This window comes from Engystomops pustulosus, chromosome 11 (assembly GCF_040894005.1).
Source record: "Engystomops pustulosus chromosome 11, aEngPut4.maternal, whole genome shotgun sequence".
In the NCBI taxonomy this organism is placed as follows: Eukaryota; Metazoa; Chordata; class Amphibia; order Anura; family Leptodactylidae; genus Engystomops; species Engystomops pustulosus.
The window spans coordinates 65285451-65573808 of NC_092421.1; the positions used below are offsets into that span (position 1 = coordinate 65285451).

The 288358-nt window shown below is 45.2% G+C and overlaps 4 protein-coding genes and 2 long non-coding RNA genes across 10 annotated transcripts; 2 read left to right on the forward strand and 4 right to left on the reverse strand.

Moving 5' to 3' along the window:
- Nucleotides 1-1868: 1868 nt before the first annotated feature.
- LOC140105576 (uncharacterized) lies at nt 1869-35285 on the reverse strand. Of its 3 annotated transcripts, XR_011850590.1 has the most exons (4): nt 34890-35285; nt 3052-3180; nt 2676-2948; nt 1869-2212 (listed from the first exon to the last, which is right to left on the reverse strand). It is a non-coding gene; the product is annotated as an uncharacterized lncRNA (long non-coding RNA). The 3 variants fall into 3 exon arrangements; XR_011850588.1 differs by lacking the exon at nt 2676-2948; XR_011850589.1 differs by lacking the exons at nt 2676-2948; nt 34890-35285 and adding an exon at nt 6455-6471.
- On the forward strand, nt 10934-16592 carry LOC140105575 (uncharacterized). 2 transcript variants are annotated; one of them, XM_072129560.1, is made up of 11 exons: nt 10934-11040; nt 12093-12188; nt 12337-12438; nt 12575-12652; nt 14503-14598; nt 14747-14848; nt 14985-15077; nt 15337-15417; nt 15551-15745; nt 16079-16139; nt 16356-16592. In XM_072129560.1, exons 1-9 carry the CDS (start codon nt 11023-11025, stop codon nt 15743-15745), a joined length of 861 nt encoding a protein of 286 aa, XP_071985661.1. In that variant the 5' UTR covers nt 10934-11022; the 3' UTR covers nt 16079-16139; nt 16356-16592. The 2 variants fall into 2 exon arrangements, with proteins under 2 accessions (XP_071985661.1, XP_071985662.1); XM_072129561.1 differs by lacking the exon at nt 12337-12438.
- An 89-nt stretch (nt 35286-35374) lies between the features above and the next one.
- TECTB (tectorin beta) lies at nt 35375-49945 on the reverse strand. Its single transcript, XM_072129559.1, has 10 exons — nt 49741-49945; nt 47433-47623; nt 45808-45950; nt 45633-45705; nt 44005-44108; nt 43652-43735; nt 40841-41003; nt 39281-39350; nt 38887-38919; nt 35375-36101 (listed from the first exon to the last, which is right to left on the reverse strand). The coding sequence occupies exons 1-10, from the start codon at nt 49814-49816 to the stop codon at nt 36049-36051; spliced, it is 990 nt and encodes a 329-aa protein (XP_071985660.1). The 5' UTR covers nt 49817-49945; the 3' UTR covers nt 35375-36048.
- Nucleotides 49946-56671: 6726 nt separating this feature from the next.
- Nucleotides 56672-82265, reverse strand: LOC140105962 (EF-hand calcium-binding domain-containing protein 6-like). The gene is made up of 18 exons (XM_072130089.1): nt 81931-82265; nt 80329-80408; nt 77887-77987; nt 77573-77650; nt 77254-77427; nt 73004-73123; nt 72789-72931; nt 72055-72200; nt 70514-70701; nt 70098-70205; nt 69432-69497; nt 66694-66804; nt 66134-66260; nt 64729-64853; nt 62228-62471; nt 58735-58904; nt 58337-58496; nt 56672-58003 (listed from the first exon to the last, which is right to left on the reverse strand). Exons 1-18 carry the CDS (start codon nt 82238-82240, stop codon nt 57788-57790), a joined length of 2667 nt encoding a protein of 888 aa, XP_071986190.1. The 5' UTR covers nt 82241-82265; the 3' UTR covers nt 56672-57787.
- Nucleotides 82266-92220: 9955 nt separating this feature from the next.
- Nucleotides 92221-117809, forward strand: GPAM (glycerol-3-phosphate acyltransferase, mitochondrial). Of its 2 annotated transcripts, none has more exons than XM_072130090.1 (21): nt 92221-92321; nt 95339-95511; nt 99891-100013; nt 100919-100992; nt 102798-102911; nt 103771-103905; nt 105415-105514; nt 105592-105728; nt 105992-106091; nt 106353-106565; nt 106654-106767; nt 107181-107266; nt 107560-107669; nt 108219-108289; nt 108400-108664; nt 109134-109276; nt 109829-109906; nt 110727-110864; nt 111943-112132; nt 112762-112820; nt 113323-117809. In XM_072130090.1, the coding sequence occupies exons 2-21, from the start codon at nt 95410-95412 to the stop codon at nt 113437-113439; spliced, it is 2469 nt and encodes an 822-aa protein (XP_071986191.1). In that variant the 5' UTR covers nt 92221-92321; nt 95339-95409; the 3' UTR covers nt 113440-117809. The 2 variants fall into 2 exon arrangements, with proteins under 2 accessions (XP_071986191.1, XP_071986192.1); XM_072130091.1 differs by lacking the exon at nt 92221-92321 and adding an exon at nt 94687-94792.
- Nucleotides 117810-267088: 149279 nt separating this feature from the next.
- LOC140106683 (uncharacterized) lies at nt 267089-278518 on the reverse strand. Its single transcript, XR_011850836.1, has 4 exons — nt 278360-278518; nt 270778-270957; nt 267795-267936; nt 267089-267486 (listed from the first exon to the last, which is right to left on the reverse strand). It is a non-coding gene; the product is annotated as an uncharacterized lncRNA (long non-coding RNA).
- Between the last annotated feature and the right edge of the window lie 9840 nt (nt 278519-288358).

Here is a 288358-nt window from a genome sequence, read left to right on the forward strand (position 1 = left end):
TGTGCAAATTGTAGCCTCAGTTTCCTGTTCTTAACTGAAAGGAGTGGCACCTGGTGTGGTCTCCTGCTGCTGTAGCCCATCTGCCTCAAAGTTCGACGTACTGTGCATTCAGAGATGCTCTTCTGCCTACCTTGGTTGTAACAGGTGGCGATTTGAGTCACTGTTGCCTTTCTATCAGCTCGAACCAGTCTGCCCATTCTCCTCTGACCTCTGGCATCAACAAGGCATTTCCGCCCACAGAACTGCCGCTCACTTTCTGAAATACTCAGACCAGCCCTTCTGGCACCAACAACCATGCCACGTTCAAAGGCATCAAATCACCTTTCTTCCCCATACTGATGCTCGGTTTGAACTGCAGGAGATTGTCTTGACCATGTCTACATGCCTAAATGCACTGAGTTGCCGCCATGTGATTGACTGATAAGAAATTAAGTGTTAACGAGCAGTTGGACAGGTGTACATAATAAAGTGTCCAGTGAGTGTATAAAGAACAGTCACATATAGAGGGCAGTAACATATAAGGTCCCGTCACATATAGAGCGCAGTAACATATAAGGTCCTGTCACATATACAGTGCAGTAACATATAAGGTCCCGTCACATATAGAGTGCAGTAACATATAAGGTCCCGTCACATATAGAGTGCAGTAACATATAAGGTCCTGTCACATATACAGTGCAGTAACATATAAGGTTCCGTCACATATAGAGTGTGGTAACATTTAAGGTCCCGTCACATATAGAGTGCAGTAACTTATAAGGTACTGTCACATTTAGAATGCAGTAACATATAGGTTACTGCACTCTATATGTGACAAGACCTTATATGTTACTGCACTTTAAAGGGCACCTGTCATCAGGTCTGTGTCACTAGTCCTGTCACTACTAACTGTTGGAGCAGCTCACAAGGATCTTATTACAACCTTTATCTAGTCATTTTATACATGAATCATTGTAAAATAATCTATTCTTTATTATGTAAATGAGGCTGGTCTCATGGTCAGAGGCAGTGATGTCACTCTTGTTCCCCCTCTCCTCTCCTCCCCCTGCTCATGTCTGTGTGTAATGTATAGTAAAGCATTGCTGGTGTCTGTGCTGCATCTCCTGGCATGCTGCATCCTCCTAATACACAGAGACACAGACATCAGCTACACAAGTGTCTGACATGTTCTGCTATAACATGTGAGAGACACAGATATCAGCTACACAAGTGCCTGACATGTGCTGCTACATCATGGCTGCCTGGAGCTGTTGTATCTCTCCTATACACACACAGGCTGCTGGGGGCGCCAGCACCAGGAAGCACATGGAGGAGCCATTACACCATTATACCTCACATCATTACACAGGCTGTCAGTCATGTGTATAGGAGTATCTCATACACACACAGGCTGCAGGGGGCGTGGCCAGCAGCAAGCACATGGAGCAGCCATCACACCATTATACAGGCTGTCAGTCATGCACTGGGGGTGTGGCTGTGCCGCCCACTCATGAATAAGCTGGACAGCTTGAATATGCTAATGACTCATTGGACATCTCATAGGTCATTTGCATACAGCTTTAGGACCTCATTGCTTAAGTTTACAGGCATGTAGAGGGACAATGAAGGGACAGAGGCAATGCTCTCTATGGCATTTTATGAAAATATATTTAGATTAGGGTTACTGCACTCTATATGTGATGGTACCTTACATTTTACTGCACTCTATATGTTACGGGACCTTATAGACTGTGGGCAGGAAACATCATCAAACATTTATAAAAACGAAGGCACTTTAAGATATACAAATCACATATTATTGCATGAATAACCAAACCTTTAAGGCAGACTTTTCCCGAATAAAAGGGAGAAAGACAACATGTTGGGTGATAAAGGCCGCAGCTATTTTAATTTCTCTTAAATCAAATCTTTACAACCGTGAATAAAACAACATAAAGACACATTTAACGTAGTCCTTCTGCCTGAAGCGGACGGCCCGGATCGACTCCCACTCGCCACTGTGAACTTCCAGGTGATGATCTCCCCTTAAACCGCCACTAGGAGCACAGTATACCCCTATACTGAGCTCAGGCCTCCACCCAACAAGAATAACGCTTGTTCCACACCATCCTGAATTCCTGAAAGAAAAATGTCCAGTCCTATGTCATTCAAATGTGCCCCGTCTTGCCGCAAGGGGGACCTGTTGTTACCTTCTAATTCCCTATGCCCGCACCTAGAAATGAAACAAAGACAAGAGAAAATTACTGCAACAAATCCGGACGAATATACTTAGAAAAACAAGAGGAATGCCTGCGCCCTATATGCATTACGTCAGAGTCCGGGAGACTGGCCCTGGCTGCCTCTGTCGCTGCGCCTATGCGAAAGTAGTGAGTTCCATACTCAGAGGGGTTAACCCCCACTGCCACCAAACATTTCTTAAAAACCGAACAAAACTGAAAACGTGTGAGAGGAGACCCATCCTCGTGGACCAGAAATTGATCACCCGGGAATGGAGATTGAACCCATCTATTAGCTAATGAGACCGGGCACATTGAGCAAGAAACAAACCCACACACCTTTACCATACAGGTCAGTCTTAGAGCGACGTATCTTAATTCGAACAGAATCACCTCCGACTATAACATCCCCTTTAAGAATAACCCCAGACCGCGAAGCGGACAAGGGGAGGAGCTCACCTATATGGAACGCTCCAAAGAACGCCAAGCTAAAAGCCAACGAAAATAACAGAGACTCGTGAGGAGAGAAACAGACCACCGAGCACGCACCACCTAGTGAGTGGAGAAGGGAGAAAGAAATAGGACGGCGAGAATCCGGGGGTGCAGCCTCCCTCCTCCAACCCTTGGAGGAACCCAAAATTCTTTGTGACGTCATGCCATCCCAAGAGACGGAAGTGAAAAGCCACACCCGAGAGCCGCTTCTGTGCAACAGACCCAGACACACCAGAAGACCTAAGAGAAGATAAATAAGAATGGGTGACCGCCAATCTAACCGAAGCACAATATTTCACAGGCTTTTCTGCTGACATTGAACACCAAGCTTCCCACGCCTTACCATACTGTCTCCAGGTGGCAGGAGCCACAGAAGATCAAACCAAAGCCATTAGCTGCTGGTCATGTTCCACAGACATGGCGGGCACTCCCGACCCTCCAGGGCCGCTGCAGGGTGTAGATTCCGAAACTCCTGCCAACAGAAGCGAGACAAAGCATCCGCCATTAAATTGCAAAAACCCGGAACATGCTGTGCCCTTACCGAAATGTTGTGCTCCAAACATCTAAAAACGAAATGCCGAAGTATAGACAATACTGGTAAAAAAGAAGAAGTAAGCTTATTCATACAATAAACCACAGCCATATTATCACAAAAGAAACAAATGCACCGGTTAGACAGCTCAGCCCCCCATAAATCAAGGCAAACCACGATGGGAAACAGCTCCAAAAATGTAATGTTACCAATCAAAGAAGAGCCAGCCCAGGCAGCAGGCCAAGCGGACGCACACCACTCAGACCCAAAAATTGCCCCAAAACCACAACTACCCGCAGCATCCGAGAAAAGGGACAACTCGGAATTACTGACTTCAGCTGACAACCAACAAGTACGGCCATTATACTGACTGAGAAACTGCTGTCACACTCGCAAATCGCACTTAAGCTGAGAAGTAACGCGTATATGTTGATCGGGTCTGAATGCCCCCCTGGTTGCCAGGGAAAGACGCCTTGAAAAAAAAACACGTGATCCTGCAAGCAAACATCAGTAAACCAAGAAGAGACTGCATTTGATGCAATGTTACCTTCTTGGCAGAGATAAATCCGACCAACATCGACCTTAGTTTGTCCAACTTATCCAGAGGCAAACGAAAGACCATCTCCACAGAATCCAATTCTACACCCAAAAAATGTAATAGTCGTCTGAGGACCCTCCGTCTTTTCCGCTGACAATGGAACCCCAAACAAGAAACTGAAATGTTTTTTTACAAGAAAGAACAGAACAGACTGGAAGGCGGGCCAATAAACAAAAAATCATCTAAATAATGAATAATGGAATTACAACCTGTCTCATAACGCGTTGACCATTCCAAGAAAGAACTAAACATTTCAAAGTACCTACAAGAAATGGAACACCCCATCGGAAGACAAGTGTCATAATAAAACTAACCATCAACACAACAACCCAGAAGGTGATAACAGTCCGGGTGAATAGGGAGAAGGCGGAACGCAGATTCAATGTCTGACTTAGCCATAAGGGCGCCCTGGCCCGCCTTGCGAAGCAATACAACTGCCCAGTCAAATGATACATACGACACTAGCGATTCCTCATGGGAGATGCCCATGACAGAATAACCTTTTGGAAAAGAAAGATGGTGAATGAGCCTATATTTATCTTGTTCCTTCTTGGGAATAACCCCGAGCGGGGAAACCCTTAAGTTACTAAAAGGAGGGGAACGAAAAGGACCTACTATCCTACCCAAAGAAACTTCCTTACCAATCTTCTCCCTTAACACTTCGGGGAGCTCCCTGGCAGAACACAAATTATCAGAGAATGAACCTTCCCTGGACAACTGAAAGGGAATAAAGAAACCATAACTAAAGCCAAAATGAAGCACCTCCGCATCTTGCCTATTGTGGTACATGGCGAGCCACGGCTCCATCGCGGCCACGCTCAGGCAGGCTGTTTTCCAGAGGACCTGGAACACCGCAATGAGGGGTGAGAGCCCCCACATGACGAGCATTCATGCTTATATTTACAGAGGCTGAAGAATCTACAATGCCATTCATTAAACAACCAACACGCCCCGGGGCGCTTGATGGCCACCATCCCCGAGGCTCCAGCCCCAGACATGGTGGCCACAGACTGAAAGGAAGGCTTTTGTGATACCATCAACCTAAGCCATAGATTAGAAGCTTTTACCCCCCAACCCATATCCGGATTCAGAGATAACCTCCTACGGAAATCCTCATCATACCGCCACCATGCGGAAACCCCATGCCACTTATAGGAAGAATAAACCACATACATATAAGAAAATATCTCCGAACACCGCTAAGGACACCACCGCATAACTCCCCCAAGAACCATAAAGGCCTGAAGTCAATTATTAATCGTCTTAGCTACCTTCAAACCCTTATACTGAGAATGCTCTGACCACACTCTTGTCTCCTTATCAATTGTATGGAGGTCTACTGACACCAATGACCATATATCAACATATCTTCTCCTTAACTTCCCTATCTAAATGAGATCCCAAGGGGATCTGAGTCTTTATGAACGCCCGGGGGAGGGAGGGAGACAGGAGAGGGAGAAAGCAGGCACTGGAGACGGTGCCGCTGAATCAGGGAATTTATTCAACAATTGCTTCAATGACAATAAAATCTCAGACCCCACATTATTCCCTTGCTCTCCAGTAACCCAAGCATTGGTAAACGTAAACTCACCAGCCGCTGCACCAGGAGGAACCGCTGGCGACGCATTCACTGCTGGGACCACCGTAGCTAAAACCAGGCCGCCGCCCCTGGAAGACCTACTGCGGCCCCGCTTTTTGCCGTACACGGCCACGTCTACCAGGCACCGCCGATGCAATCGATGAACCATCCGAGGATGACGGGGAACGCCATCTAGACGACTTGAACCTTCTTGACCGAGACGAGGACTTTGAACCCCTGCTCTCATGTCCATGGTAATACACCGCAGAGCCACGGCATGTGCGCCTGTGGGCATCCCGGACGGGCGAGGATGACGAAGACCTGTTGCCCCTCCCTCCCGCGGCTGGTAATACTGATACTGGCTGACATTCCAGGGGCATAGGAAGTGAAGGAAATGGTATTTTAAAAGGCTCTCCAATCCCAGCTTGGGGAGGGGGAGTAGCCCCTATTAATGATGGCGAGGGAGGAACCGTCACCTGCCCAGGATTAGCCTGTGGTAGTGACTCCTCTGGTAGAGCTACAGCCTGCAAAGGGGCAGATGGGGGCATATCCTGTGACACAGAGGAAGTATCCTCTGAAGAAGAAGAGCTATGATGACCAACCAGGCAGCCCCACGTGGGAGACGCTGGAAGACGCCGCTACAGGAAGGGAGGAGGCGCTTGCTGCACCGAGCAGCTGAAATAATGATTGCCCGGAAGTAGAACTCCTGAGCTGAACAGGGGGCGGGGCTGTAACCCGATGCGCTGACTCCGCCTCCCGGAGTCTGCTCACAGCTGACACTGCTGCTAATGATTCAGGTGCCGCCGACCGCGCACGAACATTCCTCCCACCACCCCGAGTTGCGGGTAAGCCTGTCAGGTGGCCGCGACACCCTACCCGAGCAAAGGCTTAACCCAGCAGCCGTAACTGGTGAGTTCATCCCAGGGGGAGAAAAAACCCTCCAGTACCCTCCTGTTGTATGCGGGCTCTAAAAGCCGCTAACAGTTGGTTGCCCATCACAAATACCTGGCAAGGAACCAGGACACAAACACCCTCACCTATCACTGCTTCAGGCGCGGGAAGAGGCCTAAGGAAAGGGGTGGGGAGTTATAAAAGGGAAGGAGAAGGGGGAGGAGCGGGGGGCGGAGGAGTGCAAGCACCCCCCCTTAACCCCTTACCGACATGTGACGTAATAGTACGTCACATGTCGGGTCCCGGTACATGGAGAGGGCTCGTGGGCCGAGCCCTCTCCATAGCCGGTAAGTCTTTGCTGCATATTCCTATGCCCATCCACATTATCCTTACTTAAGATGGCGGCATCAGTAGCGAGTTGTACTGATGCGCATGCGTGACATGCGCAATAGAGGATCTGCACGCCACTACCTCTTACTGACATGCGCACTAGCGTCTGTAGGACGCGGCTAGCGTTTTGTCTATGAACAACATGGCCAGGAGGAGGTTCCCTTACAGGTGACTTATTACACTATGGGCCACATTTATCACTTTTGTGCGCCTAAGTGTAGTAGTTGCGCCTAAATTCTGGCGCACTGTTTCGCCAGAATTATCACAAGCTACAACCATCTGTGATAAGTATATTTTCTGCCTCTTATTAATCACTTTACTTTAACACAGTTTAGGCGCAATTTTGGCGCAGTTAAGGCGCAATGTTAGATTTGGGCACTTACATCTGATCCTGCTACAAGCTCCTCTCTGCTTCTCCCACAGCTGAGCATGAAGATAACACTCACAGCAGCACCCAGGTGTGTGACACCCAGCACCCAGTGACCTCCTCAGCAGTGGCTTCTCCTGGAGGGGACCCCCCAGTGCTGGTCTCCTGCTGCACCCCTGTAATTCTGCACAATATCCCCCTCAGACACTGTGCAGAATTACATGGGGGACACTTGTTTGTAGTATCTGCAAACTTCTGCAAACTTGTGCAAAGTTCTCTTGCTCTTGCTGTGAGCTCAGGATTCTGTTGAATGTTTTGTAAATAGAAGGTGATGAACTGTAAATAGAGTCTGCAGCTCCTGTCTGCAGTGTATCTAATGTATCTATTATATCAGTGATGGCCAACCTATGACACGCGTGTCAGCGCTGACACGCATAGCCATTTTCAGTGACACGCGGCCGCCGGAGAGTTAAGTTTCATCTTCTGCTCCTACACGGCCAGGTGCAGTAGCCGGGAGGCTGAGAGATTGTCCAGCACATTGTAAGGAAAATCCTTATATACTGCCATACTGTAGTACATGGTAGGATCAATCACACAACCTAGGATTAAAGTACCCTAGAAGTTAAATAATTATACATATTTGTTATTTAAACTATAAATACCACAAAATTATGTTTTTTTTTGTCAAGGTGACACACCACCCGAGTTATGCTGGGTTTTTTGGCAAATTTTGACACACCAAGCTCAAAAGGTTGCACTGATCACTGTATTATATGTTCTGGCTGGCTGAGCTTTGCTGCTAGAAATGAGCTGTTCTGCAAAGGGGCTCAGTGCTTTCTTCTCACATAACGCCACCATCGGGCTGGAGTGTTTTTGCGCCCGTTTTTGCGCCTAAATGAAAACCTTGCAAGTGATGAATATCATTAGGCGCAGCAAAACATCTGGATTGGTAAGATAGATGAGGGAAAGCTGGTTATTTTTGCTGCGTGGCTAGTTTGGCGTTTAATCGCAAAAATGGCACAAAAACGGTGCGCCTGAATGAAAAGGCGCAAAAACAACAGAAAAAAACGAGTGATACATGTGGCCCATCATGTTCAATAAATATGCTGTTTTCTTTAGGGAAATGTTTAAGGGGTTTTCCCATCTGGGCACTTACATTTATTTTAATTCATTTTCCATATGCAAACATTCTGATTGGATGTTATTAAAAAAAACGTTCTTGTGTGAAGATAATTTCTCATAAATGTTGCCATGTTGTCCCTTAGAAACTAGATAGCTTCCTTGGATACGACCACCTCACATTATGGCAGCGGTGGCCAGACATGCGCTACTGAGCCCTGCCTAACCACCTGGATTCAGCGATCCTTACCACAGGGCGGCTGAAGGATATGCAGTAACTGCCGTACATTTCATATACAAAAACTTTTTGTTACTTTGTGAAATCACTCCAGCAGAGGTGGCCGTATCCAAGGACACAGACTAGTTTCTAAGGGACCATATGGCAACATTTATGAGCGATTATCTTCACACAGTTTTTTTTTAATAAGATCTAATTGAAGAAATGTATATATATGGCAGATTAATAAAATTGAATGTAAATGCCAAAACGAGAATACCCCTTTAAGTTTGTGGCAGATCTGTCACATCATGGATCTATATTTGGAGACTTCAGAGATGTAGGTTGGCCCTTCCATGGCAATATCTATAGATGGGCCTTTAGCTTCACTGCCAAAGACTCCTTGTCTAATGATGATGTTTAGTAGAATCTACAGCTTGATCCATGTAAGGCTACATACATGTAATGGGCTGGACACCAGGGGATGTTTTGGGTTCATTGGAGATGGGAGGGGTGAGTCCTCCATAGAGAGGAGGCTACCCAGCTCAGTCACAGTGCCGTGAGAGATGATATACTCAACACACCGTGACCTGGAGTAATAGACCTCAATGGTGGGCGATACCTGGCCCCAAAATGGGCATCCAGATCATGACCACTGCACGTGTGCATTAGGCCTAATAGGACCTATGGGACCCTCTAAGAGCAATAGGGGGGTCACTGTAATAATTCTTGAATAACATATTAGCCCAAAAATTGCTGCTCTGCTGATCGCCTGATTGGATATGGCTGATCACTGGAGGTTTATATGTATGTGTATAGGAATGATGACGTCTCCTCTTCTCCCCCCTCCCTCTCATTACGGTATTATATCTATTACAGATCTGACGGATACTTTGGCCATTAGTCACAGAGATGTCAGGACGTCACAGGTGTGAGGAGGACATGACAGGTCTGTATGGGAAATCCTACAACCATAATCTAGTGACCGTGGCCTGGTGATAATACGGATCTTACACATGATGTAATATAGATGGAGGTTTCACAATCTTTTGTTCAACCAAGAAAGATTCTCTATTAGTCATTTAGATTCTGACATTTAGGATCACTATAAGGATTACATCTGAGCTTGTGACTTCTCCTATAGGGGAAAACCTAAATACCATAGGTGACCGCAGAGAAGGAACTTAAAGCTGCCAGGTCCCAGTAAGAAATCTATAATGTACAGGTCTTCATAAGGGAAAGAAACTGTATATAAACCCCCTAAGGCTCATTGGCCATGGGTGACCTTAAAGGAAATCTACCATCGCGATCAAGCATGAAACCAGGGGCTCTAATTCTTAGATCCAGGCACTGTGACTGTGGTAATCTTCTTATATTTGTTATCTATGGCCTCCTTCCTTCTAAATTCAACTTTTACAATTATGCTAATGAGCCTATAGAACTCTTGGGGTTATTACCAGAGACTCTCCAGCAGTTCCCTCCTGGGGAGGAGACTGGGTAACGGTCTGTGAAGTTACAGCACAGAGGGACACTGGTAATGCCCCCCAGATCGCTTCTGGCTCATCAGCAGAAATATAAAGGTTGATTTTAGAAGGAAGGAGGCCATGGATAACACATATGTGTATGAGTAATTGATCCTGGTTTATCAGGATGGAATTTGATGGAAGATTTAATATTAGGATCTCACTAATTAATTCAGTTTTTCTATGAATTGAACAAAAAGTCCTAAAATATCTTGTGTCACAAATTAGCATCAAAAACTGCAACTCCTCTCATCACATGTCAAATCTGAACAGCAACTAGACAAGTGGACGGGTCTTAAAAAAAAAAAGATCAGTAGAATTCATTTTATAGTAAAATGGCGCCAATTTTTTTGTAACAAATCAACAATTCAGTTATCAAAATTTAGCACATTTTATAACTTTTTTGAATTTTTTTCCCATGTTCGGGGCTGTCTCTCCTTGTCAGAGCTGGTGAATGTGAAGCTGAGATCTTACTATACATAGAGTCTCCCGGTGATATCTATCTATATAGCCATGTATTATAACTGTAGCAGCCAATCACAGCTCAGCTTTCATTCATACAGAGAAGCTAATAAAATGAAAGCAGCGCTGTGATTGGTTAATATGGGTAACACTACTTTACTACAAACAGCTCATGTATAACTCCCTTATGTATAACAATGGGACATAGTTTTGGCATATGTTGGGCTAATTTGGACCTATGGATGTATATGGCAGGTATAAGGTCACCACCTGGACTCTATTATACAAATGTTTTTGGGTTTAAGCAGAAATATTTTTGGCTGTCCTATCAGAAGTTGATATACTGATATATGAGTAACTCCCGGAATAGAAGAGAGGCAAAAGGGTTAAATTTGCCATATTTAATATACATTTATCATGTCTCCATCATTTAATATACAAGATGGTCACTCCCTGTACTGAGTTTCCATGGAATCAGAATCCTCCCCATTCAACTGAGTTCTAAACATGATGTCATGACCCGCTGTGATGTCATCACTGCTATATAACTCCCGCTCTGTACCTATAATTCTCTGAGGGTTGTATAGTAGAGGAGTGGAGAGTGAAGAGGAGATTTTGTTGCTGTTTTACAGACGAATGATGGAAAGATTTTTTGTAAGTAGACTTTATTTATTGACGGATATCAGGATTATTGTAAGTGATGAAATTTAGACATCAGGATATAGACGGACGGATTGTAATGTAGATAAGGGGAATCCTGGGCGGTGTCGTACCGGGGCTACTTAGGTCTACCAGATAACATTATTCTGGAGGACCCTCTTCACATTCAACTAAAAAAAAGACCCTCCAGCTTCCAAATTTAGTTATCTTCTGCTGTATCTTTGTAATCCAGTATAAGGTTGGAGCATGGGCCCACCAGAGGATCCTCCGATCCTCTGGTGGGACAGTCCGACACGGATCCTAGGGAATATCTGCTCTCATTTTTTGGTTTCTGTTCTACATTTGGGACATTATTGATAGCGCTGTGTGTCCAGAGGAGCAGGAAGAAGATTTACCCCTGGACCCCTGTCCCTAGAGCACATATTATACAACGTGGTGAGATCATATCCAGGTCCTGATGTCCCCTCCACCCATTCCTGGTTATACTGGGGTCCTAGATCTGTCATTAGGGTAACATTGAGGTGTCTGGGAGGGTGAGGGGAAGATCTAAACCCAGAATCTACTGTGCAGTAGTTATAATATGTCACCCCCAGACTCATTCTTACACTCCTTTTGCTGATAACAGTTTAAAATTATAAACTTTATGTGAAGAAATTGCAAAAATTGTATAATTTACTCTAAAAGAAAGATGGCGGATGTGTGTACTGGTTACCATAGCAATAGTATCTTTCTCCATTTACCCAGGTTCTAGCGTGATGTCATCACTATCACTGCTGTATACAGCCTGGTATTACCCATAATACTCTGAGAGATAGACTATGTGATATTGAAGATGTTCTAGAGCCGTCTACTACATCTTTACTCATTTCTGGTTATATCAATGTCTTTCCACCAATGTCCTCCTATACTCCACTAGTGCTCTCCACCATCTCCGCTCCTGAAGGTCTATGGTTACTTTGCATGATTCCTTCTGGAGACGTCTCCATCATGTGGAACCACAAATAATTTCACTGACCCGAAATTCTGTTCTTCTCTCTCCCCTATAGGATAAACTTACTGGGCGCACCCGTGTCCAAGTTCTGTCCCGCAGGGCACTGGAGCCGGAGGCTAAACGCACTTGGATCAAATCCTACAAGGACGGGGTAAATAATTCTAGAGACGTCATCAGCCATCACCACATTATACATAACATGTGATATTGGGGTTATCTGGGGTTCACCTCCTCCATGACATCTTATCAATAAGATGTCATTGATCTGAAAGTAATGTTTCTATTTTTATGTCCCACAGCCAGGTCGTTCCCCTGCCTTCTATGATTTGGCAGCTGCTATTCATGATGGACCAGGAGACCTGATGCCGGGGCCACCTGAGCCCTGCTGGATTGATAGATCGGTAAGGAGGCCATTACTATATAGTCATGGACTCACCATGTCCCATAACTGCTGCTGATGCTATTGATGATGATGATGGAGGTAATGATGAATTGAGGGAAAATGATTCTAATTTGACAATTAATATGTATTGACAGGAGTCTTTCCTACCACTGGATCCGGCTCCTGAGTGTAGTGCAGAAACAACGCCGCTAGACCTGGACTGCATCATCACGGTAATGTCTCTTCTCCTCTATGATCCACACACGACTTATAGACAATGGGGCAGATTTACTAATATTCTCTAAAAGAAAGTGCAAGATAAACTGGAGCGTGTTATCAAGTACATGATTTACAAATTTAGATGTAATAGTTACATCTGGTGTCCGCTGTACGTTTCTTAGATCCAGGCACCGTGACTGTGGTAATCTTCTTATATTTGTTATCTATGGCCTCCTTCCTTCTAAATTCAACTTTTAAAATTATGCCAATGAGCCTATAGAACTCTTGGGGTTGTTACCAGAGACTCTCTGTGCTGCAGCTTCACAGACAATTACACTGTCTTCCCCACCTCCTTCTCCCCCAGCACTTCCCTCCTGGATATGTGTATGAGTAATTGATCCTGGTTTATCAGGATGGAATTTGATGGCAGATTTAATATTAGGATCTCACTAATTAATTCAGTTTTTCTATGAATTGAACCAAAAAGTCCTAAAATCTCTTGTGTCACAAATTAGCATCAAAAACTGCAACTCCTCATCACATCTCAAATCTGAACAGCAACTAGACAAGTGGAGGGGTCTTAAAAAAAAAGATCAGTAGAATTCATTTTATAGTAAAATGGCGCCAATTTTTTTGTAACAAATCAACAATTCAGTTATCAAAATTTAGCACATTTTTTTACTTCATTTTCTCCCATGTTCGTGGCTGTCTCTCCTTGTCAGAGCTGGTGAATGTGAAGCTGAGATCTTACTATACATAGTCTCCCGGTGATATCTATCTATATAGCCATGTATTATAACTGTAGCAGCCAATCACAGCTCAGCTTTCATTCATATCAAGCGCTAATAAAATGAAAGCAGCGCTGTGATTGGTTAATATGGGTAACACTACTTTACTATAAACCGCTCATGTATAACTGCCTTATGTATAACAATGGGACATAGTTAGGCATATGTCAGACTAACTTGGACCTATAGATGTATATGGCAGGTATAAGGTCACCACCTGGACACTATTATGCAAATGGCTTTACTGGTGATTAAAAAGTATAAAATACACCTAAAATACACCTAAAATGTCCTAGTAATATAAATGCTAGCTAACGTGGTACCTGTGATGGAGCATGAAAACTTCCAGATGCTAATTGTATCCAGTCCGAATTCCTGTTATTCACCTGAATGGTCCAAAGAGGTTTCTGCATCCAAGAGATTGGTATATAGATGAGGTTCTACAAGTGGTGCACTTTGAATAAGTCAGTAATAATGTGGAGCAGCCCCGGCCAGCTAGACGGTTTCGTTGGAGTGGCGAAGAAAACCGTGACTTTCCAAACGCATCGAGGAGAAGTGTTCATTTGGACGACCCGTAGATTGAGTGACGTCACTCCAACGGAACTGTCTAGCGGGTTGCAGCCACCGGCCGGGGCTGCTCCGCATTATTGCTGACTTATTCACCACTTGTAGAACCTCATCTATATACCAATCTCTTGGATGCAGAAACCTCTTTGGACCATTCAGGTGAATAACAGGAATTTGGACTGGATACAATTAGCATCTGGAAGTTTTCATGCTCCATCACAGGTACCACGTTAGCTAGCACTTATATTACTAGGACAGCGCAGGTGTATTTTATACTTTTTAATCACCATTACTTATTTGAAGGAATAGTGTGGCTACCCCTTCCTCCACCAGCGAAGTCCAACCACACTCCAAATTGTCTACTCTGGCTTTTTTGCGCCATTTGAAATTGTATTGATTTGTCTAAATGTCTTTACTATAGGCCGAAATATTTTTGGCTGTCCTATCAGAAGTTGATATACTGATATATGAGTAACTCCCAGAATTCTGTTCTTCTCTCTCCCCTATAGGATAATCTGACTGGACGCACCTATGTCCAAGTCCTGTCCCGCAGGGCACTGGAGCCGGAGGCTAAACACACTTGGATCAAATCCTACAAGGACGGGGTAAATAATTCTAGAGACGTCATCAGCCATCACCACATTATACATAACATGTGATATTGGGGTTATCTGGGGTTCACCTCCTCCATGACATCTTATCAATAAGATGTCATTGATCTGAAAGTAATGTTTCTATTTTTATGTCCCACAGCCAGGTCGTTCCCCTGCCTCCTATAATTTGGCTGCTGTGACACATGATGGACCAGAAGACCTGATGCCAGAGTCACCTGAGCCCTGCTGGATTGTTAGATCGGTAAGGAGGCCATTACTATATAGTCATGGACTCACCATGTCCCATAACTGCTGCTGATGCTATTGATGATGATGATGGAGGTGATGATGAATTGAGGGAAAATGATCCTAATTTGACAATTAATATGTATTGACAGGAGAATTTCCTACCACTGGATCCGGCTCCTGAGTGTAGTGCAGAAACAACGCCGCTAGACTGGGACAAGATCAGCGAGCACTGCAGCATCACGGTAATGTCTCTTCTCCTCTATGATCCACACACGACTTATAGACAATGGGGCAGATTTACTAATATTCTCTAAAAGAAAGTGCAAGATAAACTGGAGCGTGTTATCAAGTACATGATTTACAAATTTAGTGTGTGGTGTCCGCTGTGTGTACAATTTTTGGTGCTTTTCCATAGTAAATCTGGACCCGTGTTTATAGTTGAATGGAGGATTCATTTGCTTTCTATCGCTCTAAATTTCTGTGTATCCAAATTCTCAACAGGATGAACCAGAAACCCCCGGGGAGAAAAGAAGATCTTCTGGATCCAAATGGAGAAAAAGACTGAGGAGCATCTTCTGCATGGTGAGGAGATCTCAGTCTAGGACATGTATCTCAGCCTGGTGATACATGCCGTGTATCTCAGGATCTCATTCACAAGTGACTGGACTCGTGATACACACATCATCATCAGCTTTCTCTTATGTTTCCTCTGTAGAGCCGGGAATCAGTGAAGGTGACCCCTTTCACACCAGCTCTCAGAAGACCCAGCACAAAGGACTTTGGGTGCCAAGTCACCGAAGAAGATCTCAGCCTTGGGCCAAAAGTCACCGTGATCCATGTGAAACCGATGAAACATTCCTGTATGGTTGACACTTCAACCCAGGTCGATAAGGATGAGATAAGTTCTTAGGTAGGTGGATGCACATCAGTACATTGTGACAAGGACAACATCAAGGAGATCTGAGATTCTGCAGATCGGAGTCTTCAGAACTTGTCCAGTGACTTTGCAAATTCTTTAATTTACTTCTCTTGTCCCGATATCACATATTATTTTACTATTACATGTCTAGAGCTGAGTTGATGCTACTGCTGTTTTCCTCTTAGTTTGGAAAAGTGCATTATGGGAGCTCAAAAAATATAATTACAACATACACTGACTGATTTTTGGCTTTAGCGTTGGATTATATGACCTAATGTGAGACTTTACAATGAAAATAATCCAGAGATTTTTTTTTTTTTGCAGCTTTCATTCACGAAGGATCTTCTTGAATTTAGACCAGGACGTCCTGTAACCTACCAAACCTGTAAGTCCTGACTATACTCTGCCACATAGATGAATCACTTCTCTACCAGTGAACAATGTCCATAAGATATTACAATCTTGGCCGATGTCCATGGGACATCATCACTGCTACGGACATTTAGATATGGATCATTCCAGGATGGGTCCAGTCTTGTAGACATGTAGCAGCCAGTTGATGAGGAATGTATGTAGTGATATATCTTTGTTCTTTCATTAGGCCAATAGACGTGTCCTCCCGCCCCTGGTGTCAGAACTGGACGTCTATGACTATGAAGACCATGAATAATGTTCTGAAGATATGGCAGACGTGAACACCTACACAAACCTTTGTACTCTAGGGTGACACCATGATACCAGCTATGGGCATCACTTGCCATTTCCTGATATCCAGATGTTGGCACAAAGAGTCCTTAGAGTTATATTTCACTGCCAATAAATGTGCAGATTATATGAAGTGTTTTTGTGTTTTTACTTTCTAATTTGTAAAAATAGACCTGAAAGGGCTTGTTCCACCACATACCCCATCCATATTCCAGCGCTTAGTGGATACATATAAGTTGGTGGGCGACCCCTGGGGTGTTATTTACTTCAATGGGGCTGCCAGGGCCACAATCTTTGGCAGCCCTATAGAAGTGATGGGACGGCAGTCATAAATACTGGCATGAAGGGGTATAGACAGGGGATTGGTATCAGTGGTGGGAGTGAAATATCCTAAACAAAGGTCACAATGTACAATATCAACCCTTAGGCCTGATGGACACAAACACACAACTGTGATTCACTCACCGCCCCGTAGCCTTCCATTTGGCACATCCACGGTGCGGTCAGTCATTTCCTATTGACCCGTCCTGTGTGAGGGTGATCATGGTCATGTGCATGAGGCCTTAATCTACAGCATCTCTTAGATTTATCTGGGACTATGAAGAAGAATTTCAGTTCTGTTATTGTGGTTTCTCTCCATCTTTATGCATAACCGGAGATGTAGAGGTGCTGGGCCATGGATTCTGGAACTATAGTGTGAAAACTCACAACCACCTTACATATAGATCTATAATATCCTACAAGACTTTCTGGACAGACATGGACCTTCTCCTCTACACTTGGATTTTGGGACAAGTACATTATGGAGATATATTCCGGGGCTCTTTGTAATACATGTATCATGGAAGTCAGAACCAGTCTTTCCGGCTGTAGACCCGTCACACATTCATCACGGTATCTGCTCCTTATCCTCAGCCCCAGGCCAGACTGGAGAAGTAAATTACAGAGACTTCATAGAGACGTGTCAGGAGAGTGCGGAGTATACAGATTTATAGTATGTTGTGATATCAGGTTTTATATCTCATTACATGAGAGTCATTTGCTGTGTGTGTAGATGACTTATAGGACATGAGGGATTACATGGAGTAATGAAGATGGTGCCCTAACAAAGGAAAAGTTACTAAACTAAGATCCTCTCACCAGTCTATCACTCACTGATGTCCATAGCGCCTGCTACAGGGATTGGTGTGTTACTACTATTATTTTATGAGAGGAACATTATAGGCACATGGAGGGCATTAGAGGATCATCATAGTATGTGGTCAATAGTGGAGTAACAGGACCTCAGTGGACCCCAATGTAAACTTTGGATCGAACCCCTCATATAGCGAAACTCGCTCTGTCACCCCCGTCTTGCACATCACACTTGATACTACAGATTTTAGCTGCACAGACATATGCACATAATACCATACTCATATATCATATATACTACCAGGAGTAACCTCCCTTCATGTGTTGTACAACAGTTCACAAAAAGTAGAATAAATACCTTGAAGCTATTCCCTACACCTGCCAAGAGCAGGTATGGATTAGTGACTTTTTTGTACTTAAATAATAATTCTTTATTTATATACTGCACACAGATTACGAGGCGCTGCAGTGTGCCTGGAGTGTGGGAGGAAACCGGAGAACCTGGAGGAAACCCACACAAACATGGAGAGAACATACAAACTCTTTGCAGATGTTGACCTGGGTGGGACTTGAATCAATGATCCCAGCACTGCAAGGCAGAAGTGCTTACCACTGAGCCACTGCACTGCCCAGTTGCAAATTCGGCATCTGTATTAGAGCGATAACTCAGGGAACACTACTCTCTAATAATCTACAATACTACTACCTAATACAAAACTACTACTCACTATTCTACTACAACACTGCCATTCATTAATATACAACTACTACATGACGCTGCACTGTTGAGTCTGGTCTCTTCGTCTTCTTCTTCTCCTCTTCTCCTTTTCCCGCAAAACCTTTATTGCCTTATATTAAAAAGACTCACACACTCTGCTTTGGATTAAATTGGCCACAGCAGCCTTTTATTAACAATACAACAATAAAAACACAGTCAAACTGCTAAATGATTTAACACCCCACCCCCCCCCCCTCTAATCAAAGAGGAAGTGAGGTCCTTGGAGTTACCAAAATTGAGTAACAGCCATTCTGCACCCCTACTTTTCTCTTTAGCCCAAACCGCCACCTCCGATTCAAGGGCACCATAGAGTGTAGCAATGGCCGTCTCTACTCCTTTTTCCACTCCCCGGGACACCACCCAGCGGGAGCCCAAACCGCCATCCCCCAGGCGGCCCACCAAATTAAATAGATGAATCCTATCCACCAGGTCTCTTTTTTACCTCCTCACTCCACCAACTCCAAGGACCTTGCTCCTCCCTCACCGCCCCCCTTTAGCTGCTATGACAAGTTGACACCCTCCCCAAGTTGAAAATAGGGTGGGTGGGACCTATCTTAGTCTTAAAAGATGTCTGACTGACTTTCCCTAACGGTCCCTACTTACACGCCCCCTAGAAACTCCCGCTCTTCCCTGTTATGCCCCTTGACTGCTAGCCCTCCCCCAGGCTGCGTCATGGCGACCTCCCCTCACTTCGGCGGTCCGGCCTCTTCTATACTACTAGTCACTGATCTACTACACCAATACTACTCACTAACCTACTACAATACATTACATTCGTTGTAGAGCTCTGCCTTTCCAGTTCAGCTCCTGCTGATTCCTCTTCTAAAATATCATCACTCACCAGTCTTCAACGCCACTACTACTCACTGATGTACCACACCACTACTACTCCCTAATCTAATGCAAAACTACAACTCACTAGTCTACAACACTTCAGTTCACTTATCCATGACCAGATCACTACTACTACTATTCTACTACAATACTACTCACTATTCACTAATATACTACAATACTACTTACTAATCTACTACAATACTACTCACTATTCACTAATCTACTACCATACTACTCACTATTCACTAATCTACTACAATACTACTCACCAATCTACTACAATACTACTCACTATTCACTAATCTACTACAATACTACTCACTAATCTACTACAATACTACTCACTAATCTACTACAATACTACTCACTAATCTACTACAGTGCTACTCACTATTCACTAATCTACTACAATAATACTCCACAGGGATTAAGTGTGGATGGCATTATAGCATGTCAGGACATATTAATGGAACATTTATTGGGTGGGTGGCACAATTAGGGGACATACTCACTAATCAACTACAATACTACTCACTATTCACTAATCTACTACAATACTACTCACTATTCACTAATCTACTTCAATACTACTCACTATTCACTAATCTACTACAATACTACTCACTATTCACTAATCTACTACAATACTACTCACTATTCACTAATCTACTACAATACTACTCACTAATCTACTTCAATACTACTCACTATTCACTAATCTACTACAATATTACTCACTATTCACTAATCTACTACAATACTACGCACTATTCACTAATCTACTATAATACTACTCACTATTCACTAATCACTACAATACTACTCACTATTCACTAATCTACTACAATACTACTCACTATTCACTAATCTACTTCAATACTACTCACTATTCACTAATCTACTACAATATTACTCACTATTCACTAATCTACTACAATACTACGCACTATTCACTAATCCACTACAATAATACTCACTATTCACTAATCTACTACAATACTACTCACTAATCTACTACAATAATACTCACTATTCACTAATCTACTACAATAATACTCACTATTCACTAATCTACTACAATACTACTCACTATTCACTAATCTACTACAATACTACTCACTAATCCACTACAATAATACTCACTATTCACTAATCTACTACAATACTACTCACTAATCTACTACAATAATACTCACTATTCACTAATCTACTACAATAATACTCACTATTCACTAATCTACTACAATACTACTCACTATTCACTAATCTACTACAATACTACTCACTAATCTACTACAATAATACTCACTATTCACTAATCTACTACAATACTACTCACTATTCGCTAATCTACTACAATACTACTCACTATTCACTAATCTACTACAATACTACTCACTATTCACTAATCTACTACAATACTACTCACTATTCACTAATCTACTACAATACTACTCACTATTCACTAATCTACTAGAATACTACTCACTATTCACTAATCCACTACAATAATACTCACTATTCACTAATCTACTACAATACTACTCACTAATCTACTACAATAATACTCACTATTCACTAATCTACTACAATAATACTCACTATTCACTAATCTACTACAATACTACTCACTATTCACTAATCTACTACAATACTACTCACTAATCCACTACAATAATACTCACTATTCACTAATCTACTACAATACTACTCACTAATCTACTACAATAATACTCACTATTCACTAATCTACTACAATAATACTCACTATTCACTAATCTACTAAAATACTACTCACTATTCACTAATCTACTACAATACTACTCACTAATCTACTACAATAATACTCACTATTCACTAATCTACTACAATACTACTCACTATTCGCTAATCTACTACAATACTACTCACTATTCACTAATCTACTACAATACTACTCACTATTCACTAATCTACTACAATACTACTCACTATTCACTAATCTACTACAATACTACTCACTATTCACTAATCTACTACAATACTTCTCACAAATAAACAGCAACATCTACTTGTCTATTACCACTTACTACACAGCTACTTTACTATATTTATACTCAGGGGCGTCGCTATGTTAAAAGATCCGGGGCACGAGCCCCGGATCTTTTGGCCGGAGCCCCGAATCAGCAGGTCACTGGTCCCGCTGACCGGGGAGTTTTCCTCACTCATCTCTATCTGTCTCGACAGGACACAGATAGAGATGAGTAGTGGAGTGTCAGCTCCGTGCAACACTACATAGAGCCGGAGATGCGATAATATAACTACATCTCGATGTGATGACGTCACCGCCGATCGTCCTGCACAGAAGACTGAAAGGGTAAGGGAAGACTGCTGAGTATTAGTGTATTTTTCTGGTTTATTATTAGACAGTGTGGGCATAATTATGGACTGGGGGCATTACTGTGCACTGGAACTATTACTTTATAAAGGGGGCATTACTATGGACTGGGGGCATTATTTAATAAAAGGGGCATTGCTGTGGGCTCAGGGCCTTACTCCATAAAGGGGATATTTCTAGGGACATTACTTTACAAAGGGCTTCATTACTGTGCACTGGAACATTACTTTATAGAAGGGGCATTGCTATGGACTGGAGACATTACTTTATAAAGGGGACATTACTTCAGACTGAGGGCATTAATAATTTATAAAGGGGGCATTATTATGCACTGGGGGCATTATTTTATAAAGGGGGCATTATTATGCACTGGGGGCATTATTTTATAAAGGGGGCATTATTATGCACTGGGGGTATTATTTTATAAAGGGGGCATTATTATGCACTGGGGGTATTATTTTATAAAGGGGTCATTATTATGCACTGGGGGCATTATTTTATAAAGGGGGCATTTTATAATGGGAGAATTACTGTGGACTGTGAGCATTACTTTATAAAGGGGGCATTATTTTGGCCTGGAGGCATTACTATATAGAGGGGGCATTACTGTAGACTGTGGATAATAATGTGGGCTGCAGGTAATTACTGTGGGCATTTTTATGTGGACTGTGGGCATTAATCTGGGCTTTACTGTGGCGTGTGGACTTATTTGGTGTGAAGGCACTATTAGGGAGGGGGCTCCTTTCAGTGGACAATGTTAGGATGGGAGCCTCAATTGGGGAAGGGGAATTATTAGGAAGGTGAAACCAATTGTGGAGGGGGTGTTATTTAGTGTAGGGGTCACAGTGAGAGGACATTAGTGGGGTCCACAGGGATTAAGTGTGGATGGCATTATAGCATGTCAGGACATATTAATGGAACATTTATTGGGTGGGTGGCACAATTAGGGGACATTATTAAATGCAAATAACAAAAGAGAGAGGGGTAATATAATGTATGGGACTACTGGGGGGGGGGGGGAGGGGATTGGAAGATAATTCATAAAATGTGAGGACCACAATAAGGGTGTATTATATAGCGTAAGGATCAAAATAAGGACAATATACTGAGTTTAAACCACAATGTGAAGTTTAATGATTGTTGGTCATTACTAGGTGTGGGGGCCATAATCAGGACAGCATTCTGCCACAATATCAGGCTTTATAAAGAATGGGGCCCACACTTGAGGTAGTGCTGGTATTTTAGAGTGCAGGAATGAGGGCTTTTTACCTAAAATGGGGAACATTTTACAGTGTTTTACTAGGAAGCATTATTACTGTGTACTGGTAGTATTTTCAGGGGTACTTAAAAATACCATTAAGTACCCCTGTTGGGGGAGCAGCAGCATGACACTGTTTGGAGATCAACATGTGTGGACATAAGATGTGGACTGCTCAAATAATAAACACGTACTGGCCCCTTTAATACCGCATACCCCAAATATAAATAACCACACAGAAACCATTGCTTAACCATTCTCAATAGTGGGTTGACTTGGGGTCGGCCACAGCTTTATTGAAACCATTGATAATTTAACCATTTCTTTGTTTGAATATATAGACACTTTTAACCATTCCACTTTACATAACACCAGATAACACCCTGTATGCCTGCCATATGTAAGGGCATGTAGGGCAGTGTTACCCCTAAAAAACCGCCACGGAGGAGGTCATGTATCCACAACTACATGACCCTCCGACCCCCAGCCAACCAAAAGCCACACCATATACATTCCAACCTGGTGTCCGAAAGATGGACGCCAACAGGTAACAGCAAACCATCACTGGTGCCCACCAGCTGATGTAATACACCACTTTTCCTCTGGCGCAAACAAATTGCGACACCGAGGTATTGTCACATCCACTATTGCTGCATCGCTAGCCTCGTACCATACTGCCCTTATGATTATGTCCTACCACGCCAACTCGGGGTAGCAGAAGAAAGACGGGAATCGCTCCAGGTCGGACTGGATTAGTGTAATCTGTCACCTAAGGTGAATGTAGCAGATGACGACGCCCCTTAAATGACGACTACTGAATAATGGCCGATTATCGTAAGCTCAAGCTGTTTTTTGCAAGCAGTGCAGGACCCGGAGACCTCACCCACAGATGTTGGTACCATAGAAGCCCAAAGTTCCACCACCCAGACGGATATTCACGCGCTGATCTGCCCAATAGTCACACAAGTGTCCTAGCAATCACATGCTGGAGTGAAAACCTGAAAAAGAGAATGCATTAGCAAAGAAGCAAAATTAAAGTGATATAACCTGCAAACCAATTAGAACGCCAGCACCTTATCCATCCCACCCCTGAAACTAAAAAGATCTCACACACTAGCTGTAAGTGCAGCGCCATTTTTAAGAGAGTGAACAATATTCCTTAGAAGGAGTCCAAATTCACTAAAACCCTTCATAAAACAGCAGCAAATTGTAAACAACTCGCAGGAAACTGATTTGCAGGAGCAAAACCCATGCACACAAACTTAGAAATACAAGGAAACCTCAATTACATGACAAGTCTCACCCCAAAAAATGCCATGAGGCCAGCCCAATACCTTTATCAAGTTACTTCACACAATGTCATCTACATAAAGCCAGGGCCAGGAACAGGCATCAGCCCCTACAACACATCTGTCCGCTATGATCAACAAAAACATCTCTAAAAACCTCAATGGCGCTAATGATCCAAACCCTTCGATGCAGGGAGATTATACCCATTGCGGACATGGAGCCCCTACTAGCAAAAAACCCACCCATCGTCATAACCTGACATACAGAAACCAGAAGGCCCAGGACCACGCTGCTAAAGCGACTCGCACAAATTGGACAACAAGACAGCGCAAGGCATTGTAACTGCTTCCCCCTCTCTTAGGCAAAATACCGTCCTCAAAATAAATTTTCAATACGACTAAAATAGGATTCAGCTGAAGAGGCGACAACCTAAAGACAGAGAAGGAAAGGAAAGAAAATAAGCAGGTAACTTCAATGAGGAGAGTCTCAAGGACCAACAGAAAATTATGAGAGTAACCAGTAACCAGAGAAGAGGACCCCTATCCCACCAGATCCACACCAAAAATATACTAAAACCACTTAACAATGAAATGAAGCCGCCCTCCGATAAACGCGATCTAATAAGACATCATCCAGCTGGCGACCCAATTATTGGACACTTCAGGAACAGATAATAAGCATAAGACAGATTCAGCGTCCGATTTGCCATAAGGGCCCCAGACTCGCCTTGTAAACCCCCTCAACACTCTAACAAGGGAGACATAAGATACCAATACCAGATCCTTCATAATGCTTTTAGGACCCGCACCGGTGAGGGTTTGTGGCTCAACCTGAACTGCTCTACAAATCCTGAGAGCAAACTTCAATAATTATGAAAAAACTGAGAAATACACAAGGAACAAATGAGTCTAAGAGAAACCTGCCCTATGTATGAATTACTCAGCTTTTTTGGGTAACCCACTCTGAAGGCAGGAAGGGGCAGCCACAGGACAAGGACACTGGATGGTGCAATTATTGCCCCAACAGTTGGACTATACACGCCAGACTTACAGGCACCATAAATTAGACAGTGGCCGCTGTACACCATGGAGCAGACCTCCGCACTGCCACCTGAGAAACCCCAAGGTGGAAAAGCAAAAGGAAGATGCCCAACCAAGGGCATAGTGGTAATCGTGGCACAAAGCCACACATTAGTAACCTCATAATACAGAATAATTTACTTCAATTATGTGATCTCATTAATGAATGGCTGGTCCATTGTACCAGTGCTGCCACCTCCTGTGTCCTACTCCTCATAGATTGTAAGCTCTTGTGACTATTGTACCAGCCCCATCATGAACTGCATCACCCCTTCTCCTCACAGACTAAGTTCTTGGGGGGGCAAGCCCTCACTCATTGTATTACGCGGCTACGATATGTCACTGTTATGTCTTATTTTATTTGTAAGGCTACTAAATGAAGTGTAGAAAATACAATCTATGAAGTGTATTAGAAAGACTAAGCTCTTGTGCGCAGGGTCCTTATTCCTATTGGTCCTTCTGACCCTGCAACGTCTTATTTTGTCCACATAGGTAGGTAACGATCTGTAAGACGCTGTGGAATATGACAATGCGCTCTATAAATACGTATTATTGAGAACTTGTATATAGGCGCCATGAGTTGTACAGCGCTATGGAATATGACGGAATATATAACTACAGATTTATTATTAGTACTATTGTCCCAACCAACACCAGGACTTTCCCCTTCTCCTAAATCACATCTCAGCCTGTCAAATCCCCGTGGGAAGGGGAGAAACTGATCAGGACATTTTCCGTGTAATATCGCAACCAAAATCTGGTAAAACGTGAATATAATTATGGCCATAATTTTGAGTGTTTTGATTTAATTAATGACACTGCACTCAGAATGGCGCCGCTTGTAAGCAATCACCAAATCCACAGACAACAAGGACCAAATGTCCAAGTGCTGGTGCTGTAGGATCTAGACCTGGTGTCATCAGTCAGGTGAGCGCTTAAGACAAAGACCCCCAATCCTGCAGCAGAGGAACTCACCCACAGGTGCAGGAGCTACTGGTGCTCTGATCACAGCCGTGTGGACTACGAGAGGCGCTGGAGGTATCGGAACGCCGCATGATGACCTAGAGGAGCTGCTGCGAGATCGGCGGCTATGGAGGCTGAGGGAATGACAGCGGGACGGAGCGCTGCCATCGGATTTTAAAGACCTAGATATGGAAGAGCTGCGCCAATCCCCAGACTGGCATCGCCAGTAGGAGTGGGTTGCAGTGCACTTCCAGGAAAACGCGGGAGGATATAACCGAGTCCCAGGTCATGGGATTGTAAAGACCTGGCGACCTGGATGTGGAAGAGCTGCGCCAATCCCCAGACTGGCATAGCCAGTAGGAGTGGGTTGCAGTACACATCCTAAAATCGTATATAACAGAGCCCCACATCACCAGTTAGCATGGTGCACCCTGGGATGGAGGAAGTTGGGGAGCATAAGCTGCCCATAGAAAGGGGGGGAGCAGGTCTTCATCAGGGACCTCAAATTCTATAGGGTATGATGGGGGTGGGGTGTTACTCATAGCTGTGGCAGGGGGCTAGAGACTCCTAACAGCAGCAGAAGCCCCTGCCCTGGGGCACCACATGTGAGGGAAGGATCCAGCAGCCAGAGTAGGGAGCTGGGGATTCACAACTGCAGCTAAGCCTCTACCCTGCAGCACTGCAAGGGTTAAATATGCTGCTAGAAGCAGAGGGCAGTGAGGGTGGGGGAGGGGCAGTGTGCTGCTCAGGGCACTGTAAGTGAAGGTGCCAGGGCAGGAGATTTACTATAGATAAGCCCTGGCAGGACTATCAGGACCATGTGGTGTGTGCATGTACAGTAGTACAAGCAGCTGCTGGGGATGCACTAGAGCTATTCCCTGTCTGGCAGCACTATGGAGGTGATGTGGTGTGTGCATGTACAGTAGTACAAGCAGCTGCTGGGGATGGGGATGCACTAGAGCTATTCCCTGTATGGCAGCACTATAGGGACCATGTGGTGTGTGCATGTACAGTAGTACAAGCAGCTCCTGGGGCAGGGGACAGGCTCATTACAGAAACTGCCAGACAGCCCTGATGATAGGGGAGAGGTGGCAGGAGACAGTCATACCTGGAGTGACTGAGCAGGCCATGGCTTGTCTCTGCAGGGGAGGTGGTGGGACAATGTCCTGCCTGGTCGCTGCACCACAACTACAGCAGGCAGAGGTGCAGGGGGGCCAGGCAGGAGCAGGGCTGGGGGTGCAGAGCCCGTGTGCTCTGCCAGGAGAGAGGACTCGGCGGTGACTGCCTACCAGAGCCTGGAGCAGGGTTGTAGGAGCCAGTACAGCAGGGGGAAGCAGCAATGGTGGTTTCCATCAGGAGTGACGCAGCCATGCTGAACCCTCGGCCTGCAGACGACGGCGCATCCTCAGACAGCACAGAACACGCAAGAAAACCGATGAAAAAGAGGCTGAGTCTCTGCTACTCAGAGTATTTGAGCATGTGCTCAACTCCTGTACCGCCCACATTACTAGCCACGCCCCCAGCACATCCCTCTGATGAATAAAGATGAGAGAGGGTAGAGCAACCTCCAATTAAAGGGGCCACACTGCTAGCCACCTTTGAGCAGTCATTAGCCCAACGGCTATGCGCCTAGGGGCTATCAAGTGTGACTGCACCCTACATGTGATGGTAGCTAATGTGTGACTGCATCCTACATGTGATGGTAGCTAATGTGTGACTGCACCCTACATGTGATGGTAGCTAATGTGTGACTGCACCCTACATGTGATGGTAGCTAATGTGTGACTGCACCCTATATGTGATGGTAGCTAATGTGTGACTGCACCCTATATGTGATGGTAGCTAATGTGTGACTGCACCCTATATGTGATGGTAGCTAATGTGTGACTGCACCCTACATGTGATGGTAGCTAATGTGTGACTGCACCCTACATGTGATGGTAGCTAATGTGTGACTGCACCCTATATGTGATGGTAGCTAATATGTGACTGCACCCTATATGTGATGGTAGCTAATGTGTGACTGCACCCTATATGTGATGGTAGCTAATGTGTGACTGCACCCTACATGTGATGGTAGCTAATGTGTGACTGCACCCTACATGTGATGGTAGCTAATGTGTGACTGCACCCTACATGTGATGGTAGCTAATGTGTGACTGCACCCTACATGTGATGGCAGCTAATGTGTGACTGCACCCTACATGCGATGGCAGCTAATGTGTGACTGCACCCTACATGCGATGGTAGTTAATATGTGACTGCACCCTATATGTGATGGTAGCTAATATGTGACTGCACCCTATATGTGATGGTAGCTAATATGTGACTGCACCCTATCCCTATATGTGATGGTAGCTAATATGTGACTGCACCCTATATGTGATGGTAGTTAATATGTGACTGCACCCTATATGTGATGGTAGTTAATATGTGACTGCACCCTATATGTGATGGTAGTTAATATGTGACTGCACCCTATATGTGATGGTAGCTAATATGTGACTGCACCCTATATGTGATGGTAGCTAATATGTGACTGCACCCTATATGTGATGGTAGTTAATATGTGACTGCACCCTATATGTGATGGTAGTTAATATGTGACTGCAACCTATATGTGATGGTAGCTAATATGTGACTGCACCCTATATGTGATGGTAGCTAATATGTGTCTGCACCCTATATGTGATGGTAGCTAATATGTGACTGCACCCTATATGTGATGGTAGCTAATATGTGACTGCACCCTACATGTGATGGTAGCTAATATGTGACTGCACCCTATATGTGATGGTAGCTAATATGTGACTGCACCCTATATGTGATGGTAGCTAATATGTGACTGCACCCTATCCCTATATGTGATGGTAGCTAATATGTGACTGCACCCTATATGTGACTCTATGGCCCAGATCTATCAAAACTGTGCAGGGTGCAGCAGATTATTGGACACTGGCGCCCCCTGCACTCAGGGGGGGATAAGACTGCCAAGGGTTCTGGACTGTATGAATGTTACAAGCCTGGAATCCCCTTCTACATCTGGTATTAGGATCAACTTCTTGGAGAATGGGGGATGTGTGGCTTCTGCTTTCATTCTGCAGTTTCAGGACTTTTGGAGCAATTTCAAAGGTCCTGAAATTGTACATGTGTATTGAGAGCAGGAACAGATGTACGAGGATTTTATGTGTGAAAGTCTTATTCAGTATAAAATTTGGTGGGTGGTTTAGGTTGCCATTGGCCCCCTTAGAAGTCTCGGGCCCCTGTGCTACCGCCCAAACCACCTATGTCAGTGATGGCGAACCTTTTAGAGGCTGAGTGCCCAAAATGCAACTCAAACCCAACTTACTTATAGCAAAGTGCCAAGACAAAAATTTACAAAAAACCCACATAGGTGTTTAATATAGGGACTCCTGTAATAAAAAATCCTGGCAGTGTACTGTTGTCCGCTGCTCGCCTAAAACTGTTGTATACTGTTCAGGGGAAGGATTGGGGGCAGAGCTCAGGTGCACCTGCAGCTGATAACCAGCATTATAGAGAGAACTGCCCCATTTTAATATTGATGTATTTTATTTATAGCTATGTCATATGTCACATATAGGGGTCTGCTGACCTTTATATGTGACCCCCAATCCCAGTGGTGTAACAAGACACCAGTGGGCCCTGATAGATAGATAGATAGATAGATAGATAGATAGATAGATAGATAGATATGAGATAGATAGATAGATAGATAGATCATTTTTCTAGATACATAGAGATAGATATGAGAGAGAGATAGATAGATAGATACATAGATAGATAGATACATAGATACATACATAGATAGATACATAGATACATACATAGATAGATATGAGAGAGACAGAGAGACAGATACATAGATAGATAGATAGATACATACATAGATAGATATGAGAGAGACAGATACATAGATACATAGATAGATACATAGATAGATAGATAGATACATACATAGACATACCTCCCAACTTTTGGGCAAGAGAAAGAGGGACACAAAGCCCCTCCCCCTTTTTCTAAACCACGCCCATTGTCCCACCCACAGGTATAGTATAATATCAAACTTGATGGTCCCCACATGGTACAACGCCACTTAATTTGCCCCCCCTTCCTGTGGACCAATATAATATCCCCTAATGCAACTCTGCAACATGTAAAACATATAAACCCCTCTTTAATTTTATTCTCCCTTTACATTTGGTTTTCCACTTTTATTTATCTCCCCAAACTTACACATAATCCTATCTGTACTCCCAACCCTTCCCCTCCTCACATGGTGTGGCCTCCTGTCCTCTATCCTCCTCATTCTGTGGCCTCCTCCTGTAGTCTCCTGTCCTTCAGCCTCCCCCTGTAGTCTCCTGTCCTCCATCCTCCTCCTGTAGTCTCCTGTCCTGCCAGCCTCCTGCTGTAGTCTCCTGGCCTCCAGCCTCCTCCTGTAGTCTCCTGGCCTCCAGCCTCCTCCTGTAGTCTCCTGGCCTCCAGCCTCCTCCTGTAGTCTCCTGTCCTCCATCCTCCTCCTGTAGTCTCCTGTCCTGCCAGCCTCCTGCTGTAGTCTCCTGGCCTCCAGCCTCCTCCTGTAGTCTCCTGGCCTCCAGCCTCCTCCTGTAGTCTCCTGGCCTCCATCCTCCTCCTGTAGTCTCTTGTCCTGCCAGCCTCCTGCTGTAGTCTCCTGGCCTCCAGCCTCCTCCTGAAGTCTCCTGTCCTCTATCCTCCTCATTCTGTGGCCTCCTCCTGTAGTCTCCTGTCCTCCAGCCTCCTCCTGTAGTCTCCTGTCCCCCATCCTCCTCCTGTAGTCTCCTGTCCTCCATCCTCCTCCTGTAGTCTCCTGTCCTGCCAGCCTCCTGCTGTAGTCTCCTGGCCTCCAGCCTCCTCCTATAGTCTCCTGCCTCCAGCCTCCTCCTGTAGTCTCCTGTCCTCCATCCTCCTCCTGTAGTCTCCTGTCCTGCCAGCCTCCTGCTGTAGTCTCCTGTCCTGCCAGCCTCCTCCTGTAGTCTCCTGGCCTCCAGCCTCCTGTCCTCCAGCCTCCTCCTGTATCCCCCTGTCCTCCAGCCTCCTCCTGTATCCCCCTGTCCTCCATCCTCCTCCTGTAGTCTCCTGTCCTCCATCCTCCTCCTGTAGTCTCCTGTCCTGCCAGCCTCCTCCTGTAGTCTCCTGCCTCCAGCCTCCTCCTGTAGTCTCCTGTCCTCCATCCTCCTCCTGTAGTCTCCTGTCCTGCCAGCCTCCTGCTGTAGTCTCCTGTCCTGCCAGCCTCCTCCTGTAGTCTCCTGGCCTCCAGCCTCCTGTCCTCCAGCCTCCTCCTGTATCCCCCTGTCCTCCAGCCTCCTCCTGTATCCCCCTGTCCTCCAGCCTCCTCCTGTATCCCCCTGTCCTCCAGCCTCCTCCTGTAGTCTCCTGTCCTCCAGCCTCCTCCTGTAGTCTCCTGTCCTCCAGCCTCCTCCTGTAGTCTCCTGTCCTCCAGCCTCCTCCTGTAGTCTCCTGTCCTCCAGCCTCCTCCTGTATCCCCCTGTCCTCCAGCCTCCTCCTGTATCCCCCTGTCCTCCAGCCTCCTCCTGTATCCCCCTGTCCTCCATCCTCCTCCTGTATCCCCCTGTCCTCCAGCCTCCTCCTGTAGTCTCCTGTCCTCCAGCCTCCTCCTGTAGTCTCCTGTCCTCCATCCTCCTCCTGTAGTCTCCTGTCCTGCCAGCCTCCTGCTGTAGTCTCCTGTCCTGCCAGCCTCCTCCTGTAGTCTCCTGGCCTCCAGCCTCCTGTCCTCCAGCCTCCTCCTGTATCCCCCTGTCCTCCAGCCTCCTCCTGTATCCCCCTGTCCTCCATCCTCCTCCTGTAGTCTCCTGTCCTCCATCCTCCTCCTGTAGTCTCCTGTCCTGCCAGCCTCCTCCTGTAGTCTCCTGCCTCCAGCCTCCTCCTGTAGTCTCCTGTCCTCCATCCTCCTCCTGTAGTCTCCTGTCCTGCCAGCCTCCTGCTGTAGTCTCCTGTCCTGCCAGCCTCCTCCTGTAGTCTCCTGGCCTCCAGCCTCCTGTCCTCCAGCCTCCTCCTGTATCCCCCTGTCCTCCAGCCTCCTCCTGTATCCCCCTGTCCTCCAGCCTCCTCCTGTATCCCCCTGTCCTCCAGCCTCCTCCTGTAGTCTCCTGTCCTCCAGCCTCCTCCTGTAGTCTCCTGTCCTCCAGCCTCCTCCTGTAGTCTCCTGTCCTCCAGCCTCCTCCTGTAGTCTCCTGTCCTCCAGCCTCCTCCTGTATCCCCCTGTCCTCCAGCCTCCTCCTGTATCCCCCTGTCCTCCAGCCTCCTCCTGTATCCCCCTGTCCTCCATCCTCCTCCTGTATCCCCCTGTCCTCCAGCCTCCTCCTGTAGTCTCCTGTCCTCCAGCCTCCTCCTGTAGTCTCCTGTCCTCCAGCCTCCTCCTGTAGTCTCCTGTCCTCCAGCCTCCTCCTGTAGTCTCCTGTCCTCCAGCCTCCTCCTGTATCCCCCTGTCCTCCAGCCTCCTCCTGTATCCCCCTGTCCTCCAGCCTCCTCCTGTATCCCCCTGTCCTCCATCCTCCTCCTGTATCCCCCTGTCCTCCAGCCTCCTCCTGTAGTCTCCTGTCCTCCAGCCTCCTCCTGTAGTCTCCTGTCCTCCAGCCTCCTCCTGTAGTCTCCTGTCCTCCAGCCTCCTCCTGTAGTCTCCTGTCCTCCAGCCTCCTCCTGTAGTCTAATTTGGAGAAAATCTTGTACATTTTAGCATCACCGTCTTTTCATATGCAGATCTTTTTTATTTTTTCGGCTGACAAATCTGGTTAGGGGCTTATTTTTTGCGAGAAGAGTTGTTCTTTTTAGTGGGCTTATTTTAGAGTGCAGAACATTTTTTTAAAGAATTTTTTTAAAGGTTTTTCATTTTCGGAAAGTATTTTGCTTTTTTTCTCCGGCGTTTACCGTGCGGGTCCAGTAACGATTCTTTTTTATTATACAGATTGTTACGGACGCGGCAATACCAAATATGTGGGGGGGGGGGTTGTGTTTTTGTGTTTTTTATACTTTATTAAGTGTTTTAATGGGAAAGTGACATTTTAGGGGCTTATATTTTTATGTATTTATTTTTTATTTATTCTAATGTGTAGTGTTAAGTGTTTTTACACGTTTTTCCTTTTCCATACTTGAACCAGCGATGCTCTGATTCTCTGATCACTGGTTCAAGTCCAATACACTGCTATACAATACTATTTCATTGTAGAGCAGTGTACAATGTCTGGTGGTGCAGAAGCATGCACAGACAGTTTACGGTCAGACCCGGAAGGGATCTGACTTCCAGGGAGATTGTGCAGCCCCAGGGCACTTGGCAGACCACGGGGCTGCCCAGAAGAGGAACACCCTTACACGCCGTGGTCTTGCTTGACCGCGGCGTGTAAGGGGTTAAACCCTGTGATCGGAGTTGGGAGTCGGAGTTTGCAGGTGTTAGAGCACGTGTCAGCTGTGATTGACAGCTGATAGCCGCTACGTCTGGTGCCAGCTCTGTTTGTGAGCCGGTGCCAGAAGCAGTACGCTATACTACGTCCCGGTGCGCTAAGTATCTAGCCGCAGGGACGTAGTATAATGTCCAGGTGCGCCTAGGGGTTATTAGCTATATATATCCCTCTCGGTGTGGAGAAGGGCAAAATAATCGCAATGTCTGGCGGTTCGCAAGACATTGCGATTATTTCAGGGCTTGTATGTCACAAAGCTGCCATACAAGCCCTGATAGATGTGCCCTGTCACACACTGAGCTGTAACTGTGCATGATGTCTTTGACTGTCCTACCTCATGCTGGTAGATGCTCCTAATAGACGTCTGTAGCTGCTGGAGGGGGGCACATCACATCTCCTGCTATCTCTCTGTGCTGCCTCCCTCCCCCTGCACAGCTATCAGGTGAAGGAGCAGAGGAGTCTCCACATCTATGGCCAGCAGCCGCTCTCCAGGTGACCCCCATGATGATTCCTCAGACACTGCAGCTCACGCAGGGGGAAGAGTTGGGCACGGCTCTGCTGTGCTGTGCCCTGCATAGCTGGCAGCTCAGGCTCAGACTTCAAAGCAGCCGCTCTCCTGGTGAGGACGCTCCCCCCCCCTCCCCCATGATTATTCCTCCTCACACACGGCACGGCTCACACAGGGGGAGGAGGGGCGGCCCGGGGGAGGAGGAGGAGGGGCTGTGCTGGGAGCAGAGCTCGCGTTGTCTCCTCTGCAGTCAGTGTCCCGGGACCAGGAGACGGGACAAAGTCTCCTGGTGCGGGAAAACGCATAACAAAGCGTGACAACCTCTTAACCTCCCGGGGCGGCGGGACAAGGCTAAAAAAACGTGAAAGTCCCGCCGAAACCGGGACGGTTGGGAGGTATGCATAGATAGATATGAGAGAGACAGATACATAGATACATAGATAGATACATAGATAGATAGATAGATAGATAGATAGATAGATAGATAGATACATACATACATAGATAGATATGAGAGAGACAGAGAGACAGATACATAGATAGATAGATAGATAGATAGATACATAGATAGATATGAGAGAGACAGAGAGACAGATACATAGATAGATAGATAGATAGATAGATAGATAGATAGATAGAGAGATAGATATGAGGGTGCTGGAAAGATATAAAAATAGCTGCATGATGTAGTTTATATTTACAGGATAGCAGGGGAGGATGAGCTGATGCTATACTTTATTTATGTCATTTATTACCTTTCTATACTGCAGCAGCTACATGCAGCCCGGGCTCTGGTGATTCCTCTTCCCTCCTCTCCTATTGGCTGGTCGGGTCAGGTGACCAGCCCTCTGTGTGAGTCCCGGCTTTAGCAGGGGGGAAGGCAGGGCAATGACTGCCTTCCTGCTGACATTACTGTGCTCAGGGGTCCCAAAAGAGCACATGGAACAGTGACAGCTGCTGGACCCCTGTATCTAAGGGCCAGATCCTTATGCCCCTGCCCAATTCTATTATGTGGGAGCAGCTGTATCATGCTGCTCTCTTCTCCCCGCAGTGGTTTCTATGGGAACCACAATAACATTCAGCGCTCCCGACAGCCGGAGGTGCGTGCCCACAGGAACAGCTCTGCGTGCCGCATGTGGCACGCGTGCCATAGGTTCGCCATCGCTGACCTATGTTATAATCCGCTAGTGCCTGCACTGCGCGGGAAGTGTGCACCAACATAGAGCGTGTGATACAATTCTGTCTGGTCGCTGTAATGTGGAACGTGGCCCATCTCTGCACTGGAACGCACCGGTATGTGCAGATTTTTTTGGCGCGGTGGACAGAAAACTGGCCTATATGTTACTGGAAGGACTGAAACAGCAGATATTCGGGAGGCTGCGGCCGATAACAAATCTCTTTTATAAATCTCTGTCTCATTTCCTTGCACACTACGGAGAAGCGTTACATCTATGTACAGCGTCATGCACCATTGTGAATAAGCCAGAGATGTGTGGCAGGACGTGGAAAAGCCCAATCACTGTATGATGAATCATATGGAAACTTCTCAGTATCTCTGCTTGCTGTCGGTGAATGGTGGTGAGACTGCAGCCTGTGAGTATGAGCTGTGAGCAGTATTGGACATATACGGGTGTTTCCATTCCCTGACAGCAAGCAAAGATCTTGAAAACCATTATTGTAGAACATAAAGACAGTCACAGAACTTCACGATCAGGATTTAACATTTCCGAAAAGTTGAGTCCAGCTTCTTTGCTACCATTGATTGTAGAACGTCTTCCAGCTTCAGGCTTTGTCCTCTGCTCTGAGGCCGGTCAGAGTCCAATATATATTCCTGAGGGTGTGTGTATGAGCGCAGTGGGCGGAGCCTCACCAATGTATCATGTCCCGGGACGTCACTCTGAGGGGGTCGTAGTCTTAGGTCAGCATCTTGCAGATCCCCATTGTCAGGAGCAGATGGTAGAGAATGGCTGAGGAGGGAAGGGAGCAGAGATCACTGCCGGTATATCAGAGAGATATGTCTATTCTGTTCCTGGGAAAGCTGGGTGACATTCCTCATGGGCATCTCCTAAATACTATATGCGGAGCCTTTAGCTTTAGTGATCCACAAAGAGGGACTATAAATGCCAGGGTTTGGTATGGAAGCCGGGGCTATCATTTATAGGGGTTCAGACTTGTCAACAGTTTAGACTTCATGACCCAAAACTCTAAAAAGTCATGACCCAAAACAAGACCCCTTAAAGTAATCCAGGCCCATATATGAATACACATTTGCTAAAAATACAGATCTGAGACCACACCCCAAAGACCCTCAGCAGTGACCCCCTAAATCAATGTAGACGCAAATGGTGCTCAAAAGACTAAATCTCCTACATAGACAGAACCCAGGTTAGATTTAGACCCCAGACCAGACCTCAGAGTAGATTTAAACCACAAACCACACCCCTGAGTAGATTTAGACCCTACACGAGACCCCAAAGTAGAGTTGGACCCTACACCAGAGCAGACCCCAAAGTACAGTACAGGCAGTCCCCGGGTTACGTACAAGATAGGGTCCGGAGGTTTGTTCTTAAGTTGAATTTGTATGTAAGTTGAAACTGTATATTTTCTCATTGAAGTTCTAGACAAATTTTTTTCTTTTGTCCCAGTGACAATTGGAGTTTCAAAATTTTAGCTGTAATTGGACCAAGGATTATCAATGAAGCTTCATTACAGACACTTTACAGCTGATCATTGCAGTCTGGGACTATATTAAAGCATCCAGAGACCTTCACCAGAGGTCACAGTGGGCAGAGGGGTCTGTCTGTAACTATGAGTCGTCTGTAAGTCGGGTGTCCTTAAGTAGGGGACCGCCTGTAATGGCCAAAAGTTTTGAGAATGATGCAAATGTTGATTTTTACAAAGTCTACTGCATCAGGTTTTATAATGGCAATTTGCATATACTCCAGAATGTTATAATGAATGATCAGCTTAACAGCAATTAAATGCAAAGTCAATATTTGCCTAGAAAATGAACTTTTTCCCACAAAACACATTTCAACTTCATTGCAGGTGCCTTAAAATGAGCAGCTAACATGGTGTCAGTGATTGCTCCAGTAACACAGGTGTGGGTGTGGATGAGGACAGGGCTAGAGATCAGTCTGTCATGATTAAGTAAGAATCACTCCACTGGACACTTCAACAGGATGCTGGTGCTTGGCATCATTGTTTCTCTTCTGTTAACCATGGTTATCTCTAAAGAAACACATGCAGTCATCATTGCACTGCACAAGACTGGCCTAACAGGGAAGAGAATCACAGCTAGAAGATTGCACCTCAGTCACCAATCTATCGCATCATCAAGGAATTCAGAGAGGTTCCATTGTTGCCAAAAAGGCTCCAGGGCGCCCAAGAAGGACCAGCAAGCGCCAGAACTGTCTCTTACAAGTGTTTCAGCTTGGGGATGGGGCTGCCAGCAGTGCAGAGCTTGCTCAGGAATGGCAGTAGGCAGGTGTGAGGCATCTGCACGCACTGTGAGACTGCGGAGACTCTTGGAGCAAGGCCTGGTGTCGAGGAAGGCAGCAAAGAAGCCACTTCTCTCCAGAAAAAACATCAGGGACAGACTGATATCCTGCAGGAGGTACAGGGAGTGGATTGCTGAGGACTGGGGGAAAGTAATTTTCTCTGATGAATCTCCTTTCCGATTGTTTGGAACATCTGGTAACAGCTTGTTGGGAGAAGACAAGGTGAGCGATACCACCAGTCTTGTCTCATGCCACCTGTAAAGCCTCCTGCAACCATTCATGTGTGGGGCGGCTTCTCAGCCAAGGGAATCGGCTCTCTCACAGTCTTACCTAAAAACACATCCATGAATAAAGAATGGGACCAGAATGTCCTCCAAGAGCAACTTCTCTCAACCGTCCAGGAGCAGTTTGGTGATAACAATGCCTTCTCCAGCATGATGGAGCACCTTGCCATAGAGCAAAGGTGATAACTAAATGGCTCGGGGAACAAAACAGAGATTTTGGGTCCATGGCCTGGAAACTCCCCAGATCTTAATCCCATTGAGAACTTGTGGTCAGTCATCAAGAGACGGGCGGACAAACAAAAACCAACAAATTGTGACAAGATGCAGCATTGATTGTGCAGGAATGGACGGCTATCAGTCAGGATTTGGTCCAGAAGGTGATTGAGAGCTGCCAGGGAGAATTGCAGAGGTCCTGAAGAAGAAGGGGCAACACTGCAAATACTGACTTGCTGCAGTAACTCATTGTAACTGCCAATAAAAGCTTCTGTTCCTCATAATATGATTGCACTTGTATCTCTGTAGGTAATAAAAACATCTGACAAACCAGAGGGCAACAGATCATGTGAAAATATTATATTTGTGTCATTCTCAAAACTTTTGGCCATGACTGTAGATTTAGACCCTAAGACCAGACCCCAGACTATATTTAGACCCTAGAGCGAACCCCAAAGTAGATTTAGACCACAGACCAGCCATTGGAGTAGATTTAAACCCCAAACAAGACCCTAAGTATATTTAGACCCATGAATACATCCTGTAATGAATGAAGACTCCAAAGTGACCTTATGGTAAGTCAGACTGTAGACTACATCATAATTTATGGCCCTAAACTAAATACAGATCTTCCAAGCGGAGAGTTCTCCCTAACACTGCCTGGGCTTCATAGTGTGTGGAGCCTGCAGACAGCACCTTGTATCTCAGCTTCCCCTGCTGGGGATATTGGGGTTCAGTGCAGGTGAGATGATTACCTGTGAGGCCAGGATAGCTGAAGACTGCAGAACCTAAAGCGGGAGCAGAGAATGAGAATGTTATATATTATACCTGTATATACACTTGTATAATCTGCAGTGTGTATACTCGGGGCTCAGGTATACAGCTGTACTATGGCTCAGATTGCACAGGATGGGGTTAGATATGACACATGAACTACATGCAGGGGGCAATACATGGCAGCGCACGTTGCAGTACATGTGCCACCATACGGTGCTAGGGGTATCCGTTCTGGTGTGACCACATCCTTAGAACGCGAGATGTTTCTGTCCACACATCACAGTTTTGTTGCAATTTAGCAAAATCTTTGCACAACCCACGAGGCACATGGACTGGAAGGAGTAACATACTCAGGTATCAGGGGATACATACTGCGCAGCATTAACTCCGCCACAAGGACGCCCCCCGTCTGCTCCTTCTGCTGCTTCCGTTTCCCGCAGGTCTGCAGAGAGATGTGAAATTATTGCTGATCATATATATGATTGTAATAATGTTACTCATTCTTCAGATTTGTTATAGTTTATAACTTTATAACATCCAGAAGCCTAGCACATTATAATATCTAGGTGGACTGGCTCCTTGTAACAAGCTAGAGATTAATTATAAAATGCAGAAGCCTAGCACATTATAATATCCGGAGGACCAGCTCATTATAATAACGAGGAGTCGGGGATTTGTAACTATGTGGAGGTCATACCCACATTATAATTAGGTTTTGGTGTGTTTGTGAGTAAAGTTCTTCTAGATGTTTAGACAATATAATAATTAATAATTAAATTATTAAAACCTAGACAATAATACTGTATATTCCGGCGTATAAGACGACCTGGTGTATAAGACGACCCCCCTACTTTCCTGTTTAAAATATAGAGTTTAAGATATATTCGCCGTATAAAAGACTACCCCTTTTCCAACGCATACAAAACACCGGTAAAAATTTAAAAAAAAACAGATTTGAATTTAACATGGTCCTTTTTTTAATTTAAATTCTTATGACATGCAGGTATATAGCAGGAAAACTGCCGCTCATAAACATAAGGCATACAACAACAACATTACCATTACAGCACAGCCCCCAGTAGTATACAGCACAGCCCCCAGTAGTATACAGCACAGCCCCCAGTAGTATACAGCACAGCCCCCAGTAGTATACAGCACTGCCCCCAGTAGTATACAGCACTGCCCCCAGTAGTATACAGCACAGCCCCCAGTAGTATACAGCACAGCCCCCAATAGTATACAGCACAGCCCCCAATAGTATACAGCCCAGCCCAGCATTAAAAAAATAAATAAACTTATATACTCACCCTCCGGTGGCCCCGATGTGCTGCGCTGCTACCCCGATGTCCGCGCGGCTCGTCTTCAGTGTTCCGCGCCGTCTTCTTTCTTCTGCTGGGCGCCATGTTTTTCCCGGCAGGCGCCTAGTATGACACGCCGCTGCTGGGAAAAACATGGCGGCGCCCAGCAGAAGAAAGAAGACGGCGCGGAAGACTGAAGACGAGCCGCGCAGACATCGGGGTCAACGGAGGGTGAGTATGCGCCCCGATGTCTTTTTGAGGCTGCCGGCAGCCATCGCTGTGAAAACACCCACGATCGGTGCTAGCACCGATCGCGGGTGTTACCGGTAAGCCTTTGCTGCAATATGCAGCAAAGACTTACCGGCTATGGAGAAGGCTATGAGCCCTCTCCATGCACCGGGACCCGACCGCCGCCGTGAATACACGGCGGGAGGTCAGGATTACCGGCATATAAAACGACCCCAGAGAAGACAGAAGATTTTTCTGTCTTCAAAAGTCGTCTTATACGCCGGAATATACGGTAAGTAAGAGGTGAGTTATATGCAGGTGAAGAAAATGGCGCCTGTCATCTCCATCATAGAAAATTTCATCATTGTAGATTCTCCCAAATCTACTGACCCCTTCCACCGCTTACCACAGGGCAGGAGAACTTCTCACTGTCACACAGGTAGGTCTCACAGTGCAGCCAGACTTTGGATAATTTTGGAACATTTTGAAAGCGAAAGGCATTGAACTGGAATGTAGCGCGACTGTTCTTCCCATTCTCATGTACAATAATAGTTTCATCAGATGGACAACTGCAGAGAGAAAATATCAGGAGATCGAAAGGAAGAACGTAGGGAGCAGTATTATAGTAGTTCTATTCTTGTACATAGGGGGCAGTATTATAGTAGTTCTATTCTTGTACATAGGGGGCAGTATTATAGTAGTTCTATTCTTGTACATAGGGGGCAGTATTATAGTAGTTCTATTCTTGTACATAGGGGGCAGTATTATAGTAGTTATATTCATGTACATAGGGGACAGTATTATAGTAAATATATTCTTGTACATAGGAGGCAGTATTATAGTAGTTATATTCTTGTACAGGGGCAGTTTTATAGTAGTTATATTCCTGTACATAGGGGACAGTATTATAGTAAATATATTCTTGTACATAGGAGGCAGTATTATAGTAGTTATATTCTTGTACATATGCGGCAGTATTATAGTAGTTATATTCTTGTACATAGGAGGCAGTATTATAGTAGTTATATTCTTGTACATGGGGGCGGTATTATAGTAGTTATATTCTTGTACATGGGGGGCGGTATTATAGTAGTTATATTCTTGTACATGGGGGGCGGTATTATAGTAGTTATATTCTTGTACATGGGGGCAGTATTATAGTAGTTATATTCTTGTACATGGGGGGCAGTATTATAGTAGTTATATTCTTGTACATAGGGGGCAGTATTATAGTAGTTATATTTTTGTACATGGGGGCAGTATTATAGTAGTTATATTCTTGTACAGGGGGCAGTTTTATAGTAGTTATATTCCTGTACATAGGGGACAGTATTATAGTAAATATATTCTTGTACATAGGAGGCAGTATTATAGTAGTTATATTCTTGTACACAGGTGGCAGTATTATAGTAGTTATATTCTTGTACATAGGGGGCAGTATTATAGTAGTTATATCCTTGTACATAGGGGGCAGTATTATAGCAGTTATATTCTTGTACATAGAGGGCAGTATTATAGTAGTTATATTCTTGTACATAGGGGACAGTATTATAGTAGTTATATTCTTGTACATAGGGGACAGTATTATAGTAGTTATATTCCTGTACATAGGGGGCAGTATTAAAGTAGTTATATTCTTGTACATAGTGGGCAGTATTATAGTAGTTATATTCTTGTACATAGTGGGCAGTATTATAGTAGTTATATTCTTGTACATAGGGGACAGTATTATAGTAGTTATATTCCTGTACATAGGGGGCAGTATTAAAGTAGTTATATTCTTGTACATAGTGGGCAGTATTATAGTAGTTATATTCTTGTACATAGGGGCAGTATTATAGTAGTTATATTCCTGTAGATAGGGGGCAGTATTATAGTAGTTATATTCTTGTACATAGGGGGCAGTATTATAGTAGTTATATTCCTGTACATAGGGGGCAGTATTATAGTAGTTATATTCCTGTACATAGGGGGCAGTATTATAGTAGTTATATTCTTGTACTTAGTGGGCAGTATTATAGTAGTTATATTCTTGTACATAGGGGACAGTATTATAGTAGTTATATTCGTGTACATAGGGGGCAGTATTATAGTAGTTATATTCCTGTACATAGGGGGCAGTATTATAGTAGTTATATTCTTGTACATAGGGGGCAGTATTATAGTAGTTATATTCTTGTACATAGGGGGCAGTATTATAGTAGTTATATTCTGGTATATAGGGGGCAGTATTATAGTAGTTATATTCTGGTATATAGGGGGCAGTATTATAGTAGTTATATTATTGTACATAGGGGGCAGTATTATAGTAGTTATATTCTTGTACATAGGGGGCAGTATTATAGTAGTTATATTCTTGTACATAGGGGGCAGTATTATAGTAGTTATATTCCTGTACATAGGGGCAGTATTATAGTAGTTATATTCTTGTACATAGGGGGCAGTATTATAGTAGTTATATTCTTGTACATAGGGGGCAGTATTATAGTAGTTATATTCTGGTATATAGGGGGCAGTATTATAGTAGTTATATTCTGGTATATAGGGGGCAGTATTATAGTAGTTATATTATTGTACATAGGGGGCAGTATTATAGTAGTTATATTCTTGTACATAGGGGGCAGTATTATAGTAGATATATTCTTGTACATAGGGGGCAGTATTATAGTAGTTATATTCTTGTACATAGGGGGCAGTATTATAGTAGTTGTATTCCTGTACATAGGGGGCAGTATTATAGTAGTTATATTCTTGTACATAGGGGCAGTATTATAGTAGTTATATTCTTGTACATAGGGGCAGTATTATAGTAGTTATATTCTTGTACATAGGGGACAGTATTATAGTAGTTATATTCCTGTACATAGGGGCCAGTATTATAGTAGTTATATTCTTGTACATAGGGGGCAGTATTATAGTAGTTATAATCTTGTACATAGAGGGCAGTATTATAGTAGTTATATTCTTGTACACAGGGGGCAGTATTATAGTAGTTATATTCTTGTACATAGGGGGCAGTATTATAGTAGTTATATTCTTGTACATAGGGGGCAGTATTATAGTAGTTATATTCTTGTACATAGGGCCAGTATTATAGAAGTTGTATACTTGCACGTAGGGGGCAGTATTATGCTTGTAGTGACTGATTTGGTTTTCTATATGACTTATTGTGTATCCAGATTACACATATCACAGTTTATAGTAAATTATATCTTACCCCTTACTAATTAGCTGCCACTGTATGTGATAAGCGTAGTCAGGAGAGGGGGTGGCCCAACAGTAGTTCAGGACAACCTTAAACCTGAATAACAGAAATAGGAAAGTTAGTTAGTGCATTGTTATTGTTTTATATAAAATCCTATCAGAATTCTTTGCATTATTGACATTTGCATACCTGAATAACAATGTATATTGTCTGACATACACATCTCCTATAATACCCCAAATAGTGTTGTAATATATCATGGATTTTTAAGACACTGCATATGATTCTAAGTAATTCTGCCAAACTATTCCCAATAGGTAGTGGATCTATGGGTTATTGTGAATTTATACCTCTATAATTTGTACCTGTTGCTAATTCCTTTGGCTTCAACCCCAGCAAATATATCTGATCCGATGTCTGACGTCTCCACCACGAAAGGGGCTTCTTTCTGGGTGGAAAACTTTGCGTTCTTCCCAGGAAAAAAAAAGCCACAAGAAAGCAACAAAAACAACCAACACAAAAACAAATAGAAATCAATGTAATAATCTGCCATGAAGAAGAGAACTGTCGTCTGCAAGCAAATTCAGAAGAAAGTTAGTAACCTTTAAGAGCTTTAATGCCTGTAGAATCCCTGATTATTAGTACAATGTGTGTAATGAGTGTGTAAACCCAAAGCAACTTCAAAGCATCAAACATAAGACACATAAATAGAAAAATGATGCTGGAGAATAGGAAGTTTCTATCTCACCCCAAGTGCTCCATTCCCATCAGTACAGGACAGTAGTGCTCTATAATGTCCTATATAATCTTGCTGATGCTTCTGAGTGATAGAGGAGAGACACAGGAACAGACAGAGGCTGCTGGTGAGAACGGAAAGCTTCTACTTCACCCCAAGTGCTTTATTCCCACTGCTACAAGTCATTACTTCTCTGTAAGGTCTTATAGGATTTTGTTGATGCTTTGGAGTGATAGAGGAGAGAAACAGAGACACTGGAGATAATAGGAAGCTTCTATCTCACCCCAAGTGCTTTATTCCTATCAGTATAGGTCAGTACATCTCTATAATGTTCTATATGCTCCTACTGATGCCTCTGAGTGATAGAGAGATATAGGCCGAGCTAGTGGCTGCTGGCGATAATAGTAAGTTTTTTTTAACATAAGTGATTTATTTCCATCAGTACAGGTTATTGCTCCTCTTTAATGTCCTATTTTATCCTGCTGATGCTTCTAAGTGATAGGAGAGGCACAGTCGGGGGCTGCTGGAGATAACATGATGCTTCTATCTCTTCTATTCTAAGTGAATGCGTCAGTTCCCCACTACTTTCTGTGTGCAGTATATGGGAGACATCATAGCATCCAGTCTCCAGCCTCCAGCTCAGTTACTCCTTATGTGTACACTTTCTTCTTTTGATTTTTCCTTCCCTATTTCTTTCAAACTTACATTTTATCAAACTTCTCTTCTTTGTGACAGATGTTAAACTTGTTTTTTTAGTAACCTTGTCGAGCCCATTTAAAGTAATTAAAGTGGATGTCCAAGACTACTAAAATTTGTATGCTTTCTTCCAAAAACAGCACCTTCCCTGCCCAGAAGTTGTGTGTGATTGTATATAATTGCACCAGGGTCACAATTCCATTAACAGCCATTGGACAGGGGGGTGATGGTTTTGGCTGGAGGAAGAGGAAGTTTTCCCATTGAAACCTTTTCCATGTCTTTTTGTTAGAAGATGTCCTCCAATGATTAACCGCAGGGAACTCAAAAGCAAGTGAAGCAATTTCTTCACAACGCCCCTACTGGAGACATGATGCATTGCACTCTGCTCATTGAAATCAATGGAACGTTGTGGTCCTCTCTCCTGATTTAGGTTTGCCTCTGCTGTGACTAATGTAGGAAGATCCCAATCACCTGCCCTTTCTGTATTCTGCCTTTAAAAATGTAATTTCAAGCATTTGTCACAGGAGGAGGGTGGCGGAGAGGGACGTTTGAAAGACTCACAAAGTAGAAATTGAGGGACAGTGTGCTTTCAAATGATCCCGAGCTCCCGTTCTTCACATGGACTGTGGCTACTCTAGAAGAAGGAAAAAAATATGTAAGACTGAAACATACATGAGTGGAATGCGCCTGGGGGATCGGTACTGGAAATATGGCGGCAGCTGAGGAGCAAGCTTACCTTTGGTCAAAGGCAGCATGGCTGACCAGATAATTGGACTGATAAGTGCAGGTAAAAGTGTAATTCACCGGTTGGCTTTTGACGATCAACGTGCTGTCATTGGAAACTATCGAGTTGTAAAAGTGGTAGATTGGGTTCTTAAACTGGAGAAGAAATGTATAGTCAATTGGGTCTAATAGTTCAGGAGATTAGTATATACTGCATATACAGCCACCACTAGTGGGAGCTCTGGAGATTACGACATATGTGCAGTTTGCCTGTAATGTGTGCAGTGTGCGGCAGAAATGTGTTGCACAGTCTTCATGAATCTGGCACCCCCTGCACTGCTCTGACAGAGTGCACGAACTTTTTTGGTGCACCTTTAACATAGGGTGTGCAACACAATTCTGTTGGACTCTGCATGATAAATGTATTGCACGGTCCAACTGTGAACCAGAACTCCTACACAAATGAGTCTCTGCAAGCAGTATGCACTAAGAATGTATAAAGGTCAGCTCAGGATACTATTACATACAGTATATTCAGCCACCACTAGGAGGAGCTCAGGAGATTACTACATACTGTATATACAGCCACCACTAGGAGGATCTCAGGAGATTACTACATACTGTATATACAGCCACCACTCGGAGGAGCTCAGGGGATTACTACATACATACAGTAGTAGGAGGAGGAGCTCAGGAGATTACTACTTACTGTATGGACAGCCTCCACTAGGAGGAGCTCAGGAGATTACTACATACAGTATATACAGCCACCACTAGGAGGAGCTCAGGAGATTACTACATACAGTATATACAGCCACCACTAGGAGGAGCTCAGGAGATTACTACATAATGTATATACAGCCACCACTAGGAGGAGCTCAGGAGATTACTACATACTGTATATTCGGCCACCACTAGAAGGAGCTCAGGGGATTACTACATACAGTATATACAGGTACCACTAGAAGGAGCTCAGGGGATTACTACATACTGTATATAGAGCTACCATTAGAGGGAATTTAGGCAATTATTTCAAACAGTATATACCCCCACTATTAGTGGGAGCTCTTCACATATACATTATACAGTCACCACTATGTATTAATATGTTGACCTCTACATCATTCTTTGGATTGATGAAGATGCCAATATGGCATAAAACACTTTGCCAAACTAATCATAAAATAATTAACTTTAAAAAATAATAATAAATGTATTTGGACACAACACACTGGTGAATCCTAGCCCCTGTCTATCTCCCACACATACATTTACAAAATCTGTGTAAGCTGCCCAACCCTGAAGGGAAGCAGCAGCAGTATCTTTCACCATTGTATGATGACCAATGCCCCCGGCCACCAGGTAAGTAGCCACGTTCTACTAACAGCACTGGCCTCATCTCTTTTTATTTTTTCTGCACCGAGAGGCAACCCTTTTTTTTTATATATCTTTTGGGGGATGGAAAAAAATAGAATATTTTAATATTGATGAATTGCCATTTTCTTCCAGGACCTTTAGCAGGAGCCCTTGAACGTTTGCATCAAAGTACTAGAATAGTCTAATGTATATTTGAAAAGTATTAAAAAAAATCAATAAATAAACTGTTAAAACTAAAAACTACCGAGGAGCCGCACTTACATCAGACTGTGTCCCACAATAGGATTTGTTCCTTGGAGATAAATCGGGAATGGTGAATTGATAATAACCCGACTCGATAATTCCATTATAACACACCCCGCCCAGAGCCAGCTGGTTGATCTCCCATCCGTATGGACACTCAGGGATTTTAGCCACAATAGATTTCGGGTAACAATGAACAATAATCACATCTGGAAGAAAAAAAAAAAGACTATAATTTCTTTCATATAAAATAAGTTGGTTCATAACATTTGTACTTATTTGTTTAAAATAATGACACAATTTTCATAGAATTATCAATATTATTAACACGTTATAAATGTGTCCTGAATGTAAAACAAAGCACAAAAAAATCTACATTATATATATATTTTAAAAATCATATGGTTTAAAACCTACAAATCTATTAAATTGAATTAAAGGAAACCTACCACTACGGATCTACCTATTAAGGTAGATCCGGTGGTAGGTGCATCTAATGTAAGTAAGGATAGCCCTTTTTAGTGGTAATCCTTTACTCCCCTCTTTATTTGCTAAACTCAGTGTATTATGCAAATTTTCACAAGAGGCTACTGAGGAGTGAAGTAGCCGGAGCTGAGGCTACACGGAGCGGCTACTCCACGCCCCAGTAGCCTCTTTGATCCTCCTGCCCAGACATCTTCAGCTACAAGGAGCTGCACGCACTCGTCCGCAAGCCGGAGTTTTGCGCATGCGCAGAACACAGGCCAGCGGCTGCATGATCTTGGCTCCAAAGCCGGAGCTACTGCGCATGCGCAGAACTTCAGCTCTGCGGGTGAGTGCGCCCAGCTCCTTGTAGCTGCTCGCTGAAGATGTCTGGGTAGGAGGATCAAAGAGGCTACTGTGGCGTGGATTTGCAGCTCTGTGTAGCCTCAGCTCCAGCTATTCCACGCCCCAGTAGCCTCTTTAGAAAATTTGCATATTACCCTGATTAAAAATTAGAAAAGATAGAGGTGAGTAGAGGATAAGCCCTAAAAAGGGCTATCCTTACATACGTTAGATGCACCTACCACCAGATCTACCTTAATAAGTAGATCCATAGTGGTGGGTTTCCTTTAATAATTTGTACAGTAAAATAAAAATCCTGAATATACTAAATAATTTCACTTAAAATAATTTTATAGCAAAAATTGTCCCAGGTTTATTGGTGAACATAGATGCAACATCTCTGGTGTGCATAAGGAATTTAAAAAAAATATATTAGAAATAAAGAGATTTTATTATTCACCCAATGGATGATGCAAATATTTTTCTTCTTCCTCAATGATCACTTTAAACAATGTAAGTGTTTTTACATTTTTCCCCTCTAAAACAGAAATAAATATGAAAGGAGGAGGACTATAAGGATCAGTGGACCTGAACAGCAAGGTTCAGGTCCCCGAATCCGGACTGCAGGAAGAGGGGGGTCTGGCACCGAATGCGGGTGTTAACTCTTTAAATGCCACAGGCAAAGTGATACAAATTCAGTTGTAAAGAAAAACACATGTGAAATAACTTTTGGCTTTGGCCAAAAAATATCATCGAAACAAACTGCGATGTGGGACAAAGGCCTTAAAGGAAATCTACCACTTTAAAAATGCAGATTTAAACCAAGCAAAATGCTAGCTGAGCCCATGATGATGCAGGATGTGATATTCCAATAAATCTTGTGCTTTCTGAATAAAATAACTTTTGAAATTCTGCTAATTACCGTTGGTTGATCCTACCGTTGGTTTGATCAGACTGTTTCTAATTATGCACGCCTACTGCATTTTGTATTTTCTATTCAATCCCTCCCTTCCACAGCTCCCTTCCACATGCGCGCTGGTCACTATTATCACTGTTGGGTAGTATCATGTAGTCGGCTACTTTTCAGTAATGAGCATGCATGCGTGAGTTCCGGAGAACCAGGTGACATCAGCAGCTCTTAGGAAATCTCGCGCATGCGCGCTGGTCACTACTATCGCTCAGCCGGCTGCTGGGTTGTATCAGGTAGTCAGCTGCTTCTCAGTAATGAGAGTGCATGAGCAGTTCCCGAGAACCAGGTGATGTCACCGGCTCTCGGAAGCCGTCGAAGGGGGGGGGGGGGTGAATAGAACGGAGTATGCGTTCATAATTAGAAACAGACTGTAACATGCACTGAAGCGCCCGGCACTAATCTGCATAGTTTAAAAGTTATTTTATTCAGAAAGCACAAGGTTTTTGGCTTATCACTAACAAATCCTGCATTAGCATGGACTCAGCTAGCAGGGGTTTGGTTTAAATCAGCATTTTAAAAGTGGTAGATTCCTTTAAGGGTTTAGTTACTTACCTGCTTTATTGGGAACACACTTTCCAGTGGAGCTTGCAAATAGTATAGGTAACAAAGTGAGAGTGAAAAGCCACATTTCTTCAAGACTGATGTGAAAAAAAACAAACAAAAACACTACAAGACACAGAGAAAAACCAGGCTCAGGGGTCTCACAAGACAAGGACGGACATCACTTCTTGTACCCCTGTAAAAACACTGATGAAAGAAAATGTGTTAAAATTATAGAAGGGACAAAATAATAAAAACGAACAGAGAAACTATTAATATAAAACCCTGTCAAAATGTAATATGCTATAAAATAAAGGACAAAACAATACACAATGGCCATTGATGCCCTGAAACACTAGACATGGCCTTTATACAGTTCTTTATCCATTTATTATTGTTCTGTTTGGTCTTGAATTATAGGGGAATGTGTTGCCCTTGGATATATTTTATAGCGGGGGAGGGTTCTATGAGGTTAAAACAATTGATAAAAATAAATAATAACTACATCAAAAATACAATTTGTAAAAAAAAGTTTCAACCTTAACGCTTACTGTTGTAATAAAAAATAAATGAATAGAAAAATTTTTTTCACTCGATTCTCCATCTTTCCAGTATTAGAACATTGGTTTATTTATGATCCTTTAAAATGATTAAAACTTACAAAACCCATTGCCAAAAATTATTAGAACTTTGAGAAACGACATATTCATTCTCATTATTATTATTGTTATTATTGTTAATAATAAAAATAATTGATTTTATTTTTTTGCAATGATCAATGATAGTTTAGAAGCCAAAGATGGATGTACATTTTTTTAATATTACAAAAAGTGTTTTTCCTATGTACAATTTAGTTGGTAACTAATCATTGTGGATCATATTAAATCATTACAACAATATCATTAAAAAAAGATATATTTAACCTTCCCAACATCTTTTTATACATTTTACTTAAATTTACAAATACTAAAAGAAATTTCAAATTGTAGAAAATGTTCGCAACCCAATTATTTTTAAGTTTTTTCTCCAGTTTTGATTTCTTATGTTTATTTGTTCTTATACATTTAAGAAAACTAAAAGGGACATTTTTCCCCATTATTGAATAATACATTGTATCGTACCTGCTCAGGGTGTTACGGTGCTGGTGTTCATGGCCTTGTGTTCCCACACACTTTCCCTGTGTATCTGAATCCTCTCCTGAACCTTCTGAGCGTCTCTGTCCTGATCTCTCCCCTTTTATACTCTAGAAGGTAAATAGGATCCTTCTTCTCCAGATAAATGTCAGCTGCCAATAATGACCCAGTGTTCATTACTCTGCGTTCCGGCTGAGTAAACTCCTGAGGATCCGATAAATGATGTTCTATATCTCCAGGTTCCTAACATTATGGCTTGAAATTTTTATTGAAGTTAGCATTTTACTTAAGTTTTTTTAATAATATTTGTCATTTTTGTGGGCCACCCTTTTTCTTCCATTCAATTTGATTATAAGGATCTTTGCCGTAAAGATGCAAAAACAGCTGAACGTGACACTTGACATTTTTTAAAAATATGAAAAAAAACCTATTGAAACAATAAAAATTCTAAAACAAAATAAATATTAAATATAATAATTACTTGTGAATAAAACTTTTCAAAATATATACATCACATTAAGTTTAATAAAGTCCCGATTCCCAAATCCCTGTGGATTCCTTGTGATTGCTCCACCTCTATCTCTGTGCAATGCTTCTCCTCCTGTCTTGTTCCATTTCCATGTGCTGACTGTATATGATTTAAAGGGCTAGTACACACCACTATTGATCTTTGCTGACGTGTCCTACTAAGAAATCCCTGAGGAATACTTATTTTATTATAATTCTCTACCAGTGGTGGCAAACCTGTGGCGCGGGTACCAAAGGTGGTACTCAGACCCCTCTCTGTGGGCACCCAGGCCATTTGTCCTGCACAGTGTTCATCAGATTGGAATGCAGGAAGAGTGGGAAGGTGTGGACAGAGCCAAATTACCTTTGGAGGTCATCCTGCTGACCCAACAATTCTTGTTGTACCGAGAGACTCTGAAGAGTAGCTACAATAATAGTGTAACTCCCCCCCCCCCCTTCTCTTAATTGTATTGTTGGCCTCAGGAGGCCAATATGATTGAAAGTTTTTTGAACAGGGAGCAATAAGTTACTGCTTAAATTGCCATGTTGGCATTTTGCGATAAATAAGTGGGTAATGTTTGTTTCAGCATTACTGCTCTATACGCAATATAGAGTTATACAAATTATGCTAATTAGTTTGTGGCATTTTAGAGCAACTCGTTTTTAAGCATTCACTGCCCTATTCCACTACAAGTCCCACCCAGCTGTGCCCCTCCACATTGCATAGAACAGCGACTTGTATCGGAAGACGGCAGTGAATAATTGAAAGACTAGTCATTCTAAGGTGCTACGGTGATGTAACCAGAGCATCCCAGAGCATATTTTTTTTAGAGTTGTAATAATTGAAATCCTAAGGAATATCATTCCTCAACACTTCAGTAAAGTCTTGGGAAACAAGTTATGAACAGCACCTATAGAGAAGCTAAGGGTTCATGAATATTGAGGACGATATGGCACTTTCTATAGGTTTACACAGAGCTAAGGGGAGCTCAGTATAAAAATATTATCATCCTAGAACACCTCATAAAGTCAGTCCATCAGAGTCAGCGGAAACAGTCCTGGGGTATCCAGCCATGGGTCCCATATAGCTTCGAATTTCTTAAGAGCATTTCTTTAGACAAATTTCTCTAATCGAAGAGGCAGATCAACTCTACTCCAGTATTCGGGGATCTGGATTCTTCCAATGAAAGGCTATCAATTTCCTAGCGAGGTATAGTAAACGTAAAACCACCAGCCCGTGACTCTCCAAACTGTGAGATCAGAGACCCAAGATACAGACCAATGGTATTCTAGGTATGTTAGCTGAGAAAATCTTTTCTATAAGGTCAATGACTTCCAGATAATATCTGTGCAATTTTGGCCAATTCCACATTAAGTGGATTAGATCTCTGTTTGTCATATCCCACCTTGGACAAAAGTTGTATAACAAAGTTTTTTGTTTGTTGTTGTTGGCAGGGGCCACAAGGCGGTGGAGGACAGGAGGCCACAAAATAAAAGGGATGAGGGACAGGGGCCACAATATTAGTGGGATGAAGGACAGTGGGCCACAATATAAATGGCTTGGAGGACAGGGGGCCACAGTTTGAGAGGGGGAAGAGGACAGGTGGCCACAATATAAGGGGGATGGAGGACAGAGGGCCACAATATAAAAGGGATGTATGACAGAGGGCCCCAATATGAGGGGGATTCAAGGCAGGGGTCACTATATAAGGGTGACAGAGGACAGGAGGCCACAATATAAAAGAGATGGAGGACACGGAGCCATAATATGAAAGGTTTGAGAACAGGAGGCCACAATATGAGGGGGCCACTATATAACGGTGACAGAGGACAGGAGGCCACAAAATAAAGGGAATGGAGGACAGGGAGCATTTATAAGTCCCTACTATCTTGGCTGTTTCCACTCAACACATGCATGGCTTCAACGGCCAAATGCTCACTGGGAGTGGTGGGGTTGCTGTCAGATGGCTTATCTCCCAGAGATGAAACTGCCCATTCCCTACTTTCCCCCACATATTCCATCAGCTAAGATTTGGAAGGATCGTAGGAAAATCAGAATGGTAAACTGCAGATTGCTTGAAATTGTTTATGGAAATCTATCATCATAATCCATCATGATAAACCTGGGACACTTACTCATAGATCCAGGCACCGTGACTGTGGTAATCTTTAAAAAGCAAGGTTACCAGTGAGACCAAAGATTGGTCTATCTGTGATTTATTATTTCTACGGCCGGGTAAACACCAGCAGCATGAGCCATAGTCCTGGATCGGCGGGGGACGTAGCAAACATGTAAGGCTTCAATGGAAATTTTGCATTATCTCTTGCTGTTGACAGCAACAATTGCTTTTTTAAGATCACTGCTGATGTCTTTCCTCTTTGGCCTTTGGCCTTTTGCTCCAGATTAGCAAACTACCGGAACATCTGTTATTGTAGAGGTGGTCACACTTGCTGATCATCAAGGGGCATTGATTTACAGCATCACTTACCCTTTACATTCCTATGGAGTGATGGACCCACTATACCACCACAAGCGATGACACCGTAAGCCAACACCTGAGAGCGGAATCTAAGAGTCCGCCGCAAAGCAGGTTGGTCTTGCTGTGGCGGGATACCACCCGGTCTCTCCACAAGTGCGAATTGCTCACGGTGGTGGCCAAGGCGAAGTACAGAATTGTAAAGCTGAAGCGTAGACAAGGGCAGGCTTGAGGTACGACACAGGATCGGAGTGCCGTACCTCCAGCCTGCCCTCAACTACGCTTCAGCTTTACGATTCTGTACTTCGCCTTGGCCCTCACCACGAAGGTCACAATAGGAATCACAATCACGCTGGATAAACCACAGGGAAGCTTTCTCTTAGGCATAGAGCGCAAATATCCGGAAGGGGGCGCAGGAAGGGGCCAGATATTTAACAAGGAAGGTGACCGGCCAGTGCCAATCATCGGTGCAATGGCCCTTTTAATGTTTTAAAGCCGGTGACATGGGTCCCAGGGGCACCCGTGACATGGAGGCAGTGAGGATGCACATTTTTCACACATGGCTTTTGCATTTTGGACCAGTTTTAGGTAAATAATGACGGATGGAGAGTGTTTTGCGCTTTTCTTCACCTGAAGGTACCGAATTTAAAGATGTTTTTATTTATGTCCTAGCATGAAAATAGGAGGCTCTATTTGGTTGTATATTTTTATATATATGAACTTAAAGTCACTGTAAAAAATTGCCCAAAATATATCAGTTTACTCCTGCGATACACAAGTGGAGAGATCTGGGAATCTGTGGTCAGTGCGGGTCTAATTGTCTGTAAGTGGCTAATAAATGTAATCTTCCCAGATGATCTCACGGAGGAAAAACACAACATTATTGCCGTGCGTAACCTGATCCGACGTTCAGGACAAATGTATAAAACAGGCAGATGAATCTCGGGGAGTTTGTGTTTCAGCGCAGGCTGTCTATACATGTTACCATCTACATGAGAAAGGCCCAGAAATGGAATTCACTTAGTCCGAGCAGTGAGCGATGGCGAATCTGATAGAGATGCAGGAATGAGGGACGGCTCGCTCTCCCAGGGTAACCGGAGCGCTTATATATTCAGCTCATCCCCGACAGTTATTATGTAACGACTTCTAATTAGATCTTGTGTTTCTTCCTTTAATAAAGAGGAATAAAACTTCCCCGTAAACATTGTATCGCCGGCTGAGCTCAGGGGACAGGGCTTGGATGCAACGTAGGATTTTTGATTGGCCAAATTGGTATCCCATGACTGCGTATCAGTGTCTGTCTGGCCGGCTGGGTTGACCAATAAAGACGTGTATTCTGGGATAACTTTTCTAGGGTATAGTTTCATTCTATAGGTTAAAAATGGCCGCACCAAGTTAATGAGAAGGGGTCTAAGAGATGGTCTGGGTTAGCAGAAGTTCCTTTACACCTGTAGGACCTTTCCTGCCCGACATTTCATATCATTTGTATTTGTGTACTGCTGAATTTCTCCTGTGGAGGCACTGTAGGCACATAAAACATTAGAGGTTGGGTTTTGTCCTATATAACAGGTGATCACTGTCATGTGATGTCACACAGGTGCACAGCTGCTTATATCCCCAGTCATGTGATGTCACACAGGTGCACGGCTTGTTATATCACCAGTCATGTGATCTCACACAGGTGTACAGCTTCTTATATCACCAGTCATATGATGTCACACAGGTGCAAGGCTCGTTATAACCCTGGTCATGTGATTTCACACAGGTGCACTGCTCGTTATATCCCTGGTCATGGTAAGTCACACAGGTGCAGTGCTCATTATATCCCTGGTAATGTGATGTCACACAGGTGCAAGGCTCGTTATATCCCTGGTCATGTGATGTCACACAGGTGCAAGGCTCGTTATATCCCTGTTCATGTGACGTCACACAGGTGCACAGCTCGTAATATCCCTGCACATGTGATGTCACACAGGTGCACGGCTCCTTAAGTTGCTCGTCATGTGATGTTACACAGGTGCACAGCTCTTTATATCACAGAGAATAATCAGAGCTGTGTGATCCGTAATGAGCACCTTTTATTTTTCATTAACCCCTTCCCAGGTCCTGGTGCATGGAGAGGGCTCGCGGGCTGAGCCCTCTTTATAGCCGGTAAGTCCTCGCTGCATATTGCAGCAAAGGCTTACCGGTAACACCTGCGATCGGTGCTCGCGGATGTTTACCTGACGATTGCGGCCGGCAATGGTGCCAGTGACTTCAAAAGATGGCTCCCCGCAACGTCATCATCAGGGAGCGGCGATCCGTCTCCATGGCTACTTCGTTTTAACTCATTCATTACAATGTGCTATCAGCACATTGTAATGAATGGGGAGTAAAATCCCCATATACTGCCATACTGTAGTATGGCAGCATATGATAGGATCGATCAGACAACCTAGGGAGTCTGAAAAATAGTAAAAGTAAAAATAAAAAAAATTACAAAATTAAAAATTCTAATCACCCCCTTTCCCTAGAACTGATATAAATATTAATAACCAGTAAAAATCATAAACACATTAGGTATCGCCGCGTCCAAAAATGCCCAATCTATCAAAATATAATAACAGTTTTCCACTGCATTTTACACCGTAGCGGAAAATAAAAGTCGAAAATGGCACTTTTCTTGCCATTTTGAAAAATATTAAAAAAATCTATAAAAAGTGATCAAAATATCACACAGTCCTATAAATTATCGCAATGAAAACTCCATCAAAAGTGGAAAAAAATGACAATTTCAAAAAAGATTTTTGTACAGTAGGTTTTAATTTTTGTAATTATATGAAGACATTATAAAATCGATACAAATTTATTATCCCCGTGATCGCACCGATCCAAAGAATAAAGTAGAATGTCATTTGGGGCGCTCAGTGAAAGCTGTAAAATTCAAGCCCACAAAAACACGTCGCAAATGCGTTTTTTCACCATTTTCACTGCATTTGAATTTTTCTCCCGCTTCCCAGTACACGGCATGGAATATTAAATACCGTCACTATGAAGTGCAATTTGTTACGCAAAAAAAAAAGACCATAACACAGCTCTTTATGTGGAAAAATAAAAAAGTTATAGATTTTTGAAGGTGGGGAGTGAAAAATGGAAGTGAAAAAACTAAAAAGGGCTAGGTCGTTAAGGCAGGACTGATAGATGAGGGGGTAGGAAGGGGAGATACCGACTGGGTGCACTATGCATTATGTGGTACTATGGTCATCAGCATTACCTCTGTACAAGGCTTTGGTCTCACCTGGAATATGGAGGTTCTGGGCACCAGTCCATCAAGAGAAGACCCCAGAGGAGGAGAGGGGACAACAAAGACCCACATGAATGATAATGGGTATCGAGGGTTCCGTTATGAGGGAAAAAAAAAATAGATTTATTTAGTCTCGAAAAGAGATGATTACGAGGGGACATGATTGATTTATATAAATATATGAATGGTCCACACAAAAAGATAATGGAAAGGTTAAATCAAATCAAAAGGCAAGGGGGCGGTGTCTCCATCAGGAGAAAACAAGGTTTAATCACCCGAGGAGATTTCAGGCTTTTTCACTGTAGGAACTCACAATGTGTGGAAAAGCCATGCTCAGGAGCAGAGCACAGCAGGGACAGCAGAGAGCTTCACAGAGCACAGGGGCACTGTAGATGACAAAGTCGCTTCTTGTGCGGCCTGTGGATGTCACTGTTACAAGTGCACTGTTTATGTCACTGTTGCGGGGGCACTGGGGATGTGGAGCACTGGGGATGTCACTGTTATGGGGGCACTGGGGATGTCTCTGTTGCGGGAACACTGGGGATGTGGGGCACTGGGGATGTCACTGTTATGGGGGCACTGGGGATGTCTCTGTTATGGGGGCACTGGGGATGTCACTTCTACGAAATATCTAGTCTTGTTTCCCATGCTCCTCTTGGTCACTTGCTGTGGTCACTCAGCAGGCTGGAGTAGTTGATCTTCCCGGCCAGGTCCTTGTCGTGGTGAGACATGATGTGATAGATCTCCTCCTCGTCCAGCATGATATTACACAGCCGCACCACAGATCGGAACTCAGGCAGAGTGAGGAGCCCCGAGCCATCCGTGTCCATCTTCTGGCAGGACTGAAGAAGCTTCCGCCACTCTGTGCTGGAGACCTACAGGACAGAACACGACCCAATGTAGTCCACTGGTCAGAGCCATCTATGGCTCTTTAATGGTGGCGGTATTAGTACAGTACAGAAATTGGCTTTTGTGTGTTACTATATGGCAGTATTATATGGACATGGTATGGTATTACACTGGTATGTGAGCATTATATTGCACTATTCTGTTATCCTGTTATAGTGTCACTATGTATACGGGAGGACTGTATGGTCCTGCTATATCAGCATGGTATGGTGGGGTTGTGTGCACTGTATGGCACTACATGATCCATGTCTTCTGGTCAGTATAAGAGAATATTCTCATAGACAGTGCACGCCCGGTACCTTCTGACGTAGTTTACTGGTGATGGCGTTCAGACCTCGATCTACAGACTGCGAGGGCGAAGTCATCCTCTGCTTGGCCTTCACTTCATGTCCGCCACCTCCATGTCTACTCGCCTGCCTTCCAGTCTGATATGGCTGAAGAAACCGCACATAGGAGACCCTGCAAGAACAACCCAGTCACACAGCTCAGAACTCCATCTTATTGCTGACAAGCAGTCTGTATATCCTGTGGGAGAGATAGTCGCAGCCCCGCCGCCTGCCTGTATATCCTGTGTGAGAGGTAGTCACAGCCCCGCCCCCTGCTTGTATATCCTGTGTGAGAGGTAGTCACAGCCCCGCCCCCTGCTTGTATATCCTGTGGGAGAGATAGTCACAGCCCCGCCCCCTGGGGAATGTACCTGTTGTGCCCATCACTAAACTTGGCAGCGATGGTGTCACAATGGTGTTTGGTGAGGTCGGGGCTCAGCTCTTGCAGGAGGTCAAGAAATTCTTCCCTGGTGACGGATCCAGAATTCTTGGGATCTAACTCCTTGAACTGGATCCAAAGGTCATCAAGAAGGAGCATCACCTAGAAGACAAGTAACACTGCAGTATGTGAGTACTATGCGGGTCTATTATATGAGCTCTGTATGGATGATATAGAAGAACTGTATGGTGCAGTTTCACATACTGTATATTTCCTTCTGATCCTCCTTGAGATGGTTCTACTCCTTCATTGGTGTCCAGCTGACTTTAATTAAACTGATTGGACTTGATTATGCAAGGCACACCTGTCTATAGAAGACCTCACAGCTCACAGAGCATGTCAGAGCACATGAGAATCATGAAGTGTACGGAACTGCCAAAAGAGCTCAGAGACAGAACTGTGGCAAGGCACAGATCTGACCAAGGTTAGAAAAGAATTTCTGCAGCAGTCAAGGTTCCTAAGAGCACAGTGGCCTCCATAATCCTTAAATGGAAGAAGTTTTCCTTGACCTGGCCACCAGCCAAACTAAGCAATCGTGGGAGAAGAGCCTTGGTGAGTCTTGGCTTTATTGCAGAGTCTGCAGACAAAAGCCTCTCCTCTGTGCACAATATATGAAAGCCGCATACAGTGTGCATGAAGGAAATTGAAAATTGAAGTTTTTGGAGTTAATTTTAAAGCTGTGGAGAAAACCAGATGCTGCTCATCACCGGCCAAATACAATCCCAACAGTGACACATGGGAGGCAGCATCATTCTATGGGGGCAGGGACTGGACCACTGGGTGTAATGGAAGGAAAGATTAATGCAGCCAACTACAGAGATATCCTGGAGGAAAACCCCTTCCAGATGCTCTGGACCTCAGAACCTTCCAACAAGACAATGACCCTTACCACATAGCAAAAATAACACAGCAGAGGCTTCAGAACATCCCTGTGACAATTCCTGACCGACCCAGCCAGAGCCCGGACCTAAACCCAATGGAGCATCTCTGGAGAGACCTGAAAATGGCCTCCGCCAACGTTCACCATCCAACCTGAGGGACCTGGAGAGGGGTCTGAATACTTTCTGTACCCACTGTAGATGTGTTACATGAGCACTGGATGGTTCTAGTATGTGGGCACAGTATGGCACAATTATTTGATTTTCAATGATGTTTTTTCAATTTTAGGTTAAATCAGCAGCAATGGCCACCGCTCCCGTTACTCTGCCATCTTTCCCCCGTATTAGCGCAGTAACGTTTTTGTCATCAAAGCCAATAGAACCAAACTCGAAACAGTCACCATATGCGATACCGCAATAATACCGCAGCAGGGCTGAAATGTGCATAGTGTGAGCCCAACCTAAGGATATAGGATAAACTGAGCAGAGACCGTGCCCCTCCTGTGCTCCAGGGCTCATTATATAACAGTCGTGCCCGCACCGTCATCTCCAGTTTCTCTTTATAGATTCCACCTTGACCCCTCTCTGCTGAATAAAAGCTTTTTAATGATTACAATCACCCCCCCCCTTCAGAGCGCAGATCCATTATCTGATTGTCAATGTCTTCCTTAACACTGCGCCCATTGTCCACCCGGTGTCCTCCTTTTTACCGATTGTCGCTCGGAGCAGACACATTGTACTGTAAATGGGGGCAAAGTCCCCAAAAGTTTCTCCTTTAATGTAAATCTACATCCCAAGACACTGGGCAGGAGGGGGGGGGCAAAACTTATAATACAATGTATCTGAGGGCAGTGTCTAATGTATGTAATCATAACTTTAGTGTTTCAATTCTCTCCTTCTAATTTACAATCAAGGGTTAAAAAAACCTGGCATCACATACACATCTGATGACATGTTTGTTACAATTGTTGAATAGTCAATTCTCCAGACTGATACATTGTAACAATCTATTAGAGCAGGAGAAAGATTTGAGCTGTGGAAGTAGCTACAGTAGATGAAACTGTAACAAACCCTCAGCACTAGGCTGCAAGCACACAAGGTGTTTATGCATTGCCCTGTGAATCGCAACACAATGGGGCACATTTACTTACCCGGCCCATTCGCGATCCAGCGGCGCGTTCTCTGCACAGGATTCGGGTCCAGCTGGGATTTAAGATGGTAGTTCCTCCGCCGTCCACCAGGTGGCGCTGCAGCGCCGAAAATAATCTTAACGCCCCGGAATGCACCATCCCATAGAAGGTGAAGGTGAGCGCTCCCCAAGCGACACATTTTCGGTTTTTAAATGCGGCGGTTTTTCCGAATACGTCGGGTTTTCGTTCGGCCACGCCCCCCCGATTTCTGTCGCGCGCATGCCGGCCCCGATGCGCCACAATCCGATCGCGTGCGCCAAAAACCCGGGGCAATTCATGTACAAGCGGCGCAAATCGGAAATATTCGGGTAACACGTCGGGAAAACGCGAATCGGGCCCTTAGTAAATGACCCCCAATGTGGCGTTAACGCATGCGTTTTAAAACACATCACAACAGCTGAGAAGAGGAGATTTGCCGAATGACATTGCTGTTAACATTTGCATTGACAACAAAATGCTATGCCAACGCAATAGGGCACCTTTACTTACCCGTCCATGTGCGTTCCCCGATCTGGAATGGACGACCAGAATGCACTGAAGATCGGGACCCTTAGTAAATAGGCCCGAATGTGTTAACACCACGTTAACAAAGCACACACATTAACGCAATGTTAGTGTGTGTTAACATTGGCTGAAAACCGAGCATAACATATTGCAGTAGCAGAACAGCAAGTATAGGAATGAATGTAAATGTCCTTAAACTTTCAGCTTTAGCGCAAAGAAATGTCACGTCTTAAAGGGATTGTACCATGTGTTTTCTAATGACATACACTTCACAGATTTAAGCCGATCGATGGGATCTGAGGTTTCTTATTTCTTGCTTGTTAGAAAAAAAATGCTAAAATCCTTATTAGATTATAGATGGGGCGCTATTAAACCATAGGGGGTCATTTACTAAGGGCCCGAATCACGTTTTTCCAACGCGTTACCCGAATATTTCCGATTTCCCCTGAATTGCCCCGGGATTGTGGCGCACGTGATCAGATTGTGCCGCATCGGCGACGGAAATCAGGGGGTGTGGCCGTAAGAAAACCCGACGGATTCGGAAAAACCGCCAAATTAAAAAAAAAAAAAAAAAAAAAAAAGTGTCGCTTGACACACGCTTACCTGCACCCAGGGTAGGACGGTGAACTTCAGTGAACTCCGACGGAATTCAGCGCAGCAGCGACACCTGGTGGACATCGGGCGCACTACCTTAGTGAATCGTCGAAAGACCTGAATCCTTCACTGAGAACACGCCGCTGGATCGCGACTGGACCAGGTAAGTAAATGTGCCCCAATGTCTATGGAAAAATGTTTCGCACAATCTGTGGTGTAAAGCGGTACTGCAAGCTCAGATGGATCGGTAATTTCTCACCTTTGTCTGGAGGAAGTTCGCAATGATCCTGGTGTCAGAGTTCAGCTTCAGAGAGCGTATTAGGCAGTCCCCATCACCTCTGACCGGAGGAGAGATTTTAGCATTTGGGAAACAAGAAGACTTTGTGGAAAAGCCAAAATGACGGATAAACTGATAGTAGTCAACTGTCTGGTCTTGGTTAAGAATCAGGGTCTTCCAGATTCGCCCTACTTCTTCTCTAGAAATCTCTGGATTGACATCACAACTGCAATGTAAAGGGTTAAAAAATTTATCATTAGCCAAGAAAGCAGTGGAAGCGTCAAAAATAGCAATCCTTAAAGGGATCTGTCAGTAGGTGTGACCCTGTTCACTTTCGTCGGACTGTGCATTTTCGGGGATTGCTCGGCTTGGACAGGTATTTAACAGGTGTCTGCGCTGGGATTGTGTCGCATGCGACCCTTTTTTGGCACAGCTGTGCTGGCCTCCATGTGACGCTAATTGGGGGAGTTGTGCCGTCAGATGATGTGACTGATCGGACTGAGCGCTGGATTTAACTTTCAAATTGTGTCGCAATCCAATGCACTTACATGCACTGGGAAGAAGAAGGTGAACTCCGGCGGACCTGAGCGGGGAAGCGACACATGCAGGATCTTAGAGAATCACGGCAGAGTGCATTATCGTAGGACCATGCACTTTCGGTGAACTTCGGGGATGGGGTAAGTATACGCGTCTCTGGAGAGAAGTGTAATCAGACCTCACACTGCTGTACTCTGTGCTCTCTGCAGTCAGTGTTACATAATGGGGCACATTTACTTACCCGGTCCATTTGCGATCCAGCGGCGGGTTCTCCGACGCTAATTCCGGTTTTCGGGCAATTCACTAAGGTAGTGCGCCCGATATCCACCAGGTGTCGCTGCTGCGCTGAGGTCCATCGGAGTTCACTGAAATTCACCAAGCTAGGCCGGGTGCAGGTAAGTGCGTGTAGAGCGACACATTTTTTTTTAAAAATTCGGCGGTTTTTTCAAATCCGTCGGGTTTTCCGATGGCCACGCCCCCCAATTTCCGTCGCGTGCATGCCGGTGCCGATGCGCCACATTCCGATCCTGTGCGCCAAAAACCCAGGGTAATTCAGCACAAATCGGTAATTTTCGGGCAACCTGACGAAAAAAACGCGATTTGGGCCTTTAGTAAATGACCCCTATTGTGTCTCTGGAATGATTTGTGATGAGACTTTTGTGTCACGGGGTTGTGTACAAGATAGGTAGGTTCTTAAGTTGAATTTGTATGTAAGTTGTATGTAAGAATTGTATATTTTATCATTGTAACCCCAGACAACATTTTTTTTTATCTCTCTGACAATTGGATTTTAAAAATGTTGGGTTGTCATAAGAACCAGGATTAACAAAACAGTTATTAAAGGTGTCTGCAATTACAATTTATTCATTATTTATTGAAGCATGAGGCTAAAGTACAGTAAATTACCACCATCCAGAGGTCCGTTTGTAACTAGGGGTTGTCTGTAAGTGGGGTGTTCTTAAGTAGGAGTCCACCTGTATATTGTTATTAGCAGCAGGAATGTAAAAAAATAATTATATGTCAGGATTGCAGATTCTCCAAATACACTGAATGTGTGTCCTCACACTGCTGGACCTTAGTGCTTAAGAGAGGTTCTTCTGCCCCAGTCTCTGAGTAAAAGTTGGAGCAGGATTCTTGTTGAATACTACAGCAGTCACTTTGAAAAGGCATGGGCTGCGGAGCAGCTCTATGCAGGGAACTAAGACAACAACAGTGCGAGGAAATAGGCATTGCAAATTCATATATCACAGTCCTGCTGCTACTAACCACATCCAAAAAGGTATAATTACACATCTCTACAGGGATCATACATAACACTGGCTTCAGAGAGCATAAAACACAGCCGTGTGAGGACACATCCCCAGTACTATATAAATCCATACATCAAAGTCCTGTTGCTATTAACAACATACGCAAAGGTGTTATTACACATCTCTCCAGGGACAATATCCAACACTGGATGCACAGAACACAGAGCACAGCAGTGTAAGGACATGCCACCAGGGCACTTGGAGAAGCTATGATCCTGGAATATAAATCCATATATCACAGCCCTGCTGCTACTAACAACATACACAAAAGTATGATTACACAACTCTCCAGGGACATTACAGAACACTGGCTGCAGAGAGCACAGAGCACAGCAGTGTGAGGTATGATTACTCATCTCTGCAGGGACAATACATAACACTGGCTGCAGAGATCTCAGAGCACAGCAGTGTGAGGTATGATTTCTCATCTCTGCAGGGACAATACATAACACTGGCTGCAGAAATCTCAGAGCACAGCAGTGTGAGGTATGATTACTCATCTCTGCAGGGACAATACATAACACTGGCTGCAGAGATCTCAGAGCACAGCAGTGTGAGATATGATTACTCATCTCTGCAGGGACAATACATAACACTGGCTACAAAGAGCATCACATTTGCTTCCAGATTCTTTACCGCTTCAGCAGCTGATACAATGACTCTGCAGTCAGTCTCCGCGTGTTGCCGTTGTCCATCTCGGTGAAGTTCCGCTCCAGTGTTTCGTAGTTGTTTTTGACTAGATGTCTGATGATTTCTGTGAGCTGCAAAGTAATGAGAACGTCAAGGGACAGCTCTGCAGATGGTCATGAGGAGACTGTCCTGGGAGATAATCTGCAGGGGTGGAGGAAATGCACATTATTTACACTGAGAGGGTGTTTTTGGGTTCCATAGAAGAAGGAAGAGGTATAGAAATGTCAAAAATAAATTAGTATGAGCTTATCCACAAAAGGTATATTCCTCAATATACATTCTCACAACTGAAGGTTTGTCACAATTGTATTCAGTCCAGATGCTCTCCTTTAGTGAAGGCCCAGCATTGGGGTTAGATAGAACACTATACAAAAGCTGCAGCATGGAGGACACTATACAACAGAACTGGGCAGTGTAGTGGAGAATACAGCAATTGGCCAGCACTTTCAGTAGCAACATTGAGCATATGATACATTACTAGTGCGAAGTAACATCCAATGGAGCAAGATACAATACATATGAGAAGAAGAAGGATGGAAACTAAGGCACTGCAGAGTAGCTAAGAATCCAGCTGTGGTGAGAACCATCCCTTACTAGAAGTAGTAGCACTGCTGATAATACAGCACTGAGGTGAGATATAGTACTTACTAGAAGCAATAACATATGGCACTCTATACTGCAGAAGTGAACAGTATAGCACTGATGTAAGTGTGGTTAACTATAACATTTATGAGAGGGAGAAGCCTGAAGGACATCCCAATTCTGAGCAGTGTAGCTATGAATACAGAATTGGAAAGTAATAAAACACTTACTAGAAACAGCAGCATGGAGCACAGTATAATGTATTTCTGAGCAGTGTAGTTATACACCCAGTATTGGTAAGAGAAAAAATACATACTTGAAGCAGCAGCATGTAGGACATTATAATGTAGTTCTAAGCAGTACAGTTCTGCATCCAGTATTGGCATGAGATAAAATACATAGTAGAAGCAGCAGGATGGGGAATTTTATATTGAAGTTCTGAGCAGCATAGTTATGCGTCCAGTATTGGCATGAAATAAAATACTTAATAGAAGCAGCAGCATGGAGGACAATATAATGAAGTTCTGAGCAGTGTACTTGTGCATCCAGTATTGGGTTGAGATACAACACTTATTAGAAACAACAGCATGGGGGACAATACAATCTAGTTCTGAGCAGTGTAATTCTGCAGCTAGTATGGCTATGAGATAAAATACATACTAGGAGCAGCAGCATGGAGGACATTATACAATAGTATGGGGCAGTATAATTACCTTATTGGATACTATGATTAACCCCTAAAACATGGGACAGGAGAGGCATCACCTACCTGCTCCTTGCTGCTCTCTCTGCGGTGACCTTTGCCGTTGTCACTGCTTTTGTTGGTCAGGTTTGATCTTCGGCTGCAGTCCGTCAGAACCGTCTCTCGCCCGTCCCAGAGACTTAGATTCTCATCACTGCAGACACAAAAATAATTTCACCCCAAGATTTAAGCAGAGCTGCGAAAACTGCAAGACTTCATATACAAGGGGTGTTCACACTATGCGCAGAGAGTGTTCTGCTGTATTGCATTGTGGGTAAAGTGTGAGTTATAGAAGACGCCCAGTATCAGGAACCTATCACAGATTAGCAGAGATGTGTATGCAGCTCTGGATGTAACATTCTATATAAAAAGATACAAGTCCTGAAATACTTTGTGCTGCTGTCTACACTTAGCCATACAATACAATCCCATATGATGAATATGTGACCACTAGAGGGCAGATCCCTGGACCCTCCATCCTCCTCCACAGCCCCCACTAACAATCATCACATTGTATACCGCCACTAATGTCTCACACGTCATACAGTGTTTTCTCTCCCAGCGACAGTGATCAATAATCTCAATACCTGCCATCAAACCGCGACAAAAACTCCAAATATCGAATGTCTCCATGAAGATTCACCGGCAACTTCTCCAGAATATGAGAAAAATCCTCATCTGTCACTTTTAAAGAAAATCTACAGAGCAGAAAAGAGGAGAATTTAAATTTGCAGTAGTATAGTAGTTATATTCTTGTACATAGGGGGCAGTATTATAGTAGTTATATTCTTGTACATAGGGGGCAGTATTATAGTAGTTATATTCTTGTACATAGGGGGCAGTATTATAGTAGTTATATTCTTGTACATAGGGGGCAGTATTATAGTAGTTATATTCCTGTACATAGGGGGCAGTATTATAGTAGTTATATTCCTGTACATAGGGGGCAGTATTATAGTAGTTATATTCCTTTACATAGGGGGCAGTATTATAGTAGTTATATTCCTGTACATAGGGGGCAGTATTATAGTAGTTATATTCTTGTACATAGGGGGCAGTATTATAGTAGTTGTATTCTTGTACATAGGGGGCAGTATTATAGTAGTTATATTCTTGTACATATGGGGGCAGTATTATAGTAGTTATATTCTTGTACATAGGGGGCAGTATTATAGTAGTTGTATTCTTGTACATAGGGGGCAGTATTATAGTAGTTATATTCCTGTACATAGGGGGCAGTATTATAGAAGTTATATTCCTTTACATAGGGGGCAGTATTATAGTAGTTATATTCCTGTACATAGGGGGCAGTATTATAGTAGTTATATTCCTGTACATAGGGGGTTGTCTTATAGTAGTTATATTCCTGTACATAGGGGGTAGTCTTATAGTAGTTATATTCCTGTACATAGGGGCAGTATTATAATAGTTATATTCTTGTACATAGGGGCAGTATTATAGTAGTTATATTCTTGTACATAGGGGGCAGTATTATAGTAGTTATATTCTTGTACATAGGGGGAAGTATTATAGTAGTTATATTCTTGTACATAGGGGGCAGTGTTAAAGTAGTTATATCCCTGTACATAGGAGGCAGTATTATAGTAGTTATATTCTTGTACATAGGGGGCAGTATTATAGTAGTTCTATTCTTGTACATAGGGGGCAGTATTATAGTAGTTATATCCTTGTACATAGGGGGCAGTATTATAGTAGTTATATTCTTGTACATAGGGGCAGTATCATAGTATTTATATCCCTGTACATAGGGGATAGTATTATAGTAGTTATGTTATTGTACATAGGGGGCAGTATTATAGCAGTTATATTCTTGTACATAGGGGGCAGTATTATAGTAGTTATATTCTTGTACATAGGGGGCAGTATTATAGTAGTTATATTCTTGTACATAGGGGGCAGTATTATAGTAGTTATATTCCTGTACATAGGGGGCAGTATTATAGTAGTTATATTCTTGTACATAGGGGGCAGTATTATAGTAGTTATATTCTTGTACATAGGGGGCAGTATTATAGTAGTTCTATTCTTGTACATAGGGGGCAGTATTATAGTAGTTATATTCTTGTACATAGGGGGCAGTATTATAGTAGTTATATTCTTGTACATAGGGGGCAGTATTATAGTAGTTATATTCTTGTACATAGGGGGCAGTATTGTAGTAGTTATATTCTTGTACATAGCGGGCAGTATTATAGTAGTTATATTCTTGTACATAGGGGGCAGTATTATAGTAGTTATATTCTTGTACATAGGGGGCAGTATTATAGTAGTTATATTCTTGTACATAGGGGGCAGTTTTATAGTAGTTCTATTCTTGTACATAGGGGGCAGTATTATAGTAGTTATATTCTTGTACATAGGGGGCAGTATTATAGTAGTTATATTCTTGTACATAGGGGCAGTATTATAGTAGTTCTATTCTTGTACATAGGGGGCAGTATTATAGTAGTTATATCCTTGTACATAGGGGGCAGTATTATAGTAGTAATATCCTTGTACATAGGGGGCAGTATTATAGTAGTTATATTCTTGTACATAGGGGCAGTATTATAGTATTTATATCCCTGTACATAGGGGATAGTATTATAGTAGTTATGTTATTGTACATAGGGGGCAGTATTATAGCAGTTATATTCTTGTACATAGGGGGCAGTATTATAGTAGTTATATTCTTGTACATAGGGGGCAGTATTATAGTAGTTATATTCTTGTACATAGGGGCAGTATTATAGTAGTTATATTCTTGTACATAGGGGGCAGTATTATAGTAGTTATATCCTTGTACATAGGGGGCAGTATTATAGTAGTTATATTCTTGTACATAGGGGCAGTATTATAGTATTTATATCCCTGTACATAGGGGATAGTATTATAGTAGTTATGTTATTGTACATAGGGGGCAGTATTATAGTAGTTCTATTCTTGTACATAGGGGGCAGTATTATAGTAGTTCTATTCTTGTACATAGGGGGCAGTATTATAGTAGTTCTATTCTTGTACATAGGGGGCAGTATTATAGTAGTTATATTCTTGTACATAGGAGGCAGTATTATAGTAGTTATATTCCTGTACATAGGGGGCAGTATTATAGTAGTTATATTCTTGTACATAGGGGGCAGTATTATAGTTGTTCTATTCTTGTACATAGGGGGCAGTATTATAGTAGTTATATTTTTGTACATAGGGGGCAGTATTATAGTAGTTATATTCTTGTACATAGGGGGCAGTATTATAGTAGTTATATTCTAGCGATTCTCATCTCATACATTCCTGTTGGATTTCTATAAGTAGGGATTTCTTTTACCTTTTCTCTAGGATTGCTCTGAAGTCTTGGGGGTTGATGACCTTTAGGTTATTGGTATCTGCTTTCCTATGAATAATCAAGACATGATATGCTTATTTCTTGCAGATTTGGTGGTGATTCACTATATAAATAAAGGTAGTGAAACTGAAGTAAGATCCGGCACTCTTTATTCCAGGATAAAAAGGTTTTAGGTTTATTTTATGGCTTACACCATGATAAAAGGAATCAGCGGTACATAACGTGAGGAATGGCCATTAATCATCAATGAGTGCGGGATCTTTCTGCAGGTTTGCTATCAGTATACAAGGGAAAATCAGACTTTCCTCCCCTCCCCATTACCTGACTATAGTAAATATATATAATATGGATAAATATCTGGAACTGTTCCTACTCTTTTTCCCCAATGTGTTCCAAGTCTACAGATGTTGATGGAGGTTTGAGCTTGTCTGTAGTTGTGTGATGTTACATGCAGCGTTGTGCGCTGTCACACTCTATAGCCATGAAGTCACATAGATGGCGGTATTACAGCATGGGCTAAGAGAGCGATCGCTTCATGACCAGCCCCATTCCCCCACCCCCCACCACGGGCACTGGTAATTTTCCTCTATAATTATTACTATTATAATATGTATTATAGATATATGCATTGTATATTTCTTCTCTCACCTGAATTCAGAAAGGAGGGAGTTAAAGTCAGCGTGGATAAACCGTAGGAGCTTGCTCTCTATCACACTGCTTGTGGACAATGAACTTGGAGATTCCCTCTTTTTAGTCCTGGATGGATCAGAAGATCAGAGAACAAGTTCTAAGACATGTGATCCTACGTCCTACATATTATTCCCTACCAGAGTTGTCAGCCAGCATTTAATGGGTGGATAACCTAGTATAGGGATCCAGAGTGATGATAGTTGCCACATTGGTATCATGGAAGACAGATCTGTGCTACATTTTACTTAATATCAGAAGCTTTTATGTTTATTTCAAAGTTTAAGACAATTCTGTTCAGACACTGAACCAGCAGGGCCTGCAACAATATAAAAGCTTCTGTAAACTATAAAAAAATAAATAGACAATGCCCGTACCCATCAACGAGGACCCGGTACGCTCTGCTGTTCTGACTTCTGCTCTGCACACTCTGCAGGAATTGCAGGTAATTGATGTGAGGTGACGTCTCATCCAGTCCACAGCGGGATAAGAGGTGACCCAGATGATCCTTGCTGAGGTGAAGGTGAAATTTTTCCAGAACTTGAAGGAAGTTCTCAGTGGACACCTATAGTGTAGGATATAGCAATAATAATTCTTTATTTATATAGCGCCTACAGATAACGCAGCGCTGCACAAAGCATGGCAAATTGTTCCCTGTCCCCATGGGGCTCACAATCTAATCACCTACCAGTATGTTGTGGAGTGTGGTAGGAAACTGGAGGACCCAGAGGAAACCCACACAAACACGGAGAGAACATACAAAATCTTTGCAGATGTTGACCTGGGTGGGATTTGAACCCAGAACCCCAGCACTGCAAGGCTGTAGTGCTACCCACTCAGCCACAGTGCTGCCCATGTATGCATATGCCATACGGTGGGTGTGTCCAGTGTATGAGCTGTGGAGGTGCGGCCTGTGCCCAGTGTATGAGTTGTGGATGTGCGGCCTGTGCCCAGTGTATGAGCTGTTGAAGTGCAGCATGTCCCCAGTGTATGAGCTGCAGATGTGCGGCCTGTGCCCAGTGAATGAGCTGTGGATGTGGGGCCTGTGCCCAGTGAATGAGCTGTGGATATGCAGCCTGTGCCCAGTGTATGAGCTGCGGAGGTGCAGCCTGTGCCCAGTGTATGAGCTGCGAATATGCGGCCTGTGCCCAGTGTATGAGCTGTGGAGGTGCGGCATGTGCCCAGTGTATGAGCTGTGGAGGTGAAGCATGTGCCCAGTGTATGAGCTGCGGATATGCGGCCTGTGCCCAGTGTATGAGCTGCGGATGTACGGCATGTGCCCAGTGTATGAGCTGTGGAGGTGAAGCATGTGCCCAGTGTATGAGCTGCGGATATGCGGCCTGTGCCCAGTGTATGAGCTGTGGATGTGTAGCCTGTGCCCAGTGTATGAGCTGTGGAGGTGAAGCATGTGCCCAGTGTATGAGCTGCGGATATGCGGCCTGTGCCCAGTGTATGAGCTGTGGAGGTGCGGCATGTGCCCAGTGTATGAGCTGCGGATGTGCGCCATGTCCCCAGTGTATGAGCTGCGGATGTGCGGCCTGTGCCCAGTGTATGCGCTGCGGATGTACGGCATGTGCCCAGTGTATGAGCTGCGGATGTACGGCATGTGCCCAGTGTATGAGCTGTGGATGTACGGCATGTGCCCAGTGTATGAGCTGTGGATGTACGGCATGTGCCCAGTGTATGAGCTGCGGATGTGCGGCATGTCCCCAGTGTATGAGCTGCGGATGTGCGGCATGTGCCCAGTGTATGAGCTGTGGATGTGCAGCTTTCTTTTATAGACAGATCCTTTAACCCCTGTGCGGGTGGTCATGGCTGCGGCCACTTTGGTTTCCATGCACATTGATTAGTAGAACATGTTCCCTTGATCACCTGCTCGGCCGTGCCATGTGCACTTACTAACTGATCGGAAACTCACCGTACCAGATCCCTGAGGGTCATATACAGAGAACTCCGTCCTCATGGCTCGGACCCCCTCCCTGAACTTCTCCTTCAGCCACTTCTCTATACTCAGGGACAGTTTTCTTTCACTTCCAGTCTTGGTTGCTTTCACATTGGGTTTTTCTAAGTGCAAAAAAATATGTAGTTTAGTTCTTATTCTCTAGTCATGTTTGTAGGCTACAACTTGGAAGCAGACAGGTTCATATAGTCCTGGATGTAGCTCAGTGACTGGACATGCAGTTTTGGTTGTGTTAGGAGAAGAAGACATAACAGAACTCAATGGGGCTCATTTACTAAGGGTCTGCAGACCGCACAAACGTCGGATTTGACGATTACCGATTTGCGCCGCATTTAAAAGGGTATTGTGGCGCATGCGATCGGATTTTGTCGCCGGGTTTCATGCGACACAAATCGCTGGGCGTGCCATCGGACAATCCGACTGATTCGGACTGAGTGCAGGATTTAACATTTAAATTGTGTTGCAAGCCAATCACTCATATGCATTAGGAAGAAGATGTTGAACTCCGGCGGACCTAAGCGGGGAAGCAGCACATTCAGGAAATCGGACGCACAATCTACCTGAATCGCGGCAGAGTTCATCCTTGTCGGACATTCCGGATTGGGGATCGCGCAGGGACCGGGTAAGTAAATGGGCCCCAATGAGTGTATAAGGAGTGAGCAGCTGTCATGTAGTATAGTATAGTAGTATACCGCGTGTCTGCTGGGGGCCCCGGCTGTCCGACACCTTCTGCAGCGCTGATAGGAGGAGGCCTCGCTTCTCTTCTTGTCCTTTTGTACCTAGATGATGTTGCAAGTCATCAAACCTCAGCACAGCAGCTTCATCCTTGACATATCTGTAAAATACATACAAGAAGATGGTAACAGACAACATCCTGGTTCCAGGAGCTTGCACTTTATATACTAACCTTCGCCACAATTTCTTATATTCCTCTTCTGACATCTTTAATCCTAGCTTGGTCAGGACAATGCGGAATTCGGACGCGTTCAGACGATCATTTGGAAACATTTTCAACAGTTCAAAATATCTGTGGATACAATGGGTTAATCAATCATCCGTAATGGAGCGCAGCAATCAGATTCCATTTGTAGCCTGCAGTACCAGTGATAACCACAACTGTTCCATAGACTTTCCATAAACAACAATACAATAGCGCTTGCATCAGATCTATAAATATATATATATTTTTTTTTAACCCCTTAAGGACGCAGCCATTTTGCAGGTTAAGGCTCAGCCCGATTTTTTGGATTCTGACCTGCGTCGCTTTATATGGTTATAACTTTTGAACACTGTTACTTATCAAAACGATTCTGAGATTATTTTTTCCCCACATGTTGTACTTCATTTTAGTGGTAAATTTTGGCTGATAAGTTTTGCGTTTATTTACAAAAAAAAAGAAAATATGATAAATTTTTTGAAAGATTTGCCATTTTCGAAATTCAAAATCATTGCGTTTCCAGGCAGATAGATTTACCACCTAAATAAGTTGCTGAATAACATTTCCCATTTGTCTACTTTACATTTTCATAATTTTTGATATGTCTGGATAATTTATTTTGATGTCACGCGGCTTACAAAAAGAATATCGCTTTTCCGGATTTTCAGAATTGACTATTTTGGGGATAAATACAGTTTGGAATGAAATTTTACATATTTAGCATCAAAACCCCCGTATATAACCAACCCATTTTCAAATCTGCACCCCTCAAGCTATCAGAAACCGCTTTTACGAAGATTGTTAACCCCTTGAGATCTTCATAGTAATTGAATCAAAATGGAGGTGAAATTTAGAATGGTCAAATTGTTCCCTTATACGTTCATTTAGCACTAAAATTTACACATTTCCAAAATATAAAAAGAGAAAACCCACCATACAATTTGTTCTGCAATTTCTCCTGAGTACAAAGACCCCCCACATGTGGCTGTGACTTGTTTTATGGGCGCACAGCGAGACGCAGAAGGGAAGGAGCGCCCTGCAGCTGCCAGGATTTTAGTTTCCTCATTGGCCCCTTTTGAAGGCTATAAAATTATCGCTTTTCCGTTATTTGGGCCATGTGATGCCATTTTTTTTGCGGGATGAGATGCTTTTTCCATTGTTACCATTTTGGGGTTGGTATCACCTATTGTTGAAAATTTAGGAACTTTTTTTGAGGGCAGGAGTAGAAAAGCATCAATTCTGTACTGGATTTTTTACTCTTTTTTTTTTTGGTGTTCACCGTATATCCTAATAGTCATGTTATCTTTATTCTATGGGTTGATACGATTACGGGGATACCAGACATGAATATATTTTCTTACGTTTTACTAAATTTGTCAAACAAAACCCTAATGTGGGGAAAAATCTATCATTTATGTATTGCTGTCTTCCAAGTGGCATAACATTGTTACTTTTTTGGCTACAGAGCTGGTTGATGGCTTGTTTTTTGCGGGACATGTTGTACTTTGCACCAGTATCATGTCGGAGTACACATGGTTTTTTGATCGCATTTTATAGCATTTTTTGTGGGATTGAATAGCTAAAAATCATAATTTTTGGAAGGTTTATAGCAGTTTTTTTTTACGGCATTTATCGTGGGGGTTCAATAATGATTTACTTTTATTCTACGGGTTGTTACGGACGCGGTGATACTATATATGTGGGGTTTGTGTTATGATTTAGACTTTTTTTTTAGTTATATGTCTCTTTATATGTTTTGGGGGTTTTGGGCATTTTTAGTGATTTATTACTTTATTTTTTTATTGAATAACATTTTTTTTTTTACTTTTTCACTTTTATACCATGGGACATGAAGAAGCAATCTTCTGATTGCTTCTTCATGATAATATTCTGCAATACTTATGTATTGCAGAGTATTATCAGTGTCAGCCTATGCACTTGCATAGGGTGGCACTGTGCCAGTAAGATGACGTCACAGACGCCATCTTACTGGCAATTCTTGCAGGTAACTCTGGGGTCCAGATCGGACCCCAGAGTTACTATAGCAACGATCGGCGCACCCCGAAAACGGTTCGGGGGGGGCCGATCGTGGGGGAAAGACCCCCCAGATACATGTTAGATGCCGCGGTCGCGCTGACCGCGGCATTTAACGGGTTAAGCACCCGCGATCGGAGACAACTCCGATCGCGGGTGTTACACTGGGGTGCCGGCTATCAGTCACAGCCGGCACCCCGTCTTTCCCGATGCCGGTTCGGCTCAGATCTTGAGCCAAACCGGCATCAGCTCAGCGTCCGATATATCGGACGCTGAGCGCTAACTCACTGAGCTCAGCGTCCGATATATCGGACGCTGAGCGGGAAGAGGTTAATACTATCACTTTTGGGGGTAGATTTTTTGACTACGCTGTTGTTTGGTATTTTTAATCACAGAAATCTAAAAAGAATTCTTTCTGCATAGTAAACATTTGTGAACGTGGCTTGGAAGTCATGTTTGATGGAAAAGTAGGTGAAGTGAAAGTTTGGTTGAAAGACTGGTTGGTTTGAAGACACATTGGTTGAAAGATGCATTCATGGAAGGCAGGTTCATTAGAAGCCAATTTGGTTGGAAGATGCACTGGTGGAAAGTCACTTGGACCACTATTAGCCATGTTCTTCTACTGCAGTAGAGCCTCAAATATCTTCCTCGGAGCTGAGATAATTGGCTGAAAGTCATGTGGACTGAGAGGTCTGTTGGTTGGAACTAGACAAATAGAAGACATATAGAATATCTGGAAGTCTTGTTGGCTTCAAGAACTGGTTGAACATCAAGTGGGTTGGAAGACATTTAGTTACAAGTCATTCTGGTTGGAAGATGTGCTGGCTTGAAGGCACATACTTGGTTGGAAGTTATGTTTACTGAAGGTCATGTTGACCACTATTAGCCACGTTCTTGAACTGTCAGAGAACCTTCTACTGTCGTTAGAGCCCAAAGACTTACGAGTTGAAAGTTATGTGGACGGAAAGGTGCGTTGGTTGGAAGACACTATGGATCTTTGAGTAAACACCCCTGGTTTATCAACATGGATTTTTTTTGGTAGATTTCCTTTGAAGTAATGTTTGTTGGAAGACATGTTATTTAGAAATTAAATGCTGAATGCTGGTATCCATGTTCTTCATCTGTGGAAGAACTCAATGTCATCTTCAGAGCCCAAATACTTTGTGGTTGACAGTCACCCTGATTATATAACCCTGATTATAACTCACCACGCTCTTCATCTGGAGAACCAGTATTTCAATGGTTGAAATACATGGTCACTTGTCATGCTCGTTAGAAGAAAGGTTGGGTGGAAGACATCTCAGTGTTAATACACATTGGTTGAAAGTTATTTTACTCAAAGTCATGTTGACTGTAACAAGCCATGTCCTTCAGATGTAGAAGAACCTTATGTGTGGCCATCATAGCCCAAGTATTGAAAGGTTGTGTGGACTGAAGGGCATGTTGGTTGGACACATGATTTCATTGGAAGTCAAGATGGTTGAGAAACATGTAGGTTTATAAACAAATTCATTGACAATCCTGTCTAATGAAAGCCATGATGGCTGGGAGCCATACTGGATGGAATACATTTTGTTCAGAAGACATGTTTGTAGTAGTGGAAGTCAGTCCAAGTAAAATCTATGTTTGATGGAAAATGGTTTGAACACAATGGAGCAGATTTACTTACCTGGTCCTCTCGCGATCCAATGGCACGTTCTCAGTGGAGGATTCGGGTCTTCCGGAGATTGACTAAGGTAGTACGCCCGATGTCCACCAGGTGTCACTGCTGCACTGGATTCCGTCGGAGTTCACTGAAGTTACCCTGGGTGCAAGCAACAAGCGCGTTTTTTTTTAAATACGGAGGTTTTTCAGAATCCGTCGGGTTTTCTTACGGCCACGCCCCCCGATTTCCGTCATGTGCGTGCGCCAAATTCCTGGGGGAATTCAAGGAAAATCGGCGCAAATCGGAAATATTTGGGTAAGGCGACGGAAAAACGCGTTTCGGGCCGTTAGTAAGTGACCCCCAACTGTGATTAATTCAACTTGACTTCCAACAAATGTCTCTTAAACATCAAAAAGGGTGACGCCACGTTGCTTGGTGGACACACACTGGTTGGCATTGTTATGGATAGTATGCCCTGTTAACATCCCCACCGAGACTCCCCTACTCCCCCACACACACACACACATGGACCTCTTCTGACCTGTTCCCAGCCATGTTCTTTAGCTGTAGATGGACCTCATGTGCTGTCCTCAGAGCCGCCTTATTCTTCCTCTTCATGGGGTCCAGCCATTCTGGAGGGGAATCATCCTCCTCAAGCTTGAAATGGTCGTAGAAGTTGTCAAATGTAATAATAGGCTTCCCGTCCAGGTGTAATCTGTATAAGAAGATGGGAAATATCACCATTCAATGCCAGGATGGGAAAGGGAAGAATCAGGGTTCTGTCCAGGGTCTGGGGAGGTTGAGTTCTCCACCATGTCACCCAGCTTTCCATGGAGATACAACATGCTGAGTCATCATACCTGCAAAGCAGCTGCTGAAATACCATCTTATGAACATAGCGCCCCAGAAATGTTGTCAGGATGATCAGTAATGCGTCCCTAAAATAGAATGACGTCAGTCAGAAATGGCTGATAACAGAAAGCAATAGACTGCATTCACCAGTCCAACAGGCAATCTCTTTCCTAAATGGAACTAAACACCGACTTATATTTCTCTACACAATGGGGCTTATTTACTAATGGTCCCGCAGCCGCATTTTCATGGTTTTTTCTGACTTTTTGGGGATCACACCGGGGAATGTGTCGCACGCTGAAATGTAAGAGAGAATAAATACCTGCTGACTCTCCCCCTGCCCTCAGGGTCATGTGACAAGAAAAGACGCTTCAGATCGTAGAATCCACCAGAATTTATCTTTTCCAACAGCTGGAACTTCAGCTGAAAGGAAAACACAACATGTAACATCCAAAACTATCAGCAAGTGTAATATCAGGACCACTGCTCATCTATGAGGGACTTACAGTAATAATCTACAGTCATAGAGGAAATGCATCCTGTATTATACTGCAGAGCTGCACTTACTATTCTGCTGGTGCAGTCACTGTTTACATCCATGACATTACTTATCCTGTACTGATCCTGAGTTACATGCTGTAAATCTTTTATTTTATATATAAAAATGAAAAACATAACAATCATAAACATAAATCAAGCCATAACTTCTGGCAAAATAAAACAATAATAATAATAACAAAACAATAATACAAACTAAAAGAGTCTTACGAAAATCTCCTGGCCCAGCCACACACACACACCACACACTCAGCACTAGACTGACTAGGAATAACGTGCAGCGGTCCCGGCCACCCAGGCCTCCATAGGCCCACTCCGCATAGGAGAGACCGGCCAACCCGGGCCAATGGATGGAAGCGCCCACCTGGTTGTACACCTCTGTGTTAAAGGGGCACTGAAGCAGGAAGTGGTCCATGCTCTCCAGCAGGCCACCGCACTCCTCCCGGGGACAACCCCTTTCCTCAGAACTCCTACACTTCAGATTGTCCCTCACACACAGCTTTCCATGGAAGCAGCGCCAAGTCACGTCCCAAAACTTCAAGGGGATCCTGATGGAATTCAATAAACTCAAACCCACCCCCAGATCCCGACTTGGGCAATCCCTGAGGGCCAGAGGCTTCTGGAAACCGGCAAACAGAACCCTCTTGTCAAGGATTTTCCTCGACATGGTCCTGATCTCCCACATTCCCAGACCCCACCGGCGAATCACCTTCAGAACCGGGATAGCGTAAGCCGGAAGATGCACATGCGGTGTGCGGAGATCCTTCACTTGCCCTCCTGTCTCCCATTCCTGGAAGAAAGGCCGAAACCATCCCCTGCAGGAGTATACCCACGGAGGAGCCCTCTCTTTCCAGAGGTTTGCTATATTGATCTTAAGAAAGGTATTCACTAGGAACACCACAGGGTTGACCATACACAACCCTCCTTGTCTCCTCGTGCGGTAAGTAACCTCCCTCTTGATTAGGTTCAGCCTATTCCCCCATAACAGCTGGAAGAACAGACTGTAGACCCGAGTCCAGAGGGGTTCTGGCAACATGCACACACTGCCCAGATATATCAGCAATGGGAGCAGGTAGGTTTTAATCAGATTAACCCTTTCTCTGAGGGTCAAAGACCAACCCTTCCACTGGTCCAACTTCTGAGCGGCGATCTTAAGCCTGCCGTCCCAGTTTTGCATGGGGTAATCCCCCTGGCCAAATTCGATGCCGAGAACTTTGGCAGAGTCCTGGGGCCCTGGAAGAGTGTCCGGGAGATCAAAGCCTGGACCCCCTCTCCCAGCCAGAGACTCTCACACATATCCCTGTTGATCTTGGACCCAGAAGCCTCTGAGTAGCGGTCAACCTCTGACATCACCCATTGCGCCTCCCCTCCCGAAAACGGTGACATCATCGGCATACGCTACCACTCTAAGAGCGGCTTCCGGTGCCGCCCGATCCATCTCGACTCCCACCAACGGCCCACGATCAACCCTCCTAAGGAATGGGTTGATCGCAAACACGTACAGTAGTGGGCTCAGAGGACAACCCTGGCGAACACCAGACCCGACCTCAAAAGAGCGGCCAATCCAACCGTTCACAAGCGGGAAACTCTCTGCCCCTGCATACAAAACTTTCAGCCAATTGACAAACTCCCCCGGCAGGCCATACCTCAGAAGGACAGACCAGAGGTACTCGTGGTTAACCCGATCAAACGCTTTTGCCTGATCCAAGGACAGCAAGTACCCCTTCCAGTTACCAGCCCTGCCCTGCTCCACTGCCTCCCGGACACAAAGCACAGCACTAAATGTACTGCGGCCTGGAACAGAGCAGTGCTGGGTCCCCGAAAGGAGCCGGGGCGCAAACTGCACCAGCCGATTAAACAGCACCTTTGCCAAAACCTTTCTGTCCATATTGAGAAGCGCTATGGGACGCCACTTCTCAACACGAGATCCGTCCTTACCCTTTGACAGGATGATCAGGGCAGACCTCCTCATTGACTTCGGCAGAGCGCCCGAGGAAAGACACTCATTGAATACCTCAGTCAAGAGGGGAACCAAGGCGTCCTTAAAGGTCTCCAGAGCTGCACTCACTATTCTGCTGCTGGTGCGGTCACTGTGTACATACATGACATTACTTATCCTGTACTGATCCTGAGGTACATCCTGTATTATACTCCAGAGCTGCACTCACTATTCTGCTGGTGACACTATAAAAGTGCAATAACTTACCTCCTCGAACTGTGTATCCAGCTGGGCCCCTGGTTTTGCTGTGGATTTTTCGTTTTCTTCTTTTCCATCTGTTTTCCCATCTGTAATTTAGATAATTAGGTGATAGTGAGATCGGCGGCCATTACTCCTGACATTTTGCACTGGACCCTTGGGACGTCAAGTATCACATACTGTGTAGGCTTTTAGTAGGCTTATACATTTATGCTTCTAATTAAAACTACTGCTCTATAATGCCCTGCATGACCCTTCCGATGCTTCTGAGTGATGGAGGAGAGATACATGGACAGACAGAGGCTGCTGGAGATAACAGTAAGTATCTATCTCACCCCAAATGCTTTATTCCCATCAGTACAGGTCATTACTTTCCTGTAATGTTCTATAATAATGTGTATGGGGGACATCATAGCCTCAGTGCAACATTTTTGATACACCTGAAAACTAGAGAGAAAACCGATTGTAAGGAAGTGCTGAGGCCTGGGCTCTGGTGAGGGATACATAGGCCTCTCTCCTATTACAGGAGGGGGCACATTCATCCTCTTGAGCATTGATATTGGGTGGATTTAATGTTTTTTTCACATAAAACTCAGAGCAAATCTACAGGGGCAGCTGATACATTGGGGGTCATTTACTAAGGGCCCGATTCGCGTTTTCCCGACGTGTTACCTGAATATTTCCGATTTGTGCCGATTTTCGCTGAATTGGCCCGGGATTTTGGCGCCCGCGATCGGATTGTGGCACATCGGCGCCGGTGTGCACGCAACGGAAATGGGGGGCGTGGCCGAACGAACACCCGACGGATTCGGAGAAACCGCCGCATTAAAAAAAATGGAGTGCCGCTGGACACGCGCTTACCTTCACCAGGAATAGGATTGTGAACTCCGGCGGACCTCGGCGGACTTCAGCGCAGCAGCGACACCTGGTGGACGTCGGAGTAACTGCCTTAGTGAATCGCTGAAAGACCCGAATCCACCGCAGAGAACGCGCCGCTGGATCGCGAATGGACCGGGTAAGTAAATCTGCCCCATTGTATCCTGTGCATGTGCAGGGGTGGGGCATGACTACTCCCTTTATTGACCTTTAAGTGTCAGGCTCCGCCCCTTCGGGCAATGTATTGATTTTTCCTTTAAAAACTCATCTGCAATTTTCTTATACATTTTATATAATTATATAATATATTTTATATAATGTCCTTTGTGAATATCCAGAGACTTCTTTCCTGTCCAGACCTAATACTTCTCACAGCTGAGGGTTTGCTACTGTTGTATCCAATTTATCTCATCCAGACGGACAGGATTACAGACTGATACCTTGTATCTAACAGTAAGATCAGGAGTGAGAGAGTGAGAGCTGCTAGTTACACTGGATACAATTGTAACAAACCCTCAGCTGTGAGACATCATACACAAAAACACAAAAGCAAATATTTCTAAGTCTATGATCCATTTGTCAGTCTCCTCTCCCCCAACCTTTTTATCTGAAGTACTCATAGAATACCGTAAACAAATTGACATAAGGGTTTAGATACATTTTGATGAACTGAATATTACTATTCACTGACAGCAAGCAGAGATCTTGACAATGGTAAATATGGCCCTCGTTTACCCGTGTTGGCCCAGTGGTCGAGCTTCCTCCAGTCCTCCAGCTCCCCGCTTCGGCAGGTCCTGAGGGTCTTCTGCAGGATGGTCTCCCCCCTCCCCTCAGATGTGGAGTGACCCTGCACTGATAGGCTTTCCGGGTCACCCTGGCGCTGTAGTGGGTGCTGAATCCCTGGCAGAATGGAATGTGCCCCAGAGAGGCCCCGTGCACCCGGCGGAGCCATGAATAACCCGAAACTGTGCCCAGCACCACTGACAGAGGAGAAGACAAGTTTAGGAACTGTCACTATAGACAACAAAGTTACTGCGGAGACCATTCACAGGCCACTCCGGGGACAATGGTCACCATGGAGACAGCGAATATGTATCCTGCAATAAGAGACGATTGTCTGCTGATCAGTAATTACACAACCAATATACAGGAGCACCTAGCCAAAATAAAGGGGGCGCCCATGCAGTATACTGTGGCACCCAACCAAAACACAGGGAGCACCCAGCTTTCTGAAGAGGAGACAAAGTAGAAACTTTCCACCTGTTCCCTCCGTACTGAGGCTCTGCCGGTTTGTCAGTCCTCACTGTAATTCTATTCATCAGGCTGGTGTTATATACAGCTCAGAAGAGAGTATCACACATGATAGGATTATATACACCGCTCAGCAGACAGCTCAGAAGAGAGTAACACACAAGATAGGATTAGATACACAGCTCAGCAGACAGTATCACACATGATAGGATTAGATACATAGCTCAAAAGAGAGTATCACACATGATAGGATTATATACACCGCTCAGCAGACAGCTCAGAAGAGAGTAACACACAAGATAGGATTAGATACACAGCTCAGCAGACAATATCACACAGGATAAGATTAGATACACAGCTCAGTAGACAGTATCACACATGATAGGATTAGATACATAGCTCAGAAGAGAGTATCACACATGATAGGATTAGATACACAGCTCAGAAGAGAGTAACACACAAGATAGGATTAGATACACAGCTCAGCAGACAGTATCACACATGATAGGATTAGATACATAGCTCAGCAGACAGTATCACACATGATAGGATTAGATACACAGCTCAGCAGACAGTATCACACATGATAGGATTAGATACACCGCTCAGCAGACAGTATCACACATGATAGGATTAGATAAACAGCTCAGAAGAGAGTATCACACATGATAGGATTAGATACACAGCTCAGAAGAGAGTATCACACATGATAGGATTAGATACACCGCTCAGCAGACAGTACCACACATGATAGGATTAGATACACAGCTCTGCAGGCAGTATCACACATGATAGGATTAGATACACAGCTCAGAAGAAAGTATCACACAGGATAGGATTAGATACACAGCTCAGAAGAAAGTATCACACAGGGTAGGATTAGATACACAGCTCAGCAGGCAGTATCACACAGGAAATGATTAGATACACAGCTCAGCAGACTGTATCACACATGATAGGATTAGATACACAGCTCAGCAGACAGTATCACACATGATAGGATTAGATACACAGCTCAGCAGACAGTATCACACATGATAGGATTAGATACACAGCTCAGTAGACAGTATCACATATGATATGATTAGATACACTGCTCAGAAGAGAGTTTCACACTTGATAGGATTAGATAAACAGCTCAGAAGAGAGTATCACACATGATAGGATTAGATACACCGCTCAGCAGACAGTACCACACATGATAGGATTAGATACACAGCTCAGAAGAGAGTAACACACAAGATAGGATTAGATACACAGCTCAGCAGACAGTATCACACATGATAGGATTAGATACAAAGCTCAGCAGACAGTATCACACATGATTGGATTAGATACACAGCTCAGCAGACAGTATCACACATGATAGGATTAGATGCACAGCTCAGCAGACAGTATCACACATGATAGGATTAGATACACAGCTCAGCAGGCAGTATCACACATGATAGGATTAAATACACAGCTCAGAAGAGAGTATCATAGATGATAGGATTAGATACACAGCTCAGCAGACAGTATCACACATGATAGGATTAGATACACAGCTCAGTAGACAGTATCACATATGATATGATTAGATACACTGCTCAGAAGAGAGTATCACACTTGATAGGATTAGATAAACAGCTCAGAAGAGAGTATCACACATGATAGGATTAGATACACCGCTCATCAGACAGTATCAAACATGTTAGGATTAGATACACAGCTCAGCAGACAGTATCAAACATGTTAGGATTAGATACACAGTTCTGCAGACAGGATTTTACACAGATTACACTGTCTGCAAAACTGTGTATCTAATCCCAACATGTGTGATAGTCTTCTGAGCTGTGTATCTTGTATCTTGTGTATCACATATGATAGGATTAGATATACAACTCAGCAGACTGTATCACACAGGATAGGATTAGATACACAGCTCGGCAGGCAGTATCACACGGGATAGGATCAGATACACAACTCTGCAGACCGTATCACACATGATAGGATTAGATACAGAGCTCAGCAGACAGTATCACACATGATAGGATTAGATACACAGCTCAGCAGACAGTATCACACATGATAGGATTAGATACACAGCTCAGCAGACAGTATCACACATGATAGGATTAGATACACAGCTCAGCAGACAGTATCACACATGACAGGATGAGATACACAGCTCAGCAGACAGTATCACACATGATAGGATTAGATACACAGCTCAGCAGACAGTATCACACATGATAGGATTAGATACACAGCTCAGCAGACAGTATCACACAGGATAGGATTAGATACACAGCTCAGCAGACAGTATCACACATAATAGGATTAGATACACAGCTCAGCAGACAGTATCACACATGATTGGATTAGATATACAACTCAGCAGACTGTATCACACATGATTGGATTAGATACACAGCGCAGCAGACAGTATCACACAGGAGAGGATTAGATACACAGCTCAGCAGACAGTATCACACATGATAGGATTAGATACACAGCTCAGCAGACAGTATCACACAGGATAGGATTAGATACACAGCTCAGCAGACTGTATCACACAGGATAGGATTAGATACACAGCTCAGCAGACAGTATCACACAGGATAGGATTAGATACACAGCTCAGCATACAGTATCACATATGATAGGATTAGATACACAGCTCATCAGACAGTATCACACATGTTAGGATAAGATACACAGCTCAGCAGTCAGTATCACACAGAATAGGATTAGATACACAGCTCAGCAGACAGTATCACACATGACAGGATTAGATACACAGCTCAGCAGACAGTATCACACAATAGGATTAGATACACAGTCCAGCAGACAGTATCACACGATAGGATTAGATACAGGCTGTATTACACATATATAGATGCATGTGTTGGTTCTGAGGGGGTTAATTTCCGTTTCATGAATTAGAGGCCAATTAAGGCAAATCTTTTGGTCCAATTCGGACAATCGTCCTTTGTCCCCTTTGTCCCCGTACAGAAAGGAGGGAGAGCCTGGGGGGTCCAGGGGGACGGGGCAGCGGGACGCTCTCAGCTGATGTTTCCCCGGTAACATCCATTGGGCAGGCGACCACAATCACTAACAAAGACCCAATAAAAAGCATGGCCTAAATATGGAGAGAGATGGATTAGAGAGGATCAGACGTCTCTGGCACAAAGCTGTGGGAATGCTGACCTACATGTATGGGGACTACAAGCCCCAGCAACTCCCACATCTACTTATATTCTACATTCTTATCCCTTTCCATAAAAGGTGGAAGTGTCAGCAGGGTTGTCACCCAGCTCTCCAAGGATCAGAAAGGCAAGGAAATAAAACTTGGAATAAGGATTAATGGTAAGAGAACAAGGAAGGAAAGATTGTTTAAAAAAATTGGGAGAAAGAAAAGAAGGAGCAAAATGGAAGAAGGACGAAAGTTAAAGAAAAAGTTGTGAGAGATGCAGGAAGAAGAATGGGATAGAAGGTTAAAGACATAAGGAGGGAATGGAGAAAGAAAGGATGAAGGAGGAAGATAACAACACAAGGAGGGAAGATACAAGGTGTGTCAGAAAGAAAGAGGATTGAGAAGGCGAATGAGATGGAACAAGAGAAAAATCATGGATGGAAGGAAAAAGGAAAGAAATAACGTGAATAAGAAATGAAGGAAAGAGAGGAAGGAAAAAAAAGAGAAAAAGTAAAGAAAGAAAATAAAGAGAGGAAAGGGGTAGAAAAATGCAGGGAGCTAAAAATTGGGAGGAAAGAAACATGGGAGCATGGATGAAGGTAGCAGAGAGAAATAACGAAAGAGGAAGGAAAGCAGAAGAGCAGGAGAAAGTGCAGTAGGGAGGAAAGAGGAAGTGTGGGAGGAAGTGCAGGAGGAAGAAGAGTAGAAAGACAGAGGAATAGCAGGATGAAGGAAGAAGAACAGGAAAAAGGAGAAAATGCAGAAGGAAGGGGTCGGGGGAAAGACAGAAGGGATGAACGGCAAGAGGAAGGGCAGGAGGGAGGAGAAAGGCCACAAGATAGGTGCAGGAGGAAAGAAGGGCAATAGGAAGGTGGAAGAGCTGGAGGAAGTGCAGGGGAGAGGAAAACTAGGAGGAAGAGCAGGAGGAAGGAGGACGTGCAGGAGGAAGGAAGAAGTAGTGCAGGATGTATGACGGACAGGAGGAAGAGACAGATGAAGGAAGAAGAGCAAGAAAAAGTGCAGGGCTCATCCTCCTTCTTTAGGACACCTAGGATGTAGATTTTTCCCCAGGATCCATCAGATAATAGTTATAGTTGATTTTCTCCTTTAAAAATAAGAATTATAACAAGTATTTTTTGAGCATCAGTCGCTAATTACTGAGATTCTGTGTCGGTGATTATCTGAAGCTGATCCAACATCGTCCTGATTCTTCACAGTCATTTCTCGCATTGTTATTGTCATTAACATTCCAGAACACAGCATTGCCCTGGGGAGGGCGGGGAATTATATAATAAGGAACGCTCAGGTGACCTCCTCATACAGGGTGACGGGGGGGGGGGGGAGCACAGATTAAATAGCCAAAGTCAAATGCCAAATCTACTTTTAATTCAACTATTGAAAAATGTAATTGAGATTTTCACACATGGAATTTTGGTTGCGTTTTAAGTGTTACAAGTGTAATCAGCTGGGGGAATGTTACACAGCTTTCTACACTTGTAGCAATGAAGAAAACACTTCCAGAATAGCTAAACGCATTGTAACACTTAAAAACGCATCCATTCTGGCGCACTGACTCATGTGATTCGACACACGCATTTTGACGCTTCCAAAATGCCACGTATGGACGCGCCCTCAGGTTATGTCCACACATTCAGTTTTTCTGAGGTCTACTGTAGGTTTACACCAAGGCGGTTATCTATGAGCTGTGTGTATGTGATATATGGTAAATCTGTGTGTTCTCCCTCCACAGATCTGTCCTTCACAGTGTAGATATTAGGGGTAGTAGTCGCTGTCTATGTGTGCCTGAAGAGTGAGAAAGAGCCTGCAGCGTTGTGGGATCACTGGAAGGGAAGGTGAGGTAAGTATGAAGTTATTTGCCATTTTTTTTATAGGGGACTGGCGGCTAAATTCTACAGGGGGCTGGTGGCTGTATACTATAGGGGGCTGGTGGCTGTATACTATAGGGGGCTGGTGGCTGTATACTATAGGGGGCTGGTGGCTGTATACTACAAGGGGCTGGTGGCTGTATACTACAGGGGGCTGGTGGCTGTATACTACAGGGGGCTGGTGGCTGTATACTATAGGGGGCTGGTGGCTGTATACTATAGGGGGCTGGTGGCTGTATACTACAGGGGGCTGGTGGCTGTATACTACAGGGGGCTGGTGGCTGTATACTACAAGGGGCTGGTGGCTGTATACTACAGGGGGCTGGTGGCTGTATACTATAGGGGGCTGGTGGCTGTATACTATAGGGGGCTGGTGGCTGTATACTACAAGAGGCTGGTGGCTGTATACTACAGGGGGCTGTAGGCTAGATACTACAGGGTTCTTGCAGGTTATATACACTACAGGGGTCTTGCAGGCTATATACTACAGGGGTCTTGCAGGCTATATACTACAGGGAGCTGGTGGCTGTATTCTACAGGGGGCTACAGGCTATATACTATAGGGGGGCTGGCTGGCTGTATACTACAGGGGCTGGCTGGCTGTATACTACAGGGGGCTGGTGGCTGTATTCTACAGGGGACTACAGGCTATATACTATAGGGGGCTGGCTGGCTGTATACTACAGGGGCTGGCTGGCTGTATACTACAGGGGGCTGGTGGCTGTATACTACAGGGGGCTGTAGGCTATATACTACAGGGGTCTTACAGACTATATACTACAGGGGGCTGGCAGTCTACATACTACAGGGGGCTGGCAGGCTACATACTACAGGGGGCTGGCAGGCTATATACTTCCAAAAACATTGTTGGAAGGGCCCCCACCAGTTTGCGCCCAGGGGCCCCCACCACCCTTAATCCGGCTCTGCTGTGAGGTAACAGTGTATGATCCGTATGACCGGAAAATGAATATGCTACATGTTAAAGGGGTGTTTCCATTTCAGCAAATAAATGTTATTGTTTGTATAATGAAAAGTCAAACAATTTTCCAATATACTTTCTGTATCAATTCCTGACTGTTTTCTAGATCTCTGCTTGCTGTCCTTCTACAGGAAGCTTCTATGATTACTTCCAGTGGACAGAATCTGCCCATGGTCACACAGGTGCACGGCTCGTTAGTATCAGAGAGTAATCAGAGCCGTGTGATATATAACGAGCCGTGCACCTGTGTGACCATGGTCAGTTTTATGTCCACTAGAAGTAATAATAGAAGATTTCTATAGAATGACAGCAAGCAGAGATCTAGAAAACAATGAGGAATTGCTACAGAAAGTATATTGGAAAAATGTATAATTTTCATCATGCAAACAATAACATTAGTTTGCCGAAATGAGAGTACCCCTTTAAGGATGAACCCTTTGAAATAGAGACATCATACATTCTGCACTCAGTCTCTATCTGTACTGTGGATATTGTAACATTGTCTATGTGGATATAATAGACGTTTGGCTCTTTAGCTTCTGTGGAACAGCTGGTGCCGGTAGTTTATTATAGATGACGGAGGAGCCTTCAGAGACCTGAGCTCAGCACATTCAGGTGATCATTATATGTGGAGAGGGGGGGGGGTCGGCACATTATACCAGATGCCTCTTAATGTGGCTCATCAGCAGTTATGTCCGCGACTCCTACATAACGAGGTGAAAACACGTACACTGAGGGCGGGGCTCAGGGACTTAATCAGATCTCAGTTTTTCTTCTCAGCCTTCGCCCGCCATATGGTGCCACAATGCCAGACAGTGAGAGGGGAGAGCCGTGTACGCTGATGGTGCAGGAGGTGACTGTCCTCACATATAACACCTGTAAGGAAGTGGCTCTAAAGCAAGGCCCGTGTCAGCACTGGCCATACCTGGGAAAGTATGGGGCCCAGGGCTGCTGGGGGGGCCCACATAAGGCTGTCTCTAATGAATCCATAGAGGATGAGGAGATAAGGAGGGCTGTATATAAAATAACCATGAGGGGAATGTTTGGTATGATACTAGGGAATATTTTAGGGAACAGGAGACCTTTTACTTTCTGACTTTTTAATGCTGCCACATGAGTTCAATGCAAAGGGGCCCACTGAGGCTCTGTCGCCCAGTGGCCTACTGAAACCTGGAGCTGACCCTAAAGGGTCATGCTCAGTCCTTGTATAACATAAATGTCTTTAACTTTCTAAGATCCTTTCATTTCCGTTCATTTTCAAATACAGAACATCCAACTAAAAGCCCTACAGTCGCAGGAGGGGGTGGAATATTTTAGTTCACCTTTCCTGATTAATGGATAACTATTCCCAGGATTCGGCAAATCAATGGAATTTTACATGAATTTGTTTTCATCGCTTCTTGTAAACATCTATCTGATCACAAGCTGCCAGACAGACGGGAACCTGAACTTTACATAAGCTTAGAATGCAAAACCTCAATGGTTTGCATCCAGTTACTAAAGTGACAGACACTGGCACACTGTGACGAGCTACAAATATGAGAGAAACACAAGGGCAAGGCCGGGACAAGGCATTTTGGTGCCCTAGCAGACAAGCAAACTCTTACCCTTCCCTGCACTAGAAACAATCTAAGAGGCCAACTGTTATGGTATCATATACCAGCAGGAAGTATAGCAGACCTGAAAATATCCCCTTCTAGCCAAAATAGTGTAATGTGGGTGAGGGTAAATGCGGCGCCCTTGGTGTAATGCAGCTTTAAGCAGGGATTACACGGCGACAAGGGATGTCAACCATAAACTTATAGCTCCTTTATTCCAGAACAAGGCAATGGCCACAACAGTAGGAACAATCAACTGATTCACGAACTTTCCACACCAAAGGTTTATATAAACTTTGGGAGTGGTCAGCCCAGATGTATTATCCAAAAAGCACCTTTGTACAATATAAAAACAACATTACATTTGATTGGTCAAGAAAATAACACTCCTTCTCAGGCAGATAGTAAGCAGCTGCAATACCATTTAGAGACAATGGAGGTCTCGCTGAGTTGATCAGGCTCAAAGATTCCTATTACATCTATGGGGAGTTTAGCTTCGCAACACACCGCGTTGGCAGGGGTGTTGCAGAAATAGCTACCTGCAATGAAAGTGGTAAAAGCATAAATATATACCAGCAGAGAATACACCAAGCACATAGATACCTACAGGGACTATACCGCATATATATACAGTGTCAGTGTTAGGATCACCGCGGGAGATGGTACTAGCCGAAACCTGGGACCAGAGTCTAAGTGGCACCTGGTCTTCACTAGAGCCCGGCGCAAAGCGGGATGGTCTTGCTGCAGCAGGGTGCCACCAGGTCATCCCACAGGTGCAACCAGCCTGCGGTGGCAGCCGAGGTAAAGGTACAGAATCGGAGTCCAGGCTCATGGTCAGGCACAGGCAGGAAGTCAGGGCAGTCAGCAGAGTTGCGGAGGTCAGAGGTCAAGTCCAAGGTCAGCAGAGCAGGGAACAGGAACAACACAGGGAACACACTGGAAGCTTTCTCTATAGCAAAAGAGTGCAAAGATCCGGCAGGGAATCCTGGGAACATCCGGCCTTTAAGGAAACCTGAGAGTGCCAGCGCCAATCAGCAGTGCGCTGGCCCTTTAACTCGAGTGCCGGCACACGTGCGCCCTATGGGGGACACGCGTGGACCAGGCCGGATGGGAGCAGGAGTGTGGAGAGGTGAGTTTGGTGCTGGGGGCAGCGCCACGGAGAGGGGCACAGGTCTTGGATCCTGGGGGAACCCGTGACATACAGTATATATATAATATTTACCAGCAATGAATATACAGTTCACATAAATATATTATACACACATATATAACTGCAATGAATATACAGTACACAAAATTTCCTGCAGATATAAATATGTAACAGCAATTAATGTACTACACACGTAAAAATATATATCAGCAGTGAATAGCCACATAAATATACCAGCAATAAATGTACTGCACACAAGGGCTGCCATCAGGCAGATACAGACATCACTCACTGTTCAAATTAGGGACATATCGGGAATCTTGTCCACAGTTTTCCTCAATAAACAAGTAAGGCCCTATTCACAGCCTAACTTGCTGATTGTTGGGGGTCTCAGTGATGGGATCCCCACAGAGCACTAGAAGGAGGGGTCCAAAGTACCCAGTCAGACATATCGTCGCACCCCGGAGCAGCAGGACGCGCGTGGCCAAGCTTCCCCATTCACCTCTATGGAGCCGACGGAGATTGCTGAGTACCCTTCGGACCCCCCCCCCCCCATTCTCATGGGGGTCTTATCATTGAAACCCCCACCGATCCCAAATTAGCTGAACTTGTTTTGTGGGAAAACTCTGGCTATAATAATATGTACTCCTCAAAATTGATGACTTTGTGCCCCCCACATATACAAATAATAACACCCCACACATATTATGGTATAAACTACAGTATAGTTTCCATATATTACACACCCCTGGCTGCAGAGATCACAGCACACTTTGAGAAGCTGCAATCCTTGAATATAAACTGCATATTCTGCAGTCCGACTGAAACATCAGTTTTAAATATATAGGTATAGTTGAACAAGAGTAATTTCCCTTCAGATGAGATGAGGCTCTTTCCCTCGCACATACAGCAGAGGCTCAGGGTTACTCAGGGTCACTCACACTCAGGGCACTCGCCCTCACTTATCATGGCGGCGGGGACTGTAGGCGGGCGCATGTTGATGACGTCACCAGCGTGCCGGCTGGAGAGGAGCAGGGAGAGGCGTGCACAGGGCGCAGTGCGGGGCTGCGGGAGCCGGAGAAAGGTGAGTCACGTGTCCTCTAACGCTGTACATTGTGTCCCCTCTATACTATGCATTATATACTTCACCTAGCATACACTATGTATCCTATACCTCACCCAGTATACACTATGTATCCTATACCTCACCCAGTATACACTATACATATGCTATGTGCTATACATGACATCGCTGCTCCGTGTATGGAGTATACACTGCATCTCCTGCTCTATACTATGTATCATGTAGAATCTGACAGGTCACTGATACATTTCATCTCCTGCATGTGCCTGACATCCCTGCACCATGTATGGAGCATACTGCATCTCCTGCTCTATACTATGCATCATGTAGAGTCTGATGGGTAGTGGATTGTTACAATGTATCAGTGGGACACAGTCCATGCAGTATTCTCTACATGTGCCGCACATCCCTGCACCATGGATGAAGTATACGTGTACCTCGCTGTTATGTATATGCAGTATACATTGTATCTTCTGCTTTACACAATATATGGAATCTGTTATCTATATGAACTGTTCTGCTTCTGTTTACTGTATATGTGGAGTATACAATATATCATACGTGTCCTGTACCTCTCTGATGCACTGTATTCCCACTCTGTGTACTGTATCTGTTATATGAGGCTGTATACATTGCATCCCCTGCATAATCTAATATCCCCTTAATTAAGACTACATGGAGTCTGTCTACCACTCTGATGGAGCTTAGGGCTGCTCTGAAAACCCAGTACACAACTTTTAAGTGTATATGATATTCTCTGTTCCTAGTGGTATCTCCTTTGCTCCTTCATGTGCCCCTGTATGTAATATACAATGTATCTGCTTTCCACTGTATAATATAGACTTGACACTGATTGTCACTTTATGGACTGTACTACTCTTATACCACTCATGTCCCTGCTGTGCCTAACCCCGCCTAACACCCCAATACATTGTTTCTATACATCATACCCTCTGCTGACCCCCCCCCCCCCTCTTCTTTACTACATGCTGCTTTTATTACTGATGCATTTCATCAGCTACAGATTCATGAGTCCGGGATATATTCTGAACTGTTCCTACCTGACAACTCTGTCCCCATATTGGGAGACTTCCTCAGGTCTTGTACCTTACACGCAGTAAAATATCCTCACCATGTATATAGCACACATTGACCTGCCTGATAATCGTGTACCCATGTATATGGTGTACACTATCCTGCCTGACAACCCTGTCCTCATGGATCTGGTATACACTGTCCTGCCTGACAACCCTGTCCTCATGGATCTGGTATACAATGTCCTGTCTGACAACCCTGTCCTCTTGTATCTGGTATGCAATGTCCTGTCTGACAACCCTGTCCTCTTGTATCTGGTATGCAATGTCCTGTCTGACAACCCTGTCCTCTTGTATCTGGTATGCAATGTCCTGTCTGACAACCCTGTCCTCTTGTATCTGGTATGCAATGTCCTGTCTGACAACACTGTTCTCTTGTATCTTGTATACAATGTCCTGTCTCACAACTCTGTCCTCATGTAAACAGCATACTCTGTCCTGTCTGACACCCCTGTCCTCTTGTATATAGCACACACTGTCCTGTCTGACAACCCTGTCCTCTTGTATATAGCACACACTGTCATTCCTGACACCCCTGTCCTCTTGTATATAGCACACACTGTCCTGTCTGACACCCGTGTCTTCTTGTATATAGCACACACTGTCCTGTCTGACACCCGTGTCATCATGTATTCAGCACAATCTGTCCGCTCTGACAACCCTGTCCTCTTATATCTGGTATACAATGTCCTGTCTGACAGCCCTGTGCTTTTGTATATAGCACATACTGTCTGACAACCCTGTCCTCTTGTATATAGCACACACTGTCCTGTCTGACAACCCTGTCCTCTTGTATACAGCACACACTGTCCTGTCTGACACCCCTGTTTTCTTGTATACAGCACACACTGTACTGCCTGACACCCCTGTCTTCTTGTATACAGCACACACTGTACTGCCTGACCCCCCTGTCTTCTTGTATACAGCACCCACTGTCCTGCCTGACACCCCTGTCCTCTTGTATCTGGTACACACTGTCCTGTCTGACACCCCTATCTTCTTGTATACAGCACACACTATACTGTCTGACACCCCTGTTTTCTTGTATACAGCACACACTGTCATTCCTGACACCCCTGCCCTCTTGTATCTGGTACACACTGTCCTGTGACACCCCTGTTATATGTCAGATCTCTTGTACATTATACAGGGCAGGATGTATTTATAGCCCCTGATAAGCCCCCTCCTCTTGTGACCTTGAAGTGACAGTCCTGCTCTGCTGTCCTCCAGTCGTGATCCTTGTAATGTGCATGAGTTTGTTTAAAGTCGTCAGGACAACACAAAGCAACACAAATATTTGTCAGAATGTTACTTTTTGTATTGATGTTTTTGGATGTTGTGTGTAGTGGCTGGAGGGGTCTGCCGTGTGCGCTACAAGTATTTCCAATCTTATAATATTATTCCTATTTGTGATCCATCTTTACCTTCTAGTTTTAGGATTTCTTTGTTTTGGGATTGAATTTTTATTTTTTCAATGCAGCTTCCAGGACCCTAACAATCCGATACGCTCTGCTCTATATTGCTCCGTTGTACATTTCTAATTATATTTTTATTTCCTGGCATTTATTTATTTAATACTTGTATTTCTGTGACATCCCAGGACATTCTCTGATGGGTGTACAGTCATTTACTCCATTACAAAACTTCAATGTTTTCTGTTTTATAAACCTAGGACGTTTAATGATTTAAAAAAAAAAATCCCTTTTTTATATTTGTGTTTTTTAACTAGATTTTTTAAAATTTGATTCTGATGGGAATTAGAAGTTGTTCTCTTTTTTTTTTTTTTCCCATAAAGATTTATAGTGCAGACCCCAGGACAGCCCTGGACAGTCCCAGCAGGGTCCTCATTCATCTTCTGCTTTGCAGAGTGACAGTTTTTTTTCTCTCTTTTGTAACGTGGTCTCTATTGTTTCCCGGCTGCAGGGGGTGGCGGAGGCGGCGGTGGCTCAGCTGCAGTGACCGCGGCGGTGGAGGCTTCATCCCGGCTGAGTGTGATGGAGGAGGCCGGATATTCCCTGGGTATGGCTGACATCTCCTACCTGCCCAGCTCGGTGGATGCTACGCATGGGAGGCTGAAGACCTGCAGTGAGGAGTGGGTGAGTGACGTCAGCATGGAGGGGTGCTCATCCCGCTGATACTTTGTTGCTGACAGTTTCCTCCATGGGATTGGTCAATGTAATGCTGTGTTGTAAATCTTAATCCATTGGCGTCCGTGTTGTAAATCTTCTCTGTCACGTGACCTCGATGCATTATAGGGTCATGACGGGTGTTTGCTGACGCATGCTGCGGTGTATTTGTAGGTTAATCTCTACGGATTGGGAATAAAGCAAGTACAGTGTTTATGTCTCCTCTTTGTTACAATAGATCAGTAGTGCTGTGCGTTACAATGTATACAGAGCTATCATGCCTGCAATACAGATGCTGCCAGCGAGTAGTGCCATTGGCAGTCAGGTGGTGGTAGTATATATGTGCTGTAGGGCAGTAGTATCTATTGGTTGCCATGTGGTAGTATTATTTATGGGGAGTTGGGCTGGTAGTATTATTTAGAGGCAGTTTGGTGGTGGTATTATATATGGCCGGCAGTGTCTCTTGGCGGTCAGGTGGTAGTAATATTTATGTGCAGTGAGACAGGAGTATTACTTATGGGCCACTGGGGGCGGGAGTATTATATATCGGTAGTCACATGTGATATACATGTTATCAGACACTTAGTATCTTGGTGTCTCTAGGGCGATGTTCACACTGGTGATGGGTTCTGTTCCAGTTGATCCCCTTTGCTATTCGATGGCTAGCCCAGGGTAATGAAAGTGGTTCATTATCCTACCACGCTGAAGGGGGCGCTACTAATGGCTATCAATTGGCACTAATCTGTATGATATACCAGTATTATCCAGGCATTGAATAGAACTTAATTTGCTTACGGTGGCCTCATTGTACATGATCAGACACTGATGTGCAGGATTAACATATAACTTCCACCTGTTGCAGCTATGTGTACTAGTCTTTTACTCTCTGTTATCAGCCATTTCATCCCGGGGAGAAGTGACTGTACAGGAGGGGCATACAATCTATTACTCTCTGTTATCAGCCATTTCATCCTTAAGTGAGGTGACTGCATCCCCTTTGTACAGTCACCTCACCTAAGGATGAAATGGCTGATAACAGAGAGTAATTGATTGTATCCCCCCTGAACAATCACCTTTCCCCGTGAGGAAATGGCTGATCCCCTTCGTACAATCTATTACTCTCTGTTATCAGCCAGTGAGACGCTCTCTGTCTCTATGATCACTGCTTCATGTCACACATTTCCGGAGACACAGGTGTGATACCTGCCGCTCCTCTTATAACTGTGCCACATAATTTACGATTCCTGCCCTTGTTTGTGCTCTGTGTAATTAACATTCTTGATTCTTATGAAACTTGAGGTTATAAAACAGGCTGTAGTTTATCTACAACAATTCTCTTACCACTCACTGTCTGGTCACCATCTATAAAATTATTCATGGATTAACTGAACCTGATCTGTGGGTCTGAACCATGGAGTGTGAATTAGAGACTTTATTACAGCAAGTAAATCTCTACAGACAATAATACTGCCATACTCTGCCCAAATAATACCACTATACGTGTCCCGTGGTAATACTTTCATACAGTGCCTCAATAATACCACTGTACTAAGCTAATAATAATTCCTTTATGTATATAGCGCACAGAGATTACGCAGCGCTGCACAGAACTTGCCAAATCAGTCCCTGTCCCCATGGGGCTCACAGTCTAATCAACCTACCAGTATGTTTTGGAGTGTGGGAGGAAACCGGAGGACCCGGAGGAAACCCATGCAAACACGGAGAGAACATACAAACTCTTTGCAAATGTCGACCCTACAATGCTGCCATACAGTGCCCAAATAATACCAATAAACTTTGCCAAAACTCACTGCTATACACTTCCCATATAATACCTATATCCATAGCCAAAATTATACTGCCATACAGTGCTAAGATAATACCACGATACTTCTGCTTTATGATTTCCAAATAATAATATGATTTAATGTAAAAAAAAAACTCCATGCTTGACCACAAAAACACTGCCATACAGTTGTAGCATAATGGCTCATACACTGCCCTAAATATAGCACCATACTGCTACATTAAAGGAAACCTACCACTTGTAGTGGCAGGTTTCCGATGGCAATACCGAGCACCAGCTCAGGGTGAGCTGGTGCCGGAGCTTATTTTAGTTAGTGTTTTAAACCGCGGTATCGCGGTTTAAAACACTTTTTAAACTTTATAGCCGGCGCAGGCAGGTGCGCGCTCGGCGCTTACCATGCGCGTGGCTCTCCTTCACTTCCTATGTAGCCGCGCGCACGGTAAGCGCCGAGCGCGTACCTGCCTGCGCCGGCTATAAAGTTTAAAAAGTGTTTTAAACCGCGATACCGCGGTTTAAAACACTAACTAAAATAAGCTCCGGCACCAGCTCACCCTGAGCTGGTGCCCGGTATTGCCATCGGAAACCTGCCACTTCAAGTGGTAGGTTTCCTTTAATACTTTCCTACACTCCCTGAATGATGCTATGATTTAGTGCCAGTATTATGGCTCACACCACACCCAAATAAAACCTTCATACTTCCCCCCCAAAATAACACTACCATACAAAAGTCAAACAATGTGTCTGTCCTATCTGCAAATTTACCGCCATACAGAGGCAAAATAATGCTGACACGTGGTCCTATTATTATAGTCTTCAGGACTTCACCCGAGCTGCACCAGTTCTCAGGAATGCCCGGAATGTACCAGACTAATAGCCAATGTCCAAAGCTTCAAACGTGCTCTTACAATCCATTTATTTAGGCAGATCTATTAAACTCCCTATATAAGATGGCGACTGATCGCTGATTCAAGAAGCATTTTTTTTAAAATTAACTTATTTCAGTCACTTATAAAAATAGCTGGATCATTGTTCAAGCTCTTATACCTCTTGTGTCACCCTCTCATAGACTGTAAGCTCTTGTGTCACCCTCTCATAGACTGTAAGCTCTTGTGTCACCCTCTCATAGACTGTAAGCTCTTGTGTCATCCCCTCATCCTCATAGACTGTAAGCTCTTGTGTCACCCCTCATCCTCATAGACTGTAAGCTCCTGTGTCACCCCTCATCCTCATAGACTGTAAGCTCTTGTGTCATGCCCTCATCCTCATAGACTGTAAGCTCTTGTGTCATGCCCTCATCCTCATAGACTGTAAGCTCTTGTGTCATGCCCTCATCCTCATAGACTGTAAGCTCTTGTGTCACCACTCATCCTCATAGACTGTAAGCTCTTGTGTCACCCCCTCATCCTCATAGACTGTAAGCTCTTGTGTCACCCCCTCATCCTCATAGACTGTAAGCTCTTGTGTCAGCCCCTCATCCTCATAGACTGTAAGCTCTTGTGTCACCCCCCTCATCCTCATAGACTGTAAGCTCTTGTGTCACCCCCCTCATCCTCATAGACTGTAAGCTCTTGTGTCACCCCCTCATCCTCATAGACTGTAAGCTCTTGTGTCACCCCCTCATCCTCATAGACTGTAAGCTCTTGTGTCACCCCCTCATCCTCATAGACTGTAAGCTCTTGTATCACCCCCTCATCCTCATAGACTGTAAGCTCTTGTGTCACCACTCATCCTCATAGACTGTAAGCTCTTGTGTCACCCCCTCATCCTCATAGACTGTGAGCTCCTGTGTCACCCCTCACCCTCATAGACTGTAAGCTCTTGTGTCACCCCCTCATCCTCATAGACTGTAAGCTCTTGTGTCACCCCCTCATCCTCATAGACTGTAAGCTCTTGTGTCACCCCCTCATCCTCATAGACTGTAAGCTCTTGTGTCACCCCCTCCTCCTCATAGACTGTGAGCTCCTGTGTCACCCCTCACCCTCATAGACTGTGAGCTCCTGTGTCACCCCTCATCCTCATAGACTGTGAGCTCTAGTGTCACCCCCTCATCCTCATAGACTGTGAGCTCTCGTGAGCAGGACCCTCACTATTGTACCATATGACTGCTATTACTCTGTAATATAGTATCTTACTTGGAAATGTTTCCCCAAAATCTGTAAAGCGCTCTGGATTTTCATGGCACCATATAAATAAAGGTTATTATTATTAGAGGTCATACTGTGCCTAAATAATGCCGCTAGACTTAGTTACGATAATAGGGACATGCGGTGCTCGTATAACAGCAGTGTGCCCTCCGGATGTGCTGACAGTCCTCTGTGCTGCTGTGGGCATAGCAGGGACTTAGGCCAGTCCTCCGACAATGTGTAGTCAGGGGAGCGTAAATCCTCGCTGCCAAGATTTCCAGAGACTAGGCTGATGATACGTGTTCTTATATACAACTTAAGGGTGGCCCTTACTGTCACCCACTATGACCGAGCCCCCACTAGTATCGGATGCAATGAATATACAGAATGCTACATATGATATCGCCTTTATCTTTTAGGGTGTGCGCTTCTCCAGCCCGGCCGTCTTTACATCTTCTACCCTGAAGTGGAAGGAGACATTGCTGAGCCGGAAGCGGCCATTCGTGGGCAGATGCTGCTACGTGTGCATGCCACAGAGCCGGGTAAGAGGTTTAAGAGAGATTGTCTGCGAGGAGAGGGGGGCTAATACCTGCAGAGGGGGCACCAACTGATCCTCTGGGTTTATGTCTTGTCTCTTCATATAATCTTCATCCCATTCATCCTTATATGACTGTTACAATGGTACAAGGATTAGATTGTGACTTCCTAGGTTTCTTGTATGTGACTGCATCTCCAGCAGGAGAATAGTGAGTGCAGCTCTGGAGTATAATACAGGATGTAACTCAGGATCAGTACAGGATAAGTAATGTCATGTATGTACACAGTGACTGCACCAGCAGCAGAATAGTGAGTGCAGCTCTGGAGTATAATACAGGATGTAACTCAGTATCAGTACAGGATAAGTAATGTCATCAAGGGCGTAACTACAGTGGTAGCAGCCATAGCAGCCGCTATGGGGCCCACAGTGTCAGGGGGCCCCAACATCCAACCTGACATACTAAAGAGTAGAGAATGCGCTCCATTATATACATATTATTCTGCACATTATACAGCATAACATGTATATAACATATATGTGATACATGTGTATACATGCTCTATTTGTGTGTATAAATGTGTGATTATAACTTGCATGTGTGAGTATACAAATATGTATATTTCTTTAGTGAGAAGGGGGGCCCCATGCAGAAGCCTGCTATGGGGCCCTGCTTCTCCTAGTTACGCCACTGAATGTCATGTATGTACACAGTGACTGCACCAGCTACAGCAGAATAGTGAGTGCAGCTCTGGAGTATAATACAGGATGTAACTCAGGATCAGTACAGGATAAGTAATGTCATGTATGTACACAGTGACTGCACCAGCTACAGCAGAATAGTGAGTGCAGCTCTGGAGTATCATCCATCATGTATAATCCTCCTGTAATCTCTCTGTTGTTGTCTTGCAGGATAAGTATTATAACCCCAGTATTCCGTCCTTGGGCCTCCGCAATGTTATCTACATCAATGAGACGCACACGCGGTAGGTTCTCACTGCTCTTCCTATGGCGGGGAGAGGAATGACGTATAATATTTTAGTCCTGTCATCTCTTATCTGGAGGATCTGAAGGCTCCGGATCTAGGGCGGCGGCTAGAAATGTAGATAATGGGTTATTGCCGGTCACATGTACAGCTGATTGGGTATCTGATTTCTGGGTTTTTTTTTTCAACACTTTTAGAACTTTTTTTTAAATTTAAACTTGTTTTTGGGAAAGTGAAAACAGGACAAACCAGATCGCTCCTTACACGAGCGCATGTATATAGAACACATAGTCCGACCCAGTTCTAGTGCAGTATTATTGAAGGATTTACATTCCTTATTGTATTTTACTTTTTCTGATTTCTGTTTTTACATCACTATAGATCTCTATACGTTCCTAGCTCACAGCTTAGTCTCTATAGGTTTCTATATATTCCTAGCTCACAGCTTAGTGTCTATAGATCTCTATATGTTCCTAGCTCACAGCTTAGTCTCTATAGATCTCTATATGTTCTCAGGTCACAGCTTAGACTATATAGATCTCTATATGTTCTTAGGTCACAGCTTAGTCTCTATAGATCTCTATACGTTCCTAGCTCACAGCTTAGTCTCTATAGATCTCTATACGTTCCTAGCTCACAGCTTAGTCTCTATAGGTCTCTATATGTTCCTAGCTCACAGCTTAGTCTCTATAGGTCTCTATACGTTCCTAGCTCACAGCTTAGTCTCTATAGATCTCTATACATTCCTTGCTCACAGCTTAGTCTCTATAGATCTCTATATGTTCCACTCTCCTCAGCCTATGACCCCCTCGTACAGTCGCTAACATTCTCTGCTAATATTGACACGTAGTTGTATCCACACTGTACGGTACGGGGTTAATATTTACATTGTATCGAATCACTTCTCTGCGTCTGGAGTTGACATTGTTACCTGATGGGTTTGATCCAAAATTGGTGACTTTATATAAACCTTCCCATATGTAACAATGAAGCTAGTTGTTATGTATATGTAACCCCTGACCCTGGAAGCCCCAGGAAAGTGACATTAGTCCTATGTAAATTGTGTTCAGTTTTAGATTTTTTTTCCCACCATTTCCATTTTTTTTGCTTCTTGTCATTGGACGTCATCTATTGTCCCTCACACAGCTGACCAGCTGGTACAGTGTATCAGTGTAGGTGGGAATTCTTCTTATTATTTAATGTTGCACCATATGGCGGTTTTAGAATAGCTTGGAATGGACGATTTTTCAGTCTGGGGCTTTATCTTGTGTAAAACCGTCCCGGCCCTTCTGTGCAATAAAGGAGCAGACGTGGTGTCAGTGCTGCGGGCGCTCAGTGACTGGCGCTGCGGGTGTGATCATTTACACAAGGCTGACCTGACCTATTACTTGTACATTATATGGCTCATACAGCGGACAAGGACACTGATAACCCCGGCCCCGCCCCTGTGACTGTAATATAGGAAGAGGGGAGGGGCTCCTTTATATATGTGCGTTATTCTACGATTGTGTTCCATTGTCATTACTGTATCTGTTATATGTGACCCAAATATCGAATCCCCCGAGTGTGACCTCACAAGGGGGCCATGATGCATTGGATACGTTGCTACATTGTATTTTCTAAAAAAAATAAAAGTGGAATTTTCCACCTTTTTTTCCTTTTTTGTGTGTTTTCCGAATTTTGCAATGAGTCTGTTATCATCTTTGGGGCAGGTGCGTTATCTGACCAGTAGCGGAGCGCGGCCCTGGGGCGTCCTGTGTGATCAGGGTCGGGGCTCTGACCTCTCTCTCCGCTTTCCCCCCTCAGGCACCGCGGCTGGCTGGCTCGTCGCCTCTGTTACGTGCTGTTTGTCCAAGAGCGAGACGTCAACAAGAACATGTTCTGCAGCAACATGGCCGAGCTGGTGCTGAACCAGAGCAGGTCAGGACACGGGAGCTGGGGAATGTGGTGTGAAGGGTTAATGGGTTCACACAGTGTGTGCAGGCCAGGACATGGTTGCAGTATGAAGGGTAAATCGGGTCACAGTATTGGAGCAGGTTAGGACACAGCGGGGCAGTGTGAAATAGGACAACAGAATCTGTGCAGGTGAGGACAGGGTAGCCGCAGTGTGAAGGGTTAATGACAACGGGTGGCATGTTACGCTGTAAAGGGTTAATGGGGTAACAGAATCTGAGGACATGCCAGGACACCGTTCCGCTATAAAGGGTAAATCGGGTCACCGTATAAAAGCAGGTCTGGACATGGGGTACAGGTCAGTGTGAAGGGTTAACAGGACACAGGGTACAGAGGGAATCTGAGTAGGAGATGATTGGGGATGTGGGGGTGGGGGGGGGGGGGTGGAGTGTGAAGGGTTAAAAGGTTCTCAATCTTTGCAGGTCATGCACCTTGCATTACATTTGACCTGCACTGTCACATTGTGTCACATCAGATCTATTATAATGAGAAGTCCTAAGATGGATCAATAGGAGCCTTGTGGGGGTCCCACACCCAGTAGCACTATCAATTATCTATTCAGTGATAAAGTACCAAGTACAGCGCCATACATTGTACAGTGGCTGTACTTATTACAGCAGTGCAGGCCCATTTATAGTCCTTTGTAGCACTGATGCATTGTAACAAGCCCTCAGCTGTGGGAGCAGCACTAGTATATTGGGTTCTGGTCACTGCTGGTATCACCCAGGTCTTGTGTATATGGTCAGGACGCTGCCTCCTAGGTGACACTTTGGGGGTGCAGTCACCTTTTCAGGGGTCCCTTCTTATGATGTGTGTTATTTTCTAGGGTATTGCAGGCCATTGAGGAGGTGGCTGCCGAGAAAACGGGGGCCGCAGACCCCAAGTCTGTGAACAAGGTGAAGAGAAAAGCCAAGAAGATCCTGCAGGAGATGGTGGCCTCTATATCTCCAGCCATGATCAGGTGTCCATCCAGTCACATCCCAAGAATGGCCTGACCCGGGTATTACAGCACATGCACTGCATTATGGGAGATGTAGATTCCCGCAGAATATTACACTGCACTACATCTCCCACAATGCAGTGCAGCACAGCCTGACAAGTAGGGACACTGACATTTACTGATCTTCATCATTTCCTATAATCCTGCAATTATTGATGCAGGGCAGATCCAGATCTTGTTGTGTGAATCGGGTCAGGGTAGATTTTCTAGCTGGCATTAGTCATGTGACCTGTGCATTCCCATCCTCCAGTTGTCATGTATATGGGTCGGATCAGGGAGGATAATTACTCATTAATGAGGTGTAATCTGCACTCGGTTCCATCCTGATCTGTTGGTTCACATGATGGTACTCAGTCCTTTGCTGCAGGACCAGCCTCCCTTTCCTATTTCCCTTCCTATCTCCTTACCTCGCTCCCTCCCTCCTTCCTTCCTTCCTTCCTTCCTAGTGTCGTGGCTCAGACCTCCCTTTCCTTCCTTCCGCCTTTTTTTCTTTCTTTCTTCCTTCCTTTCTTCCTTAATGGGGCCATATCTCAAACTTCCCCTTTCTTCCTTCTTGCGGCCGTGGCTCGGGCCTCCCCTTCCTTCATTCCTTCCTGGGGCCGTGACTGGGGCTTCCCTTTCCTTCCTTCCTTCTCAGTGTCGTAGCTCAGGCCTCTCCTTCCTTCTTTTCGGATGTCGTGGGTCGGACCTCCTCTTCCTTCTTTCCCGGTGTCCTGGCTCGGACCTCCTCTTCCTTCTTTCCCGGTGTCCTGGCTCGGACCTCCTCTTCCTTCTTTCCCGGTGTCCTGGCTCGGACCTCCCCTTCCTTCTTTCCCGGTGTCCTGGCTCGGGACTCCCCTTCCTTCTTTCCTGGGGCCTTGGCTCGGGCCTCCCCTTCCTTCTTTCCTGGGGCCGTGGCTCGGGCCTCCCCTTCCTTCTTTCCTGGGGCCGTGGCTCGGGCCTCCCCTTCCTTCTTTCCTGGGGCCGTGGCTCGGGCCTCCCCTTCCTTCTTTCCTGGGGCCGTGGCTCGGGCCTCCCCTTCCTTCTTTCCTGGGGCCGTGGCTCGGGCCTCCCCTTACTTCCTCGGGTTTGGTCTCCTGTTCGTTGCTTTCTTGTGTTTGCGCCTCCCCTTCCTTCCTTCCTGGTGCCGCTAATCCTGCAGTTGGGTCTCCAGTTCGTTGCTTTCTTGGGTTTGTGCCTCCTCTTCCTTTCTGATGGTGCCGGTTGGGTCTCCCATCCTCCTCTCTGGTGTGTGTTGGTTCTGGGACCAGTTGAATTTTATATGGGGGTCTCCATACTTGCACCTTTGGTGTCCCCGAATCGGGGCGTATGAGAGTTGTTGGAGCAGTGACTTCTCCCCGGTCAGAGCACATGCACGCTCAGCTGGACTCAGCATTCCCTCTCTCATGTAGCAGTGAGTGCTTTTCTCCTCTGTGCTGCAGCTCCACCCCCCTCCTCCCACTTCTTACATGTGGTCCTTCCTCCTTCCAGACTGACCGGTTGGGTTCTCCTGAAACTCTTCAATGGCTTCTTCTGGAATATCCAGATCCACAAGGGTCAGATGGAGATGGTGAAGAAAGCGGCCACTGAGGTAACTGCGTGTCTCGCGTGACCCTACGGGTCGATTGCTGTTCAGGTGACTGACCCCATGTCTTCTCCTTCCCCCAGATGAAGGCTCCTCTCGTCTTCCTTCCTGTGCACAAGTCTCACATCGATTACCTGCTCCTCACCTTCGTCTTGTTCTGCCATAACATCAAAGCCCCGCACATCGCTGCTGGAAACAACCTCAACATCCCCATATTCAGGTTAGTATCCATTATACAGGGTGTCAGTGTATACTGCAGCCCTGGCATCCTATTCATTACTCCCAGAGCTCGGCCCTAAAGCTGAAGGCTCCAGGAATAGATCTGCTGCAATCATGGTCCTGAATTTAGGTCAGTGTCCTGGTGTAAAACTACGAGGTGACCTCATCCCCTTCATCTGTCTGACTTTGGATGAGTGATATAGGAACTACTCCCCCCAGCGGACACCTCTCGCCCTCATTATTCATCTACTTCTTCTTTGGCAGCACCTTGATTCACCTACTGGGGGGATTCTTCATCCGACGTAAACTGGACGAGACCCCAGATGGCAAGAAGGACGTCCTGTACCGCGCCCTGCTCCACGGAGTATGTACCCCATCATATACTGCACCCAGATTAGATACACAGCTGAACAGACAGTATAAAACTGGATAGTACTAGATACACGGCTCACCTGACAGTATCACACTGGATAGGATTAGATACACAGCTCAGCAGACAGTATTACACTGGAAAGGATTAGATACACATCTTGTAAATTTGCAGCGCCCCCTGCTGGTCTTTACCTTTTAATGTCAGTCTGGCACATGTGCCAGTTGTTAACCCTGTAGTGTCTGTGTCCTGCAGTACATCGAGCAGCTCCTGTGCCGGCACCAGTTCCTGGAGATCTTCCTGGAGGGGACGCGCTCTCGCAGCGGGAAGACATCGTGCGGCAGGGCAGGCCTCCTCTCGGTGGTGGTGGACACCCTCTGCAGCAGCTCCGTCCCCGATGTCCTCATCATTCCGGTGGGAATCTCCTACGACCGTATCATAGAGGGCCATTACAACAGCGAGCAACTGGTAAGTACCACCTGCACCCACCATATACTGGAGACACAGGGGGGCAGCACTGCAGGAAAGTGACCCCAACCTGTCATTACATGTATAGGGGAACCCCAAGAAGGATGAGAGTCTTTGGGGCATCGCTAAGGGGGTCTTCAGAATGCTGAGGAAGAACTATGGATGTGTCCGCATGGACTTCGCACAACCCTTCTCTCTAAAAGTAAGTGAACCCCAAGGGATAAAGACAGTGGCTCACTAGACTGTATCACACATGATGGGATTAGATACAACATCTCAAAAGACAGTATCACACATGATGGGATGAGATATATCACTCGGCAGGCGGTATCGCACAGGATGGGATGAGATACATCACTCGGCAGGCGGTATCGCACAGGATGGGATGAGATACATCACTCGGCAGGCGGTATCGCACAGGATGGGATGAGATACATCACTCGGCAGGCGGTATCGCACAGGATGGGATGAGATACATCACTCGGCAGGCGGTATCGCACAGGATGGGATGAGATACATCACTCGGCAGGCGGTATCGCACAGGATGGGATGAGATACATCACTCGGCAGGCGGTATCGCACAGGATGGGATCTGATTATTCTTTGTTTCTGCAGGAATATCTGGAGAACCAGAGACAGAAGCTGAGCCCGGCGCCCCTGTGCCTGGAGCAAGCGCTGCTGCCTGCCATCCTCTCATCCAGGTGTGGCTTTACACATACCTCCACTATCTCTGCTTGCTGTCAGTGAGTGAGAACAGGCCTGGCTTACATCCAGGATCTATAGCTGTTCCTTTTCTGTAACCTGAACATCGCTCTTCAGCTCCAGGCTGATATTTTGTTACAATGTATCACTGCAGAATTTGTAAACTGAAACCCAGTATCAGTGCAGGAGATACTACATGGTAACAAACTCTCAGCTGTGACAGGTATCGGAGCATTTTTATTCACTGACTGCAAGCATTACTCTGTATTGTGACATGTTTGTAACTTTTCAGACCAATCGATGCTGTGACTGAGAGCGTAGTCAGCGCCGCCCCCGACCTGCGAGTAGACAGCGCCATCCGGAGGCAGATCATCACCAACCTGGCAAATCATGTCCTGTTCAGTAAGTGTAAATATAATGTATTACTCTCTGCTATCAGCCATTTCATCCCAGGGAGAGGAGACTGTACAGGGGGTTACAATCTATTACTCTCTGTTATCAGCCATTTCATCCTGGGGAGAGGAGACTGTACAGGGGGATACAATCTATTACTCTCTGTTATCAGCCATTTCATCCCAGGGAGAGGAGACTGTACAGGGGGATACAATCTATTACTCTCTGTCATCAACCATTTCATCATAGGGAGAGGTGACTGTACAGGGGATACGATCTATTATTCTCTGTTATCAGCCATTTCATCTCCTAATAAAGGCTTATTATATAACTCTCCAGTCTGACAAAATATCTTTCTTTCTATAAGAGCGCCTCCCATGTCCTCAGCTTTTGCCTGGTATTGTAGCTCTGCTTGCCATCAGTGTATGTGCCTTAGCTGTAATGCCATGCACGACCTACTGACATGAGTGGCACTGTTTTCTGAATTCTGAAGGGATCATCTGTAACTTTGGGGATGTTTTTCCCTTTAATGTGACATCTTTGTCTCTTCCCCTTTAGCTGCAGATCAGTGCTGTGCCGTCATGTCTACGCACATAGTCGCCTGCCTGCTGCTGTACCGCTATCGGGAGGTAAGTCCTGCTCGTTGCTTGTCTCTGTAGTCTGCAGATTTGGTTCCGGGGAACTCACCTGTTGGAGCTTTGGTCCTGGAGGTCTCACCTGTGGGGTCCTGTCTCTGCAGGGTGTCAGCCTCTCTGTGCTGGTGGAGGACTTCTTCTCCATGAAGGAGGAGGTCCTGGCCCGGGACTTTGACCTGGGCTTCTCTGGCAGCTGCGAGGACGTGGTCATGCACGCCATCCACCTCCTGGGGAACTCTGTAGTCATCACCCACACAGCCCCCAGCAACGAGTTCTTCATCGCTCCCAACACCAATATCCCCGCTGTATTTGAGCTGAACTTCTACAGCAACGGCGTTCTCCACGTCTACATCACCGAGGCCATCGTGGGTGAGTATTTGATTTTAAGGATGTCAATGCTAATGCGTGTACCAAGCCTCATTTACCTCCGGAGCTGCATTCGCTGTGTGTATTGTCACACCATTATACCAAGCCTCTTTCACCTCCAGAGCTGCGCTCACCTTGTATAATGCCACACCATTATGTAAAGCCTCATTCACCTCCAGTGCTGTGCTCACTGGTCCACATTTATTAAAGCTTGCAAACTGATTGTACCTCCCTGAAAATCCGTCACTGCACATAAACTTGGGCCTTTCTACCCCAATTAACCAAGCATCAGTCCCCTCCAGAGCTGCACTCACTTTGTATACAGTAACATTTTACGGAGCTTCATTTATCTACAGAGCTGCGCTCCTCTTCTATATCACCGGACATTCTAATTTTCTTATAATTGTTCCGACCTTTATGTATATAGCTTTGTGTATGTAGTCACATATTTGTTTGATTTATGATTTTCTAGCCAGCGCGCTGCATGTGGAGCTGAACAGGAGGACGGCGGATGTGACATCAGGACCCTCCGTGGAAACCATCAGCCAGGAGCGTCTCCTCCGCACGGCCGCCGCGCTCTGCTACCTGCTCTCCAATGAAGGAATGATTGCTCTGGTAAGGTGAGAGGTGCCGGAGCCGCATCCTGGTGTCCGGTCACAGGCTCTGGATGTGTTATAGCGCCCCCTGTAGATGGCATTGGGCACAGCAGTGGCATCTCCCCAGTTCACCAGCACTTCAGGGGCCACACAAGATAGACGTCCATTGTCTGATCTGATGGACTTTATTTTTACCAGTCAAAGTATGTTTGTTGGGTGTATACAACAGCCATACATTACCTTTAACTGGCCCTCCACCTAGAAAATCCAAGGATCCAGAGCACAGGACACGATCAGAGTTGCCGTGATGCTCGGCCTGCGTACTGCCCTATAGTGTTTTATACCGTCCCACCACACTAAAGTCTCTGCATGAATAGTATCGCCACAAAGTGCTCATGCAATGCCAATTGTGTATATAGTAATACTGCTACACACTGCTTATTCACACAGGGATGAAATAAACCGCTTCCCACATAAACCACCTTGGTGCTAATGTCCAGTTACCCAGAAGCAGTGGCCCTGCGGCAGAGGGGTCTATGTCCTTGTTCACACAGATGTTTGTGTCTTTCAGCCTTGTCAGATGTTCTATCAAGTGTGTCACGAGGCGGTGCAGCGGCTGGTCACATACGGGGTGCTCCTGGTGGCGGAGGTAAGTGCTGGACACCTGCTGACAGCTTTCATTAATACCATAAAATTTCATAAAATGTACCGCCTTTCCATCACTTTTTATTCAAATTTTTATTGGAGGCAAAAATAGTGGAGATTGGGCGCTATTTTCTGTTACAGGGTTCATCACAGAGAACAATTTGTTTTTATATTTTAATTGATCAGACATTTTGGGACATGTAAAACAGAAGCAGACTGTTCTAAAACTCCTCTGTCAAGGAGCAGAAAGATGATTGGTTGCCCCCCCCTTCCTTTAATGTTCTTCTGTGGGTAATGGTGCCTCTTATACAGCGGGGTCACAAGTCCTGTTTATAGTGGGCATGGGTGAAGTTGTTTGGCTGCTCAGATGCCCATAAACCAGTGTTTCCGTGTTTCTGAACCCAAATTCAAATTTCTGTTTCTGAAATCCGGGTCAAGGTACCCGAACCCGCAATGTACGGCACAGACCCAAATAGTAGGTATCAGATTGGCTCATCACTACTTGTAATACGTGTACTGAATTTATATTACATCATGTCCTGTACTCCGGTCACATCCAGAGCTGTACTTGCTATCTGCTTGCTTCCTGTGACCTGGAGGAAACCAACGGAGAGGATTTATACCCGCATCCACAGCTGGATACTGCTGGGTGGTATAAACACTACATGTACCACAATCCACTACAGCACAGTACGGTCTATATAGGTATAGAAGCCAGCAGAACAGTACATGCAGCTTTGGATGTGACTGGAGTAGAATTCCTGATATGACTGATAACCAGAATGTTGTAAATATCTGCTATAAACTTTGCCTTGCAATCTAAGGAGGACCAGGAGGACGGGAGTCCAAATCTGACGGAATCCACCTGGGACAACAAGATGGCGGAGCACGTGCGCTGGAGGAGCGATGAGGAGGATGAAGACAGCGATTTTGGAGAGGAGCAAAGAGATCGGTACCTGAAGGTGCAGACCTGTTCATGATTTAATAATTGTGTCCCATCTAATCACCATCACCCAATAAGTCAGAGCATCACAAGGGTTCTAGGGCCCCACCACAATGATCAAAGCCTGCCCCCACACACCTACTCACCCCCCTAATGATCAAAGCTTGACCCCACCACCTAATCAAGCCCACACCCACCTAGTCAACCCCCCAAATGGTCAAAGCATGCTCCCACCCACCTAGTCACCACCCTAATGATCAGAGCATGCCTCCACCCACCTAGTTAGCCCCCCTGTTGATCAAAGCATGCCTCCACCCACCTAGTTACCCCCTAATGATCAAATCAAGCCCTTACCCCCCTAATTATTAAAGCCTGCCCCCACCCATCTAGGCACTCCCCTAATGATCAATGCATGCCCCCACCACCTAGTCAAACCTCTAATGATCAGATCAAGCCCACACCCACCTAGTCACCCCGATACCCAAAGCATGCCCCCACCCACCTAGTCACCCCCCCAAATGGTCAATGCATGCTTTCACCCACCTAGTCACCACCCTAATGATCAAAGCCTGCCCACACCCACCTAGTTACCCCCTAATGATCAAAACATGCTCCCACCCACCTAGTCACCCCCCTAATGATCAGAGCATGCCTCCACCCTTCTAGTCACCCCTTAGTAATCAAAGCCTGCCTCCACCCATCTATATACCCCCAATGATCATGGCATTCCCCCACCCACCCACCCAGTCACCATCTTCTATGACTAGTAGGTATTACTAGTAGGTGTTACCTATTGTTACTATATCAGGTGCCCACATCTAGTTACTATCTCTCCCCTGCTAGACACTGCAGGGTTACCTCCTTGCTACAAGGTACACCCCGTTTCTATAACCGTCACACTGATCAGATCCCTCTCTATTTAATAATAATAATTCTTTATTTGTATAGGGCACACAGATTACGCAGCGCTGCACAGAGCTTGCCAAATATATAATGATAATAGCACCCCCCCCATTAGTGGCAGCAGAGATGCCTCATCTGAGTAGTTTCTGATATCCCTAGTGATAACCTATAACCTGTGTATCCGTGTCATATAGGTCAGTCCGGCAGAGGAGCACCGGGGCTTCCTTACCTTCCTGCAGAGGCTTCTGGGACCCATCCTAGAGGCGTACAGCTCAGCCGCCTCCTTCATCCATAACTTCTCCGGACCCGTCACAGAGCGAGAATTCACCCAGAACCTGCACCGATACCTGCTGGCCAGGACCGAGCGGAAGGTCGCCGTCTACAGTAAGTCATTGTGCGGGTTATTAATGTGTCTGCCAGCCTCCATGTTGGCCTGAGCGGACTCAATAATCACATGGAAATTGTTTTGGTTTCTATAATTTCTGGAATGTTCTCCAATGGAATTCAAAGATCTAAAAGAAAATATTGCAAAATGTAAGAGTTGAATGTTGTGGACTGTAGATGGCGCTATAGGCCTGGATATCCTGTATAAAGCTGATCGCTTCCTGTACTGACATCACTGTATGGAGACAGTCAGCAGCCAGGTATAAGGACTGATGTGCAGACCCATGATGCTGTACGGCACAGCGCAAAACTTTAGACTTAATGTTTTCCTGGTTCCTGTGACTGCGGCAGGTGATTTGTGTAGTGACTGCTTGTAGCTGCAGTCCTGGAGGAGAACACTAGGGGGCAGTGTTGGAGCAATTTTTGTGAAGTCTCAGAAGATGCTTCTGGTTCCCGCAGATTATCGCAGCCTAAGTGTCACCCATCCCTCTTTATTGAGGTGACCAGGCCCCCCTTCCCCCATATAAAGGAGGGGAGACATTTGATTAATGTATATTGCTAATTATTTATTATTAATTTAACCCTTTGATCCTGTGACTAATCCTCTTTGTCTTCTGTTTTCCCTACAGCTGAAAGCGCCACCTTGTGCCTCGCGAGAAACGCGGTGAAGACCTTTGTGGATCTTGGGGTCAGTATTTCCTCTTTTTGCCCCTCCCGCTGTAGCAGTATGGGTGGGGATGATACATTGTGGCTTTTGGGGTCAGTATTTCCTCTTCTTGTCCCTCCCCTTTGTAGCATTGTGGGCGGGGATGATGGGTTGTGGGTCTTTGGGTCCGTATTTCCTCTTCTTGCCCCTCCCCCTTGTAGCGTTGTGGGAGGGGATGATACATTTTGGATCTTGGGGTCAGTATTTCCTCTTCTTGCTCCTCCCCCTTGTAGTGTTGTAGGCGGGGATGATACATTGTGGATCTTGGGGTCAGTATTTCCTCTTCTTGCCCCTCCCACTAGCGTTGTGGGCGGGGATGATACATTTTGGATCTTGGGGTCAGTATTTCCTCTTCTTGCCCCTCCCCCTTGTAGCGTTGTAGGCGGGGATGATACATTGTGGGTCTTGGGGTCCGTAAGCGCCTCAGCTCTGCCCCCTGTTGGTCGCAGTCCTGTAATGGGTCGTTATTTTTGCTCTCTTCCAGGTCTTTAAGGTCCATAAAGAAAATCGTAATAACATCTTGGACTTGAGCAGCACTTTCTTACCTCAAGGCAACCGCCACAAACTGCTGGACTTCATCATGGCGTTCATGCTGCTGTAGTGGTGACATCACCAGGGAGGAGGGGGCTGTGATGACATCATGGAGAGCGGGCAGTAGTGACATCACAGGGAGGGGGGAGCCTGTAGTGACATCACCGCGGGGGGCTCTGAGGACTTGCCCTGGTTATACTACAAGCCACCCCTGCAGCGCTGGACATGACACCAGACAAGTGCCTGCTCCGGGGAATCCGTGATCTTCCAGCGCCCGACCGGCTGCGCACAATTTTCTGCTATTGTAGAATTTGGTGTCCCAGAGACTGGAGAGAGGATGAGCCGCCGGACGCACAGCGCATCCTGACAACCAGAGTCTGAAAACCTCCAATTTTTTATTTCTTTTCCCATTTTTGTCATCTTTTGTTGCTGCAGTCTTGGCCTTGACATAGGAGGTAATTGTAATAATTAGAGATCTGTCAGCAGTAATGACCATACAGACTGCAGCCAGTGTTATGTATTGTCCCTGGAGAGATGTGTAATCAGACCTTTGTGTATGTTGTTAGTAGCAGCAGGACTGTGATATATGGATAGTATATAGTATTGTCCTGGGGGCATGTCCTCAGACTGCTGTGCTCTCTACACCCAAAGTTAGGTATTGTCCCTGGAGCTCAGTGCACAGAGATAAGCACCCCTCTCACGTGCACTTGGAGAAGCTATAATCTTGGAATATAAATCCATATATCACAGTCCTGCTGCTACTAACAACATACACAAAGGTCTGATTACACATCTCTCCAGGGACAATACATAGCACTGGCTGCAGTCTGTATGGTCATTACTGCTGACAGGTTCTCTTTCAGCACCACTACTTTCATGAACACTAATAGTACGGTACTTGAGGGATGGTCCATGTGATGCACGGCAGTTCTTCATCTGGATAGAAAAGCGACTTCTAAAAAATATCTTAATTAACCAAAATAACTAGTTGAATATTAAGGCTGATAGTGGAAAAACCCGTTAAAAGAGAAGTCTCCAGAAGGGGGCTCTAGTGATGGCCGCGCACATTCCAGTGTTAGCCGATGGGGGTCCGCGTCCCATGTGGGCAGAAGTCTGAGCTCCGCATTTGAGGTCAATTACAATTGTGGTTTTCAGCCATTTGGATAAATTGTTTCAATCGTTGAATTTTGGAGAAGTGGGCGGAGCATATAATTTGTCTATTAGTTTTGGCCAATTTATACTTTGCAATGTTGCACCTTAGAGTTTCCTAGTTTTATTATGCAGAGATGTCTGACCAGCAGGGGGCGGACAGGATAGTAAGGGGCATGCAACTTTAAAATGTTGTAATCTGTAGTGGTGACCAGCAGGAGGCAGACAGGATCCCTGGGCGGTAAAGGTCATCTCATGTGTAGTGAGCTCCCCCTAGTGGTGAGGGGCAGGGGTGGACAGGATCCTCTGGCACTAAGGGTCATGCACCCCTCCAATGTATCATCTGTAGTGAGCTCCCCCTAGTGGTGAGGGGCAGGGGTGGACAGGATCCTCTGGCAGTAAGGGTCATGCACCCCTCCAATGTATCATCTGTAGTGAGCTCCCCCTAGTGGTGAGAGGCAGGGGGTAGACAGGATCCTCTGGCAGTAAGGGTCATGCACCCCTCCAATGTATCATCTGTAGTGAGCTCCCCCTAGTGGTGAGAGGCAGGGGGTAGACAGGATCCTCTGGCAGTAAGGGTCATGCACCCCTTTGATGTAGTGAGCTCCCCCTAGTGGTGACTCACTGAATGGCACACTGAATGTTATCATGTATCTTAATTCTAGGGAGTTCCCCTGTACATGGTGTAACAGTGAAGAGAGCGCCCCCTGCTGGTCTGTGCAAGATTAACATGAGCAGGAATAGTGAGCGGGGTGTGGTGGTGCGGGGAGGGGGGGGGGCGGTTGCAGTCGTCTAGGTCATTACTGTTGCGTCTCTGGTACTTACCTCTCTCTTATGTCAGAGAGAAATCTAAGGGCTATAATGATGACTTGTTCCCCCTCTGTGGGGCAAAAACTGTAAAAATGTTTTTTTTTTTTGTTTTTTGCTATTTCTAATTTTGTGTTTGTTTTTGTTAATTTGCTGATAGTTCATGTAATACCGCCATTGTGTTACACGGAGGTCACATGGCATCGCAGATGTGCTCTATCCATGTATCTATCCCGCTTCTTCAAGTATGTGATGCCCCGCCCCCTATTATTGCCAAAAACTTCTAAAAGTATCACTTTTGGTTTATATTTGCATGAGCCCCCGTCCAGTAAGGGTCATTTCACAGGAGAATCCTACAGAATATTGGATGGGATTGAGTATTGGAGGGAATTGTCTAAAGGCACACAACCCCAGTGGTCACTTTGGGTACTGCAATGTACCAGGTTATCACCCACTGGACTGCCCTCTATGTGATGACTTGATCAGCAGAGGTAATACTATAAGTATATACTCTCTCCTGGCTGATACTGACTTATATCATATATTATTCTCCGTTCACATCCAAAGCTGCATTCATGTTGTGCAGACATGACATATAGTTTTAAGGAAATCTGTAGGTTTGCTGCATACAACAGGCTTCATCTCCCATGATTCACTAGTATGAACCCATACATTAGAAGGAGCTAGCAGAATTGTGAGTGCAGCTCTGGAGGTGACTGGAGTACAAGACGAGATGGATATCGAGCAGACACACTAGTTTCACTTACCTGATCCTACAACTTGGGACTACAGCTTGATTCCACTTGGTGCATGCTGGGAGTAGTAGTTGCCATCGCAGCTTGCAGACCACCATTAAGGTCGAGCTGAGGGGTCTCTGTACTAAAAAGTCACTACTCAAAGAGCTCTCTCCATTCACAACCAAAGCAGCTTTCAAAAATATTCCCTGACAATAAATGTTCTGGTTTATTGGGTTTTTTTTTTTTTTTTTAGATCTCTGTCTACAGCAAAATTCCAAGTGCACAAACAAGAGACGGGCCATGTTAGACAAGGGGGTGCAGCTTTGGGTGTGACTGGAGTATAGAGCATCAGATAACTCTTAATGCTGCAATTTTGTCATATTTCTGTGTGTTTGTTCCATAACACTTGCAGATTTGGATGGTGGTAGCGTTCTGCCCCTTAACCACTTCATCGCTGTGAAAAAAAATTAACCATTGCTGCTACTTACCTTCAGGTGACTAGACAGAGGTGCTGTAGCATAACCCTAACCCTAGCAATAGTGTAACCTCAGGGCTATGCTGTCAGAGCAACATGTAGTCAGCAAGTTCTGGAGCCCCCCTGATCCTTCATGGGGGAGGGGGGGGGCGATTGACCTGCACAGAGACCTCCTGTAAATTCATTAAACTTTGGTTTCTGTGCTGTCATTAACCATTGACTGTCTGGTTTCCAGCAATACTTGAATTTCTCTGCGCCTTGTTCTAACATATGCAAGATACAACATCTATGGACCTGCATACAATGTATAGAGTGAACAAATGTCAAAAATGTCTATAAAACTTTTTCTTAAAATGCGGTTATTCTTGTCAACCTGAAAAAATTATTAAGAATAATAATTATTTTAGGGTGTGGCTGATAACAGAGAGCAGTAGTTTTGTCAGCAATGTGATACATTGGGCAAGTTCATGTTCATACTAGAGCTATATTTTCTGATACAAAGCTCCAAATCACCTGCATAGGTTTTATACAGCCGCCACTAGGGGGGGCTCCTCATACACAGATGATACAGCTACCACTAGGGGGAGCTCCTCGTATACAGATGATACAGATACCACTAGGGGGAGCTCCTCTTATACAGATGATACAGCCACCACTAGGGGGAGCACACTACAAAGATTATACAGCCACCACAAGGGGGAGCTCACTATATACAGATTATACAGACACCACTAGGGGGAGCTCACTACATACAGATTATACAGACACCACAAGGGGGAGCTCACTACATACAGATTATACAGACACCACAAGGGGGAGCTCACTACATACAGACTATACAGACACCACAAGGGGGAGCTCACTACATACAGATTATACAGACACCACTAGGGGGAGCTCACTACAAAGATTATACAGACACCACAAGGGGGAGCTCACTACATACAGATTATACAGACACCACTAGGGGGATCTCACTACATACAGATTATACAGCCACCACTAGGGGGAGCTCCTCACATACAGATTATACAGCCATCACTAGGGGGAGATCACTACATACAGATTATACTGCCACCACTTGGGGAGCTCACTACATACAGATTATACAGACACCACTAGGGGAGCTGTAATTTCCATATACTTCTTTTGAGATGCAGCACCAAGCACAACCCATGAACAAGGGTGGCGCTGTTTATGGGTAGCCATGTTTTTCCTATCCCAGAACTTTTTATTAATTATCATATAATAAAAACATCTGCAACTTTCTTATATCCTTTTGTCTGCTTCTTCCTCTTTTTGACTAACATTGATGAAAAGCAGTTCTAATCCAGTCTTCCTCACAGAGCAGAGGGTTTGTTACACTGTATCAGTCTAGCTATTGAATGCAGCCACACAACTTTCTCTGTGTATTCTAGAATGGCAGGTCTTAGTGACTGTTTACAGCTGAGTATTTGCTTCTGTGTCATGTCTGTAGATGACCATACACCATCCTGTCTCATCCTGCAGCTTGAGTTGGGATTGGAGCTAATACTGATCCATAGTAAGCTATGAGAGCGGAGCGCTGCTTTATGGATGGTCCTCCGCCCGCAGTGATCCGGTGAAGGTTTCCTAACCTTGAAGCCGCTAATAGCAGGATGTGGAAGTCTCCGGCCAGATTCAATTACACAGAGAGGCTGTCGATAAAGCTTTTAATCATCCGAAGCCGCAGTAATGGATCCACATCAGATCTCCAATGATGTGTCCTAGACTGTATCCACCACTGAGATACCTTAGACTGTATCTAACCAGCTAGGTATCCAAGACTATCCATTACTGAGATGTCCTAATAATAATAATTCCTTTATTTATATAGCGCACACAGGTTCCACAGCGCTGCACAGAGCTTGTGAGATCAGTCCCTGTCCCCAATGGGGCTCACAATCTAATCAACCTACCAGTATGTTTTGGAGTGTGGGAGGAAACTGGAGGACCCGGAGGAAACCCACTCAAACACGGAGAGAACATACAGAATCTTTGCAGATATTGACCCTGGGACTTGAACCCAGGACCCCAGCGCTGCAAGACTGTAATGCTAACCACTAAGCTACCATTTCCTAGCCTGTATCCCACCACTGAGGTGCTGTAGATGCTCCTCTATGTCTTCTGCACCCACTATGACGCGGCCGTGTCACTGGCTGATTACATCATAGCGGGGGAAGTGTGCATAGACATAAGCCGGGGGTAAGTGTTGACTTTACCACTTTTATGGGGTGTCCGCTGAGGACATTTACATATCGGGGGAGCACTGCTGGGGACATTGCATTGGGGGGGGGGGGGGGCTCTGCTAGGGACATTGCATTGAGCGGGATCTGCTGGGGACATTGCATTTGGGGGCTTTGCTGGGGACATTGCATTGAGGGGGCTCTGCTGGGGACATTGCATTAAGGGGGGGGCTCAGCTGGGGACATTGCATTGAGGGGGCTCTGCTAGGGACATTGCATTGAGGGAGCTCTGCTTGGGACATTGCATTGTGGAAGGGGGCTCTGCTGGGGACATTGCATTGTGGAAGGGGGCTCTGCTGGGGACATTGCATTGTGGAGGGGGGCTCTGCTGGGGACATTGCATTTATGGGTGGACGCTGCTGCCTGGCATTTTATTAGCGAGGAGAGGCTGCATTTCCCACCCTTGGCTTATACTCGAGGCTAAGATTTTCAAGTTTTTTTGTGGTAAATTTAGCTACCTCATATAACCTTGCGTATATGTGAGATGTATATTGTTTTTCCTCACAGTGAAAAGGCAAAAGGCAAGGGAACATTATAATTGTGTGGGGGCTCAAGAAAATGGGGTATTATGTCTCCTAACTGAGGGATCGTAGACTGTATCCCATATCCTAGACCAGTGGTGGCGAACCTATGGCACGGGTGCCAGAGGTGGCACTCCAAGCTCTTTCTGTAGGCACCCAGGCCATTGCCCCAGCACACCAGACAGGACTCAAAGAATTTTCTTGCAGTTCCAAGCAACTTAAAAGATGCTGCTTTCAGTGATATTTGAAAGTGATACTTACTTGGGAATGTAGGAAGAGGGAGAATGTGTACACAGGCCCGATTTATCTTTGGAGGACCTCCTACTGGCCCCATGATTCTCTGTGTACAGAGGGACACTGGAAAGAAGCTACAATGATGCACATTTTCCCTCCTTCTTTCTAGTGTGTTGGTGTCCACGGGAGGCCAGTATGAACATTGTTGAAGAACAGGGAGCAATAAGTTACTGCTTTAATTTTTGGCTGGAACCCATGATAAATGAGGAGGGTTTGGGTTTGCAGTTTGAGCACTCGGTCACTAAAAGGTTCGCCATCACTGTCCTAGACCGTGTCCCACCACCGAGGCGTCCTAGACAGTGACCTACCACGAGGTGTCCTAGACCGTGTCCCACCATCGAGGAGCCCTAGACCGTGTCCTACCACCGAGGCGTCCTAGACCGTGTCCCACCACCGATGCGTCCTAGACAGTGTCCTACCACCGAGGTGTCCTAGACCGTGTCCCACCATCGAGGAGCCCTAGACCGTGTCCTACCACCGAGGCGTCCTAGACCGTGTCCCACCACCGAGGCGTCCTAGACCGTGTCCCACCACCGAGGCGTCCTAGACCGTGTCCCACCATCGAGAAGCCCTAGACCGTGTCCTACCACCGAGGCGTCCTAGACCGTGTCCCATCACCAAGGCGTCCTAGACAGTGTCCCACCACCGAGGTGTCCTAGACCGTGTCCCACCACCGAGGAGCCCTAGACCAAGTCCTACCACCGAGGTGTCCTAGACCGTGTCCTACCACCGAGGCGTCCTACACCATATCCCACCACCGAGGCGTCCTAGACCATATCCCACCACCGAGGCGTCCTAGACCGTGTCCCACCACCGAGGCGTCCTAGACCGTGTCCCACCACCGAGGCGTCCTAGACAGTGTCCTAGCACCGAGGCGTCCTAGACCGTGTCCCACCATTGAGGAGCCCTAGACCGTGTCCCACCACCGAGGCGTCCTAGACCGTGTCCCACCACCGAGGCGTCCTAGACAGTGTCCTACCACCGAGGTGTCCTAGACCGTCTCCCACCACCGAGGAGCCCTAGACCGTGTCCTACCACCGAGGTGTCCTAGACCATGTCCCACCACCGAGGAGCCCTAGACCGTGTCCTACCACCGAGGCGTCCTAGACCGTGTCCCACCACCGAGGCGTCCTAGACCGTGTCCCACCACCGAGGCGTCCTAGACCGTGTCCCACCACCGAGGCGTCCTAGACAGTGTCCTACCACCGAGGTGTCCTAGACCGTCTCCCACCACCGAGGAGCCCTAGACCGTGTCCTACCACCGAGGTGTCCTAGACCATGTCCCACCACCGAGGAGCCCTAGACCGTGTCCTACCACCGAGGCGTCCTAGACCGTGTCCCACCACCGAGGCGTCCTAGACCGTGTCCCACCACCGAGGCGTCCTAGACCGTGTCCCACCACCGAGGCGTCCTAGACCGTGTCCCACCACCGAGGCGTCCTAGACCGTGTCCCACCACCGAGGCGTCCTAGACCGTGTCCCACCACCGAGGCGTCCTAGACCGTGTCCTACCACCAAGGCCGCATCCCACTGGCTACAGCTGCCAGGCCACGCTGGGAGTTGTAGTGCTACAATAGTTGAGGCATCTGTACATGTAGAGTGGATGATGTGGCATCATCTCTGTATTCAGCACGCAGTATCAGCGGCGCGGTACAAGAGCCCTCCGTCATCGCGCTCTGACATTGATAAACCTCTTGTAGAGTTGATGATTATTTTCGCGGCTCTCGTCACGCTGCAGGAAACTAAATTATGAAAGTGACCTTTACAATGATGGATAAAAACGTCCTCGAAGCGTAATCAAGAGCCGGGGCCACCACAATAGCGCCATCATCGCGCCGCCTCATTATGACACAGCGCGGAATACGGCTTCATTTATTACGGATGATTCATTGCAATTCATAGAATCCGCTGACAGCCAACGACTGATTCATCACTACGAGAAATGGCCAATGTGGTGGGCGTGGACTTAAAGGGGAGGTACCATTTTATGTAAATGAACCATATTGTCAATTAATGAAATGTTTTGAAGGGTCTTATTATATATTTCATCTCTTAAACGAAACCTATCTAGATCCGATGGTCGGTTGCTGCTATAATTCTCCATCCCCACCCCAGTAGTGTTTTTGTATAAGTTTAACATTCAGTATTTTCATATAAAATCTTCTTTGCTATATGTAAATGAGCAGCAGATACTATTGGGGTGTGGAGTAGCCTTGCCGAGGAGCGGGAGTAAAGCCACGCCCCATAGCTTGTATTGATCCCGCCTACCAGGGCGTCTTCACAGCGGCGCAGCCTTGTCTCTGATATGTGCATGCGCCAGATTCATTGTCTTGTACTGCGCATGCGCATATCTCAGGCTTCGGAACAAGGCTGCAGCGCTGACGGAAGGTAGATCAGTGATGGTAGGTTCCCTTTGCTTTGCTTGTGTGGAGGTACAGACCTGATTCTTGTTACAATTAAATTCGGCTTGAATATAAAACTCATAAAATATATTAGTCTGATACAATCCTGCAGCTAGTACGGGCAATGTATATATTTATAATGATGTTGTTTTAAAAGGGAACATATCAGCAGTGTGAGGTCTGATTGGATATCTCTCCGGGGACAATACATAACACTGGCTACGGAGAGTACAGAGCACAGCAGTGTGAGGTCTGATTACAAATCTCTCCGGGGACAATATATAACACTGGCGACAGAGAGTATAGAGCACAGCAGTGTGAGGTCTGATTACAAATCTCTCCGGGGACAATACATAACACTGGCTACAGAGAGTACAGAGCTCAGCAGTGTGAGGTCTGATTACAAATCTCTCCGGGGACAATATATAACACTGGCGACAGAGAGTACAGAGCACAGCAGTGTGAGGTCTGATTACAAATCTCTCCGGGGACAATACATAACACTGGCTACTGAGAGTACAGAGCACAGCAGTGTGAGGTCTGATTACAAATCTCTCCGGGGACAATATATAACACTGGCTACAGAGAGTACAGAGCTCAGCAGTGTGAGGTCTGATTACAAATCTCCCCATGGACAATATATAACACTGGCTACAGAGAGTACAGAGCTCAGCAGTGTGAGGTCTGATTACAAATCTCTCCGGGGACAATATATAACACTGGCTACAGAGAGTACAGAGCTCAGCAGTGTGAGGTCTGATTACACATCTCTCCGGAGACAATACATAACACTGGCTACAGAGAGTACAGAGCTCAGCAGTGTGAGGTCCGATTACAAATCTCTCCGGGGACAATATATAACACTAGCTACAGAGAGTACAGAGCATAGCAGTGTGAGGTATGATTACACATCTCTCCGGAGACAATATATAACACTGGCTACAGACTGTACAGAGCACAGCAGTGTGAGGTCTGATTACAAATTTCTCCGGGGACAATATACAACACTGGCTGCAGAGAGCACAAAGCACAGCAGTGTGAGGTCTGATTACATGTCTCTCTATTGACAATACATAACACTGGCTGCAGAGAGCACAAAGCACAGCAGTGTGAGGTATGATTACATGTCTCTCTATTGACAATACATAACACTGGCTGCAGTCTGTATGGTCACAGCTGATGATGGGTGTCTTTTTCTCCGCACCTAGAGCTGTATTCCACCCGCCTTGAGGTGACGGTTCATATTTTGGAGGCAGCTCTGGAGGATTTATCTTAGTGCATGAGAAGTGAAGTTATTACATATTTTTGGGGAAAACAAGACCTTGATAAGATGTTACATGTGGATGTGATGTGTTGGTGACGCATGCGGTTATATCGTCGTGTTTGTTCGGGTTTTGTCTCCCAGCGGCGGGCAATGACATGCGATTTGTTAGGAGCCTTACAGCGAGTCGCCAGAGGTGTCCATAGCGAGATGCAGCGTGAGATGAGGCGTCTGATGGAAGACAGGGGACGCACTTGTCTGCTGGGACTGAACGCAATGTCCGCAGCAGAGATTTGCTATGAAGAAGTGGATCAGGTGCTGCCAGGAGGGGGGGGAGACTGACGGGAAACCGAAGCCATGAGGTGATGTAATTACATTATGCGCATCTTCAGCTGTCTCGCATCCATTAATCTGCGCCCTCGATACGATTAGAGCAGGAAGATGCTCTCGCTCCGAGCACATGTCCCACCCTGCAAAACACATTACACATTAGAGGGGAAGCGCTCGCCCGCTGGAGACCATCGTGTCTCTTCCAATCTGCTGCGGACGCCCCGCCATGATTGCTGCTCTGGGACACACATGTCTCAGAGCCGGAGAAGATTCTGGGTCCCTGATGCCAAACCAGTACCAGGGCCCCCAAACTGCTACGACCAGGACCACAACGCTACCCAGTCCCAGCATCCCAGCGAGGGACAAAAAGTCACCAAGATCTATATACATTGTACAGGCCACTAGGGGGCGCAGCAGTGTCCCCGGGCCCCGCTCTCTGAGGGGCCACATAGGAAGAAGCTGCTAGAATATATATGTATAAGGGATTCTGCTACTGGTTGTTCTTTGCTCTTCATTTTCAGTATCTCTGCTTCATGTCTCTGCAGACAGTCAATGTTAGGGGCACCCAGAGGCACAGATCCCATACTTCTCACAGCTAAGGGTTTGTTACTATTGCATCACGTTCAGACAATCCTTTTTGAAGTCAATTCATAACAGACTGCAGCCAGTGTTATTATTATACCTCTCTCCAGGGTCAATACATATCTCACACTGCTGTGATCTGTGCTCTCTGCAGCCAGTGTTATGTATTGTCCCTGGAGAGATGTGTAATTATACCTCACACTGCTGAGCTCTGTGCTCTCTGCAGCCAGTGTTATGTATTGTCCCTGGAGAGATGTGTAATTATACCTCACACTGCTGAGCTCTGTGCTCTCTGCAGCCAGTGTTATGTATTGTCCCTGGAGAGATGTGTAATTATACCTCACACTGCTGTGCTCTGTGCTCTCTGCAGCCAGTGTTATGTATTGTCCCTGAAGAGATGTGTAATCAGACCTTGGTGTATATTGTTAGTAGCAGCAGGACTGTGAAATATGGATATGCTATTTGTAGCATCTGGGGCCACGCCCTAACACTGCTGTGTTCTGTGCATTGGACTGCGGACTGCTCCACTTCCCTCTGATTAATTGCTGTTGCTCCTGCTGCACATAATTAAGTGAGGACACCTTTCCAACAAATTTGGTGAAGCTACAATCCTGGAAAATAAATCTGTATTGCTACTAACAATATGATATACTAACACAGCTCTCTATAGACCTAATAATTGCTGCAAAGAACACAGCCCACAGCAGTGTGAGGACACACAAGTTGCACTTGGAGAAGCTACAATCCTGGAGTATAAATCAATATCTCACAGTCCTGCTGCTACTAACAACATACACAAAGTTCTGATTACACATCTCTCCAGGCACAATACATAAGACTGGTTGCAGAGAGCACAGAGCACAGCAGTGTGAGGACAAGCACTGGGAGAAGCTACAATCCTGGAATATAATTTTATATATCACAGTCCTGCTGTGACTGACAAAAAGGTCTGATCACACATTTCTCCAGGGACAATACATATCACTGGCTACAGTCTGTATTTTCTCGTTTGCTGACAGGTTCCTTTTAAATTGTGGAATTTTAAAATATAATTAGTTTTCAGTATTGATTTTTTTTCTGTTATTTTTAGCTGTACTTCAGCTCGGGCATAAATGAAGTCATTTAGATCCGGGATGAGAAGATAATTAACAAAGATGTGAGATAATGAAGAGACTAAATCCATCCTGAATAAATCTGCGCATGCGCTGTTCACATGTGGCGTTAGACCTACCTGTTGCCCCTGCAGATGTCACGTAGCGCAGGAGCACGCAGGATGTGAAGACCCAGTAGACACTACTATTAAGGAGCTGTAATCCATCCTTATGGTTTGTAATTAGAGATGAGCGAACATGCTCGTCCGAGCTTGATGCTCGGTCGAGCATTAGGGTACTCGAAACTGCTCGTTACTCGGACGAATACTTCGCCCGCTCGAGAAAATGGCAGCTCCCGCCGTTTTGCTTTTTGGCGGCCAGAAACAGAGCCAATCACAAGCCAGGAGACTCTGCACTCCACCCAGCATGACGTGGTACCCTTACACGTCGATAGCAGTGGTTGGCTGGCCAGATCAGGTGACCCTGGGATAGACTAGCCGCTGGCCGCGCTGCTCGGATCATTCTGTCTCTGGATGCCGCTAGGGAGAGAGCTGCTGCTGGTCAGGGAAAGCGTTAGGGTGTTCTATTAGCTTACTGTTAGGCAGGAGTGATTCTCAAAGAACCCAACAGCCCTTCTTAGGGCTACAATAACGTTCTACTTTTTTTATTTTAATTTGCATCTTTTACCATTTTGTGAGGAATTAGCAGGGGGACTTGCGACCGCTGTGTTCTGCGCTTAGTGGCGCACATATCCATAGCAAAGACCGAAGTGGCAAAATTCAGTAGGGGTTGGATTTCTATTAGGCAATAACTCAGTGTCATCTCATCTGGCATAGTAGTGTGCTTCCTTTGATACTTGGCTAGAAAATAGCCATAGGAGAATACAAACAACTTCTTGAAGCCTACAGTAGCGTTCTATATATTTGATTTCTGGTTGATCTGCTGGTGGCTGTAGTTTCTGCAGTGCATGTACTTGCCAATTCTGAGCAATTTGTAGTGAGACTTGCGACCGCTGTGTTCTGCGCTTAGTGGCGCACATATCCATAGCAAAGGCCGAAGTGGCAAAATTCAGTAGGGGTTGGATTTCTATTAGGCAATAACTCAGTGTCATCTCATCTGGCATAGTAGTGTGCTTCCTTTGATACTTGGCTAGAAAATAGCCATAGGAGAATACAAACAGCTTCTTGAAGCCTACAGTAGCGTTCTATATATTTGATTTCTGGTTGATCTGCTGGTGGCTGTAGTTTCTGCAGTGCATGTACTTGCCAATTCTGAGCAATTTGTAGTGAGACTTGCGACCGCTGTGTTCTGCGCTTAGTGGCGCACATATCCATAGCAAAGGCCGAAGTGGCAAAATTCAGTAGGGGTTGGATTTCTATTAGGCAATAACTCAGTGTCATCTCATCTGGCATAGTAGTGTGCTTCCTTTGATACTTGGCTAGAAAATAGCCATAGGAGAATACAAACAGCTTCTTGAAGCCTACAGTAGCGTTCTATATATTTGATTTCTGGTTGATCTGCTGGTGGCTGTAGTTTCTGCAGTGCATGTACTTGCCAATTCTGAGCAATTTGTAGTGAGACTTGCGACCGCTGTGTTCTGCGCTTAGTGGCGCACATATCCATAGCAAAGGCCGAAGTGGCAAAATTCAGTAGGGGTTGGATTTCTATTAGGCAATAACTCAGTGTCATCTCATCTGGCATAGTACTGTGCTTCCTTTGATACTTGGCTAGAAAATAGCCATAGGAGAATACAAACAGCTTCTTGAAGCCTACAGTAGCGTTCTATATATTTGATTTCTGGTTGATCTGCTGGTGGCTGTAGTTTCTGCAGTGCATGTACTTGCCAATTCTGAGCAATTTGTAGTGAGACTTGCGACCGCTGTGTTCTGCGCTTAGTGGCACACATATCCATAGCAAAGGCCGAAGTGGCAAAATTCAGTAGGGGTTGGATTTCTATTAGGCAATAACTCAGTGTCATCTCATCTGGCATAGTAGTGTGCTTCCTTTGATACTTGGCTAGAAAATAGCCATAGGAGAATACAAACAGCTTCTTGAAGCCTACAGTAGCGTTCTATATATTTGATTTCTGGTTGATCTGCTGGTGGCTGTAGTTTCTGCAGTGCATGTACTTGCCAATTCTGAGCAATTTGTAGTGAGACTTGCGACCGCTGTGTTCTGCGCTTAGTGGCGCACATATCCATAGCAAAGGCCGAAGTGGCAAAATTCAGTAGGGGTTGGATTTCTATTAGGCAATAACTCAGTGTCATCTCATCTGGCATAGTAGTGTGCTTCCTTTGATACTTGGCTAGAAAATAGCCATAGCAATAGGATAGGATTGTTTGGTTTTAAAAACTCAAAAAAAAACAAAAAACACAAAAAAAAAAAAAAAACACAAAAAAACACCAAAAAAAACAAAAAGAAGTAAAAAAAAAAAAAAAGTTATAACTCTCATTTTAAAAATGTTTAACCCGAGGGCTAGGGGTAGAGGACGAGGGCGGGGACGTGGGCGTCCAACTACTGCAGGGGTCAGAGGCCGTGGTCCTGGGCGGGGTGAGACACCACCTGCTGATGAGGGAGCAGGGGAACGCCGCAGAGCTACACTCCCTAGGTTCATGTCTGAAGTTACTGGGACTCGTGGTAGAGCACTGTTGAGGCCAGAACAGTGCGAACAGGTGATGTCGTGGATTGCTGACAATGCTTCGAGCAATTTGTCCACCACCAGTCAGTCTTCCACGCAGTCCACCCATGTCACCGAAATCCCCACTCCTCCAGCTCCTGCACCTCAGCCTCCTCCCCCCCAGTCTGCCCCCTCCCAGGAAAATTTGGCATTTGAACCGGCATACTCTGAGGAACTGTTTTCTGGACCCTTCCCACAGTCACAAACCACTTGTCCGGTTGCTGCTGAGCAATTTTCCGATGCCCAGGTTTTCCACCAGTCACAGTCTGTGGGTGATGATGACCTTCTTGACGTAGTGGAAGTGTGTAAAGAGGTGTCCGACGATGAGGAGACACGGTTGTCAGACAGTGGGGAAGTTGTTGTCAGGGCAGGAAGTCCGAGGGGGGAGCAGACTGAGGGATCGGAGGATGATGAGGTGACAGACCCAAGCTGGGTTGAGAGGCCGGGTGAACACAGTGCTTCTGAGACGGAGGAGAGTCCTCGACCTGAACAGGTTGGAAGAGGCAGTGGTGGGGCCAGACGGAGAGGCAGGGCCAGAGCTGGTGCATCAGCGCCACTGTCAACTAGTGAAGCTCCCGTGGTGAGGGCTCTTGCGGCGAGGGCTAGATCTTCAGAAGTGTGGAGGTTCTTTAAGGAAACACCGGATGACCGACGGACTGTGGTGTGCAACATTTGCCAAACCAGGCTCAGCAGGGGTTCCACCACTACTAGCTTAACTACCACCAGTATGCGCAGGCATATGAATGCTAAGCACCCCACTCAGTGGCAACAAGCCCGTTCACCTCCGGCCGTGCACACCACTGCTCCTTCCCCTGTGTCAGCTGCTAGTCAGCCCCCTGCCCAGGACCCTGGCACAAAAACCCCATCGTTGCCTCCACGATCCTCCACAGCATCCACCAGCGTTCAGCTCTCCATACCCCAGACGCTGGAGCGGAAACGCAAATATAGTGCAACCCACCCGCACGCCCAAGCCCTTAATGTGCACATCTCCAGATTGCTTAGCCTGGAGATGCTGCCCTATAGGCTAGTAGAGACCGAGGCCTTTCGCAACCTCATGGCGGCGGCCGCCCCTCGGTATTCGGTCCCCAGCCGCCACTACTTTTCCCGATGTGCCGTCCCAGCCCTGCACCAGCACGTGTCAGACAACATCATCCGTGCCCTGACCAACGCCGTTTCTGACAAGGTCCACCTGACCACGGACACGTGGACGAGTGCTGCCGGGCAGGGCCACTATATATCGCTGACGGCACATTGGGTTAACTTGGTGGAGGCTGGGACCGAGTCTGACCCTGGGGCTGCTCATATACTGCCGACGCCGAGGATTGCGGGGCCTACCTCGGTCCAGGTGTTTCAGGCCTACTATGCCTCCTCCTCCTCCCACCCCTCCTCCACCTCCTCCTCCGAACTACCATCCGTGGGCACGGCGCCATCAGTCGGTAGCTCTAGGCACAGCAGCAGTGCCGTCGCTAAGCGACAGCAGGCGGTGCTCAAACTGCTGAGCCTAGGCGACAAAAGGCACACCGCCCAAGAGCTATTACAGGGCATCACGGCGCAGACTGATCTGTGGCTGGCACCGCTGAACCTCAAGCCGGGAATGGTTGTGTGTGACAACGGCCGTAACCTGGTGGCGGCTCTGCAACTCGGCAGACTGACACATGTGCCATGCCTGGCCCATGTGTTAAATCTGATAGTGCAGCGTTTCCTCAAGACATACCCCAATCTGTCTGATTTGCTCACGAAGGTGCGCCGCATCTGTGCGCATTTCAGGAAGTCCAGCCCAGATGCTGCCACTCTCAGGGCAGCGCAGCGCCGCCTCCAACTGCCCGCTCACCGACTGTTGTGCGACGTGCCCACGAGGTGGAATTCAACACTGACCATGTTATCCAGAGTTTACCAGCAGCGCAGAGCGATTGTAGACTGCCAGATGTCAACTTCCACCAGAACTGGTAGTCAGGTCAGTCAGCTTCCTCAAGTCTACAATGAGGAGTGGACGTGGATGTCTGATATCTGTCAGGTGCTGAGTAACTTTGAGGAGTCAACACAGATGGTCAGTGGCGATGCCGCCATCATCAGCCTCACCATCCCGCTGCTTGGCCTGTTGAAAAACTCTCTGGTCAGCATGAAGTCGGAAGCTTTGCGCTCGTCACAAGAGACGGGGGAAGAATATTCCCTTGTTGATAGCCAAAGCACCCTGAGGTCTGTTTCTCAGCGCATATCGGAGGAGGTGGAGGTGGAGGAGGATGAGGAGGAAGAGGAGGAGAATGTTGGCGAGACACAAGAGGGGACCATTGTTGAGTCCTTCACTGTTCAGCGTGTATGGGCAGAAGAAGAGGAGTTGGAGGAGTTGGAGGAGGAGGAAATGGACAGTCAGGCCAGTGAGGGGAGTGAATTCTTACGCGTTGGTACTCTGGCGCATATGGCAGATTTCATGCTAGGCTGCCTATCCCGTGACCCTCGCGTTCAAAGAATTTATTCCAGCACCGATTACTGGGTGTTCACTCTCCTGGACCCACGGTACAAGCAAAATCTTCCCACTCTCATCCCTGGAGAGGAAAGGAGTGTGAGAATGCATGAATACCAGCAGGCCCTGGTGCACAAGCTGAAACAGTATTTCCCTTCTGACAGCGCTAGCGGCAGAGTGCGTAGTTCTGCGGGACAAGTAGCGAGGGAGAGTAGGCGAGCAGGCAGAGTAGGCAGTCCAGCACTGGCAAGGGTACGCTTTACAAGGCTTTTGCCAGCTTTATGTCACCCCAGCAAGACACTGTCACCTGTCCCCAGTCTCGGCAGAGTAGGGCTGATCTTTACAGAAAGATGGTGAGGGAGTACGTAGCTGACCATACCATCGTCCTAAATGATCACACAGCTCCCTACAACTACTGGGTTTCAAAGCTGGACATGTGGCACGAACTGGCGCTGTACGCCTTGGAGGTTCTTGCCTGCCCTGCCGCTAGCGTCTTGTCCGAGCGGGTTTTCAGTGCAGCTGGTGGCATCATCACCGATAAGCGTACACGCCTGTCGACTGACAGCGCTGACAGGCTGACGCTTATTAAAATGAATAAAGGCTGGATTTCTCAGAATTTCCAATCTCCACCAGGTGAAGGAAGCTCAACCTGAATAATTGATCCACTCCTCCTCCTCCTCCTCATTTTCCTCCTTCTCCTCCTCTTTGTACAGTAAAGCAGAGGAAAATGGCTATTTTTTGACAGGGCCCACTGGCTCTTGCTATAGTACTTCATGCATTTAATTTTTCTGGAGGGCCACCTACCCGGTCCTCTGTTTGAAACAATTTTTGTGAGTGCCACATACAGGCACTCAATCTATTCCATTTTACTGCAGGGCCACCTACCTGCTCCTCTGGTTTGAACAATTTTTGGGACTGCCACATACAGGCACTCAATCTATTCCATTTTACTGGAGGGCCACCTACCTGCTCCTCTGGTTTGAAACATTTTTGGGACTGCCACATACAGGCACTCAATCTATTCCATTTTACTGCAGGGCCACCTACCTGCTCCTCTGGTTTGAACAATTTTTGGGACTGCCACATACAGGCACTCAATCTATTCCATTTTACTGCAGGGCCACCTACCTGCTCCTCTGGTTTGAACAATTTTTGGGACTGCCACATACAGGCACTCAATCTATTCCATTTTACTGGAGGGCCACCTACCTGCTCCTCTGGTTTGAAACATTTTTGGGACTGCCACATACAGGCACTCAATCTATCCCATTTTACTGGAGGGCCACCTACCTGCTCCTCTGGTTTGAAAAATGTTTGGGACTGCCACATACAGGCACTATCCAAATTAAATTGTCTCCATAGCAGCCTCCACACGTTGTCTCCATTGCTACCTCCAAAAGTCGTCCATATAGCTGCCTCCATACATCGTCCCTTTATCAAACGAGGTGTGTCAGGCAGAAATTTGGGTTGTTTTCATGGATTCCACATCAAAGTTGTTAACTTTGTCGCCACCCTGCTGTGTTATCCACAAAATATACTGGCAAACTTTTACCATTTAGGGATATTATTTCAGCGCTTCTTGCGCATCTGTTTACATTCCCCTCACCCGGCATATCCTAAACTTATAAGAACGCTACTACACTTGATCTTATACAAAAGGTTCTTAGAAGTGCTGTTTGGGGAGTAGCCGAGAGACAGGGGCTTGGATTGGCGAAAGCTCGCCTGGCAGCGGAGCGCCAGCTCCATGCGCATCATGCGCTTCTTGCGCATCTGTTTACATTCCCCTCACCCGGCATATCCTAAACTTATAAGAACGCTACTACACTTGATCTTATACAAAAGGTTCTTAGAAGTGCTGTTTGGGGAGTAGCCTAGAGACAGGGGCTTGGATTGGCGAAAGCTCGCCTAGCAGCGGAGCGCCAGCTCCATGCGCATCATGCGCTTCTTGCGCATCTGTTTACATTCCCCTCACCCGCCATATCCCAAACTTATAAGAACGCTACTACACTTAACTTGGTGCAGGCTGGGACCGAGTCTGACCCTGGGGCTGGTCATATACTGCCGACGCAGAGAATTGCGGGGCCTACCTCGGTCCAGGTCTCAAAGGCCTACTATACCTCCTCCCACCCCTCCTCCACCTCCTCCTCCTCCGAATTACCATCCGTGGGCATGGCGCCATCAGTCGGTAGCTCTAGGCACAGCAGCAGTGCCGTCGCTAAGCGACAGCAGGCGGTGCTGAAACTGCTGAGCCTAGGCGATAAAAGGCACACCGCCCAAGAGCTATTACAGGGCATTCCACATCAAAGTTGTTAACTTTGTCGCCACCCTGCTGTGTAATCCCCAAAATATACTTGCAAACTTTTACCATTTAGGGATATTATTTCAGCGCTTCTTGCGCATCTGTTTACATTCCCCTCACCCGCCATATCCTAAACTTATAAGAACGCTACTACACTTGATCTTATACAAAAGGTTCTTAGAAGTGCTGTTTGGGGAGTAGCCTATAGACAGGGGCTTGGATTGGCGAAAGCTTGCCTGGCAGCGGAGCGCCAGCTCCATGCCAAGATCCAACTAACATAGTTTTAACTGCAGCACCTTTAATCTACTACTAGTTCACTGCCTCCATACATGGTCCCCTTATCAAACGAGCTGTGTCAGGCAGAATTTTGGGTTGTTTTCATGGCTTCCATGTTAACTTTGTCGCCACCCTGCTGTGTAATCCACAAAATATACTGGCAAACTTTTATCATGTACCGATATTATTTGAGCGCTTCTTGCTCACCTCCTTTGGTTCCTCTCTGCCACCCATTGGTTTGAAGCCTGAGTCCATTTAGGGTATGTCGCCATGACACTCTCTAGCCTGCCGCTGCTGCCGCTGCCTCTGCATGCCGTCCCCTATAGTGTCAGGGTCAATTATTGGATGTTTTAGATGCTATCTAGCCTCATTCTGTCACTCTGTCATGGCCATGCTGTTGCCCATAATTTTGGCATAATGGTGCGATTATGCAGCCTCAGAGGCATCCATGCATGCTGCCCCTGCTGTTTCCTGTCCATTTCCGTGGTGTTTCCATCCTTTTCTGAGGTTCCCAGGTGTTTGGCCAAGCTTCCCTGTGCAGAGCCTTGGTCCCCTTGAAAAATGCTCGAGTCTCCCATTGACTTCAATGGGGTTCGTTATTCGAGACGAGCACTCGAGCATCGGGAAAAGTTCGTCTCGAATAACGAGTACCCGAGCATTTTAGTTTTCGCTCATCTCTATTTGTAATGCGTATTGTGTCCATGTATGTGCACTGTATATTATGTCCGTGTATATTGTATACATCTGTATGTACTGTATATTGTCTCTGTGTTTGTGTACTGTAGGTGAGTTACTGTTACTGTTAGACACAGTGGGGGTCATTTACTAAGGGCCCGAATTGCTATTTTTCGTCGGTTTTCCGAAAATTACAGATCGGATTGTGGTGCCTGCATGCACATGACGGAAATCGGGGGGCGTGGCCGCCAGAAAACCGATTCAGAAAAATTGCGGAATTTTTAAAAAAAATGTGTCGCTTGACACGCGCTTACCTGCACCAGGAATAGAATAGTGATTTGTGTCGCATGAAAGCCGCTGCAGCTGCGCAAAAATCCGATCACGTGTGCCAAAAACTGCTGTCCGTGTGTGTGCTGTATATTGTGTACATCATAAACCTACTAACTGGTTACACTAACTGGTTGACTTTTCACCCTTTATTTGCCATCCTTTGCCGCCACTATGAGGGGCAATGGTGAAAACCTAAGCCCCCCCCCCAAGCCATCTCCCAAATCTCGGGCTGCCACATATCTCATGCGTTTCAGACACGTTCTGTACCACTTGTAAGAAGCGAAGACGTGCGCCATTGTCCTCGGCTGATTGGCCTGTCCCTCTATACATAGATCTCCGTATTCGTACTTTTTCATGTCAATGAAATCTGAAATGACAACAATTTTCCTGAAATCTGAATTTGTGCGCAGTGCATTAATATAATGGCAGCTATCAGCGGCGCCCGCGATCCCATCGCGTAATCACTAAGACAGTAAGATGAGGGGGCGGACGCCGCAGAATACAATGTCAAACCCAAGTCTGATCCAGCTGAGAAAATGGGGCTAAACACCGTCATTATTGGGTACAATTATTTTAAGAAGGTGGCGATAGTAACAATGGGAATCAGTAAATGTCGTGTTAGCGCATAACACAAGAGCTGGCAAGATCGTCACATGGAAATTACTGTCACTATCTTCTAAGCAAGAAGATTTCAGAGAAGAATTCCTAATATTCGGCACTTGAGAAGGCTAAGACACCAGTGCATCAGCCTGCAGCATTGCACTTCTTCCTGTGGCCACCATTAGGTGGCGATGTGTAGTCAGCTGCAGTTAGGGGCGTAACCAGGAGATGCAGGGCCCCATAGCAGACTTCTAAATGGGGCTCAATTAAAAAAATATACATATTTGTTAACCCGCATACATACAGCATATACGTATACGCATATATACATACATACTGTACCATATGGAGCCATGCATCATATACACACATACAGCAAATACACACATACATGCAATACCATATACAGACATACAGCATATCCACACACATACAGCATATACACACCCAATAATCAATCAATACCCCAGATGTTGGGGCCCCCCACACTGTAGACCCCATAGCAACTGATATGGCTGCTGCCACTGTAGTTACACCCCTGGCTACAGTTGCTCCAATTTATCAAAACTTGTTTCAAAGTCAGATATGAGTACTAGGGGTCAGAGATCAGGGTCAAATTTAGGAGTCAGAGATCAGATTCAGAAGTCAGGTTAAGGTTCAGATCAAGAAGTCAGACATTAGAGTCAGTGGTTAGAGTCAGAGGTCCTATTAAGCTCAAAGTCAGAAGTCAGCCATCAGAGTCAGATTGTTAGGGGTCAGAGGTCAAATTTGAGTTCAAATTTAGAAATCAGCCATCAGAGTCAGATTGTTTGGGGTCAGAGTTAGGTATCAGACTCAGAGGTTAGGTTAGTGTTAAGAGTCATTAGATGTCATGTGTCAGAGTTAGGTATTAGACTCAGAAATTAGGTTAGTGTTCAGAGTCACATTAGGTGGTCAGGAGTCAGAATCAAGGGCCAGGTCAGTAATCAGGCTCAGAAGTCAGCCATCAGAGTCTGATATATGTGTCAAGGGTCAGAGTTAGGTATCAGACTCAGTTTATGATTTAGAAGCATTTAACCTTCTTGAATAATGTATGAGGTCCAAACCACAATGAATAAGCCCCTCCCACATTTTAATTGTTACTCTATGCTATGAGCCTATGAAGATATAAAATTTTGTGTTTCACCTTGTTCCAAAAACGGTGCCATGATACAGAACATTACTGAGCGCAGCACGAGGGCTGCAGAGAATATCAATCGCCCTGACCCAGCATCTATTTGTGATGTAGAATTTGTACATCCTGTACCGATGCAACTGTGACGAAGTCAGAGCAAAACCGAGGCTCAGTGATAACGCCAGAGAGTGGGCAGCACTGAGTCGCCTTATAAGACATGGACTGACCAAACCATCGTCTGTCTGCAGAAGTCACATGATCCTCAAACAGCGAGAAGGAGATTTCACAGAAGATACAATGTGACAGCAGAGATGTAACAGGTTGTGAACTCACTGAGGCACATTTACTTACCCGTCCCGTTGACGCAGCCGATCCGGAATGTCCGATGAGGTTTCGGACCTGCCGCGATTCACTAAGATCGTGCGTCCAATTTCCTGCATGTGTCGCTTCCCCGCTGAGGTTCGCCGGAGTTCACCTTCTTTTTCCTGGTGCATGTGAGTGCTGATCTTGCGACACAATTTGGTTTTTAAATTCCGCGGTTTGTCCGAATCAGTCGGTTGTCCGGCGTCCACACCCCCTGATTGGTGTCGCATGCAAGCCGGCGCCGATGCGCCACAATCAGATCGTGTGCGCCAAAAACCCGGGGCAATTCCGAGCAAATCAGGAAAAATTGCAAAACCCGACGGAAATGCATCCCCACTGTGTCATCTAACCATCTGAATTAGGGTCACTCGTATGGGTTTTATCCCAGCAAACTCCCTGGTGTTCACCCTTTAATCTCTTAATGCGATTTGGAATTAGTTGCAGAGAGATGACCAGGTCGCTACCTCTTGAAGTGGTCCTGGAGATTGCTGGACAGGGGACAAAAGATACCGGTGTGAAGCACCAGGAAACAGAAACATAGCTGAAGAATAGACAAAGGCTAGGAACATGGGAAACAGTCATCAAGGAGGAGTTACAGAAACCTTTGCAGGAACTAGATAGCTTGGAAGTTTTACACCTTCTGGTAAGGGACGGTACAGTATATAATCAGTGGATTGACTGGGGGCGCAACACTGGATGATGGCCCTTTAAGAGGCCGTTAGCCCTGGTTGACTTGAAGGATAGGATGGGAAGGAGTAGAGCCAGGGGCCATACCTGCCAGAGAATACGCCGTACTGAGAGGCAGGGACCACCTGAGCTACACACAGAATCCCTTGTTCCTAACCTGAAATCTAAACTTCAACTTTACATAAGTATCACAACAAGTAGTGATAATGAGGTGAGTTTTACAGCAGGCTGTAAGGCAAGTTATTTGGTGCGGGTGATAAGATGACCTCTAGTGGCCAATGTAAAAACTGCAACATTTCATCAGTTACCTTGTAGAACCAGTGGCAATGTTCATTATTCTTAGAGCGTAACTGGAAAAGTTTCTGTAACTTGCGCAGTGGACGAGGGGTCAGGACTGCAGATCCCTTTGTGTTTCTGTATCTTTGCAGAGAGAGAATCTTGGATTATGACGTCCTTCCATTAATTCTCAGGGAACGTTCTGCCTCGGTGACCTTGCTTTCATCCAAAGGGTCCTGCCGCGAAAAGAACAAAACTTGGAAGACAAAGATGAAGGGTTTTCCTGAATCCATAGCCGCCGGCCTCCTGGAGCAGCCGGAGAGTGTGTGATAGGGGAAGCAGCTGAGATTAGAGAGAATCCTCAGGGGAGAAGAAGACCCCAATATCACAGTGCTGTACCACAGCGCAGGAGCACAATGGAGGGAAGAACACATGTCCATTGTAAGTGGTTCCAGAAGATACATGTTTTCACCGGATTCTGCAAGAAGAAATGCTTAAAGTATATGGAACATTCATCTAAATGCAACTATCATTATGTGTGAGCATACAGACTGCAGCTACTTCTATGGATTGGTCCTGGAGAGATGTGTAATCATACCTCACACTGCTGTGCCCTGTGAGCTCTGCAGCGAGTGCTATTTGTTGTACCTGGAGAGATGTGCAATCATACCTCACACTGCTGTGCTCTGTGATCTCTGCAGCGAGTGCTATGTATTGTGTAATCATACCCCACACTGCTGTGCTCTGTGATCTCTGCAGCCAGTGTTATGTATTGTCCCCGGAAAGATGTGTAATCATACCTCACACTGCTGTGCTCTGTGGTCTCTGCAGCCTACAAAGTACGGAGTGTCTGGTGATAATGCACTGTGCCGCGATTCACTATGATCCTGCGCCCGATTTCCTGCATGTGTTGCTTCCCCGCTCAGGTCCGCCGGAGTTCACCTTCTTCTTCCCGGTGCATGTAAGTGCTTGGGCTTGCGACACAATTTGAAAATTAAATCCCGCGCTCAGTCCGAATCAGTCGGATCGTCCAACGGCCCGCCCCGATTTCTGTCGCATGAAAGCCGGCACAGCTGCGCTACAATTCGATCTCATGCGACACAATCCCTAGTTAAATATCTGTAACAGCTGCGCAATTCCCGAAAACGTTGGAGAATCCGACAAAAGTGCATCTGCGGACCCTTAGCAAATAAGCCCCTTTTATATTTAAAAAAAATAAAAATCCATATATTCTTATGTCCAAATCTTTTTCATTTTCCATCTATGGAGTTTTGCAAAGGCTTGTTTTTTTGTGGAGTGATCTGTATTTTTAGTGTTAATAATAATCATCAGAATCATCATACGGATGAAATCCTGACTGTGTGATAGTGACTGATGTGCTGATGTCAGAGATGCTCCTTCCTGGCCGCCACTACGCCCCCCATCATCTGTGTGAATGATACTTTGTAACAACATTGTCCCAGTGTGAGAAATCTACATAATACAGAGAACAGTGAGATCCGCAGGAATCTGAGAATCTTCTGAGAAGCCCCAAACATCTAACCACATAAATAAACGATTTTCTGGAAATTTGTCAGTGGGGGGAGTGATGATGCGGGTGGCGCCACCGATTTCCCATACTATCACCATGGAAACCGGGTCATCAGAATTCAGTGCAAAATAACAACACGATAAAAAGTGCAAATCTTTATCCAAGTCAGAACTGGCCAAGGATTGGGGGGGGTTACCCAGTGTAGAGTGTCAGCTCTTCCGCCTAATTCAACTCTTCTATCTGATACATATCAGAGTGTCAGCTCTTCTGTCTAATTCTATTACACATTTTGAGTGTCAGCTCTTCCGTCTAATGAATCTCTTCTATCTAATAGATATCAAAGTGTCAGCTCTTCCGTCTAATTCAACTCTGCTATATCATACATATCAGAGTGTCAGCTCTTCTGTCCCATACATGTCAGAGTGTCAGCTCTTGTGTCTTATTCTATTACACATTTAGAGTGTCAGCTCTTCTGTCTAATTCATCTCTCCTATCTAATACTTATCAGAGTGTCAGCTCCTCTGTCCAATACATATCAAAGTGTCAGCTCTTCTGTCTAATTCAACTCTGCTATATAATACATATCAGAGTTTCAGCTCTATCGTTTAATTCTATTACACATTTAGAGTGCCAGCTCTTACGTCTAATGAATCTCTTCTATCTAATATATATCAGAGTGTCAGCTCTTCTGACCCATACATATCAGAGTGTCAGCTCTTGTGTCTAATTCTATTACACATTTTGACTGTCAGCTCTTCTGTCTAATTCATCTCCTCTATCTAATACATATTATAGTGTCAGCTCCTCTGTCCCATACATATCAGAGTGTCTCTTCTGTTTAATTCTGTTACACACATTTTGACTGTCAGCTCTTCTGTCTAATAAATTTCCTCTATCTAATACATATCAGAGTGTCAGTTCCTCTGTCTAATACATATGAGAGTGTCAGATCTTCTGTATAATTATATTACACATTTACACTGTCAGCTCTTCTGTCTAATTCATCTCTTCTATCTAAAGCATATCAGATTGTCAGCTGTTCAGTCCCATACATGTCAGAGTGCCAGCTCTTGTGTCGAATTCTATAAAACATTTAGAGTGTCAGCTCTTCTGTATAATTTATCTCTTCTAATATATCTAATACATATCAGAGTGTCAGCTCTTCTGTGTGATTCATCAATATTAGTGTGATAGTTCGCCTGTTCAGTGCTCATTAGATTCTTAGTTCTGCCTAATACTTTCCTCATAGTAGAGTGTCAGCTCTTCTGTCTAATTCTTATTTCCACATTAGAGTGTTAGCTCTTCTAATTCTTACCACCAACATTTCTGTTTTATAATTTTCTAGAAACTTTAGAGCAGTTCTACTGCCAAGAAAAAAAAAAGTAAAACACTATTATGCCCCCCTCCTTTCTGCTGTCTCTATGTTCTCCTCCACTCAACATGGGCCTAAGACACCAGATACCACTTCTATATCTGCCCTTTATACCTACGTCCCTACTATAACTGCCTCCTATATCTATACCCCTGCCGTATCTGCCCCCTAAAGCCATCCACCCAATATATCTGCCTTCTGTAGCCTTGCCCCAATACCCATTTACCTCCCTTTTTTGGTTCTGTTCTACACTTTGTGACAAGCGACGGGATACTTTGATGGTTTTCCGGTGGACAAAGCATATGTAAGCCCCTTTCTAACTGTTCTGTCATACAGGGGAGTGGGACAGGTGGGGCATCAGCATTCAAATCACCCCTTTTATTAGATTCCCCCAATATATCACTAGTATATACTATGATCCTTACAGTAGGGGTTAAAACCAAGAACTAGCCGGAGGGGCATGTGGAGGCTAACAGTACTGGGGGCTGGGGCGTACAGGGGTAGCAACCATAGCAACTGCTATGGGGCCCACGGTGTCAGGGGGCCCACGGTGTCAGGGGTATTGGATGCTGTATTTGTTATGTGTATATGGTCTGTACATACTGGGGCTCATTTACTAAGGGTCTGAATGCTGCACTTTCGTCGGCTTTCCCAAATATTTCCGTTTTGCGCCAAATTGCCCTGGGTTTTTGGCGCACGTGATCGGATTTTGGCGCATCTGCCGCGGCTTGCACGCGACAGAAATCGGGGGGTGGGCCGCCGGACAACCCAACGGATTCGGACAAACCGCGGAATTTAAAAAAGCAAATGTGTCACAAGATCTAGCACTCACATGCACCGGGAAGAATAAGGTGAACTCCGGCGGACCTCAGCGCAGAAGCGACACATGCAGAAACTCGGAAGATCGACCTTAGTGAATCATGCCAGACCCGAATCCTCGTCAGACAACGCACCGTGGGATCGCGACGGGACCGGGTAAGGAAATCTGCTTCACTGTATGTATATTTTTAAGGGCTAAGTTCGCTCTGGGGCCCGGCTTCTCCTTGTTACCTGACACCCTGATGGTATCATGTCGGATCTGGGTTGTCAGCTGACTCTTAATAGAGACTCCATTTGTGTATTTTCCATAAAATCCAGTTCTGTCCCAAACCCATAAATGTTCCTTCTAAACATCTGTAATCTCTGCAGATTTACAAGCAAAAACAAATAGGATATAAAAGGAAAATATCGGAGAGACTGCGGGGCCCTCGGGGGACCCAATGACAGAGGACAGCGCCCCCGATGACACCACCGCTGCCTTCCACGGGGGAAGATCAGCTCTTCTAACCTGCGCCAATCGCTCATTGATTCCCAATCCCCCGGACACTGATGCGCTGAGGTCACCATCCGCTTCATAGAGTCGATCGATTTGATCTTCTTCAATTGATCACAAAATCTACAGATCAGATGCAGCATTTCGCTTAGTTTGACAATTTTTTTTTTTTTACTAAACTGATTTATTGTCTTTGTGCTGAAAAGTTCTCCAACTTTCTAGTAGACTTTGCGTTTCATGTTCTATCCACGGTCAAGATCACTGCTAGCAGTCAGGTAATAGAAGCAGGTGCTTAGAGTAAGAGCAGAGGCTGCAGACCCAGCTCTACCTATTGTGGAGTAATAGTGAGCGGCCCCAAACCTGGACACGACCAGCGTGGAGATCAGTGTAAGGACTAATGTAGGGACCAGTGAGGCGATTAGTGTGGGGAACAGTTAAAGGACCAGGGTAGAGACCAGATGGAAGATCAAAGTAAAGATCCATGTAGGAACCATTTTTTTTGGGGGGGTGTGGATAGTTAAGGGTTAAGAATGAAGATTAATGTAAGGACCAGTGTAAGAAACAGTAGTAAGAATAGTGTAAGGACCAGTCTGGAGATCAGTGTAGGGACCAGTGTAGGGACCAGTGTGGAGACCAGTTTGAAGTGTGAACATATGTGTAGGGACCAGCCTGGAAATCAAAGGGACCAGTCCAGAGATTAGTGTAGAGATGAAAATGCCATTGTAAGGACAAAAGTGAAGACCATTGTAGGGACCACTGTAGGGACCAGTGTGGGGATCAGTGTCTGGATCAGTGTGGAGACAATTGTAGGAAACAGTGTAGGATTAGTGCGCGGTCCATATGGGGACAAAGGTAAATGATGGCATCCAATAAGGAGATAATTATAAGGAGTATGGAGACCGATGTAGAGACCAAGATCGAAACTAACATGTAGACCAGACCATGTGAGTCTAATCAGAAGGCCAAAGACTGGTAAGCGCCACAAATAACCCTCTCTAACGCCACCCTCCAGACTGGACATATGACTGCAATACACCTAAATAATAGGAAACATTTCATGTATTTATTCTCTGAGCCCCCAACTCCCAATCAGCCGCCTATTTCTTCTCTCCTCACAGGATCTGGCTGCAGGAAGCAAATGTTTTATGAGATCAATTATGTTTCTGATGTTATTAACCAAAGGGAACGTTTTCTCACCAGAAGAGAAAAACAAAGGAACTTTTTCTTCCTGTCTTGTAACTCATCACTTATAAATAATCATCTTTCATTCTTTATCAATGTACTCAACCAAACCTCTAACTTATCAAACAGTCACCCCCCCAAAACAGGTCCCAAATGCAATTTAAAGAGAAAAACGACATCAAGTGTTCAAGAATAAACCTACTAAAAACTGCCCACTATGTACAAGACTATAACTACTAAAAACTGCTCCCTATGTACAGGAATATAACTACTATAATACTGCTCCCTATGTACAGGAATATAACTACTATAATACTGCCCCCTATGTACAGGAATATAACTACTATAATACTGCCACCTATGTACAAGAATATAACTAGTATAATACTGCCCGTATGTACAGGAATATAACTACTATAATATCGCCCCCTATGTACAAGAATATAACTACTATAATACTGCCCCCTATGTACAAGAATATAACTACTATAATACTGCCCCTTATGTACAAGAATATAACTATTATAATACTGCCCCCTATGTACAAGAATATAACTACTATAATACTGCCCCCTATGTACAAGAATATAACTACTATAATATTGCCCCCTATGTACAAGAATATAACTACTATAATACTGCCCCCTATGTACAAGAATATAACTACTATAATACTGCCCCCTATGTACAAGAATATAACTACTATAATACTGCCCCCTATGTACAAGAATATAACTACTATAATACTGCCCCCTATGTACAAGAATATAACTACTAAAAACTGCTCCCTATGTACAAGAATATAACTAGTATAATACTGCCCGTATGTACAGGAATATAACTACTATAATATCGCCCCCTATGTACAAGAATATAACTACTATAATACTGCCCCCTATGTACAAGAATATAACTACTATAATACTGCCCGCTATGTACAAGAATATAACTACTATAATACTGACCCCTATGTACAAGAATATAACTACTATAATACTGCACCCTATGTACAAGAATATAACTACTATAATACTGCCCGCTATGTACAAGAATATAGCTGCTATAATACTGCCCGTATGTACAAGAATATAACTAATATAATACTGCCCCCTATGTACAGGAATATAACTACTATAATACTGCCCCCTATGTACAAGCATATAACTACTATAATACTGCCCCCTATGTACAAGAATATAACTACTATAATACTGCCCCCTATGTACAAGAATATAACTACTATAATACTGCCTCCTATGTACAAGAATATAACTACTATAATACTGCCCCCTATGTACAAGAATATAACTACTATAATACTGCCCCCTATGTACAAGAATATAACTACTATAATACTGCCCCTATGTACACGAATATAACTACTATAATACTGCCCCCTATGTACAGGAATATAACTACTATAATACTGCCTCCTATGTACAGAAATAGAACTACTATAATACTGCTCCCTATTGTTAGGGTTTTTTTATGCAGGGCCCCAACAGCCCTCTTGACTTTTGTAAGGTGAGTCCTAATTAACCCTTTGAGGGAGGATGAGATAGCTGCCGGCAGCGAGCTGACAGAGTAAATGCAAGACACAGTCGGTCTTCCGATGCACTCAAATCAAACTGTTTATTTCAAACAGATACAGCTATATTTTAGCACATAGAAATCAGCATTTGGGGTGTTGATAAGGGAATTAGATTCTATTGGCCATTATGTTTTTGTACCAGCACATTCTGGGAAAAATGACTAGGCCTTGTTTACAGCCATGCTTATCTACACAATGGCTCCTAGAAGCTTCTTCATAACCAAAATAAATAACAAGAATACAGAGGCCCGAAGGACAGTAAGAAATGTCAAGGATATTGTGAAAAGGCAAACAACAGTTTAAATGAGAAAAATAGCCGAATTAAAACATTTAACTCTATAGCTTCTAAAAGGGAAGCATACCCCCCCCCCCCAAGGTGGCCGCTGTATCTAAGATGGCGGAACGTAGTCAAGATGGTGTCCGAAACCAGTGCGACCTCCTTAACAATTCCCCCCTTTGAGCTTTGCTGGCCTGTAACTCCATCCTGAGCAACCTCCTCAAGCTCCAGGTACCCACAGGTAGGCTAAGCCCGTACCTGCTGGACTTGTTACCTCTTCACCAGATCCCCTGGAGGCTGGTCACTCAGGGGTTACAGGCCCGCACACTCAAATCACATCACTGAGTTCCCATAGTCCATAGGTTTGTAAACAGGCAGCATCACCCTCCCCTCCGGGCACTTCTCCTGTTGTGGTTCTTACCACCTGGGACACGGTGGACTTGATGAGGGGGACCACACAACATGCAATAAGTGACAAGAGCAAAATCACAATCCCCAATATCACCCCCACTTACAGGAAACCCTTCCAATCCCCCAACCACAAAGTGAAGGACAAAGTGTCCACCCCAGAGTTTCTTTTGAGTTCCCTGGACAGTCCTTCAATCTCTTCAAGTGCATGGGTAATGGATCCATAGGGGCGATGTCATCCGGGATGTACATGCAACAAGCCACTCCCACCATCTTACAGACTCCTCCCTTCTCAGCAAGGGTCATGTCCAAAGCCATGTGGTTCTGGGAAGCATCTCCGGTATAATTCACAAATCTCTGTTGATTACAATAAAATACAGTTACCCAACCAACATCTTTGCTCATAGCTCTCTGGGGAATAATGATCTGTCATGGGGAATACCTGTCCATATCTGATTGTGGGCCTTGTACTCATCTGGAACCCCCCTTGGTGCTCCCACTGTATCCATATAAACGTTGTCACCTCGGTGCTTCTCTCTCAGACTTTCAGAATCCTTTGGGATTCTCTACCTTTACTTTATGTGTCTGATCAACCTTATCCCTGGGGATCACGAGGAAGGAATGCAGAAGTGTTATCACTGTACACTCACCTTTCCAGCCTCTAGGCCTGACCTGACTCTCCTATCCCCACAAATCCTGTACACATCAGACACTGCTAATACAGGGTTACCTGTGCTGTCAATGTTAAAGAAGGTCATTGTCGTGTTGCACCCACCGTAGGTAAAGTCTCCTACCCTGGGGGCATCCTGGTCACCCCTATAGATACAGTGATAGTCATGGTTGGGGTGTCCCTGAGCATACAGTCATTCAGAAGAGACCAGCTAGCAAGAAGAATAAGTTTGCAATAGAAAGCGTGGAAGCGTGCTGACTTCCCTCTAGCTTCAGACGTGGCACTGGTCAGCAGGACTTGGAAAGGACCGTCGTAGCGAGGCTCCAGACTCTCTCTTTGGTGTCTCTTTACCACCCATCATCTCCAGGCTTCAGGTTATGCATCCTGAGGTCTCTGTCTGCATCTGAAAAAGGAATCAGAAACACTTTGCGGACCTTTTTCAAGGCCTGGCTCAGCTGTGTGGTATGTTCCACCTGGTTTCCTGCCATCAGCTATAGGGTCTGGGGCCTAGTCTGGGTGCACAGTCAAAAAGTACTTCAAAAGGGGACAATCCCATCTTTCTGGTGGGTGTGGTCCTAACTGAATGATGGTCAGCAGGAAAGCACTCGCGCCATGGTTTCCCTGTTACTTCCATGGCCTCCCGGATCTCTAACTTAAGAGTGCTGTTTAAAGTATCTCAAACGCACCACCAACGTGGGAAGAGTAAGGGGTGTGCAGGGTCTGTTCTATACCCAAGAGGGACAAGGCTTCAGGTCTTTACCTGTCCAGTCAAGTTGGTTCTGCGACCGGACTCTATGGTCTCTGGAAGTCCAAACCTGCAGAAAAAATCTCACTCACCAACTTGTTGGCTGCAGCTCTGGCAGTAGCCTTGGTCATGGGAGAAGCTTCTGGCCACCATGGAAAGAGATCAATGCACACAAGCACGTATTCCTATGTGCCACTTTTTGGTATCTGGATAAAATCCATCTGCAGTCTCTGGAAGGGATACAGCAGCTTGGGTGTCACCTTCTGTGGGGTCTTTTCCACCTTACCCGGGTTGTGGCGGGCACAGACTATAAAGGCTTTCACTAGTCTAGTGACAGGGGTAGTAATACCCGGGGCAAACCACTTATGGTTTATGAGCACTAGCATGGCCATTTTGGATGTGTGTGTGTCCGTGAGCTACTTGACTTACTGTCGGGTGCAGGGCTCTGGCCAGGCACACCCTCTCTCCCAGCATCCAGGTCCCATCAGCATCTGGGTTCCAGTTTTCCTCCACACTTCCTTCACTTCCGATGACACTCGGGCCCACCAGGGACTGGAACACCTGGGGATCAAACTTTTAGCTCAGAACTCACCGCTGAGACTTCAGGACAGTCTCTGGGTTCCATCTGTGCAGCTGCCTTCGCCATCCCGTCAGCCACATACCTGCCCTTGGCTTGTGGAGTTACCAGATTGTGTGTGCTTTTACTTTTATTATCCCCACCTCTTGTGGAAGTAAGAGAGCATCCATGAGCTCTTTAACCAGCGTGCCATGCTTAAAGGGGTTCCCTGCAGAGGTGAGGAAATCTCTAGCCTTCCATATGGGTTCATAGTCGTGTTAAGACCCCAGACCTATACCTTGAGTATAGATGTTTGCTCTTTTACCTTCCACCAGCTGTAGCGCTTCCCTGAGTGCCATCACTTCACCTCCTGCGCTGTGGAGGGAGTGGTTCTGCTTGTACTACCTCATGTGCACCACTGACCACTGTATATGCAGTGTAGAACCGTCTGTCTTCTCCTGGAGACCTGGAGCCATCTATGAGAAAAAACTCAACATCTGGGCTAATCACCCTTCTCTCCCCCCCTCTCTGAATCCTGGAAGACTGGCGATAGAACGAAGGATTCAGAGCTGTGCACCTTATCAGTGTGATGGGGCATCAGGAGTGCACACTGGAGTCTGAGCTGTCTGGCCTTTGCTCAGATGCTTGGGCTGTACTTGGGTGAGGACACTGTGCACGGTATGTGGGGTTTGCACAGTAACTGAGTGATCTAGGGTCTAGGATCAGCTCACTGGCCTTGCTGAGCAGATTGCTGGCTGCAGCTACTGACACATGCGGGACTCCCCTCACAACTGAGTGTAACCGGGCCTAATAGTGGGCCACTGGGGAGGCCACCACGTTCATGGGCTAAGACACCTGTGGCCTACATACTCAGTGCAAAATAAAACAAAAGGTCTTATCCAATAGGATGTGCCTAAGGCTGGGGCAGACAGGATTTGCCAGCTTAAGGCTATGAAATGCATCAATTGCCTCCTGACTAAGGGCAAATGGGGAAGAGGCAATTCAGTCAGAAAGAGGCAGCAGACCTTATCCCAGGCCTGCAGGAACTGGCCAGTCCTAGAAACATGTGAAGAGGCTTAGGGCCTCAGGGCAGGGGCACATTCTGGACTGCTAGCTTTCTTTCCTCTGTCAGGTATCTGCCTGTGGCTGAGAAGCAGTGGCCTAGGAAGACCAACTTCTCCTGGCAGTACCGGAGTTTGTCTCTGGGAACTTTGCAACCCTTCTGGAACAGAAAACACATAAGGTCAATAAATGCATCCATATATACAGAATTGGGATCTGTACTGTTAGAAAACACCCAATCAATGGGCTACAGACATGCAAAAATGGGCTACATTAAATAAGAAAAAAACAACATGTGTAAAGTAGCAAATAAATACAAAATATTTATTGAAAAGCTTGGACAAAAGACAAACATCAACAGGACAAAAATATCATAAAATCATTTAAAAAGGAATGCACCCTAGTGCACCCATGCATACAAAATCCACTGGAGCCCGACACCTGATAATGTCGGGTTTAACCAGACCTGGGCCTCACAAAAACCATCCCACTAAAAAGTGAGTGTATGAACCGAGCATGCGTCTGTGGGAAAGAAGATGCGAGCGAAATGGCTGTCAGACAGTCCAGCCCGAGGATGTGTGGGAATAAGAGCACGAAAGTGCATGTGAATCCTCTGCGCTGGAGTGGCTGAAATGCAATAGCAAACCCACTAGACACCGGTCTAAACTGCAATATTTACCAAGGGATGTGAGGTGGAGATGTGGACCCAGGACAAGTCGCCCCACGCGTTCCGCCGCGTATCGCGGCTTCCTCAGGGGTGCCCTGCTGACAGAGTACCCAAACATATATACCTGTGCCAGATGCTGTTAATAGACGGCCGGTGTGTGTCAGGGCTGCGCCAGAATCAGCGTCACCGGAAACGGGGAGGAGCCCACCGCGGCGCGGCGTCACTTCTGCTGACGCGGCTCGCCAACCGCGCACGCGCACCTCCCGTATCCAGGCAACGCCGAGGACGCAGATGGATAAACAATGCATCCAGGCAAGCAACAACAGTAGGTCCTCCGCATACTTAAAAGGAGAAGAACATCCAGTAAGGGGCTAGTCTGCCAGTCCACTCCCTGTAGGGCCGTGGGGTATTGGCTGGGTGAGTTTTACCCCCCCCCCCCCTTGTGGGAATCTACATCAGGTATACTGGAATACTGAACTGGTAAAGGCAAATAGGTCCTGGCAATCTTCATGCAGGGGCACAGAGAGGAAAACATTTGCCAAATCAATAACAGTGAATAATATGTCACTCTCAGGGACTGCTGCCAGTTTGGGCTAGGGACCACTGGGCTTCAGTACACTCATTGGCAGCTTAGAGATCATGGACCATGCTACATGTATCCGGCTGTTCTTTCTGAGTCTTTTCTTGACCAGGAATGGGCTAAAATCATCATCGGACTAGCAGGGGAGAGTTCTACAATGAATGGCGATAACTCTGTTTGGGGGGGCTGTTCTCGCTGACATCCTTGTCCGTAACTACCCCCCCTTGTCTTGCCCTGTGGGGGCTGTCTCCACCACTCACTACAGTAATGTCTCCTCCTCGCAACGCCCACTTTGGTTGGTCGGTTGAGACTTACGGAGATGTTTTCAATCTCACTTCGGCGTGGTCTGTGAAACATTCTCTATTCCCTCTGTACGTCAATGTGTCAGAGTCCCTCCACCACATCTCCAGCCCAGTGTTCTGTGCTACCTATAAAGTTCTGGCCAGACTCCAACGTCTCAATAAAATCCAGGTACACTTGTGTTGATTGTTAATCAAAAAGGAACAAAAGTCAGTCATAGGCTCTGTAATACAGTTGGGGGGCTCATTCTTGCTTAGTCTGTTCATGGGGTACACAGGAGGACATCACATCATACTGTATCCCTGTTCCACAACCAAATAAATTCCTTCAAGTCTTTTTTAGATTGTCAGGGAGAAGTCTAAATGCAGCAATCTACCCCTCCCAAATGTAAATGCTCTCACTAGCCTGTAAACCACGAGATAACAGAACACAGATTCCAAGCAACTCAATATGGAGAAATTCAGTTTTCCGTGAACACCAAGGTCACTATCGTCTCTCTCGTAGATAAGACAGACACAGCATTCAGGCAAAGCCTTAGAAATGTCAGCTCCAACAGCCCCCACTCTTTTGTTAATCCCTTAAATGCCAGAAAGCAGGTACCAGAGACATTGTAACACTTTTTCATAGTAATTTTTCTCTAATTGTCGGAATCAATAAATTTTAATAATACTCAAACAAACAACATCCCTCACTCCAAGACCCCTAGCAGACGTCCGAAAAGGTGAAAAAAATCACCAGCCGGCATTTTTTTCAAACGTCTGGCAGGACGCCACAAGCATGGTCTGTTGTTATTCTACAAAGCCCCACAACAGCTTTTATGGCTGCCAACAGCAATCAACTTTCAGGGACTTGAACGGAATATAACTTAAGATGGCCGCCACTGAAGAATGGTAGGGCGTGTCATCTTCTCTAACCACCAGATACAGGGGTGGAGTCTGAATTACAGGGGCCATTTTTCACTCCAAGGAAAATATAATTAAATCTCTTTTTCTTCAAATTCTTTCCACATCAAAAACTTTGAAATGTCCCTTATCGCCTGTCTCTTTCTTCATTGGGCACTCTGAAGGATTCCTGTCACTCTGTCCTGGTCCGTCCGTCAGTCAGAGGCTCTAAGTGTCTGTTTGCAAGTTTTCTCACTTGTACAATCATCAGATCATCTGACACATCCCAAAACCTTCAAACCTTCAATACTTTTTACTTAAAACCCAAAACTACCTGTCCGATCATGTCAACTTGCACTTTTCCATGAGTCCTACTTAACTCAACAACCTTTTGTCTACTTACATCATGCCAACCTTCTGTCTACCTACATCTCTTTGTCTGCAATGCACTTGGCTCAATTCCAATTCACAACTCATCATAAATGCCTACTACTGCAACACAACCAAACTTGTCCCCACAGACACAGCGAATGCCAACACCTCGATTTACTGACCCCAAAGAAACTAGATACCAGACTTCCACAGAGGACTCTACACCAAGTCAACTCTGACCTGTCACTACTCTTTCACCGACTACACCAAGTCCACTCTCTTACCGACTCTTTACTAAGTCACTACTAGTTCTTACAGTCCCACGAGGCTGTTCAGACTCCCAAAAAAAAAGAAAGCTAAACACACACTTGATCAGAGCGGGTCTCCGCTGCACGTGCACAAATTGAGCTCTATACCTCTATGGGTAACCCTATTGGCACCAGTCAAACAGTACTAGACACTATGATAATCACAACACAATATCTCCCACTCTCCCACTCTAGCATTGCTGACATCTAAGGGTTACTACTTCCCGTCTCACTGCTTCAGCTGAGACGTCACCACAGACTTTCTGACCATCCGTCACTGTCCAGTCACTGTCCAGTGTCTGTCCATCACCTTACAAAGTGGTTCTTTGCCAAAAACTCTGAGCTTAGGTTACAGTGAACAACAGTGGCAAATACATAACACAGAGACAGTCTTACCCGGTCCGTCCAACTAGTGAACCAGAAGTGACATATCAAGGTAGACAAAAAAAACAGCTTACCCTGAGAGCTCTCTGGTCAGTTCTGTTCACCAAGCCGGCGGTGACCCTTCACGGAGGCTGTCTCGGTGTTGTTGTTGCTTACTCCTAAGCCCACCCAGAAAAGGACGCCAAATACTGTTAGGGATTTTTTATGCAGGGCCCCAACAGCTGACAGAGTAAATGCAAGACACAGTCGGTCTTCCGATGCACTCAAATCAAACTGTTTATTTCAAACAGATACAGCTATATTTTAGCACATAGAAATCAGCATTTGGTTTGTTGATAAGGCACTTAGATTCTATTGGCCATTATGTTTTTGTACCAGCACATTCTGGGAAAAAAGACTAGGCCTTGTTTACAGCCATGCTTATCTACACAATGGCTCCTAGAAGCTTCTTCATAACCAAAATAAATAACAAGAATACAGAGGCCCGAAGGACAGTAAGAAATGCCAAGGATATTGTGAAAAGGCAAACAACAGTTGAAATGAGAAAAATAGCTGAATTAAGACATTTAACTCTATAGCTTCTAAAAGGGAAGCATACCCCCCCCCCCCCAAGGTGGCCGCTGTATCTAAGATGGCGGACCGTAGTCAAGATGGCGTCCGAAACCAGTGCGACCTCCTTAACACTATGTACAAGAATATAACTACTATAATACTGCCCCCTATGTACAAGAATATAACTACTATAATACTGCTCCCTATGTACAAGACTATAACTACTATAATACTGTCCCCTATGTACAGGAATATAACTACTATAATACAGCCCCCTATGTACAGGAATATAACTACTATAATTCTGCCCCCCTATGTACAAGAATATAACTACTATAATACTGCCCCCTATGTACATGAATATAACTACTATAATACTGCCCCCCTATGTACAGGAATATGACTACTATAATACTGCCCCCCTATGTACAAGAATATAACTACTATAATACTGCCCCCTATGTACAGGAATATAACTACTATAATACTGCCCCCTATGCACAGGAATATAACTACTATAATACTGCCCCCTATGTACAGGAATATAACTACTATAATACTGCCCCCTATGTACAAGAATATAGCTACTATAATACTGCCCCCTATGTACAAGAATATAACTACTATAATACTGTCCCCTATGTACAAGAATATAACTACTATAATACTGCCCCCTATGTACAAGAATATAACTACTATAATACTGCCCTCTATGTACAAGAATATAACTACTATAATACTGCCCCCTATGTACAGGAATATAACTACTATAATACTGCCCCCTATGTACAAGAATATAACTACTATAATACTTCCCCCTATGTACAAGAATATAACTACTATAATACTGCCCCCTATGTACAGGAATATAACTACTATAATACTGCCCCCTATGTACAAGAATATAACTACTATAATACTTCCCCCTATGTACAAGAATATAACTACTATAATACTGCCCCCTATGTACAAGAATATAACTACTATAATACTGCTCCCTATGTACAGGGATATAACTACAATAATACTGCTCCCTATGTACAAGAATATAACTACTATAATACTGCCCCCTATGTACAAGAATATAACTACAATAATACAGCTCCCTATGTACAGGAATATAACTACTATAATACTGCCCCCTATGTACAAGAATATAACTACTATAATACTGCCCCCTATGTACAAGACTATAACTACTATAATACTGCCCCCTATGTACAAGAATATAACTACTATAATACTGCCCCCTATGTACAAGAATATAACTACTATAATACTGTCCCCTATGTACAGGAATATAAATACTGTAATACTGCCCTCTATGTACAAGAATATAACTACTATAATACTGCCCCCTATGTACAAGAATATAAATACTATAATACTGCCCTCTATGTACAAGAATATAACTACTATAATACTGCCCCCTATGTACAGGAATATAACTACTATAATACTGCCCCCTATGTACAAGAATATAACTACTATAATACTTCCCCCTATGTACAAGAATATAACTACTATAATACTGCCCCCTATGTACAAGAATATAACTACTATAATACTGCCCCCTATGTACAAGAATATAACTACAATAATACTGCTCCCTATGTACAGGAATATAACTACTATAATACTGCCCCCTATGTACAGGAATATAACTACTATAATACTGCCCCCTATGTACAAGAATATAACTACTATAATACTTCCCCCTATGTACAAGAATATAACTACTATAATACTGCCCCCTATGTACAAGAATATAACTACTATAATACTGCCCCCTATGTACAAGAATATAACTACAATAATACTGCTCCCTATGTACAGGAATATAACTACTATAATACTGCCCCCTATGTACAAGAATATAACTACTATAATACTGCCCCCTATGTACAAGACTATAACTACTATAATACTGCCCCCTATGTACAGGAATATAACTACTATAATACTGCTCCCTATGTACAGGAATATAACTACGATAATACTGCCTCCTATGTACAAGACTATAAATACTATAATACTGTCCCCTATGTACAGGAATATAAATACTATAATACTGCCCCCTATGTACAAGAATATAACTACTATAATACTTCCCCCTATGTACAAGAATATAACTACTATAATACTGCCCCCTATGTACAAGACTATAACTACTATAATACTGCCCCCTATGTACAAGAATATAACTACTATAATACTGCCCCCTATGTACAAGAATATAACTACTATAATACTGTCCCCTATGTACAGGAATATAAATACTATAATAATGCCCTCTATGTACAAGAATATAACTACTATAATACTGCCCCCTATGTACAAGAATATAAATACTATAATACTGCCCTCTATGTACAAGAATATAACTACTATAATACTGCCCCCTATGTACAGGAATATAACTACTATAATACTGCCCCCTATGTACAAGAATATAACTACTATAATACTTCCCCCTATGTACAAGAATATAACTACTATAATACTGCCCCCTATGTACAGGAATATAACTACTATAATACTGCCCCCTATGTACAAGAATATAACTACTATAATACTTCCCCCTATGTACAAGAATATAACTACTATAATACTGCCCCCTATGTACAAGAATATAACTACTATAATACTGCCCCCTATGTACAAGAATATAACTACAATAATACTGCTCCCTATGTACAGGAATATAACTACTATAATACTGCCCCCTATGTACAGGAATATAACTACTATAATACTGCCCCCTATGTACAAGAATATAACTACTATAATACTTCCACCTATGTACAAGAATATAACTACTATAATACTGCCCCCTATGTACAAGAATATAACTACTATAATACTGCCCCCTATGTACAAGAATATAACTACAATAATACTGCTCCCTATGTACAGGAAAATAACTACTATAATACTGCCCCCTATGTACAAGAATATAACTACTATAATACTGCCCCCTATGTACAAGACTATAACTACTATAATACTGCCCCCTATGTACAGGAATATAACTACTATAATACTGCTCCCTATGTACAGGAATATAACTACGATAATACTGCCTCCTATGTACAAGACTATAAATACTATAATACTGTCCCCTATGTACAGGAATATAAATACTATAATACTGCCCCCTATGTACAAGAATATAACTACTATAATACTTCCCCCTATGTACAAGAATATAACTACTATAATACTGCCCCCTATGTACAAGAATATAACTACTATAATACTGCCCCCTATGTACAAGAATATAACTACAATAATACTGCTCCCTATGTACAGGAATATAACTACTATAATACTGCCCCCTATGTACAAGAATATAACTACTATAATACTGCCCCCTATGTACAAGACTATAACTACTATAATACTGCCCCCTATGTACAGGAATATAACTACTATAATACTGCTCCCTATGTACAGGAATATAACTACGATAATACTGCCTCCTATGTACAAGACTATAACTACTATAATACTGTCCCCTATGTACAGGAATATAAATACTATAATACTGCCCTCTATGTACAAGAATATAACTACTATAATACTGCCCCCTATGTACAAGAATATAAATACTATAATACTGCCCTCTATGTACAAGAATATAACTACTATAATACTGCCCCCTATGTACAGGAATATAACTACTATAATACTGCCCCCTATGTACAAGAATATAACTACTATAATACTTCCCCCTATGTACAAGAATATAACTACTATAATACTGCCCCCTATGTACAGGAATATAACTACTATAATACTGCCCCCTATGTACAAGAATATAACTACTATAATACTTCCCCCTATGTACAAGAATATAACTACTATAATACTGCCCCCTATGTACAAGAATATAACTACTATAATACTGCCCCCTATGTACAAGAATATAACTACAATAATACTGCTCCCTATGTACAGGAATATAACTACTATAATACTGCCCCCTATGTACAGGAATATAACTAATATAATACTGCCCCCTATGTACAAGAATATAACTACTATAATACTTCCCCCTATGTACAAGAATATAACTACTATAATACTGCCCCCTATGTACAAGAATATAACTACTATAATACTGCCCCCTTTGTACAAGAATATAACTACAATAATACTGCTCCCTATGTACAGGAATATAACTACTAAAATACTGCCCCCTATGTACAAGAATATAACTACTATAATACTGCCCCCTATGTACAAGACTATAACTACTATAATACTGCCCCCTATGTACAGGAATATAACTACTATAATACTGCTCCCTATGTACAGGAATATAACTACGATAATACTGCCTCCTATGTACAAGACTATAACTACTATAATACTGTCCCCTATGTACAGGAATATAAATACTATAATACTGCCCTCTATGTACAAGAATATAACTACTATAATACTGCCCCCTATGTACAAGAATATAAATACTATAATACTGCCCTCTATGTACAAGAATATAACTACTATAATACTGCCCCCTATCTACAGGAATATAACTACTATAATACTGCCCCCTATGTACAAGAATATAACTACTATAATACTTCCCCCTATGTACAAGAATATAACTACTATAATACTGCCCCCTATGTACAGGAATATAATTACTATAATACTGCCCCCTATGTACAAGAATATAACTACTATAATACTTCCCCCTATGTACAAGAATATAACTACTATAATACTGCCCCCTATGTACAAGAATATAACTACTATAATACTGCCCCCTATGTACAAGAATATAACTACAATAATACTGCTCCCTATGTACAGGAATATAACTACTATAATACTGCCCCCTATGTACAAGAATATAACTACTATAATACTGCCCCCTATGTACAAGACTATAACTACTATAATACCGCCCCCTATGTACAGGAATATAACTACTATAATACTGCTCCCTATGTACAGGAATATAACTACGATAATACTGCCTCCTATGTACAAGACTATAACTACTATAATACTGTCCCCTATGTACAGGAATATAAATACTATAATACTGCCCTCTATGTACAAGAATATAACTACTATAATACTGCCCCCTATGTACAAGAATATAAATACTATAATACTGCCCTCTATGTACAAGAATATAACTACTATAATACTGCCCCCTATGTACAGGAATATAACTACTATAATACTGCCCCCTATGTACAAGAATATAACTACTATAATACTTCCCCCTATGTACAAAAATATAACTACTATAATACTGCCCCCTATGTACAAGAATATAACTACTATTCCAGGATTATTACTTCTTTAAGTGCACTTGCAGCAAATCCTCTGCTGTCCTCTGTTTTCTGCATTAAGCTGTTCAACAGCACCTTCATTATGATTTTAGCATCAGCCGTGGTGTCCAATAAGGAATCTTCTACAGACAGGAGGGAAGGCTACAGTCCTGAATTTTGAATCCATATATCACAGTCCTGCTGCTACTAGGAACATACACAATGGTCTGATTACACATCTCTCCAGGGACAGTACATAACACTGTGTATAGAGAGCACAGAGCACAACAGTGTGAGGACATGGCTCCAATTCAATTCTGGAATATAAAACCATACAACACAGTCCTACTTCTAGCAACAACATACACATAGGTGACCTCTTTGATATGTACAATGGATGCAGCCAGTGCTATGCAGGGCCGGCGCTATGGGTAGGCAAAGTGGGCATTTCTCTTCTTTCAAATGAATCTAAAATTGTGTTTCTAGGTGCCAGGGATCCGGAGATATTCAGGTTTAAAGTGAGGATTTCCTGTGCAATTTTTATATATAAAAATCCCTCCCAACGGCATTTTAACAGTTAATTTCTCAGTTTTCCTGACACTTATATCAGTTTAGATTCATATAAAAGAGGAGACTCTCTTCTTTCATAGGAAAAAAGAAGTGAGGTTCTATGTGTCATAGAGCCAGAGATACAGCCCCCTGAATTGTCCCCCCTCCAGATTCTTAGCTATCAGGCTGCAGGGAGAATTTGCTGCACACAGGAGCTGCTGCACCTCACAGATAATGGAAATATTCACTTTATATGTTACCACATTCTGATAAGGCAGTGATGGCAAACCTTTTAGACATCGAGTGCCCAAACTACAACCAAAACCCATGTATTTTTCGCAAAGTGCCAATGCGACAATTTAAGCAGTAATTTATTATTACCTGCTCTTTCGCAGGTTTGAATTGTATAGGCATCTGAGGCCACCAATACAGTAGAAAGAAGGAGAAAAAGTTTGGATTATCATTGTAGCTTCCTTCTAGGGTCCTGGGCTGCAAGAGGTTTTAAGTCCTGTCTGACGAACAATGCCCTTGGGTGATGGCAAGGGTACCCATAGAGATGGCTCTGAGTGCCACCTCTGGCACCCGTGCCATAGGTTCGCCACCACTGTGATAAGGAATAATATCAACTAATATTCATGTTTTTAAACCTCTACTATGCAGAACTATCTAAGAACACACTTTCTCTCTTATTGCCTTTTATTTAGTTTTTTTTCCAGTTTTTTGAGAAAATTGACTGATACAATGAACATTTGATCCTCTTCGCCTAATGTCGCTACATATTAACACCGCGACCCAGAACATGTCCATATAGCTAAATGTAACACGAAAAACACACACATGCTCCTGAATAAAGTTTTTATTTCACACCGTCCTCCATTACTTACACCCATGTTATGACTTTTTTACGAAGCATGAAGGGTTCTGTTATTGTGCGGATAATACAATGGCGACATCTAATTATTATCTCATTAGCTTGGTTTATGGATATATAGTTATTTATTCGGGTTACCATTATGTAAGGAAGCATACAATGATCTGTGTGACGCTCAGTGCAATTTTCTGCAAAAATAGTTTGGTGTCCCCTGTGGATTTACATTCTATTTGCTGTATATTTTGGTGAATATCCACATGTGGGGTCTGTATGATCTCCTCACATCTTACTGTTTTAGGAAAGTATATTTCTTAATATAAGTATCTGGATTTGTAAATATTTTAGAGGAAATTTAGAATTTTCATGCAATTTTTGCATTTTATTGCCATTTACTGCAAAGTTGCATGAAGGTGGTAGTGTTTTAGAATGTAAAAGTTATTCTTGTTTACATGGTGATTTCTGGAAAAATGTGATTTTGACCGAATAGAAGCTTTTTATTTTGTGTGTGATATATTTTTAACCCCTTCCCGACGCGCGGCGGGTCCTGGTGCATGGAGAGGGCTCGCGGGCCTCTGAAAAATAGTAAAAGTAAAAATAAAAAACAGTTAAAAAAAAAAAATTATAATAAAAAAACCCTAAAAATTCTAGTCACCCCCCTTTCCCTAGAACTGATATAAATATAAATAAACAGTAAAAATCATAAACACATTAGGTATCGCCGCGTCCAAAAATGTCCGATCTATCAAAATATAATAACGGTTTTTCACTGTATTTAACCCCGTAATGGAAAATAGCGTCCAAAGTCAAAAATGGCATTTTATTGCCATTTTGAAAAATATAAAAAAATTCATAAATATTGATCAAATGGTCGCACAGTTTTAAAAATTCTAGCAATGAAAATGGCATCAAAATTCGCAAAAAATGACATCACCCACAGCTCCATACACCAAAGTATAAAAAAGTTATTGGCGCCAGAAGATGGCAAAATCCAAAAAAAAATTTTGTACAGGAGGTTTTAATTTTTTTAAATGTATGAAAACATTATAAAACCTATACAAATTTGGTATCCACATGATCTTACCGACCCAAAAAATAAAGTAGACATGTCATTTGGGGCGCACAGTGAAAGCTGTAAAATCCAAGCCCACAAGAAAACATCGCAAATGTGTTTTTTCACCATTTTCACTGCATTTGGAATTTTTTCCTGCTTCCCAATAAACGCCATGGAATATTAAATACCGTCACTATGAAGTGCAATTTGTTACGCAGAAAATAAGCCCTCACACAGCTCTTTATGTGGAAAAATAAAAAAGTTATAGATTTTTGAAGGTGGGGAGTGAAAAATGGAAGTGAAAAAACTAAAAAAGGCCAAGTCGTTAAGGGGTTAAACACATTTGTGGATAACAACCACATATGTCATGGTTTCTGTTTTAGCATTTTTGGGATTGTAAATTCTTGAAGTTGTGTATATATAAATCTGCTCACTTTGTGTAATTATTTTTAAATCCCTATTTGTGCATAAATCTCCACTGCGATGTGAGTTTTATGTAAAAACGTTATCAAGGCATTTTCTGTGCACTTTTTGTTTAATAATTTGTGTTTGTCAAATGTTAATTGCCAAATGCATCGCCTGGTTGTCTGCTTTCTATTCCATAGGTTTTATGGCGTCTTTACTTTTGAATCTGTTTTATTGCTATATTTTGCAGGTTGTGACCGTCTTAAAATTTGTAGCTGAAAAGCAGATATCTAGTTATTTCAGTTTTAGTGATATTATGATGATTTATTTATGTGAACATATATCAATATGGGACATTTGTGAGCTCTGCACATGTCCATCTATTACATTTAGGAGATGTGACGGTAAATATTTTCTGTTTGGAGAATATTTTTTGCCATCAAAGTCAAATTGTAAGTATTTTTTTTATAAAATGTTTCAGTTTGAATCAAAGTTGCACGAAGGCACCTATGTTGCAAAGTTGCATGAAGGCGCCAATTTCGAAAATAGGGAAAGTGTCTGCTTTCAGAAAATATGTGGTGTGCTCTGGTTTACTTTCATTCTTTTTGCTGTAATTTCGATTTTATTTCTAAACGTCCAAATTTTAAAAATTGCTCTGGCCGATAACGCGACAAAATATCCAGAAATGCTGGGCAGTGAAAGGGTTAATACCCCTTGGTTGAATTCCCGGTGAAGATGCTTATCATCGATCTCCTGTTTATATATCTATCTCTCTAGTTATCTATCTCCTATAATCTGACCATTTATATATCTCACTTTTTCTATTTTTCAATCAATTTTCTATTTCTCTTCTACTGTATTTATTCCTCATATCCATCTCTTGTATATATCATCTACTTAATACTTTTGCATCTAGAAATCTCTATCATCTTTCATATTTATCTTCTATCATAATAATTATAATTAACAATTCCTTAATTTATACAGCGCACACAGATTACACAGCGCTGCACAGAGCTGCCAAATCAGTCCCTGTCCCCATGGGGCTCACAGTCTAATCAACCTACCAGTATGTTTTTGGAGTGTGGGAGGAAACTGGAGGAAACCCACACAAACACAGAGAGAACATACAAACTCTTTGCAGATGTTGACCAGCGCTGCAAGGTTGTAGTGCTAACCACTGAGCCACCGTGCTGCCCATCAATCTCTCTATCATCTATATATCTCATATAAAATTCTTCCATATTACATTTTGTTTTACCATTCTAAAGGCAGCCTCTAACTGATTGTGACTAGTCATAAAACAGTTTTATTTTAGGGCCCCACTTAGGTTTGCTCAGGGCCCCACTTTTGTCTAGAACCGGCCCTGGTGCCATGTACTGTCCCACGAGAGATTTGTAATCAGACCTTTGTGTATGCTGTTAGTATCAGCAGGACTATGATATATAGATTTATATCCAGGATTGCAACTTCTCCAAGTGCACTGGGGGCGTGTCCTCTCACTGCTGTGCTCCCTTATTTAATGGCAGACAGCAGCTAACACGCAGTAAACTTTCCTCTCTGTAGACACACACAAGGTGGGAGATTGCTTGGCTGTTAATCTGGATTTTACTTCAGTACATCAGCCCTGGTCCAGTGGCTAGTAGGAGCCCAGTTTGGCTCTGCTGCTAGGGCAGCAATGTGGTGGTCTCCATTGAATTAGCAGTCGTTATGTGTCATTCGCGAACAAGCCGGCACAAAGAGCCGTCTCTCGTTTGCGAACAATGGGGGCCAGCTCCCCTGAGTGAGCTGATGGCTCACTTAACCCCGTCCCTAATAGGCTCACCATGCCCCTTTAACACGATACAATCAGGTTAAAAGTGGAGCAGTGTCCAGTGACTGACTGGCCTGCGGCTCCCTATTATATAATTAATAGGGAGCCGGTCAGGAGCCAGAAGAGCTCCTTAGTGAGCGGGGCCTAATGAGCCAGCTCACTAAGAAGAGCCGGAATTCCCATCACTAAGACGCAGGCTCAGCACACTGAGCAGAAAGACATGAGAAAGAGCTTGAGAGAGACTGACAGCCTTGTAAGGACCTTATACTAATAGGACTTTTGCAGAAGCTTTACTTCAAGGTACGCTCAGAGTTTGTTCAACCAATCACCAGCCTGGATTCTGCAGAGAAGCTAACAAATATTGCAACATTAATATCAACATTAAATATTAACCCTTCAGTAATAGGCAAGTTCTATTACAGGTGTTATTACTCCATTCTGGCAGCAGGTGGCAGCAAAGGATAAAAAATTTTGAGAGCTTAAAGAAGACCTGTCACTCCAAAATAGCCCCCCACCAAATTGGCCCCCCATAACCCTCTCCCTAGCCCCTTTCTCCCCAGCAATTTTTTTTTAAATCTATGGTCAGAAACGTGGTGGGCTGCACTGACAGCCACGAGGGTTTATTGACAGTATATATATTATATATATTCGGCCGGCACTGTCAATAAGCCCTGTGTGGCCGCAGCCGCTGTCAGTGCAACAGCGGCGGTGCGGCCACATTGCGGAGAGCCGGCAGCGATTACGCCAAATGCAGCCCACCAGATATGAGGATCCGACCTCTTATTTTGTTCTGTTTAAACCATGTTTCTGACCATAGATTTAAGAAAAATATTGCTGGGGATAAAGGGGCTAGGGATCGGGTTATGTGGGGCACAATTGAGGGGGCGTTTTTCGGGGTGACTGGTCCTCTTTAAAGAAAACTCTCACCAGATCAATGATTGTAAACCAAGCACACTGACATACTGGTGTGAGCCCCCTAAGGCAGGAACTGCTCTTCTTTTAGCTTCTTATGCCCTGGTTTAAAAAAAAGAAGCTTTTGAAATTATGCAAATGAGCCTAAGGGATTCCAGGCTTCATTAGACTTAATGGAGCATGGAGCCCTTCAGGCTCATTTGCATAACTTTTAAAGCCCATTTTGCTTTAAAAGAAGAGCATAAAAGCTAAAAGAACAGAAGATCCTGCCCAAGGGTGCATGCAGCCGTTTGTCTGTATGTTTGGTTTACAATCCTTGATCTGATCCTTTTAGAATTAAGAGGTAAGATACCTAATGGTAGCATGAGCGTGCCTAACTCCACCAGCTAACCAGGAGGTTAACTAGAGCTAACTCTTAGTAATGACCCGTCTGGCGGGCCATTAAAGATTTATATTCCAGGATTGCAGCTCCTCCAATTGCACTGGGGGGGTGTCCTCACACTGCTGTCCTCTGTTGTCTCTGCAGACAGATTTACATATTGTCCTCACTAGCCCCAAATCAAATAGAGAAGGGGCGGGGGACTGTAGGGGGATTTTATTTAATTTTAATGGATGCAGAAGGAGGCGATTGGCCCCTCTTTTTTGGGCAGTAACTAAAGGAGGTGGGGGGCCGGCTTGCAGAGCCCGCCCCATGGTTTTAAAAGCATTGGGGGCACGTGGGGGGGTCCTCTTTCCTTCTGCCTGGACCAAGTGGCGAGAAGTCAGGACCCTCCTAGCAGTACGCTCTTTTTGCCTACCCTCAAGATGGCATCTTTGGAGGCCCAGGTGCTGGAAAGAGTGGATTCGGAGGGGTATGCATGGCTTGATGCCCTGCTTCAGAAACGCGCGGCTGCATCAGCCCCTCTCCTGCAGCGCGCCCCAGAAGACCACGCATCCGATATGCCGGCCACTACCCTGTCCATCCAGCCCACCCAGTGCTCCTCACCTCACACCACAGAAGAATCTCCGGCTGAAGATGAAGAAGTGATCCCCTGCAGTGTGCCAGCCCTTGGAGAAGAAGAGGAGCAGCTGGATGTCGAGCGCGGGAGGCCCGTGCGAAGAATCCGAGCACCAGACCGTCTCAGCCCAGGATCTCCTCCATCTAGCAGGCGGCGTGGCCCGGCACAGAAGAAGAAGACTGCAACCCCGGCGCAGAGTTCAGCAACAAGGCCGAAGACCTCAAGGGAACAGCGTGGGACGGACCCTGACGCTTCCCCAGGTAAGCGGCGCAGCGTTGCGCCACTTTCCCCGGCCCGCACCCCCCCTTACAACCTCCGGAGGCCTCGGCCTATATTAATCAACCCGCCCCGACCAAACCCACGGCTCCGGCCAGATCCCTGGCCCCGTCCAGGCCCCCGGCGATGATCCCGGCCGGGCCTGAGGCCAGGCGCCATGCCCTGTTCAAGGCCAGGCCTAGGGCCTGGGGTAGGCCTCGGCCTCAATTAATTTGCCGCCCCCGACCATGCCCCCGGCTTTGAACAATCCCCCGCCCCCCGCGATGCTCCCGGCCGGGCCCCAGGCCACGCGGTATGCCGCGGTCGCGGCCAGGCCTGAGGCCTCAGGTAGGCCTCAGGCCTCGGCCTCAATTAATTCATCGCCCCCGACCAGGCCTCCGGCCTGGAGCAATCCCCCACCCCCCGCGATGCTCTCGGCCGGGCACCCGTCCACGCGGTATGCCCCGCCCGCGGCCAGGCCTCGGGTAGGCCTCAGGCCTCGGCCTCAATTAATCCTCCGGCCCCGACCAGGCCTCTGGCCTGGAGCAATCCCCCGCCCCCGGCTATGCTCCCGGTTGTGCCCCAGGCCACGGGCTATGCCCCGGTTCAGGGCCGGCCTGAGGCCTCGGCCTCAATTTATAACCCACCCCCGACCAGGCCCCAGGCCAAATCCCACACCCCAGTCTCTGACAGGCCTCAGGCCTGGAACAGGCCTCAAGCCTCCCCCCCCTCCCCCAGGTGCAGGCCTGAGACCCAGAGCAGGCCTCAGGCCTCCAACAGGCCCCCAGCTTCCCCCCCCTCCCCCAAGGACAGGCCACAAGTTTGCACCCCCCATCCCCCCCCCTTTGCAGGTCCCGGTCTCACACCCCCCCTCTCCCAATCCAAAAGGCCCAACGGCCTACCCACCCGCACGGCTCTCCATCCCTAAGCAGGTCCCCCTCCCCCCAGCTCCCTAACTCATTTCATGCCACCCACCATTATGTTGATGCTACACCTCTCCCGGCTGCAGTTCACAGGGATTCCAGGCGTACATCCCCTAGGGACCGTTACGGCAGCTCCTTTACCCCTCAGAGGCCATACCACAGTCATAGGGGCGATACTGGCTCTGAGCTCTCCTCCGCAGGTCACAGCCGCAGAAGACGTCACCGTTACCGCTATGACGGGTACCAGAGCTCCTCCTCGTCAGGTTCAAGCGGCCACTATGCGGCGCGCTTTCACGATCAGACTCACCATTCCCGGGATGCACATCGCCGGCATGGATCGTCTCGCCACCAGCCCAAGCGTTCCAGTAGAGCTTCTAGCCACCGATCTCCAAGATCATCTATGAACAGACCATCGCCTCCAGCTTTTCTCCAGTCCAACACCCACGACCAGAGGCCTTCAGCAACGGCCTCACTGAAGACAACGGAAGGAGAACGAAGATCTTCACCTGCTGCCTCAGACACTCGACCACCGCAGCTCAACCCATCAGCGCAACCAGCGCAGACGACAGCATCCGGTGAGTTCAGTGGTCTTCCTTCATGGTCGACCATTACCTCTCACAAAGACACAGCAAACATGATCACTTCTGTCAAGTCCTTCCTAGCACAGTTAGAGGGTATCCAGGCTAACCTGGGGGGAGGAGACGCAGGTCAGGTTAGCGCCAATCCAGGGGGAGGGGATGCACCTCAGGTTAGCGCTAATCCAGGGTCAGGGATCACTTTTAAGGACACTATGTTCTGCACAGTTTCCCCCTTAGGTATCTATGTACCGGAGGAGTTAAAAGAAAAAATTAGGAAGGGCGATTATGTGGACATATGGTCCCTGTTAAATGTCGATCATATCACGGTCGACAAAGAACGTTCATTTGAAAAGGGGTCTGACAAAAAACTCAAAGCGTCTAGAACCCTAAACAATTGGCTCCAGGCGTTTTCAATCTTAGGTTATATCATAACCCAAAAATCCCCGGCCACCGCACCTGACCTGTTTGTGTACTTAGACACAATAATCACCGGTTTTAAACTTCACGGGGGATCGGCCTGGTGGCGCTACGATGAAGAATTTCGTCGTAGCCTCCCACTCAACCCTTGCATAGGATGGGCTTCCAGAGCCACTGACGTGTGGCTTCAGCTCATACTAGCGCAGCGCACGCAACGCCCCTTTCTCGGGCCCTCCTCAGGGTCATCGCAACAACTTGCCCCTGCGTCACAAAAACCTACCGGTGCATGCTGGCTCTACAATAAGGGCCACTGCAGATACTACTCCTCGTGCAAATTTAGGCACGCATGTTCTATCTGTGGGGGAAATCATTCAGCCATGCGTTGCTTCAGACGTAACAAAGGTAATACCGCCCCCTCCCAACCCGAGAACGCCGGTGAACGCTCTGTTGCTAGGCCCCTGGCTAAAGCTCTACCCAAAGAGACAGGAAGCAAAGCTTCTTGAGGATGGTTTTCTCTACGGGTTTTACATCCCCCATCAGCCTTCTTCAGCGGTCTTCAAATGCGGCAATTTAATTTCAGTTCGTGAAAATCCCGAGTTAGCATTGGAAAAAGTTCACAAGGAAGTTAATTTAGGTAGGATGGCTGGCCCTTTTTCAGAACCCCCATATCACAATTTACGTATTTCACCCCTTGGCCTCGTACCCAAAAAGGAACCTGGCAAATTTAGACTGATCCATCACCTTTCATTCCCTAAGGGATCATCAGTTAACGACGCTATATCAAAGGAGGATGCAGCGGTCTCGTATGTTTCCTTTGATAGGGCGGTTAGCTTGGTTAGACAGGCTGGCCCAGAAGCCTTACTGGCAAAATCGGATATCGAGTCCGCATTTAGACTGCTCCCAGTACACCCCGATTGTTTCCATCTACTGGGTTGCTGCCTAGAAGAAAAATTCTATTACGATATGTGCCTCCCCATGGGCTGCTCCATTTCGTGCTATTATTTCGAACTTTTTAGCACGTTTTTGGAATGGCTCTTGGGATATGAAACAGGAATTTACTCCACTACGCACTACCTGGACGATTTTTTGTTTGTTGGTCAACGGGACTCCAATACTTGCTCTCTTTTACTCGAGACTTTTACATCCTTGGCTAAGTTTATTGGTGTCCCCTTGTCACCTGACAAAACAGTCGGCCCAGTAACCATTTTGTCTTTCTTGGGTATTGAATTAAATACCTTAGAAATGACGTTCAAATTACCTGAGGAGAAAGTATCCCGTCTCCGTATGGAGATTGAATCAATTGTATGTAAAAAGAAAGCAACCTTGCACCAGTTTCAGGTCCTCCTGGGCCTGCTGAACTTTGCTTGCAAAGTCATACCCATGGGCCGCGCCTTCTCCCGGAGGCTGTCCCTAGCCACAAAAGGCACCCAAAACCCTAATCATTTTATTAGAGTTACCAAACCCCTGAAGGAGGATCTCTCAGTTTGGCAGGTGTTCCTTCAGGATTTTAACGGTTTTGGCATCCTTCAAGAAATAGAGGTTGATAGCCCTTCCCTAGGCCTTTTTGTCTCTTCTTGCCCCTCCCATGGTTTTGCTGCCATCTATGGTAAAAAATGGTGCAAGGGTTCTTGGCCCACAGAATGGTTACAATTAGGAGGTACGAATAACTTAACTCTCCTGCAGCTTTTCCCAGTATTGGTAGCCTTAGATCTTTGGGCCCCTCTCTTGGCAAACAATCGGATTCGTCTGTGGTCTGGCAATAAGGCGGTAGTACAGGCTCTTAACAGCCTTTCCTCACCCTCTTATCCGGTGCTTGCGTTGCTCCGTCACTTAGTCCTTAGATGCCTACAAACGAATATTTGGCTCAGAGCTAGGCATGTCTCTGATGTGGCGAACGACATGGCTAATGCCCTGTCTTGTTCCCAATTGCAGTTATTCAGGGAGCTCCACGGGTCACCAGACGAGGTAGGGACGGATTGCCCGCAGCACTTATGGAAGCTGGTCGGGAACAGCTTGTACAACTGATGAGGAAGTCTTTATCCGAAGCAACGTGGCAAAAATATTCAGCTGCTTGGAACCAGTGGTTAATCTTCTCTGGCGGTACCATACCCGCGGAGAAATCCCTCCTCCTCAATTACACACTTGATTGGCTAGCCTCTTTAAAAAATCAAGGTGCTTCATTTCACAAGGCAAAAGTTAGTTTAGCGGGGTTAGCGTTCATGTTAAATTTGCATGACTGCCCAGATATTACAAAATCATTCCTGTTAAAACAATTGTTAAAAGGATGGAAACGGATGGGGTCAACACAAGATTCCCGTAGACCGGTATCACTTCCCCTGCTAAATCGGATCATCGGGGCTTTGGATGGGATTTGCAGCTCAGCCTTTGAGGCTTCCTTATTCAAAGCGGCTTTCTCCATGTCTTTTTTCGGGGCCCTTCGTATCGGCGAGTTCGTCCCCTTTAGCAGCACTAAACAGGGTGGGTTACTGCAGTCGGACGTTATTCCCTCCCCATCCTCCGTTAAAATACGCATTCGCTACTCCAAAACAGACATATTTGGCAGAGGCACTTGGTTGTACATCTTGCCTTTGGGTTCTGACCCCTGCCCCGTCTTCCATGTAAGGAATTTTGCGCAGCTTCGCCCAGCGGGTTCCAAAAATTTCCTAGTACACGAATCGGGTGCCCCTCTTACACGTTTTCAATTCTATTCTGTTTTCAAAAAAACTCACCCTGTTAGGCCTGGACCCAAAAGAATTCGGAACCCACTCATTCCGCATTGGTGCGGCGACTACCGCCCACTCCTGTGGAATGAGTGCCGATGCCATAAAATCACTCGGCCGTTGGAAATCCGATTGCTTTAAATCCTACATTCGGCCAGATCTCAACCTCTTGTTTTAATTAGCCTTCCTCTTTTCAGGTGCTGTCAGGCATGTTTGGATAGTGGGCCACTCATATATTCATTGGGCTGAGCGGAGAGCTGCGGTGCGGCCATGCGGACGGAACTTAGGCCTATCTAACGCAAAGGTGCACTGGTGCGGCACTCGCGGCATGATGTGGTCCCAGGTCCTGGCTGAGGTAGCTGAGATCAGTAGAAACTGTCAGGAACAGGCGGTCGTCATTTTGCACGCTGGAGGTAATGACCTCGGCCGGGTAAAAGTAGGGGAACTGATCTCCCTTATGAAGCAGGACCTCTCTCGCTTCCCTTCGCTATTTAGGTCAATGTCTTTGGCATGGTCTGAGGTTATACCCCGATGCCACTGGAGAGGAGCCAGGGATCACGAAGGAATTGAAAGGGCTAGGAAAATCCTAAATATTAGGATTTCAAAACATGTAGCTTCTCTAGGAGGAGTGTCTTTTCGGCATAAAGACTTGGAAGGGGACAACCGGCATTTGTTAATTGGGGACGGAGTTCATCTGAATGCTATCGGTATGGATATTTTTTTGTTGGGCCTTCAGGAGTTGGCGGAGAAAGCTATGGCTTTGGCATGTGTGGGGGGTCGCAGCCGGCGTTAATACATTTTTAAAGCGGCTGCTCCTGTGGCGGAGTTTTCACATGCCCGTAGGCAGAAGGAAGGCCCCCACATGACGTCTGCCGTCCAGCAGCCGACATTTCGGGCGAAGGTTTTTTCTACGAAGAATTGTTTTTCTTGTTTTTTCAACTTTTTGCACTTTAAATGTTTTGTTACTTATTAACTAAGGTTTTTTCCAAAAATAAATGCTGTGGCCTACCCACATACCCACAACAATTTAATGGTCCCTGTCATTCAATAAAGATTTGTTTTGGAGGTTGGCAAATCCCCGGGTCAAGAGCATCGGTTTTGATGGTGCTGGTCTACAAGTCCCTACAGTCCTGGAGAGGTGTGTAATAATACTGTTGTTAGTAGCAGCTGGGCTGTGATATTTGGATTTATATTCCAGTAAGAGCTCAGGAGCAGTGCCAGCCTATATATCCACAGCAGGGTGACTGTACAAGGGGGTGCACAGCATGAGTCCCCTGACTGTAAGCTTTGGATTTCCAGTATGGAGACCCTTGTAATGTATGAACCTTGCTCTGGGCACCACCTCCTCAGGGGTATGCCCATTATTATGACCTCTACCCCTCCTATTTGTGGGCACAGACCTGGCCGGTCATACTTGGGAGTTTCTCTAATGCCGGAGCGGCACAGAAGTCATCCTCTTACTGACGCTGACTCTTTCTGACGTGTTTCATCATCAGGGGCGGACTGGCCATTGAACCCACCGGGGGCGTTCCCGGTGGGCCGACAGGTCCGGGGCTGATCTGGGGCCGGTCTGAGGCTGGTCGGGCTGACCGCAGGTGAGGCACCACACTAGCAGGCAGCGCAGCGCTGGTGCTAGGTGGCTGCACTGCTCTAAGGCCGGCCGCTTCACACGTTGCTGCTGTACAGCACAGGATGGTCAGCGGAGTGCGGAGCATGAAGCAGTCCCCACTGGCAGGCACAGACCTCATCCTGAAGGGTGCCCCCGACTGCATAAGGAGGGCGCCCACTGACTGGGGGTGTCCTAGTGTTGCAATTTATTACATGGGATGTTTGCACTTTAAATAGGGGTGGTATTTGCTTCCATTCTCCTCCCTGCTGCTGCTGCTGCTCAGTCCCTCCCATAGCTGAGCCTTTATAGGGCAGGCTCTGGGCCTGCACTTCCTCTTGCCCGCGCCATCTTCAAGCTGTCTGCAGTTGTGGTGAGCGGTATCTGGCTTGTGTTCTGGTACCTTAGGTGGCCAGGTTTGCTAATGGGCGACCCCTTATACTTCTTGAGGTGCTTTGCGCCTGCATATAAAGTGAAGGAGAGTGCTGGCTCTTGCAGCTCCTCTCTCCTTCACTGCCCCTGCTGTCCCTCAGTCACTGATGTCAGTCCACATGTATGGCGCAGCCGCCAGACTGTTTAAGCCCCCCCCCCCCCCACATTAGTGTAATTTTCTGGCCGGCGGTCTGCGCATATGTGGCGACCGCTGGCACATTTAGTCTGCTCCGTGGCCAGCATTGTGGGCGCACCGCAGCACTGCTGCTTCCTTAGAGGAGACCCCATCCACAGGTCCCCCTAGTCCTGATCTGGTGCTTGAGGAGAGGCAAGAGCTCTCAGCACCTTATGTGATGCCTGCTGCTGCACATTTTGGAGTGGAGGCTAGTGCTCCTCCACCTGTACTTCCCAAGCCCCCTGTGGTCCCAGTCCCATAGCCACTACCCCCCCCCCCCCTTCCCCTGGCGCCTCCAGCTCCTGCTAGGTTTAGGCGCCAGCGCAGCAGGTCCTTTTTTCCTCGCCCGCCCGGGATGCACGCAGGCGGCAGCGCTGCGGCGGCTCTGCGGTGCATTTTATTGTAATGGCATGTGTTCCCGCTCCTCTCATCGGGAGAGGAGGTCCAGGTCGTCCGGGTGGCATCCCCCGTCTTCATCAGGCGGTTCCTCAGATGCCGCGGCGATGACTGGTTACCGGAGCCGAGGACGACGTGGGAGCGACCAGAGCCGTTTCTGCCAGGGAGACCAGCCTGGTTCCACCGCCGATAGCATCGGCCAACATCTCGACGCCCGTGGCTCCACCCACAGGTGCTACGGTTTTTGGCGAGTATTGTTTCTCTCCCTAAAAGGCTGGGTGTTACCATGTTATATCTCTCTGCTGTTACCACATCGTGTACTAGTATATCCTCAGCTTCCACATCATGTATGAGAGGATTTTTACCTCAGGAATTACTAATTACCACAGGAGATCATGTCTCCATGTCTCCTCATATATCTGCTCAGCTTCCTTACACATGGTAGCTATGGCTGTGCTTAGTGTGAGCTCATAACCTTACAGGATATGACTGGTTAATGTTTCTGGGGAGCAGCATTACCTGATGTAATGTGCATGCAGGATAGTTATGTAAGAAGCTGCCATGTCTCCTCAGCCATGTCTCCTCAGGAGTACAAGCTATCCTATACCCTGCAGTGGTGCTGTGATATGTGTAAGACTATACATCACACACTATAGATATGGCTGCTTTATGTGGCTGATTAACTTTATTTACTAGTTCAATTTGGACATGAAAGTGTTACTGAGTGCAGACAGATTGTTATGGCTATGGGAGCTTGTATAATGGAGGGTAATTACCCACGTATATACCCCCGGTCACCTCACACACCACATACATGGCTGATATGTGAGCTTATTGCTTGGTACACTCACACTTACCTCACACTCTGGACATGTCCCTTATTGTTCATATCACTGCTTTGTATTGAAGGTAGAGATCTCATTATCACTGATATATGTGCGGAGGTAGTTACCTCATACGCTGTCTTCATACACGGTGCATATATTAAGGGTAGTTACCTCACAGACTGTACATATCACTGATATTATCACTGACATATATGAGGGTGTACTTACCTCACACATTGTACATATCACTGATATATATGAGGGTGTACTTACCTCACACATTGTACATATCACTGATATATATGGGGGTTAGTTACCTCATACACTGTACATATCACTGATAGATATGAGGATGTACTTACCTCATACACTGTACATATCACTGATATATATGAGTAGTTACATAACACACTATCAATCGCTGATGTAGTTTCCTCACGCTGTACATGGCACTGGTATATATGAGGGTGTAGTTTCCTCACGCTGTACATGGCACTGATCTACATGAGGGTGTTCACCTCAGACACTGGACCTCAGACGCTGTATATGTTGCTGTTTTACATGTGGGTACTTACCTCATGTATACTATGTAATGTTACACAGGTTATTTGTACCTTCCAATCACATGTGCACATGGCTACGGTATTACTAGTCCTAATGGCGCTAACATGGTGACAATCACGAGCCTCGGACTGGAGCTTCTTTGGAAGGGGGTAGATATCCTCCATTACTCTGCTTGTTATGGGGAGGTCACATGTATTTTACACTATGTAGAGGGGCTGCCGGGAGAGAGCACATGTAATAGTGCGGCCTCCATCTGTGATAGTGTACGAGTCTATTGTTATCTCATTATTATTATCTCATCTAGTTCTCCTTAATCATGGTGTCCTACACTTTATAGCTATCGTTTGACCATGATAGGTGCAGGTCCCCCACATTCTGTGGTCCAGCATTGACCTGTACAGAGTAAATTGGAGGGGCTGGTTATGGGGAGTTTTTGGTGCTCTGAAAGTAACCTCCATATCGCTACCTTTTGCTATATGTTCACCATATGCCGCATTTAGATGCTTGTTGTATTTGTGCATTTGTACGTGGCTTTGTCTAACTGATTTTTGTAGTTATTGGCGCAAACTGTATGTTGTGCGTAGATATAGATATATAGATGTATATGGCCTTTAGTTGTGTCTTATGTATTAGGGAGTGCCCCTGTATACTTCTGCACACTCATATATAATGTATGTTACATGAGTGGTGGATAGTGCGATATTGTGGGGATAACATGCCGCCTCAGCCTATAATGAGGAAGAAGCGGTGTAATATTATACTACAGTTATAACCACAAAATAGCGGGGGAATTTGCCAGACAGCTATATTGCAGCCGCACATATTTCTGCAGATAAACGGACCGTATGGATATAGCCAGGTCCTTTGTGCATTTTATATAGTGTCTTACCTGTCCCCACTATATTGTATACGAGAATTGTAGTTATTACCACATGCAGATAACGGGTAAATAATGGATATGACTATAGCCTGTATTGCTGTGCTTGTATATATAACAGAAGGGTGTTGTCTGTCTGTATTCAGACAAGCAGGCTCATTGTATAGCATTTATATCTATACTGTATTTACAATGTGCGCTGTAGCGCTGTACATCATAGGCAAGGATTTAGGTAGTCGTCTCCTGTAAGGCCCTCTGGTCTTAAGAGACATATCAGAGATTTCTTACAGATAAAGCAGCGTACTGTGTGATAAGGGAGGGCCGTGCAAGGGCTGGACTGCTGAGTAACGTCGCAGGGTGTTCTTTGCTTGGTAGATGGTATTAGTCCCGTAGGGTGGCAGACTGAAATCTCCTGTTGTAAGTTTTATAGGAGGAGAACCTGGGTCTGCTTATGTGCAGGCTCGGAGCTGGTTTGCCCTTTGTTACTGTTACTGAGGCTTATGTCCTTTCTTGTAGGTTGCTTGTTTTTGGTTTTGAGCGAGCCCTATTCCTGTTGGGTGGGGGTCGGAGCTCCGAGTAGGAGTACTCGGAGCTCCTAGTGGCGGAAAAGAGAATTGATGTGGATTTTTTCGGAAGTCGAAGTGGTGGTTCGGGAGTCCGGATGAACAAACCACTTCGGCAGCGATGGTTTACAAAGAAACGAACAGAGATTGCGGTTGATTTTGAGAATATTAAAATAATAATAATTGTGTTTATTAGCAATAAATAGCTGTGACCTTTTCTGCCCAACAGGAAGCCTCGTGTCATCATTTCTTAGTTATGTTTAGTTATAAATGGTTATGGGGTTAATGTTACGGGTAGGATTATGTATCTTTACTAAAGTGCCTTAATGTGGAGTTAAATGGGTAATGTTTACTACCTCCCAGTCTGAAGGGTGCCCCCGACTGCATAAGGAGGGCGCCCACTGACTGGGGGTGTCCTAGTGTTGCAATTTATTACATGGGATGTTTGCACTTTAAATAGGGGTGGTATTTGCTTCCTTTCTCCTCCCTGCTGCTGCTGCTGCTCAGTCCCTCCCATAGCTGAGCCTTTATAGGGCAGGCTCTGGGCCTGCACTTCCTCTTGCCCGCGCCATCTTCAAGCTGTCCCTCCCTCCCTCCCTACTGTTACTTGGTTTTTGTTTTTTGATGTTTTCGGTTCTCAGTGATCATCTCAAGTCACAGCTGACGGAAAATGTGAATTGATGTGGATTTTGCCCGGAAGTCGAAGTGCTGATTCGGGAGTCCGGTTGAGCAAGCCGCTTCGGGCAGCGATGGTTTACAAAGAGATGGATGAAAATTGTGGTTAATTTTTTAAAAGTATTAAGTAATAATTGTTTTCGGAGATCATCAGCTGAAGGAATATAAGAATTGATGTGGAATTTGCCCGGAAGTCGAAGTGCTAATTCGGGAGTCCGGTTGAGCAAACCGCTTCGGGCAGCGATGGTTTACAAAGAGACGGAGGAGAAAGTGGTTAATTTTGAGTATTAAAGTAATAATGGTTTTCGGTGATCATCTCAAGTCACAGCTGGCGGAAAAGAGAATTGATGTGGATTTTTTCGGAAGTCGAAGTGGTGGTTCGGGAGTCCGGATGAACAAACCACTTCGGCAGCGATGGTTTACAAAGAAACGAACAGAGATTGCGGTTGATTTTGAGAATATTAAAATAATAATAATTGTGTTTATTAGCAATAAATAGCTGTGACCTTTTCTGCCCAACAGGAAGCCTCGTGTCATCATTTCTTAGTTATGTTTAGTTATAAATGGTTATGGGGTTAATGTTACGGGTAGGATTATGTATCTTTACTAAAGTGCCTTAATGTGGAGTTAAATGGGTAATGTTTACTACCTCCCAGTCTACCCCTGTGCTGCGCACCAAGAGCAGAGTGGGAGCTTGTGCCAGTGTCAGCTAGGACTCCCTGCACCGCTACAGGGGCCATGCACAGGCTGTGAACTCAGCAGGATCGTGCTGCTCCTGCTGTGATTGGTGGTGAGGAGAGAGGGGTGTGCTTACAGCTGGCCCCGCCCCCACACCGGAGTCTGGGTCAACTGAGAATAGGGAACTACAGCCCTGGAGGAGCAGGACGGGGGAATCAGAAGATGTCCGGACCGGAAGTAGTGGGCGGAGCTAAGAATAAGAGCCAGCACATGAGTGACACCTGGAAAGGTAAACCAAAGAGGGTTCAAATGGGTCAGGAGGTGTTAGGAGAGGGGTCAGGTGTGAGGGGGTGATTCAGGAGGTGGTTGGAGAGGGGTCAGGTGTGAGGAGATGGTTCAGGAGGGGTCAGGTGTGAGGGGATGGTTCAGGAGGTGTTAGGAGAGGGGTCAGGTGTGAGCAAAGGTGTAAGCAGTGGGGCCAGCAGGTGTTAGAGGTGTGATCAGATGGGTCAGTAGTAAGGCTATCTGCACAAATTGCGGATTCCCTGCAGATATTAGACACAGATTTCGGTGTGGAAAATCTGCAGCGTAATACAGTAGGAGTAAAGTGAATGTAATTTTGAAAAAGTAATGTAGATGATGCGTTCTTTCCTGTAAATTCTCACAGATTTATGCATGAAATTTGCATGAAAGACCTGTGGATAGGGCCTAACTTTTGTTCATGAGAAAACCCCTTTAAGGTGTGGGATCTGTTCCCTATTTGGGTCTATGGAAGTGCTAAAAATCACAGTCTATACTCTTGTATTTATGGCGCACCCATAGACTCTCCATTCTGCACAACATAGAGTAGGGGAAAAGTGTGGGCTCTCTTTTTCATGATAGGTACAGGGCCTTCCTCTGGTCCTGTGGAAAAATTACATGTGCATGAGAATACTCCATTAATTGTTGGCGCACTAAAATGGGTAAAATGGGGGTAGAGCTTGTAGGTTAGAGTACAATACTGAGAATTTGGTAGTTATACATTGGGGCCCGTGCCCCGAATCTTTTACAAAGCTAGCAACGCCCCTGGGCTTGGGACTGATGGGCACTTGCACTGTACAGATTATGAGTATATTTTAACCCCTAGTTACAGACGGACCCCTCTGCCCCCTGTGACCTCTGGTGACCTCTCTGGATGTTACTATAGTCCCACACTGCAATGCTCACCTATAAGGTGTCTGTAATGAAGCTTTATTGATAATCCTTGGTCCCATTACAGCAAAAAATTTTGAAACTTCAATTGTCACTGGGGCAAAAAAAATTTTTTGGTCTCGATATACAGTTTTGACTTACATACAAATTCAACTTAAGAACAAACCTAAAGAACCTATCTTGTATGTAAACCGGGGACTGCCTGTATCTCATTAAGGCAATGATGTCTAATCCATGATGTTGTCATCCAGTTTTTATCACAACTTTACTTACTGCTTTTTTTTCCCAGTCCGCCCCTGTTCATCATTAATCCTGATGATCGTCAGCACCGGGAGCTGCAAATGAGTTTCTGTGACCCGTGTTCCGGCTGGCAGAGGTGCCCGCTGCTCCGTATGAGGGAGGGGAAACTCTTTAACACTGAATTTCAAGTGCAGCTGTTTTAATTTGCAGCTTGAAATGATGTTCTTCCCTTCATCCGCTCCTGTCCCTGACACTACAGGCAAATCACAAGTAATTGTGCATTATATTTCCATGATCTATCTCTGCTTGCTGTCAGTGAATGGAAACACCTGGTTACATCCAGTCACTGAATACTGGTTCTGGTTAAGAAGACCACCCAACTAGAAGACCACTGTTCAGTGCAGATCGTATCAGGGGGTCTCATTGCAATTAGTTCTGATGTATCTATAAAGATATCATGAATCTGCGACTGCAAAGTTTAGAGAAGATTGGATATAATTGTAACAGTTAATACATGTTACTTTATGTAAACAATTATGTTCTCATCCACCGACAGGAAGCAGAGCTTTTGAAAATTAAGAAATTGGAGCACAGTGTATATCATTGACTTGTTATTCTACTAATGGTGGGGGGAGGTCGGATCTGATGATAGTGGGGCAGGGGGCGGCTCACTTGTTCAGACTCCGATTCCCACATCCTGGCCTCTGGCTAGTCAGGGTGCGGTCACACGTGGCGTTTTGAACCCGTTTTTGGACCGTTTTTTTAAGCAGTCCGTTAAAAATTGCATGCGTTTTTTGAAAACACTTCCGTTTTTGACCGGTTTTCCCAATTATCTTAATTAAAACCGGTCAAAAACGGATGCATTTTCAAAAAACATGGTTTTTAACGGACTGCTTAAAAATGGGCTAAAAACGGGTTCAAAACGCCACGTGTGACCGCACCCTTACAAGTGCTGGTGGTCACATGACTGCGACCTCTGCAGGTTCAGTAGTGACTTTACATGTTTCCCCACTGAAAGCTGAAAACCCCTTTAATGCTGAATCTAAATGATTATGTTCCTGTTCTACTCAAATCTCTTTTCCAAATTCTGTTGCCATCGTGTGGGATCTCCAGGCAGGTGAGTTGCAGACTAATCTGTAACTATAGTCTGCAGAAGTGTGAATGCAGCTCTGGATGTGACTAGAGTACTAGGGATGTTCTAAAAGCAAAACATATGGAAAGTTAGTAATTGTTATAGAGATCTGAATAGTAATAACTACTGGAGTGGAGTTCCCCTTTAAGGCTGTGTCTCTGCGGAGCAGTACAATGTCATGTACAGTGAGTTCAGGATGGGGGGAGCCGCTGTCAGAGCTGTCACTGTCCCCCTGGGGGTCATCTTCATGTTCCTATAGATCAGTCACTTATCACTGTCTTCTGAATTGAATTATCTGATGTGAGATTCTGCCTCGAAACATGAAGCGAGTGACTTATATTTCCACATTACGCGGCTCCTGTCACTTTAATGAAGACCCTGACAGATCCGGGACGAGCGGAGATCCATCAGCGTCTTGTATTGTGTCCTGTATGATCAGCCTCTGTGTGATACATTGTATATTGTATATATCAGGGGTTATGTAGCTATATACAGGGGGGCTGGATCCTACTGGCTCAGTGAGAACGTAAGTTATACAGATGGTCCCCTACTTAGGGACACCCGACTTACAGACAACCCCTAGTTACAGACGGATCCCTCTGCCCACTGTGACCTCTGGTGAAGCTCTCTGTATGTTACTATAGTCCCAGACTGCAATGATGTAAGCTGTAAGGCGTCTGTAATGAAGCTTTATTGATAATCCTTGGTCCCATTACAGCAAACAAATTCGAAACTACAATTGTCACCGGGGCAAAAAAAAATTTTGTCTGGATCTACAATGATAAAATGTACAGTTTTGACTTACAATTTGACATACAAATTCGACTTAAGAACAAACCTATGGAACCTATCTTGTACGTAACCCGGGGGACTGCCTGTATATGTGTTGTAGTCCATAAACAAAATCCTTCCCAAAATTTTTTTAAAATAAAAAACAATTTATTTTTCATTCTTGTTAAAAAGATATTTAACTGGTCATAACAGATAAAAGAAAAAACTGACGCGTTTCGGATCTATGCGATTCTTAGTCTGAGGGTGATGGCACATGTGGCGTTTTGAACTTGTTTTTGGTCCGTTTTTTAAGCAGTCCGTTAAAAAACGCATGCATTTTTTGAAAACGCATCTTTTGTTGACAGGTTCAACCAATAATCTTAATTAAAACTGGTCAAAGGCGGATGTGCTTTTGGACGGACTGCTTAAAAACGGACCAAAAACAGGTTCAAAACGCCACGTGTGGCATCACCCTAAGTTGCAAACACAACGAATATGAGTGAAGTAGCTACAATGGTTTCTGTTCCTCCCCGGATCTCATGTCACACCCTGCATGGAAAATCAATTTTATAAACATTTTTATAACATTGCGATAGTTAAAGGTGCAATTAGTTCTAATGTATCCATAAAGATATCATAAATCTGTGACTGCAAAGTTTAGAGAAGTTTTCATCTTCTTTATGTAAACAATTACGTTTTCAGTCACTGACAGCAAGCAGAGCTTTTGAAAATTGTAAGAAATTGAAGCACAAAGTATATCAAAGAGCTGCAGACGTTTCATTGATTTATAGGCAGATTGAATCTGATGATAGTGGGGTAGGGGGCGGCTCACTTGTTCAGATCCCGATTCAGACCCTGATAGTTAAAGGGGTTGTCCTATCTTAGCAAAAACATGTTATTGTTTGTATAGTGAAAAGTTATACAATTTTCCAATATACTTTCTGTATCAATTCCTCATGGTTTTCTAGATCTCTGCTTGCTGTCCTTCTATAGGAAGCTTCTAGGATTACTTCCAGTGGACAGAATCTGCCCATGGTCACACAGGTACATGACTCGTTATATCACACGGCTCTGATTACTCTCTGATACTAACAAGCCGTGCACCTGTGTGACCATGGTCAGATTTCTGTCCACTGGAAGTAATCATTAGAAGCTTCCTATTGAAGTACAGCAAGCAGAGATCTAGAAAACATTCAGGAATTGATACAGAAAGTACTTTGGAAAAATGTATAATTTTTCATCATGCAAATAATAATAACAATTTGTCGAAATGAGAATACCCCTCTAAATCGCATGGGGTACGTGTATTTAGTGTAAGGATCCAGTGTGCTTCCCTGGATCCTAGTTTCTTTGTCCATTGCCCCCTTCTCTTTGGTTTATTAACCCTTTCAATGGGAACTACACTTATACAGCCCGTGTTACCCGAGTGGACTTCTATGAAAAAGCTTGGAGGCGCCAGATAAAGTAGTACAAGTGGTTAAAGTGGGTGACATGTCTGTTAAAGGATCTGCTATGAGAACTTTGGGTTTACATACAGGATAGGAGTAGTAGTACTGTAATATATGCAGGATACAAATAGTACTGTGCTGTGCCCATATATACAGGATAGGAGTAGTAGTACTGTGTTGTGCCCATCTATACAGGAGAAGGAAGTGCTCAGCCTGTGGGTGTGGTTCTGGTTCTGATTGCAGCTCCAGGTGCTCTGTGTGTGAGTGAGAGCCAGGAGATCCCAGAGCAGCCAGGGCCTGTATTTTCTCCCCAGGGAGAGGGCAGGTCCTGGGAATGAGCATCGGACGCCAGTCCAAGGCCTCCAGTTCCCGGACTAGGCCGGCGGGAGCTGGAGAGAAGCAGCAACCGGCCAAGCCAGCCGCAGTGAGAAGGTCCGAGCGGAGTCGCAGCAGTGCAGCTCCACATGGGTCGCAGCCAGAAAACCGTGGACGCCGAAAGGCCCCAGGTGGAGGTGAGGTGGCAGGACCCAGCAGCGCTCCTTCTGGAGCAGCCTCACAGCTAAGTACTCACGGGGGTGACCAGGACTGGTGGGTGCGCAAGGCCCGGGAGCCTGATGTCACCTATAGCACCCGCATTGTGGAGAACCTCCGTGAGTATGAGGAAGCCAGTAAGACCTTGTGGCGGCTTCGGGAGGAGCTGCGAGAGACCCGGGCCAAGATGGCTACAGCGACCAGGACCAGCAAGGTGGAGCTAGCGGAGATTGTAAAGTGGCTAAAGAAAAGCATCAACTCTCTGGAGGGAAGGAAGACCATCATCCTGCAGCACAGCGGCCCCTTCAGAGAGAAGATGGAAAACGATGACCGGTTCCGGGCCATGGAGGAGGAGAAAACCCGGAGACTGAGGGGCCTCCAGTCGCAGGTGGATGAGGAGGAGGTGGAAGAGACTGCACCAGAACATCAGCAGTGTCCATCTGATAGTCTGCAGCAACATCAGCAGACTCCGTACAGCGGGCCCTCTGCAGAGCAGGTGGCTCTACCATCAGACTCCAGCTCTGCTGGTGAGGGGGAAGATGACACCAGCGGCCAGGGTGGGAGGCTGATGGCGCAGATTCACCTCCTCGAGTCTCCGGTCCATATGGAGAACATGGCGTTTGGTGATGATCTGGGACCGGAGATGAAAATAAAGACCAAGGCTAAGAAGATCTCGGCCAGAGAGGAGGTGAGACTTGTATATGTACCCCACCCTGTCCACCCCCTGCCAGCGGCAGGGAAAGCCCGTTGTGCGAGTCCCACTTCCCGCCCCAGCTCGAGTTCTGTTGTGGACCCTGAGCAAGGGAGTGTGAAGATAAAACCTGTGGCATCGCTAATGGCAAAAGACGTCATCTCTGCTTGTGGTAGCAAAGATGGCGTGGGGCAGACATCGGCAATGAGGCCGAACAGTGAGGGCGGCCCGGCGGTGGGCACGGCATGTTCTGGTGTTCAGGTCCGTCCCTCAGTGAGAGGGGGGGGGCGGCCTGGCTGTGAGTGCTCCGGCTGCCCTGGAACCTGTGGCAGCTGCTAAGCGGTTGCCGCTGTGTGAAGGGGCAGTTGGGGCAAAGGGACCCGATCCTCCTGGAGGAAAAAAAAAGGACGCTGGACTGGATGGCACTGTCTCAAGCCTGGGGTCGGCCGCCTGTCCTGGGGAGATAGTCCTATCCCCTGCGGCAAAGACTGCAGCTGGTCCAGCCACTGTGTGTGTGTGGAAGCTAGTGTACCATCTTGTAGTGTAAATAGTGGTGTGAATGGTGGTGGTAATGTTGTTGTAGGTGGTGGGTCTGTAGGGTCAGTGGGGGCTGGTCCATCTGCCCCCCCGGTGGCGGCATCTCAGGCGCGCAGTTACGCGAGTGTCGCTGCTGGGGCTGCTGGTGTATCCTCCCCATCACCAGACTTTGGGGACGGCATGTTGCAACGGCGCCTCCTGGAGGCCCTCAGAAGGGGAGAGAGAACGATGAATGTAGAGGGGCAGGAGGTTGATTTATCCTTCTGGATAGACAGGTTTGGCCTGTCAGCCTTCCGAGAGGAAAGAGGGGGAGACACTGTGTGGTCTCTCCCGACAGCCGGGCCAGTGGGGACTCGTAGGAATGTGGTCCGTCTTCGCTGGAGGGGCAGTAATGCGTGCCCTCCAAGGGCAAAAGTAGTAGAGCTCCTTCTGAAGATGAGCTTCAAGGCAGTTGACATCTTTGCCTTGATACATCCCTATGGCACCCCCATTTTTGACATCAGCTTTGTTCGGCCAGAGGGCCTTGAGCTCTTTTGGTCGAATTATGAGCTGAAGCCCAATGAGCCCGGCTGGCGGGATTTCGCTGTGCAAGCGGTGTCCTGTCAAAATGAGGTCAAGAGAGTGACCGTTTTAACATTTAATGAGTCACTTTCATGCATGGATATTATGACCTGGTTGAACAGGTATGGCGAAGTGGTGGCAGTTCCTAAAAAGAACTTGAATGAGTTTGGCATCTGGTCAGGAGCCTGGACCTTCATGGTTAAGTTGAGGCGTTCAGGAGGCACGGTCACCCACATTCCCTCCTCAGCTTTCTTGGGGAGGGACAGAATCCTGATCTTTTACCAGGGGCAGCCAAAGGTCTGCCACAGATGCGGTGATCCCACGCACTTTAGCGCCAACTGCCATGTGCAGAAGTGCGCATTGTGCGGTGGGGTTGGTCATCTTGCCGCAAACTGTGAGCAGATCAGGTGTCATCTGTGTGGTGAGCTTGGTCACCCGTTCAGTTTGGGGAACCCCAGGCTGCTGGGATGAGCCATAGCCCTGTTCCTGAGACAAGTGCTGCCGCAGCTGAGGCCCTGGAGGAACAGGAATTGGATGAAGAGGTCAGGAGGCTGGAGAAAGAGGAAGAGGCCATCACCACTGGTTCCTCTCTTTATGAGAGTATGGATGAGGACAATAGGAGGTGGCTAAATGAAAAACGTAAGAAGGGTGCCAAAAAGAAAAAACGCAAAACTGTAAAAGCTGCAGCCGCTTCAAAGGAAGGCCAAACCACCTCCCCTTTGATTGTTCTCTCAAACCGTTTCCAAGCCCTCAAGGATATCTCCTCTTCGGAAGAGGAGGTAGGGGGTAAGGATCCGGAGTCAGTGGCTGTAGGTCCTGTGGGGGGCACCGAGTCTCCCTCCTCGGAGGATGAAAACTTCGAGGGGGGAAACTGGCCCGGAGTCTGCTGATGGGGACGATGAGTCTGACGGTGGGGTGACCAAGGGGGCAATGGATATGTCTGTCTCCCTAAAGCGTAGAGGTTGCTCCTCGTCAGACGGTGGTAAGGAGGGGGGTGGGAAAAAGAAAGCTGTCTAACTCAATCACTCTTGATGGCGGCACCCACTCCGTTGACGCTGGCGTCCATTAATGTCGCCAGCATTAAGTCTGATGCGGCTAGATTTGCGGCCTTTGATTTTCTCGGCCGCGTTGAAGCCGACATTTTATTTTTGCAGGAGACCAGGCTGCCAGATTTGGCGGCCGTGTATAAAGCTAAGAGGGAATGGAGACACGGGCCTTCCTATTGGTCTCTTGCGGCCGAGCCGTATAGCGGAGTGGCGGTACTTTTTACCCCACCGGTAGAATGCCGACGGGTTATTGAGTGAGAAATGGGGAGGTGCCTGATCCTGGATGTCCTCATGAAGGGATAAGAACTTCGTCTTATTAATATCTATGGTCCCCAGTCTTGCTGGAGTAGAAAGTGTCTCTTTATGAGGATCAAGCCCTACCTTTTTACAAGTCGGCAGGTGGTCTTTGGAGGAGACTTTAATGCTGTCACAAGGCTCCAAGATAGGGGAGGTTCCATAGACACGCTGACTTATGATAGCGTAGCACTTAATAGCATAGCTAGTGAGGCTCGCCTGGTGGATGTCCACATCCGGCACACCCCAGGCCACGCGGGGTTCGCCTATTATAGGGGTAGCTGCAGGTCTAGAATAGACAGGTTTTATTTAAAGGAGGAAGCCATTTCTTCAGCAGTGTCCGTTGTTGAGGTGGAGTTCTCCGACCACTGTCTAATTTTGTTTTCTCTGAATGTTACAGAGACCCCCCGGATGGGAAGAGGCTACTGGAAGCTCAATTCGTCTCTCCTGGAAGAAGCAGAGATAAGACAATCGTTTGAGAACTTTCTTCAGAGCCAGGTACCATTGCTGGGCCTTTGTAGCAGTAAGTCAGAGTGGTGGGAGATGCTCAAGAAAAGGGTGGCGAGATTCTTCCGCCAGCTCTCGAGCCTCAGGAGCCTGGACAGGTACCGCCTGTATCAGGGCCTGAGGAGGAAACTCAAGCATCTCGTCTCGACTGGAGGTAGTCGTGAGGACATCTCCAGAGTGAAATCCTTGCTGAAGAGGTGTCAGTACGATAGAGACGCATCTTTGGTTTTTGAGAGGGATTACGGGAAATACCGCTCGCCCGACCCTTACAGAAACTGCAAGATGTCAGTGAGTAGTAAAGTTGTCACAGGACTGGTTGACAGTACGGGATCCCTGAAAAGTTCCAGATCAGGGATCCTGGAGGTCTTCAGATCCTTCTACTCACACCTCTTGGGCAGGAAGGATCTAGATCGGGATGCGATGTCGGCTTTCCTGGCAGAAACTGTCCCTGAGCCAGGAGTAGACCCCTCTCTTGATGTTTTGACAGAGATGATCAGGGAAGAGGAAGTCAGCCGGGCGATTGAAGGGCTCGCCCTCAAGAAATCGCCAGGCCCGGATGGCTTAACATCTGAGTTTTATAAGACCTTTAAGGACACCTTGGTTCCCCTCTTGACCGAGGTATTCAATGAGTGTCTTTCCTCGGGCGCTCTGCCGAAGTCAATGAGGAGGTCTGCCCTGATCATCCTGTCAAAGGGTAAGGACCGATCTCGTGTTGAGAACTGGCGTCCCATAGCGCTTCTCAATACGGACAGAAAGGTTTTGGCAAAGGTGCTGTTTAATCGGCTGGTGCAGTTTGCACCCCGGCTCCTTTCGGGGACCCAGCACTGCTCTGTTCCAGGCCGCAGTACATTTAGTGCTGTGCTCTGTGTTCGGGAGGCAGTGGAGCAGGGCAGGGCTGGTAACTGGAAGGGGTACTTGCTGTCCTTGGACCAGGCAAAAGCGTTTGACCTGTGGTTGACCACGAGTACCTCTGGTCTGTCCTTCTGAGGTATGGCCTGCCGGGTGGGTTTGTCAATTGGTTAAAGGTTTTGTACGCAGGGGCAGAGAGTTTCCCGCTTGTGAACGGTTGGATTGGCCGCTCTTTTGAGGTCGGGTCTGGTGTTCATCAGGGTTGTCCTCTGAGCCCACTTCTATACGTGTTCGCGATTGACCCATTCATTAGGAGGGTTGATCGTGGGCCGTTGGTGGGAGTCGAGATGGACCAGGCGGCACCGGAAGCCACTGTAAGGGTGGTAGCGTATGCCGATGATGTCACCGTTTTTGTGTCCTCGAGAGGGGAGGCGCAATGGGTGATGTCGGAGGTTGACCGCTACTCGGAGGCTTCTGGGTCCAAGAACAACCGGGATAAGTGTGAGAGTCTCTGGCTGGGAGAGGGGGATCCAGGCTTTGATCTCCCGGACACTCTTCCAGGGCCCCAGGACTCTGCCAAAGTTCTCGGCATCGAATTTGGCCAGGGGGATTACCCCATGCAAAACTGGGACGGCAGGCTTAAGATCGCCACTCAGAAGGTTAACCAGTGGAAGGGTTGGTCTTTGACCCTCAGAGAAAGGGTTCACCTGATCAAAACCTACCTGCTCCCGCTGCTGATTTATCTGGGCAGTGTATGTGTCTTGCCACAGCCTCTCTGGGCTCGGGTCTACAGTCTGTTCTTCCAGCTGTTATGGGGGAATAGGCTGAACCTAGTCAAGAGGGAGGTTACTTACCGCACGAGGAGACAAGGAGGGTTGTGTATGGTCAACCCTGTGGTGTTCCTAGTGAATACCTTTCTTAAGATCAATGTAGCAAACCTCTGGAAAGAGAGGGCTCCTCCGTGGGTATACTCCTGCAGGGGATGGTTTCGGCCTTTCTTCCAGGAATGGGAGACAGGAGGGCAAGTGAAGGATCTTCGCACACCGCATGGGCATCTTCCTGCTTACGCTACCCCGGTTCTGAAGGTGATTCGCCGGTGGGGTCTGGGAATGTGGGAGATCAGGACCATGTCGAGGAAAGTCCTTGATAAGAGGGTTCTGTTGACCCATTTCCAGAAGCCTCTGGCCCTCAGGGATTGCCCAAGTCGGGATCTTGGGGTGGGTTTGAGACTTTTGAATTCCATCAGGATCCCCTTGAAGTTTTGGGACTTGGCTTGGCGCTGCTTCCATGGTAAGCTGTGTGTGAAGGACAATTTGAAGAACAGGAGCTCTGAGGAAAAGGGTTGTCCCCGGTCGGAGTGCGGTGTTCTGCTGGAGAGCATGGACCACTTCCTGCTTCATTGTCCCTTTAACACAGAGGTGTACAACCGGGTGGGCGCTTCCATCCATTGGCCCGGGTTGGCCGGTCTCTCCTATGCGGAGTGGGCCTATGGAGCATTCAGAGGCCTGGGTGGCCGGGACCAATGCACTTTATTTCTAGCTAGTCTAGTGGTCAGGTACCACACGTGGAACGCACGGTGTCTAGTATCAGCTCAGAATAAAACCCTCCCGGTGGATGAGGTGGTTAGGAACATTCTGGGTGACCTGGTGAAGGTGCGCTCTCTGGAGTATGAGAGGCTGGGCACGGGGATGGCCTCTCTTCTTTGGAGGGGGTTCTCCTTTAGTGTCCCTTAGTCTGTCATCTCCTCTCCTGGTGTTGGGCTGATGCTGCACTGTAGATTTTTGTTTTGTTTTGAGGATCCGGTAGATGTGGGGCTTGCAGGCGCCGAACTTGGGCTTTGTGGGAATAATAATGATAATTTGTGTAGTTTTTGAATTGTTGTGTTTTATATTATTATTAATATTTTTTTTTTTGTGATAGTTATGTGATAGTAGGGGGGTGTTAGGTGGGGTGGGGGGGTGAGTATGTCGGACACTATGGACTATGGACAATGGACACTGGGACTTAGGGTGTGGAGGGGGGTGCTAATGGGGAGGAGGAGGGGAAAAAAAATTACAAAAAAAAAAAAAACAATTTGCAAAATGAAAAAAAAAAAAAAATTGTCGTCATTGTTGATTTTCGTTATGATTATTGTATATATTATATTGCTTATTAATGGTTTATTTGTGTTGCATTTTCCTGGAAGTGGATCGGCAGGGTCAGTTTTTAGTTTCTGTTATGATCCCGGTGAGGGCCGTTTTCTGTTATTATTATGTGTATTGTGTCAGTGTGAGGCGCGAGGCGCGAGGTGCGAGGTGTCGGCTGGACCAGCGATTGTTTCTGTTGACTTTGATGATTTATGTTAAGTTTTATACTTTCATATAAAATAAAAGAGTTACAGGATAGGAGTAGTAGTACTGTGCTGTGTCCATATATACAGGATAGGAGTAGTAGTACTGTGCTGTACCCATACATACAGGATAGGAGTAGTAGTACTGTGCTGTGCCCATATATACAGGATAGGAGTAGTAGTACTGTGCTGTGCCCATATATACAGGATAGGAGTAGTAGTACTGTGCTGTACCTATACATACAGGATAGGGGTAGTAGTACTGTGCTCTGCCCATATATACAGGATAGGAGTAGTAGTACTGTACTGTGCCCATATATACAGGATAGGAGTAGTAGTACTGTGCTGTGCCCATATAGACAGGATAGGAGCAGTAGTACTGTGCCGTGCCCATATTTACAGAATAGGAGTAGTAGTACTGTGCTGTGCCCACACATACAGCATAGGAGTAGTAGTACTGTGCTGTGCTCATATATACAGGATAGGAGTAGTAGTACTGTACTGAGCCCATATAAACAGGATAGGAGCAGTAGTACTGTGCTGTGCTCATATATACTGGATAGGAGTAGTAGTACTGTGTTGTGGCCATATATACGGGATAGGAGTAGTAGTACTGTGCTGTGCCCATATATACAGGATAGGAGTAGTAGTACTGTGTTGTGGCCATGTATGCGGGATAGGTGAAGTAGTACTGTGCTGTGCTCATATATACAGCATAGGAGTAGTAGTACTTTGCTGTGCCCATATATACAGGATAGGAATAGTAGTACTGTGTTGTGGCCATGTATACAGGATAGGAGTAGTAGTACTGTGCTGTGCCCATGTATGCGGGATAGGAGTAGTAGTACTGTGTTGTGGCCATATAAACGGGATAGGAGTAGTAGTACTGTGCTGTGCTCATATATACAGGATAGGAGTAGTAGTACTGTCTGTGCCCATATATACAGGATAGGACAACTAGTACTGTGCTGTGCCCATATATATACAGGATAGGTTTTTCGTCAGGTTTCCAGACGGATACGGACTACGCGCAGGATTTAACATTTAAACTTGTGTCGCAAGCCAAGTACTTACATGCACCAGGAAGAAGATGGTGAAGATGTGCCCCACTATGTATACAGGATTAATGTAGACACACACACAGAACACTGTGACTTGTATTGTCCCTGTTCTCTGTGTCTGTGCATGCAGACAGAGTTATCGAGGGCCTCCTTTTGCCGTAGGACTTTGTGATGACAACATCTCAGCTCCCGGCTCCACAAGTTACTTTTTCTAACTTACTTTCTAGGCAAGAAGTGAACTTATTCATCTTACATAACAAACTGCGCTGCTGTTCCTGAAGGTCTATATCCATAGAAATCCTGTCTTTATAATGGATAATCTGCATGAAAATGTCTGATGAATGGCGCCGGCGCGCTTTAGATCCTCCATAACCTCATGAACCGCCATAGATAAATTATGAATTCATTAACTTTCTGCTGCTTCGCTGGAAAAGTTACAAAACTAGAAGAATAAGATACACTGGTAAATAAAACATCACTGATGGATGATGCATAGATTTACATGGATTATAAGAAAACTGAACTGTGGCGGATCTTAATCCTATCCTGAAAATCAAATCTGTGGGGGTTATTTATCTTGGCCTTTCTTCTCGTTTTTTCTGTCTTTTTTGAGACATTGGGGCTTATTTACTAAGGGTCCGCAGCCGCACTTTCGTCGGATTTCCCAACGTTTTTGGGATTTGCGCCGATGTGACAGGTATTTGACTGGGGATTTTGTAGCAGGCTTTCATTCAACAAAAATCGGGGGGGGGGGGGGGGCAGTCCAGATTTGGACTGAGCGCTGCATTTAACTTTCAAATTGTGTCGCAAGGCAATGCACTTACATGCAACAGGAAGAAGAAGGTGAACGCTGGCGCACAATTAGTGAATCGCGGCAGAGTGCATTATCATAGGACAATACACTTTCGGGGAACGTTCCGGACAGGTAAGTAAATGTGCCTCATTGTTTGGTACATTGAAATTTTTCGCACCTTTTGGGGACATTTGTTTTTCATCAATAAGACACATTGGGGGGAGATTTACTAATTCTGGAAAACGGCTGTTAGTAATTATTGGTTAGACGGAACTAATCAAGCATGTGCCATGAAAATGCTGACATCAATGAAGTGTGCGCCAAAATCTTACATGGATTGTGCCTTAATTTTGCGCTCTGACCAATTTTTTCCTGGTCTATTGTGCTCCAAAAATTGTGCCAAAAAATGCTGACAAAATACACATAAATGTGGAGGATAATGTGGAAAAGTTAGGCCAAGCTCACTTGCGGCAAAAACCCCAGAGGAGTCGAGATAGTCGGAAACATCTGTTCTTTCTGGTGCAAACTATTTATAAATGATCCGCAACAATTCTGCGCCAAAAATGTAAAATCACTGCATTTGTTTGGCGTAGATGCGATAATACATGTCTCCCAATAATCTTCTATTACAGATGAGCGAAATGTCGCAAATGACATTTATCATTTTAAATTGTCATAAATTAGCAACATTTTTGGCGCAAAAAACTACAGATGAAACCATATTTAAGGAAAACTTAGAAAACAAAAGAAGTGACATGGGACATTTGTGCGACATTTTTGAGACATTTGTAACAAACATTTAACACAAGGAAAAAGGGAGATGATAAATTACTAGAGATGAGCGAACATACTCGTCCGAGCTTGATGCTCGTTTGAGCATTAGCGTACTCGAAACTGCTTGTTGCTCGGACGAATACTTCGCCCGCTCGAGAAAATGGCATCTCCCGCCGTTTTGCTTTTTGGCGGCCAGAAACAGAGCCAATCACAAGCCAGGAGAATAGTGTTAGGCAGGAGTGATTCTACAAGAACCCAACAGCCCTTCTTAGGGCTACAATAACGTTATACATTTTTTTTTTTATTTGCTTGTGGCTGGGCTTGCTGGCACTAGTAGTGCAGCTAGTACCATATTGTGAGGAATTTGCAGGGGGACTTGCTACCGTTGTGTTTAGCTCTTAGTGACACACATATCCACCTCAAACACCAAAGTGGGACAATTTATTAGGGGTTTGATTAGAATTAGGCAGAGTCTGCTGATTTATTTTAATTTTTACCTTTATTTCATTTTATAGCTCAAACTCATCTTGCAAAGCAGTGTGCTTTCAGTGTAGGCTACAAAATAGCCATAGGAGAACCCCAACGGCTTACTTAGGCCTACAATAGCGTTATATTTTCCTTTTTTTTGTTTGCTTGTGGCTGGGCTTGCTGGCATTAGTAGTGCAGCTAGTACCATATTGTGAGGAATTTGCTGGGAGACCTGCGACCGTTGTGTTTAGCTCTTAGTGACACACATATCCACCTCAAACACCAAAGTGGGACAATTTATTAGGGGTTTGATTAGAATTAGGCAGAGTCTGCTGATTTATTTTAATTTTTACCTTTATTTCATTTTATAGCTCAAACTCATCTTGCAAAGCAGTGTGCTTTCAGTGTAGGCTACAAAATAGCCATAGGAGAACCCCAACGGCTTACTTAGGCCTACAATAGCGTTATATTTTCCTTTTTTTTGTTTGCTTGTGGCTGGGCTTGCTGGCATTAGTAGTGCAGCTAGTACCATATTGTGAGGAATTTGCTGGGAGACTTGCGACCGTTGTGTTTAGCTCTTAGTGACACGCATATCCACCTCAAACACCGAAGTGGGACAATTTATTAGGGGTTTGATTAGAATTAGGCAGAGTCTGCTGATTTATTTTTTTTTACCTTTATTTCATTTTATAGCTCAAAGTCATCAGGCACAGCACAAAATCCAGTTGTGTGCTGTCAGTGTAGGTTAAAAACTAGCCATAGCAATAGGATAGCATCGTTTTGTTAAAAAAAATAAATAAATAAAAAAAAATAAACACAAAAAAAAAAAATTAAAAGTTTACACTTTAATTTGGAAAATGTTTAACCCAAGGGCTAGGGGTAGAGGACGAGGGCGTGGACGTGGGCGTCCAACTACTGCAGGGGTCAGAGGCCGTGGTCCTGGGCGGGGTGAGACACCACCTGCTGATGAGGGAGCAGGGGAACGCCGCAGAGCTACACTCCCTAGGTACATCATGTCTCAAGTTACTGGGACTCGTGGTAGAGCACTGTTGAGGCCAGAACAGTGCGAAGAGGTGATGTCGTGGATTGCGGACAATGCTTCTAGCCATTTGTCCACCAGTCAGTCTTCCACGCAGTCCACCCATGTCACCGAAATCAGCACTCCTCCAGCTCCTCCACCTCAGCCTCCTTCCCCCCAGTCTGCCCCCTCCCAGCAAAATTTGGCATTTGAACCGGCATACTCTGAGGAACTGTTTTCTGGACCCTTCCCACAGTCACAAACCACTTGTCCGGTTGCTGCTGAGCAATTTTCCGATGCCCAGGTTTTCCACCGGTCGCAGTCTGTGGGTGATGATGACATTATTGACGTAGTGGAAGAAGTGTGTAAAGTGGTGTCGGACGATGAGGAGACACGGTTGTCAGACAGTGGTGAAGTTGTTGTCAGGGCAGGAAGTCCGAGGGGGGAGCAGACTGAGGGATCGGAGGATGATGAGGTGACAGACCCAAGCTGGGTTGATAGGCCGGGTGAACACAGTGCTTCTGAGACGGAGGCGAGTCCTATAGCAGAACAGGTTGGAAGGCAGTGGTGGGGCCAGACGGAGAGGCAGGGCCAGAGCTGGTGCATCAGCGCCAAATGTTGCCCGTAGTCAAGTTCCCGTGGCGAGGGCTAGATTTTCAGAAGTCTGGCGGTTCTTTAAAGAAACACCGGATGACCGACGGACTGTGGTGTGCAACCTTTGCCAAACCAGGATCAGCAGGGGTTCCACCACTACTAGCTTAACTACCACCAGTATGCGCAGGCATATGAATGCTAAACACCCCACTCAATGGCACGAAGCCCGTTCACCTCTGGCCGGGCACACCACTGCTCCTTCCCCTCTGTCATCTGCTGGTCAGCCCCCTGCCCAGGACCACGGCCCAAACACCTCCCGTGCAAAAACCCCATCTTCGCCTCCACGATCCTCCACAGCATCCACCAGCGTTCAGCTCTCCATACCCCAGACGCTGTAGCGCAAAAGGAAGTATAGCGCAACCCACCCACACGCCCAAGCCTTCAACGTCCACATCTCCAAGTTGCTTAGCCTGGAGATGCTGCCCTATAGGCTGGTAGAGACCGAGGCCTTTCGAAACCTCATGGCGGCGGCCGCCCATCGGTATTCGGTCCCCAGCCGCCACTACTTTTCCCGATGTGCCGTCCCAGCCCTGCACAAGCACGTGTCAGAGAACATCATCCATGCCCTGACCAACGCCGTTTCTGACAAGGTCCACCTGACCACGGACACGTGGACGAGTGCTGCCGGGCAGGGCCACTATATATCGCTGACGGCACATTGGGTTAACTTGGTGGAAGCTGGGACCGAGTCTGACCCTGGGGCTGCTCATATACTGCCGACAACGAGGATTGCGGGGCCTACCTCGGTCCAAGTTTCAAAGGCCTACTATACCTCCTCCTCCTCCCACCCCTCCTCCACCTCCTCCGAATTACCATCCGTGGGCATGGCGCCATCAGTCGGTAGCTCTAGGCACAGCAGCAGTGCCATCGCTAAGCGACAGCAGGCGGTGCTCAAACTGCTGAGCCTAGGCGATAAAAGTGAGGGGAGTGAATTCTTGCGCGTTGGGACTCTTGCGCATATGGCAGATTTCATGCTAGGCTGCCTATCCCGTGACCCTCGCGTTCAAAGAATTTATTCCAGCACCGATTACTGGGTATTCACTCTCCTGGACCCATGGTACAAGCAAAATCTTTCCACTCTCATCCCTGGAGAGGAAAGGAGTGTGAGAATGCATGAATACCAGCAGGCCCTGGTGCACAAGCTGAAACAGTATTTCCCTTCTGACAGCACTAGCGGCAGAGTGCGTACTTCTGCGGGACAAGTAGCGAGGGAGAGTAGGCGAGCTGGCAGCTTTTCCAGCAATGGCAGGGGTACGCTTTACAAGGCCTTTGCCAGTTTTATGTCACCCCAGCAAGACACTGTCACCTGTCCCCAGTCTCGGCAGAGTTGGGCTGATCTTTACAGAAAGATGGTGAGGGAGTACGTAGCTGACCATACCATCGTCCTAAATGATCACACAGCTCCCTACAACTACTGGGTTTCAAAGCTGGACATGTGGCACGAACTGGCGCTGTACTCCTTGGAGGTTCTTGCCTGCCCTGCCGCTAGCGTGTTGTCCGAGCGGGTTTTCAGTGCAGCTGGTGGCATCATCACCGATAAGCGTACACGCCTGTCGACTGACAGGCTGACGCTTATCAAGATGAATAAAGCCTGGATTTCTCAGGATTTCCATTCTCCACCAGGTGAAAGAAGCTCAACCTGAATAATGTATGCACTCCGCCTCCTCATTGTCCTCCTTCTCCGCCTCTTTGTACAGTAAAGCAGAGGAAACTGGCTATTTTTTGCCAGGGCCAACTGGCTCTGGCTATAGTACTCTATGTATTTAATTTTTCTGGAGGGCCACCTACCCGGTCCTCTGTTTTAAGCAATTTTTGGGAGTGCCACATACAGGCACTCAATCTATTTAATTTTTCTGGAGGACCACCTACCTGCTCCTCTGGTTTGAAAACTTTTTTGGACTGCCACATACAGGCACTATCCAAATTAAATTGTCTCCATAGCAGCCTCCACATGTCGTCTTCTTAGCTGGCTCCACACGTTGTCTCCATTGCTACCTCCACACGTCATCGCCATAGCTGCCTCCAAAAGTCGTCCATATAGCTGCCTCCATACATTGTCTCCTTATCAAACGAACTGTGTCAGGCAGAATTTTGGGTTGTTTTCATGGATTCCACATCAAACTTGTTAACTTTGTCGCCACCCTGCTGTGTAATCCACAAAATATACTGGCAAACTTTTATCATTTACCAATATTATTTCAGCGCTTCTTGCGCATCTGTTTACATTCCCCTCACCCGCCATATCCTAAACTTATAAGAACGCTACTACACTTGATCTTATACAAAAGGTTCTTAGAAATGCTGTTTGGGGAGTGGCCTAGAGACAGGGGCTTGGATTGGCGAAAGCTCGCCTGGCAGCGGAGCGCCAGCTCCATCTCAAGATCCAACTAACATAGTTTTAACTGCAGCACCTTTAATCTACTACTACTTCACTACCTCCATACATCGTCCTCTTATCAAACGAGCTGTGTCAGGCAGAATTTTCAGGTGTTTCACCACATACATAGTGGAACGCGGCCCATCTGTCGCCACCATGCTGGAGACCTGAAGTTGCAATCATAGCAGCGCAATATGAATGCCCCATACTGTCGCTCTTAATCATGGAACCATTTCCGTAAAAACAATTAAAAATAGAACCGCTATGCTATTCCATTATTCCTAGGTGAAATATTCAAACGACCCGGCCTGATTTGAAAATTATAATTTTTTCAAAGTAAACGCTTCTGGCCCCCAGGCCCATTTTGGGTGGGGAGGAGCTGAGAGACAGGGGCTTGGACAGGCGAAAGCTCGCCTGGCAGTGGACCGCCAGCTCCATCCCAAGATTGGGCAGCCTCAGAGGCATCCATGCATGCTGCCCCTGCTGTTTCCTGTCCATTTTGCCTCCACGATCCTCCACAGCGTCCACCAATGTCTCATTTCAACTCTCTATACCCCAGACGCTGGAGCACGAGAGGATATGCAGCACATCATCCCCTTATCAAACGAGCTGTGTCAGGCAGAATTTTCAGGTGTTTCACCAGATACATAGTGGAACTCGGCCCATCTGTCGCCGCCATGCTGGAGACCTGAAGTTGCAATCATAGCAGCGCAATATGAATGCCCCATACTGTCGCTCTTAATCATGGAAGTCGTCTCCATGGCTGCCTCCACATGTCGTCCCCTTATCAAAAGAGCTGTGTCAGGCTCATTTTTCGGGTGTTTCACCAGATATGTTATGGAACTTGGTCACTATGTCGCCACCATGCTGTGTTATCGACTAAATATACCGTCAACCTTTTGTTCACATAGGAAATCATTTTACCTCCTTTGGTGAAACCTGAGTCCATTTAGGGTATGTCGCCATGCCACTCTCTAGCCTGCCACTGCTGCCGCTGCCTCTGCATGCCGTCCCCTATAGTGTCAGGGTCAATTATTGGATGTTTTAGATGCTATCTAGCCTCATTCGGTCACTCTGTCATGGCCATGCTGTTGCCCATAATTTTGGCATAATGGTGCGATTAAGCAGCCTCAGAGGCATCCATGCATGCTGCCCCTGCTGTTTCCTGTCCATTTCCGTGGTGTTTCCATCCTTTTCTGAGGTTCCCAGGTGTTTGGCCAAGCTTCCCTGTGCAGAGCCTTGGTCCCCTTGAAAAATGCTCGAGTCTCCCATTGACTTCAAAGGGGCTCGTTATTCGAGACGAGCACTCGAGCATCGGGAAAAGTTCATCTCGAATAACGAGTACCCGAGCATTTTAGTGCTCGCTCATCTCTATAAATTACCAAAGAAGCAGAGGGGAAAAAAAGTGAAAACAAGCCAAAACAGAGATCAGATAAATGAGCGCCAGTGTGTGTGAATTTGTGCAGACTCCTCGTACGTCCTCGGTCCTCTGAGTGTGAAGCCCTGACACCGGCCCAGAATTTCTCCACATGACGGATAAGACTTTTCAACATCAGAGACAAGAGATGAGTCTGTGAAATGTCTTCACCTCCCCAGCAGATGGATATTAATACTTCATGGTCGCATCTGATTCTTCTCTTTTCATCTGTACAAAGTCTGTTCTGCTGTAGACATTGCGGCCACATCAATACTCGCCGGATTGTTCTGGATTTACGGACTATGGAGGAGATTTCCATCTTAAACAGAACAGTTGAAGATCTTGTAATATTCTTTAGGCAGAAATAGATGATAAAAGAAATGTCTGACGCTTAGATTTAACTTCAGCTTGAAATGCATCAGGTGGGAACCAAATGAGGGACATTTATTAATTCTGGCGCAGGGCGGCACTAAAGCCATGCAAAATTTTTCAGTGGGATGTAAGTTTGTGGCGCAAGGGATTAATGAATTGGACTTATTCATTCACACAACCGTATGGGGGACATATGTATGGCAAGCTTGGGGCTTTAGATACATCCCACGTAGATGGCAATGGCCGCACTGAGCGATATGGTACTGCTTTGTATGCAAGGAAAAGATAGGACACCCTCCTCCTCTCCTCCTCTTCATCGCACGGACGTATGCCTGCCCGGCATGTCGTGTGGGCATACTTTCGTCTAAATGTAGCCTAAAAGGATTAGAAATCCCTTAGACCCGCTTTTAGCTGTTCTCTTTTTGCACCACAAATTGCGCCAAAAAAAGTCAGTAAAATAGAAGTGCCAGAAAACTGTTGGATTCACAAGCGGCGCCAAAATTTAGAAACAAAAAAATCGAACAAGTTGAGAGTGTCAGAAAACACCAATATTGTGGTGTCGACACTTCTTAAATTCAGGCACAAGAGGAGCAGTAAGGAAAAAAAGCAATGCCAGTTTTACATTTGAAAGGCCATAATTATTGACCCCCAACGTGTCTGTATATATATTTGGTTTGAGATAACTCCTAGTGTTTGTAATGAAATGGTTAATGATAGTTGTGTAAGAGGGTTAATTGTGTTTTTATTTTGAACTGTATAACTTTTGCCTTAGTAATGACCACTGTCTGAAACACATTGGGGCACATTTACTTACCCGGTCCAGTCGCGATCCAGCGGCGGGTTCTCCGACGCTGATTCGGGTTCTGCCGGGATTCACTAAGGTCCGTGCGCCGATATTCACCAGGTGTCGCTGCTGCGCCGAGGTCCGCCGAAGTTCACCTGCTTTTTTCTGGTGTATGTGAGTGCTTGATCTTGCGACACAAATGGCTTTTTAAATTCTGCGGTTTTTCCGAATCCTTCGGGTTGTCCGGCGGCCACGCCCCCCGATTTCTGTCGCACGAAAGTCGGCGCGATTGCGCCAAAAATCGATTGTGTGCGCCACAATCCCATGAAATACAGCGCAGTGCGGAAATATTCGGGAAAAACCCGACGGATTCGCTGCTGCGGACCCTTAGTAAATGTGCCCCATTGTTTAAAGGGAACCTGTCAGCAGAAATAAACCCAATAAACCACTTTTGCTCCGCTTGAAAAAAACACACAGATAACAGACACCTGCCAAACTGACCGCAATGGATGACAATAAATTTACATTGATGGCAATGGCATTTTGAATTGCTACATTAAACCTCCATTCTTTACGTTTTATTAACGGAGGTAAGAAACTGTAGTGTGAATTTAGCCTTAGTCAGAAGGCATAACTCCTGGTCCCCGGAAATATTACTGACTTCACGTGAAAAAATGGATCTAAAATATTTTTCATCAGACAAAGGATCCATTGCAAAAAACTGAAATAAAATCACATGATAAGTAAAGGGACAGTTTTCCCTGGCAATTGTCAGGTACTAGGGGGACAAATGCTGGTATTACTAGGTTAGGAAAGACCCAAAACATGATTTTTTAGGGTTATAAAGCTTAATTGTAGACTGTATATGTGAATACAGTACTTAATTGGCATCTACCCCCAGGATGTATGCAAATGAGCCTTAGGGGCTCCAGGTTCCATTAACACCTATGGAGCCTGGAGCCCCTCAGGCTCATTTGCATACAATCTTCCATCTTGGTGTTAGATTCCCTTTAATTAAAATAGCTTTTTATTGACACCAAAGAGAAATCAGACCCGGAAAAGTTTCATCTTAGGCTACATTCACACGACCGTATAGGGGGGCGTATACATGGAAGCGAGCTTACGGTCGTACATACATCCCCCATAGATGGCAATGGGTGCACATAATGATACAGTGCTGCACATGTGCGGCATTGTACCGCTCCGTACACGGGAAAAAGATGTCCTATCTTTCCCGGTGTTACTGCCTGCGCGCAATGGATTGCTATGGAGAGTGGAGTGGTCACCCTTCCTCCTCTCCATCGTGGCACACGTTCGTGTGTCTGTAGCCTTAAGGATGCGGTCACACGTTCCACTAGCACTATGTCTACAAACGCAGCACTAGGGTACAGGGGCAGCCCTCGACCCCATCGCGGGTGCGTTTCTATGGAAAAGTGTATCTTGGATTAAAACAATGGTGCCGCTGGATGGTGCTGGGCAGCACCGAATGAAGAGAAGGTTCCCCAGCAGACACAGCCGTATCCCCAGCAAGGAGGACAGTCTCATTCGGACATCTTTACAGGACACTGGTCACTTAGGGAAGTTGTTGATCTGGTACATTTCACCGGTTTTGATGATGCAAACTGGATTAATAACTGGATAAATACTGGATTTATTTTCTAGGATTAAAGCTTTTGTGGGTCCTCACACTTCTGTGCTCTGAGCTGCTGCACAACACCGAGTGTAATGAGGAAAAGCTGGAGCCGTCTTCTAGGTAAATTCTAGTACAGTCATGCAGAGTAGAAGTATGTGGTATCTTAGTACTAATACTTGTAGATAGAAGGAGGCAGGAAATGATCCTAATTGTGACTCCTGGTAATTCCACCTACCTGGTAACGTGACAGCCTCACCCTCAGCCTTGGGGTTTAGGGTTCGGTTGTGGACAATATCTGACAGACTCCCCCATCCCCTCCTGGGGTCACCCAGCTTTCTCAGCATCGGATACAATTATATTCACATCTGCAACGATCAATGAAATTTCATCAGACACAGGAAATGGTGATGGGCAAGAAGCAAATCTAATATTTCCATCAGTGACAGATAATTACATGTATAAAGAGCCTCATCCTTAATAGCCAACGCTCAGGATATAACAAGAATGAGTGTGAACACGTTAAGTGATGACATGTAGCTTCAGATTTAGAAAGGAAAGTTAATTAAAATCGGAAAAGACTCCTGACAGGGTTCCGGGCGGTTATACTGTATCCCAGCTGTAGGGATGACTTCATAGGTTTTGATTGTATAATGTGGGAAACATATAGAACGTGAATCATAGAGAACAACAGAGTATCCAGTATCCAGGAACTCATCAACATATCATAAGGGACCAGAGAAACCAGGGTGGACATCATAGTCCTTATGTAGGAACCTAGGTTCATAGAATTCATTGACAAAATCTGAGTAACCTGGAGCCGGAGATCAGGAGAGTTGAGACAGTGTCAGGCATCAGGCTGTCCCATCCTGGTAATACCAGACTTCTACTGGATACTTTAAAAACATAACTCCATTAAAATGACTGGAAATAAGTCTCCCACACACAAGCCCCATTAACCATGACCAGTCATCAATGTGGTCTAAAAAATAATTGGTTGAAAAAGCCACTAACCAAAAGAAAACACCTTAGTGAACGTATAAATAAGCAAAGCAATGAGCACTACTAACCCCTGGTATGTTACATCTATGATGCTCCACGTGTTCATTGGTCTCAAGCATCAGACAGAAAGCAATAATTGTATAAGTTCACAAATGAAAAGAGCAAAATGCAAATTCCAGTGGTGCTCCTGTGACCATGTTTCAGTCCTGCTTTTGTATCCATGTTCCAGTGCTCCTCCTGTGTCCATGTTCCAGTGCTGCTCCTGTGGCCATGTTCCAGTGTTGCTCCTGTGTCCATGTTCCAGTGTTGCTCCTGTGTCCATGTTCCAGTGTTGCTCCTGTGTCCATGTTCCAGTCCTGCTCCTGTGTCCATGTTCCAGTCCTGCTCCTTTGTCCATGTTCCAGTCCTGCTCCTGTGTCCATGTTCCAGTGCTGCTCCTGTGTCCATGTTCCAGTGCTTCTCCTGTGTCCATGTTCCAGTCCTGCTTCTGTGTTCATGTTCCAGTGCTGCTCCAGTTCCCATGTTCCAGTCCTGCTCCTGTGACCATGTTCCAGTCCTGCTCCTGTGACCATGTTCCAGTCCTGCTCCTGTGTCCATGTTCCAGTGCTGCTCCTGTGTCCATGTTCCAGTCCTTCTTCTGTGACAATGTTCCAGTCCTTCTTCTGTGACAATGTTCCAGTCCTGCTCCTGTGACCATGTTCCAGTCCTGCTCCTGTGTCCATGTTCCAGTGCTGCTCCTGTGTCCATGTTCCAGTGCTGCTCCTGTGTCCATGTTCCAGTGCTGCTCCTGTGACCATGTTCCAGTCCTGCTCCTGTGCCCATGTTCCAGTCCTGCTCCTGTGACAATGTTCCAGTCCTGCTCCTGTGTCCATGTTCCAGTGCTGCTCCTGTGACCATGTTCCAGTGCTGCTCCTGTGTCCACCCCCCCATTTTGGGGTGTGTACCAATGTTTTCAAACCCAATTAATCATTGCATCATCCGTCAGAAATAAAGTCATGTTTGAATAATACAAACTTAAAAACACATGAATGTCTTTTTTTCCAATAGCGCCTCCCCTGTCCATGGGTTGGTTGTGATATTGCAGTTCAGCTCCATTTACTTCTACTGAGCTAGGTTGCAGTACCCCAGACACCAGACATGGATGGGGGCGCTGTTTCTTCTCCCTCATTCTGCCATCTTCTCAGACTCCAGACACTTACTCCATGGAAAAGATCTATATTTGCATTTCTGATATTTCTTACTTTTTTGCGGTTTTGTCTAGAAATAAAATCCTCGGTTACAGGAATGCTTTGTCTCGGGGACGAAATTTTCATCCGGCCTGAATTATTAATATTGATTAATTACAAAACCCGTCCTTGTTACAGGAAACATCCAGACATCAGTCTAACAAGAACAACCAAAGAATAACAAACCCCATAACGGCGTCTTATCGTCAGGCTGACTTAAAAGGGTGATCCAGACTCCCAGTATGTGCGAGTGGGGGGGGGGGGGGGGGGGTGATATCTAGGGTCAGATTCAGATTACTACCTCCATATTACAATATTAATATTAATTACTAACACTGCCACTATACTGAGCCTTATAATACCATCATTATATAACAATACATAATTCCACCATAAGGTTATGGCATAAAAACTACTGTGCATAGACAAGTATAACCTGTAATAACACTATACATATAGCAAATTCTACCTCCATACAGTAAGGAATATTACTGCCATATTGTTATTGAACCCAAAGTACTATATTACCATTGATAAGCATGGACCTACTCAAACCGCCTACACCCCCCCCCCCAAGACCAGTTCCATCACCCGATAATGACTAAATAGCCCCATCATAATGAAAAACCTACATACAAATGTATTAAATGGGAATCATCTGGTCTTTTCCATCCAGCCCAGACCACTATGATAACTGCTTCTGCCCCGTTTCATCTCTGCAAAGTTTGAAGCCATTTTTGTTTCCCACGAAACCTCGGCATGGCGGCAGCTGGGCCTTGTCCTAGCAGAGGCCTCTTCCAGTCCCAGCTGATCCAGTAGGGTGAAGCAAGAAGCAGGACAGGGCATGTGAAAATGAGGGGTCCCCCTAGGGAACTCCCGGTGCAGGTGACAGATGGTAAATGGGAAGCCCATGGTGGTAGCGGCACGCCAGGGGTGCACAGAGAAGTATGAGATCTTGTAAAGTCACGGTTCCTTCATTAGAAGGACTTCTCATGGAACAGCAGCAGATAACAGGCTGGTAACAAATCTTTGCTCTGAGGCTAGGAAGGCTGTCAATTGGCTGGCTGGACAGAAGAAAGTCCTCTTTAGAAGAAACTGAACCCTTGGTCAGCATGGACCTCCACAATCCCAGGGTGGTCCTCCATGACCTCAGCATGGGCCTCCATCACCCCAGCATGGGCCAACATAACCCCAGTATGGGTCTCCATAATCCCAGGATGGTCCTCAATAACCTCATCATGGTCCTCCATAACCTCAGCATGGGCTCCCATAACCCCAGCATGGGCCTCCATAACATAAGCATCCTCTGCATGGGTCCTCCATAACCCCTGGGTCATCCTCCATGACCTCAGCATGTTCCTCCATTTCTGCATCAGGGGACATTTGAGGCCTTTTGGATCACTGCAAGTTTAGGGTCAAAAGTCTGATGCCCCCTTGTGGTTACAGGTAATGTTGAAATTGCTTCTTGCCTGCGACCACAGTCTTCTGTATAAAATCGGCACATGAGAGACTCTGCAAATATCACACGGTGTGCATCTAAGGGGGATGGTCCTACATCTCCGGCAAGGTTACCTGTCGCTGCCGAGAAGTTCTTCAGACCTGAGTTATAAGATCTTAAAGCAAAATTTGATCCAATATTTTGTAACTAGGACTTTTTGATGCAGCTCTGATTGTGACTAGAGTAGATATAGTCCTATAAATAAGAACTGAAACATGTTATGTAGGTTGTTGCAGTTGTACATAAATGTATCCGCACTTAGAGAATATCGGGAATTATTCTCAGATGTTGATGTAACAATTTTCTCTTTCAAATATCATACAATTTTTTCAATAGAAAACATGTTTTTTGATAAATCCCTTGATCTGGGATCTCATCCGCACAGAAATCCTAATCACAACCCATCCTGGTAAGCTAGGGACATTACTCATCGATCCAGGCACAGTGATTGTGGTAATCTTCGTATATTTGCTATCCATGGCCTCCCTCCTTCTAAAATCAACTTTTATAATTATGCTAATGAACCCCAGCTCCTCTAAGATCTGGCTTTGCAGACTGTTACACTGTCTCCCCCCAGCACTGAGCAGTGAGCTGGATCCCTTTAAACCTGTGTGACGTCTATATATCTCAGTATCTTCTGCTGCACTCACCGCCTGCAGGATTTCGGAGATTTTCTCTTCCGGCCGCTGATCCATATTTGTCTGGGACAAGTTTCTTCTAAATAAACCTTTTATTTCATTAACCCCTGAAGTCCTGGAGCGCCCAGAGGCTTCTGATATCTGATGATGTTTTCTGCTCCTCTACATTGCTCCTTATGGATCGTGTTACTACTAGATACTGTTATCATTATCAGTCAGGTGGTCTCCTGATAGCTAGGGCTACCCCACAACAAACCCCTTTATTTTTTTTTGGGGGGGGGTCTTCATTTTATTATGTAAGGGGCTCCCTGTGTATCTTCTTTCCACTCCATCATATTTTCCTCTTCGTCCTTCTGATTTTTTTTGCTAATTTCTCTAGTTGGTGCAGCTGTGGAGTTTCATTTTTGATGGTATATTTTCTGGGCAGACATAACTAATAGATTTTTTTAAATTTTTTATTTTTTTGGGAGAATTAGAGAACGCTCCCAAGTAACTACATAATCAAGTTTGTGTTATGTATGATCACAAAACTTATGCATGATCAAAAAATTCTTGTGGCGGCGTATGATATCGGCTACGCCCCCTCGTGTCCCATCGGATACATCAAGAGGTGTAAGCCTCTACGTGTAACCACCTGCATTGTGCTGCCAGAGCCTAACTGTTAGTGACAGCCAAGTTCCTGCTTACCCTATTCCCATGGGAGTGGCCAGTGAGGAGCGGGGCAGACATGTATGACGTCCTGAAGGGGGCAGCAACAAGGACGGGGAGATATGGGGGACAAGGGAGGTTTTATTTCATTTGAAATCAATGTATGACGGCGGTTTCCCGAGGGGGAGGGGTTTTCTGCTCCTCACTGGCTACTCCCATAGGACACATAACACAGCTCTGCATAAAGAAAGGTAAACTTTCATCTAACTTTTCATTTTTTCGGAAACAGCCAATTTTACCAGAAAAAAACTGTTTTGCAGTATGTACACTATTCTCTATGGGAACATGGGGGAGCGAAAAAAAGGGCTCCTGATGACACGTTCCCTTTAATGTCAGAGTACATGTATATATCATACAGACATACATGTACAGGATTGTGCATTAAAGGAAACCTACCATTTGATTTCATGCATTATGAACCAAACATACCTTGATACGGCTGTAGCTACACTGATGCGGGATCATATATTGGTTAATCCCTGTGCTGAGTGGTTTTGCTGAAAAAACATAACATTCAGGACCTTGGGAAAGCTGGGTCAGCATGGCTGCCCTCGATCAACACATTAGACAATGAGCTTGTAATTACAAATGGCTGAGCTGGATCACTCATACACAGCAGCATGGTGCAGAAATTGATTATTCTGTCTGGCAGAGAGAAAAGTGATTGCATCAGCTTTCCTGTCAAGAAAAACTCACAGGCTAGGAGAAGAGCCGAAGCAAGGGCTGAAGGAGCCATAGAAGCGACAGAGCTTCTTGTCATAATGTTATATCTGTTTTAACAGTAAAACCACTCAGCACACAGATTAACCAATGATCCTGCGTCAGTGTAGCTACAGCATTCTCAAGGTATGTTTGCTTCATAATGCATCACATCAAATTGTAGGTTTCCTTTAAAGGATCAATAATGGTGTAAAAAAGACAGATGTCAGAAAACCGACTCTCCAACATAGAAGAGACTGGAGGACAAATATTTGAGCTTCCAAGAGTCTGAGGAACTGCACAGCAGTGTGAGGAGCATAGATGAGGCTTTTTTTCTGCAGAGTTCCCCTTTAAGGCACTTGCTTCCTGGATGAAGATTCCACTATGTTAGTTCCATCCTCTGGATAATGTATTCTGTCTCAATATGGAAAGTAATTTATAAGTGTTCCGAGTACAATAGTTACTTATCAGCAAATCTCCTGGTTCTCCGCTTCCCATCTAAATGAAGCAGCGTTCTTGTGCCGTCTGTTATCAGCCACGCTTTATCTATTATACTGTAACAAAGGTAAAGCTGTGTCTTATTGTGCGGTATAATAAATCTGACAATGTAATCATGGGACGGCTCAGAGGCCTCTGGGGGCAGGGTCACTTTCAGCGGGTAATGTTTGTGTCTGCTAAAATGAATTTTTTGGTGAATGTGGATTATAGAAATGTAATTTTGGGAGTTACTGGGATCAGTAAAATGATAATATGAATCTGCAACTGGTGGACACAAATCAACTAATATTGATTTGCAGCTCTGCAGCCTGTGTTATGTATCGTCCCTGGAGAGATGTGTAATCAGACCTCACACTGCTGTGCCCTGTGCTCTCTGCAACCTGTATTATGTATTGTCCCTGGAGAGATGTGTGATCAGACCTTTGTGTATGTTGTTAGTAGCACCAGAACAGAGGGACATAGATTTATATCTCAGTTCTGTAATTGGTCCAGCTGCATAGGAGAGAGTGTTTTGGAGTGGCGTTTCCTCACACTGCTGTGCTGCCATTTACTTTCTGTATCAAGTTGCTCTACAGCCATTTTCTATTACAGAGTTAAAACTGTAGAAACCTTCTGGATCAATATTGCATCACAAAGGAAGGAGCTGAGAAACAGCAGAGAGGACAGGGCACAGCAGTGTGAGCATGCACCGCTGGTGTACTTAGAAAAGCAACAATCCTACAAATTAAATCTATATATCACAGTCCTGTTGCAGCTTACTGCACACTCAAATGTCTGATTACACATATCTCTAGGGACACTACCTAACACTGACTGCAGAGTGGACAGAGCACAGCAGTGTGAGGACACCTACCCCATTGCAATTGAAGAAGATTCAATCCTGGAATAGAAATCAATTTATCACAGTCCTGCTGCTACTACACAGACATATAATAACACATCTCTCCAGGACTGCAGGGATTTGTAATCTAAGCCAAACAAATCGCCATTGAACCCCCGGGTTAAAAACCATCTCTAAATAGAAAAAGCGGAGAAATGTTCTTGGTTCTTTGTAAACTTTTTTAACGAGTTAAAATGTTTGTAAACATGTAAACAATAAACAAAAGAATATAATTTAAATGCCCGCCTGGCTTGATTGTATGGAGCTCTTCTCCCGAGATGGCGGTGCCGCCGGACAGCCGTCATGTGGGTGTCTTCCTCGCCTTCGGGCATGTATATCCTCCGCCACGGAGCCGCCAATGCGCACTAGCGCTGGCTGCGACCCCCCCCCCCCACTGCCCAAGGCGATCACCTTCTCCGCCAACTCCTGCAGACCGACAATAAAAATGTCCAAACCGATCGGATTCAAGTGAACCCCGTCACCTATCAGTAAGTGCCTGTTGTCCCCCTCCAATTCTAAATGACGAACAGCCACACCACCCAGATCCGAGACGTGCTTGGAGATTCTAATATTTAGAATCTTCCTGGCTCTATTAATTGCCTCGCCAGTGACAACGTGGGACAATTTCGGACCAGCCAAGTGTCACTTTCCTAAAAAAGGAGGGTAAACGAGCAAGGTCCTCTTTCATAAGGGCTAAGAGCTCACCCAGCTTGACACGCGCCAAGTCGTTACCGCCTGCGTGGAAAAGGAGGACCGCATTATCCCGGCAGCTCCTGCTTATCTCGACTACCTCCGGTAGAACCTGAGTCCAGCGCATGCTGCGCACGCCACGCCAGTGCACCCTAGAATTCTTGAGACCTAAATTCGCACCGCATGGGCGAGTTTCCGCCCTCCGCTATGCCCAGTGGATGAAGGAGTCTCCAACAATCCATACATGGGTCAACTGGCCTGAAAATACAAAACGAAGGATAGCATAATCTAGAATTAAACGATAACCTTACAGTAAATTAAAACAGGGGATTGAGATTTGGTCGGATGTATGACTTAAAACAATCCGACTTTCATCTTCCGAGTGTTTTTATTGCTTCCTCACTCATTCCACAAGAGTGCGCCGTGGTCGCCGCACCAATGCGGAATGAGTGAGTGCCAAATTCTTTGGGATTTAGGCCCAAAAAAAGAATTGCTTTCTTAAAAACTGCACTAAACTGGAAACGGGATAAGGGGGAACCTGAAAGGTGCAGTAAAAATTTTTGTCCCGCTGGGCGTAAATGGGCATATCTCCGAATCAAAGAAACCGGGCATGGGTTTGAAGACATGGGAAGTATTGTAATCCATGTTCCTCTACCAAACACATCAGTTTTTGACTTACGAATCCGAATTTTTACTCGCTGGCTAGCACGTCCGATTGTAACAAACCACCCGATTTTACCGCGCTGAGGGGAACTAGCTCCCCGATCCGTAGCGCCCCGAAAAATGCTATAGCAAAGGCCGAACTAAACAAGGAAACTTCATAGTCATCACTGCATACTAAGTGCAAGATGGAAATAATACGGGAGAATAAAGGCAGTGAAACCGGTCTGCGTGAATCTTGAAAAGACTTTTCTTTTTTCCAGCCCTTCATAATTTGCTTTATGGTAAATGTCTTTGTAACATCAGGACGGTCGTGAATTTTTAGCATAAAAGTCAGTCCGGCTAAACTGTGCTTTGCCTTATAAAATGACGCCCCTTGACTCCTGATGTGTGAAAGATAATCTAGTGAGTGCCTTAAAAGTTGGTCCTTCTCTGCGGGTATAGAGCCGCCGGAGATGGCTAGCCACTGCTTCCAGGTAAAGGAGTACTTTTGCCAAGTGGCTGCCGACACCGATCCTTTTAACAAGGCTACAAGCTGTTCTCGACCAGCTTCCATAAGGACTGGGGGCAAGCAATGCCCTTCTCTGCCGGGTACCCGTGGAGTTCTCTGAAGCTCTGAAATTGTGAACGAGACAAGGCAATAGCCGAGTCGTTCGAAAATTCCGGGACATGCCTAGCCCTAAGCCAGATGTTGGATTGCAAGCACCGCAGGACTAAGTGTCGGAGCAACGCGAGTACCGGGTATGAAGGGGAAGAAAGGCTATTAACTGCGTGCACTAAACCGCGATCTTCGGACCACAAACGTACTCTGTGGTTGGCCAAAACCGAAGCCCACGTTTCTATGGCGACCACTAATGCAAAGAGGTGTGTGAGGGTGGTGTTTTTATAAAGGCCCTGTCTTAACCATAAAGATGGCCAATTCTCCCTGCACCATTCATTGCCCAAGATAGTGGCAAAGCCACTACCCGTGGCGGAAATGGACAAGCCTAAAGAAACGCTGTCGGTTTCTGCTTCCTGAAGGATCCCAGACCCATTAAAAACCTGAAGAAAAACTTGCCAAACCCGCAAATCTTCCTTAAGGGGATTAGTCACTCTAATGAAGTGTGTTGGTTGTATTACTCCTTTCGTGGCCAGGGATAAACGCCGGGAAAAAGCACGGCCCATTGGGATGACTCTGCATGAAAAATTTAGCAGGCCCAGTAAGACCTGGAATTGCCGCAGAGTAGCCTTTCGTTTGCCTAAGAGAAAGCTTATTTCTTGCCTCAAGCGAAATATCTTGTCGCTTGGGAGTCTAAATGTCATCTCCACTGTATCCAACTCAATTCCCAGGAAGGAAAGGTTGGTGACCGGCCCGACTGTCTTATCCGCGGATAACGGAACTCCGATGTACTCCATCAACGAAGTAAACCTCCGCAAGAGAAAGGAGCAAGATTCGGAATCCCGTTCGCCAACAAATAAGAAATCGTCCAGGTAATGGGTGATGGAAAAAAGACCTGTGTCATAGCCCAAGATCCACTCCAAGAAACTGCTGAATACTTCAAAATAGTAACATGAGATGGAGCAGCCCATGGGAAGACACATGTCATAATAATAATGACCCTCGAGATAGCACCCTAAAAGATGGAAGCATGATGGGTGAACTGGCAACAACCTAAAGGCAGACTCTATGTCAGATTTGGCTAAGAGGGACCCTTGGCCCGCCTGCCTGACCAAATTTACGGCCTGGTCGAACGAAACATAGGATACAGCTGCATCCTCCTTTGAGATGTCGTCATTTACCGACGCACCCTTGGGGAAAGATAAGTGATGGATTAGCCTAAACGATCCCGTTTCCTTTTTAGGGACCAGGCCAAGAGGAGAAACCCTGAAGTTGAAAAAAGGGGGGTCTACAAAGGGGCCGGCCATTCTGCCTAATTGAACCTCTTTTGAAACTTTTTGAAGAGCCAAGAGGGGGTTTTCCCGGACAGATATCAAATTACTGCACATAAAAAGGGTAGTGGAAGGTTGGTGCGGGATAAAGAAACCTAGAAGAAAACCCCCTTCAAGAAGGCTTGCTTCCCGTTTCTTGGGATATAACTTTAGCCAGTGAGCGAGCCTGTGCACGTTCACCGGGGTTCGTGGATTGGGACGGGGAGGAGTTTGTTGTGTTTTTGCGGTAGCAACGCAAGGCTGAGTGATTACCACCGCAGATTGAACACTCGTGCCTAAATCTGCATGAGTTGTAGAATCTGCAATGGCCCTCGTTGTACAGCCAGCATGCTCCGGTGGGTTTGTGACCCGCAGGGGCAGACTGCTGAGCTGGCCCTGCGGTGGCCCCTGAAAAGGGCCGTTGTGAGCGTTGTGCCAGTATCAGCTGTAACCAGACGTCCGTAGCCTTGGACGCCCAGCCGATACTGGGGTTAAGTGATAGGCTGCGACGAAACTCCTCGTCGTACCTCCACCAAGCGGTGCCCCTGTGAAGTTTAAACGCATTTAGAATTGTGTCCATATAAACGAATAAATCCGGGGCCGAGGCTGGAGATTTTTGGGTGATAATGGAGGCCATCACCGCAAAAGCCTGCAGCCAATTGTATAGGGTTTTTGAAGCCTTAACCTTTTTTTCCGAACCTTTTTCAAAAATTCTCTCCTTGTCGACCGAGATATGGTCGACATTGAGCAGGGACCAAATATCAACATATTCTCCCTTCTGAATTTTATTCTTCACTTCCTCAGGGACATATTTACCTAAGGGGGCTACCGCGCAAAACATTGTATCCCTAAATGTATTACCCGCCCCTACGTTAATATTGGGCTGTGCTTGTGCATTAACCCCTAACCCTTGCTGGTTTGATTCTAATTGAGATAGAACAGATTTAAGGGATGATATCATGTGTGTGGTGTCCGTGTTAGTATTCTGCGGTGCAGAGGTAATGGCCGACCACGAGGGAAGACCACTGAACTCACCGTTCGCAGCAGAAGGTAGATCAACCGGAATGGGGAGCGCTGTCTGTCCTTGCGCTGTGGGCTGGTCCTGGGGAGCCGACTGCTGGGGAGCAGGAGACTGAAGTGGCGGTGCCGACTGCTGTGAAGCAGGAGACTGGGGTGGCGGCGATCTTCTTGCTGCACCACCGCTGGACGGTCTGCTGCGTGGCGGGTAGCAACGCTGTGGCGGGAAGCTGGAAGATGCTCTTGACCTCTTTGAGTGATGACGGGTCGGATCCTGGTATCGGTGGTAGTCGTGGCGGGAACCATTTCTGTGAAAGTGCGCCGCATGACGGCCACTTGAATCAGAGGACGAGGAGCTCGTAACTCTGTCGCGCAGTTCCTTTGATGCTTGCGACTGATGAAACCTGCTGGAGAATATTCAGAACCCGAGTCGGCTACGAAAATGCGGCGCGACCTTCGGAGGTCAGCGCTGCTGTAGCTATGGCGATGGTAGGTGGCGGGTCTGGCATCCCTCCTACCATGGCTGGGATGGGGAAGATAGGATGGTGGGGCGACATCTAGTGTCCGAAATGTGTCATTACATGATTCACTGCCTGAGGGGGAGGGAGCAGAGGAAGCCCTGTACTGCGGAGACATGTGCCGAGGAGGAGTGGAGGCAGCATGGAGGTACAGGGGGAGGCTTTTTTCATGCCTCTGAGGGGTTTTTGGCCTGGGGGAGGAGGGGGGGGGGAATTACAATAAGGGACCTGGGATGGGGCAGAGTTGGGAGGGGTGGGGGATTTGCGCGGACCGCAAAGGAGCAGTGACAGGCCGGAGCCCACACTGATCAGCTGTGCTGCAGGGTGCCGGCGAGCCCATAACCTGCGGCGAGGGATTCTTCTTCCCTGCCGCTCCGCGTCTCCTGGTGCTGGGGGGGGACCCGGGGCTGAGGCGGTTTGGAGGCCTGATGCGGCGCACCGGCCGCCCTCTCTCCGCTCAGGAGCTGTCGCAGATGCCGTGCTGCCAGGGAGCACATCGGGGGTCCCCAGAGGAGGAGGTGAGGAGCGGGGGGGATCGTTGTTGCGGCGTGCCGCGTTCGGCCGATGCCTGACAGGCAGAGGCATCCGGCAGGCCTGGTACCTGGGGGGGTGATGCAGGCGCCGGTCCGGCCCCCTGATGTTCCTTCTGGGCAGCGCTGCGCTTGATGAGGACATCCAGCCTGCGATCCGGTCCATCACTTGCTCATCCAGAATGAGGGACATGGCGACAATCTGGGTAAGTGATGGCACGTAGGGGGGGTCTTAGACTTCACACCTTGTTGATCCTGAAGGTAGAAGGAAAGAGGCCCCCCCCACGTGTCCTCAAATTTTTATAGCCGTAGGGCGGCCCTCTTCCCCTAGCTGAGCCCACCCTTCTCTAGGCGATTTGGGGCCATAGAGGACAATACATAACACTGGCCGCAGTCTGTATGATTGCACCTGCTGATAGGTTCTCTTTGAAGTTGTCAGATTCTGTGTTACACTGCTTGATCCAATGATGTGTGAAAAGTTTCCCTTGAAGAATGGGGCCATGTCATCTCTGGACATGGTCGCTGTGGACACAGGTAATGAAGCGTGCGCCTCGTCACCTCCATAGATTAATTACTGTTCCGGAGCTGGATATTATATTCCTGATGGCGTCTGGGATTTGGGATCTGACCGCCCCAGTGTCGTAATCTGCCCTCACTATGACAGGAACCTCTGCTCCCTCACCCGCTAGTTAATCTAAACACCGGAGCGTATTTCTCCGGAGAGTCGCCTGATGCCGTCATGTATATTTATTTATCAGCAGAGGAGCGCTATCACCGCCGCCGAGACGTGGACGCTTTATTTGCGTCTTGATTAAACATGATGTTTTCTTCACCGTGTGAATGCGAACTTATGAAAGTAAATTGGATATTTTAATTAAAGTGTTGTACTTAAAGCACAGAGCCGCCCAAAGGACCAACATAACATCTACCAGAGAGGAGAAGGAGAAATTCATTTATCACAAAAGCAGAATTCCAGGAAAAAAGACTCTGATAACCATCACCTTGTCTGCTCCGGAGAAGATCCTACATTAGTAATATTACATATGTAATGATATTCAGAGGAGGGTTATACCAGCTGTACATATATCATTATATACATGAGATCCCCAGGTCATACCAGCTGTACATATATCATTATATACAGGAGATCCCCAGGTTATACCAGCTGTACATATATCATTATATACAGGAGATCCCCAGGTTATACCGGCTGTACATATATCATTATATACAGGAGATCCCCAGGTTATACCAGCTGTACATATATCATTATATACAGGAGATCCCCAGGTTATACCAGCTGTACATATATCATTATATACAGGAGATCCCCAGGTTATACTGGCTGTACATATATCACTATATACAGGAGATCCCCAGGTTATACCGGCTGTACATATGTCACTATATACAGGAGATCCCCAGGTTATACCAGCTGTACATATATCATTATATACAGGAGATCCCCAGGTTATACCGGCTGTACATATATCATTATATACAGGAGATGCCCAGGTTATATCAGCTGTACATATATCATTATATACAGGAGATCCCCAGGTTATACCAGCTGTACATATATCATTATATACAGGAGATCCCCAGGTTATACCAGCTGTACATATATCATTATATACAGGAGATCCCCAGGTTATATCAGCTGTACATATATCATTATATACAGGAGATCCCCAGGTTATACCAGCTGTACATCTATCATTATATACAGGAGATCCCCAGTTTATACCGGCTGTACATATATCACTATATACAGGAGATCCCCAGTTTATACCAGCTGTACATATATCATTATATACAGGAGATCCCCAGGTTATACCGGCTGTACATATATCATTATATACAGGAGATCCCCAGGTTATACCAGCTGTACATATATCATTATATACAGGAGATCAACAGGTTATACCAGCTGTACATATATCATTATATACAGGATACCCCCAGGTTATACCGGCTGTACATATATCATTATATACAGGAGATCCCCAGGTTATACCAGCTGTACATATATCATTATATACAGGAGATCCCCAGGTTATACCGGCTGTACATATATCATTATATACAGGAGATCCCCAGGTTATACCAGCTGTACATATATCATTATATACAGGAGATCCCCAGGTTATACCGGCTGTACATATATCATTATATACAGGAGATCCCCAGGTTATACCAGCTGTACATATATCATTATATACAGGAGATCCCCAGGTTATACCAGCTGTACATATATCATTACATACAGGAGATCCCCAGTTTATACCGGCTGTACATATATCACTATATACAGGAGATCCCCAGTTTATACCAGCTGTACATACACTCACCGGCCACTTTATTAGGTACACCTGTCCAACTGCTCGTTAACACTTAATTTCTAATCAGCCAATCACATGGCGGCAACTCAGTGCATTTCGGCATGTAGACATGGTCAAGACAATCTCCTGCAGTTCAAACCGAGCATTAGTATGGGGGAAGAAAGGTGATTTGAGTGCCTTTGAACGTGGCATGGTTGTTGGTGCCAGAAGGGCTGGTCTGAGTATTTCAGAAACTGCTGATCTACTGGGATTTTCATGCACAACCATCTCTAGGGTTTACAGAGAATGGTCTGAAAAAGAAAAAATATCCAGTGAGCGGCAGTTCTGTGGGCGGAAATGCCGTGTTGATGCCAGAGGTCAGAGGAGAATGGGCAGACTGGTTCGAGCTGATAGAAAGGCAACAGTGACTCAAATCGCCACCCGTTACAACCAAGGTAGGCAGAAGAGCATCTCTGAACGCACAGTACGTGGAACTTTGAGGCAGATGGGCTACAGCAGCAGAAGACCACACCGGGTGCCACTCCTTTCAGCTAAGAACAGGGAACTGAGGCTACAATTTGCACAAGCTCATCGAAATTGGACAGTAGAAGATTGGAAAAACGTTCCCTGGTCTGATGAGTCTCGATTTCTGCTGTGACATTCGGATGGTAGGGTCAGAATTTGGCGTCAACAACATGAAAGCATGGATCCATCCTGCCTTGTATCAACGGTTCAGGCTGGTGGTGGTGGTGTCATGGTGTGGGGAATATTTTCTTGGCACTCTTTGGGCCCCTTGGTACCAATTGAGCATCGTTGCAACGCCACAGCCTACCTGAGTATTGTTGCTGACCATGTCCATCCCTTTATGAGCACAATGTACCCTGTAACATCTGATGGCTACTTTCAGCAGGATAATGCGCCATGTCATAAAGCTGGAATCATCTCAGACTGGTTTCTTGAACATGACAATGAGGTCACTGGACTCAAATGACCTCCACAGTCACCAGATCTCAATCCAATAGAGCATCTTTGGGATGTGGTGGAACGGGAGATTCGCATCATGGATGTGCAGCCGACAAATCTGCGGCAACTGTGTGATGCCATCATGTCAATATGGACCAAAGTCTCTGAGGAGCTTCCAGCACCTTGTTGAATCTATGCCACGAAGAATTGAGGCAGTTCTGTAGGCAAAAGGGGGTCCAACCCGTTACTAGCATGGTGTACCTAATAAAAAGGCCGGTGAGTGTATATCATTATATACAGGAGATCCCCAGGTTATACCGGCTGTACATATATCACTATATACAGGAGATCCCCAGGTTATACCAGCAGTACATATATCATTATATACAGGAGATCCCCAGGTTATACCAGCTGTACATATATCATTATATACAGGAGATGCCCAGGTTATACCGGCCGTACGTATATCATTATATACAGGAGATCCCCAGCTTATACCAGCTGTACATATATCATTATATACAGGAGATCCCAAAGTTATACCAGCTGTACATATATCATTATATACAGGAGATCCCCAGGTTATACCAGCTGTACATATATCATTATATACAGGAGATCCCCAGGTTATACCGGCTGTACATATATCATTATATACAGGAGATCCCCAGGTTATACCGGCTGTACATATATCATTATATACAGGAGATCCCCAGGTTATACCAGCTGTACATATATCATTATATACAGGAGACCCCCAGGTTATACCAGCTGTACATATATCATTATGTACAGGAGATCCCCAGGTTATACCAGCTGTACATATATCATTATATACAGGATATCCCCAGGTTATACAAGCTGTACATATATCATTATATACAGGAGATCCCCAGGTTATACCAGCTGTACATATATCATTATATACAGGAGATTCCCAGGTTATACCAGCTGTACATCTATCATTATATACAGGAGAATCCCCAGGTTATACCGGCTGTACATATATCATTATATACAGGAGATCCCCAGGTTATACCAGCTGTACATATATCATTATATACAGGAGATTCCCAGGTTATACCAGCTGTACATCTATCATTATATACAGGAGATCCCCAGGTTATACCTGCTATACATATATCATTATATACAGGAGATCCCCAGGTTATACCGGCTGTACATATATCATTATATACAGGAGATTCCCAGGTTATACCAGCTGTACATCTATCATTATATACAGGAGAATCCCCAGGTTATACCAGCTGTACATATATCATTATATACAGGAGACCCCCAGGTTATACCAGCTGTACATATATCATTATGTACAGGAGATCCCCAGGTTATACCAGCTGTACATATATCATTATATACAGGAGATCCCCAGGTTATACCAGCTGTACATATATATCATTATATACAGGAGATCCCCAGGTTATAGCAGCTGTACATATATCATTATATACAGGAGATCCCCAGGTTATACCGGCTGTACATATATCATTATATACAGGAGATCCCCAGGTTATACCGGCTGTACATATATCATTATATACAGGAGATCCCCAGGTTATACCGACTGTACATATATCATTATATACAGGAGATCCCCAGGCTATACCAGCTGTACATATATCATTATATACAGGAGATCCCCAGGCTATACCAGCTGTACATATATCATTATATACAGGAGATCCCCAGGTTATACCAGCTGTACATATATCATTATATACAGGAGATTTCCAGGTTATACCAGCTGTACATAGATCATTATATACAGGAGATCCCCAGGTTATACCAGCTGTACATATATCATTATATACAGGAGATCCCCAGGTTATACCGGCTGTACATATATCATTATATACAGGAGATCCCCGGGTTATACCAGCTGTACATATATCATTATATACAGGAGATCCCCAGGTTATACCAGCTGTATATATATCATTATATACAGGAGATCCCCAGGTTATACCAGCTGTACATATATCATTATATACAGGAGATCCCCAGGTTATACCAGCTGTACATATATCATTATATACAGGAGATCCCCAGGTTATACAAGCTGTACATATATCATTATATACAGGAGATCCCCAGGTTATACCAGCTGTACATATATCATAATATACAGGAGATCCCCAGGTTATACCAGCTGTACATATATCATTATATACAGGAGGTCCCCATGTTATACCAGCTGTACATAAATCATTATATGCAGGAGATCCCCAGGTTATACCGGCTGTACATATATCATTATATACAGGAGATCCCCACGTTATACCGACTGTACATATATCATTATATACAGGAGATCCCCAGGTAATACCAGCTGTACATATATCATTATATACAGAAGATCCCCAGGTAATACCAGCTGTACATATATCATTATATACAGGAGATCCCCAGGTTATACCAGCTGTACATATATCATTATATACAGGAGATCCCCAGGTTATACCAGCTGTACATATATCATTATATACAGGAGATACCCAGGTTATACCGGCTGTACATATATCATTATATACAGGAGATCCCCATGTTATACCAGCTGTACATATATCATTATATACAGGAGATCCCCAGGTTATACCAGCTGTACATATATCATTATATACATTAGATCTCCAGGTTATATCCGCTGTACATATATCATTATATACAGGAGATCCCCAGGTTATACCAGCTGTACATATATCATTATATACAGGAGATCCCCACGTTATACCGGCTGTACATATATCATTATATACAGGAGATCCCCAGGTTATACCAGAAGTACATATATCATTATATACAGGAGATCCCCAGGTTATACCAGCTGTACATATATCCCTATATACAGGAGACCCCCAGGTTATACCAGCAGTACATATATCATTATATACAGGAGATCCCCAGGTTTTACCGGCTGTACATATATCACTATATACAGGAGATCCCCAGGTTATACCAGAAGTACATATATCATTATATACAGGAGATCCCCAGGTTATACCGGCCGTACATATATCATTATATACAGAAGATCCCCAGGTAATACCAGCTGTACATATATCATTATATACAGGAGATCCCCAGGTTATACCAGCTGTACATATATCATTATATACAGGAGAACCGCAGGTTATACCAGCTGTACATATATCTATATATACAGGAGATCCCCAGGTTATACCAGCTGTACATATATCATTATATACAGGAGATACCCAGGTTATACCGGCTGTACATATATCATTATATACAGGAGATCCCCATGTTATACCAGCTGTACATATATCATTATATACAGGAGATCCCCAGGTTATACCAGCTGTACATATATCATTATATACAGGAGATCTCCAGGTTATATCCGCTGTACATATATCATTATATACAGGAGATCCCCAGGTTATACCAGCTGTACATATATCATTATATACAGGAGATCCCCACGTTATACCGGCTGTACATATATCATTATATACAGGAGATCCCCAGGTTATACCAGAAGTACATATATCATTATATACAGGAGATCCCCAGGTTATACCAGCTGTACATATATCCCTATATACAGGAGACCCCCAGGTTATACCAGCAGTACATATATCATTATATACAGGAGATCCCCAGGTTTTACCGGCTGTACATATATCACTATATACAGGAGATCCCCAGGTTATACCAGAAGTACATATATCATTATATACAGGAGATCCCCAGGTTATACCGGCCGTACATATATCATTATATACAGGAGATGCCCATGTTATACCGGCCATACTTGTATCATTATATACAGGAGATCCCCAGGTTATACCAGCTGTTCATATATCATTACATACAGGAGATCCCCAGGTTATACGAGCTGTACATATATCATTATATACAGGAGATCCCCAGATTATACCGGCTGTACATATATCATTATATACAGGAGATCCCCAGGTTATACCAGCTGTACATATATCATTATATACAGGATATCCCCAGGTTATACAAGCTGTACATATATCATTATATACAGGAGATCCCCAGGTTATACCAGCTGTACATATATCATTATATACAGGAGATCCCCAGGTTATACCGGCTGTACATATATCACTTTATACAGGAGATCCCCAGTTTATACCAGCTGTATATATATCATTATATACAGGAGATCCCCAGGTTATACCAGCTGTACATATATCATTATATACAGGAGAGCCCCAGGTTATACCAGCTGTACATATATATCATTATATACAGGAGATCCCCAGGTTATACCAGCTGTACATATATCATTATATACAGGAGATCCCCAGGTTATACCAGCTGTACATATATCATAATATACAGGAGATCCCCAGGTTATACCAGCTGTACATATATCATTATATATGAAGGAGATCCCCAGGTTATACCAGCTGTACATATATCATTATATACAGGAGATGCCCAGGTTATACCGGCTGTACATATATCATTATATACAGGAGATCCCCATGTTATACCAGCTGTACATATATCATTATATACAGGAGATCCCCAGGTTATACCAGCTGTACATATATCATTATATACAGGAGATCCCCAGGTTATACCAGCTGTACAGATATCATTATATACAGGAGATCCCCAGGTTATACCAGCTGTACATATATCACTATATACAGGAGATCCCCAGGTTATATCAGCTGTACATATATCATTATATACAGGAGATCTCCAGGTTATTTCCGCTGTACATATATCATTATATACAGGAGATCCCCAGGTTATAGCAGCTGTATATATATATCATTATATACAGGAGATCCCCAGGTTATACCAGCTGTACATGTATCATTATATACAAGAGATCCCCAGGTTATACCAGCTGTACATATATCATTATATACAGGAGATCCCCAGGTTATACCAGCTGTACATATATCATTATATACAGGAGATCCCCACGTTATACCAGCTGTACATATATCATTATATACAGGAGATCCCCAGGTTATACCAGCTGTACATATATCATTATATACAGGAGATCCCCAGGTTATACCAGCTGTACATATATCATTATATACAGGAGATCCCCAGGTTATACCAGCTGTACATATATCATTATATACAGGAGAGCCCCAGGTTATACCAGCTGTACATATATCATTATATACAGGAGATCCCCAGGTTATACCAGCTGTACATATATCATTATATACAGGAGATCCCCAGGTTATACCAGCTGTACATATATCATTATATACAGGAGATCCCCAGGTTATACCAGCTGTACATATATCATTATATACAGGAGAGCCCCAGGTTATACCAGCTGTACATATATCATTATATACAGGAGATCCCCAGGTTATACCGGCTGTACATATATCATTATATACAGGAGATCCCCAGGTTATACCAGCTGTACATATATCATTATATACAGGAGATCCCCAGGTTATACCGGCTGTACATATATCATTATATACAGGAGATCCCCAGGTTATACCAGCTGTACATATATCATTATATACAGGAGATCCCCAGGTTATACCAGCTGTACATATATAATTAGATAGATGATGTCACAGCTTAGGATAATTGATGACACATTCATTGTTACCTCTTGAAAATGAGAAATGGAAACATAAATGAAAATTAATAGTGGTGAATACCGAATTTCACGGGTTTGACACCCACATACCCGGAGTCTGAACAGACATCATTATTTGGTAACTGAGTCCTTGTGCAGGAAAAAGTATGAAGTTGCAGAAGCAGCGAATGATCCAGCTCCCAGCCCCTTAGTGATCACAGGCATTTCTCTGTAGGCCTTCCTCTATTTGGCTAGGCTGGACATGGGTCACATGTCTAGAAGCCATTGGACACAAGAGACAGAGGTAGAGAGGCCTCGCTAGTCAGTGTCAGTGAGCTAGGCAGGGACTGCAGTATTAACCCTTGTCAGGGCACTAAGATGTACAGAGCAGGCTCATGTTATTATGGTCAAGTGAAAATCTGAAATATTTGCCCTTATAAGCGCACTGTGAAAAATTGTATCAGTGGAGGGATATTCTTACTGATAATACAGGATTATACATCAATCCGTGGAAACACCAGACTTGATTATTAGCATTTACTACATCATCCAGCTAGATCTTGAAGGTTCTTTCTTTGTCTAGTATTCAGCCACAGAAACATCATAAATCATCATCATCAATCATCTCTTGTTTGCAAACATCTTTGCAGATGTTGACCCTGGTCCCCAGCGCTGCAAGGCTGTAATGCTAACCACTAAGTCACCACCCATGATGATCCACCCCTGCTTTTTATTTTCAATAACTGCATCAAAAAAACCTGAACATGGGAATGAAGCCTTACAGTGACTCCTGCAACCACTGACCGATACTGATGAAGCCAAGCTCAGGTGTCAATAAAATCATGGAGAACCTTTAAGTCCAACCCCCTTAAGTCCAACCCCCTCTTATAATAAACATTATACTTACCTCACTTTCCCTTCCAGTGATCCCACGACACTGTAGGCTTTTCCCTCGCTCTTTAGGCAGCCGCCGGCCACTGAAGACACTGCTGCCATCGCTGGGGGAGATCGCCGATGCAATGTTTTGGCCGCAGCATGTAGTGATCAAACGCAGGTGTCCCATCACAACTAGCTGCCGCCAAAATAGTGCATCGGTGAACTCCCCCAGCAATGGCAGCTGTGTCTCACTGACACAGCTGACATTCTAGACCCCAATGTGCGATTCGGGTGGCCAGGTGCCGCTGCGCATCGCACACACAGAGACAGTCAGCGACTCAGCTGAACTGAGTCACTGACCGTTGGAAACTGATGGGGGCCCCTTAAAAAGTGAAAGTGGTGGGGGCCCCGGGGCTAGAGCCCCAGGAGCTCCCCCTTTAATCCGGCCCTGTTGTGAGACACTGAAGAGACTAACTGTGGATGGGCGATATGTTTCCCCTGGGTTTTTCTATTATGCAAGGTCTTAATGTGGAGGTTGTGTTTGTCCAGCTGCAAACACTGTAAATCCGGGAAGTACGGCTCAAACAAGTTCCTGAAACTGTCCTGGGCTGGATTTATATGGAATGGATTCACAGTCTGGTAGTGGGGCGGTCCATTCCACCTCCCTGTTGGGCTAGGACAGGTTTTGTGCTGCTCAGCACCTTGGACACAGGTGGTGGGAGCAGCCAAATCAGGCGCATATAGCTGCTGAGCAGAGCTGATAGAGGGGGCTCTCTGATAGGAGGCTGATATGGAATATTCAGCCGTGACTTCCATGCCTGGAACAAGCGATGTCCTTGCAGGTGACTTTATATGTTAGTGGTGAGTTAGGAGAACTGTCTGTTTAGCTAGCACCCAGACGGGTAGGATTTTGTGTATGTTTGATGCCTGTATGTGAAGGCTCTTTTATTTTGTACTTGCTAAACGCAGTTGGGACCTGCTGGGGACTGTACTTCGGTGTCACTGTCTTGAACTGTATTACAAATCTCTGCTACCACGGTCTCTACTGGCCAAATCTGCTGCAATATTTAAATCCAGACACTGGATACATTTTGTTACAACTGTTTCCAGTATAGACCATCCCCTGCTGTGAGCTGAACACCTTGGATTTTGGAGTGATACATTGTAACAGACGGTCAGAGGAGAGATTTGTGCTGATAGGTTTATTTATATTGTGGAAAGATATTACTGAATCTCCAACTTTTTTTTTATTTTTTACAGCTCATACATTTTCTTCTAATTATTTACATAACATGTGCATATAGCTATGGGATCATCCCTTTTCTCACACAGAGCTCTAAAGCTTCAGCTTTACTAAAAGGGGTTTTCCCAAGAAGACAAGATTCTTAAATATATTCATGATAACAAAATAACACATTCTCTAATTTACTGTTATAACCAAAAAATACAGCATTTCACAGGTATAAGTCCAACCTGTCTCTATCAGTCCTGGTGTACACAATTTTGGTTGCCTCGGGATTCGACCGTAAATCTTCTATCTTCTATGGTCTGGCAGGACAGATTCTTCTCATGAATAGCTTCTCCTGTCTGCAGGATGCAGAGTGATCTTTGCCTCTCCCCCCTCTATTACAAGACAAGCGCATACACAGACGCTTCCTGCGGCCAGCAGCATGCACAGACGTACACTACACGCTATGGGCAATATAAGGTCTTTATAGCAGGGTAAGGAGTGCCATATAGCAGAGAGTGTATGTTATAGCTGAGATGTAGCAGAGCTTACAGTGTGTGTTACAGGTGAGTTAGCAGGGTGTCACTGTATGTTATATGTATCACATGGAGCTCATCATCTTATCTCTGATCTGTCTCATCTTTCTGTGTCAGATACTAGTAGAATGTTCAGAAGCTAAATAAAAGTGTATATAAACCTGGACCCTGATAATATAAGCACATTGTCAGCACACATCATCTCATAGAACAGAAGAATCATGAAGTGTCTGCTTAGAGAGTCCCCGCTCACACTCTGGAATCTTACACTGACCATCACTGAGTGATAGGAGCTAAAACTGCAATAACACTTAGAAAAATTGTAAAGTAAGGGGGTTAAAAATTATCTTTATAGTGTAAACATCACTAGGGGGTTATAATTTGAGAACTGGGCAAACCCCTTTAAAGAGAGTTTCATGATAAGTCAAGACTAGAGGGGACTCTAGTACATACAGATTTTGCTTTATGCTTCTGTATACAGGGAATATTGAAGTCGTAGTTGGTTTGGCCTTGTACCCTTTGATAGAACTGCTCTTGGTGATTGGAGAATGGGGATTTACATGTATTTTATGTTTTGGTGTCTTAAATAATAATATCTTTAATAACAGCCAGTAAAATTTTCAGTGCAGCCGTAGATTACACAAACTTTGGTGGTGCTGTTTCACTAGGGAAAAAGGGAGTAAAAAAAATAAGATCGTGAAACAGAGTATATTCCAGGTCCTTCACACTGTGTGCAGTATAATAATAATATACTAGATCGTAGTTAATGTAGCAGAGCTCAGACTATTCATCACGGGGGTCATTTATCTTATTTTCCCCTTCTCTGAGCTTTTTGCACCTTTTGTGGGTCTACTTTTTGCAACCGAATTGTCTTTGTCAAATAAAGTTTTTTTGTGCCTTTTTTAGGCACAAATTTTGAAAAAAGGCGTAATTGTGTTGCGCAAATCAAACCATTGCTTTTCCTGAGCATGGTCAGGACAATTATTTGCCACCAAATGTTTTATTGCACCTAAGCATGACTCTTCACTCTTCTATTGCTATTTTGTGTGCCAAAGCACCCCAGCCCAAAAATGCCCTAGAACCTGGAATTGTGCAGAATTTGCTCCTAAATTATACTAAGGCGCAAAATCATTCTAGGCAAATGGATGAATTCTTTATAGCTACCAAACAACAGTGATAATGCAGGCACAAAATAGAGACTAAGCCATAGGCACTAAAAGTATAAGGGTCCACATCTGCAAAGAGTTTGTATGTTCTCTCCGTGTTTGCGTGGGTTTCCTCCGGTGTCCTCCCACACTCCAAAACATACTGGCAGACTGATTAGATTGTGAGCCCCATTGGGGACAGGGCCGGTTTGGCAAGCTCTGCAGGACAGGGGAGGCGGCAATACACAGGGTGCAGGACAGGGGAGGCGGCAATACACAGGGTGCAGGACAGGGGAGGTGGCAATACACCGGGTGCAGGACAGGGGAGGCGGCAATACACCGGGTGCAGGACAGGGGAGGTGGCAATACACAGGGTGCAGGACAGGGCAGGCGGCAATACATAGGGTGCAGGACAGGGCAGGCGGCAATACACAGGGTGCAGGGGAGGCGGCAATACACGGGGTGTAGGACAGGGCAGGCGGCAATACACAGGGTGCAGGGGAGGCGGCAATACACGGGGTGTAGGACAGGGGAGGCAGCAATACACGGGGTGTAGGACAGGGCAGGCGGCAATACACAGGGTGCAGGACAGGGGAGGTGGCAATACACAGGGTGCAGGACAGGGCAGGCGGCAATACACAGGGTGCAGGACAGGGCAGGCGGCAATACACATGGTACAGGACAGGGGAGGTGGCAATACATAGTGTGCAGGACAGGGAAGGCGGCAATACACAGGGTGCAGGACGGGGGAGGTGGCAATACACAGGGTGCAGGACGGGGGAGGTGGCAATACACAGGGTGCAGGACAGGGGAGGCGGCAATACACAGGGTGCAGGACAGGGCAGGTGGCAATACACACGGTGCAGGACAGGGGAGGCGGCAATACACAGGGTGCAGGACAGGGCAGGTGGCAATACAGAGGGTGCAGGACAGGGGAGGTAGCATTACACACGGTGCAGGACAGGGGAGGCAGCAATACACAGGGTGCAGGACAGGGCAGGTGGCATTATACAGGGTGCAGGACAGGGGAGGTGGCAATATACCATGGTAAACTTTATACTTCTAGAAACATTCTTCAATAGAGAAGAGATTTCTATATTTCCATACTACTATAACACAGGAGCAGAAGTATCAATTCTAATTTTGCGGGAGGTGAAAGTGTAAACTTTATTATCAATATTGATGTGTAATAATTACCTGTTGTAGAATATTTCTATGCGACGAGGTGATTTAGATAGTAAGGTAATAAGGATAAGTAAACTGAAGACTGAACCTATGGAAGTATCCACCCAGGAACAGCAGTACAGGACGTAGCTGCAGTTTAATGAATTTGTCTTAAAAGTTATATAAACTCCTGCAAAACACCAGAAAGAAATGTGATGATGTCCATTTAGATATAGTTTCAATGAAAGTCTCATTCTTAATGGAATTCTTTTACAACCGTATATCAAAAATAGTGTTCTCTGGGCACAGATGGAGTTGGAGTCCGAGAACGACCATTGAGGGTCAAAGTCCGTGACGTTGGGGGCGGAGTCAGAATGTGTCGGGGCTGAGCTAATAGGCGTCGGGGCCCACCACTGTTTTCACCAGTACACTGGTGGGCCAGTCCGACCCTTCATATAGCTGCATAGTTGTAGTTATAGTATTATTAAACCTGCAGTAGTAGTACTTTATAGCTGTTTAGTAGTTATAGTGATATAATGTAAAACCCCCACAATGCACTCCTCCGCTGCCGCTCATTATGACATAAGCGATGATCTCATAGTGTCATCTGCAATTTTCTGCAGGAACCAAAAAAGGCAAAAATAAGCAGTAAAAGCGAATGGACTTATGACATATAAAGTTTTTTCCAATGCGAAGGTGGTTGTGGAACATATCATAGAAGACTAGAATTGGCGCAAAATCAATTGCTGCAATCGGATACACAACATTTGAATCTCGGTGTTAATAAAATTTGAACCACAAGAGATATTGCAGATCTGATTATGACAATTGATTTCTCAGATAAGTCTGGTCTTCTGTGATCTGTTATTACCATCTGTCGATTGAAAAAAAAAAAGGCTGGAAATCTTTGTGTACTTTGAGTAGCGCACATCATAGGGGAACGGGCAAACTGCAGTTTCGGGCCCGACAGCTAGATGGACCAAAGTCCGTCACCCCAGCTCTTAATATCAGTAGGTCACAGAAAAATGCGCTGGAGTGCAGAGGTGCAAGGTGGCATGTGTGGTGGCTAACCATCTACTGGGGACATGTGTGGTGGCTAACCATCTACTGGGGACATGTGTGGTGGCTAACCATCTACTGGGGACATGTGTGGCGGCTAACCATCTACTGGGGACATGTGTGGTGGCTAACCATCTACTGGGGACATGTGTGGTGGCTAACCATCTACTGGGGACATGTGTGGTGGCTAACCATCTACTGGGGACATGTGTGGTGGCTAACCATCTACTGGGAACATGTGTGGTGGCTAACCATCTACTGGGGACATGTGTGGTGGCTAACCATCTATTGGGGACATGTGTGGTGGCTAACCATCTACTGGGGGGCATGGGCTGTGACTAGCATTCTACTGGGGGGCATGGGCTGTGACTAGCATTCTACTGGGAGGCATTGGCTGTGACTACCATTCTACTGGGAGGCATGGGCTGTGACTACCTTTGCATCTTTTGTGACTACCTATCTATTTAGACATGTGCTGTGACTACCTTTCTACTAAGGGGCATGGACTGTGTATAACATCCTGGAGGCATGTTCAGTGACTACAGATCTACTGGGGGGCATGTGATGTGACTACATATATACTGGGGGGCATGTGATGTGACTACATATATACTGGGTAGCATGTGATGTGACTACATATATACTGGGTAGCATGTGACGTCACTACATATCTACTGATATTACAATTTTATACAGACAAAACGGACCATATGTCGCGGCAGGGAGTATTAGTCTAACTTTACAGAGCTGCCCTTGGCAGAAAAAGTACCCATATCCGGACAGGAACAGATAGTTATAATAAAAGTGACATTTTACTATCTAAAATAATAGTAGCATTGCTACACGGTGCTTCATGAAAGAAATAGTGCTTAAAAACACAGTGGGTGTTATTTACTAAGGGCCCGATTCGCGTTTTCCCGACGTGTTACCTGAATATTTCCGATTTGCGACGATTTTCCCTGTATTGCCCCGGGATTTTGGCGCACGCAATCGGATTGTGGCGCATCGGCACTGGCATGCTTGAGACGGAATTCGGATAAAAACCCGACGGATTCGGAAAAACCGCCGCATTTAAAAAAATAATAATAATTTGGCGCGAAACTTGCACTTACCTTCACCAGGAATAGGCCGGTGTACTTGAGTGCATTTCGGCGGACTTCAGCGCAGCAGCGCCACCTGGTGGACGTCGGAGGAACTACCTTAGTGAATCCCAGCCGGACCCGAATCCACTGCAGAGAATGCGCCGCTGGATCGCAATGGACCGGGTAAGTAAATATGCTGTAGCATACAGGTAGTCAGCACATAGGGTCGTGGGCACAGGGCTGTATATAAGGCGTTTATTTTCACGCTCAAAATTTTATCACATAATATGACAGTTAATCAGTAGAGGTGTTATTATTACAGCAGTAGGAGTATTGAAAGTGACCCCTGTTGCCTTTAAATGTGGTTCCGGTGACTCAGAGACCTAAGTAGGTGGCCACTGGCTTAATGGCCTGATGCTTCTATTATTTGCTACAATGGCATGTAGCAGGGTCCCTACAGTAGGCTCATGAGATGCTGCTCCTGGTATGAGGTGAATACCATATACTGGCTGCTAGATATTCCCTCTACTGAGATCAATAAAGATAGTATCACTAGTAAACTGTCACACCATGTACTTCATCTGGCCCTATAAGCTCCCATCCAACTGGCACCAGTCACTAGTAGTATAATGGTAACTGCATGCTGGAACTGTGGACACACTGCTATTTAAAATGTACAAATCCTAACATTAGCCCCCCAACATGTTTCGCCAGAGAACTGGCTTCATCAGGGGTTCGGGCTAATACAGACTATTCTTTCATGGAGCACCGTGTTGCAATGCTACTATTATTTTAGATAGTTATAATAAAAGTGACGTTTTACTATCTGTTTCTGTGTGGATATGGGTACTTTTTTCTGCCAAGGGCAGCTCTGTAAAATTACATATATACTGGGGGGCATGTGATGCGACTACCTCCCTACTGGGGGGCATGTGATGCGACTACTACCTCCCTACTGGTGGGCATGTGATGTGACTTCATATATACTGGGGGGCATGTGATGCGACTACTACCTCCCTACTGGTGGGCATGTGATGCGACAACTACCTCCCTACTGGTGGGCATGTGATGCGACTACTACCTCCCTACTGGGGCGCATGTGATGCAACTACTACCTCCCTACTGGTGGGCATGTGATGCAACTACTACCTCCCTACTGGGGGGCATGTGATGAGACTACTACCTCCCTACTGGTGGGCATGTGATGCGACTACTACCTCCCTACTGGGGCGCATGTGATGCGACTACTACCTCCCTACTGGTGGGCATGTGATGCGACTACTACCTCCCTACTGGTGGGCATGTGATGTGACTTCATATATACTGGGGGGCATGTGATGCGACTACTACCTCCCTACTGGTGGGCATGTGATGCGACAACTACCTCCCTACTGGTGGGCATGTGATGCGACTACTACCTCCCTACTGGGGCGCATGTGATGCGACTACTACCTCCCTACTGGTGGGCATGTGATGCAACTACTACCTCCCTACTGGTGGGCATGTGATGCGACTACTACCTCCCTACTGGGGGGCATGTGATGAGACTACATATATACTGGGGGGCATGTGATGCGACTACTACCTCCCTACTGGGGGGCATGTGATGCGACTACTACCTCCCTACTGAGGGGCATGTGATGTGACTACATATATACTGGGGGGCATGTGATGCGACTACTACCTCCCTACTGGGGGGCATGTGATGCGACTACTACCTCCCTACTGAGGGGCATGTGATGTGACTACATATATACTGGGGGGCATGTGATGCGACTACTACCTCCCTACTGGTGGGCATGTGATGCAACTACTACCTCCCTACTGGTGGGCATGTGATGCGACTACTACCTCCCTACTGGGGGGCATGTGATGCAACTACTACCTCCCTACTGGTGGGCATGTGATGCGACTACTACCTCCCTACTGGTGGGCATGTGATGCGACTACTACCTCCCTACTGAGGGGCATGTGATGAGACTACATATATACTGGGGGGCATGTGATGCGACTACTACCTCCCTACTGGGGGGCATGTGATGCGACTACTACCTCCCTACTGAGGGGCATGTGATGTGACTACATATATACTGGGGGGCATGTGATGCGACTACTACCTCCCTACTGGTGGGCATGTGATGCAACTACTACCTCCCTACTGGTGGGCATGTGATGCGACTACTACCTCCCTACTGAGGGGCATGTGATGTGACTACATATATACTGGGGGGCATGTGATGCGACTACTACCTCCCTACTGGTGGGCATGTGATGCAACTACTACCTCCCTACTGGTGGGCATGTGATGCGACTACCACCTCCCTACTGAGGGGCATGTGATGTGACTACATATATACTGGGGGGCATGTGATGCGACTACTACCTCCCTACTGGTGGGCATGTGATGCAACTACTACCTCCCTACTGGTGGGCATGTGATGCGACTACTACCTCCCTACTGAGGGGCATGTGATGTGACTACATATATACTGGGGGGCATGTGATGCGACTACTACCTCCCTACTGGGGCGCATGTGATGTGACTACTACCTCCCTACTGGGGGGCATGTGATGAGACTACTACCTCCCTACTGAGGGGCATGTGATGTGACTACATATATACTGGGGGGCATGTGATGCGACTACTACCTCCCTACTGGGGCGCATGTGATGCGACTACTACCTCCCTACTGGGGGGCATGTGATGCGACTACTACCTCCCTACTGAGGGGCATGTGATGTGACTACATATATACTGGGGGGCATGTGATGCGACTACTACCTCCCTACTGGGGCGCATGTGATGCGACTACTACCTTTCTACTGGTGGGCATGTGATGCAACTACTACCTCCCTACTGGTGGGCATGTGATGCGACTACTACCTCCCTACTGGGGGGCATGTGATGCAACTACTACCTCCCTACTGGTGGGCATGTGATGCGACTACTCCCTCCCTACTGGTGGGCATGTGATGCGACTACTACCTCCCTACTGAGGGGCATGTGATGAGACTACATATATACTGGGGGGCATGTGATGCGACTACTACCTCCCTACTGGGGGGCATGTGATGCGACTACTACCTCCCTACTGAGGGGCATGTGATGTGACTACATATATACTGGGGGGCATGTGATGCGACTACTACCTCCCTACTGGTGGGCATGTGATGCAACTACTACCTCCCTACTGGTGGGCATGTGATGCGACTACTACCTCCCTACTGAGGGGCATGTGATGTGACTACATATATACTGGGGGGCATGTGATGCGACTACTACCTCCCTACTGGTGGGCATGTGATGCAACTACTACCTCCCTACTGGTGGGCATGTGAAGCGACTACCACCTCCCTACTGAGGGGCATGTGATGTGACTACATATATACTGGGGGGCATGTGATGCGACTACTACCTCCCTACTGGTGGGCATGTGATGCGACTACTACCTCCTTACTGAGGGGCATGTGATGTGACTACATATATACTGGGGGGCATGTGATGCGACTACTACCTCCCTACTGGGGCGCATGTGATGTGACTACTACCTCCCTACTGGGGGGCATGTGATGAGACTACTACCTCCCTACTGAGGGGCATGTGATGTGACTACATATATACTGGGGGGCATGTGATGCGACTACTACCTCCCTACTGGGGCGCATGTGATGCGACTACTACCTCCCTACTGGGGGGCATGTGATGCGACTACTACCTCCCTACTGAGGGGCATGTGATGTGACTACATATATACTGGGGGGCATGTGATGCGACTACTACCTCCCTACTGGGGCGCATGTGATGCGACTACTACCTCCCTACTGGGGGGCATGTGATATGACTACATATATATTAAGGGCCATGTGCTAGCCTGGGCTACCTATATATTGAAGAGCATGTATTGTGACTATCTATCTACTAGGGGCAAGTTCTGTGATTACCTATATACTTTGAGGCATGTGCTGTTTCTACTGGTTAATTTTTTTTTTGGGGGGGGCATGTGCTGTGTATAACGATATACTGGGGCCATTTACTGTGACTACTTATGGGGCATGTGATGTGGGCGGCTACCTCACTACCAGGAGTCATGTGATGTGGCTACATATATACTGGGGGGCATTTGCTGGAGCTACCTATCTACTAGGGGGCATGTTCTGTGGCTATTTATCTACTGGGGGAATTCTGTTGCGGCCACCTATCTACTAGGGGACATGTGCCGTTGCATGCCTATCTACCGATGTACCGACGATACGACTACCTATTTACTGGGGGGATGTGCTGTGTATAAATATCCACTGTGGGCTGACTGGCTTTAACTGTGGCATGTGATGTGGCTACATATTTACTGAGGGACAACCTGGGCTACCTATCTACTTGTGGGCAAATGCTATAATTACCTGTCTACTGGGTTGCATGTGCTTTGACTACCTATCTACTGGGGGTATGTGATGACACTACATATCTACTTGGGGGCATGTGATGTGACTGCCTAATTACTGGGGGGGCATGTGATATGGTTACCAACGTACTGGGGGGCATGTACTGTGGCTTCATGTCTGCTGGGGGGCATATTCTATGACTACCTATCTACCGGGGGCGTGTGCATTGGATACTTCTCTACTGGGGGGCATGTATGGTGGATACCCATCTTCTTGGGGGCATGTGCTGGCAGTTTTGTTTAATCTGTTGCCCCCTGCATATTCCACAGGCAAACTGCACCTAGTACAGAACTGCCCTAGTTTTCATAAATGTGGGTCTTTGTTTATGCTGCAGAATTGTGATGCACATCAGTAATAAATGTGGCGCAAACTCTGACTAAGTAGTAACAGATCCTTTAGGTGCACATTTTTTCTGTCTTTTTGGACACTGGCAGTCGTGACACAACACTGGCGTAGAAACTTAATGCCCCTCATTTATTAATAGTAAGGCACACTGTGACCGCCCAAACTGCATGAACTGAGTGAATCATTTTTTTTTCTGGTGCACTCATTTTATAGGGTGTGCAACATATTTACGCCAACTTTCCGACATAAATGCGTCAGCACTGGAACGCCCCTTTCTTTGTACAGTATTGTGGCACGCCGGGCATTGCAGTGCAGCTGTGACACAATGGGGGGGATTTATCAATGTGTCCCAAGTTCCGTCAGTTTAGTGGAAGAAAACCCTAGTCATTTTCTGCGCCAGATTTATCAATGTGTTAATGAATCTGGTGCAGGATAAGACTGTCGGTTTCCAGTTAAGACCTACTTTAAAGTGGTCTAAACTCTGCGACACAAATTTGGGCGCACGGAATGTTAAATAAGGCCACGCCCCCTTTTAGACCATTTTCCGAAGGCCACGTCCCCTCAGTCGGACAAGTTGGAAAATGGCTAAAAAACTGGTCTCAAAAGCCTTGATAACCGTTTTTACGCCAAAACGGCCCAAAATGGCCTAAAAACGCCATGTGTGGCATCCCCCTTAGGCTTTTCACACTGTTTTTTGGTGCAAAACCACCAGAATTGTAGCGCAAGTGCGTTAATACATCCCCCCCAATACTGTTGCAATCACTTCATAAATACATGTGCAACCAGATTGTTCTTGTATTTATGTGCAGAATGCTTGCACAGACTGCATAAATAGTAGTGATGATAGGTCCTAGTGCAGTAATAGGAATACAAGTAGTACATATAGCGCATACCTGACACGTGGGAAGCAAGCACAAGGAGAAAGATACCCATCACGAGGTACTTCGCTTTATACGTCCCTCTGTTGAGGTAATTATAAAATAACATAAAAAAGACAATCATGATTGATGACTGACTCAGGACGTTGACAGGGAGGAGGGGCATGTCCTGACAATTCTTCACATTCCAAGAGCCTGTAATACAAAGAACACAATGGGGTCATCTTTTTCTCCCTTCCCTCTGCTCTCTTTACACCTCTAGTCAGTCTGTTTTTGTGCCTAATTTGTCTTTGTTGTTGGACTCTTTGTAAAATGTGTTTTTTTTTTTTTTAGTTATTTTAGGCCCAAAATTTCAGAAAGGTGCAATGATGCACCTACATCTAGAAGCAGACAAAATACCAAAACAATTTAGGCACAAACCAGGATTACTGCTACACGGCAAACTCCTGTGCACAAATAACACATTGGAGCAGATTTACTTACCCGGTCACTGGGTATAATGCAGCGTGATTCACCAAGATCGTGCGCCCAATATCCTGCATGTGTCGCTTCCCTGCTCAGGTCCGACAAAGTTTACCTTCTTTTTAGGGGTGCATCTAAGTGCTTGGGCTTGCGACGCAATTTGAAAGTTATATCCCACGCTCTGTCCGAAATCAGTCGGTTCACCCCCCGATTTGTGTCACATAGAAGCTGGCACAGCTGCGCCACAAAAGGGTCAAGTCCCAGCACAGACACTTATTAAATACATGTACAAGTCGTTTTAGCCCCGAAAACAGTGCACAGTCCGACAAAAATGTGCCCACAACCCTTAGTAAATGAGCCCCAATAGGACACATTTATTATTGTGCCAGTTTTCTGTCTGACTTTGCAGTGAAAAGAACATGCAAAGTGAGTGCACATGTATTTAGAAAGTGTCTGCACCAGTTTTGTGTCACGGCTGCTCTGTGTCCGACAAAGAAAAAATGTTTATCAAAAGGGGCAAGTTACTGCTTAGTCGTACTTTTTCAATGGGGCTTATTTACTAAGGGTCCTACGCCCGCATTTCCGTTCGGTTTTCCGACATTTTCGGGGATCGAGCCGCTGGGACAGGCATTTAGAAGGGGATTGTGTCGCATGCAATCGGATTTTGCAGCATCGGTGCTGGCTTTCATGCGACAGACATCGGGGGGCGGGTCATCGTGGTATTTAACTTTCAATTTGTGCCGCAAGATCAAGGTTAGAAGGTTAGCTCCGTTGGACCAGAGCGGGGGAAGGGACACATGCAGGAACTCGGGCGCACGATCAATGCACTTTCGGGGATTGCGCAGGACAGGTAAGTAAATGTGCCCCAATGAGCCAGAAAAAAAGTTATTAAAATACAACCAAAGAACCTGCTTCCAGATATATCCCCCTAATGTTATCTGTGTTTATAAGAAAATATCTATATATGAAAAAAAGGCAGCCCCTGAGGAAGGCTCAGTAGGGAAGATGTATCACATTTTTTATTGCGCCTGGTTTAAACACAATTTTATACAATTTTATGACTAATCTTATCACAGGTGAAAATCCAATTTGATGACTTAATTGGTTTCTAACATTGGGTCATTTGTCTGAGGCTGGTGGCACACGTGGCGTTTTGAACTTGTTTTTAAGCAGTCCGTAAAAAACACATGCATTTTTAAAACGCATCCATTTTTGACAGGTTTTACCAATTATCTTCATTAAAACTGGTCAAAAACGGTTGCATTTTTTAACGGACTGCTTAAAAACGGGCCAAAAACGGGCGCAAATAATTGCGCAATAACATGCCAGTCCTGACCATAATTAGGAAAAGCAATGGTCTGATTTTTGCAACAAAATTGCGCCTTTTTTAAAATTTGTGCCTAAAAAGACAAAGACAAATCAGGTGCCAAAAATAGACTCACAAAAGGCGCAAAAAGAACTCAGAGAAGAAGAATATAAATAAGTCACATTTTGGTCGCTAAATATAAATATATAAAATTTGCATTAAAGGACATGTACCATCTGTTCGTATTATGTTGTTATAATTATTACTGTAAAAAAAAATGGATCCTATATCTGTTGTAAATATATGTCTGTATTTGCACTGCTGGGTTGTATTTGCATATTTGGACCCAATAAAAAAGGACATCTACCATCAGCTTAGAGCATGGAGAACGTATGGACGGGACAGGGAGCTATTTCCCATAGCTTTGTATACCCGCATTTTGGAGAAATCTTATTTTTTTTCTTAGGTGTATAATTGAGACTTTCGGTGATTGTGACTTTTTTCTTGTGATACATATTTAGTGTCTTCCTGTCCAGGCGAGACATTTGAGGGGTTATGTACAGGACTGGATACAAATGTAAATTTTGGATTTGAGGCCGCGGCACTGTAGTCACACCCCAGGGAGATGACGAGATATGAGGCTGAGGTCACACGTGGCAGTAACGCATGCGTTTTCAAACTCATCACAACAGCTGAGAAGAGATTTGGCTAATTACATTTCTGTCAACATTGCGTTTACAAAATACATGTGTGAACAAGATGTTAACACACACTAGCAAAGCGTTGGCAAACATGTTTGTTAACAGTGTTAACATATGTACTAACATTGCAATGTAATTAGGCAAACCTGCTCTTCTCAGCTATTGTGATGCATTTGAAAACCCAGGTGTTAACGTCATATTTGACCTCACCCTAAGGGTGTTGGCACACATGGCGTTTTGAACGCGTTTTTGAGCAGTTTTAATTAAGATAATTGGTAAAACCAGTCAAAAATGCATGCGTTTTTTAACGGACTGCTTAAAAACGGACCAAAAAAGGGGTTCAAAACGCCATGTGTGGCATCACCCTAAGGGTTTTTAGTCCGTTTTTTAGCATGTGTTTTCATTCCATTTGAAAATGATTGCTTTTTTTTAAAATGCATCAGTTTTTGACCGGTTTGTCAGTTTTTTCCAGTTATTTTCATAGATAAACAGGTTGTAAGCAGCCAAACACAGGGTAGCCAGTTAAAAACAAAAGCGTTTTCAAAAACGGATGAGTTTTTAAAATGCATGTGTTTTTAAACGGACTGAAACCGCAAGCTTAAAAACGGACCAAAAATGCCATGTGTGGCATCGCCCTTAGAAGTAAACAACAAATTTCAATAAAATCTGAAAAAAAAACAAAAAAAACCTGCCCAAACATTCAATGCTCAAAAGGTTTAGGTGTAATTTTTTTAAGTTTTAAGCCTGAGAAATAATTCCAATTTACATGTTAAAACAGGCTCCAACTAAAAAATCCTTGCTTTGCACCTGCCCTGGACCAGGTGCAGATTTGTACCTAAAAAGCTGCAAAAATAAGCAAAAAAAAGTGAAGCATAAGTGGAAAGTCGCAAACAACATCTGGAAAATAATTTTGAGTTTTTAACCAACTGCAATTAAAAATCTAAGATAATGATGAGAGAAGAAGGGCAGAGTATATGTAACTTTTATTTTGTAACTCTGAACAATACAAATATATATTCTTACCAATAAAGATCCCTGGAAAGTATAAGCACCCAATCAGGATTCCAGAAAATTTTACTGACCCTAGGGAAGACCATGAGTCAAAATTGTATCATATGTAATTGTAAAATTATTTGTACATAAAAGCTGGTAAATAAAGTATTTATCCACTCCTTTATATAACTCGTCCCATATTGGTACAGTATTATATTCTATACTCCAGAGCTGCACTCACTATTATGCTGCTGGTGCAGTCACTGTGTACATACATGACATTACTTATCCTGTACTGATCCTGAGTTACATCCTGTATTATACTCCAGAGCTGCACTCACTATTCTGCTGCTGGTGCAGTCACTGTGTACATACATGACATTACTTATCCTGTACTGATCCTGAGTTACATCCTGTATTATTCTCCAGAGCTGCACTCACTATTCTGCTGGAGCAGTCATTGGGGGTCATTTATCTTTTCCCTCTGTTGGTGTTTTTGTGCACTCTTTTTGGCTCAATTGTGCCCTATTTGTCATTACATTAATATTTAATTAATTCAAGTCACCCCCCTTCTCTCCTATTTACACCTATTTGTCATTACATTGCGCCTTTTTTACAGATGTTTGCGGCCGATTTATAATACTATTGCGCCTATATGAGTGCAAATAATTGCACAATAACACGCCAGTCCTGACCATGCTTAGGAAAGGGAATAATATGATTTGCGCAACAAATTGAGCCTTTGTTAAAAAATTGCCCCTAAAGACGCGCAAATCCCCCCCCCCCTGCATTTGACAAAGGGCCAATATGACAAAAAGACAAATGAGGTGCAAAAAATATTCACAACAGGTGCAAAATGACCGCAGAGAAGGGGGAAATAAGATAAATGACCCCCATTGTGTAGATACATTGCTGTAATTATCACAAGTTAAATCTTGAGAATAGACTTCATTCTAATTCCCGGGGGATTTTAGTATTAAACTAGTTCATTTTCCCAAACGTACAGAGTCACTTTACACTGCTACATAACAATATATAATGATTCTATTCAATATAGTTTATGGACCATCCTATTTTTTTGATACAGTTTTCTACTCACCTTTAATTCCCATTATGACCTTAAAAAAGAGATTGAGAAATTAGAATATTTACATATGTGGTGATAAACTTACAATCAGAATTTTTTGTAGTGTCTCCATAATTTGTCGCTGTTTTCCATTTGATATTACAGGCAGTCCCCGGGTTACATACAAGATAGGGTCTGGAGGTTTGTTCTTAAGTTGAATTTGTATGTAAGTCGAAACTGTATATTTTATAATGGAAGTTCTAGACAATTTTTTTTCTTTTGCCCCAGTGACAATTGGAGTTTCAAAATTTTTGGTGTAATTGGACCAAGAATTATCAATAAAGCTTCATTACAGACATCTTACAGCTGATCAGTGCAGTCTGGGACTATAGTAAAGCATCCAGAGAGCTTCACCAGAGGTCACAGTGGACAAAGGGGTCCGTCTGTAACTATGGGTTGTCTGTAAGTCGGGTGTCCTTAAGTAGGGGACCGCCTGTACTTACCTTTTTTTCTAGAAGCAACACAATTACAAGTAAGCTATAGTTAGTAAGCTGTGTATAGTCAATTCCCAGTATATATACTTATTGTGGTGGGTGGGGTGGTGGGAGTGGATTGCACCAGTATATTTTTATCTTAGAAAATGAAACAAAAAGTTAAATTTTATAAACAGGAAAAAATAAATGGTATAAAAGGTCAATGTAGAGATGTAACCTCTACGGCTTTCCATATGATTCCATGAATATTGAAACCCCCCAGTGGAATGGGGCCAGGGTAAGAAAAAAATAAAAGGATTCATGCTTATCTAACCCCAGCTCCTGGTTCACTCTGGTACTTGGGATTTTGGTCCTACACCAGACTGGAAGTTTTGAACGGTCACATCATCCTTGTGCAGCATGGACCAGAGACCAACACTGGAAGTAACATTCCATGATTGAGGAGGCTACGTTTTGAATTATGAAGTTCCACCAGTCTGGTGCAATGCCAAAACCAGAATGGAACTGGTTGCTGGGGTGGGATAAGTATGTGTTCTTTTCAATGGCGGATCTTCTACCTGGACTCTATATGAATATTAGGTTAAAAAAGAGAAAACGCTATAGTCAGCTACATCTTCTTCTCACTGCGGCTCCATCTTCTTCTCACTGCGGTCACCAAAAATAATTGATGCATCCAGGGAGTTTTCATCTCAGCATTATACCAAGATAATCTATGAGACATAAGGATACCTAGGTAGTAGGTTTTAAGATATGGAAAACCTAGAGCACCAAATTTTTTATGTTTAATCAAAATATCTTTAGCAAAGTGGGGTTTTTCCCCAGTCTATACAAAGCAAGAGGTTGCAGTTTGGGCTTTGCTAAGAAAGCAGGGATGGCGCCAGCACTGGGCATACCTGGGCAAGTGCCGGGCCTAGATCTTCTGTTTTTATGGCTTTTTGCTGCATAACGTGCCCTTAAAGGAAACCTACCATGAGAAGTAGATCTGATGGGAGATTCCTCCTGCTGCCTCTGCCCTAATCTGTAATTTAATAACCCTGGAACCCTACTTGTTAAAAACTTTATACCTTGCGCTGTGTATTCCTATGGAGAGGGGCGGGGGTGAGCGGCGCTCTCCCCCTCCTCCTCTCCCCAGCACTGCCCCGTGCCTACCGTGCCATGGTATGGCGGGCAACGGCAGTGTGCATGTAGCTTTATACTGTATACCTCAAAAACCGTCCAAGTTCGCACAATGGGCCATATGAAATGACTCCTTTGGACTATCTGTGGGGGCCCAGTCCAAACTGCGTCAGCGGTGACTCCAGTTGTTGGAGATGTTGGTCTATTCTTCTTCTACCAAAACAGGTGAGGTTCTTGCCAGAGAGGTAGATGACGGAGTCTCAATATTTCAGCACTTCAATAGGGTGAAGTCTACCTCAAGGGCTCTCATTACATGGGTAACTCCACTTTTAGTGACCATCCGGCGGACTGGAAATTTCCATTAATTAAGATCTTGTTATAATGAAGAGCCTTAGTGATGGGGTGCAATTGTTTACGTAGTTGCAATGTTGCCGCAGAGACATCCGCGTATAGTGAGATTTCGTTGCATGGTTCAGGAAGTGTGTCCACTTTGGGAATGCTTTCATGAGCTTCTCTTTGACTGTATATAGATGTATCCTCACTAGAACATCTCTAGGTGTAGATTTATCTATTTGTCTCGGAACACAATCAAGCGAGATCGTGTGGGGAAGTGTCCGACAGGATAGCTTTGATCAGCTTTTACAGAGAGGTTGACAGATGGAATAAACTCTGAGATACCCCTGAACTTGACGTTAATTCGGAGCGTCCTGTCTTCCAAATTCTCCATATTGGCACACATATCATGAATTTTAGATTCCAGTTTATAGTGGGCATCAATAAGCTTGTTACTCCAACCTGTTTTTTAATATGGTCAGTCTTATCTCCTACTGATTGGATAACGGATGTAACAAGTCCTTCCGGAAAGGCTTACAGAGTATGGATAGCATCTCCTTCATGGATGCCCGTGTGACGGTATTCTCTGATGCTAGTAGTGTAGCAGATGGATCTAGCTCCTCAGCAGTGGCTTCTGTGAAGGGGGCATCATGCGCTCCCGCTGGTTGTAAGGCATCTGCATGCTGCATAGCAGGACTGTGGGCTTGTGTGAAGAGCCCAGGATAGTGCCAGTCTGTGTTACCATCAGATCGGCCGATATCTTCTCATACCTGGGAACTCTGAAAAACGGAGGCACTTAGTGAACCGGCCACCGAGGGCGGTCTGTTCACTAAGTGAGACTATCCGTCTTTGTCAAGTGGCAGAGACTCTCGGTGCACAGCGAGGTCAGCGCCATCACGGATTGCAGCCGATGAGGGAGAAAAGTAAATTTCTGGCTCTACCCAGGGTTTTCCTCTTTTTGGTCATGTTGAGAGGTGTCAGGGAGCACTTCAGGGCAAAGTGGGGTCCCAAAATCGCTGTGGGTAGTCGCTATTGTGGTAAGTGCAGGACAGAGCAGCAGTCTCACACAACTATCCTAGATGGCAGCCAAACCACTCCCTCACTATGGGGCGCATTTCCGTCGGGTTTCGCGACTTTTTTTTTTTCGTTTTGCGCTAAATTGCCCCGGGTTTTTGGTGCACGCGATCGGATTGTGTCCCATCGGCGCCGACTTGCGTGAAACACAAATCAGGGGTGTGGACGTCGGACAACCCGAGTGATTCGGACAAACTGTGCAATTTAAAAAGCAAATTGTGTCGCAAGATCAAGCACTTACATGCATCGGGAAGAAGAAGGTGAACTCCAGCGGATCTCAGCGGGGAAAGCGACACATGCAGGAAATTAGATGCACAATCTTGAATCACGGCAGACCTGAATCATCGTCGGACAACGCACCGCGGGGATCATGATGGGACGGGCAAGTAAATGTGCCCCAATGTGCTCTAACTTTGACCTAATAATAATATTAATAATGGAATGTATAACGTAACCTGGTAGGTGTGAACTGACCCTTAAACCCCTTTCAAGTGAATGGGAGCTGATTTACATCTGATAAATGAGGGTATAGTAGAGTGTGTGTGTGTGTTTTTTTGTTTTTTTTTTATACCAGATACTTTCGGGAATGCACAGCATTAGGAAAGAGGAAGTTGCATTTCATTGGACTATAAAGAACCTTCTTGCATGAGACCGATAAGAGATTTAAATAGCCTTTCTGTAAAGACCTGTGAGTATACAGTGCTCATAACACTGATGTTTCCTGGAATGTTTTCATGGGACATTACTCAATAAAACATGTCATTTTTATAGCAATTTTTGTAAAGGGGATTTTTTTTCGGTTTTCTTATGAACTTTATCACCCTTCCCTGATGAAGTCTCTATAGGCCAGGGGTGCACAACCTTTTTCGGCCCAAGAGCCGAATTGTCATGCCACAAACCTTCAGGGGACTGCACTATTAACCAAAACCCTAGATGCACCAAAAACCATAGTACAGAGTAAATACCCCCCAGAAACCACTACTGCATAATTTTGCAGCTATATAGTAACACAGACCTCAGAGCAGACTCCAATACAGCGCACAAACAAGACAATATTAACGATGGTGGAAATTGTCTGAACCCATGCAGCAAGTAATTGTGTATAATTGGCTGCACACAGGGGCTCTGGAAGACCCCAGTACTGTGCCCTCCCTGCAGCCAACTGCACCTCTCCCTGAGGTGAAAAGAATATAACTACTATAATACTGCCCCCTATGTACAAGAATATAACTACTATAATACTGCCCCTATGTACAAGAATATAACTACTATAATACTGCCCCCTATGTACAAGAATATAACTACTATAATACTGCCCCCTATGTACAAGAATATAACTACTATAATACTGCCCCCTATGTACAAGAATATAAATACTATAATACTGCCCCCAATGTACAAGAATATAACTACTATAATACTGCCCCCTATGTACAAGAATATAACTACTATAATACTGCCCCCTATGTACAAGAATATAACTACTATAATACTGCCCCTATGTACAAGAATATAACTATTATAATACTGCCCCCTATGTACAGGAATATAACTACTATAATACTGCCTCCTAGGTACAAGAATATAACTACTATAATACTGCCCCCTATGTACAAGAATATAACTACTATAATACTGCCCCCTATGTACAAGAATATAAATACTATAATACTGCCCCCAATGTACAAGAATATAACTACTATAATACTGCCCCCTATGTACAAGAATATAACTACTATAATACTGCCCCCTATGTACAAGAATATAACTACTATAATACTGCCCCTATGTACAAGAATATAACTACTATAATACTGCCCCCTATGTACAGCAATATAACTACTATAATACTGCCCCCTATGTACAAGAATATAACTACTATAATACTGCCCCCTTTGTACAAGAATATAACTACTATAATACTGCCCCTATGTACAGGAATATAGCTACTATAATACTGCCCCCCTATGTACAGGAATATAACTGCTATAATACTGCCCCTATGTACAAGAATATAACTACTATAATACTGCCCCCTATGTACAGGAATATAACTACTATAATACTGCCCCCTATGTACAAGAATATAGCTACTATAATACTGCCCCCTATGTACAAGAATATAACTACTATAATACTGCCCCCTATGTACAGGAATATAGCTACTATAATACTGCCCCCCTATGTACAGGAATATAACTACTATAACACTACCCCCTATGTACAAGAATATAACTACTATAATACTGTCCCCTATGTACAAGAATATAATATAATACTGCCCCCTATGTACAAGAATATAACTACTATAATACTGCCCCCTATGTACAAGAATATAACTACTAGAATACTGCCCCCTATGTACAGCAATATAACTACTATAATACTGCCCCCTATGTACAAGAATATAACTACTATAATACTGCCCCCTTTGTACAAGAATATAACTACTATAATACTGCCCCTATGTTCAGGAATATAGCTACTATAATACTGCCCCCCTATGTACAGGAATATAACTGCTATAATACTGCCCCTATGTACAAGAATATAACTACTATAATACTGCCCCCTATGTACAGGAATATAACTACTATAATACTGCCCCCTATGTACAAGAATATAGCTACTATAATACTGCCCCCTATGTACAAGAATATAACTACTATAATACTGCCCCCTATGTACAGGAATATAACTACTATAATACTGCCCCCTATGTACAAGAATATAACTGCTATAATACTGCCCCCTATGTACAAGAATATAACTACTATAACACTACCCCCTATGTACAAGAATATAACTACTATAATACTGCCCCCTATGTACAAGAATATAACTACTATAACACTACCCCCTATGTACAAGAATATAACTACTATAATACTGCCCCCTATGTACAAGAATATAACTACTATAATACTGCCCCCTATGTACAGGAATATAACTACTATAATACTGCCCCCTATGTACAAGAATATAACACTGACATATCTGACATAGAAACCAACCGCAATTCCAATGCAACAGAAACGTCAAAAAACGACAAAGTCAGGGCAAAGAAGCCTCTAAAAAATGTAGAAGAGCGGGCAGGAAACATTCCAAAAGAAATACCAGCAAAAACATATACAACTCGCCAGAACAAGAAATAAGTCACTCTCCACTGTACGACAACCACCGCTCTGCCTCTAATTCACTTTATTCCTTCCATGATGACATGTCTTCACAAAGCCAACTTTCCAATACATCTAGTGTGATCAATTTTCGGCCTGTACTCTCACCCGAGATCAGCTAAGAGTACTTAACAAGGGTCTGAGTTTTTCTCCCACGAACAACATGAATCTTTACCAAACCATTAAAGATGTAAATAGGTTCATACGGTTACTTACGGTAAAAAAACACTTTCATCAATCAGAAGCCTCGGTTACATCCACAACCCCTTCTAACACTGTTATGGCCGTTAATTCACGAGGACGAGAAAGATTCAGTCTCAAAAACACATTTCAAGAACAGGTCACTCTCACCAACCTATTGGAAATGGACACGGAAGAACCCGAATCTACTACCATCCTAAATACGTCACATGTGATAACCACCACCAATCCTTCGTTTTACCCTAATAACACCAGGTCTATAGAGATGGATCTTTTCCAAGAAAACGTGGAGGAAGACCTAAAAGTTCTTTGTAACAACACGCATTCTACATCTAATACCAGCAATTTAACAAAACAAGAATACAAAGCTATCTCTCAATTAAAGAACAACCCTTACATTTATGTGCGCCCATCCGATAAGGGAGGCTCGGTGATTGTCCTGGATAAGGACTTATACCAACAAGAAGTGGAAAAGATGCTGAATGATGACATAGTATATTGCAAACTCACGGGGGATCCCACTTCCACTATCTCAAATAACTTACAAGTATTATTGGATGAAGGCTTAAAATTAGGTCTATTTGACAAGAAGACAGCCGAGTACCTTTTACCTCCAGATCCAGTCACTCCCTCCTTTTATGCCCTGCCTAAATCACATAAAGCTATGTTTCCACCGCCTTTCAGGCCCATAGTGTCCAGTACAGGATCTTTAAATGAAAGATTGGGCATATGGCTTGACAAACTTCTTCAACCGTTAGTATCTCGCCTACCTGGTTTTCTACAAGATTCCAAATCCGTACTTACAGCCATGGAGGACTTTGACTGGACGGAAACTTCTGGATGGCTTACGTGCGATGTCACCGCACTCTACACTTCAATTCCACATTCAAGAGCGACGGAAGCCCTGGAATACCATCTAAGAAAATTTAGTAACTATGACGTCATGCTACAAGACTTTATGCTTATGGTTTTGCTATTCCTACTATCTAATAACTTTTTCACATTCAATTCTAGCTTCTATATACAGAAATTAGGATGCCCGATGGGTGGCAGTTTTTCGCCGTCATTGGCGAATTTGTATATGGCTGTGTGGGAAGAGCATTATCTTTTCACTTCACTTAACCCTTTTCTACCCTGCATTGTTTGGTATGGCAGATATATAGACGACTGTCTCCTGGTCTGGAATTCGGACCAGGAGACGGTCGGGCTGTTTGTCGATTACATCAACAAAAATTCCTATAATCTCAAATTTACCTATGAATATCAACCTAACCAAATTTCTTTTCTTGACATTAACTTAATCGGGGACATTACAAGTGGCAAGGTCCAAACCACACTCTACCGCAAAAAAACATCTGGCAACACTATACTACATTCTTCCAGTTGCCATGCTCCACACACCATCAAAAATCTCCCCATAGGTGAATATGTGCGGGCTAGGAGATCTTGTACCACAGAAAAAACGTTTTTACAAGAAGCTCACACCATCACCACACGTTTACAAGCCAGAGGATACACCAAAAAGCTTTGTAACAGGGCATTTAATATAGTGAGAAGCAGACCCCGCTCATCTTTTCTGCAACCTAAAGGGTCCACACTGCAGAAAAGATCCAAAATCACTTTCACTACGGAGTATAGCACGCAGTTCTATGATATTATCAAAGTCCTTAAGAGACATCTACCCATATTAGAACATGACACTATACTCAGGGAAGTGCTATCCGAAGGGGTTGCCTTTGTTTCATCCAGAGCCAGAACATTGGGCAATATTTTGTCCCCAAATACTTTTTCCACTAATACCGTAACTAAAACGTGGCTACAAACAAAAGGTAGTTACTGTTGCGGCGGGTCTAGATGCAACATCTGCAAATTCATTCCCAAAAAAACTTCTTTCGTTTCTGTAACTACTAATATTTCTTACCAGATCAAAACTTATATGAATTGTGAGTCGTCGCATGTAGTCTATCTTATACACTGCACCAAATGTTCCCTCCAGTACGTAGGCTGTACGGTCAGAAAATTAAAAGACAGTATCAGCGAGCATGTAACAGGAGCAAATCCTACCACTATCTCCAGCTCACGTAATCTGTCTGGTATCTCGAGACATTATAAGGATAAACACGCCGGGGTCATGAGTGGAATGATAGTGACGGCCATTGAGCATGTCACACGCCCAAATAGAGGTGGCAACTGGAAAAAATTATTATTAATGCGAGAAGCTTTCTGGATTCTAAATCTGGACACTCGCTTTCCCAAGGGATTAAATCATAAACAGGATTTGTTATACATATATTGACATAATCATTTCTAATGCACAAATACTTGCATGCAATCGTTAACATTACCTGTTAACATTTTTGCAAACATTACCTGTTACCATCCACACTGATTGAATCATAAACAGGATTTGTTATACATATATTGACATAATCATATCGAATGCACAAATACTTGCATGTAATCGTTAACATTACCTGTTAACATTTTTTGTAAACATCACCTGTTACCATCCACACTAACGAGCTAAGGGCACACCTCCTACAGGGTGTGGCACTCCCACGCCGGAAGTCCGCTTGTGCATACTGCATCCACTCTCATTTAAGTCTGGAGCGAGACACAGCAACTTAGGTATGACTAAGGACTAACATACTATAGTCCAAAACGCGTAACCGCTGTATTTTTGGTCGGTCCTGTGCGATTACCATTCATGTTACTTCCATGTTGTTCTACTATTGGAATTTTTCCTCTGTTTTTTAAGGATATGAAGAATAAATTTTTGGACATGTTTTAACACCGAGTCTTTTTCCTTTGGATCTACCGGATGTTGAATGCTGGATTCCCTTCCTTTGCTTTTTGCCATTGTTTGTTTCTATAACTACTATAATACTGCTCCCTATGTACAGGAATATAACTACTATAATACTGCTCCCTATGTACAGGAATATAACTACTATAATACTGCTCCCTATGTACAGGAATATAACTACTATAATACTGCCCCCTATGTACAAGAATATAACTACTATAATACTGCCCCCTATGTATACAGGAATATACTACTATTAACCCCCCCCCCCCCCCAGGTCTTCTCTCTCTCCTCTCTGACAACCCTCTCCTGCCCCCAGTTCTTGTTCCCCTCGCCACACTGTGCGCAGCTGTGTTCCGCAGGAGGCTGCATAGAGGAGAAGCCGGAGGGTCATGTTATGATGACATCATCACAGGTCCTCGAGTATCTCCTCTATTCAGTAGGGAAGCTCCTGTAGCGCTGTGTGCTTACTGCACACTTCTTTTCGAATGGGATAAAATTGCGGCCCTGCTGCTGCTGCACTAAATTGTATGACATTGACTACCACTCCCATCGTCCCTATCTCTCAGCATTGTAGGACGCTGGAATGTGGTGTTGGATGGGAGCTTCCGGACGGCCGGCGCGGGACATGTTAATATTTATGTTAATTATTTATGAAAAGCCCCCCCCCAGCCCTTCCCTAATTTATTTATTAGACTCGGGTAACCCCTTTTATTCCTTGTTTCATTCTCAGATTCTCCGAAGTTTCAGCACCTTGGACAGAGCACAGAATCCAGGAGCCCAGGATACAATCATTCCCAAAAATGTGAGTGTGGTCACCCGAGGGCACCTCAAATTACCTGGTGTATTAGGAACAGGGTTCCGGAGAGCACTGCAGACTTCTTAGATTAAAGCAGAGGTCAGGAATAGAGATGAGCGAACATACTCGTCCGAGCTTGATGCTCGTTTGAGCATTAGCGTACTCGTAACTGCTCGTTGCTCGGACGAGTATTTCGCCCGCTCGAGAAAATGGCAGCTCCCGCCGTTTTGCTTTTTGGCGGCCAGAAATAGAGCCAATCACAAGCCAGGAGACTCTGCACTCCACCCAGCATGACGTGGTACCCTTACACGTCGATAGCAGTGGTTGGCTGGCCAGATCAGGTGACCCTGGGATAGACTAGCCGCTGCCCGCGCTGCTCGGATCATTCTCTGTCTGGATGCCGCTAGGGAGAGAGCTGCTGCTGGTCAGGGAAAGCGTTAGGGTGTTCTATTAGCTTACTGTTAGGCAGGAGTGATTCTACAACAACCCAACAGCCCTTCTTAGGGCTACAATAACGTTATACTTTTTTTTTTTATTTGCTTGTGGCTGGGCTTGCTGGCACTAGTAGTGCAGCTAGTACCATATTGTGAGGAATTAGCAGGGGGACTTGCTACCGTTGTGTTTAGCTCTTAGTGACACACATATCCACCTCAAACACCAAAGTGGGAAAATTTATTAGGGGTTTGATTTCAATTAGGCACAGTCTGCCATTTACTTTTTATTTTACGTTTATTTTTTTAATAACTCAGCGTCATCTCATCTTGCATAGTAGTGTGCTTTAATACTTGGCTAGAAAATAGCCATAGGAGAATCCAAACGGCTTACTTACGCCTACAGTAGCGTTATATATATTTGATTTCTGGTTGATCTGCTGGTGGCTGTAGTTGCTGCAGTGCATCTACTAGCAAATTGTGAGCAATTTGGAGTGAGACTTGCGACCACTGTGTTTTGCGCTTAGTGACGCACATATCCATCGCAAAGACCGAAGTGGGAAAATTTATTAGGGCCCGGGGTTGGATTTCAATTAGGCACAGTCTGCCATTTCCTTTTTTATTTTACGTTTATTTTTTTCATAACTCAGCGTCATCTCATCTGGCATAGTAGTGTGCTTTAATACTTGGCTAGAAAATAGCCATAGGAGAATCCAAACGGCTTACTTACGCCTACAGTAGCGTTATATATATTTGATTTCTGGTTGATCTGCTGGTGGCTGTAGTTGCTGCAGTGCATCTACTAGCAAATTGTGAGCAATTTGGAGTGAGACTTGCGACCACTGTGTTTTGCGCTTAGTGACGCACATATTCATCGCAAAGACCGAAGTGGGAAAATTTATTAGGGCCCGGGGTTGGATTTCAATTAGGCACAGTCTGCCATTTCCTTTTTTATTTTACGTTTATTTTTTTCATAACTCAGCGTCATCTCATCTGGCATAGTAGTGTGCTTTCATACTTGGCTAGAAAATAGCCATAGGAGAATCCAAACGGCTTACTTACGCCTATAGTAGCGTTATATATATTTGATTTCTGGTTGATCTGCTGGTGGCTGTAGTTGCTGCAGTGCATCTACTAGCAAATTGTGAGCAATTTGGAGTGAGACTTGCGACCACTGTGTTTTGCGCTTAGTGACGCACATATCCATCGCAAAGACCGAAGTGGGAAAATTTATTAGGGCCCGGGGTTGGATTTCAATTAGGCACAGTCTGCCATTTCCTTTTTTATTTTACGTTTATTTTTTTAATAACTCAGTGTTATCTCATCTGGCATAGCAGTGTGCTTTCATACTTGGCTAGAAAATAGCCATAGCAATAGGATAGCATCGTTTGGTTTTAAAAACTAAAAAACACACAAAAAAAAAAACACAAAAAAAAGTTAAAAAAAAAATTAAAGTTATAACTCTCATTTTCAAAATGTTTAACCCGAGGGCTAGGGGTAGAGGACGAGGGCGGGGACGTGGGCGTCCAACTACTGCAGGGGTCAGAGGCCGTGGTCCTGGGCGGGGTGAGACACCATCTGCTTATGAGGGAGCAGGGGAACGCCGCAGAGCTACACTCCCTAGGTTCATGTCTGAAGTTACTGGGACTCGTGGTAGAGCACTGTTGAGGCCAGAACAGTGCGAACAGGTGATGTCGTGGATTGCCGACAATGCTTCGAGCAATTTGTCCACCAGTCAGTCTTCCACGCAGTCCACCCATGTCACCGAAATCGGCACTCCTCCAGCTCCTGCACCTCAGCCTCCTCCCCCCCAGTCTGCCCCCTCCCAGCAAAATTTGCCATTTGAACCGGCATACTCTGAGGAACTGTTTTCTGGACCCTTCCCACAGTCACAAACCACTTGTCCGGTTGCTGATGAGCAATTTTCCGATGCCCAGGTTTTCCACCAGTCGCAGTCTGTGGGTGATGATGACCTTGTTGACGTACTGGAAGAAGTGTGTAAAGAGGTGTCCGACGATGAGGAGACACGGTTGTCAGACAGTGGGGAAGTTGTTGTCAGGGCAGGAAGTCCGAGGGGGGAGCAGACTGAGGGATCGGAGGATGATGAGGTGACAGACCCAAGCTGGGTTGAAAGGCCGGGTGAACACAGTGCTTCTGAGACGGAGGAGAGTCCTCGACCAGAACAGGTTGGAAGAGGCAGTGGTGGGGCCAGACGGAGAGGCAGGGCCAGAGCTGGTGCATCAGCGCCAAATGTGTCAACTAGTGAAGCTCCCGTGGCGAGGGCTCCTGTGGCGAGGGCTAGATTTTCAGAAGTCTGGAGGTTCTTTAAGGAAACACCGGATGACCGACGGACTGTGGTGTGCCACATTTGCCAAACCAGGATCAGCAGGGGTTCCACCACTAATAGCTTAACTACCACCAGTATGCGCAGGCATATGAATGCTAAACACCCCACTCAGTGGCAACAAGCGCGTTCACCTCCGGCCGTGCACACCACTGCTCCTTCCCCTGTGTCAGCTGATAGTCAGCCCCCTGCCCAGGACCCTGCCACAAAAACCCCATCGTCGCCTCCACGATCCTCCACAGCATCCACCAACGTTCAGCTCTCCATACCCCAGACGCTGGAGCGGAAACGCAAATATAGTGCAACCCACCCGCACGCCCAAGCCCTTAATGTGCACATCTCCAGATTGCTAAGCCTGGAGATGCTGCCCTATAGGCTAGTAGAGACCGAGGCCTTTCGCAGCCTCATGGCGGCGGCCGCCCCTCGGTATTCGGTCCCCAGCCGCCACTACTTTTCCCGATGTGCCGTCCCAGCCCTGCACCAGCACGTGTCAGACAACATAATCCGTGCCCTGACCAACGCCGTTTCTGACAAGGTCCACCTGACCACGGACACGTGGACGAGTGCTGCCGGGCAGGGCCACTATATATCGCTGACGGCACATTGGGTTAACTTGGTGGAGGCTGGGACCGAGTCTGACCCTGCGGCTGGTCATATACTGCCGACGCCGAGGATTGCGGGGCCTACCTCGGTCCAGGTGTTTCAGGCCTACTATGCCTCCTCCTCCTCCCACCCCTCCTCCACCTCCTCCGCCGAACGACCATCCGTGGGCATGGCGCCATCAGTCGGTAGCTCTAGGCACAGCAGCAGTGCCGTCGCTAAGCGACAGCAGGCGGTGCTCAAACTGCTGAGCCTAGGCGATAAAAGGCACACCGCCCAAGAACTTTTACAGGGCATCACGGCGCAGACTGATCTGTGGCTGGCACCGCTGAACCTGAAGCCAGGCATGGTTGTGTGTGACAACGGCCGTAACCTGGTGGCGGCTCTGCAACTCGGCAGACTGACACATGTGCCATGCCTGGCCCATGTGTTAAATCTGATAGTTCAGCGTTTCCTCAAGACATACCCCAATCTGTCTGATTTGCTCACGAAGGTGCGCCGCATCTGTGCGCATTTCAGGAAGTCCAGCACAGATGCTGCCACTCTCAGGGCAGCGCAGCGCCGCCTCCAACTGCCCGCTCACCGACTGTTGTGCGACGTGCCCACGAGGTGGAATTCAACATTAACCATGTTATCCAGAGTTTACCAGCAGCGCAGAGCGATTGTAGACTGCCAGATGTCAACTTCCACCAGAACTGGTAGTCAGGTCAGTCAGCTTCCTCAAGTCTACAAAGAGGAGTGGACGTGGATGTCTGATATCTGTCAGGTGCTGAGTAACTTTGAGGAGTCAACACAGATGGTCAGTGGCGATGCCGCCATCATCAGCCTCACCATCCCGCTGCTTGGCCTGTTGAAAAACTCTCTGGTCAGCATGAAGTCGGAAGCTTTGCGCTCCTCACAAGAGACGGGGGAAGAAGATTCCCTTGTTGATAGCCAAAGCACCCTTAGGTCTGTTTCTCAGCGCATATCGGAGGAGGTGGAGGTGGAGGAGGATGAGGAGGAAGAGGAGGAGAATGTTGGCGAGACACAAGAGGGGACCATTGTTGAGTCCTCCACTGTTCAGCGTGTATGGGCAGAAGAAGAGGAGTTGGAGGAGTTGGAGGAGGAGGAAATGGACAGTCAGGCCAGTGAGGGGAGTGAATTCTTACGCGTTGGTACTCTGGCGCATATGGCAGATTTCATGCTAAGCTGCCTATCCCGTGACCCTCGCGTTCAAAGAATTTATTCCAGCACCGATTACTGGGTGTTCACTCTCCTGGACCCACGGTACAAGCAAAATCTTTCCACTCTCATCCCTGGAGAGGAAAGGAGTGTGAGAATGCATGAATACCAGCAGGCCCTGGTGCACAAGCTGAAACAGTATTTCCCTTCTGACAGCGCTAGCGGCAGAGTGCGTAGTTCTGCGGGACAAGTAGCGAGGGAGAGTAGGCGAGCAGGCAGCTTGTCCAGCACTGGCAAGGGTACGCTTTACAAGGCTTTTGCCAGCTTTATGTCACCCCAGCAAGACACTGTCACCGGTCCCCAGTCTCGGCAGAGTAGGGCTGATCTTTACAGAAAGATGGTGAGGGAGTACGTAGCTGACCATACCATCGTCCTAAATGATCACACAGCTCCCTACAACTACTGGGTTTCAAAGCTGGACATGTGGCACGAACTGGCGCTGTACGCCTTGGAGGTTCTTGCCTGCCCTGCCGCTAGCGTCTTGTCCGAGCGGGTTTTCAGTGCAGCTGGTGGCATCATCACCGATAAGCGTACACGCCTGTCGACTGACAGCGCTGACAGGCTGACGCTTATCAAGATGAATAAAGCCTGGATTTCTCCTAATTTCCAATCTCCACCAGGTGAAGGAAGCTCAACCTGAATAATGTATCCACTCCTCCTCCTCCTCATTTTCCTCCTTCTCCTCCTCTTTGTACAGTAAGGCAGAGGAAACTGGCTATTTTTTGACAGGGCCCACTGGCTCTAGCAATAGTACTTTATGCATTTAATTTTTATGGAGGGCCACCGACCCGGTCCTCTGTTTTAAACAATTTTTGGGAGTGCCACATACAGGCACTCAATCTATTCAATTTTTCTGGAGGGCCACCTACCTGCTCCTCTGGTTTGAAAACTTTTTTGGACTGCCACATACAGGCACTCAATCTATTCAATTTTTCTGGAGGGCCACCTACCTGCTCCTCTGGTTTGAAAACTTTTTTGGACTGCCACATACAGGCACTCAATCTATTCCATTTTTCTGGAGGGCCACCTACCTGCTCCTCTGGTTTGAAAACTTTTTTGGACTGCCACATACAGGCACTCAATCTATTCCATTTTTCTGGAGGGCCACCTACCTGCTCCTCTGGTTTGAAAACTTTTTTGGACTGCCACATACAGGCACTCAATCTATTCCATTTTTCTGGAGGGCCACCTACCTGCTCCTCTGGTTTGAAAACTTTTTTGGACTGCCACATACAGGCACTCAATCTATTCCATTTTTCTGGAGGGCCACCTACCTGCTCCTCTGGTTTGAAAACTTTTTTGGACTGCCACATACAGGCACTATCCAAATTGAATTGTCTCCATAGCAGCCTCCACACGTTGTCTCCATTGCTACCTCCAAAAGTCGTCCATATAGCTGCCTCCATACATCGTCCCTTTATCAAACGAGGTGTGTCAGGCCGAAATTTGGGTTGTTTTCATGGATTCCACATCAAAGTTGTTAACTTTGTCGCCACCCTGCTGTGTTATCCACAAAATACACTGGCAAACTTTTACCATTTACGGATATTATTTCAGCGCTTCTTGCGCATCTGTTTACATTCCCCTCACCCGCCATATCCTAAACTTATAAGAACGCTACTACACTTGATCTTATACAAAAGGTTCTTAGAAGTGCTGTTTGGGGAGTAGCCTAGAGACAGGGGCTTGGATTGGCGAAAGCTCGCCTGGCAGCGGAGCGCCAGCTCCATGCCAAGAACCAACTAACATAGTTTTAACTGCAGCACCTTTAATCTACTACTAGTTCACTGCCTCCATACATTGCCGCCTTATCAAACGTGCTGTGTCAGGCAGAATTTTGGATTGTTTTCATGGCTTCCACAACAAACTTGTTAACTTTGTCGCCACCCTGCTGTGTAATCCTCAAAATATACTGGCAAACTTTTACCATTTACGGATATTATTTCAGCGCTTCTTGCGCATCTGTTTACATTCCCCTCACCCGCCATATTCCAAACTTATAAGAACGCTACTACACTTAACTTGGTGCAGGCTGGGACCGAGTCTCACCCTGGGGCTGGTCATATACTGCCGACGCAGAGGATTGCGGGGCCTACCTCGGTCCAGGTGTTTCAGGCCTACTATGCCTCCTCCTCCTCCCACCCCTCCTCCACCTCCTCCTCCTCCGAATTACCATCTGTGGGCATGGCGCCATCAGTCGGTAGCTCTAGGCACAGCAGCAGTGCCGTCGCTAAGCGACAGCAGGCGGTGCTCAAACTGCTGAGCCTAGGTGATAAAAGGCACACCGCCCAAGAGCTATTACAGGGCATTCCACATCAAACTTGTTAACTTTGTCGCCACCGTGCTGTGTAAGCCACAAAATATACTGGAAAACTTTTTTCATTTACGGATATTATTTCAGCGCTTCTTGCGCAGATGTTTACATTCCCCTCACCCGCCATATCCCAAACTTATAAGAACGCTACTACACTTGATCTTATACAAAAGGTTCTTAGAAGTGCTGTTTGGGGAGTAGCCTAGAGACAGGGGCTTGGATTGGCGAAAGCTCGCCTGGCAGCGGAGCGCCAGCTCCATGCCAAGAACCAACTAACATAGTTTTAACTGCAGCACCTTTAATCTACTACTAGTTCACTGCCTCCATACATTGCCGCCTTATCAAACGTGCTGTGTCAGGCAGAATTTTGGGTTGTTTTCATGGCTTCCACAACAAACTTGTTAACTTTGTCGCCACCCTGCTGTGTAATCCTCAAAATATACTGGCAAACTTTTACCATTTACGGATATTATTTCAGCGCTTCTTGCGCATCTGTTTACATTCCCCTCACCCGCCATATTCCAAACTTATAAGAACGCTACTACACTTAACTTGGTGCAGGCTGGGACCGAGTCTCACCCTGGGGCTGGTCATATACTGCCGACGCAGAGGATTGCGGGGCCTACCTCGGTCCAGGTGTTTCAGGCCTACTATGCCTCCTCCTGAGCACATGCTCACAGTAGATAGGTAGCCACAGCACAGGCTCACAGTAGATAGGTAGCCACAGCACATGCTTCCCAGAAGATGGGTAGTCACAGCACATGCCCTGCAGTAGATGGGTAGCCCCAGCACTTGCTTGCAAGAAGATAGGTAGTCACAGCACATGCCTCCCAGTAGATAGGTAGCCCCAGTACACACCCCCATTAGATAGGTAGCCACAGCACATGCTTCCCAGAAGATGGGTAGTCATAGCACATGCCCTACAGTAGATGGGTAGCCCCAGCACATGCTTGCCAGAAAATAGGTAGTCACAGCACATGCCTCCCAGTAGATAGTTAGCCCCAGAACATACCCCCATTAGATAGGTAGCCACAGCACATACCCCCATTAGATATCCACAGCACCTACTTCCCAGAAGATAGGTTGTCACAGGAAAAAAAAAACGAATATTCATCTACCTGCGCTCCCTGCAGCCAGCTCCTCATAAATCCCACGCTCTTCTCTTTGACCCAGGCTTAGATGATGGCGGCGATGGCGCCTGAGTCGCACAAAAGATGTAGGCAGCAGTAACATCGCTGAATGTGTCCTGTGATCAGTCTAACACACACAGCAGCCATCACTATTCATTAAAGATCTGTCAACAAACAAAAAAGAGCCAGCAAAAGAGCCACATCTGGCTCCCGAGCCATAGGTTCCCTACCCCTGGATTAAAGTCTATAGTAACAAACTAGCTTTTGCACCAAACTTTTTGTGTGTGTTTTTTTGCACCACCCATTATTGTTTTATTTTAGCAGAAATGTTACAAAGTGGGACCCCAATTACTCTTAAATTTCTGACAACACTCAGCACTGGTTTCCCATAACACTGGTTTCCATTTCTCCTAAGGGTATGTGTTGCACCTTTCTTTGGCACTTCCGCAGTATCACAGGGGCCCACTTGATATAATGATTTTGGAGACAACCCCTCCATCAACCTCTTGCAAGTAGACCCTTCTAGCTCCCAGATTTGGTTGTTTTTTACTGGGACTTCTTCTTGGTAAAAGGTAAGAATTTATACTTATCCTTGTGTATTCTTCATTCTAAATATGACTGGATGATGATATCTAACATAACAAAATAAATGAAGTTCTTTATAGAGATATTATATTATGTATATAAAATGTATGGGTCATAACTAGAGATGAGCGAACATACTCGTCCGAGCTTGATGCTCGATCGAGCATTAGCGTACTCGTAACTGCTCGTTGCTCGGACGAGTATTTCGCCCGCTCGAGAAAATGGCAGCTCCCGCCGTTTTGCTTTTTGGCGGCCAGAAACAGAGCCAATCACAAGCCAGGAGACTCTGCACTCCACCCAGCATGACGTGGTACCCTTACACGTCGATAGCAGTGGTTGGCTGGCCAGATCAGGTGACCCTGGGATAGACTAGCCCCTGCCTGCGCTGCTCGGATCATTCTGTGTCTGGATGCCGCTAGGGAGAGAGCTGCTGCTGGTCAGGGAAAGCGTTAGGGTGTTCTATTAGCTTACTGTTAGGCAGGAGTGATTCTACAACAACCCAACAGCCCTTCTTAGGGCTACAATAACGTTATACTTTTTTTTTTTATTTGCTTGTGGCTGGGCTTGCTGGCACTAGTAGTGCAGCTAGTACCATAATGTGAGGAATTAGCAGGGGGACTTGCTACCGTTGTGTTTAGCTCTTAGTGACACACATATCCACCTCAAACACCAAAGTGGGAAAATTTATTAGGGGTTTGATTTCAATTAGGCACAGTCTGCCAGTTTCTTTTTATTTTACGTTTATTTTTTTCATAACTCAGCGTCATCTCATCTGGCATAGTAGTGTGCTTTAATACTTGGCTAGAAAATAGCCATAGGAGAATCCAAACGGCTTACTTACGCCTACAGTAGCGTTATATATATTTGATTTCTGGTTGATCTGCTGGTGGCTGTAGTTGCTGCAGTGCATCTACTAGCAAATTGTGAGCAATTTGGAGTGAGACTTGCGACCACTGTGTTTTGCGCTTAGTGACGCACATATCCATCGCAAAGACCGAAGTGGGAAAATTTATTAGGGCCCGGGGTTGGATTTCAATTAGGCACAGTCTGCCATTTCCTTTTTTATTTTACGTTTATTTTTTTCATAACTCAGCGTCATCTCATCTGGCATAGCAGTGTGCTTTCATACTTGGCTAGAAAATAGCCATAGCAATAGGATAGCATCGTTTGGTTTTAAAAACTAAAAAACACACAAAAAAAAAAAACACAAAAAAAAGTTAAAAAAAAAATTAAAGTTATAACTCTCATTTTCAAAATGTTTAACCCGAGGGCTAGGGGTAGAGGACGAGGGCGGGGACGTGGGCGTCCAACTACTGCAGGGGTCAGAGGCCGTGGTCCTGGGCGGGGTGAGACACCACCTGCTTATGAGGGAGCAGGGGAACGCCGCAGAGCTACACTCCCTAGGTTCATGTCTGAAGTTACTGGGACTCGTGGTAGAGCACTGTTGAGGCCAGAACAGTGTGAACAGGTGATGTCGTGGATTGCCGACAATGCTTCGAGCAATTTGTCCACCAGTCAGTCTTCCACGCAGTCCACCCATGTCACCGAAATCGGCACTCCTCCAGCTCCTGCACCTCAGCCTCCTCCCCCCCAGTCTGCCCCCTCCCAGCAAAATTTGCCATTTGAACCGGCATACTCTGAGGAACTGTTTTCTGGACCCTTCCCACAGTCACAAACCACTTGTCCGGTTGCTGATGAGCAATTTTCCGATGCCCAGGTTTTCCACCAGTCGCAGTCTGTGGGTGATGATGACCTTGTTGACATACTGGAAGAAGTGTGTAAAGAGGTGTCCGACGATGAGGAGACACGGTTGTCAGACAGTGGGGAAGTTGTTGTCAGGGCAGGAAGTCCGAGGGGGGAGCAGACTGAGGGATCGGAGGATGATGAGGTGACAGACCCAAGCTGGGTTGAGAGGCCGGGTGAACACAGTGCTTCTGAGACGGAGGAGAGTCCTCGACCAGAACAGGTTGGAAGAGGCAGTGGTGGGGCCAGACGGAGAGGCAGGGCCAGAGCTGGTGCATCAGCGCCAAATGTGTCAACTAGTGAAGCTCCCGTGGCGAGGGCTCCTGCGGCGAGGGCTAGATTTTCAGAAGTCTGGAGGTTCTTTAAGGAAACACCGGATGACCGACGGACTGTGGTGTGCCACATTTGCCAAACCAGGATCAGCAGGGGTTCCACCACTAATAGCTTAACTACCACCAGTATGCGCAGGCATATGAATGCTAAACACCCCACTCAGTGGCAACAAGCGCGTTCACCTCCGGCCGTGCACACCACTGCTCCTTCCCCTGTGTCAGCTGATAGTCAGCCCCCTGCCCAGGACCCTGCCACAAAAACCCCATCGTCGCCTCCACGATCCTCCACAGCATCCACCAGCGTTCAGCTCTCCATACCCCAGACGCTGGAGCGGAAACGCAAATATAGTGCAACCCACCCGCACGCCCAAGCCCTTAATGTGCACATCTCCAGATTGCTAAGCCTGGAGATGCTGCCCTATAGGCTAGTAGAGACCGAGGCCTTTCGCAGCCTCATGGCGGCGGCCGCCCCTCGGTATTCGGTCCCCAGCCGCCACTACTTTTCCCGATGTGCCGTCCCAGCCCTGCACCAGCACGTGTCAGACAACATAATCCGTGCCCTGACCAACGCCGTTTCTGACAAGGTCCACCTGACCACGGACACGTGGACGAGTGCTGCCGGGCAGGGCCACTATATATCGCTGACGGCACATTGGGTTAACTTGGTGGAGGCTGGGACCGAGTCTGACCCTGCGGCTGGTCATATACTGCCGACGCCGAGGATTGCGGGGCCTACCTCGGTCCAGGTGTTTCAGGCCTACCATGCCTCCTCCTCCTCCCACCCCTCCTCCACCTCGTCCTCCGAACGACCATCCGTGGGCATGGCGTTATCAGTCGGTAGCTCTAGGCACAGCAGCAGTGCCGTCGCTAAGCGATAAAAGGCACACCGCCCAAGAACTATTACAGGGCATCACGGCGCAGACTGATCTGTGGCTGGCACCGCTGAACCTGAAGCCAGGCATGGTTGTGTGTGACAACGGCCGTAACCTGGTGGCGGCTCTGCAACTCGGCAGACTGACACATGTGCCATGCCTGGCCCATGTGTTAAATCTGATAGTTCAGCGTTTCCTCAAGACATACCCCAATCTGTCTGATTTGCTCACGAAGGTGCGCCGCATCTGTGTGCATTTCAGGAAGTCCAGCACAGATGCTGCCACTCTCAGGGCAGCGCAGCGCCGCCTCCAACTGCCCGCTCACCGACTGTTGTGCGACGTGCCCACGAGGTGGAATTCAACACTGACCATGTTATCCAGAGTTTACCAGCAGCGCCGAGCGATTGTAGACTGCCAGATGTCAACTTCCACCAGAACTGGTAGTCAGGTCAGTCAGCTTCCTCAAGTCTACAATGAGGAGTGGACGTGGATGTCTGATATCTGTCAGGTGCTGAGTAACTTTGAGGAGTCAACACAGATGGTCAGTGGCGATGCCGCCATCATCAGCCTCACCATCCCGCTGCTTGGCCTGTTGAAAAACTCTCTGGTCAGCATGAAGTGGGAAGCTTTGCGCTCCTCACAAGAGACGGGGGAAGAAGATTCCCTTGTTGATAGCCAAAGCACCCTTAGGTCTGTTTCTCAGCGCATATCGGAGGAGGTGGAGGTGGAGGAGGATGAGGAGGAAGAGGAGGAGAATGTTGGCGAGACACAAGAGGGGACCATTGTTGAGTCCTTCACTGTCGAGTGTGTATGGGCAGAAGAAGAGGAGTTGGAGGAGTTGGAGGAGGAGGAAATGGACAGTCAGGCCAGTGAGGGGAGTGAATTCTTACGCGTTGGTACTCTGGCGCATATGGCAGATTTCATGCTAGGCTGCCTATCCCGTGACCCTCGCGTTCAAAGAATTTATTCCAGCACCGATTACTGGGTGTTCACTCTCCTGGACCCACGGTACAAGCAAAATCTTTCCACTCTCATCCCTGGAGAGGAAAGGAGTGTGAGAATGCATGAATACCAGCAGGCCCTGGTGCACAAGCTGAAACAGTATTTCCCTTCTGACAGCGCTAGCGGCAGAGTGCGTAGTTCTGCGGGACAAGTAGCGAGGGAGAGTAGGCGAGCAGGCAGCTTGTCCAGCACTGGCAAGGGTACGCTTTACAAGGCTTTTGCCAGCTTTATGTCACCCCAGCAAGACACTGTCACCTGTCCCCAGTCTCGGCAGAGTAGGGCTGATCTTTACAGAAAGATGGTGAGGGAGTACGTAGCTGACCATACCATCGTCCTAAATGATCACACAGCTCCCTACAACTACTGGGTTTCAAAGCTGGACATGTGGCACGAACTGGCGCTGTACGCCTTGGAGGTTCTTGCCTGCCCTGCCGCTAGCGTCTTGTCCGAGCGGGTTTTCAGTGCAGCTGGTGGCATCATCACCGATAAGCGTACACGCCTGTCGACTGACAGCGCTGACAGGCTGACGCTTATCAAGATGAATAAAGCCTGGATTTCTCCTAATTTCCAATCTCCACCAGGTGAAGGAAGCTCAACCTGAATAATTTATCCACTCCTCCTCCTCCTCATTTTCCTCCTTCTCCTCCTCTTTGTACAGTAAAGCAGAGGAAACTGGCTATTTTTTGACAGGGCCCACTGGCTCTAGCTATAGTACTTTATGCATTAAATTTTTATGGAGGGCCACCGACCCGGTCCTCTGTTTTAAACAATTTTTGGGAGTGCCACATACAGGCACTCAATCTATTCAATTTTTCTGGAGGGCCACCTACCTGCTCCTCTGGTTTGAAAACTTTTTTGGACTGCCACATACAGGCACTCAATCTATTCCATTTTTATGGAGGGTCACCTACCTGCTCCTCTGGTTTGAAAACTTTTTTGGACTGCCACATACAGGCACTCAATCTATTCCATTTTTCTGGAGGGCCACCTACCTGCTCCTCTGGTTTGAAAACTTTTTTGGACTGCCACATACAGGCACTCAATCTATTCCATTTTTATGGAGGGCCACCTACCTGCTCCTCTGGTTTGAAAACTTTTTTGGACTGCCACATACAGGCACTATCCAAATTGAATTGTCTCCATAGCAGCCTCCACACGTTGTCTCCATTGCTACCTCCAAAAGTCGTCCATATAGCTGCCTCCATACATCGTCCCTTTATCAAACGAGGTGTGTCAGGCCGAAATTTGGGTTGTTTTCATGGATTCCACATCAAAGTTGTTAACTTTGTCGCCACCCTGCTGTGTTATCCACAAAATACACTGGCAAACTTTTACCATTTACGGATATTATTTCAGCGCTTCTTGCGCATCTGTTTACATTCCCCTCACCCGCCATATCCTAAACTTATAAGAACGCTACTACACTTAACTTGGTGCAGGCTGAGACCGAGTCTGACCCTGGGGCTGGTCATATACTGCCGACGCAGAGGATTGCGGGGCCTACCTCGGTCCAGGTGTTTCAGGCCTACTATGCCTCCACCTCCTCCCACCCCTCCTCCACCTCCTCTTCCTCCGAATTACCATCCGTGGGCATGGCGCCATCAGTCGGTAGCTCTAGGCACAGCAGCAGTGCCGTCGCTAAGCGACAGCAGGCGGTGCTCAAACTGCTGAGCCTAGGTGATAAAAGGCACACCGCCCAAGAGCTATTACAGGGCATTCCACATCAAACTTGTTAACTTTGTTGCCACCGTGCTGTGTAAGCCACAAAATATACTGGAAAACTTTTTTCATTTACGGATATTATTTCAGCGCTTCTTGCGCAGATGTTTACATTCCCCTCACCCGCCATATCCCAAACTTATAAGAACGCTGCTACACTTGATCTTATACAAAAGGTTCTTAGAAGTGCTGTTTGGGGAGTAGCCTAGAGACAGGGGCTTGGATTGGCGAAAGCTCGCCTGGCAGCGGAGCGCCAGCTCCATGCCAAGATCCAACTAACATAGTTTTAACTGCAGCACCTTTAATCTACTACTAGTTCACTGCCTCCATACATGGTCCCCTTATCAAACGAGCTGTGTCAGGCAGAATTTTGGATTGTTTTCATGGCTTCCATGTTAACTTTGTCGCCACCCCGCTGTGTAATCCACAAAATATACTGGCAAACTTTTATCATGTACCGATATTATTTGAGCGCTTCTTGCTCACCTCCTTTGGTTCCTCTCTGCCACCCATTGGTTTGAAGCCTGAGTCCATTTAGGGTATGTTGCCATGACACTCTCTAGCCTGCCACTGCTGCCGCTGCCTCTGCATGCCGTCCCCTATAGTGTCAGGGTCAATTATTGGATGTTTAAGATGCTATCTAGCCTCATTCGGTCACTCTGTCATGGCCATGCTGTTGCCCATAATTTTGGCATAATGGTGCGATTAAGCAGCCTCAGAGGCATCCATGCATGCTGCCCCTGCTGTTTCCTGTCCATTTCCATGGTGTTTCCATCCTTTTCTGAGGTTCCCAGGTGTTTGGCCAAGCTTCCCTGTGCAGAGCCTTGGTCCCCTTGAAAAACTTTCCCCGATGCTCGAGTGCTCGTTTCGAGTAACGAGCCCCATTGAAGTCAATGGGAGACTCGAGCATCGGGAAAAGTTCGTCTCGAATAACGAGTACCCGAGCATTTTAGTGCTCGCTCATCTCTAGTCATAACTTCTCAGTAAATCTCTTATAGATCGAGGCTTCATCCACAGATGATATCTAGTATCAGACATTTCTCCCACTGACAACTTGTATGTTGGAGATACATCCGGTCTTTTCAAAATCATTTAGCGTCATTTGTTTCCAAAGAAACAGAAAGTGAGAAAGCTCTCTGACAGCTTTGTCCCCTTCCTATCTGGCAGCAGTATTGTTTTTCTTAGGGTACATTGACACCGCGTATGTAATATACAACCGAGCGCTGGAGAGGAGGAGGGGTGAGCACTGCTCGCCCCTCCCCTCTTCATAGAGAAACATGCGGCAGACGCCTGCCCTATAAAGGCTTAGCTATGGGAGTGGTTAAGCAGCATGGAAGAGAAGGGAGCAACTAACACCCCCATTGAAAGTGTTAACACCCTAGGTAATAAAATCTAAAACCAGGACACCCCCACTCCTTAGAAAGTCGGGGACACCATTCAAATACTGAATCCAGTTGGATGGGCATCTCAATGGTTGTCATATCCAAGGACAGCTATCGTGTTTCTAAGAAACAACATGGATACATTTATGGCAAATTATCTTCACACACATTTTAGTGGGAGGGATTTCTAATGCTCTATTTCTGCAAATTTAGAGTCGTGCCCTTTCAATCAGTTGTTATATAAGGCATCTTCCAATAATCAGGTACAGCGCCACCATCAGACAGGGCAGGAAGAGAAGTCTCAGACTCCAGCCTCTCGATGGCCCAGGAGGTGCAGGAAAAGCATGTTGCTCTTGAGCTGCTGCTAACTGAGGGATCTGCAGATCCTGTAACCCCTTGGTGCCTGCTCTGCAGTTATCTCCTGGATGAGGAGGGTGCACGGCTGTGCTGAGGAATCGTCCTGCCATTTATCTCCTCCAGATTCCATGTTTATGATTAACTTCTGCAGTGGTCAATGGTGTCTGTAAATATAAGTGTCTATAAACACTCACTAATATACACAGTATATAAAGTCCGTGGGGATATTTATCAGCTTATTGCTAGCACTTGCAATTATTTTCCCCAATCTGCCACCTTTACGCCAGTGCGTCGTGAAGATGGGGGGGCATCCCGGGTGCGGTGATTATGTCCCTGTGCCTGCACACTTACTGTAGCCAGCAAATTTTCACAGATCAACTCTGTGCAGGCTATCATATGATAAATAACCCCTGTATGTGTAAATATGTATATAATGCATGTGTGTGTTTATATGGCTCCAAGCTCTGCCTTCACCATCTCAGGGCCACAAAAACCCTGAGGTGACTATTTCCTATTTATTTATTAAGTTCTTGAGCTAAGGGCCTACTGTGGAGGCACTTGGACCATTGCCTACCGTGGTGGCACTGCAATTGTTGGCTAATATGAGGGCATTGTAGTTGTTGGCTACTATGTGGGCATTGTGATTGTTGGCTACAGTGGTAGCTTTTTGACGGTTTTGGCTACTATAGGGGTACTGTGACTATTCTGGGTACTGTCAGGAGCTCTGTTACTATATTGATGACCTACATAGAGACAATCTTAGACTATGGGGCACATTTACTTACCCGTCCCGTTGACGCCACCGATCCAGATTGTCCGGCGAGGATTCGAAGCTGCCAAGATTCACTAAGATCGTGAGTCCAATTTCCTGCATGTGTCGCTTCCCCGCTCAGGTCCGCCGGACTTCACCTTCTTCTTCCTGGTGCATGTGAGTGCTGATCTTGCGACACAATTTCATTTTTAAATTCTGTGGTTTGTCCAACGGCCATGCCCCCCCGATTTGTGTCGCATGAAAGACGGTACCGATGCACAACAATCCAATTGCGTGCACCAAACACCTGGAGCTATTCCACGCAAAACAGAAAAATTCAGGAAACCCGACGGAAATACGTCCGACGGACCCTTAGTAAATGTGCCCCTATGTCTCATTTACCATCCAGTATCAGACACTGATAAATCGGTTGTGGTACAAGGATGCCTGTTTCACTCTTCATTGTAGTAATCTTGGTTCTATGTAGTAAGTTTTGTTATATTACTGTTGTTTTTCACCAAACCTCAGATCATATAAAACTCTGGACCATTGGGGAGGCCACAATCTCTTTACAGCCAATGATCCTGTGATAGGCTAAGTTTAATGTACGAGTCCTAATAAAAAATGTAATACACTTTATTGATTTATTTTTTAGTGTTTCTATTGTATGTTTTATGAAAGTGCACGTTCTATAAACTTCTTACTTGACTGGTTTATGGCTGTTGCTAACTTAGATATGGAGTATGGCATCTGCTGATAGTTGGGCACGCGCCCTGCTCTGATATCAAACAGGGCATTCTTACCCCTGCAGGGAACAGATACCATAGTAAATGTGTGAATTTGTATCCTCTTGGAGGAGATGCGGGCAGGAATCCTTTTAATAAATGTGCGGGGCTGTGCCCAGAGCAGGAACCACGCCATGGGGAATTACCATCATCTGTCTATATATGGTGTTTCTACATCTCTGAAGGCTTCCCCTATCACAAGGCACATTAATTGTGTAATGTTATTCAATAAATACATATTTAAACCTCACAATCTCCACTCTCTACTATGCCTTAGAGATACAGTACTGTGAACTTATCCACTAATCCTCAAATTTAATGCACAGGTATATAGAGATCTCTTACTATGCTATCTGAGCAGGGCGCATGCACAACTGTCTGCAGAACCTGTACTCTGTATCTAAGGGCTCATTCAAATGGCCGTACAGGGTTGGGGTTGGGTATGATTTAATAGCATGATTTGCGACCAGATCATGGCCCTGGTCAGGGCACGGTGAGCACACTGTAAAGAACTACAAAATAAATTAATAAAATATATATAATATATTGCAGGTTTTATTTTTCTCATACTTTTATTTTATTTTAAAAAATAATTGTTCAAAAGTTTAGTTGCGCTTTAAGCGTATGTTTACTAAATTCTTAGTGGCTGCCCCAATCAGATGCCTTTGTAACTTCTTGTAATCTTCCTTCTATATCCTATATATTTCTGGTTTTGACCACCTTTATGACAATATTAACCCTTATTAATGTCCTTTTCATCATACAACTTCCTTGTTTAAATATATATGTAAAACCATAGCACATCACCTGAAAGTGACTCCATCTAGAACCACTATCTACCCTCCATTGTGTGGTTACCCCCAACTTTTTTAAAACAACCTCTCACTTTGAAATCAGTATATATTCAATTAGTAAGTCGGAACTATATATTTTATAATGGTAGCTCCAGACAACATGCTGTCAAGGATTATCAATAAAGCTTCATTACAGACACTTTACATCTGATCATTGCAGCCTGGAACTATAGTAACATCCAGAGAGGTCACCAGAGGTCATAGTGGGCATAGAGGTCTGTCTTTAACTAGGGGTCGCGTGTCCTTAAGTAGGGGGCAGTCTGTATTCCTGTAAAACATTTAAGATAACAAATAGTGTTTCTTTATGTTTTTTTTTAATATTCATATTTACTAATTTGCTAAATTACTTTACTTGTACACAAAACCTCACCTGAAAATAATAATAAGCCAAGTTCATTGGCAGGTTGTTTTTAAGTTGAATTTAAATTTTAAGTTGGGATTTTAATGAAATGTGACTCCAAAAAAAAATTGTCCCAGAGACCATTGGATTTTCATTATTTTCAGTTGTATGGGGGACAGTGAGTCAGAAGGGACATTCTATGCTGAATCCTTTTTATTTCATTTTATGGATAAGATTTTTGCTGAAAATTATAATCCCCCCCCCCATGAAGCAAAACATGGGAAGGGCAAGGCAGGTGTTTAATGGATGTAGGCACTTTGAGGAAGTAGAACAAGTCAAGATTCTAGGGCTGAATTACAAGCATTTTATGTTCTACTGATGAATAACTTTTATTTTTTTATTATCATTTTAAATCTCACCATGGAGAACAATGAGATGATTGTAGCACCAGTGTAAAATTACTGCAGATGAATAAAAATCTCAAGTCAGTCAATCATATGTTATCAACTACAAACCTAAACAATACCTCTATTCATACATCAGTGAATATGTAGATTTTGACCCAAAACAAATTACATTCATTCAATTTCAGTAGAAATGAACCAAATGCCCAAATAACAAAGATCCAAATAAACAGGTCAGCACATTGGCTGATTTACCTGTGCATCATGTAAACATGACATAGCATATCACAGCACAATGTAGAGAGGAGGTCATTTACTGGAGATCAAAGCACAGTGTAGAGGGAAGATCATCTACAGTAGATCAAAACACAATGTAGGGGGGGTATCATTGCAGAATATTAAAGTACATTGTAGAGGGAGGATTATCTATAGCAGATCACAGAACAGTATATGGGGGAGATCATCCACTGCAACCTACAGCACAATATAGAGGGTATATCATCCACAGCAAATCACAGCACATTGTAGAGAGAAGATCATCTACAGCAGATGATATTCCTTGCATCAGGAATTGTGACTTTTTTCATGTTTTGTGCACCAGAAAACTGAAATACAGGGAATGATAAATCTGGGCCATTGTGATTTGAGGTGGTTTCTCCCTATCATTTAGCAAATTTAAGGTCCTGTTATCACTAATAATTTTTTATTATAACAGTACAGAGGAAATCACAAAAACAGGTACAATTCTAAAAAAAAAATGGTTTCCATGAATATTGAGTTTGATGATTGAAGATTCTCTTTATGATGCAGAACAACTAGGAACAAGAGAAAAGAGTGAAAATATGAGTGAAACATAATTCAGACCAGTCGCTTGTACTGTGTGTAGATGCAGTAAACATTTTTCATATTTATCTAAAAGTAGTTAATTTATGTGCATGTAAGTTATTCAGCAAATATTTCATGATATCCTATTATGTGTTGTCAAATTTCCTACTAACTGAGATTTCCTTATCCTACTGTGAATGACAACCTGTCACACAAGGACAGAATTGTTTTTTAATGTCAGGTATTGGGTGGTTTATTTTTATTTAATTGATGAAAAGTAAGAAAATGCAACAATTACCTCTAAGAAGAGGATAGTCCAGCAATGAAATAAAAAACTTCTATTCCTTCACCAACTAAGCCCAATGAATTGTGGACCCATGTATAATAGAACAGCATTGAGCTGCACTCTTTAATTAGATCTTTAGAAACCATAACATAACCTGCAGAAAAGACATAAAAGTGGTATTCAAACATATTGACCACGCAATGATATAATATGTGATGATTCCTACTATATTTGCAGCAATGACTGAAGTTACAAAATAATGCAAGAGTAATGGACTCACATTGGTGGTTTTTTTCACATTAGCAATTTTTCACTGAACCCATTTTGGCTTATGGTCACATACAGATTGGTTTTCTTTTCCTAGCTTCAGTGATTTGTCACTGATGCCTTACTAACCCAATTGTTCAGTAAAGCATTGTCAAAAATTGTTCACTAAGGCATCAGTGACAAATCAGAGAAAACCAATCTGTTTGTGTCCATAAACCAAAATGGGTCCAATGAAAAATCACTGATGTGAAAAAAACCCTGCCAATGTGAAACTGCGCTAAGAAGCAAAGACATATAGAGGGATTGGAGTCTGTAATAATGAGTGTGGTCTATAGCCGTATTTGAAGTCTAATGTTATTTTTGGGGTGTGGTATGACGTCATATATAAATAAGCCTCCCAACAATCATGACTTATCCATAGGATTCCCTTTTGGCTCCGACCTTATTGTATAACATTAGTGTGATCAGTGGGGCTCCATGTGTCACATCTTTACTAATCAATTATCGTACTAAAGACCTATATTATGGATAAGTCATGATAAGAAGAAAGACTTTCCAAAAGAAAATTAAAAAAAATGTAAGAAGTTTTAAAAAAATACAATAAAAACGAATTCCCAAATGCTCCTACTCTGTATAAAAATGCAATTCAACTTAATAAAATTATGATATTTGGACATTTTGAATAGCAGAAAATTAAAGTGATTATAGGTTTTATTGTCCCAATAAAAAGTTTCTACTGCAAGTGATAAGCCCAAATGTCCTTATGATGGCAATTCAGGACACTTCTTTTTTTTAATTTTGAATTACTGGTAAAACATAAAAACAGAATCAAGTTATCACTGAAATGTTGAGATGAAGATCACACACTTCCTATGTACAGTGAGTGGCAAAGAATGGAAAAAACATTGAAGGAAAACAAGAATGTTCAAAACATTGAAATATTACAATGCATAAAAAAAGCATTTACCATTATGGTGCTCCCCAGGTTTAGACTTTATTAGGGAAAATAAACCAAGATTAACCCCCATAATGCCTCTCCCCTATATTAAGGGCTAGTTGACCCCTCCAATTCTCTAGAAATACACTGTTCCAATATGTTGCATGCTGCTCCAAATAAAAACTTTTGATGTTATATTGAAAGTATCAAGTTTGTGGTTCTGTGATCCACCGAACCGGGAATACAGGCAGTTAAAGGAAACCCACCATCGCGGATCTACTTATTAAAGGAAACCTACCACTTGAAGTGGCAGGTATAAGAAGGAAATACCGAGCACCAGCTCAGGGTGAGCTGGTGCCGGAGCTTATTTTTGTTAGTGTTTTAAACCGCTGTATCGCGGTTTAAAACACTTTTTAAACTTTATGTCCGAAGCTGCTTCGGCGCAGGGAGGAACGTGCTCGGCGCTTACCATGCGCGTGGCTCTCCTTCGCTTCCTATGTAGCCGCGTACACGGTCACGCGCATGGTAAGCGCCGAGCGCGTACCTCCCTGCGCCGAAGCAGCTTCGGATATAAAGTTTAAAAAGTGTTTTAAACCGCGATACAGCAAAAATAAGCTCCGGCACCAGCTCACCCTGAGCTGGTACTCGGTATTTCCTTCTTATACCTGCCACTTCAAGTGGTAGGTTTCCTTTAAGGTAGATCCAGTGGCAGATTCATCTAATAAATATCATCTGAGCCCTTTTTAAGGCTAATCCTTCAGTGCCCGCTACATTTAGAAATCTTTTACTACCCTAATATGCAAACACGTGAAAGGGGCTACTGGGGCGTGGAGTAGCCGCAGCTAAGGCTACACAGCGTGGCTACTCCACACCCCCAGTAGCCTCTTTAGATCCTCCTACTATGAGATCTTCAGCGTGCAGCTCCTGGTATCATGCGCAGACTCTGTCTGTAGAGCCGGTGGCAGCGTGTACTCGGCTCCTGGAACAGAGTACACGCAGCCGCCAACTGAAGTGCGGGCGATTGTGCACAGCTACCAGGAGCTGCAGGGCTAAAAATAATAGGAGGATCGAAAGAGGCTACTGGGGTGTGGAGCCCCAGCCGCACCATGTAGCTTCAGCTCCGGCTACTCCATTCCCCAGTAGCCTCTGTCACATATTTGCATATTAGGTAGTAAAAGATTTCTAAACTTAGCGGGCACTGGAGGATTAGCCCTAAAAAGGGCTCAGATGATATTTTTTAGATAAACCTGCTACCAGATCTTCCTTAATAGGTAGATCTGAGGTTTGCTTTAAAGACAGGCAGGAACTGGATTTTTATCTGTAACTCACATTCCTTGCTATGTTTGTAAAGGAAATCTAGCATCAGATTCCATCATGATAAACCAGGGACATTACTCAAAGCTCCAGGCACCGTGACTGTGGTAATCTTCTTATATCTGTTATCCATGGCCTCCTTCCTTCTAAAATTATGCTATTGAGTCAGGAAGGCTTGTGGAGGTTTAAGTAGATTTCCTTTTACCTGAATCTGAAAGATTCTTATCTTTAATATGACACCAGCAGCATGCTAGTAGGTGCTATAGAACCGATGATAGGGGCATCTGAAGTTACCCACCCCCTGCAGACTCTACACTTGACTAATATCAGGCAAAATCTGACTCGTCCCAGCTTATGGTCACATGACTGTGGAGGACATTTTGTATAGGTAAATGGGGGAGATTTCACAAAAAAGAGAATGGACATTTTAAATATCTGTAATACAGTGTATACACATGCGATAACTGCATAACATACCATAAATTATAAAAACTGTACTGCTAAGAAGGAGGAGAATTTTAGAAATATTGGCTATTTTGTATCCTTTATAGTCATATAGGAGAAATAAGCTCCATTGTAGCAGCAGAGATGATGACTGTATGATCAGATTTATTGGTAGAAAAGATACAGTTGCACAGTATTTTATACTCATCGACCCTGGGGGAAAAAAAAAATATCAATATATGTGAGCACATACACAAAATAATATCTTTCAGTGGCTTAGAGGCCAGATCTTTACATTACATTATGTTATGGTACATCACAGATGATTGTATAAAATAATAGGACAGAGAATCTAATTACTACTGTGACAGTCAGGGGTGGATGAATATTATAGCCCCTACAAGTCTGGAATCACTTCCTACATCTGGTACTAGAATCAGCTTCTTGGGGAATGGAGGATGTGTCGCCTCTGCGGCTTTCAATTTGCGGTATAACCCCTTACCGGCATGTTACGTAATAGTATGTCACATGCCGGGTCCCGGTGCATGGAGAGGGCTCGCGGGCCGAGCCCTCTCCATAGCCGGTAAGTCTTTGCTGCATATTGCAGCAAAGGCTTACCGGTAACACCCGCGGCGGTCTCACGAAGACCTGAAGCTACTTCGGGTTAACCCATTCATTACAATGTGCTATCAGCACATTGTAATGTATGAGTAGTAAAATACACATATACAGTATGGCAATATATGATAGGATCGTACAGACACCGTAGGGTTAAAGTACCCTAGGGAGTCTGAAAAATAGTAAAAATAAAAATAAAAAAAGTAAAAAAAAAATTATAATAAAAAAAACTAAAAATTCAAATCACCCCCCTTTCCCTAGAACTGATATAAATATAAATAAACAGTAAAAATCATAAACACATTAGGTATCACCACGTCCGAAAATCCCCGGTCTATCATAATATGATAACAGTTTTTCACTGCGTTTGACCAGTTTGCCATTTAAAAAAAAAGAAAATTCTATAAAAAGTGATCAAAAGGTCGTACAGTCCTAAAAATGATAACATTGTAAACGTCATCAAAATCCGCAAAAAACGGCACCACCCACAGCTCCATACACCAAAGTATAAAAAAAGTTATTAGCGCCAAAGGATGGCAAAATCCCCCCCAAATTTTTTGTACAGGAGGTTTTAATTTTTTTAAATGTATGAAAACATTATAAAACCTATACAAATTTGGTATCCCCGTAATCGTACCGACCCAAAGAATAAAGTAGACCTGTCATTTGGGGTGCACAGTGAAAGCTGTAAAATCCAAGCCCACAAGAAGACGGCACAAATGCGGTTTTTTACCAATTTCACTGCATTTGGAATTTTTTTCCCGCTTCCCAGTACACGGCATGGAATATTAAATACCACCATTTTGAAGTGTAATTTGTTACACAGAAAATAAGCCATCACACAGCTCTGTACATGGAAAAATAAAAAAGTTACAGAATTTTGAATGTGGGGAGTGAAAAATGAAAACGCAAAAGCGAAAAAGGGCTGCGGTGGGAAGGGGTTAAGGACCTCCGATCACGGGTGTTTAGCCCGTTTAAATGCCACAATCAGAGCGACTGTGACATTTAAACTGTCTTCTGGTGGTCTCTGCCCCACGATCGCCCCCCCCTCCCCGCGCTCTCTTCGTTCACATAGCAGCCCTGAGTTCCGATCAGGACTCCAGGTCTGTCCGCAGACAGGGTCTGTAAGATGCCATCTGAGACGGCGATGCTAAAACAATAGATTTTTTCCCCATATTAGGTTTTATTTTGAGAAATTTTGTAAAATGTAAGAAAACATATCTAAGTATGGTATCCCTGAAATTGTATAGGCCCATAGAATAAAAATAAGATGTTTATTATGCTATGTGGTGAACACCAAAAAAAATGTTGAAAATCAATTTCATAATTGATGCTTTTCTACTCCTCCACGGCCAAAAAGTTATTGTTTTCAACAATAGGGGATACCAACCCCAAAATTACTGAAAAATACATCTCAGCACATAAAAAAATTTCCCACACATGGCCCCACTAATGTAAAAACGGGCTTAATGTCTATAGGACAAAACTGCTGGGCGCCCCTTCCCTTCCGCACCACGCTGTGTTCCCCTACAATAAGTAACTTCCACATGTGGGGGGTGGTCTATGTACTCAGGAGAAATTGCATTAAAAATTTTATGATGGGTTTTCCCTTTTTATGTTTTGGAAATGTGTACATTTTAGGGCTAAATGAACTTATCAAAAAAATTAGACTATTCTAAATTTCATATTCATTTTGTTTTAAACAATTAACAATATTCCTGAAAGCTGTTTCTGATAGTTTGAGTGGTGCAGATTTGAAAATGGGTTGATATATAGGGGGTTTCTAATACTAATTTCATTACAAACAATAATGTTCCCCAAAAAAGGCAATTCTGCAATCTCCTTGTAAATTTGGACATGATTTGTTAGCCATGTGACTTCAAAATAAATTTTCCAGACATTTCAAAATTTATGAAAACTTAAATATGGGGAATGTTATTTAGCAACTGATTTAGGTGATAGAACTATCTGCTTGAAAGCGCAAAGATTTTGAATTTTGAAAATGGCAAATTTTTTTTTCAGTTTTTAATTTTTTTTTTTAATAAATACAAAACATCAGCCAAAATTTACCACTAAAATGAAGTCCAACATGTGATGAAAAAACTTTGATAAGTAAAATTGTTCAAAAGTTATAACTAGAGATGAGCGAACATGCTCGTCCGAGCTTGATGCTCGTTCGAGCATTAAGGTACTCGAGACGGCTCGTTGCTCGGACGAGTATTTCCCCTGCTCGAGATCGAGCATTTAATTAAAAAAACACAGTGAAGAACAATGAAGAATAGAATAAAAACAGTGAACACAGGATCATTTAAGTGAAAAACACAGTAAAGAACACAGTGAAGAATAGATTACAGATGTTCGGCACATCTGCTTACTTGTCGGAAGATACGCGCGGAACCGTGCGAACAAAATAGTATGTGAAGAACAATATATATGTGTGAAGAACACATTGCACAACAGCACAGAGACACCGGGGAGCAGCACGAAGACATGGGGCAGCGGCAGCACGGAGACATCAGGCAGCGGCACGGAGCAGCACGGAGCAGCACGGAGACATCGGGGCACGGAGACAGCGGGGCACAGAGACAGCGGGGCACGGAGACAGCGGGGCACGGAGACATCGGGGCACGGAGACAGCGGGGCACGGAGACAGCGGGGCACGGAGAGAGCGGGGCACGGAGAGAGCGGGGCACGGAGACAGCTGGGCACGGAGAGAGCGGGGCACGGAGAGAGCGGGGCACGGAGAGAGCGGGGCACGGAGAGAGCTGGGCACGGAAACAGCTGGGCACGGAGACAGCGGGGCACGGAAACAGCTGGGCACGGAGACAGCGGGGCACGGAGACAGCGGGGCACGGAGAGAGCGGGGCACGGAGAGAGCGGGGCACGGAGAGAGCTGGGCACGGAAACAGCTGGGCACGGAGACAGCGGGGCACGGAAACAGCTGGGCACGGAGACAGCGGGGCACAGAGACAGCGGGGCACGGAGAGAGCGGGGCACGGAGAGAGCGGGGCACGGAGAGAGCGGGGCACGGAGAGAGCTGGGCACGGAAACAGCTGGGCACGGAGACAGCGGGGCACGGAAACAGCTGGGCACGGAGACAGCGGGGCACAGAGACAGCGGGGCACGGAGAGAGCGGGGCACGGAGAGAGCGGGGCACGGAGAGAGCGGGGCACGGAAACAGCTGGGCACGGAAACAGCTGGGCACGGAGACAGCGGGGCACAGAGACAGCGGGGCACGGAGACAGCGGGGCACGGAGACAGTGGGGCACGGAGACAGCGGGGCACGGAGACAGCGGGGCATGGAGACAGTGGGGCACGGAGACAGCGTATCTCCCGACAAGTAAGCAGATGTGCCGAACATCTGCAATCTATTCTTCACTGTGTTTTTCACTTAAATGATCCTGTGTTCACTGTTTTTATTCTATTCTTCACTGTTCTTCACATCTGCTAACTTGTCGGGAGATAATATACGCGCGGAACAGTGAAGAATAGATTGCAGATGTTTGCATACATCTGCTAACTTATCAGAAGACATTCTTTTTAAATTAATTAACACATTTTATTCCCGAACCATGGTCCCTTTGAAAAATGCTCGAGTCTCCCATTGACTTCAATGGGGCTCGTTACTCGAAACGAGCACTCGAACATCTGGAAATGTTCGGCTCGAGTAACGAGCACCCGAGCATTTTAGTGCTCGCTCATCTCTAGTTATAACCATATTGTCAGGCTCAAGGGTAGTGAATAGAGATGAGCGAGCACTAAAATGCTCGGGTGCTCGTTACTCGAGCCGAACATTTCCAGATGTTCGAGTGCTCGTTTCGAGTAACGAGCCCCATTGAAGTCAATGGGAGACTCGAGCATTTTTCAAAGGGACCATGGTTCGGGAATAAAATGTGTTAATTAATTTAAAAAGAATGTCTTCTGATAAGTTAGCAGATGTATGCAAACATCTGCAATCTATTCTTCACTGTTCCGCGCGTATATTATCTCCCGACAAGTTAGCAGATGTGAAGAACAGTGAAGAATAGAATAAAAACAGTGAACACAGGATCATTTAAGTGAAAAACACAGTGAAGAATAGATTGCAGATGTTCGGCACATCTGCTTACTTGTCGGGAGATACGCTGTCTCCGTGCCCCACTGTCTCCATGCCCCGCTGTCTCCGTGCCCCGCTGTCTCCGTGCCCCACTGTCTCCGTGCCCCGCTGTCTCTGTGCCCCGCTGTCTCCGTGCCCAGCTGTTTCCGTGCCCAGCTGTTTCCGTGCCCCGCTCTCTCCGTGCCCCGCTCTCTCCGTGCCCCGCTGTCTCCGTGCCCCGCTGTCTCCGTGCCCAGCTGTTTCCGTGCCCCGCTGTCTCCGTGCCCAGCTGTTTCCGTGCCCAGCTCTCTCCGTGCCCCGCTCTCTCCGTGCCCCGCTCTCTCCGTGCCCCGCTGTCTCTGTGCCCCGCTGTCTCCGTGCCCAGCTGTTTCCGTGCCCCGCTGTCTCCGTGCCCAGCTGTTTCCGTGCCCAGCTCTCTCCGTGCCCCGCTCTCTCCGTGCCCCGCTCTCTCCGTGCCCCGCTGTCTCCGTGCCCCGCTGTCTCCGTGCCCAGCTGTTTCCGTGCCCCGCTGTCTCCGTGCCCAGCTGTTTCCGTGCCCAGCTCTCTCCGTGCCCCGCTCTCTCCGTGCCCCGCTCTCTCCGTGCCCAGCTGTCTCCGTGCCCCGCTCTCTCCGTGCCCCGCTCTCTCCGTGCCCCGCTGTCTCCGTGCCCCGCTGTCTCCGTGCCCCGATGTCTCCGTGCCCCGCTGTCTCCGTGCCCCGCTGTCTCTGTGCCCCGCTGTCTCTGTGCCCCGCTGTCTCCGTGCCCCGATGTCTCCGTGCCCCGATGTCTCCGTGCTGCTCCGTGCCGCTGCCTGATGTCTCCGTGCTGCCGCTGCCCCATGTCTTCGTGCTGCTCCCCGGTGTCTCTGTGCTGTTGTGCAATGTGTTCTTCACACATATATATTGTTCTTCACATACTATTTTGTTCGCACGGTTCCGCGCGTATCTTCCGACAAGTAAGCAGATGTGCCGAACATCTGTAATCTATTCTTCACTGTGTTCTTTACTGTGTTTTTCACTTAAATGATCCTGTGTTCACTGTTTTTATTCTATTCTTCATTGTTCTTCACTGTGTTTTTTTAATTAAATGCTCGATCTCGAGCAGGGGAAATACTCGTCCGAGCAACGAGCCGTCTCGAGTACCTTAATGCTCGAACGAGCATCAAGCTCGGACGAGCATGTTCGCTCATCTCTAGTAGTGAACCTCCTGGACCACCGGGGACATTGACGTAAGCCGAGACCTGTGACCGGAATCTAAGTGGTACCTGGTTCTCACTAGAGCCCGCCGCAATGCGGGTTGGATGTGTTGCGGCGTGGTATCCCAAGGTCATTCCACAGGTGCGACTTTGTCCATGTTGACAGCCAAGGCGAGATACACAGACGTTAGGCAGAATCATAGTCAGGGACAGGCAGGAGGACAGGACGGGCAGCGCAGGATCAGAGTCGGGGACATAGCAACAGGTCAAGGAAGGCCGCAGAGGAGCGAAGTCAGGAACGGAACTAAGGTCACAACGGGAAAATGCACTAACAGCAAAGGGCATGGGAACAAGTTTTTTCTACAGCACTCGGCCCAACGATCCGGCAGCGTGTACAGGGAGAGGCAGGTTTATATGGAATTCTGGGAAATGGCCAGCACCATTTAAAAAATGCGCTGGCCCTTTAAATCCACTGAAGCCTGCACGTGCACACGCAGGCGGGCTGAGAGGGGCACAGGTGAGCTTGCAACCTGCGATATGGGTCGCTATAAGACCCATGACACATATAAAGCAACACATGTCAGAATACAAAAAATGGGGCTGAGCCTTAAGCTATAAACTGGCTGCGTCCTGAAGGGGTTAAAGGTCCTGGAATGGCTCTTGTGTACAATTGTATTGAGAGCAGAAACAGATGTACAAGGATTTCATGGGTGAAGGTCCTTCTCAGTATAAAATTTGGTGGCTGGTTTGGGTGGCCATGGGACCGTGACTGCTAGTGGCCTCACAGAAGCTCCCAGCCTGTTATTCTCAATGTCCTGCTATTGTCATGCTGGCAGGGTATAATAGGAATGTATTAAAGGTATTGCACTGTACTGAATTAGTGAAACCCCTATAGCTCAAACAACCAAGGGGGTATAAAAACATGTAAAATTCTTCTTGGCTGTCACTACAACACAAATTATAACATTCAAATATCTCCAATCTATTGAAATTTGAAAATATTAATAAAAAAATGTCATGCATAACGGAAAAAAAAATGTGTGCAAATACCACAATCCCTTTTTGGAGCCCATACAATTTTGAAAAGAAGTCCCAGGGCCCACAACTGCTTGGAGGCCCCATTTGTGGCCACATCTCTGTCCCCAGCAGCCTGGCTGTGCCAGGTGCTGGTGTCGCAAAGCAGCGCTCCATGCGCAGCAGGACGCCGGCCAACATCTCTTCACTGGAGGAAGACAACGGAGGGGAAGTCCAGACCTGAGCAGAGGACTAAGGTGAGTATTCCATTTTTTATTTTTACTAATCAAATTTACTAGTCTGTTGGGTGTGAAGTGGGGGCCACATATAATGAATGGGGGTTAGGAGGGGGTCACATATAATGAATAGGGGTGAGGAGGGGGGCGCATATAATGAATAAGGGTGAGGAGAGGGCCGCATATACTGAATAGGGGTGAGGAGGGGGCCGCATATAATGCATGGGGGGTGAGAAGGGGGCCGCATATAATGCATGGGGGGTGAGAAGGGGGCCGCATATAATGCATGGGGGGTGAGGAGAGGGCCACATATAATGAATAGGGGTGAGAAGGGGGCCGCATATAATCCATCCATAATGCATCCATCCACTTAAAAATGTTTGGTGTTATTAACTGATGGCACCTTTGCTAAGAAATTGAGCGCCTCTCAGCCCACTGTAATAAATATATACAGCCCCTTATAATAACTACATACCTCACAACCTTCCTCGATTCGGCGGGTCAGTCCCAGTTTTAGGGCTCTTTCGGCTTTCTTGGGCGGCTGGGAGAATGTCCCGGGCTGCCCCATTATCCTCTGGTTTGTCCCACCTCTGCGTGGTGCCGTACATTAGAGCTGCAAAGCAGCCAAAGCATAAGCATTAGGAGGAGGCAGAATCAGCCCCTACTGCCTCCTCACATGATCTCTGCACGAGTTATGTGAGGAAGTAGCTCTTCCCCTTGGCGGGCCCGGCCCTCCATGAGTCATTTGGATCTTGGCAGAAGAAGTGACTGCAGCGGGGGGAAGAAACCGTTTTTTTTTTAATACCAGAGGAGAAGGGGTCACAATAAGAGGAGGCTGGAGGCCAGGAGGAGGATAGAGGCTAGGGAATAGGAGGAAGCTGGAGGACAGGAGACTGGAGAACAGGAGGCTGGAGGACAGGAGGTGGATAGAGGACAGTGGGTTGGAGGACAGGAGGCTGCTGGAGGAGGCTGGAGGCTGCTAGAGGACAGGAGGAGGCTGAGGGGCAGGAGAAGGCCGGAGGACAGAAGGAGGAAGCTAGGGGGCAGGAGTAAGAGCCTGGGGGACAAGAGGAGGATGCTAGAGGAGGAAGAGGAAGCTGGAGGATAGGATGCCACAGGATGGGGAGGCTGGAGGACAAGGGCCTACTGGAGTAGGCTGGAGGACAGGAGACCACATGAGGAGGGTGGAGGACAGGAGACCACATGAGGAGGCTGAAGGACAGGGGCCCACAGGAGTAGGCTAAAGAACAGAAGGCCATAGAAGGAGGATAGAGACTGGTAGGCCACAAAATGAGGCTGGAGGACAGGAGGCTACAGAAGGAGGATAGAGGACAGTAGGGCACAAAATGAGGCTGGAGGACAGGAGGGCACAGGAGAAGTATGGAGGACAGGGGCTTACAGGAGGAGGCTGGAGGACAGGAGCTACAGATGGAGGCTGGAGGACAGAAGCTACAGGAGGAGGGTGGAGGACAGAAGCTACAGGAGGAGGCTGAAGGTAAGGAGCTACAGGAGGAGGCTGGAGGGAAGGAGCTCCAGGATGAGGCTGGAGGACAGGAGCTTCAGAAGGAGGATGGAGGAAGGGAATACAGGATGAAGCTGGGGGAGGGGGGGCCACAGTATGAGGATAGAGAACAGGGACCACACCATGTGAAGAGGGGTGGGGGTTTGAGTACAGATAGGATTATGTGTAAGTTTGGGTCGATAAATAAAAGTGGAAAACCAAATGTAAAGGGAGGATAAAATTAAAGAGGGGATTTATATGTTGCAGAGTTGCATTAGGGGGTATTATATGGGTCCATGGGGAGGGGGTGTTGGCCAAAATAAGGGGCATTGTACTATGTAGAGACCATCAAGGTCGATATTATACTATGCTTGTGGGTGGGATAGTGGGTGTGGTTTAAAAAGGGGGAGGGGCTTCTGTCCCTCTTTGTCTCGCCCAAAAGTTGGGAGGTATGCAACTTTATACAGCCCCCCATAATAACTATATACAGCCGCCTGTAATAACTGTAAACACCCTCTTATAATAATTATATCCAGCCCCCCATAATAACTATATACAGCCCCCTGTAATATAATAACTCTATACAGCCCCCTATAATAACTCTATACAGCCCCCTATAATAACTCCATACAGCCCCCTATAATAACTCTATACACCCCATATAATTATATACAGCCCCTATAATAACTATATATAGCCCCCTATAACTATATACAGACTCCTATAATAACTATATATAGCCCCTATAACTATATACAGACTCCTATAATAACTCCATAAAGCCGCCTATAATAACTATATACAGACCCCTATAATAACTCCATACAGCCCCTATGATAACTATATACAGTCCCCCTATAACTATATAGACCCCTATAATAACTATATACAACCCCCTATAATAGCAATATACAGTCCCCCTATCATAACTATAAACAGTCCCGTAGAATAACTATATAACCCCCCTATAACATCTATATACAGACCCCTATAATAACTATATACACTCCCAATAACAACTATATACAGACCCCTATGATAACTATATAACCTTCCCTTTATAATAGCTATCTACACCTTTAACACTTATATACAGACTCCATATAATAACTATATATACCCCCATAATAACTATATACAGCCCTAGGTAAATAATAAAATTGTACTCACCTCCCCCCATTCCCCTGATGCGGCCATTATGGTCAAGTTCCTATGGTCTACGGCAGAGCAGGGAACTTATCGTTACATCGCTCTGCTATAGACTGAAGTCTATAGGATGACGCCCAGTGAGCCAGAAGCGTGCATACTGTGGGCGGCTCAGGCGGCCATTTGACCACCTGAATTGCCCACATCTGGTGGGGGCCCCTATAATTTGGCCCTGACTGGGACCACCACAAGAGGAATCGGCCTCGTAACCTCTTCACAGCAAAGTCCAGATCCCTGTACAGCAGTTAAAAGGTGAATACAGGAGATGTCCTTGGATAGTGTGTGGTCCAAAGTCAAACCAGCGGGATAGCACAGTGGGTTCACAACCTGCTGCTTGTAGTTGTAGAAGAGCCAGAAAACTGTCTAAAACCCTTTATAAATGTGGTGCAGACAGCGACAGAATTCTGTTGTGAATAAATCTCCCCCTATATGTTTATTCACATTTCTGTGTTTTTAATGGATCAGCTGTCCACAGAAGAAATATTTGGAGAATGTTCTATTTTTTTTCACACTTGCGCACCACAGATTGCAATAGAAGTCAATGGGCCCACAAACTAAAGACAAATGATATTTTTGAGCAATCCATTAACCCCTTAACCCCTTAAGGACGCAGCCATTTTACAGCTTAAGGCTCAGCGCCATTTTTTGAATTCTGACCTGCGTCTCTTTATATGGTTATAACTTTTGAAAACTGTTACTTATCAAAATGATTCTGAGATAGTTTTTTCCTCACATGTTGTACTTCATTTTAGTGGTAAATGTTGGATGATAAATTTTGTGTTTAGTTACAAAAGAAAAATTAGCAATTTTTTAAAATTCTAAATCATTGCGTTTTCAGGCAGATAGATTTACCACTTGAATAAGTTGCTGAATAACATTTCCCATTTGTCTACTTTACACTTTCATAATTTTTGAAATGTCTGGATAATTTATTTTGATGTCGCGCGGCTTACAAATCGAATATCAATTTTCCGTATTTTCAGAATTGACTATTTTGGGGATAAATACTGCTTTGAATGAAATTTTAAATATTTAGCATTAAACCCCCCTATATAATCAACTCATATTCAAATCTGCAACCTTCAAACTATCAGAAACAGCTTTTACAAAGATCTTCCCTTGAGATCTTCATAGTAAGTAAATCATAATTGAGGTGAAATTTAGAATGGTCAAGTTTTGTCGGTTATACGTTCATTTAGCCCTAAAATTTACACATTTCCAAAAGATCAAAAGAGAAAATCCACCATAAAATTTGTTCTGCAATTTCTCCTGAGTACAGAGACCCCCCACTTGTGGCCGTTACTTGTTTTATGGGCGCACAGCGAGGGGCAGAAGGGAAGGAGCACCCTGCAACTGCCAGGATTTTAGTTTCCTCATGGACCCCTTTTGTAGGCTATAAAAATTTCGCTTTTTCGTTTCTGGGGCTATGTGATGGCATTTTTATTTTTTTGCGGGATGAGATGCTTTTTGAATTGTTACCATTTTGGGTTTGGTATTCCCTATTATTTTTTTAAGGGCAGGAGTAGAAAAGCATCAATTCTGTACTGGATCTTTTCCTTTTTTTTTTTTTTTTTTTCGTGTTCTGCAGGGTATTAGCAGTGTCAGCCTATGCACGTGCTGAGCGCTAGGTTCTTAAGGACACAGCCCTTGTTGGTTTTTTGTTTCTATTTTTAACGCCCCCCTTTCAAAATGCCATAACTTTTTTATATTTCTGTGTACAAAGCTTCATAAGGGCTTGTTTTATGCACAACAAATTATACTTGCTAGTGATTGAATCTGAAAAAAAATTCCAAATATAGTGAAATTGACATATTCTTTTGGATCCTATTTTGACAGCTTTAACTATTCACTACAAATGATACCTCCCTTTTATTTTTTGGGTCTCTATGGTCATGGAGATGACCATAGAGATATAAGTATATAAGTATTTTTATGTTTTAGTAGATTTAAAAAATTTAAATTCATTTTGCCATATTCTGATAACAATAACTTCTTCAAACATAGGTGTCATGAGCTGTATAAGATGTCATTTTTGCGGGATGAGATGATTTTTTCACTGCTACCATTAAGGGGCAGTATGACCTTTTGATCCCTTTTGTATTTTTATGTGTTGCAAATGGCAAAAAAGTGGCTATTCAGACATTTGGATGCTATTTTCCGTTATAGGATGTATTGCTGAGAATAACCATTTATACATTTTACTGGATCGGACAATTTTGGGACACAGCAATACCTACCATGTTTATATTTCATGTTCATTTTGTTTATTTATTTCTATATCAGTTCTAAAGATAGGAGGGGGTGATTTGAACATTTAGGTTTTCATTATTATCTCTTTTTTTACTTTTATTTACATTTTTCTACTGTATTTTAGACCCCATGTGGAGATGTGGGTACTCTAGTTGGTCTAACTGATCCTAATATATACTGAAATGCTGTATTGCAGTATATGGGGATTTTTTCAATGATCTATAACAGTGTGCCATGGGCAGATGGTGGTGCCCATGTGCCGCCAGCATTTAAATGCCTGTGGCGGCTTTGTTGGAGTCATTTAATGGTTAACGGTACCAGCACCAATCTCGTGAACCCTCTTCATACACTTGATGCCGCACAACGACTTTGGGGACGTCATGGTGCGGCAAGCGGTTAATCATAAAAATAACTAATAGATGACATAGAGATGTTTAAAAATGTACCAAACTGAAAGAAAAGGGAAGCAAAATAGATCAGTATGTATAAACCCTAGGACATAAGGTTCCAAAACATACAGTGAGCTGCAGAAGTACCATATTTTTCGGACTATAAGGCGCACAAAAAATCCTTTGATTTTCTCAGAAATCAAAGGTGCGCCTTATATATGAACCGTGACGTTGTAGCAGGTATTTATTGATGGTGCGCCTTATACTCCGGTGCGCCTTATAGTCCGAAAAATACTGTATTCATAAACTTTTTTTAAACGTTATAGCAACAAACTTAAACTCAGTTCACACTACGGTTGTGATTTCTGTCTCTAGTATCCGCCTAGAAAAGTAAAAAACAGAAACAGAACGGATCAGTTTTAAATCCCATTGAAGTCAATGTAAATTTTTATGTCATCAGTTGCCATCAGTTGTACAGTGATCCGTTTTGGATCAGTTTTTTTCACAGAACAAAAGACGGTGCTTGTAGTACTTTTTTTTTGCGTCTAAAAAAAACTGATCCAAAATTGATGGTGCCAAACTGACCATAATGGAGGAAGTCAATGGGGCTTATTTACTAAGGAACGTTCTACTCACTTTCGTCGGGCTGTTAACTGATTTCGGGATTTACGCAGCTTTGACAGGTATTTAACAAGGGTTTGTGCTGGGATTGTGTCGCACACGCTGGTTTCCATACGACAGAAATCTGGGGCCGTGATTCGGACTGAGCGTGGGATTTAAGATTCAAATTTTGTCGCAAGACAATGCACTTACATGAACCAGGAAGAAGAAGTTGAATTCTTAGTGAATTTAGTGAATTGCGGCGCAGTGCATTATCCGCGGACAATGCACTTTAGGTGAACTCCAAAGAACGGGTAACTAAATGTGCCCCAATGGGACAGATAGTAAGAGTCAGTTTTTTACTTTTTTTTTAGATGAAGCCAGACAGATATAGACAGAAATAGTTAATAAATAGATAGAAAAAGGGATGATGGAGAGATTATAGTTAAATGTGAGGTAAAGAAAGGCAAATAGAAATAAGACATCACTAGATAGATAGATAGATAGATAGATAGATAGATAGATAGATAGATAGATAGATAGATAGATAGATAGGAGATAAATAGATATGAGATAGATAGATAGATAGATAGATAGATAGATAGATAGATATTAGATAGATAGATAGATAGATAGATAGATAGATAGATAGATAGAAATTAGACATCTGTAGATGGCAACTATTATGAGGCATAGATCTACAGATAGATAGGAGATATATAGATAGATTTGTTTGAGGCATGGATAGATAGATATAGAAGCTATAGATCGATGTAGTGAAAGTGAAGTGTAATTAACCCTTTAAGGACGCTGGGGTTTTTTTCACTTATTTCTCGCTCTCCTTTAAGAATCCATAACTTTTTCATTTTTCCGTGTGCAGAGCTGGGGCTTATTTTGTGGGTAACAAATTTCACTTCTCCGTCACATTAGTTATTATTCCATGCCATGCCATTCCCCATCTGGAAAAAAATTCCAAATGTGGAAAAATTGGAAAAAAATCACGTTTGCGTCACTTTCTTGTGGGCTCAGTTTTGACGATTTTCACCCTGCGGTCCAAATAACACGTCTACTTTATTTTTTGGCCTGGTCCGATCAGGGTGATAACAAATTATACAGGTTTTATTGCGTTTTAACACATTTTCAAAAGTTAAACGATTGTGTACGAAAAATAAAAATACATTTTCTAATAACTTTTTCATACTTTGGTGCACGGAGCTGTATTAGGTGTCATTTCTTGCAAAATGAGCCAACGTTTTCATTGCTACCATTTTGAGGTCTGTGCAACATTTTGTTCACTTTTTGTTCTATTTTATATGTGATGTAAAAAGGTGTAAAAGTCGCGTTTTGGACATTTGGTCACTATTTTCCGTTATGTGGTTCAACGCCGGCAATAACCATTTTTATATTTTTGATAGATCGGGCATTTTGAGACGTAGTGATACCTATTGTGTTTGTGACTTTTACGGTTTACAGGCAGTCCCCGGGTTACATACAAGATAGGGTCCGGAGGTTTGTTCTTAAGTTGAATTTGTATGTAAGTCGAAACTGTATATTTTATAATTGAAGTTCTAGACAAAATTTTTTCTTTTGCCCCAGTGACAATTGGAGTTTCAAAATTTTTGCTGTAATTGGACCAAGAATTATCAATAAAGCTTCATTACAGACACCTTACAGCTGATTATTGCAGTCTGGGACTATAGTAACATCCAGAGAGCTTCACCAGAGGTCACAGTGGGCAGAGGGGTCCGTCTGTAACTATGGGTTGTCTGTAAGTCGGGTGTCCTTAAGTAGGGGACCGCCTGTATTATGTTCTATATCAGTTCTAGGGAAAGAGGGATGATTTGAACTTTTAGGTTTTTTACATTTTTTAATTATTTTTTAAACTTTTTTGAAACTTTTTTTTTTTTTACTATTTTTTTAGACCCTCTAGGGTACATTAGCATTAGATGGTCTGATTGTTCCTACCATATACTGCAATACTACTATAATGCAGTATATGGAATTTCTGCACAGTATTCATTACAATGAGCCACTGGCTCATTGTAACGAATCTTCAGAAACCATGCAGCCCCCGGTCTGACATAGACCCGAGGCTGTCATAGCAACCGATCGCCGCCCCCAAACCCCCCCCCCCCCGATGACATTCAGGGAAGCGACGATCGGATCCAAGATGCCAATGCCCCCACGTGCCACTGTCTTTTAAATGCTGCACGCATCTCAGCCAGTGGCATCGGAAGGGTTAATAGCCGCGACCGGTGAAAGCAATATGCAACAAACCTCACCTGTGTATAAAGAGGGCTCATACACCCCCCACATCTCTGGGTCGTACAGTTACGGTGCAGAGCATCAAGGGGTTAAAAAAAACTGTTAAAAAAAACTGTTACAAACTGACAGTAACTGAAAGACAAGTGTCCGTTTTTTTTAAACCAAGAAACGTAAGCATATCAGTTAAATAAACACACACTATGGGGCAGATTTACTTACCCGGTCCATTCGCGATCCAGCAGCGCGTTCTCTGCGGAGGATTTGGGTCCGGCCAGGATTCACTAAGGTAGTTCCCCCTACATCACCGTCCTACGCTGGGTGCAGGTAAGCGCATGTCAAGCGACACTTTTTTTTTAAAAATGCTGCGGTTTTTCCGAATCCGTCGGGTGTTTTTACGGCCACGCCTCCCGATTTTTGTCGCGCGCATGCCGGCGCCGATGCGCCACAATCCGATCGCGTGCGCCAAAATCCCGGGGCAATTCAGGGAAAATCGCCGCAAATCGGAAATATTCGGATAACCCGTCGGAAAAACGCCATTCGGGCCCTTAGTAAATGACCCCCTACGTCATCAGTTACTGCAATTCTATCTTTATTTATCATCCTTTTTTTTTTTTTAAACAGACATAAAGAACGGATATGCCGACAGTAGTGTGAACTTATCCTTAAATTTCATTGCTGTTTTGTTTGATGCTTTTTATAATCTCTTTTCCCTATAAGGATTAAGGTAGCAGGAAACATCAAGATACCTATACCTGATATCTATGTATCAGAATTTTAAGAGAAAAGGCAGTGAGGAAAGAAAAATGACTTACAGCAGGTTGCAAAAGTATTTACACCCTTTAAAATTTTCCTAATTTTTAAATGTTACAGCCACAAACCTAAATATCTTTCATTGATACATATTGTGTGTGAAATAGAAACACAAAATATCAAGTATCTATAAAGTGTTACATTTATAAAATCTTTTGAAAATTAGGAGATTTAAGTAGCTTAACTTGTCAACAACAAACTTTCTTACCTATGACGATTCCACAAAGGCACATTACTATCCACACAGGAGCAGCATATCTTACTAAAAAATACAACAAAATAAGACTACATTGTGTGACATTTACATGTTGGAGTCACTGTGTACATACATGACATTACTTATCCTGTACTGATCCTGAGTTACATCCTATACTATACTCCAGAGCTGCACTCACTATTCTGCTGCTGGTGCAGTCACTGTGTACATACATGACATTACTTATCCTGTACTGATCCTGAGTTACATCCTATACTATACTCCAGAGCTGCACTCACTATTCTGCTGCTGGTGCAGTCACTGTGTACATACATGACATTACTTATCCTGTACTGATCCTGAGTTACATCCTGTATTATACACCAGAGCTGCACTCACTATTCTGCTGGTGGTGCAGTCACTGTGTACATACATGACATTACTTATCCTGTACTGATCCTGAGTTACATGCTGTATTATACTCCAGAGCTGCACTCACTATTCTGCTGGTGGTGCAGTCACTGTGTACATACATGACATTACTTATCCTGTACTGACCCAGAGTTACATCTTGTATTATACCCCAGAGCTGCTCTCACTATTCTGCTGCTGGTGCAGTCACTGTGTACATACATGACATTACTTATCCTGTACTGATCCTGAGTTACATCCTATATTATACCCCAGAGCTGCACTCACTTTCTGCTGGTGGTGCAGTCACTATGTACATACATGACATTACTTTACCTGTACCGATCCTCAGTTACATCCTGTATTATACACCAGAGCTGCACTCACTATTCTGCTGGTGCAGTCACTGTGTATACACATTACATTACTTATCCTGTACTGATCCTGAGTTACATCCTGTATTATACCCCAGAGCTGCACTCACTATTCTGCTGCTGGTGCAGTCACTGTGTACATACATGACATTACTTATCCTGTACTGATCCTGAGTTACATCCTGTATTATACACCAGAGCTGCACTCACTATTCTGCTGGTGCAGTCACTGTGTATACACATTACATTACTTATCCTGTACTGATCCTGAGTTACATCCTGTATTATACCCAGAGCTGCACTCACTATTCTGCTGCTGGTGCAGTCACTGTGTACATACATGACATTACTCATCCTGTACTGATCCTAAGTTACATCCTGTATTATAATATCCTAATTTACATTCTGTTTTATACTCCAGAGCTACACTCACTATTCTGCTGCTGGTACAGTCACTGTTTACATATGTGAC

Coding starts and splice junctions, on each gene's coding strand:
- LOC140105575 (XM_072129560.1), top strand. Junction 12,653..14,502: donor ACCTGGACTGCATCATCACG/GTAATGTCTCTT, acceptor TCTCCCCTATAG/GATAATCTGACTGGACGCAC. Junction 14,599..14,746: donor TCAAATCCTACAAGGACGGG/GTAAATAATTCT, acceptor TATGTCCCACAG/CCAGGTCGTTCCCCTGCCTC.
- TECTB (XM_072129559.1), bottom strand. CDS start 49,816: ATGTGGCTTTTCACTCTCACTTTGTTACCTATACTATTTGCAAGCTCC. Junction 45,951..47,432: donor ATTGTGGGACACAGTCTGAT/GTAAGTGCGGCT, acceptor TTTCTTCTCCAG/TTTAAGAACCCAATCTACCA. Junction 36,102..38,886: donor CAGCTATCCTGGCCTCACAG/GTAATCATCTCA, acceptor TTCCCTCCTCAG/CCATTCTCTACCATCTGCTC.
- LOC140105962 (XM_072130089.1), bottom strand. CDS start 82,240: ATGGTCTCCGCAGTAACTTTGTTGTCTATAGTGACAGTTCCTAAACTT. Junction 70,702..72,054: donor ACCCTCAGGGATCTGGTACG/GTGAGTTTCCGA, acceptor CCTACACTATAG/GTGTCCACTGAGAACTTCCT. Junction 64,854..66,133: donor GAGAGAGCAGCAAGGAGCAG/GTAGGTGATGCC, acceptor ATTACTTTGCAG/CTCACAGAAATCATCAGACA.
- GPAM (XM_072130090.1), top strand. CDS start 95,410: ATGGAGGAGGCCGGATATTCCCTGGGTATGGCTGACATCTCCTACCTG. Junction 102,912..103,770: donor CTGGTGCTGAACCAGAGCAG/GTCAGGACACGG, acceptor GTTATTTTCTAG/GGTATTGCAGGCCATTGAGG. Junction 105,515..105,591: donor TGAAGAAAGCGGCCACTGAG/GTAACTGCGTGT, acceptor TCCTTCCCCCAG/ATGAAGGCTCCTCTCGTCTT.